Source organism: Tyto alba, unplaced genomic scaffold (assembly GCF_018691265.1).
Source record: "Tyto alba isolate M040663 unplaced genomic scaffold, T.alba_DEE_v4.0 Super-Scaffold_20000042, whole genome shotgun sequence".
NCBI classification, from domain to species: domain Eukaryota; kingdom Metazoa; phylum Chordata; class Aves; order Strigiformes; family Tytonidae; genus Tyto; species Tyto alba.
In genome coordinates, this window is record NW_024881293.1 from 3,114,052 (window position 1) to 3,383,472 (window position 269,421).

General features: G+C 40.7%; 10 protein-coding genes and 1 long non-coding RNA gene across 18 annotated transcripts; 4 read left to right on the forward strand and 7 right to left on the reverse strand.

The window, feature by feature from the left end:
- Positions 1-6,442: 6,442 nt before the first annotated feature.
- On the reverse strand, positions 6,443-117,494 carry VPS13D (vacuolar protein sorting 13 homolog D). The gene is given in 72 exon segments (XM_042794934.1): positions 6,443-7,605; positions 8,471-8,711; positions 13,331-13,462; positions 31,176-31,371; positions 34,007-34,139; positions 48,221-48,388; positions 48,690-48,824; positions 51,306-51,454; positions 53,174-53,270; positions 54,070-54,219; positions 55,165-55,314; positions 55,667-55,783; positions 56,046-56,225; positions 57,851-57,959; positions 58,314-58,474; positions 59,120-59,228; positions 59,977-60,212; positions 61,053-61,176; positions 61,304-61,479; positions 61,729-61,859; positions 62,706-62,848; positions 63,774-63,900; positions 64,503-64,694; positions 66,060-66,307; positions 67,454-67,664; positions 68,308-68,458; positions 69,199-69,246; positions 70,237-70,372; positions 70,938-71,090; positions 71,432-71,537; positions 73,900-73,974; positions 74,622-74,744; positions 75,948-76,088; positions 77,084-77,173; positions 77,657-77,863; positions 78,591-78,665; positions 79,490-79,715; positions 80,313-80,468; positions 81,419-81,552; positions 81,731-81,996; positions 84,001-84,210; positions 84,766-84,878; positions 86,213-86,384; positions 86,519-86,729; positions 87,201-87,417; positions 90,037-90,219; positions 91,233-91,413; positions 92,322-92,448; positions 92,987-93,077; positions 93,999-95,033; positions 95,824-95,975; positions 96,331-98,553; positions 100,095-100,227; positions 101,148-101,278; positions 102,828-102,992; positions 103,480-103,552; positions 104,295-104,425; positions 104,856-105,035; positions 105,618-105,828; positions 106,564-106,656; positions 107,439-107,607; positions 108,006-108,106; positions 109,077-109,247; positions 109,563-109,649; positions 109,651-109,668; positions 109,890-110,006; positions 111,328-111,408; positions 111,710-111,900; positions 112,112-112,189; positions 113,107-113,277; positions 114,101-114,192; positions 115,784-117,494. Coding segments are annotated over 70 exon segments (13,176 nt in total). The 5' UTR covers positions 113,204-113,277; positions 114,101-114,192; positions 115,784-117,494; the 3' UTR covers positions 6,443-7,473.
- Positions 13,010-16,730, forward strand: LOC116965282. The gene is made up of 2 exons (XR_004409247.2): positions 13,010-13,318; positions 14,670-16,730. It is a non-coding gene; the product is annotated as an uncharacterized LOC116965282 (long non-coding RNA).
- An 82-nt stretch (positions 117,495-117,576) lies between the features above and the next one.
- Positions 117,577-134,196, reverse strand: TNFRSF1B (TNF receptor superfamily member 1B). Its single transcript, XM_042794935.1, has 10 exons — positions 134,057-134,196; positions 126,437-126,539; positions 124,206-124,334; positions 122,910-123,059; positions 121,928-122,021; positions 121,654-121,847; positions 120,811-120,885; positions 119,800-119,837; positions 119,031-119,301; positions 117,577-118,482 (listed from the first exon to the last, which is right to left on the reverse strand). Exons 1-10 carry the CDS (start codon positions 134,108-134,110, stop codon positions 118,184-118,186), a joined length of 1,407 nt encoding a protein of 468 aa, XP_042650869.1. The 5' UTR covers positions 134,111-134,196; the 3' UTR covers positions 117,577-118,183.
- Positions 134,197-134,824: 628 nt separating this feature from the next.
- TNFRSF8 (TNF receptor superfamily member 8) lies at positions 134,825-161,222 on the reverse strand. The gene is made up of 14 exons (XM_033007823.2): positions 161,083-161,222; positions 160,562-160,710; positions 157,727-157,922; positions 157,023-157,232; positions 149,250-149,340; positions 145,545-145,670; positions 144,981-145,136; positions 144,785-144,878; positions 144,079-144,359; positions 143,754-143,864; positions 143,165-143,212; positions 141,968-141,993; positions 139,914-140,121; positions 134,825-138,419 (listed from the first exon to the last, which is right to left on the reverse strand). The coding sequence occupies exons 4-14, from the start codon at positions 157,092-157,094 to the stop codon at positions 138,175-138,177; spliced, it is 1,458 nt and encodes a 485-aa protein (XP_032863714.1). The 5' UTR covers positions 157,095-157,232; positions 157,727-157,922; positions 160,562-160,710; positions 161,083-161,222; the 3' UTR covers positions 134,825-138,174.
- A 6,361-nt stretch (positions 161,223-167,583) lies between these two features.
- On the reverse strand, positions 167,584-177,479 carry LOC104368785 (migration and invasion inhibitory protein). 6 transcript variants are annotated; one of them, XM_042795120.1, is made up of 11 exons: positions 177,370-177,479; positions 175,043-175,220; positions 174,001-174,492; positions 173,271-173,373; positions 172,700-172,811; positions 172,435-172,499; positions 171,866-171,995; positions 171,392-171,488; positions 170,489-170,596; positions 170,260-170,371; positions 167,584-167,717 (listed from the first exon to the last, which is right to left on the reverse strand). In XM_042795120.1, the coding sequence occupies exons 1-11, from the start codon at positions 177,477-177,479 to the stop codon at positions 167,674-167,676; spliced, it is 1,551 nt and encodes a 516-aa protein (XP_042651054.1). In that variant the 3' UTR covers positions 167,584-167,673. The 6 variants fall into 6 exon arrangements, with proteins under 6 accessions (XP_042651054.1, XP_042651056.1, XP_032863713.1 ...); XM_042795122.1 differs by lacking the exon at positions 167,584-167,717 and adding an exon at positions 175,321-175,465 and having other exon boundaries at positions 169,957-170,371; positions 177,370-177,478; XM_033007822.2 differs by lacking the exons at positions 167,584-167,717; positions 170,260-170,371 and adding an exon at positions 169,957-170,206.
- Positions 177,415-191,224, reverse strand: MFN2 (mitofusin 2). Of its 2 annotated transcripts, XM_042795118.1 has the most exons (19): positions 191,109-191,224; positions 190,580-190,733; positions 190,166-190,344; positions 189,326-189,461; positions 188,800-188,962; positions 188,140-188,264; positions 187,726-187,834; positions 187,525-187,632; positions 186,964-187,117; positions 186,663-186,730; positions 186,372-186,493; positions 185,911-186,037; positions 185,127-185,231; positions 183,931-184,033; positions 183,048-183,268; positions 182,749-182,898; positions 181,633-181,829; positions 181,115-181,249; positions 177,415-180,442 (listed from the first exon to the last, which is right to left on the reverse strand). In XM_042795118.1, the coding sequence occupies exons 3-19, from the start codon at positions 190,338-190,340 to the stop codon at positions 180,373-180,375; spliced, it is 2,268 nt and encodes a 755-aa protein (XP_042651052.1). In that variant the 5' UTR covers positions 190,341-190,344; positions 190,580-190,733; positions 191,109-191,224; the 3' UTR covers positions 177,415-180,372. The 2 variants fall into 2 exon arrangements, with proteins under 2 accessions (XP_042651052.1, XP_009969071.2); XM_009970769.3 differs by lacking the exons at positions 190,580-190,733; positions 191,109-191,224 and having other exon boundaries at positions 190,166-190,573.
- Positions 191,225-191,544: 320 nt separating this feature from the next.
- On the reverse strand, positions 191,545-209,914 carry PLOD1 (procollagen-lysine,2-oxoglutarate 5-dioxygenase 1). Its single transcript, XM_042795119.1, has 19 exons — positions 209,630-209,914; positions 204,990-205,081; positions 204,350-204,486; positions 202,958-203,121; positions 202,367-202,479; positions 200,590-200,653; positions 199,373-199,470; positions 198,935-199,036; positions 198,688-198,819; positions 198,288-198,409; positions 197,510-197,614; positions 196,940-197,065; positions 195,979-196,120; positions 195,328-195,441; positions 194,984-195,049; positions 194,532-194,636; positions 193,994-194,140; positions 193,555-193,680; positions 191,545-193,273 (listed from the first exon to the last, which is right to left on the reverse strand). Exons 1-19 carry the CDS (start codon positions 209,709-209,711, stop codon positions 193,118-193,120), a joined length of 2,193 nt encoding a protein of 730 aa, XP_042651053.1. The 5' UTR covers positions 209,712-209,914; the 3' UTR covers positions 191,545-193,117.
- Positions 209,915-213,222: 3,308 nt separating this feature from the next.
- Positions 213,223-218,427, forward strand: KIAA2013 (KIAA2013 ortholog). Its single transcript, XM_033007590.2, has 3 exons — positions 213,223-214,296; positions 215,057-215,910; positions 217,431-218,427. Exons 1-3 carry the CDS (start codon positions 213,321-213,323, stop codon positions 217,455-217,457), a joined length of 1,857 nt encoding a protein of 618 aa, XP_032863481.2. The 5' UTR covers positions 213,223-213,320; the 3' UTR covers positions 217,458-218,427.
- Positions 218,428-218,794: 367 nt separating this feature from the next.
- Positions 218,795-227,240, reverse strand: LOC122153675. 2 transcript variants are annotated; one of them, XR_006165524.1, is made up of 3 exons: positions 225,928-227,240; positions 220,631-220,763; positions 218,795-219,318 (listed from the first exon to the last, which is right to left on the reverse strand). XR_006165524.1 is itself a non-coding variant. In XM_042795117.1 (2 exons), exon 1 carries the CDS (start codon positions 226,865-226,867, stop codon positions 225,944-225,946), a length of 924 nt encoding a protein of 307 aa, XP_042651051.1. In that variant the 5' UTR covers positions 226,868-227,240; the 3' UTR covers positions 220,622-220,763; positions 225,928-225,943. The 2 variants fall into 2 exon arrangements, 1 of the variants encoding a protein (XP_042651051.1); XM_042795117.1 differs by lacking the exon at positions 218,795-219,318 and having other exon boundaries at positions 220,622-220,763.
- Positions 227,241-258,565: 31,325 nt separating this feature from the next.
- On the forward strand, positions 258,566-260,835 carry LOC104362852 (C-type natriuretic peptide 1). The gene is made up of 3 exons (XM_009969218.3): positions 258,566-258,769; positions 259,799-260,116; positions 260,554-260,835. The coding sequence occupies exons 1-2, from the start codon at positions 258,671-258,673 to the stop codon at positions 260,102-260,104; spliced, it is 405 nt and encodes a 134-aa protein (XP_009967520.2). The 5' UTR covers positions 258,566-258,670; the 3' UTR covers positions 260,105-260,116; positions 260,554-260,835.
- A 5,431-nt stretch (positions 260,836-266,266) lies between these two features.
- Positions 266,267-267,447, forward strand: LOC116965263 (ventricular natriuretic peptide-like). The gene is made up of 3 exons (XM_033007591.2): positions 266,267-266,371; positions 266,494-266,788; positions 267,179-267,447. The coding sequence occupies exons 1-3, from the start codon at positions 266,267-266,269 to the stop codon at positions 267,445-267,447; spliced, it is 669 nt and encodes a 222-aa protein (XP_032863482.1).
- Positions 267,448-269,421: the final 1,974 nt, after the last annotated feature.

Genomic DNA, 269,421 nt, shown 5'->3' on the forward strand with positions numbered 1-269,421 from the left:
AGCAGATTCTTGTGCTGTGGGGGGGGTTATTTCAGTTCAGACTTCCACAGGGACCCACAGCAAATAGATCTTGCAGCAGTACCATAATCCATGGGTGAGTATACAGCTAAGGCTCAGGGACCCATGCAGTGCTAACTGCCTGTCACTGGTAGTTATCATTTGAAATAGGCATGTAACCTCTGCTTTGACAATGAATGCTCATATTCTGAGTGCATCCAACACTTCTGATGCTGGGGGACTTTCTGTATATCCTGTGCTGCATGCTGGGCTCCTGGTGTGTATATACAGGTTCTTTTGCACATCAGCTTCCCTCTGGTCTGCGCTAGAAGGAGGGTGCAAAAAGGTAGCTACTGAAAAGAAAGGTGAGTGAAAGTCTAGACCACAATAAATGTGGATTTAGCATTTGAGATCAGGAAGCTCAAAGCTGGGGGGTTAACTCTTAAAGCTTTTTATAAATGTCAGCTCTTGGTGTGATCTTAGGGTGATAATGAACTTGGCAGCTGTTTATTTTTGCTCACAGTGTTTTATCAGCAGATAGTTTCTCCAAGTGGATATTGGTTTGGTTTAAAATATTTTTTTAAGGGGTAGGATCAGCTGTTGGAACTACATGTCAGTGAAGCAAACTGTACAAGTGTTAACTAGTGTGGTTACAAGACGTAAGAGTGAGCACTGTGAGTAGTAGATTTTCCTGCCACAGAAGTAACAAGGTGGTCGCATTTCAAGTTGACATACTGTTGCATGCTGAGGCTGGTACAGGTTAGAGAAGCCCTTAAGAAGAGGCAGCTATTGCAGGTAGCAAGCAAATAGCATGATTGGAGATCAACTTTATTCCTTCTGACCAAGCTCAGTATGATTTTATCCTTTTATATACAATGTTGTGTTCTTGTATTCTACATATACCTATCTGAACTCAGGGTGTAAGGGTGCTGTCTCTGCATAATCTCTGAAGGCTCATAGTGCAACTGCTGTTACGCTACAGATAAAGACATATTCTGGCACAGAAGATAGTACTAAATATAATCTTCACATTTCTGGGATGTTTACCTCAAATACTGTTCTTCTTTACTTTGAGATTAAAAGAAATCCTGAAAAATGCATTGGCACACAAAGAATTAGTCAGAGGGCCTTGAATTGCACATTCTCAGAGGGAAAGCATCGCTGGTGGTGTTCTCCCTGCTGTTTGTGTTGCTGGGTCAGAGGCTTGACCTTACCAAAATGAGGCTGGGCAGGGAGTCTGGTCCTACAAATGGTGGTTTTCTTGTCGTTTTCTTTTTGTTGCTCTTTTTTGGTGTTTTTTTTTTGTTTGTTTGGTTGGTTGTTTTTTTCCCCCCTCCCACGAAAACTATATGCAGGCACTAATTTTTCGCTACGTCATTATTTTGCTACCCCTACCCGGTGGTTTGTACTGCTGACTGTCCATTGTTTGCCAGGGGCCTTGAGGCAACTGTCATTAGGTGAGTCACCCTCCCAGGTCAAAGCAAGTGTTTGCTGTTGCTGTGTCTGGAGGGTTGAGGGATAGTTGGTATGATAGATTTCTCTTTTATTTGTTACAATTTCTCTACAGCTGCAGCATCCAGGGGACTTTTTTTGTTCGCGTTTTCACTGTGCAGAAACAATTGTTTTGTAGCTCCTGTACACAATCCTTGTCCTTTGGGTGACCCGTGCATTTATCCAATTTATAAATGCACATGAAAGCTGTTTACTTCTCTCATGGCCTTTTAGTGCTTTTGAGTCACACCAAAGTAGGCCTGAGGTGCAAGGTTATTCTTATCCACAGAGAGAAAACTCTTTGTGCTGGGCAATCCTGTGTCAGCTACAAAGAGAAAAAAACAAACAAAAACAAGAAAAAAACCCCGACCCCAAAACCAAAACCCCCTTGTGATACTGGAGTCTGACTGCATTGAGGCAACATAACTGTACAACAGACCATTAATAGAATTGATATAATGCAGTAGGCATGCATCTCTTATGTAACTGTGGTTTGCTCCAAGATTATTTTTATTTCTATACTAGAATGTGCTGTAGTTCTACTGAGGAGAATAGCACAAAAAACTTACTTTTTTTCCCCCAGTGTTTGTCAGTGGTTAATGAGTAACCTTTTTTAATCTTTTTGGCAAGCCTTCTCTCATGTGATTACAGTGCACTCTCTTACACGGGTGAGACACGTGCAGAGCCAGGCACAGTGTGAGGATCCAGCCTTATGTACACACCTGGTGCCATTTTTTCCTCTCAGTCTCCCACTTCAGAAAATCTGCTGCTATGAGAGCTATGAAGAGCATACGGTTCATCCACACTGTATGAGTGTGGTTGTGTATACATTTGGGGGGTGTGTATTAAGTATATAAGCATACACACACAGAGTGTTACTCTTTGTAAGAATTCAAGTTGCATAAGTGGATTTTGAACAACAGTTGACTTAAATGTGTTTTGATGTTTGTGGGGTGTTTTTTGTTTTTTTGTTTGTTTGGTTGGGTTTATTTGTTTTTATTTTTTTTTTTCATATCTTCGCAGCAGCCTGTAACCTACAGAGAGTATACTCATTGAAACCTGCTTTTTCAGTGCCAGGTATCAGAGATGAAATCATTGTGCTTAGCAAACAGAGGCATGTTCTAAGAAGAGAAGCAGAGCAAGCAAGGTTATTCCTAGAGGAGCCATGGTTGAGGGGTTTGTGCACTGTAGGAAATAGGTCAGTGCTGTGTTGCAGAGAAAAAAATAAGTTAGTAAAATAGATAGTTGGCCTAGGATCCTAGAAAGTAAGTACTCTATTGCTGAGAAAATAGATAAATGCTGAAAATCATCATGCAGTCTAGGAAACAGGATAGCAAATAGTCAAAAGCCTCCTTATCACAGGGAAATGTTATGATTATTTTTCCGTTTTGAGATGTGGACCATTTAGCCACTTACATTCTCTCCACAAAAATGTAAGCACTGCACTTTTTTGGTAAACAGAATTCACAACTTAAGCTGTTCAGATAGTAAGTGTCATTTAGCTGATTTATTAGAAATTAGTAAGGAACAGAAGGAAGGGAAGGATGTTGTCCACATCTTGCACACTGTTTACCTCATTTCAGGCACACCTAATTTTATATTTGCTGTTTTGCTGTCTAGACTTTATTTATAAATGGCAAAGTTTAAGTATGTAACAGAATTGCTTATGATCCAGTAATAACTATAACAAAAATTCTGTTTCAGCCTGATTGTACTGTAGTAAGATGCCTAAGTACATGTAGAACCTCACCCCTGGTTTGAGTCGAGTGTCTAAAAGTTACCAAACTTTTTTTCTAGTTTATTCTGTGACTTCAAAAAGTGATTAATTTCTCTTCTTCTGGAGGCAGCAAGTGGGCAGACACCTTATCTATGCCTCCCACCTGTACTGCGCTAGATCCTGTTACCTGCTAAGGTCTGTCTCCAGGAATTACATTTGGTTACAAAAACCTGTATTGGCGAGTGGGGTGGGGTTGGCCTCTTTAGCAGCCATATTATGCACATGTTCCCTTAGTGTTTATATATCTGCATTACCAGCCTATGTACCAGTAATGCTGTTCCCTTGGCAAAAAGGTCTCTTAGTGGCCTTGTTGCATTCTTGTTAGCTACGAGCATATCATAGAGCTTGAAACAATATGCTCCAAAAATAGTAATTCTCCATGGTTTGATTGCTTTGTCAGATACAGGGCAGCAAAACGGAAGTTTGCAGCCACAGCTGTGGATTTAGGTCAGAACAGAAAGGACTTTTGTAGTTCTGCTTGTCCAGAATTGCTTCTAGAACAAAATGACATCACCATCTGTGTTCTTCTGTGTATCTTGCACATTAAAAACCTGCTCACCTAATTCAGTCACAAGTCTGTCTCAGTATAATAGAACGCATGGGTCTGGGTAAGTGTTAGAAATAGTAGGATGCATTATTTGCACATAAAATTATATTAATACCTGAAGTGCCATTTTTTTGGAAGTGTATTGTTTGACTTAATGCTGGCATTGTCTAGCTTGGGTAGGTGACACGTACCATGAGGCGTTACTGTAGCACAAAAGTATTTATCATCAGCCCTGCTGGTCATCCAGATGCGTAAGAAAAATGTCTGGATTTTATTTTACAGGATGTGCTTTTTCTTTGAAGTTTAAGTAACTTAGCATCTAGAATCCCCACTCTTAAATGACTTTTGGAAAATGAGACCATCTCAACCACAGAGTATCCGAATGTTCAGTCAGAGAAAGGCAGTGTAAAGTCTGGGTCTGACCTACAGTGACAACCAACATTCCAGCGGTTTGTCCAGGTTTTACCTCAAGCAGCAGAATTCTGTGATGTAAGAACAGTCTCAAGGGCTGTTCTGCCACTTAGGAGGCATGTGCCTGACTTGGAGAACTATTCATCTCCTTCCTCTACAGTCATTTTCTGTTTCTGCACATAATTAATGGTTTTATAAGCAAGGGCACATGAAGAGCGTGGGTGGAATCAATTTATTGCACTTCTCCAGAATTACAGTGAAGTAACTCTTATGTCAATAATCTTTATTTTACATGTCTTCGGTAGCAACTCCAGCAAGAAAAGGTTGGTCAGGGTAGATGAAGAACAAGTTGTATAGTTCCCAGCAAAATATAGGTAAAATTAAAGCTAATGGGTTGAAACAAAGTATTTCTACCTCAGCCTATCACAGCATGGGTTATAGGGTTTTGAAATATTACCTTAGTAGTTGGTAAGTTATTTAATCTTTTTTATATTAGAGTGTGAAGGTGAACAGCTTTTCATAAAGACTTGAGCGAAGAGGCATGAAAAAGCATTATCTTCCCTGCATTGTACTGGCTGTGTGCTAAAGATGGGGCAGGGGAAGAAAGCTGTTTTACTGTCTCTCATCAGTGCGTTTTTTCCTCCTCAGCTTCTGAAATTTGAAGACTGAATCTGCTTTCATTGCTGCAGCAGTCACACCGCCTCCAATGAAACCAGGCGGAGTGGGGTAAGCATATTCTCTTCATCGGGCTCAGAATCTGAGAATGTGGTAGATGGAACTATTCTGTTGTCTTGTCTGCTTATGGCTTGAGTGCTTAATGTGAGGGAAAGCTGGAGACTCACACTTACTCTCCACATCCTCTGTGAACTATTTTTGAGTATGGCTCCTGGAATCTGAAAGTTATATTTATTCACTGAGTAATAATGTTGGTAGTGCCAATAGCAATACGAAGTCCACAGTAAGAGTTCTGAAATTATACAAAAATAGTTGGGCCACAGCAATAAATAACATCATTTGTGCTTTTAAAAAAACAAAGTTCTGATTCAGTTTGTTTTGGAATGCTAAATGAGGCAAGATGCTGCTTTCAGCTGTGCCTGTGCATCCTTCCCTGGGGCCAGCACTGTGTCTGTGCCCCCCCAAACCTGCCCTCACCCGCAGCCGAGCGAGCGGCTTCCCCACCGTGCTCGGAGGAGCCCAGCGGCAGGAACAGGAGCGCAGCACGGCCAGGTACGGTCCCGGGAACGTGCACGCACCTAGGCCAGCGGGTACACTTATCCAAGGCTTAAATGATGCTCTGTTTAATCAGTATCAGCAGTCAAAAGGACAGGTGAAGCACAGTCCAAAAGAAATACACAAATTAGATCCATTAGCTACTGTGGCTGCGTGAGCTCAGGTAACTCGGAGGGTGGGTGTACTGTCAAACTGCTTGTCAGGTGTTTGCACGTCGGCTCCTTAAATAATTGTTACAAAACTTAAGTGTTCAAGCCATTCTCCTGGAAATTCTCAACACAGCAGCGAACTACTTTATGTTCCTCCCCCAGCTCCTTGCCATCTTTAGCAGCTAGGTATTTGCTACATTAGAAAAGAATTTTACAGGGGAAAGAAGCAGGGCAGAGTCCAACAGGACCAACATGTTAAAGCACTCTTGAGCCAATACACTTGTTGAATTCTATACTTTACTTCAAAATTATACAGAGAAATACACAAGCAAGCACTGCATTAAATCAGCTTCATTTGCGTAATGGACCTTTATGGATTTTGATTTCCAGTCACAGACCATACACACATCAGCTGATACCAAGTTGTCACCTTAGACAATAATCCTCTGCTTTTCCCTTTACAGGAGTTGAGACTGTTTTAATTCTAACCTTCACTTTAAAAATCTTACTGTATGCATTTATGAAAGGATATTAAAAGGTAAACTAAGGTGAAAGTAAAGCTATAGTGGGGGTCTTTGAGTCAGAGGTTTACAAAATAAGGCTTTTAGAATGCAGGTTACTCAGCAGTTTCAGGAAAGTTGTGTATTCCCACTTAACCCTTGCACAGCTAAGTGCTGCAGTGCAAGCAGCCATCCAGCACAGCAGCTGAACTGTCTCCAGGGAACAAACCTGCAAATGAGATTTCCCAGTGTTTGTGAACAAAGGTATGTAAGCACACTCCTTCCTCAATCTTCAGCTTGGTTAAAGTTGATGAGACAGATACTGATTTGATGTACAACATTTGAAAAAGCACATTACTTTTATTATTTGAGAAATTTTAATTTTGAAGAAGTGGTCATGAAGACAACTGACACAGTGATTTTCCTCCCTTCCCAGCCCCCCGGCATTTCCAGTGGTAGCAGAATTCCACACTAACCAGCCAACAAGATACACTTAATCTGAATGAAGGAAAAAACTGAAGTTAAATATTTCAATTTCCAAGGCTGCTCACAAACTATTTTAAAAACAACTTGGAAGCAGGGGCCTTCAGAGGTGTGGACTTTGCAAGGTTTGAGTGCTGTATTCAGAACAGAATCAGCTTCTTGTTTTCTAGTATTTTGAAAATGTAATTGGAGAGTCCTCACTGCAGTATTTAACAAAATGCAATTACTCTTGTTAAAAACGAGGATGAAATTTCAGTGGAACATAAGGTATACGTGCATTTAGTTGTTCTAGTGATTTAAGAAAAAAACCCAACAAACAACCCCAAACAATGCACCCTAATCACAGCGTTAAAGCTCTAAACTACAGGATGTCTGTGCTCCAACAGCTGCAATTAACTCTTAATTTTCTTTTTTTTTTTTTTTTAAACTTTTATCTACATTTCTGCACTGTGAAAATCAGCTTTCTCAAGAAAAAAAAGAGGGAGAGAATGGCTAGTTTCAGATAGTGCAGTAAGACTCAGTATAGCTCCTTTAATTTCTTTACACAGTAAACAGACTTCTATTTATACCAACACCTGGTCTGTACTTTCTTATTTACATGAAACACTTTTACATATATACATGTGAGCAAAATACAGGGCTTTTCCCAGAAACAAATGCATTTCAGCAATATCTTTGTTATACAACTAACGCTTTAAAAAAAAAAAAAAACCAAAACCCAACAAACAAAGCAAGCCCACCTCACTTGTTTCTTATGCACAATGATTCCATTTAGCTCAATACTAAAATCGTGGTTTTTCTTTCCCATGTAGTACTTGCTCTATTTAGAGAATACCGTCGGTCCCAGACGGACACTTGCAATTCACTGTGGCAGTAAAGGAGGAGGTTTCAAGAGTCCAGCTCTAATTGTTCTTGATTTTCACTGAGTCTTAACATAAGCTGCTGTTCGTAATAAAGGCTCTTTGCATAGTTTATTTCTTGAGATAGCTTTACTGCGAGAACTTCAGATTTCACTTTTACCTGCAAAAAGAAATGTTATTTTTTTTCCTCAGTGTGGTACTGTTACTGTCTGAAGCAGAATATTTTTTTATTACTTAACTAAATCAAGGGATTAGGTTTGAAGTCTCCTGTAAGGAACAGGAATGTTTCAGTGGAGATTCCTCTCTCAGTGCTGAGGCTGAGGTAAGGAGGGAGGGAGAGAGAGGGAGAGACAGGTAAAGAGCGATAAGAATTTTAGGATGAGAGCAGAAACATCTTGCGATATTTGAAGTTACTTCCTTTGCTTCCCCTCCTACCTTTTATCTGGCTTGTCTGTTTGGAATGTAAACTGACTTGGGTCAGGGGTGAGCTTGTAACCTTTCCTGTAAAACACCCCCTGGGCAACTACTGTAACTGAGCAAAAAAACCCAGTAATGGGTTTTCGAAGTGAGAGTTCCGATTAACTTTTACATGCACGACATAAATACTCTTTCCAATCTTAGTATTTTTTTACTGCTAAGTGTTTATGTATAAGAGAAGAAGAGAAGAGAAAATAGCAAAATACTTAAGTTTCACATATGCGTTGTAAAGTTAAAAGCCTTTCTCGGGGTAAATACGCGCTTCCTCCTTTAACTTTTCTGCCTGCAGGAATAGTTTAGATTTTGCCTTCAGCTTTTCTCAGAAGTTTAGGGAGCAAGTCCTATTGCCACTTCAACCTTTTCAGCGGCAGCTATTTCACTGCTGCCACCACACCATTTTCATTGTTATGCAGCACAAGAAACCAAACAGTAATGACTACAAACACTTTCTGGCCGGTACAGGCATAAAGGGGAAAAGCAACAGCCCGCCCCCCCCCCCCCCCCCCCCCCCCCCCGCCTGAACGAGGCAGTAGGTGCTAGAGCCTTACCATGGGCTTCTGTTGTGACGGGCCTGGCATTGCTACGCCACTACTTGTATTAACAGCTTTCTTGGTCAACTGTATGTACACGTTCCCGTGGTCTTTTGAAACGAGGCAGTGGTAGAGATCATCATACTTGACTTCCAGGAAGATGGCCTCGCGGTCAGTGTAATCACCGCTCTTCAGGAAATAAACAGCTTTCGATGAAATGAGAACACAATAGCTGTCTATGTTCTCCACTGCTATGAAGCTGCAAAGAAGAAAAAAAAAAAAATTACTCACTTGAAGCTAAAAATAGTAAACTAACGAATGTTTTCACCTGTTCCGAGTGACCTTTAGAAGTCTTTCAGAAAAATTAATAGCGTAACATGTACAGTTCATCTGCGTTTAATTTAAACCACTCTAAAACCCACGCTGATGAAGTACCCTCTCACCCAGTTAAAAAAGATCATGCTGTAAATCAAGTATTAGTGCTAAAGGCCGGGCTTCTAGCTTTGGACATTAAAAGGTCACATATAAATATCCTTTAACAAAGCTTAAGAGTAATTTCCTTGCATGGGAACACTGCAAGTCCCAATACTGAGGTTGAATTGTAACTGACTTTAGCTCCACTGCTGATTGGGAAAGCTCTGCAGACGTTTATGACAAGATCATTAGCCTTCTACACACTGCAAACCTATCAGGCTTCCTTTAAAAAGAAAAAAAAAAGAAGAAGTTTAACCTGCTGCCTGGATCAGTAGCTAGAAAAGAGAAATTAGCTGTTTAACACTGGGGTGAAAGGTTAAGCAGCAAGCAGGTTTCCCCAGAGAGATTAGTCTGAGTGATGAATAGTAGAGGTAGGAACAGTGAATTAAGAATATTGAGAATTACGATGGCTGAAAAGGTTGATGTGTAAAAAAATAACAGTAAGGAATGCAAAAGAGATACTTCACATGCACAAGCTTCTCCCACAGTTCTGATTTCCTACTGAAATGAGCCTCATTAGTGTTTTTTTTTTAAATGCTGAAAAATTCAAAGTTAAATATGAAATAGTAACTAAGAAAGGGTGCTAAATAGAATAATAATGCTCTGTCAAACAACGTATCTGTAAAATTAAGATTCTCATGCTGTCAAGTAAGGTCAAAATTACTGTTTTCTGAACCATTGCTTATACAAATGTGCCTGCTGTTGTCCTCATACATTCTGCAAAATACTCGACCGTCTTTGAAATCAATGAAGACTGGTGGTACCAAGAGTTTTTGGTAGATCAGAAAAGCTTACCATCCCCAAAACTGCTGTCGGCTCTATCATTGAAATAACACTTTGCACAAATCAGTCTGAGCTGTATCCAAATAAACCCCTAGCTATAAATGGCATTTTAAGAGCCAGAAATATTTCCAGAGGTCAGCTCATGGTTACCTTTTGTGGTATAAAAGAATTATTCCAGTAATTTTCTATTAATAGTCCTCTGAAAGATTGCATTCTACACTGAACTTGTCTTTTCTCTGCCCGATGCCTCCTACTCATGTCAGCGGACAAACACTCTTGCTTCCATAAACTCAAGAAAGGCGTGCGTGCCTATTCAAATTACCAACTTCCATTTTCATTTCAGTGCTGAGGGGAACACAGCCGGTCTAATGAAAACAAGGCCTGTAATGAGCTTTGCCCAGCTCTAACCTTGGATAAAACTATGGGATGGGATAATTGAATTGTGTTCCTTTAAGTAAAACTCAACAGACAAAAATGTGTATTTCAACTTAAAAACCCCCTCCTATTTGAAATCTGAGGTTCCTATTTATGTTAACACTGTTACTGAAACTAGCACTGGCCCCTCGGTCTTCTGTCAGAGTTCAAACACTTTGGGGTAAGGTTCTGTCTTTGAAATAAGTTAAGTAGGATGGAGAGTGGTATTTTTTATGAAGGGTCATAGAAAACTTGATTTTAAAATAAAGCAGCATTACAGCCTGCAGAGTAAAAGTCTTGTTCCTTGGGACAGAGATATAAAAGCAAGTGCAGTACTTTACAGCGATCCTAGCTCTGGCTCGGGTCAGACTTCCACTAGAAGTGGAACCAGAGGAGACTTGCCGGCACATCGGCTTCCTTTGCTGCTTTTCCAGCAGGGGAGAAACATGCCAAGGTGATGATCAGAAACCCCTAATCCTGTCTCGCTGTCCTTGGCAATTGTCACAGCAAAGGTGAGAAACTTGGGAAGGTTTTGTGCACCCAGACCAGCAGAAGGGCTGTTGTCCTGATGCACAGCCGTGAGGCCTGGCCCGCTGGACGCTAGGATGCAGTTCAGTGGAAGCAGTGGGGTACCTGGGCTACAGGTTTGTGTTTCCTCCATTAGAGCAACAGATTATATAGCTGATTCTCCATACATGATTTTTACTGGTGTCACGTATGTATTTTGAGAAATGGAAACAGAGGACAGTGATTTAATGGTGAAGCAGAGAAATATTAGCTAATTTGTCGTTCAGGCTCTACGTTTTGTTCTCAGTTTGAGTCATACATCATTACCCATTTTTTCTTGCCAACTGTTACTTTCTTCGCTGTGTCTGGTTCTCAAAATGGGTATTTAACCTTTTAAGATACTACTACTTCAAGATACTACTATTTTTTTTTTAACCCATATTTTTACACTATTAAAAATATCTCAAATTAATAAAATGAAAAATTAAATGAAACATGATCCAGTAGAACAAAGTAGAAGCAAGCAGATCTCTGGAGAATTTGTGGGTTTTTTAACAACATCAGGAAGTAATTACACAATATTTTCCAGAAGTGAAACAGTGAGCCTAACTGGAAAAAAATGTGGAAACATTTAGTTAGAACAGTAGAGCAAGGTATTAAACCCCCTTTTATGGATTTAACTGTGAAGGAAAATATGCAAATAATCAGGTCTTTAAATGTGTTTCTGATTATGATACTAGGATAAAAGTCAGAGGCATAATTTTGTACTTATTTTTCATTACAAGAAACACTGTTTTCTTGTTGAATGATGTTCCTAATGGTGGAAGTCACAGTGAATGAACACTGCGACTTGATGACAAAACCCCACTGATCTGCTTATCGGGTACACTTGCAAAAAGCCGACAACTCTGGTCACAAATTGCGCTTTGTCGGTTCTCCCTGCCTAGGAGCCAGACTGCACCCGCCTAAAGACCCTTAAATGAGATTCAAACAGGACCACGAGAGTGTGAGGTCACGGGGCCGCGAGCAAGGGGCAGGTTAAACTCTTCCTCGCAGGCAGCTGCAGGTCGATTCTAGCGTGGCACAGGGCTGTCGGAGCCTGGCCGGCGGCACCGGTGAAATCAAGGCATCCTGCTGAATCGGCTCCTCCCTCTGCACGCTTCACCATCGGCCACTGAACTGCTTGGCCTGGGCAGATGCTCTGATGGACACCAGATGCAAAACACGGCATCTTACACCTCCAGTGCAAACAGCTGTTCAGGTAACTGTGGCGGAGACTGGGTTAAGTAGTAATGAATTATGCCTTAAGACCCCAATTCAACAAACTGACACCTTCTGTAGAGCCACAGAATCGTTTAGGTCGGAAGAGACCTTTAAGATCATCATGAAGTCCAACCACTAACGCAGCACTGCCGAGCCCGCCACTAAACCACGTCCCTACGCACTGTGTCTACACATCTTTCAAGCACCTCCAGGGATGGTGACTCAGCCCCTTCCCTGGGCAGCCCGTTCCAGTGCTTGACAAACCTTTTGAAGAGATTTTTCCTAATAGCCAATCTAAACCTCTCCTGACACAACCTGAGGCCGTTTCCTCTCATCCTATCGCTTGTTACTTGGGAGAAGAGACCAACTCCCACCTTGCTACAACCTCCTTTCAGGCAGTTGTAGAGAGCAGTAAGGTCTTTCCCGAGTTGTACTCCAGACCCCTCACCAGCCTCGCTGCCCTTCTCTGGACACGCTCCAGCACCTCACTCTCCTCGTAGCGAGGAGCTGAACACAGGATTAAAGGTGCAGCCTCCCCAGTGCCGAGTGCAGGGGCAGAACAGAGGTACCGGTGTCTTTCTGTGCATTCACTCCGTATGGGGGGCTTTTCCATACTCACAAACCTGACCACTAATAACATTTATACTCTGTTTTCACTTGCTTTTATGAACCCGTACCCAGGGCTTCAATGTAGATGTATTAACCATTCAAATTATCCAGCACTGGCTTTTCTAGAGAAAGAAAATAATGAATTTTGCAGGTTATTTTGGTCATTAACTGTTAACAGCTGTAGCTTAGGAATAACATGTACCACAGGCGTCCATGTTAGCTTCTCTCGCATCTAAACCGGAGCCACCTCAGAGTGCAGCCCGTGCAGGTCAGGGGTGGTTCAGGTATTGCTGTCGCAGAATCCCTGAGCTTTGGGCTGTGAGAAATCAGAGATAAGGGAGGAGACAGTGGTTGTGCCTGGATGAATGCCACAGAGGAAGAAGAGTACAGGCTTAAAACATGCACTTACCAGCCCATGTGGAGGGTTGGATGTGTATTATGCATGTTCAATGGACTAATAGTTCATAGAAGCTTAATGAGAGTTCATCTTTTGTTCTGACAGAAGGGGACCAGGAATCAGCAAACCAAGGCTCCGATTCTTCCACAGCCCATACGTGATGTGCTGTCCCCAGCACCGGGCCGGGCGTGAAGCAGGGGGGCCCTGTGGCACCCACCCGCAGGGCTGTTGGCAAACAGCCGCTGGACAGGCCCCGGGAAGGCACCAGCTGCTCACGCTGTGCGGCACCGGCACCGAGAGACACCGAACGGAACGGAGGCGCAGGGGCGTGTGCGTGTGTGAAGCAGGTTTAGTCCCTCTTCCCCAAAGACGTGAAGATGCGACGACAGCACAGAGAACGGCCTCAGGTAACTGCGCAGGTCGGTACTTACAACTCATCCTGGATGTTGTCGGTCAGTTTGAACAGCTGCTCTTGTCCCTCTGCTTGACTTTCTAAGTAGCGAGGCAGGAGCCCCTGAGGTCCTCTACAGCAGCGCGGCTTCCTCACTCTCTCTGCTTGTGTCCTACGTGCAAAATAGATACAGGAAAATGACTCAGTGCAACAGCAGCACTTCTCCTTCCACTTACACCTGTCAGCACACAAAGTTTTATTTATTTTGAAATAGCAGGTGTGACAAAGCCTTTAAAAAGACAAGGTCTTCACAAATACAGCATGTAGATTCTATAATGTAATGCGTGCAGATCTGGAAGACATGGTGTCAGTTCATATGGTTTTACACTTCTGACAAATGACTTCCAGTTTTCTTCTTCCTGTTCATCTAGCACACTGTCCCTTAATTGTAGCAGCAACCTGAACTGAGCATACTGACTGCACATTTTGGAATCTATGTATCAACAGAGTTTTACCAATTTGACTGTTTCTTCTCACTTCCCTACAGAAAATGGGAGTGCATCGACCTAGATAGAGCTCACATTGATGGACGGTGCCAGTAGTTTGAAAACTGAAGGGTTTCAGAAATAGGAACATGCAGTTAAGGCAAGACAAAAGAAAAATCCACTGTTAATCAGAGTCTCTGTGGTAGGGTTTAGCATACTTTACCTTTCTTGAGCGCCTATTAAGAAATTACAATAATAAAAAAAGGCGCATGTGTGGCCTAGCACATCAGAGGTTGATACTGGCCACAGTGCTAAAGAACTGCAGGCTAGGTTCCTCCCTTAGCAGTATTTTGTTAAAAAATAATCTTCTGAATTCCTTTAAGCTTTTGGAACGCCCTACCCCTGAAGAATTGTGTTACAGGCTGCCGAGCCCTGCTTTATTCTCTGTCCTTCCCCAGCAGCATCACTCAGGCCTGCTGCATGCTTTTTCATACCTCTTTCAGGCTACTGCTGTTACTAATTTTCCAAGCCAAATGCACCATTGTTGGTTAGTGCTCTCTATTTCCCATCTCGATTCTTTGTAAAGGTCCTGTACAATGAACTGCTTCGCTCCTTTTTGATCAAAAGACAGGAAAAAAAATCCCCTGTAACAACGCATTTTCTTTCTAAGCTGTTTGGCAATAGCACACAAGAGTACTCGCCTTCTGAGCTTTGTTTTCTGCAGATGTTTTCTCTGGAGCCTTGTTTCTTTGTTACCTTGCCCTTTCAGCAGTCCCATCCCAGACTTGAAGCCCATGCACCCTTTTAAAATTTGTTTCCCTTCGAGTCTTTGACACCCTTGCCTTTTAATGGTGACTTTTTTTTTTTTTTTTTGCCTTCCCTTCTTGGCTGCAGTAAATGTTACTGGAACAGAATCTCTTCCATGTCATTCATGCCTCAGTACCATCTTTGTGGCTCCCCCGTCGGGTAACGGGCCTCACAGCGCGCTTTGGCTGGCCTTGCTCTGTCCACTATCAACAACCTGCTTTGCAAACAAGGTATAGAAGCCAAAGATCCTGGCATTCCAGCACAGCAGAGAAAAACATCAGCCAATTTATATTTTTAATACATTATAACTATCTGGTAAATTCTGATTTTGCTAATGAGATTATTACATCCCTGACCCATGTAACAAATTCCAGTGACTCAGAAAGTGCTCATCACTGATCCTCTTTGAGAGAAACTTCAGGAGAGACAGAAAACTCTTGACTTGACTTCAGCTGAACTATGGTTATGCTAAGATGAAAAGTCAGTTTGTCAGCAGGGAGGATGAAATGAGAAGTGGAAATTCTCCAACGAGAAGAATGCGAAACAGAGCAAGGGCTTAAGAAACCGTAACAAATGTTGTCATTAAGAGCACCAGTAAAATGTTACCAGTCGAATTTTCAGTTTTACCTCTGCTGACAGATGTTCTTACTGTGTTACCTGTCCTGCTGTGCTGATTTTGCTTCTGGTTAGACGTTCATTAGTTAAATACAGTGTTATGCAGCCAAGCTAGAAAATGTCAGTAAGAAAACTGCCATTTGCAAAATGTGCAATGTCTTAAGAATTATTTCTTCCATTAGGAGCATTTCTCTGAAGCAGAATAACCTAAACACTAGGTAAACAGATGACTTCCACAACCTGTGTGTGACTTAAAATGATTCCACTGAGTAACAGCTGTACACAGTGTTAGAACTTCACTGGTAAGTACTGTGACTCTGGAGCAAGTCACCTCTCCTGCACCTTACATTTTGTAGATATAAATAGGACTCACTCTACCAGGTACAGTTACACGACAGTACTGTTACCTTTCTGAACCTACACCAGAGGTGAACAAGTGCCTGTTTTACCTATTAGATTCTTACAAAATAGTAAACAAAAGTATATGTTTGCTTTCACGAAACGCAAAATGTTGAAGCAAAGTTCCAGAGAAACTAGAGAGTTCCAACCTGTGTAATTCACATCTTGCTGCTTGGTCCTACTTCCCAACTTCCAACTTCTTACCTTCCAAAAGCAGTAAATTGGCAAAAATTCACTTATCCAAGAAGCCCCCATTGGCTGTTAAACCTCTCTACAGCACCTGTAGCATCTATTGACAAGTTTAAAGAGTGGATGTCTGGAGAGTAACAATGTAGTTTTTATGTAACTATTGGCCAATCAGTAACTCTTTACTTAGACATTTGCCTATTATGCAGTCAGGAGAGTTAGATAACCATCCATATGGGAGTGAGCAACACCACCACAGGACGCCTTTTACATTAACCATCTTTCAGATAAACGTTCAACTCTGTTCTTTTCTCCAATATTCTGTAGCACCGTGAGAAGAGGTATCTAAAGCACTGCAAGCAAAGCTACTGCAAAAATGAGGAATGACCAGGGCCTTTTAATCAGACCTGTTCCGTAGGAATCAGAACATCAGTGAACACTGGTTTCTAATGTCTGGCTTAGAAGCAGGTTGGAGAGAAAACACTGGTGCTGCAAAAGTGCTGCACACCACAAGGAATTTCTGGAAGGTTTGGAAATTTCAGAGTTGTGACTTTGGTTGTGATTTAGGTTTTGTTTTTAAATGGAAGTACCTTCAGAGTACAGTGCTTACTGTCTCCACTGCTCCTCCATGCTAAAAGGTTCATCCTGGTGCTAAAAGATAATTCTCATCTTGGTGACTAGAAGGTCATCTGCTTTTCAACCAAGTGGCACTAGTGCAAGGATAAATTGCATTGATTTAATCCATCACCTCTTGGCAAAGCGGTCTGTTTGGTCTGAACAGCTAAAAACATTCCACACGACTTCATTTTTTTAATGTAAAAATTTGTTCTACTGTCTCAAGTTACATTCTGTAAATAATAAGCAACACTGATGAAATACAAAAAGCTGAAGATTTGTAAAGCAGAATAAACGGTGGTGTGCCCACATCTGGGTTACATTAAACATGCACTCAACAGATTTGCTGATTCTTTTTTAATAAGCACACAAAGGCAATACAAGACAGAAATGCCCTCACGTCTACTAGTCACAGCAGGGAAGAGTGCTGCTGAATGAAGACACAAAGAGACTGGAAATGGTGTCAAAAGGTTGAGGCGCACACTCCAGTTCCTCACTGTTCAGGCAAAGCTGAACACTGGAGAATCTCATTTCAGATGACTGTATGCACACTAAAAACAGTTAACAGTGTTAATTGGTTGGCTCTTGCTGAACACTTCACAGAATTCTTGCGATTCAGTTGACCAGTTTTAAGCCAGAAATTTTGTAATCAAACAAATCACTCACCCATTGATGTAAGGACATTGTTCAGGTGTTATTGGTGGTAATTATTTACCACTTTAGTTTGAAAAAACCCTAGAAGAGACATCACTTGTTTAACCGAATTACTTATCCTTGTCCCTTGACTCCATGTTCACCCTTGTCAGGTTTATACTGTCAGGTATGTAGATGTGGTTCTTGCTGAGATACAGAAATATACAGGGTTTTTGAGAACTGTTACTCATCTTTGAGTGTTTTTTGTACCTAAAATATTTCCTTGAAGTGTACCTAGATTGCTTTGACAGGAACAAACAAAAAACAAACAGAAAGTATCAAACTTTGTGTATCAACAGATGACAGCCTGTGAAAACAAAACATTGCACTTCTAAAATCATATACAAATTTACATCTTTCTTTTTCTTCAGTATCACACCCAGAATAATTACTCAAAATAAAACAGCTTTAGGAAATTTAGCAAGAAGGAAGAACCCTATGACGGATGCAGTAGTCACTACAACTTTTCATTTAAAATGTGCACCTGTGGAATTTCTGATCTGTCCTCTTGGTAAGAGAGCACCACTGGCAACTACAAATCTGCTCAAAGGCCCAGCGTGAGCACGCGTGCAGATTTCGATCCCTAACTGGAAGAGTGCAAGGGCGCCCCAGATCCTGCACGAACAGCAGCTCCCTGTGCAAGGAGATGCCGTCCTGGCACCTCAATCCAGTACCTAACGGAAGAGGCTCCTCACCGAGACCTCCCCTGCTGTCCTGCCCGCCTGTCACCAAAACCCCAAGGCCCCAAACCCTGCTGTGCACGTCAGCAGCTGCCTGAAGCCCTCCAAAGAGACCTCTCGGGCCACAGGGCTCTCCCCCACGCTCTCCAGTAATCATTTTCTTCAACTTAGACCCAAGTTTCTTGCTGCCAAAACTTCCAGCAACTGTCATCAACGTGTCACATTCATCAAGGTGTTCCAGTTTAACAACCTCACCATTCCAGCCCATTTAGAGCAGTAACTTACTGGTGCTGGTGTAGCTCACATTCTGTCAGTGTTTCCATTGTAAACTTACTTTTTCAGGTTTGCATAAAATTTATTGATAAAAGCCTGCTCTGGGCTATAACTTGGCATACTGACTTTCAGCCTGGGAACAATTTTTATCCCCTTGAAATAATTATAAAACCACCTTAGTTCAAACAAAGGAAAATTGGCAGGTAATATAAGCCTATGAAACAATTCAATTGCGGCTAGTATTTTGAAGAAACAGTATCAAACCTGTTATTTACTTGGCTCTGGAAAAAGCCTGCTTCATAAATACAGGGAGTGCTTTGTCTAAGGAGGCTTTAGGGCTTTTCAGACATTAAGGATTGACTTAGTCTGATAAGTTAAAGGAGGAGTAGCCTTACCTTCACTATAATAAAACATGCAACACCTAAAATACCTGCTACACTCACTCGAGTTCAATACTGAATTGAACCTGCAGCTTTCTGTAAGTACCATCATCCCACGCACGTAATTTCCACAAAAAGCAGAATGAAGACAGTACTTGGCACATAGATGCGTAATGGGAGGACAGAGTGTAAAGCACACTCAGAAGTGCTAGAATCAATTAAATGCTAAACTATACCTTAAAAATGAACCTAGAAGTTCAGCCTTCACAGCAACAAATCCAGACGACGCAGTCATACCGCAGGATCGTAAGGAACAAAGGAAAACATGGTCTGTATTTCCTTTGCACCTTGGCAAAATACTAAAAATCCACTATTCCCACAATTCTTTCCTCAACAATGTACTGATTCTGTACTTGGTTTCAAATATTGAACCCCTGTGATAAGCAGAAATTTACTGAGCACAAGGGGACAGACAGCACGATTTTATGTGCTAGTTCTCTGTGTCCGAGAACATGAAATGACTTGGGTTTACGGCAATCCGGCTCTCACGTTGCGCAGTGAGCCCCCGGCAGATGGGAACGCTGTATTTCAGAGGGTAAGTACAGTTGCCTCCTTCCCAGGGTTGGACTTTGGGGGTGCCGTTCCCAACAGGCAGATAAGTTCTTGAAGGCCTGATGCCTGAAGCCAGAGATCTGGCAGAGCGCTGCGATGGAATTCATTCACCGGTTCAGACACAGATGCTTTTAAGGTGTGTTAAAAATGCACACGCAGTGCAGTCAGTTTGAGTGTTGGATTTGGCATCAGAATGTCTCAGTTAGATGCAAGAATGTGTAAAATCATGAGCCAGACAGCTCCCTGCTGACTGCATATCTGAGGAAGCTTATATGCACCGTTTATTCCAGCAAATGCATGGAATATATTGTGCTTGTTAAATGTGTTCCCAAAATGCTAGTTTCAGACAGAAACATGCAAATAAATGGTGCCTAGGGTTAAAACCTCCCACTTACAGTCAAATCCCTCCTCTTTTGAGGGATCTACCAGCTCAGATGCTGAAGACCTTTATGTGACCCAATATACTTTTAGGAGAACTACAGCATGCTGAAGAAGCAGCTGTTTATCATGTAGGCTGTTCCTGCCAACTTCGTGGAAATGCAGCTCTTCTCCCACCTTGCCCTTCTTTTGAATGCAAGATCAAAACAAAATTGAAAACGATTGATTTGGTTTATGATTGTGTACAGCCTCTTCAGGCTCCAAGTTCAAAGGGAAGTGAGAAGAGCTTAATTAAGACATCAAGAATCACTTCTTCAAAACAAGCAGAGCAGCAGATGCACTTGGCCAACCGGCACACTCTTACAAGGTCCGTGTCACAAATCCAGGATCTGCACGAGGTGCATGAGCCCGCATACTCGTCAGCAGCACAGCACTTACACCAGTCCCACCGTGCATCAACCAGGATTCAGCCTCTGGCACTTGCTCCAGCTCTGACTGTGGCAGCTGTGCAGCCAACAAACACTTTTTCAAGCACTTTGATATCATCAAGCTTAGGAAGTTAACAAAATGTCATGCTGCCATCCCAGTTTCCAGCTTCTCCCAGACTCTTCCTGTACTGATCGCAGAGTGATGACTGGAGTTGTCACCTTAAAGTTTCCTGTCTCACAAATGTGTTGAAAAATGCTCCCATTCACCTTCTGAATCAATGTAAAAGATACGGTTCTTAGCAGGGATTTCTTACAAACACCTACATCTGAAAGACATGAGCTGAACATGCCTTAGTGAAGATTAAAGTGCCCAGGGCCGTATCGTTGCTCTGTCTCAGGGCACAGCGCAAGGTCTTAAAACTCCAGTACAGCTGCTGACGAGCAGGGCACTGCAGTACCTGGGCCATTAGTCCTATTTCTGTGCTCATGTTTATAATGGTCCCATCAGAAATCATCCGTGGTGGCCAAGCCGTGCCCGTTTGTTGTAAGTGCAAACACGGTCACTTGGAGGGTCACGGAAATGTTTCCATATTGACTCCGACCTTCCCGGGAAAGCGAATGAACTTTGGGGAACAAAGCAACCCAGGGGCCCTGCCCAGCACCAGGACAGAACTGCTGGTGCGTGCAAAGAGCTCTGTGATACCAACCAGGACAACTGTGTGTGTTTTCTCTTCAAACCCTCCTGTACTAACTTCAGTTCCTAGGGCTGCGGCAGGCACAGCAGCCTCCTCTAGCACAAACTGCACCTAACAAAAAGCTGCTCAGAAAGTTTGATTTTTAAAGTTTGCAGTTGCAAGAACAATTCAAATCAACTGGCTGTACTTACAAAACTGATGAAGAGCGTTCCACATGTTAACAGCAACATTAGGTGAAAAAATTATCTATAAAAATACCAGCCACATGCTCAATGAGGTGACATCAAGGCAATAAATAGCTCCATCTGTATGAAAGAGTTTGTAGAACAACCCAGAAGACATCTCTGAACAAAAAAGTAACTATGGATAAAGCAGTACTGACAAAAAAAAAGTGGGTTGGAGTTTTTTTTGTTTAAGAAAAAAAAAAAAATCAGTTTTACATAGTTTTCCCCGATCACTTTATAAATCTGCTGCACATTAGAAATCAGACACACATGTATTTTTTCCAAGTAAAGAAAGTTGAAGGTTTACATTTTTAATAGCAATGTGACTATTTCTGAATGGCAGCAGTATATATTACACGCAGTGTGAGAGGGTTAAACAGGACAGCCTCAACTCTTTATAAACTTTTGCCCTCTGGATATGTACTCATTGGCTGCTGTACAAGACTCAGAGCTGTATTACACGCCTTAACGATATGGTTCAACTGTCGGTCAGGCTCGGGGCCTGGCAATAGGCCAGACCGCAATCAATGGGACACAAACCTCCCCCTTTCAGATCATCACGAAGGCTCATATTATCTCCTTTTTGTCGTGCTGGTTAAATTTATGGAGCAGAACCCCGAAGCTGCATTCCTTGGCTTGGGCCGGCCCACGCGGGCCTCCCTTTGTTTGGTACTGTAAGCGAGGCGTGCTTTGGAGGATTGCAGGGTTGTTAGTTCAGGCACTGACTGTTTGCTCATGACTGAAATGAAAAGAGTTCAGTGGAAGGGCAAAAGGACAGCACAAGTGTAAAACCCCATCCCAGCAGGCCCCGGGCTCCCATCTACAGACTCCGGACTGGGACGGACAGAAAACCTCACCGTTAATGACAAAGGAAAAAATCTGTCTAGTAACAGGTAAACAGCCTGGCCGTGCATTAGCACATACCTTGCTGCAAGGTCCCTTGCTTTCAAGTATGCCTGTAATTACTACATAAATATGAACCTCAACTAATCTGGCTTAAAATACCGCTTAGAAGTGGTGGGATTTTAAAGCAGTGCTGTATCTATTAATTTGAAAGTAAAACCTGTCAGTACAAACAGTACTACTGACCAGCTGCGTGGTTTAATATTTCTACCATTTTAAACATGTGGGGTAACCTCAGAGAACCCGATGCTGGGGTATTCATGCTTGGGAGGAAGACGTAGCAAGTAATTCTAGTAAGACACAAAGCTCCTGGAAATACAGTATGTAGAGAAGATCTTAAGTTTGTATGTAACACGCATTTGCTACATCTTTATAGTTGGTCTCAGAATGGAAAAAGGCCACCTTCGGGTATGCTCAGATAGCCTCCACTCACAGCTTGATTACTGTGGTAATTAAAGGCCACTTCTTGATAAGGTCACAAAATTAAGGATGTAAACAAACCTTTAACGTGATCTCAAGGCAAAATCATCTGGAGTGAAAGCGAATGGGAAGACAGCTGCAAGGCGGTATTCCAGATACACACAGACTACCACGAGGGCTCTTACTGTGCATGTAAATACAGGGTACCTGTGTACAGAAAATAGCTATGCTTGCCTTCCTCCCTGGTCACACTAGTAGAACTTACTCCCAGAAGGCTGCCCTGGCCCTGCTGTTCCAGACCTCCCCCTTTGGCACAACGAGCAGACGTTTCGGGATGCGACGATGCAGCCACCGCACTGGAGCAGCTCAGGCCAGTCGTGCTTCAGAAATCAGTAAATAAACAAACGCTGTATTCCTATTGCACTACACCAGCTTCATCTTTCCCACTACTTTTATGAACTGAAAATACTAGTAAGAGGGCCAAAAGATATTATAAAAACCCACAGAATGCGTATTAAATTTTTTTAAATTTTGGGGATCAAGACTGACTGGTTTAGCGCAGTCTGATGATTTGCCCTGGTACATTCCAACAGACATGTCTGTTTTGAATAAAGCTTTTGTTCATTTCTGGTGCACATACGCTTTCGACTTATCCCACCTAATTCTAAGCAAGTAGATTTGTGAATGGAAATTGTGAATACTTTATTGCCTGGTCTTTGATGACTTTTTAGTTTGTTCTCCTGATGCTAATGCATGAATATAACTTTTCTAAGTCTCTCCAATTCCATTCTAGGAGATGCCACTTCAGACTAGTTAAACCAGCAGCTCTCTGTTTCAACCCAAGACAACTCTTACATATAATACACCGCAAGAGCAGCATCGTTTAGCAGAGTGCTTTCTGAGTAAGGAAGGATCTAAAAAACACGAATGCCAGAAAATAGGAAACGCGCAACACAGTAAAAGGTGTTCCTTTCACTTTGTCTAAAAGCTTTTGCTGAAAGATAAGATAATTAGACAAAATATAAAGGCTCTAGAAATACAAGTATTTCCTAAGGAAATAAAACTTTCCTTTAAGTTAAGAGCTAAATACTGTGAAGTGGTCACACAGTATGAGAATTCCATTTTATGGAGCAAATGCAGTCCTCTTCATTGCCATTTAAAGTGTAAGTAGTGCAATAAATCTGGTGAATCCAACAAAGGATTTATCAGCTCTTTTCAGAAGGAAGTTGCTTATATTTCTGCTGGACTACACCAGGCCTACCTGGATTTAACCTAACTGGAAAGCGTCAGTTACCTCTTGCAAACACCCGCAGCTTCCCTGCGCCTTCGCAAGCGAGCAAGTGGTGCACCCACTGTGTCTCCTGTCGCACCACTGGCCTAATACAACATGATGCCTTTTCCTCACAAACTCATACCTTTTCCAAACCAGTTACTGTGCACAGTGAAATCACTCTTAATCTGCTTTCTGTTCTGACGCCAGCCATAGCAGCAGTGTGGCGTAATGCAGAAGCCATCCAAGTCTCTCTTGGTGCAGCACCCTTTAAGCAGCGATAGAAACCCTTCCCTGTAGTTGTAACTTATCAAGGCACTGGTAAATATTTTGGTTTTGTGGAGACTATCACAGTAACAACTCTATATTCATTCATCTTTTTGAAATTATTTGTTGCTAATAATGAATGGACATCTAAAGAAGAACTTAATTTCACGTTTTATGCTTGGCCAACTACTCGGCATTATTCACTTTAATGTTTGCCATTTTCACTCATCTGTCCTCCCCTCACAACATTCCCTTACAGTGCCTGTGTCCCTTAACCAACAGTCTGAATGCATCCAGGGGATTTTTCTGTCCTCAAATGTCAAGTTAAACACTAATGTTTTAGAGGAAGATCTTTCTTACAAAATCGATGCTGGTATTTAGAATGACAATTCAGTCCCAGTAAGTCTCCTTTTTAATGTCAACACACTGAACCCAGTGGCCACAGTTTTCTTAAACCAGGCTTTTGTTCAGTTTTAACACTAGGAATACACTCGGTCACAGCAAAGCAAAAAGGCTTTAAACAAAGTTACACAAGTTTTAACTAAATGTTTAGCACTCCCTATTGGAATTTAAACCATCTAAAACTTTGTTGCTAATACAAAGGGTTCATAAAACCTCAGAAGTAAAATGCAAGGGGGATCTCTAATGAACAACCTCAGCAACTTTAACCCTTGGGCTTGAAAAAGTGTCCTTTCACAAATAAGCAAGGTGTTTGTTTTCAGGTTTTCCTCTCTCAGACCCAGCTACTCAAAGTCTATCTTGTAATCAGATGTAATGTATGTAAAATCTAAGACCTGCATGATTAAACATTGCCTAATGCAAGCCAGTAATTGCTTATTTTTTTTCTAAAACCTCCTATTACTTAGAAACATTAATATACAGCAGATGTGAAACTAACCACATCTAAACAGTATTAATGAAATCCTATGCTGCTGCTGTAGGTCCAAACACTGCGGGTTTTTCTTCCACTCCTTCCAAATAGTTAAATTGAGTCAAGTTCAAAACAAGGGGACAAAGACAACCAACTGTAAAGACAACTGATTTCACAAATATTCCAAATATAAATGGTATTTGGTAATGCAGATACCTGGCGATAACCTCCTGCAAACATCAGTCAGGCAAAAAGCCAGGTATTTGCAGCAATGCATAAAAAGGCGTGAGAGCTTGGTTTTCCAGCAGGGACCAATTCGTGTCCACTGAACCCTCTAAAAGGGAGAGGGATGTTAGTGCAGAATTCGGGTTCTCCAAATCATCTGGACTTCTGCAGTGTGCTAAGCAGCCAGCAGTGCTTTCCTACAATGAACAGTGCATTGTGCTGGAAATTGCGACGTTGTTACACGTGCAGCTCTAGAACTATAGACTCTGCAATAAAATACAATTAAGCAAACGGAATGTTTTAAAGGTTCATCTTTCTTTTACTATATCCTGTGGATTAAAAAAAAAAAAAAATCATGAAAACTACATGCATCAGAGTTATTTTCTTCAGCCATGCATAGCACATTCTGCTTTAGTGTGAAGAACAGAGGCTGTGCTCCCAAGTAACTGTCCGTCAGCAATTTGTCCTTGAGGGGGAAGGCAAAGGGAAAACAAACAGTGAGATGCCCAGCCTGTCCGTCCTGGAGGAGGGTGCAGAAAACAAAAAGCACTCTTCTTCTTCCTCCCCCGTATTTCTACCTCATACACAAAGTTCTTGGGCTTAACTCTACTATCCTTCATTTCTAAAGCTAGACGACTTTGAAAATTTTATTTTTCTTTCTTGAAATAGTAAGTTTTATTAAATGAAGACTAACTTCTTTAGGATTAGTCACTGTGTGAGTATGTAGAGATGCAGAAGCGCAGTGAAATGTGGGATGTCGGTGCACTTCATCCTCAATTCTCATGAGTTTAGGCACTCCAGAAAAGTAACCACGTCTCAACTGCTTTAATTCCTTCCACAGAGCTCTAAGGGGAAGTAGACCAGTGGGGTGAATATGCAAAGCAGTCTTGACAGGATTGCACTCACAACCAAATCTAATCATTACTTGAGACTTTACTGACAAAAAGCCCTTTTAGTTTCTTGGTGTGCAGCATGGGAGACTTGCTTCTGTGTAGTCTAGGGAAGACTGCACTTCTAATCTGAGTCATTCCTTTGGAAGATAATTCTGAATAGGGGCAAGAAAAAAATAAATCACTCTTACAGAAAGCTGTAGAAAAGCAGAGGCACAACTACAAGCCAGAAGCGTCTCATGGCAGTAAGAAGCACTCTGAACAGGCGAGAGAAGAGAGAACCGTTTCCTGCTCATTCTTAAGGGTAGCTTCTTTTATTTAGAAATCACTGTAGGTCTTAGATGGTGGATTACTGTATCCTTCTAGTTAAGAAGCTAAAATAGCTGAGGTGCGTTTTCAGGAAAAAAAGTTCAAGTTTCAAGATGAAATTACCCATACTGAAGAGGACAGGGCTGCAGTTTGAAGAACTACTTCCCCCACAAGAAAATCCACATTCACTTACACAACAAGGAAGAGTAGACATCTGAAGAACAGAACAGGATCTGCAACAGAACTCCGCAAAGCTACCAGTGATAAATTAAAACCTAACAGAGGAATATTGAGCAGGTGAGACTGGTAACAGAAAATGATTAAAGAAGGAAGACGTGTCTTCTGAGGTGCTGCAAAATGTGTGGGCAAAAAAAACAGGCTTGCTTAACTTCAAGGATCTAGTAAAAGCAGCATGTAAAATTATATTTGGAGAGGACAAACTAAGAGGCGTTTAGAACTCCAGTGAGGACAGTGAAGTACTAAAGAACCTGAAGAGGTCAGAAATATGGCAGGAAATGAAATGGGATTCAACCTACAAAATTGCAACCTGGTTCATCTGGGGAAAAATAATCCAGTACACAAATATTAAATGACAAGGAGATATCTGTGAAGCAGTAGAATAAAACAAAACATAGGAAAAAAAACTCTTGGGGGGGAAAATAGCAAGCAGAAAACTGGATATCAATTTGCAATGTGATACAGCAGTAAAACCAGCCAACACAATTTTGGATACTTGCAGAGCACAGCTTGTCACAGAACAGGGACATGACGGTCCCTTTTCACACAATGCTGGTGGGAATTTACAGACTGGGGGGATTTCAAAGTAACTCAACAACAGCAGTGGGAGAATCTGGATAGACTAAGGACAGAAGGATGTAAACCCATAAAATCAAGTTGAGCAGTGACTGCAGATGGGGGTTAGGGCTAACACTGAGGAAAACCCATTGGTCTGCAGCCAGTTAACAGGGTGCCACAGGAGTAAAATGGACAAAGTTGCTCAAAAGAAAACATCACTTGAGAAAAAAGTTTGTTATAAAGACCTGTTATCCCACTGGGAAAATAGAGGATATGAAGGAAATCACACTGCCCACGTCATTTACAGATTAGACCAATACATCAGCTGAACTGTCCTGTGTGCAACATTGCCAGATTTACACAAAGCAGCAATGCATACTAGCCGATGAATGTATTTTGTCTCTGGCTTCTAGGAAAATCTTAGAAAGGGCTTACCAGGAGAATAACAACATCTCATTCACCAGAGTCATGGCCCATACATGCTTGACATTACTGTAAAGTCTCCTGAAGTCAGATCTAGACCAAATCCGAGGTCAGGACAGAATTTTGAACACATACAGAGGTGTTAAGGTTCAAGCAATATTTATCTTTAAAATCTGAGAACCTTGGAAATGTACTCTTTGCAGTGTTTTAGCTGAATTGATGTTCCATATAATTAGGTACATATTTTCTAGTACTACTTCTCAGTGTCACTGACACTCCTGCTCTCAAAGTCTAGTGCTTTTGACTTTACAACTGAAACCATACCTAGCAGAGATGAACGCAAAAAGGCAAAAAAATTTAAAAAACCCCCACCTGCTGTTGACAGTCTCAAACTTTGCAATCTCACTGCACTTTTCTGAGCGATGGCATGAAAGAGGTAAACAAAAGCACAGCTAGCACAGGCTGCTTCCTTCCATGTGAAGCATATTTGAAAGCATCCAATATTTACACAAGAATGTTCTGTGCCCATTAATGGCTTGCCAATCTCAAACCATTCTTAACTAATACAGTCTACTTCCCTGACAGAATTCATTAGAATTGGGTAGGTCATGAAGTTATCGCCTTACTTCTAAGTTTCACGTTGTGACTATCAGAAAAGAACACAAACCCTGGCAGCAACAGTTCAAGAATAATCTTAAACTTGCACTGACCTGGCAGAAGCCTGAGAGAAAGCCATAATGGCAGTTTCCTGCACTAGTTGTTAAGTTAGACACACATCTAAATATAAATGTTCTTTACTTGTGCTGCACTAGGACTTAAAACACGTTTCTAGGAGAGAGCTTTCCAAGCATATCTAGAGACATAACAGCTTTCCTGTTTTGAACTGGTCTTTAAGATTTTTGGCAGTATATGACAAATATGGAAATAATCAGAACTCTTGTATGTGACACTAGAGTACTTGGAACACATAAAACCCCTTCAAAAAAAAGGTATCAAGTCAGGCATTAACTGTTTATAAATTAGATGTATGTTGCATTGTCAACAACTATTTTATGCTCTCCTCTGCATTAAAATTTAGAAGTATTAAGGCAGCTTTATTCATAAATAACAAGCATAATAAATTATATGATTACATAATAAATTATAAGATTAGCCTTGAAAAAGTCCAGCTTAAAGTCAGATTTAAAAAATACTTTCCTGTACTTTAAACACGTCACCTTTTAAACTACCACCATAAGCTATAAAGCCATCGTCTGCACCTCAGCCGTATTAGTTTGGCTCCACGATCCAAACACATGGTTTGTGCTAGCTGCATGAGTCCCAGTATAAATCAGTGCATTTTGAGGCCAAAAGAGACTTGACATCCATGTAGCATGATCACAGTAACACAAGCTACAGAGTCTTCCTCAGTGTCCTGTTCAATTCAGTAACTTCACTGGAATTAGAATGTCCCTTTTAGAAAAACCTACAACTTCAATTACAATTCTTCACCTCACTCAAAACTGATCCAATGGTTAAAGTCAAGCAGCTTAAACTCGGGGCTTTTTAAAAATGCAACCATGTAATCAGAGAACTGCAAGAGGCCTATAATTTACAGTTACGTATCATGCCAGTTAAATGCAACTGTAATTAACTGGTTGACTCAACTTTGCACCAGTACCAGAAACTTGCACGTACACTGTCAGTCTCAAGATAAGGTCAAGATGGCTCTCACCATGTTATGAACACTCGCATTCTTCAGTCGTTCAAAACTGCACCTGAGATCAGTTATTGACATAAACTTATATTCATCAGGGTTAGCTGGTTTTGTGTACTTAGCTTGCAGGAGTCTACATGGCCCAGCATGCTTAAACAGAATATTCAACTGGAGCCAGCAACTTGGGTTTGGAACACTGTTCTACTTTGATTCCAAACCACACATATTTGAACAGTTAACAAATGCAGCAGGGGGATAGTGGTACACAGCAGCCTAAAAAATGTACAAATCCTTTGTTGGTATTTTTTTGGTGGTTGTGGTAGTTTTGGTTTTGTGTTTGTTTGTTTGTTTGTTTTTTGGTTTTTTTTGTTTGTTTGTTTTTTAATATCCCTGAAAGAACAATTTGGTTGTTTCATTATATAAGCACATTAAAAAAACCCTTACCAAACAAAACAAGAGTGCAGGGTTGCTTATAGGAGGTGGTGGTATGATTTTTGTTTGGTGGTTTGTTTTTTTTTTTCTTTTTTCCCCCCCTCCTACATTATCTACATATTTTCAAGTACATTTGTTTATCTAAAAATTTTTTTATTAGTAGACTTGAGAAATGTAGTAATTGAGAAAGGTTTTTCTTTTTGCCGTGTTTTTTTTTTTTTCTCATTGCAGAAGGTTGTTGGGTCAGAAACATTTTTTGCAGAGTGTGTGTAGACACTAAAATAATTGCACAGTGCTCATCTGTAACAATAGTATTTCAGAACCCAGTGGAAACAAAGATGTGGTTCAGTTCATCTGCCTTAACCTCATCTGTTAATTGACAGTTAACAAGTTAAAGGGAAATATGTCACACAGGCAAACACAAGCTAGAGATGAGGTCGGCTGGAGACCCTCCCTTTCCCAGTTGCTATCCAGTTTGTCAACTGCTGGTGACATCATCACTACTGTGTACAGGCTGTATCTCATAGAAGCATGTAAAACCATGAATTTTAAGTAAATGTGTACTGTGAAACAAACTATAATAAAAACACAGCTCAATTAGTAAGACAACTAACAGTATAGCCAGGTGTGTTTCTCCCCACCTCTAAGTAAATCAATCCATTTGTACAGTCACAAAATTAAGACACGTACAAGCAAAACAGCAGATGTGTTTTCCCAGGTGTGCATTTAGAATCCTCGTGTCAGTTTGTGTATGCATTTGTACTTACCAAATTGTAATCCCTTACCTCCTGGTTTTACAAATCAAGCTAAGGACCAAATAGGTAAGACATACACATGTAAACACTTAATTTTCACAACAAAGTGCACCTAGGTTCATTCTTCAAAGTTTCCTGCACCTCACTCACACTTCATCAAGCTTACTGTTCCTTACTGAAACACTGATGGTAGACACTTCAGGATTCCAAGCTGGCATAATAAAACGCAGGAAATAGAAAAGCGGAAGGGGAAGACAAAACAACCAGAAACCCCAACATTTTGCAAACATTTTTCTCTAGGCTTTCTGACAATAAAAATTTACTTAGGATTTTCTTTCACTTCATCAGCACACAGGAGCTCACGTACATACAACAGTACTTCTTGGAACAGCACTGTCACACAAAGTAAACTCTTGGCCACAAAGAGTAAAAAGAACCCTCTCTCAGAGCAGCCTTTTTAGAACTTAGACGTTTCACTCTTCCACATTCATAGTCAGTGCTAATGAACATTCATTTACTTTGAACACAATCATCTCTATTTTATGGAGACCACATTCTGCTAGTAACTGAACACAGGAAGGAAGCCAGAACATCTGTCCTGATGTGCTGACACTTAACGTCCACATATGTATGGGTAAACAGATAAGCATGTGGACATAAGGGCATATAGGCACGCTTTTTGTAAGTGAGAACTATTGGAACAAAATGAAAATTAGAAGATCATGACTCTATACTGATGCCCAAACCCTTCAAACCTTTGAAGAGCTGTTATTCTACACAGCTAAATGGAAGACGGAGCCACCGCAGGGAGATCTCTTCTGTTTCAGCTCTGTGTAAGGATTCCATGGTAGAAGTCTAATCTCATTACATATAGCTTTAAAAAAAATTTTGCTTTCATCTAATGCTGTAGATTAATAGTTCCTATTTTACATTGCAGCTTTTCTATACAAATTTCATTCTTGCTATATTATTAAGAAATGCAATCTGTTAAAGAAAAAGCAAACTGAATGAAGTGGGCTACATCACTAATAATCATAGTAAATTTGATTCAATTACTGTCTCTTTGGGTAGGGAAAGATAATCAAAGTCAGAAATCGCAGCAGGTATTAATACACATTTTTACAGTATTATTGATCAGAAATCTAAACTGCTCACTGACCTGGGGCCACTCAGAGTTGCAGTGTCCCTCACTGCCTGTGCAGTTTCCGATGCGAAATCCAGAGCTCCAGCCACAGGTTTGGTTACTGTGCCAACCAGCCCTTTCCCAAGGCCTGATATGAAACCACTGACACCTCCTTCAGTTTTCACACCTTCAACTGTTGAAGTTATTACACTTGTCAATCCTCCAATGATACCTAGCAAAGACAAGAACAGCAAAGTAGGCCACAAGTATTGCCTCTAAAAATTATAGAACCTTGTTACAGCTGATGCCGTCTGCCTAAATGATTTACTGTCAAAGCTTGACAAAAATGTACTGTGCATCTAATGTACTACAAAAACTGTTTCAATAGTGATTAATTAGCTATTAACTTTATACTTTGTGTATGCAGAATACAGACATACACACAGACAATAATATCCCACAGAAAAAAAGATTGATTATTAAATATGTATATTTTAAAATATTTCTATAATGTTTAATTTCCCAGCTGTGTTTACACAAACGGTCCTCATCCATTTCCGAGGTGAAGTGGTCACTTACAACGTGGCAAAATTCTATCACCACAAAAGCTTACACAATTTGAGACAGAAAATAGAAAAGTGCATTTCTCTGCTGGAAAAAGTCAATTATTTTAAACTGGCCTTGTGTGATTTTAACTGTGATGCTGCTGACAGACATTTCTGTGCACACTTCTGTTGCTAAGAATCTGAATGCTCTGAAGAAATCAGGAACCTTACTGAGGCTTCAAAGAACTTGGAACACTTCATTTTACCTGAGAATATGTTTTACAGATTTCACATCTCCATGATTAGCGTATCACAGTTTGTAGTGAACTGGCTTAAAGACTTATTCAGAAATGCTTAACACCACCCAGCTCTTCAGCTTTTAGCAGTCAGGTACTCTTTTAAGGTCTGTAATTGAAGTACAGGCCAGGCAGCATCTTAACTTCCAAACTCGAGAAGCACAAAGTATTTAAGTTACTTCTCTTGAGTAACTGTAATTTATGGTTAACTGCTATATTTCATAGAATCACAGACTGGTTTGGGTTGGAAGGGACCTTAAAGCCCACCCAGTCCCACCCCCCTGCCCCGGGCAGGGCCCCCTTCCCCCAGCCCAGGGGGCTCCCAGCCCCGTCCAACCTGGCCTTGAACCCTTCCAGGGAGGGGGCAGCCACAGCTGCTCTGGGCACCCTGGGCCAGCGCCTCACCCCCTGCACAGGGAAGGATTTCTGCCTTAGATCTCATCTAAATCTGCCCTCTTTCAGTTTAAACCCATCACCCCTCGTCCTACCCCCACCCCCTGATCCAGAGTCCCCCCCACCTCTCCTGCCCCCCCCTTTAAGCCCTGGGAGGCCACTCTCAGGGTCCCCCCGGAGCCTTCTCTTCTCCAGGCTGAACCCCCCCAACTCTCTCAGCCCGGCCTCCCAGGGGAGCTGCTCCAGCCCCCCCAGCATCTCCGTGGCCTCCTCTGGCCCCGCTCGAGCAGCTCCGTGTCCTTCTGCTGTTGGGGGCCCCCGAGCTGGCCCCAGCACTGCAGGGGGGTCTCCCCAGAGCGGAGCAGAGGGGGAGAATCCCCTCCCTGGCCCTGCTGCCCCCCTGCTCTGGCTGCAGCCCAGGGCACGGGGGGGTTCTGGGCTGCGAGCGCACGGGGCTGGCTCACAGGCAGTTTTCCATCCACTAATACTCCCAAGTCCTTCTCCTTGGGGCTGCTCTCCAGCCACCCCTCGCCCAGCCTGGGTTTGTGCTGGGGATTGCTCCAACCCACGTGGACGACAGATAGGATTTAACTGTTATTTTCTTTTTTGAAAAAAAAAAAAAAAAAAAAACCACAACCTGAATGGGAAGCATTTAAAAACTTCACAGAATTAAAACAGTCTCCCTAATTACCAGATAATACAACATAAATAGTGCTTTTTAAATAACTTTTCAAAGATAGGCATATTTCATATTTCCTGCATTTCTACCAATATAATACATATCAGACTTTACAGCACACTGATGTGAGAAAAACCTCTCTCCTGATCCATTTAAATACCTACAGTCTCTCTTTATGACAAAAGTCCAACGTAAAGACTTTCGCTCAGCACAGAAGAGACTGCCACTTTAGTGAAAACCAGATTATCTTTGCACAGGCTGCAACAGTTGCACTAAACGAATGACATTTAAACCAACTGAGTCAAGATGATGCAAAATGTAAATATTTGATTTAAACTTGGCTTGTACTGATTTAACTTTCTTCAACAGATAAATCATGAACTAAATTGATGTGAGATTCTGGCCAAATTAAGACTAGTTCACTGCCTTTTATACAAATTCATTTTCTCTAGTTCTTAGCAGACTTAAAAAAACCAAAACAAAACCACAAAATAGCCCAACTGGTGAAATGTTACTTTAAACTGATGTATTGATTCTGAGGAAACTCAGGCTTCTGGAACTCAAAACAAACATAAGAAAGCCACAATCCAGCCATACTCATTTTTATTTTAACGTCTGGTCCTCAGAAAGACTGTTCACACGGCTATTTTATGCCTCTACAAAGAAAATGAAGTTTTGGATGAACCTTCTTTGAAATTTCGTTTTAATTTGCAAAAAAAGCTTTTACTTACAGTTGCATGTGAAAAGACCTCCTCCTTAAATGTAGTTTCTGTCAACTTAAAAGACAAGCAATGCCCCACCCTGACATGCAAGCATTCAAATTCAAATATAAAACCTATGATAGTTCTACTTCTCTGGCTTCAAATAATCATCCAAGAGTGATACAAACTGCTCTTTTCAATCTGATCATTACTTTTAAGAGAGAAGTGAGTTAAAATCACAGCTAAGGGTTACCATGTGCAAGTCCATGGATTCCAGCTACAAGATGTTCTCCACTAGTTGCAGCATGGTATCGAATGTATTCTCGTTCGGTCTGATGTCTGTTATCCATCGTCTTTCCCAAACCATCTGACAAGGTCCCAGCAAACTGTAAAAGAGCAACCTTTTCTGTTATTACAAGAACAGAAGATGTTTTTCTTATGTAGATTTACTGAAGAAAATTCCTAGATTCTGGTTATGAAATACAGATTTATACAACTCATTCTGTTACGTGTACACAGTCACTCCAGCTTTTTTTGCCATAAGAAAGCTCTGAAGTACATTAACCTGTGCTTTCCATTGGTGCAACTTAAATCCTGACGTGATAGTCAGAATCCAAGTAGGTGCCCAACTGCAGTGGTCAAGCCAAAATAAATTAAGTCTGTGAAAGATGTACCAAAGGAAGTGCCAGTGACCCAAGTGTAACCTTTCAAAAACTCACAAGAATGTTATTTAGACCCAAAGCTTCTCTTCTGCAAAGATATGTGAAAAGCTTCAAGGCAAATATGCCTGTCATGAAACTAAAACATTTGCAGGAGATAATTAAATTCTTTTTTAGTAACACAATGTAGAAATGGCTCTATTATGAAAGGAGTTGGTGGGCAAGTCGCCCCCTGTTCGCTGCAGCACATGGGGTGACCCACTGACCAACGGGTACGTCGATGAGTGTCCGTCCACAGATACTATATGCTGTAAAACAAAAGTCTAAGGGGAACCCTGAATGTGCGTGAGGAGCATTTTTACTCCTTACATTTACCTTTAACAGTATGGGGGAAGACCCGAGACATACTTATGGATAAAAGATGACATCTAAGTCCAAACAGGATTTGTTTTGAGAACTCTGACCATCACTGAGTATGAGCCAATGAAAAAGCACCAAATAAAAATGATCTATTGTGATCTGCTGACCTTTAGTTTGATGTAATCAGATATAAAACAGAAGCTTGATGGAGGGAGGCAAGAAAAGGAGACAAAAAAGCTGAAACCTTACCTCATGTTCAGGATATTATTATAGAAAAGGACTCCTAGCAGGCATTTGCCTGGAACAACCTCCAAAAACTAGCAATTTTTTGGTTATGTGTAGTTGGTTGTCTTCTGTACCTCCCTCAATTAGCATCAGCATTCTTACAATCTTCTCCTTTCAATAACAAACTTCCTCCCTCACCAAACTAAAAATAATTTCATGCTTTGTTGTATCTTAGACTAGGGCTGGGGAATGCACCAGGAGCCACAGGGATGCCAAAGATACTCAGTGGATGTAGCAATGGTGAAATCCCTGCTGTCCTGCCTGATCACAGCTCCTGTATGACAAGTGCTTCATAGTTTAAGAACCACGTATGGACACTGTCCTTTCCATTGCTCAGCTTTGCTTTGTTGCAGGTACCATCTCCTTTGTGTCCATACTAGTTATGTTAAAAAGCCCTCTGTGATTAAGGTGTGCACCAGAAAACAACTAAAACCTGGTGTGAAATTCTGATTCTAATACACTAAAGATTAAAAAAGAAACAGACAAAAAGTTAATTTATGTGCTTGATGTAATAATGAAGTTCCCCTACTTTTTCTGTCTTTTTTTCCAAGGCTGTGTTTCTTTTTTGCTAATGACATGATGTCCTCGTTTTGGATACTTCTTTCCAGCTCAAGGACAAACTAGCCCAGTGGTTCCAATTATCTAAACAAGTACACTTTAACAACATGAAAAAAAATTAAATCCCATGACCCTTCTCGTGACTTGATCATATGGACACTAAACAGAGCATAGTGATCAGTGACTGAATTACTTCTGACCTCTTCATGAACTTAATGTAGATTTTTTTTTTTTTTTAAATTAGCCTAGAAATACAAACCAACCTGAAGCTATCTATTAACTGTGTTTAAGGTTCATTTTTTTCTGAACAAAAGCTTTGCTTTAAGAGGATTAGAGTAGTTGCTATAAAAATTAAAAGGCTCAACAGGCCTTCAAAATTCAAACCTCATTAAGGAATCTGTCAAGACTTGAAAATGATTTTTCAAGAACACATTTTGAAAGTTACATTAGTGCATGTTTGGACAACCAGCCAACAAGAATTAACCAACTTATTAATATTCATCAAAATTGGTAAGCTCTCCTTACAGCTTTGGGGTTTTTTCTTTCTTTTTCATTTTCTTTTCCCCTCTGCCAAAATTTGCCAGCTTCACTATACCAGCTTTCCCAGTAAATACAATCCAGTCTATCCTAAGATCTTCCTTCCACTGTGAAGCAGAATCTGATACCCTAACAGTCAATAACAATTCTGTTTTAGCCTATAGAAAGAATTTTAATCTAACAGTAATTATTCTCTTAGTAAGGAAAAAAACCAGAAAATAATCACATGCATGCAAGTTTAAAAGTCACAGTGTCCATTAACTGTAAAGCCAAAGTTAAATGGTGACCTTTTTGTGTTATTTAGAAAATAATACTGAATTACAGCTGTAAATAGAACAATTTAAGGATTCTAATGTATCAAATGTATCATGAAATGTTTCCATTTTTCCCTGACTCAAGTGACAAAATCTAAACTCAATACACATTAATTACAAAACATGAACTTCATGCTGAATTACTTTTTGACACGCTTCCTCCTCCCTCCTTCCTGGGTACTGTTTGTTTTCTGGCCTCATTAAACAAAGACTGAAGCCAAACTTTTGTAGCCATCTGTACCATTTGTACCTAAAACAACAGGTTATCTCAATGAACACACGGGAATAAGTCCCTTCTGAACAATTTCCAGCTGGGGACCACTGCAGCACTTTTCCTGCTCTGAGGTACAGAACATAATGGGATCAAGTTTGCCAATTAGAGGTAAAACGCCAGTGAAGATAAAACAACTGTGACATTTCACAGGCGTTAGCAAGTCATGTTAAGGTCTGCTAGGCAAGTGAGCAACTCACCCTTTTCTGCTGTGAAGTTTAGACTCTTATTTGCAATAAAGATTCGGTAGTGTCAGCATTATCCTGATTCATCAGCTGAACTAGAGCTGTGTCATCTCTCACACCACCCAATATAGGTAATACCATGTGAGTGAAGTAACTGCTGAGTATCAGAAATTTTTAACTGTCCTTTCCTGTGCACCTCAAATACTTGCCCTGAAATGGTTTCTGAAACCTATTTCAACAAACAGGATCGTATCTACCCATATAAAAAAGAAAATTAAAGATTTCTAATGTTAAACACCAACCAACCAACTGCACAACACCTTATGCCTAATCTGTGTAGATTATAATTGCTGTATTAAGAAAAAGTTACTCAGCAGTGCCAAGTCACTTCAGGATCATACACTTGAGTAAGCACTGGAAATTTAAGCAGTTTAAATACAGTTTAAACTTTGAAGGGAGATTTGAACAAGTTAAAGCACAAAAGCAGACTTGCCTTTTTCGCCCCAAATGTCTTGCTTTTAGATGCCTCCTTTGAGAAGTGCAATATTAGATATTAGGACTTGGGGAAGGGCAGTGATGGTGGCTTATTGAGCTGTTAACCCAGTCATGCAGAAAATAGTCTCCAGATAAACAAAGGTGACAACAAAAGTGAGATCCACCCTTGTCTTCCTTAGCTTTTGTTAATAAGGTGTGACCTGATAACTTCAAAGCCTACTTAAGACGATGTAAATGCCAACATAAGGAAATACAACAGTCAGTGGAACAAACATGAAACTAATCAAGGGACTTCTAAAAACCAGTCCCCCTCCTTCTCTATTCTAATTTTCATAATGAGCTCTTTATCTACTTGCTGATGAAAAAAAGAAATTAGTAACTTCGTCTTTTATCTCCACATTTTTTTCCCATTTCAGGTATCCTTTTCCTTGAAACAGGATTGCAACATGATACATCACTATCAGCTAAGATAAGTTACTTGCTTCCTAACCAAAGGGCACAGAAGTATTTCTGGATGAAGCCAGTCTACACAGTAAGTACCTGCAAGAAGGCAGGTATTTTATTTGTCAACTTGGCATCTCCAAACAAAGCTAAGCAGGGTTCTCCAGACTGCTAACTACAAGTTCTGTCATTCCAGGTACTAAAAATATTTCAATTTATCATTAATATGTAATGCTTTGCCTTATCCATTCTGCCTGGACAGAAGAAGGAGACCCTCTCCAAACAGCTCCACTCATCTGAGCATTTGTCCACCTGCTTTCACAGACAGCCTCTTTCTCCTTTGACGCTCTTTGTCCACAAACAGCTGGCGCTTCCTGCATTTCCCCTCTACAGAGGGACACTGACCTCTTCTTCCAGGTCTACATTCTAAAGACACTTGACTCCTGGTTTTCATCCCACACTGATTCATATATCATGTGAAGCTACCAACTGGTAATATACTGCAAGCAAAAAATATGACCCACTGCACTTCATTAACTTAATAACTTAACCACTTAAACTATGTGGTTTATCATAAACTGATTCTCCTGAAGAGGGTGAAATACGACAACTTTCACATTTCCCTCCAAATTTCATGACATTTTGCTACTGTGAACACTATCTTTGGAAGAACACACAAACCACTCTCAGCACTTCATGACAATTGAAAATGTTATTACACTCTCACAAGCCTGGGGCACACTGGCCTTAGCCTTCTCCTCTGCAGACTCAAGTAAACAGATGATTCATCATTTCTTGTCTTACGTTTACATGGTGTCACCAATCAACTAACTACCATGATCTGCAAAAGCATCTGAAACAGTATCTGTACAAGAAACTAACCTACTCATGTTTGGGGTTTTTTGGGGGTGAGTGTGTTTGTTTTTCTTTTTTAAAGGTCCAATAATTAAGGAAGTTTTGACACAAAAACTTGATCACTGGCTACATATCCTTTGCTGTTTCAAGCAATAGTAGAAAAACACCCATAGACAGTGTTTGTCAATCAAAGCTGATGCCAAACAATAAGACTTATGAGGCACAAGAACAATTCAAAGCAAATGAAAACTAATTCTAGTCTTTGTACTTCATGTTCCCTCTAAGCCAGAAGCATGAAGCACTCAGCATGGAAATAAGGTTTAAGTAATCTTTTAAAGTCTTTTTAAGCTCTTGGCACTGCCCGGTTCTCTAAGGACATCCCAAAAGGATAAATACACAATTATGACTTCAGTCCAAACATTCCATTGTAATTCTAGCATCAGAGAATGGTACATTTACAAATATTATTGACTGAGAATGTAGAACATTCCAAGATGGAATTTTAAGGGAGAAAGTGATGAAATAAATATAGGTCAGTTATAACTTCTGTAAGAACTCACAATGAACTGCATTTAAATTAGAAATCACAGGGTTTACTCAGTTCTCATCTTTGCTTTGCGGAACTCATTTAAAAAGTTCATTTTTGAACTCCAACTCTTGTCCCAAACCACCACATTTCAAAAAAACGTTTAACACCACACACTGATGATGTTCATACTTTTATCTCCAATAATAAAAGCTGTTTCTCAGAGACCAAAGCACAGATTTAAGTATGTTATTTCAGCAAGGTAGAAAAAGAGTATTTAAAATGTATTTAAGTTAGAAAGTTCAATGTAAACTGTGAATTACGTCATCTTCAGTTCTCACAGACACTCTTACATTTTCCAAAACACAAAAATCCCTAGTCATGATGATTAAAAGTCATTCCACAATTTTAACAGCAACTCCCCTAAATATAATTATCTGTCTGTGTGAAAGAGAAGAGCTGCTTATTGCGGGAAACAAAGGCAATATAGGTAAAGAAAGGATAGTTATTATCAGATTTCTGAATGTGATTTCTGTTAAATACAGTCTTCCTTACAGCCCTAAGCAGGAACACTGGTTTTGGAAGTTTGTTTTCCTCCCCTTTGCTACCTTGACATTTACCTTCTTTCTCACGTACTACCAACAGAAGCAACAGTCATCGCAACACAGATGGCTTTGGAAGGAACAAACATCTCAAATCAGCGCACACTGTGAACCTAACAGTAAAACCCAAATAAAAATATATACAGTAAACATTAGCTGAAAAATACTGACACCTCCCTGACCCAAAATATATACTCTTATATATTACAAAATGTTTTATACAGAACTTTAGTTTCACAAGTTTTTTAAAAAATAATGTCTTTTTACCATGAAATGATGATCTGTTTCTTTACATATGACAATACATTTAAAATGTCAACACATATTTTATATTTATTTAAAACCATTACCTTAACATAAAACATAGCTATGAATTATATAAACTCAAGTAGATTGATAGCATTAGAAACTAGAGGCTACTTCTGAGTTGCGTTTTTGTTTTGGTTTGTTTTTTTTTAAAACCACATCCACTCTCTTCCCTGCTGAACAGAAATTTTGGAAGTACTGTTCAGCCAAGGGATTAAATACAACAGACTATGTCTAAATGTTTAACACGTATCTGTAAGTTTAATACCTTGTGGTTACTTGCCTTCTAGCATGTCATTAAAAATCACCTTTATTCCCTACATCTCTCCAACCTGTTACAGGTATTTTAGAGGAAGCCAATTTTTCTGCTGAATTCTGACAGTAAAATACAACAGCTCAAAATTAAGCATTTATTTCACTATATGGAGGCAAAATTCTTCACAGTAGACATGTTATAGGTTAAGGAGGCAGATATATGTTGGTAGCACTTGTGGTTAAAAAAGTTTTAGAGCAGTTAGCCATCCTCAGATCTCGATGTTTTTCTTTTGAAAGTGTAAAAAGAAAGAAGACATGCAGTATTCTTGGATATACATAATGACTAGGTGCAGTGGGACAGAAAGCTGTCTAGTAAATTCTTCAGCCTGAGTTCCCTTGATTTTTATTGCAAGGTTGATATTTAATACAGTTCTGCAACTTAGCAGAAACGTAACTTTTTGAGCAGCTTTTATACTAAACAAAACATGCATTCACTACATACTTATTTTTACAAACTGGACATCAGTAAGCAGACAGACAAACACAGCTTCCTCCTTTCACATCACTGTGGTCAACTGTGCATTATACTGCAACTAAAAAGTGAACTGCTTCAAGTATTTGAAAAAATAGCAGGTATGTGTTTGTCAGATCTAAAAGGTCTGGCTACCTGAAGTCGTTCCACAAAATACTTTTACCATGACTTCTGTCAGTCTCTTAAGATGCTCAGATATTTAAGCAGGGAAGTTTGTGAATTCAGTTAAGACTTTTATACTTTCCTTCACACTTTAATACATACCCAGGTCAACTGTTAAATACAATCCTAAACAGAAAAGATGGCTCAGGCTGATCCCAAAATGCGTTTATAACCAAGTCAAACTGTGCAGAGAGAAACGTGTAATAATGGAACTATAAATAGAACTGACACACTCTTGATTTAGAAAGTACTCAATCAGCAAAATGCTATAATCAGCTTCTCATTTTAAGAGAGACATAAACTTTGACCCTCTCTAAATTACTGACAACCAAGAGGAGGCAACGGCTTCTCCCAGTGAACAGACATACGTTTCTTGAGATTCTGTGCAGCATTCTCCGTCCCTATTTATGTCATATAACCGAAGTAAAAGAGCTTTAATTAGCTCACATCCCATCGTTAACTAAGCTTCCTAATGCATCCTGACAACGGCATGTTGGCTGGGCAATGTGTGAAGCCCCCTGATGTGCTGCCATGCCCGATTAGCTGGGGGTCCCGGGGGAGCCCCCGCCGGTTTTATCCCCCCAGATGCCGGAGGAGCCGGGCAGCTTCCCTCAAGGACCTCCTGGGAAGCTGCACCAGCAGGTGCCCCTTGGCAATAGTTTTGTGTTACAGGGTTGAATGAGTGATCCCTGCAGGAACTGCCGGCTGTTTTCACAGACACAGAAGGCAGTCAAAAGTCCACAGCATGAACTTGGAATGACCCCAATTGCAGAGTCACTGGCGGGTTCATCTGGAGGACAACTGCGCTTTATTAAACAACTAATACTCTTAACAGATAATTCCCCTCCCCCCCATGTTAACTCTTACAAAGCTTTATGGTCTTCCTGTTTGTTTATTTTTTGGGAATGGAATTATTTGCCCTCGTCCACCCCCCTCCTTGAAAACCCCTCTACATACTGAAAATCTGAGAAAAAACCTGACCAGATCTAGGCCAGTTCCTTGAGTTAATGCCTAACAACAATGTATCCAGAAGGTGGGCAGTTTAAGTTTGCTTTTTAATATCGTCTTTATCAACTCTGTTGATTTTTATTTTCACAGGGCATTTCCTTCCAGCAATACACTCCAGCAGCCAGTCTCTTTCCAGCCAGTTTAATTTTCTGCCATGGTCACCTATGGCCATGCCTGGGATCTGAAAGAACCTCCTATTTGAAAACCCAAAGGTTTTATTAGATTTCTGAAGGAAACCTAATGCAAACATGTTAATTCGGCCTGCCATCGTGTGTGCAGTCTAAATAGTGAACAATTCTGAGGAACACCACATTCAGGCCTGTTGAACTGATGCCAATCATCTATTGTTACAGCTTTGGAAGGTACCTTGGCCATCTCCCATGCACATAAAAACGTTGTTTCCCCTCCTTGGGGATACACAGCCAAGGAATTTCAAGCTTAAATCTGTACTATTTAACATATTCTACACAACTATATAACTTTATGTATACAGTAGAGAGGTGCAGTTAGCCTTTTGTCAAGACTAAAGTAATTAATTTCAAACCCACACCCCATTTTTTCCTCCTTTAGATGCTAATGGTGATATATGTGCCTGTTTTCATGACGTGCTAACAATTCAAAACCTGTAGATTAAGATACAATTTCATTTAAACTCTATGATAAATGTTTACTTCTAATTTCACAGTTTATGATTCGGCAGTATTTTGCATAGCAAATTTTAAATTCTCCTTTTTTCACTTAATTCCCCAATGAGTCAGCAAAACAGGAACATTGTTATTTTATTTTGTATGCCCATTGCTCCACTTAAAAATACACTGTAGTCAAAGCATGTTTACAAACACTTTGTATAAGAAGCTCTGTAAAAGAAAGGCTGAATTTAACCTGAATTGTGAAGAAAACCTTCAACCAGGATGTTGACCACACACGTTTTATCCCATGGTACAAATGAAAAACAGGAAGAACAAAACAATACTTCAAACTTCTCAAAGACGATCTTTTACCCCCAAACCTCTTTCAAAGATACTGATTACAGACACCAGATGTTCTGCACACAAAAAGTGACACTTTCCATGGCTTCTGATTGTCACTAATTGGCCATAAAACTTGCTGTCTTTTAAAGCTGCCAGGGAATGGGGAAATGGCCTCAGCAGTAATGCTCCTCCCAGCACTGAAAATTTCTGCCTGGGAATTTCAAATTACTTTCCATCTCATAATCTGCACCTTTTCATACGGATTCTCACTGCTCAGCACTTGAACCTGCACATGAACTGCTAATCTTTGAGTGAAATGCAAGTTAAACTGAAGATGATCTGCAGTGCCACCTGGATGCATTACCTGAACAAGCTGCAGTAGCCCCTACACAATACTGGGGAAGACATAAGGAGAAAAAATCTTAAGATTACACTGAAGAAAACACAGGGAAAGCTACATTTGACCAGAACTGTATAAATCAATTATTGGAATACAAAAAACTATTTATGGCCATTGCTGCTAAATCCCACAACTCCAATACCTAGACTACACTTGTAAAGGATGACAGCTTTCCCGAAGTAAAACCCAAATTCAAATCGGTAAAGTTGCCCATAAAGATGACATGTATTCCAGCCTTCTTCATTTTCATCCAGTATGAGACTGCCAGTAATCATATACATTCTGATGTTAACAGTTAAACAGAAGAGTAGGGAGTCAAAAGAAAATTATGAAAATAAAGAATGGTAGGAAACTCAGAACCCAAATGCCACCATGATCTTCCACACTATCAGCTGACTATTTTGTTTAATACTCTCCTGAGGAAAACACCACCGTGTATGTCTTTCTCAGGCTTCATTTACAAAGGCTTTTGTCAGAAGTTCCCTGTCACCAAGATGGGATTTTTTTTTCAGCTACTTGAATTGTGTTTTGAGCTAATATTCCTATAACTACTGAACCACTGTGTATCCAAAGATGCAAAATTGCCAGTTGTTCTTGCTTCTGAATGGTATCAAATAAGAGTAGTTGGTTACATAAACTAAAACTTTAAACAAAAGGGAACCATCACCTTTGACCGCTTCAGAAACATTTCTGTCTGTTCCTGGGTAGAACCTGCTTAAATTGTACATACTTTCTGTGCTCTGCTATATCCACTTCTCATTTATTGCCAGTTTTGTTAGGGTTAACATTCATACAAGTCAAACACTTGTTCGTGATTTGTTTTTAAATAATCCCTTTATTACTTCCTCTTCATTTTCCATTCAGTTATCTTTATTTTTCTGCCACTGCCATCCACTTGAGATTCTGCTTTGATTTATCTTACAAGAAAGGTTAAAACTCTTATTTCTCTTCCTGTTGCTTTCATGCTCCTTTTCTACAAATGCCTTCTTGTCCAACTCTCACCTGGAGCAATATTTGTATCCTTACTAGTCTTACATTTTTTTTACCTGGTTCCAAGACTCTACCTCTTTTCCTATCTCTGTTAAGCATTTAAACACCTCTGCCAACACTCTGAACAGAAGTTCATTTGTGCCTCTTCCTTAGCTGTAAAAGAAAACAAACACCCACCATACGACTTGTTGCAACTCCTCTATACCCAAGTTTTGGCATCTCACTTGCCTGCTCCCAAGCCTGAGGAAGCCTGCCTTTCAGAACTCTGCAAGCTTCCACAAAAACCTAACAAGGAAATGCAACTGTGGCTAATGGTTTACCTTTCTTTAAGAAGACTAATTAAATTTCTCACTGGAAACTCCAAAGTTCAATATGAAAATTAAGCTCTTTCCAGAAGTTCATTAGATTAATTTTTAGGGGGAGGAAAGGAGGGACACACCAATTATTTCCATCCAATATGTATTATTACCCAGAAACTAAACCTAGCTGCAGAGTTATCAGAACTACATTACTACGTGCTCATAATTCATAACAGATAATATAATTCCTTGTAAGGGTTGAAAGAATCAGAGTATTGACAAGCTGATTAATGGTTTCTATCCTTTACTACCAGGAATTTCATTATGTCAGCACAACACCTATTTGCCAGTAATAGATACAACCACCTTAATTTTCCATTTGGAGAACACAAGCTACAGAATATTTTTGTTCAGATGCTAAATCAGTGTTCAATATTAATTTCTAATTGAAACACCTCTGAAACAGGAATAATTTAGGATTTAGTACTATCATGCCTAACGGGGGAAATAAAAAAAAAGTGTGGATGCCAAGAATGCAAGACGTTTCTACGCATATGGCAACTATAGAAGTCTCCATTCAGAGGGAATGAAATTCCCTCAGGTGTCTATATTTAGGATCAAAGAACTTTTTAAAATACAGAACTTGGAGTCTCCAAGGGATAAAAACTACAAAACTGTCTGTAGTGAACTTTATTTAACCTAAGGTTTTGTGCCAACTTAAATACACTGCAGCTCTCCATTTGAAAGAAGGCATTACCCACTGCGTGTTCTGAAATGCATGGAAAAGCCATTACACAGAACTATAAAATAGAACAGCAGTAAAATGACAAAACCAGATACAACTCAAATAGCTTACTTTTCAATTCAGTCAAGCAGTGTTACTTTTAAAGTAATGATTATACTATTAAAGTTTGTTTATCTATCTACTCACACCTTAAAAGCTAACTCATCTTAAAATCTAGGAGAGATTTTTATTCAAGACACTTCAAAAGTCAGGTACTCAAAACAAGCAAAATGCCCGTCAGTTTCTGTGCAGAACACAGGCTCACCTAGCTTTGGCTGGCATTAGCTCCCAGCTCCACAGAATATAGCTGCAAAGATGAGGACCTCTATGGCATAGCGGAATCAGGTGAAAATTTATGCAGTGAAAATATACTTTAAAATACTTTCCCCACAGAGAGCACCAATAGCAAGATGAAAATGATCTATTGTTTCAGTCATGTTTTTCTTGAATAATTGGATTTTTTTTTCTCCACTTTTTTTTTCTTTGCCAAAGCTTCACATATCCTAGACAGGATCATAAGGCATATATATGGTAGAGTAGAAAGGAGTTAAATACTAAGTTTTATGCTATACCGTGTACATAACATGTCACAAATTGTACTTGAAATGTCATTTTTTTACCATATGGACATTCCTGGCTTAGTTTTCTAGCAGATTTAGATGCCTAAAGCAGTGCAACATCTAGGGAATTCATCCTGGCTATATGAGCCTTTTTTTACTCTTATCTTCTATGTAGCAGAATTAAGATCCATCCTTTGGAAGGAGGATTAATCAAGGAGTTCCATAATGTACCATTAAGCCTTCCTAAAGGACATAATTCTCTTCTTTTTCTGAAAGGACAAATACATAGTCCATATAAAAGGTTTTTAAAAGCAAACTGCATTGCAGACCTCAGATATATCAGGGAGAAAGAAAAAATACCTGGGAAGACAGATAAATAGTGCATGGGGTGATTTTCAAAGGTATAAATGGGAAGCAGGCACTCAGCTCCTGTTGAATTTTGAAAGGAGCTCAGCATCCAACTGCCCTTCTGTCTTTGAAAATCTTCCTTCACAAAACCTTACAAATGACTCCAAAGTTCAAAGAATGACCTTGCCCTTGTGGGAAATGTAGGAAGGCTCGTGCCTTTTAAAGAAAGATTTATGAGACTGTTGCTGCAGATGTGACTGCAATGAGGAAACAACACTTTATAGAAAGGAAACTCTAAAGAAACATACTCTATTGGGTGGAGTGGATGGGTCACAAGAGACTAGAACCACAAGTACAAAGTATGGACAAAAATACTCATTTGCACAGATGGATACTGCCTTACAGAAGCTCAGTAAATCTTCTACCAGATTGGTTGGACAAGCTTGTATTTGCAGTGCTGATAATCACAGCATCACCTGGTATGGGACTAAGACAGGAATAACAACAACACAGTATTTTGTTTGAATTCCTTGAAATTGTCCAAAATGGGCTAATCCTGGCAATGAGGTAATTATGATAGAGAAGGTGTATGTCATGTCTCCTCATGGTTCAACTACCTGGGTTAGATATTCTCACAGCTATGCAACTAGTGATGGAGTGGGGATCTGTATGGCAGTTTAACTAGGTTTGATAATGTTAGTCTTGAGCTATCTGTAATTATGCAAACTCTACATTTCAACTTTCTGATCTCTTGAATTACCTTTCCCACTAATGCGGAGGAAGAAGTAGAATTCCTTGTGTACAAATAAATTCAATAGGTTGTGAAAGGATGAACCATGATAATACACATGTACAAACTTACCAGTTTGGAAAATGAAAACAATAGGAAGTAAAGAATTTTCACAAAAACAAATTTTAACAACACATCCTTATGTGAAGAAAGCATTATGCCAGTTCTACCCATGATCACAAAGCTTCTTTACAGTACATGTTGACACACCATGTATGTAACGAAAAATATTTCATGAACATGTATTTGTTCCGTATCAAGCACAGTATCAACCATGATCAAAACTACTTATTTTTGTCTGCTGACTCAGATCGTACATCTCTCAGGCACTAAAGATAGTTATTTTCATCGGGTAACACTGACATAATTGAATTCTCTCAGTCGTTATCAAGAAGGACAAAAGAACATTCACCATGCAGAGACTTTGGAATTAAACTAAAGATAAATGCCTAGCAATCTAGGAATTCCTTAGTTTGTTGCTAAGTGGCACAGAAAAAAAACCCCAAAACTCAAGTATTAGCATAATAATGGATGTTCACATCAGCTTAATCACTTTCCAAAGTTAACAACTCTTGTTATGCTAAATAACCCCTTAAATACTCCGAATTCCTATAATGCTCTCTCTATATATCTATTATATACATAATATAACTTTGGTCGTTTGCACACAGGAGATGACGCCACACTTGAGAAACATTTTAGGTCTCGATTTGGTTAACTGCTGCATTAAATCTGTAAAATATATGTGTATCAGTAATAAGGCCTTGAGTGGTTTCATTGACTCCTGCAGGGTTTCTGGTATCCTTGATTTGTATATATAAAGCTTTTTAAAAAAAACATCTACACTTCAAACAAGTTTTACAGAAGAAACAGGACTTAAAGCAATTTAAAGATGGCCAATAATTCTATTTGACTTGTTTCCTGACTATTTTTTTGCTTATTGTTTTAGCAAAATTTAACATCACAATTATTACCTTTGCAGCAGAGTTTGATACTCCATGCGTGACATTTCTAATAAGACCACCAACATTTCCGTATTTTATAAGTCCAGTAACACCTTCCGAAACATCATTCAATAGACCCATAGGGTTGCCAAGGAAATCCACCGAACCTAGAATCCTTGCTGCCTGACTAAGCAGCTCCTGTAAAATCAACAGGAAGAATGAAATATCACTTACAGATCATGTTAACACCAGCAAGGTTGATTAAAGAAAAAAAAAAAAAGTCCCACCTGCAAAGAAAGGATATACAAAACCAGATTCTTTTACTGAAGAAATTAACAGTTTTACGGAAGAAGTGAACACACAAATACCAGCAAGATCAACAAAGCAGCAATACAGGACTAACACTTAAGTGAATAGTCAAGAGTTCCCGCACCCTCCATAGAGAACTCAATCAAGAGAAGTTCAGCATTTGTCACAATGAAATCTGTACGACCCTTACCTCTTGAAAGTGTTTCAGAATGTCATTCATGATAAATTCCTGAGTTTCATATGGATGGACCCTAGTGAAAGGATCCAGGTTAATCACAGCATCTTCAAATCGGATTAGAGGAAATCCCAATGTACTTTTCAATGCCTAATTAAATAAAAGATATTGCTACTTTAATTTTTATCTCTACTTCTCATTCACAGCACCCAAATTAATTAATCTTTAAACGGGTAACAAACCAAAATTATCTGAAGCTGCTAAAGTAGTTCACCAGTGCCATGTAGACACTTTGATGCAGAGGGCAATACCTCCATAAACCTTCTATTTGTGAGCAATGATTAGGACAGCATTTCTTCAATAACTAGATAGACATTAAGCGCTCTTTGTGATGCAATCTGTTTCCTATACTTGATAGGAATATTTCAAAACAAAACGCGTTTAAGATTCCATGCTTAACAATTCACTATAGCTGCTCTGATGTTCAATCAAACCAAACCCTAAATGAATTTCCTTGATATGCAGTGAATACAAAACTGGTTATTTTCCACCCTGCTGAATTTCTGTAAATGGATTAAGTGTCAGGATGAGCTGGAATAACATACATAATTTCCTGCAAGCCAGAGGCTCATTTCTTAACATTATGTGGTGTACTGAAATTCTTTAAACCAGCTTTTCCAATTATTTTCAAGGAAGAAAACTAAGACAGTAATTAGCCCACAGGCCATCTGTAATCTGTACTATCTATACATAAAAAAACGTATTTAAGGTGGACAAGTTATACATCTATATATACGCACACATAAATAAAATCATTTTGGAAAAAATAACAAGAAAACTAATCTTTTAAGAAAGGAAGAGATCCCCTCTACTTCAGGTCTTGATAATGGCATCTGCACCGTCACCAATATCAGAAAAACTGAAGAAGGCAAGAAGCCTGATAGTTGTGTTATATCTTTCTACTTTAATCACTAAAGCATGCTTGTAGTAATATGAGTTTTTCTGCCATCTGCAGGCAATTAAGGTAAATTACAAGTCTGATTTAAGTTTGCAAGTAAGAAAGGACCTATTTATTTTTTCAGTAAATGGATGACTAACTAGAGTAGTCCTCATTATTCACTTGGGTAGGAAGTAATTTCCTGTTTAACTATCAGATATTATATAAGGCAACTTTGTTAATACTGGTACCTAATAAAAATAATCTGTCTACACCAAATTACCACACAGCAATGTTCAAGCCAGAAACATTAGAGGCAGTTAGAAAAACTTCTACAAAGGCTCTACTGTGATTATTCTCTCCCTCCTACCCTGAACTCTGCTGTACTACAAAACTGAATGGAACTCTTTCTGTGCAAGTTAATATACAGAATACAGTCAGTGACTGTTATCATTAAGGGGGGAAAAAAATGTATACACCAAGTTTTCTCTTGGGAACAATGATGGCGGCTGCCAAGACATACCCATGTGCAATCATATACCAAAGGTGACTGGAAATCCAAACAGAACAGTGGATGTTACTAGTTTCTTAAAGGCACTCCCCACTAACACTTCTATCTCTCTAAATTTGAGATAATACAATGATAAGCATTTTTGTGGTGAAGCTAAAATGCAAGCACATTCAAGAAACTGCTGATGTTGTTGAACGGTAAGGAATATTACAGCTAACTACTGAATTGTCCTCCTTTGCACAAGGATTTGGGAAAAGCAATACAACGGCAGGACTGATGATCATCTGGATCATCTTGGTAGGACTCCATGATATACATTAATTCCACCAAACTTCTTTAAAAGCTTGCACATCTTCATGTCCATAAGATCAAGGACACAAAAAAGTCTGGTCAGTGCCTCAATTTTGTTTTTTGAACACAGAAATTGAATAGGCAGCAGCTCAGTTCCTCCACAGTGGGGAGGTCTTTTTTTTGTGGTTTGGTTGGTTGGTTGGTTTTGTTTCAACACCCCTACACCTTGGAGAAAATTAGTTCTATTAGCTCAGAGGGAACTGAAATATTGCTGACTGTTACCACCTTATTATATCCAGAAGGTCCCAACACATAAATTGGGAATACTGGATGAGATTATCTTCTTGTTATAATTTCGAATCCCTGGTTCACGTGAACAACTGTGACAGAGCATTTATTACCACGTGAAAAGGACTAGATTTTCCACCTAAGCCCATACTCAATCTGAATTCACTTCAATACTGAATCAGATTGCACAGTGCTCATGCAAGCCCTCCAGTTCCAATGAGATGACTTTTTTTTTAGATGAAAACACTCAGAGTTGTCCTGTATTTCTGTTCCCTAAGTTGAGCATCTTCTTATTTTTCTTCAGCCTCACCTCAGCCCTCCCATATGATAGTCATTCCCTTTAAGTTCTTTACCACTAATGTAACTAAGATCCTTTGTAAAGTAGTGAGTTACTAGGTGAAGTTGGCTGTGCTTAACCTGAAAGTACATAAATGAAAGAGTATTACAGAAGAGACTGGAAAACATGCAAATTAAACTTCTATTATTTGTAACTTAAATAATGGAAGAGTAAATGGAAATTAATAGTAGTAAGTTAAAGCTTCTGTTCCCTCTTCCTCCTCCAACAGAATCTCTTGGAAGCATACTGGGGAATGCACTGCTGTACCTTGAGATCCAAAGGTAGCTTGTTGGAAGTGAAGACACTCAACTTTATTTGAGGCACACTAATTTTCAGATTTTCAAAGTAGTACCGCTTTTGTCCTCCACCTTGTTCAACAACCTTTTCATGGAGGTTTTCATCATACTTTTCAACCTCTGCATACAGACAAAACACAGGAATCAGAATAGATTATATAGAAATAAATATGGGGTATGAATGCATACTCTGTAAAGAGTTAATAGTTTCTCTGTACAAATAAAAAGTATGTGTGACTGCTGGTGTAGCCAGCAAAATTACTCATGCCTCGTGACATGAAGTTGACCTCTGAGGTTGAAGAACTTTTTTTTCAGATCTGCCTACATCTCTGCAACCTGAATACATTTGTAGCTAGATTAAAAAAAAAAAAAGTCAGAGTGCACAGTTTAAGTTATTTGAGCTTTTAATCTCACTTCTAATTCATCTTTGTCAATATATAGAAACAAGGAGATATAAACATAATTATGCAATGTTGGCTGCGATGTAGTCATGGTCTTACAGTATGTTTTCCTCTCTCTACTTTCTCTATACTGCCTTACACTCGTAACTATCAATAGCAAAGCAAAGCTGACAACAAACAAAGCAAGCAAAGCTGACAATTTTTCCAATTATCACTACAGAATGGGCAAAATGCTTATGTGGAAGACATTCAATAAATCCATTTACATACAGATTGACCCAAATTTGGTTGACACCTACAGGTTCAGATGTTATTTGTAAGAGCATCTTGGTGGTGTGAGAAGGCTAGGGGAAAGATGAAAGATGACAAAGTCTTATGAACTTGGGTTGAGTAATTAAACATGTGGAATGTAAATGGCAAAATCATTGTTGTCTGAATCTTGGATGACATCATCAGTATCAGTGGATAAACTACTACAAAGAGTGTACAATAAGTAAGGAAACAAAAAAACAGCAAAAGCATTGGGGTAAATCAAACCAAAGGGCAGATTAGGAAACAGCATAAGAACAAAACTCAAAATCTTTAGATTTGTAGTCATGAGGAATAAATAAAGTTTTTAAATCCTCTGTGAAACATAATACTCCTATTTTTTCAGAGACAATTCAGAAGATACTGTGGATTAGTGAGACACAGAACATTTGAGCATCATTCATAGGCTTGTCCCCAATTTGGAATCATGCCAACAGCTATTTTACTATATAACCCTACACAACCTACTGCATAATAAAAGTGACTTTTTCAATTTTCAATCCAAATCAGACATTTCAGAAAGTTTCCAAAGTACAGATAAATCCTACAACAGAAGGATAAGAACAACATCTAAGAGATTAGAAGCTTCATAAACTCTGCCTTGCCTCACTGAATGGAAGAAAATTTATATTACAGTTAAAGCCAGGGGTATGGATGTCACAACTAAAAGGTCAGACAGCCAGAATTTTCCTTCAGTTAAGTAAGAGGGACTGTCCAAGGAACAAATGAACAGAGATCCCATTTCTAGCCTTGGGTTTAAATAAACAGACATTACTAAACAAAGTGGTTTGCTAAATTAATAACACAGTTTCTTTTATCCCAATTTACATGAATCCAGATACAGGGACTTAAGATGAATACTAAACTCCTTCCCACAGAGGCTCAGCTCAGCCACCATGTACTAGACAACAGCATGTTACATGGGTCATTACCCGAATACTGCAACAAGCACAACATACATGAACAGCTCTATAGGGGCCACTGAGACATTAGCTTTCCAGTTTTCTGTTCAACAATGGAAGTTTCCAAGCAGCTAAGAGTTTGCTAGGCATTCTGAACTGATTTTATATGCAAAGATCATAATACCTCTATACACTGTAAAACTGGTCTTTGTAATTTTATACTATACCTGATTCAGACTGATCATAGCCAAAGAAACTCAATAGCTTCAGAAGTAGTTTCTCCTCAATTTGAACTGTGAACTTTCGAGCAGTGATCATCAGATGCTATGAAGATAAAAAAGTCTCAGTTTACACTATTAACACTAGAGGTATAATCCATGTAAGTCATTAAATAGGATGACGTGTTCTACTTCAGTGGAATATTTCCACTGGAATGAATTATAGTAAGAGTCCCACCTTCAAAATGTCTTTGGTAGTTTTCTTCACCTAAAGTTACCTGTAACTAGTGATGATTGTTTCAATTTTTTTGGAAGGTATTGTGCTTCATTACCTACTGCTAACACTGAAATCAGTTGTTTTTCAACAGAGCATCAAAATACGTGGGTGAAGGTTCCAAGTGAGAAAATAGGTCTTGATAACCAACTCAGTTCTGCCCTCACAATGCATACCACAGTTGGTGGATAAATTTCCAAACATTTCCAAGCAGCTGCAGTACACAGAACAGAACTTACGCTACAAGATAACGCTTATCAGAGAGAAGCAATAACCTTGTAGACAATTCATGAAAAGCATAGTATAGATATGCTGGTTCACTATGCTGCAATGGTACCTATCACTTCGGAGGGCAGAATAATTGGCTTGAGAAGGTCACAGACATGAACAAACAGGGGTCTAGCCTAATTTGACAGATTAACGTATTTATTATCCTGTTCATCACTGTACTGCAACTTCAAGCACTATGAATATGAGAAGGCAGTTATAGCATCCTTTAAGACTCAGTATTAATTCAACAAAATGTATTTCACAAATTACTTAATTCAGACTACTAGTAAAAATTAGGAACAGGAAAGGTCATTTAAACACTGTAACACCTGCATGGCACAATCAAAAGATTGTGGTTTACCTTGTATATATCAGTCAGTGCATTTTTACTGGGAAATTTCATTGCATTTACTTGCACAGCAGGACCAGTTTCCACAGGTTCATTTTCACTCATCTTAGGCGTCAGAAAGAGCATAAAAGGCTGTGTGGTGCCAATAAGCTGGTTGTCTACCTACAGAGTGGACAAGACAGACAACAAAATCTGAACAGGTGACAATAAACAGCAAAATTTGTTATCTTTAACTGAGGACTTAAAGGCTTTCAGAAACACACGGTCCCTGAGCCAGGGAGATAAAATATACTTGTTTATCAATCACCACTGAGACCATACAAAAAAAAAATCAGAAATGGCCCCCATTAAAAAAACCCAATGGTTATATCTACCAACAAACAAAACCTTTGACAAAATTGCTACATGACTTTTTTTTTTCAACAAACACAACCAAAAATATTAAAGAGCAGAGTTAAGATACTCCTGCATTGAAGTTTGACTGATCCATGTAATTATCCATTTATCTCATGTAATGTACATCAGTACCCACAATTCCTCTTCCAAAGAATTCTTACATATTGGGAACAGAATAGTAATAATTTTGAGGAGTTTTTATAGTCTTCCATTTAACATGTGAATTCTGGATTTCAAAGACTGAAGTGAAAACAGAGGTTAAGGCAAAACTCTGTGAAGTCAAAACCAAAATCCAGTTGGAAAAAAATGTAAGAGGTTTGTATTTTTCCTATTTGTCTATGATTCTATGATTTATACTGTGATACTACCAGCATTAGGACTCCTGCTTTCAAAAGCGGCTTCTTCCTTATGTAATGACAAAGAACCAACAACCAGGATGGGAGAAAAATTTCTGTCTGGCTTGTTTACAAAATAAAAAAGATTCTAACTTGCCTAATAGAAATCAAAAGCATGAAATACAATATATCATTGTCTAAACTATTACTCAATAGAGAACAATGAAAAAAGGAAACACTGATGCTAATCGAAACTTCTATGATATTTAGTCATTGAAACCTCAGTAACAACTCTAAACATTTTTCAAATCTATTATGACAACAAAACCCACAGAAGACCCATGAATAAATAAATTTGTTTTAAAATGGCAAATACCTGTACATCTTGCACACTGAGCTCTAGCATCTGACTTGTTGACAGTTGTGTGTAGTGGACATTAATTCTTGTGAGGCTTGCAAATACAAGCTCTTCAGGAACTTTGTTCACCAAAGACAATCCTATTCCGCCTTCCAGTTTCACAAGCACCTGAAAAAAGAATATTTGAAGATGGAAAAAAAACCAACCAAACAAAAAAATCCACTAACAAAAGAACTCTGAAAAAAACTTGTGATACTGAATACGTACTTCTGCAAAGAAGTTACTTTTTTTTATACTCATATCCAGAAAGGCTGAACATTGACAATTAGTCTTTGAATAAAGAGGTGTTAAGACATATAAACACAGCTTCTAAGAAAGAAGAGTTTTAGCAGGAAAAGCTGTAAGTTCATTACAAGAGGTCATCACGGGGAAAAGTTAATGACCAACGTCCCCATCCCCCATCTAAAATCTAAAAAGTAAAATGATAAATAAAAGAGAGATACTAGTTGTAATCTCTTACTTCTAATTCCTGCTCTGTATCTGGATTTTTTAACTTCCGTAGATCTTGTTCCATAACTGGAAGTTCATCTCCTTCAGTGGATAAACGATCGTTTCTACGTTGGTTAAAATCCGTTATCTGATAAACAAATAAACTATTACAATGATCACTTGTTTATAAATAAACAACAGCTATGTTGTCCTACCTTATATTTTTTTTAAAAAAAGTAACTACAATGAAAACTTTTGTTGTAATTATTTCAGTTTTATTATATTCCCCTCCCCCTTCATATCATTATGAAGGTAACTTTCTGGAAGAATTTAGAGATCCAATACAGAATGAGGTGTTTCAAGTACAAGCAAAAAATGAAACTAGATTGTCATTAATGAAGGACTTTCACCTGGAGAACTCTAGTTGGCCCATCCGGGATGACTCTAACAGCTAGTACTCCTGACCCAGGCCTCATCTTCTGGTTTATGAACTGCTGTTCAGGTGGAACTGGCCCCAAAAGTTCAAGTGAAGTATCAGGACCAAGAACAACTTCTGCTCCATCATGAAGACCTGGTACTCCTCCCTTTGCCTGCAGAAAGAAAGAAGAGTAAGGGAAAAAACAAACAAACAAACAAACAAACAAAAAACCCAAACCACAACATTAAGTGATGAGTAAAGGCTTCAGATAATTATTTACATAGATTGATTTAAAAGTGTGTTTTACTTTCCTCTCTTTACTCTTCAGAACTGAAAGAAAAGCAGTCCAGCAGCATTTTACTTGATATTACTCAAGCTTCTGATAAATCATGTTTAACCAGCTTGGCAGCTAGGAGAAACAGCCAAGATCAGTAATTCAGTATTCCCACTGCACATTCAGAAACAGAAGCTATCATATCATGATCAAACATGGGAAGTCCTTCCTGAAATCATTTTCAAGGTGATAGAAAGCTTTTCAAAAGACAAACTCTGGATCTGCAGAGGAAAATATAAAACTTTACTGAGTCAATGTCTTAAAACAGCAATGCGGGGCTTTTTTGATTGCTTCAAACTGACAAGTAGGAACCTTCTAAACTACAGTAATTCGATCACAAAATGATCAATGCAGCATCACAGGATTAAGTCAAGTATTTTTCTCTGTATCTGTTTTTTGGTACTAGAATTGAAACATAGCACCAAAGGTGGCAAAAGAACACAACACTGCTGCTGTCCTTACCGTATCTATTCTGAAGGCTGGAACCTTCCTTTAAAACTAATCAGAACAGAACTACAAGTAGGCTTAAAAGGCTATTGTGAAGCCTTAGAAGTATTTTGCATATTTTTATTCTTTGCTTACATCAGAACAAGCATCTGAAACTTCAAAATTGGTTTTGCTAGAATATTTCTGGTTTCACAGAGGACATACATACTGTCCTGCTATTACAGAGTGAGCAAAATGACTAAGATGCTGTTTTTCTGTCACTGCTGTTCTGCTTTAAAATGAAGAGATATCCAAAGCACACATTTCTGGAAACATAAAAAAAACCACAACCCAACAACAACAAAAAAAAAAAACAAAAAAAACCCCACAAACAAATAAACAAACAAAACAAAACAAAAAAACAACCAAACAAAAACACCCCACAAGAAATTACAAGGAATTTAGAAACAAGAACAGAAAGGTGAGAGGGGGAAAAAAAAAAAAAATCTCCAATAGAACATGATGATGCCCTATCTGAAGAATTTTCTAAGTGATATTATTCTGTACCTTACAGATCCATTTCAGATTGATCGTGCACATAAAAGACTCACTTTTATCACAAGGATAATATATTCCCTACGAAGAATATTTTTCCAATGAACTGAGGTTGATTTCCATTGACATAGCTAGCACAATTTTTCAAAATAAAACATTATAAATAATACCATTATTTATTACAAATGTGTGAGAATATCAAGACCCTATTTATTACTATATTGTTCATTTACAACAGTAACGTACTATTAATTTTCTAATTATTTACTTTGAAATTAATAGTCCAAGATGTTTAACTATTTGAAATTGAGAACATTCAAACATGATTTTAAAATACACAAGTTCTTTGTGCCAGTCTGCTTTCCTCTGTATTCTAAACTTTGGCCTCAAAGCTTTTAGGTCACTTCAATACTAAACCCAGATGGCTCTGTCATCTACACCAGCAATAGTCCAAACAAGTTCAACACATAATCAGTACTGGCCTGGACAACAAGTCCATGAATGCCACAAGTCAACTTTCCATCACGAAAACTCCATGTCTGGGTAGTACTGCGCCGTCGATCAGGCTTTCTCAACATGAGAGGCTCATACCTGCAATGAAAGCATGCCACCCAATACTTAGAGGATTACAACTTGTCAGTTTTACTCTTCAGATGTGTTAAAGGTGAACATTTACTCTAATTTTGTTCAAGCCTATTTTCCTAATCTCATATCTGAAGTGCTCTTTTAACAAGCTGCTGCAAATACATTAGCCATGCTTTTAAAAGTATTTCTAAGTCACAAAAAGTGATCATGAAGTCTGCTCATGAAGATAGATAAAATCTAGATCTTCCACACGCCTTCAGAATCATTTCTTTCCTTATTCAGAGAATATCGTGTTAAGTATGTTTTCAAATACATTGTTAGAACCTACATCAGTTTTCTGAGAAATTGTATTTCCAATACCTGTTATCTGTGACAGCTGCCAGGCCTGCAATATCTAAAATCATACAAGAGTCTGCAGACCGAGGAGAAGGTTTCTGGGGGTTATGAGGAACTGAAGAACCTTCATGGCAAAGCATTCCTGTGCCCATCATTCTCCAAAGCTGGGATCGTTTTCCTGGCTCCTGTTGCATAAAAACTCAGCATTTAAGTGAACACAGCAGTACAGAGCAAATATTTTTGTTCTGTTTTGTGATCAGATGCTTTGAATTATAATTCTTGGAATGACTTGTATATATGTAACTTCAGAGCCCTGAATTAGAATTAGGAACTAGCTTATATAAAAACTTCTAATTCAACTCTGCTATTCAATGAGTATGTATTAGCATTATTGTATATTAATGTATATACATTAGCACTGTTAGATGCGGAGCTGTATTTACAAGCTATTTTTAAACTCAGCAACATCTAAACACAGCTTCTATTTCTTAAGAGCTCCAAGAACAGAAGACTTAGCTTACAATGAAACCTAAAAGGAAGCATGCCCTGCCTTCTAACTTCATTAGAACATCCAACATACAATTACCACACTTGGTCTCAGAGGCATTTACAACATTCCTTACTACTTCTATTACAATTCCTTTTTCTATCAGCCTTACCCCCATAAAAGTCTTATATGGAAGCACCACCATAATTCAAGCAACCTGAATTGCAATAACGTGTCACTTTTGATGGAGTTTGTCTCCACTCTTTAAAATTTACCATGAAACCTTTTTTTTTTTTTTTTTTCTCCCAAATTTTATTTAATAAAATCAAGTGTGTCTTAGTACCTTCTTTTTCAATACAACTCGCTGAGTCTTTGGAGAAACATCCAGGACAAGCTCTGAATATGCAGCATCCTTATTCAAAGCAACTGGTCTTACACTTGGCTCCTGTAAACTAGAACACCAAGAAAACATCATCATGTTTATCCAGAGTAGATGCTGCTTCTGCAGACTGAATTATATCTATACCAAAATCCAACTGAGGAAGCTTAAGCTTCTAATACAGCCAAACTTTTTTTTTTTTCCTCCTCTTCCTATTTTTGGAATGACCAGTATAAGCTGTCAACTTAAGAACATTCTTAAAAGGGACTTTGTTTTCTCACTGCAACCAGGAACTTCACAGACAAAGCAGATGAATTCCAAAGAAAATTTTCTACCTTATATTGAGGAAAACAACAAAGCATGTATCAATCTTCTGTAGCTGTTTTCAATAGTATATAAACTCATGCAAGTTTAAAATTCACAGGTATGTCAAAAAAAGGTATGACCTGTAGTTAAGTGTTCTTTATACACCAAATCAAATTAAGTCCCCCACGTGACCCTAAACATCCCTGCTCTTCTATCATCAGACAGTGGAGTCACAGCACATGACATATGCTAAATCCTTCTCACTGTGTGCTAAAAAAAACAAAGGCAAGCTGCACCTATAAAGCTAAACTGCCATGACCAAAGGAGGCAAGATACGCAGCTTACCAACTGCCAATTCTGAATTCTGTCATTTTGTCTGGTAGCTACAAGGTTGACAAAAGTTTACCTGCACTTGTAAAACTTTCAAACAGCAACCATTTAGAGAATATTAATGTAAAGCCTAAAGACCAGCATGAACATTCAAAATATTTTCATCTAGTATATAAAAAAATTACCCTGAGAATGTATATGTAGCAGCAATATAAATGAAGTTTTCATAGTAAAGCTGCTTGCTATCTTGGAAGTCATTCATGCTACAGACGATTTCCGAGGAGCCTGCCCCTTTTACTGTCAGCATTATGAAAGGTGGTAAAATAGGTTCATCCCATGCATAATCCAGAGAGGTCATGGGCTTCACTTCAGTGTACAGTCTTGGCTCCACAACACCATGCTGATTAAAAACAACTGGGACCTGCAACAGTTATGAAAGAGGATTTGGTTTCACAAAGAAAGTGTGAATCAGATTTTTTGCTATCATTTGCCCATTTTTCAGAAGTTGATCACTGAAATATGTTCTGCTCACTTCTACCGTCCCCTCTCCCCCCAGTGGTTTCATAAACATTTTCTTCCATCCAGGTCTCAATTAAAGAGAGCCTCAAAGGGATGAGAAATGTCATCTTTGTTTCTATCTGTCATCTGCAGTTCAAAATGTCTTCAGCCCCATGGCAGCATCTCAAGCCCTCCTAGTCAAAATTAGGAGACTTGCCCAGTTTTATTTAACAGTTCAGTACCAAAATCCAGAATAAGAACTGTTAACTATTAAGAGCTCTGTCTCCTGATCTCAAGACAGTCAGCAAGTTACTGTAAAACACACAAAATAAATTCTCTGGTTTTTACAATCACTGACATGGAAGTCCAAAGACAAAGAGAAAGGAAGTAGCAGCAGTAGCCTGAATTCTTTTTACAGGTTATTCAAGTGCTGAAAATAACACAGAACAGGTTACAAACTATTACCCTAGCACAACTTTCTCACCAGTAATAATGCTCTTGCTAAGACTTCTAATGCTCTCATGAAAGCCACAATGTTATTAGCACTATTATTTGAACAAGATGAAGTAGCTGAGTGCTACCAATTTTTACTAAAACTTCATAAAATTATAATTATATACAAATACCTCTTGTAGACATACTGTCATTATATTTCATTATACAATCTAGTCAGCTCCCTCTTCTAACAAATATAAAAGAAATCCTACTTCACTTTTCCTACTAAAAAATAAAAGAAAAATAATTTGATTTTTTGCTCTTTTACCTTGGAAAAATTGTCTATGCGGAAAGGTGGCGGTAACTGATCTGTGTCACTGAATGCAATGCGGTATGTGGCTCCTTGAAGAGTAATTTCTACTCTTAAGAAGTAACATTTTCCCAGGGTGTCCCTGAATAAGAACAAACAAGTGCAACAGAGGTAGGCTTCTGATCTGTTACCTGCGGTCATATGTGTTAAACAACTGCTTCTATCACAAAATGGAAGTATGCTACAGAAGATTTATTTATAATAGCTACCTCATATTAATGTGGAACGAGTTATTCTTGTTGACCTCAAAGCCCCCAGACCAAATGCAGTTTGGCACATCCATTAGTCTCACACATAATAGCTGATCATAATCGTTACGTGGCCAGTGGAACACAACGCTGGAACCAGGAAGTGTGGAAATATAGCCATCAGGATTGGTTGTTCCCTAGTAATAGAAATTAGTAAATACATAACCTACAGGCATCAAAAAAATACAGTATTGATCTATATACCTCTCAAATACGAATACAGCAATTATTCTGTTAAGTAGATGCTGGTATTAGAATAATGAGAAAGATCCTGATAACCAGCCAGTAACACATTTAAGTATACTGTCTGTGCTCTTTTTGATTAGAAGATGCTGTGACTAACTATAGGTATTGCAATAACAATCAACAAAAAGAAAGCATCTTACCCGGCCTCTGGCAAATTCCCGCTGAACAAAGGCAAGTTTGTAGGTTGATTTATTATCCAACAGGTAACGTGGTGCAAATGTTACCATGCACGTATCAATATAACGGCCTCTGCCTTTTTTAACATCAATACCTGGTAATAAAACCAAGTTAAAAATAAAGCTGTAATTTACAAGAGAAAACAAAAGGTATCCGTCACAATGTATTTCACATAAGAACTGTTTTTCCTGGGTTCCTGAGAGGTGGTGTTTCTGCCATACCACTGCCATAGTTTGAAACATTATTTTGAACAGTAAACGCAATTTTATGCCATATGTTACCCTCTGCTTCTTAAGTACAATTTTGCGATCATAAGCACTGAAGATAAAAAAACCCAAACTATTTCAAATCACAAGTAAATCAATGCAAGTAATTATTCCACTTTCAAGTATATTAAAAATTCCTCAAAAATCACTGTGGAGTAACTTCCAAATTGTCATTTAATTAAAAACTATAAATTTCTGAGGAAATTGTAATTTAGGTACACTAGGAACACAAGAAAGACAGAAGTTGCACTCCTCTACATCAGCCTATAGAGGCACCACAAAGCAAAACCCACAGAAGTAGCACATGGCTGGACAGTCACGGTATATAGAAAATCAAAATCAGTCAATAATGTGGTGAGATTTCAAATGTACTCAGAAGTAACACAGAAGCAGAATAAAGACACAGAAATAAAAAGAATAGCTTGTTAATGCAGTTATTAACACTTGATTAAATGTAAAAATAAAAACAAATAAAACCTGATTTTTAAACTAATGAAATTCAAAATACAGATGTAAAAAGACTTTAAAAACTATTTTTTGTTTAATAATTTTCTCTGGACCCTCAAAACCCTCGAACAACGCTTCCCTACTGTAATTGTTCTGGTTTTGATGTCACTGACATCATGTCTTGTCAAGTTCTACAGTATTTTTCAGCTGTTCCTATGAGCACATACCGATGTTATAAATGAGGCCTGGCCGGTTTCCATGTTGGATCACCTTAAGGGCTCTGACACCGCTACCACCATCCAGGGAGAAGCCCTGGCACCAGCCAGGCATACCTTCAGGATGGATTCCTCTTCCAATCCGCATTGTACAACTAGGGGTAAGAAGAAAAAACAAAGATTTACTCATTTAAATGAAGGATCAAGTATCAGCGCAACACTGACGATCAGAGACATATCCAGGTACCAAAAGAACACCCGTGTTATAATATAAAAGCATTAGAAGCCACAGTCAATGTCTTCTTGAATAATTTATTCTGCATTTCTGCCATAAGGTCTTTTAAACATATTGGTCAAGATTCAGTTACCGTGTCACGTAGAAGACTTGGTAATTTTCAGACTGATTAAGCATGACAACATTTGTACGTTTTTTTCTTTGAAAAAAAAAAGAAAAAAAAATCTGGAATCAATGTTTGTGATAAGATTTAACTGTTGTTCATTTGGGAAAAAAATTCCAGAACATTTCAGGTAAGTTTATTTTCAATCATGTTCTTATTTCTTATTTTCATGGATAAAGCAAGTCCTCTCCTTGATGCCAAAGTAGCTGAAAAGTTTCTTTTCCAAAATGCTGCCGTTTCCTTTTACATCAGAATCACAACAGTTCTGCTGCATGTGGACTTCCTACTAAGTGCCTGCTCCTACTTCTCTATTAATATTCAGAGTTTAGGATTAGGGGTTAGGAGTGGGGTTTTTGAGTTTTAACAAAGTAATTTATACAACTCAGTAACTCTCTCCATAAAGGTGCTTCTTTTACTTACAGAAGAAGCACAAGTTCAAAACATGCAAAGTAAAAACAAAGCAGCCTGCAGATACAACAGAACTACCAAACCAAGGAGTTTTAAGTAGGAAATATCTAAATATGCAATATGCTTACTTCAGTATTTAGAAACTTAGTAACTTAACAGGTCTTCTTAATAGGGTAAGACTTTTCTACCTTACATATCAGCACCCAATCCTCTGCTAATTACTTTCATACTATGTAAGGTTTCTCCTGTCTGCTCTTCTTGTGGTATTACTTACAAGTTTGGCTGTTCTTTATCAGCATAACAGAATAGAAGCGGGCTGAGGCTTCTAGCAAGCTCGTGTTCTTCAAACTGACCTGCAGCATCTGTTTTTGCATTATCTTGTCTGAAGATAAGTGGTAATCCTTTAAGTAAACACAAAAAAATGGAGCGTCAAACTACACTTCTCCTTTGCACAAATTGAACTGAGGATGGTAAAAACTACTTCAAATTAAGAACAAGTTAAAGTATTTCGGTTGTAGTATTCATCATTAGTCTGCATGCATTCTCCCACTCTCATTCTCCACCTAACCTGTTCAACAGCTAGTCCTACTAACAGCTGTGAGCCATGGAGCCTGCTCCATGTGTTAAAATTCTTGCAGCACTGCAAGCGCCAATGGATGTTAATATAGATTAACTGCAATTTAGACCTGCTGCATTCTGAAGGCATATCAGTCTTTGAAAACCACAATTTTAACAGTGATCCTATCTATGTTGATTTATTTAGAGGTACGATAGCTCATGTTTGAAACTCTGCAATGTAGCAACTAAAATGTCTGTTATCTTCTGTAACATTTATCAAACAATAGCTGCAGGCACTGAAAAAAAAAAAAATTCCTGCAACTTTAACTCTGCTTAATTAGTGTTTGAAAGCTCTATTTGGCTAGAAAGAAAATCAAAAGACTGCATGAAACCCTTATTTCCCAGTTCATGATTTCAATTACGCAACAAAATACTGTAAACTTACCTGTTTTGTTGATTAACCAATATGGTGCTGAAATTAGTATTTTTAGGGAACCTTCAGCACGACACACAATCCTTATGGTCAAATTTAACAGTCGTTTGTTGACATCATATAATCGCATCCGCACCATATAGTTCTGTGTCCCAGGAGGAATCAACAGCTCTTTGCAGATTGGAAAGTTTTCCAGCAATACCCCTATGAAAACAAAAGAAAGTAAAATAAAACCAAACATCCTCCACACAGAAACATTAGTTTCTGGTAAGAATACAGGTTGGTATTTCGTATGACTTGATCTTTCCAAGTATCTATATATTTATATATTCCCTGGTGGGAAGGACTTGGGGGTGATGGTGGATGGAAAACTGCCTGTGAGCCAGCCCCGTGCGCTCGCAGCCCAGAGCCCACCCGTGCCCTGGGCTGCAGCCAGAGCAGGGGGGGCAGCAGGGCCAGGGAGGGGATTCTCCCCCTCTGCTCCGCTCTGGGGAGACCCCCCTGCAGTGCTGGGGCCAGCTCGGGGGCCCCCAACAGCAGAAGGACACGGAGCTGCTCGAGCGGGGCCAGAGGAGGCCACGAAGATGCTGGGGGGGCTGGAGCAGCTCCCCTGGGAGGCCGGGCTGAGAGAGTTGGGGGGGTTCAGCCTGGAGAAGAGAAGGCTCCGGGGAGACCTTCGAGTGGCCTCCCAGGGCTTAAAGGGGGGACAGGAAAGGTGGGGAGGGACTCTGGGTCAGGGGGTGGGGGTAGGACGAGGGGTGATGGGTTTAAACTGAAAGAGGGCAGATTTAGATGAGATCTAAGGCAGAAATCCTTCCCTGTGCAGGGGGTGAGGCGCTGGCCCAGGGTGCCCAGAGCAGCTGTGGGTGCCCCCTCCCTGGAAGGGTTCAAGGCCAGGTTGGACGGGGCTGGGAGCCCCCTGGGCTGGGGGAAGGGGGCCCTGCCCGGGGCAGGGGAGGGCTGGGTGATCTTTAAGGTTCCTTCCAACCCAATCTATTCTATGTTTCAATGATTCCATATAGCTTACCCAGATTAACTTTTAAATCTGCCCAGTGTAGTAACCTCTTATTTCATAAACAAATGCCTCTAAGTCACAAGCAGCAAAAACAGTTCTGTAAAGAATCCTGCTTAGGGCTAATTACTGCTTTAGGCATCAGAACTCCAGCCAGTGTTGAATAACTCCATACATATTCTCAACACCAACTTTTTCTGTGAAAGAAAACAGCAAAACCACCCAAAAGATTGGGAACTTATTTATTCCTTTCTTCATCACTTTTCTCTCTAGTTTCCAATGTTTCCACTCTCAGAAAAATGAGAAAGGAGCCGAATAATGAACAGACCAAGACAGCTGACAGATTTGGGAGAATGATGGCAATATTAGTATATTTTCTGGATGCATGCACTTGGTTAACAACTACAAGCAGCCCTGCAACCCAGTAAGTTACCATATAAATGTTTTCAATTTTTTAATTTTTCCATTTTTGCACTGTAGTTCCTTGTACAAGAAACAGTTATCTTGAGGTACTCCTCTAGGAGGATCACAAAGCGGTGTATGAAAAAGAAGCTTACCAAGCTCAATGTTCTGAGATGTATCAGCTGTGTGCAATGCTGCCTCTTTGCCAGGTTTTAACGTCCCACTAATTGGCATTCCTTTAACATAAAACTCGAGTTCACAAGGCAGCAAGTTACAGACTACCACCGTTGGCAAAAGATAAATAGTGTGCCCAGGCTGTCTGAAAATCTGTTTAGCACTGTCAGAAAAGATGTTGGAAGGCATGTAATCTGGGTAATTTTCTTTCTTTATAGCCACACAAAACCTGTGAAGGCAGAAATATGTGAGTAGTCGTCAATGAATTCCATGGAATAACTGAACCCTGTCTTTGTGTATTGCACTAAATCCCATAACATGCTGTAACTTCAGGACTGATAGCAAAAACAGCATTGTGAATTGCTCTCCATAGTATCACTTTACAGTTTGATTATAAGGTATTTTGTATTTATGCCTAACATTAAGACAACAGGAGTTTCCTGATTTTAATCAAATAATTAATTTAGTCACCTAAAAAACCTAGTCTGTTCAGAGACCTAACAGAAAATTGCTTTTATAGATTGCCAACTTTAAAACGAACTTCCATAAACTCACAGAAACATGTTACCAATTATTACTAAAAAGAGATTTTAACTATTAAAATAAACTATGATCATGTTCTTAAACATAAATGATGAACGTGTCCTTCTTTCTTGAATGAAAGATATATCCTTGCTTTGGCCACCTGACACTTCAGCTTTTCATTAGTTACATTAAAAAAATAGAGTAAATAAACCTTCATTTTAAGTAATTTGTTAATTTTCCTCCCTGTGATATGTTCAAAAACAGCATATTAAGAAATGAACTATGGAACTAACACACAGCGGTAACTATACAGTATGGAAAGGTCATTTCCAGAAACAACTACCATAATGTCTATCCTAGTATTTCCTAAATTGAGAGCATCCCTAAATCCATCGTATCTGATGATTACAAAATTCCATTAAGTCCTTACTATGTAGCAACATTTTTGGGCTTAGAACAGAGTACAGGACATTCAAGACAAAGAATGAGTATTTACAAACACACTATGGTAAATCACTCATTATTCTCAGTGAGTCAGACTAGATGATGTAATATAAACCCAAAATTCTATTTTCTAAGCTTTTCTTTTTTACAGTAAATATTAATACTGTGCTTACTTTGTATCCTCAGACATTTGCTACCAAGCACTCTCAAAGGGGCTTCAAGGAGCCCTGCAGAAATTCAGCAGTTATGCTTCAATGTTTTTCATTAGTCAAGAAACCAAACAAAACTTTCCACTAAACTGCAGAGGCTTTCATTTCTAAGTATTTTCTTTCCTGTTAGTTACTTTCACAGTATTTATCAGAAGGAGGTAACACAGCTTATGGAACAATAATTAGGTCATAATTACCTGAAAAATCGGCTATTTTCAGACTCCATTGAATGACACTCTCGTTTGCTGCTACATACTTCTGCTGTCTTCTGAACATTAGTCCAATGAATTGGAGCCTTACAGAAAAAGACTCCCATTCCTTTTGGCCTGGCTTGCAAACGCCAAGATGTAAGGTGTAATGGAATAGCAAAGGAATCTCCTGGCATAACTGCTGGAAGAACTACAGGTTCTGCAACCAGAGAAGAAAACACACATATCAAAACAGGCCCCTTTACTGAAAAGCGTAAGATTTTCAAATAGTATGTCTCTAACTTCTGAAGCAACACATTTCATTCTAATAAACAACACCAGCTGCCTCATGTATGTTTCAAACACCAAACCACTGTTTTAAGCCTTATTAACAATTTGGCAGCAGATGAATTTAGGTCTGTAAATCTAAAGCTGGAAACAAACTGAAAACTTGCTGGAAATTAAATTCTTTTTCCTTGGATGCTTTAGTGAAAATACTTATTTTAAAAAGACCTCGTTCACTACATTTTGCATACATTATCAGCATATCACTACATTTCTAGACTGCATCTTTGCATGCCAACACCTGAAACCTTCCACACCGCTGCTAAAAGATACAACATGCTACATACAGAAATGAGATTCAGTCTTTACAGAGTCTCAGCTTTCTCCATTTACCTGAACAGTAAGGAAAAATCTTACTAGGTTCTCTGGCTTACCTTTCTGATCACTTTCTTCTTAACATTACCCACTTCCCCTCCAGGGAGGTCTACTTTGTTGTGAACCATTAAAGACAGCAGAGTATCTTCTGGGGGAGGAAGCTAAGGACTCCCCATAGTAGGGAAGGAATACACAACACTTACTGTCAGGAGCAGAAGGACTATCTAGTCTTAGTTCCATTGGTGTTTCCAGTTTGTTCTTCACAATCAAAGCTGAACGCACTGTTATCACTTTCCGAGCACTACCTTCCATGGTAACTTCAAATACCACACGAACTGGAGGCAATGAAGAAAACTGGAAGATATTTAAAAGCATTAAAAGGCTCAGGTATTGATTACATCTAGAAGAGGGACACCTCAATTCTGAAGCAGTAACTGCTGGAGTAAAAACTTGCCAACTGAGTCCAATCACCTGCAACACCTTAGGTATATACAGTTTCATAATAACTATTTATAATCCTGTACCTCCTCTTCAAAACACAATAAAAATTAACTATGAAAAAGCAATACTTAATACTAACTCTGTTATCTTTTTCAAAACAATGCAAGTTCAAGTAAGAGCAATAGAGATCCTAAAAGGACACTTTATACACTCTGTCACTATTACATTATTTTAAAATTCATGGAGTTTGAATTCCAAGCCTCATATAATTATCAGTCACTCGCCATTCCTAGATGTCAAAACTAAAAAATTAGATGAACCTTTCTTAAAATATGTATACTTTCTTCACTCTTAGCTGTGGTATTTTATCTCCTCATTAGACAGCCATTGCCACTTTGATCCTGAAAACCGCATTTTATATGGGCTCACATGCTGGAATTCACATACTGGACTTAAGATCCATTCTTCAAACAACCATTTACGCTGGTACGGAATGGTAAGTCATGTTAAGTACTTTTTCTGATTTGATAGTTTGTTTTGTTTGTTTGACTTTCGTTTCCTTTCTACTGAAAAGGTTCTAGAAGGATAGTTCACTTGCAGAATTATGCTAGTCTTATTTCAGTAGCTCTCAAAATATGAAAATATATACTTACATAGACTTGTGGATGTATTATATTTGTTCGACTTATTGGGCTTCCAAGCTGGGAGAAAAGTAAATAAGAAAGTTAAAGTTGTTCAATTTTTAAGATATTACTCTTAGTTGTAATACAGAACATTACTACAGAAGAATAAACTAAATACTTTAATTACTTTGTGTTTCTTATCTCAATACAGTTTGGGAAACAGGTCAGAACTGTATTAGCAAAACTTGTTTGCAATACTGCTTTAAAAACAAATGAAGCTGAAGGAATAAGTTTTATTGAAAGAAGAAAAAGCTAGAGATGATGTTCCTGAACAGCAGTTCTCATTAGTTTGCATCCTCTTCCTTCAAAAATCAAGTTACAGAAAGAGATGATGCTTTTTATGCTTCAATTTGAAAACATCAGAATAAGAGACTGGCTCTTGTCAGTAGTATCATGAAATTAAATTCTAATCCTGTATTATACCAAAAAGAGCTCAACTTCCAATTTCTTCAGTGCTCAACAATTTTCAGTAGCTAGTCTCAAAACTTAACTAGTTTCAAAATCCACAAGATCATTTTTATCATTGAGCCTCAACCACCAACTGCCAGCCTGCTGATTATTACAACTGCATTTTTCCTTCATGACAAGTATATTTTGTCTAAGAAGCCACATATTTCAACAATCTCTAGACTTACAGGAAATAGCCAGTGTTGTTTAAGTAAATTAAACACATGAAAAGCATTCCTGTAACAGAAGAAATAAAAATAGCTGCTGAAACGCAGTGCTGATCTAAAGCTCAATTTCCATGAGTCCATGACACTGTCACTAATATATTAGTTCTGTCATTGGAAGCTCTGACTGTTAAGCACAGACTAACTGCTGACTATTCTGTTTTTGTTACACATAAAATTGCCAGTTAGGAACCCAGGATCTCCAAAGTCTCCCAGTCCAATCTAAGTGGAAAGAGGACAATGTTATACAACAGCTGCTTTAAGAACAAAATCTTGGAGACATCATCACTCTCAAATTACATATTCTGTTAAAACTAACACTCAAAATCAGAATTACAGTAGAAGATGATGAGTTCTTATCTGGTGCAGCATATCGGAAAAATGTTCCAACTTTGTCCACAGATACTGGACTGACTTCTTCCCAGCCATTTACTCTCACTTGCAACTGATGAATTCTTAGATCATGTGTGTGCCTGCAAGGTTAGATAAAGTTAAATTACTATTAAGTATTATTATATAGTATAAACACCAAACAGTTCAAACCAAGAACATCCTCTAAAAGCCTCAAGAGTGTTTCTATTTCACAGATAAAGACAGACCTGATTTTACATCTGCTCAATTGTTCCACCTTCCCTAATAAACATATATATGACAAGTACAACTATGTCATACAATAAAAAATAGAAGTATACTACATATTTGTTAACAAATTCTTCTAGTTCTTAACACTGATAACAGTTATGCTCAACAACCAATGCCCTCCACCCCCCCATCCTTTGAGACCCCTAAGTCTTTCTAAAAGCTTGTAACAATCCAAGTCACATTTAGGAATGGCTGCCAAGAATAGTAATACATGCTGCTTACTATATAACTGATAATTTCGCTCTATACCTGATTCTTAAACATTGAAAACCAAAACATTAACAGATTTTTAAAAATATCCACTTTTTATTTAACACCTGCTAGTTCATCACAACTACAATCCTGTATTCCATATGTGAGTGTGCCAAAACACATCTCACAGCCTAGTTGCTTCACCTGTGTCTGAGTTTCCCTCTGGCTTCAAATTCAAATGGAATCTCTTGCCCAGTGATAACTTCTTGCCATTCACTGACATTATGGGCATCATCCAGCAGCGTCCCATTCTCCTCAGGAACGACACCTGGACTCCCACTGTGAGACAGCGCGGCCCTGTAAAGAATCGCATAATTTTACAGACTGACAAAATGACGACTTCAATTAACAAGTGCTTTTTAGTCTCCCTCAGGCTATACAAGTCCTGCAGTAAACACATATACATCATGAATGTATCTGTCCAGGTTTCAAATTCTGTTTGGCCTCTTGAAAAAAATAAACTTTGTTCTTAGTAGTAAAACTATCTCACTGTCAAACAAAAAGCTCTTAACTAAGAAAGACTGGGAGTTGCCTCTGTTTCTCTGAAACAAAACAAAAGCACTGAAAACAATAGGGTTTGGCTGACACATTACAGAAACAACAACTATTGTCAAAGTGATCCCACAACAGCTTCTTACCGGGTTGGTGTTGTAGTTAGGGTGGAAAACCACAGAGTACATCCAGTATGATTTCTCAGAGCAAAAGGGACAAATGGCTGCCTACGTTTTGGAGTCTTCATTTCAGCTATAAAACAAAATAAAGATTTGTCTAAATGCTTATGAGAGAAGCCTTCATCAGATGCTAACATAGGATGAGACACAATGGCTGGAGAACCACGACCTGCACCAACTACAGAAAAACAGATCGAAGAAACGGGATAACAGATCACTAAAAACATTTTAAATTTAGTACTTATTACAGAAATAGAATAAAGCAAACAGAAAGTCTTCCCCTACATTAACCCCCCTGGAACTGAGCCTAATCTACATGTTCCTTTGTTTCTTCATATCAAGTCATAAAATACAATGCCTCTATAGTTATAACTAACATGTAGAAAACCCAACTAAAAACTCAATGATTATCAGGAACTTTTCACTTACAACCAAATGCTCATCAAGTATTAAACACATATTCACTTACAATTAAGATTTATCCTCTCTTTAATGTGATGAATACAGGATTATCTGGTACCCCCCTTTAAATGGGGCTTCTATCCTCAAAGACTGAACCAATAGAAATATTTTCCTATACAGCATAAAGCCTACTAAAACAAGGTATGAAAAATAATGTGAATGCAACCAGGTAATCTGGTTTTGTTAAAATGCTGGGACAGCAAAATGCCAGAAGAAGAAACTTCATCTACCATGTTTGACTCTTTCAAGTACGCATTACTAACAAGCACACAAGTGTTACTCTCATCTTCCATACTGCAGTACACCATATTTGTGAAAATACTTACTGTGTTTGGACAGAAAAAAAACCCTGTCAAATTCCAGTAACTTATTTAAAAAGGAAGATAAATGGCGGCTACCTAAATACATACATCTTTTTGTGTGAGAGAAGTAGAAAGGCGGCACACACAATAAATCAGCTGCTTAAAGAAAAGGTAAGATCAAAGTGAGATCTATTCCACAGAATTTAACTGCAGCCACTCCAAAAGCTGACTGATACCAAGTTCAAGTACTTTCTGTTCTGAGACTCATCCATCCCACCACAACATGTGTCTAACTGGGAATAATTTCAGCACAGGTTTACAGAGGCAAGAAGCAGTAACGAGGAATGGGTAAGTTTTTGAAGGAGTTACTGATGATCACATACAACTTTATTCCAAATCAACGACATCAAATTCCTATATATCTTACACTGTCAGTTAAATCTGAACTCTCTAAAGCTTACAAAGAAAGTTCTTTCCCATTAAATGGCAAAAAGATAAAATTCTTGAAAATGAAAACTCTGATTTTTGCCAAATGCAAATAAACAATCTTTTCAGTGTTGAGCTTGACTTTATACAATTTTTTGGCTAGCCCAGGTACTACAAAATTACATACCAGAAGCCAAATGAACTTTCACTCTGGCGTTTAATCGACTGCCAATTTATTTTCTGAGACTTTTTAAAATAATTTTTGGGACTATGGCATGACTTTTAAAAGAAAACTTAATTTAAAAGTTGCATTCAGAGTCTACTGCCTGAAAATAAAGACTACCATCACAAGGAGGTTTTTTTCCATAAATCACTTAGTAATTTAGTTGCAACACTAACTAAAAGCCAAGCAACAAATATTAAAAGATTTTGCTGTTTGATTTTTTTCACAAACATAGCTTCCTGAAAAATACCTCAGAAAAATAAAACCTTCTTACATTTTCCAGTTTTGTGGGGTTTTTTTAACACATATGAACTGTCTGCAACCACTCAAAGATGCTTCTAAGGGCCAGTCTGAACAGGCCACAGATGTAGATTTATGGAAAGATTTCTGTCCTCCCATTCAGCAACCTTTCTACATGGGCAGTGTATTTATCAAGTGTGCTGTTTTGTCTTCTATAACATCAAAAATTTAAAAATCCTACTTCAAACTGAATGGTTTTGCCCAAAGACTAGTACTGTCAAATATAAAACAAATGAACCAAGATACTAGGAATGTCTTACTTCTGAAGACTTACTGAAAACAGATTGTTCCTTCTGAAGGCATTTTAAAGTTTTAACTAGCTGGATATTTTTAGAATATAAAGTAAAATCCTGTGATTTTATTATGGTATTTTTAATCACTCTATACTATCTCTCTAGGAAAGGGACATTGAATAGTTAACAATTCATACAACCTTCCTCAAAATAACAGTTTTCCTACATAGGATTAGTTATACTTCTCCCTTCATTCCTGAGGGGCCTAGAGAGAAATCTAAGAAAAAGAGAGTATGAAATACTAAGTTAATCAGCTTAAAAGCAAAGTAGCTGTTATGTTGTTTGGTATTGGGATTTTTGGTTGGTTGTTTTTTTTTAAATCTAGAGGCCAATCTACCAGCAAGACACATATACAACATAGTATTTATTGCACAAGAGCCTTACAAAGAAGAAAAAAACCCCTTTTTGTCTCTCTCTGCTATACAGTACCTCTAGCATAGATTTGATGCTCTAGGTTAGTCAAACTGGCTGTACTCCTAGTTCTAAGGTAGACAAGAGGAAGGCCTGGCAGACAGGAAAGACAAAGTTAGCAGGTAAGAAAACCCACAGAAATACAGGTAGACTCTTCCCCAACATGCATCAGGAAAGATACAGACAGTTGACATCATGCATTTAATGTCTGAGTCCCTCTATCCATTTGCTTACACAAAGTTGGCATTTGAAATGCTAAAATTTATTCCAGAAGTAACACTGGGAAAAAAGAAGCTGAAAAGACCTGCCACATATCAAGAGCTGTTCCTTAGAGAATTGTTTCATGAATACAACACCATTTTTTCCATAATCTTGGTCATTTAGGTCTTTGGGGATACAGAAAGAAAAATATCACCTCTGATCCGCACACACTCTAAACTCAACACACTTATTTAATTTTTGACAGGACAGTCACTCATTAATTGAGAAAGTGTGACAAAAAAGGAAGCAGAACTAGCAGCGCAAAGTTCCCACTCAAAGCCAAGTAGTCAAAAAGGTTTTTGTTTTTACAGAACTGAACACAACTAAACAGAAAATAGAATTTTTCTCTTTTTTGCCAAATATCTCTAACAATTCATTGTACGCTAGGAAGACCAAATACCTGCATTTGTAATACATTACACAGATAACTCTGTATGTCAGGACTGCTTCAAATAAAGTGCAATTAATGAGTATCATACTCTGCCCAAAACACGGTGGATCCACCGAAGAACCCATCCAGTCTTCTGAACTGATTACATTCACCTCCTTGTCCTGTTTACAGTAATCTTCCATCCATGACTGCTTGGTACATGTGTATTGTTCTGGAGGAATATAAGCATAGACAGCAAATGTCTCCAAGGTGGCAGTAAACAAAATAATTGAAAAGTATGTTAAATTCAAAACACTATAGTTACTCCACATTAATGGCAAAAGCTTTACCTCACTGCTTTTTCTATGACCCACTTACTTGTTTCTTAAAGACAAACAACAGCTCATGAAAACACAACAGTGTCTTCAAAACCAAATACTTTTATATTCTCAAGGTTATTAAAAAAAAACAAAACCAAAACCAACAAACTTTCAGTATAATTCCATGTTGTTAAGATACCCCTGTGGCAGAGTTCTCCCTGAGAAGGCATGTTAGAAGCAGTTTCTAATTTTTTCTTTTTAAGAGGTACATGCACATTCCTGCATAAATATCAAGACACCAATGGAGTCCTCTGGCACTGTATTAATCATAAACTAGCCTTACTACTTGTTATCACTAGTATTAAAAAGCATCACGGGAACTCTTATGAATCATTAATTTGCTTCTTTTTCTCCCACCTTGGCTCCCTCTCTCTGCCAACCCCACAGGCATTGCAGGAGAAAGGAATAAATATTCAAGGAACAAGAAAGGTTATTCTGTTAGATTTGCAAGCTCAGCCATTTACATTTTTTTATTGTGACCACTAAATTATTCAGATTTGCATACAATATTTCTGGGAAATGTACACAATCATAGTCTCGCAACACAGAAGCTTACATGAAGTTTGAGTTAATGATGAACAAAATATTTTGGTTTGCTGAGGTGGGAATTGACAGCCTAGGTTTTCAGAGACTGCAGAACTGAAATGAGTAGCTCCCCACTACACCTGTCAATGTACTGAAAAACGACGAGCTTATCAAAATATTTTTAAGTACTGGAAAGTATGGAAAGCTTTAGATGAAAGTCTGTTTCTGATTAAAAATAAATTTCAAACAACATATGAATTTGATAGAATTCATATGACCAGAGAAAGAATTCCTACTAACCTTGAAAATATGTAGCTCACGTCTTTACACTTCCACAGTATCTGATAAAATACAGGCTGCCTAAACGCACACCTGCATACAGTATCACATCAAGTATGTGGGGACTTGTGCCAAATCTCCCTCCCTCCAACGATGGGACACCAGCAGGACTCAATTAGGAATGACTCTCATTTTCAGTACAGTGAAAATTACACTGTATAGGGACACTCTCTGGGAGTATTCTGACATACCTATGAAGACAGAGGTAATGTTCATATCCAAACGGTGTTTAGCCTTTACTTCCAGCTTCAGTCGGGAAGGGTGGAGGCGGCTCGAAGCCTGTTGTTGCCAAGAAACTGAACATGGCCATGGCTCGATAAATGGCTCCCAGCCTGAGAACAAACAGGAAGCGTCACATGTATTACACATTTGAAGGCCACACTGGAATGCTGTTTACATATCTAAGTATTTAATAATGAGATCCTTTGCTTTCAATCTGCATTCAAGATGAATTTGTAAGCCTACAGATTAAAGCAAAGCTGCTCCAGTGCCTCCATTTGAACTAGTGTATATTATGTAGGGTCTTGCAGAAATATCTGAATTCTGAGGAAAGCATTAGAAGGCAATTACAACTTCATATTGAAGTTAGGTGGAACTAAGTTCTCTGAAATAGCTTTGAAAATTATTTTCACACCATTATATATAACTTGGCCTACTATTCACTATCACAAAAGACAAAAGACTAAAAGCTATTAAAAAATCCCCACTCTATGTACTTCTAAAAACAAAAAAACCCTGTCTTAATATTGACAGATAATTCCTGAGGTGGTTGTCACCAATTTTGTAACAGAAGATTTAGTTTCTAATTCAGAGAAAACACAGAACTAGATTCTTTTGTCAGTGTCTGACCTGTATTGAGGCATAACTTGCTTTTTTGTATCTAAATTATGAATGATGATGGTAGTCTTATGTTAATCCATTGTCCTGAGACTAATCACCTACCCTCACATGTTTTTCCTTCCTGAAGTAAGTAACAAACTGAATAAATCAAAACAATTAAATACGAAAAAAGGGAAGTGAATTCAGAGACAGCTAGTTACAGAACTGTCACGTTGTTGGATAACCTTTTTATGCAATTACATCTGAAAACTTCAGTGCAACTTTCATATCACCAATCTCTCTACTTTCCACATGCTTCCATCTGATACTAAGTTAGGGTATCTTGTCTAGGATCACATGTTCTTACATACACACACATCCCATCACAAAAACCTTTCACACCCCCTTATATGCATTTCATGTTGGGTGAATTTCAGGCTACTGTAGTAGGGCAAGACTGTTTTTCTAAGCTTAAATAAAGAAAACAACAACCCCCCCACTATTTCACCTGAAAGCTCACGATTGTAGTAATCTCCAGAGAGGGTAAAATGAGCATAGCCTTCAGGGTTGGCTCTCAAATGTTGGAGAAAATTCAAACCTGAAAAAGAAAGTCAACACTATACTAACGCAGAACAACCAATTTTCCTGATTTTGTGAACTGTTAAGTAAGCTATAGAAGGTTTTGTATTGTCTTTTAAATTTAAATAGTACAAAAAGCATATCATAATACTCTTCAAAAAACATTTACAGACAGCCATGCTTTACAACATGGAGCCTCCCTAGGGTTCCACTCAGGACAGATTTCATTTGCTAGGGGTTATATAAAGGAGAAACCAGAATCTTAACCCTACAAAGACTGTAAACTTCTTAAAAACAAAACTTAAAATAAACAAGCAAAAACTAAAAAACAAATGAAAAAAAAGAACTCAAATAAAACCCCCAAAACTGCACACAGCAACCACAAACACCAAAACACTGTCACCTGAAATTTCTTAAGTCGTAAGAAACTAGAGCATGGTGCTGAACACACAGCATATGACAGTCATTTTATGCAACACACTCAGCAAAACAAGATACTCACGTGAAAAGGTCAACTCAGCAAGGGGAACGTCACAGTCCATGCAGTCATCAATAAAGCAAATGCACACACTTTCTGCTTTTATTTCCACTCCAGAGATGAACTGAAAAGGCATGATACCGTGGCTATCTCGACCAGAAGAGGTCAGGGAAACTGATTTCAAAGGTTCAGCATTCTTAAATAACCAACTCGCTGCTTTTTTCAAGTCACCTTAGATAAAACCAAATAACCAATCAATCATCATCTACTTTATAAATTAAGTGTACTTATGTAAAAAACATATGGAAGGTAACTAATTCCCTCTCTCAAGAATTACAGCAAAACACCAACAGTACCTTGAACGTGTTCTATTTAATATGGTAAGTATGAAAGAATTATAAATACATTGGTATTTTCTAAGAATAAGAAATGTGTTTTGATGTTTGCAAACATAGTGGCAACATAATATAAATCTATATGAAAACTATGAATGCCTAAAAATAAGGTGGGAAACATGACAGTGCTGAAGAAAAAGAATCACTTGTGTTAAAGTTTCATCTTCTTTTCATGTATCGCATGTAGAAAGAAGTAGGTAAAACACATGATTCAAAAAGGGAGAGATGGAAACAAGTGCTCTAAAGAGAAAGAGATAGTAGTCAATAGCAAGAAATAGGTGTACCATAAGAGAAAAAAAGACAACCCAAAACCCCATACAGAAATACACTCAAACACCCCACATATCCCAAACAGCAAGAAGAATATTTGGGTGTGGCTTCTACACAGTGGAAGAACAGAAAAATGAGAGTGCTTAAGATCGTATGCCAACACAGAGCCAAAGTAAAGAAGAGAAGGAACTACTGCCTGTGCATCAACTACTTTACAGTCTGAAAATTTTTCTTAATTGCAAGTTAGGTAATATGAACAATCTGCAAGGCCATCTAAGAATATTTGAGGTTACCTTGGCAGATGAAAAGAGCTTTACGACAATCTTCCATATTGAATCCCAACTCCTGGAGGCGAGCCAGCTGTACCTCTGTAATTGAACAGTTAACCAATCATAAGTCCTTGACAGTTATCTACTTGTTTTAATTTCTAAAATTACGATGTATCTGTAGGAAAAATAGGGTTTTGTTCAAGATTGCAACTGTAGGAAAATCATATGATTCAGCACTGCTTTTACAACAAAACCCAAAAAACAAACCCTCCAACCCATAACATTTACATTCTAGAACATACGGGCTATTTTTATACTCCTACAGCAAGCCAATGTACTCCATGAATTTCAGTTGGGATTAAAGTTTTTTTTGTAAACCAATGCTTCATTCAGAACACAACTACTTATTTACTTTGAACTCCCCACATGACTCGCAAGTGCAATAGCAGAGAACAAAGCCTTTTTCACTAGTGTGTATTTCCTCATTACTGTCAGGCAGTGGTTCTGACCACACACAATTTTTAGTTTGTACAAAAGCAATGTCACCAAAACAAAAGATGGCTAGACATGAAGAGATAACTAGCAATTATGATGATTTCCATTTCACTATCAGTTCAATGACTTTGAAGAGGTGGCCCCTCTCCCCTTTTAAAAGTTTGCTAGCTAAGGAGTACTCTATCATGATGATTTAAAATGACAAGAAATGCTAAATGAAACTTACTACAAAACAACCCGCTATCATACTACAAGCAGAAAAAAAAAATGTATCTTTTTATAGTATCATCAGATAATTCAGAACAATAAAGAGTTTTACATGATGAAGGTATCAACATCTTTTGTGTCAATCATATAGTCTAGCTTCACACTGCAGAAATCTCCTTTAGACGTAAAAAATGGCTTCAGTCCAACAGTTAAAAACATACCAAGGACAGGATCCAACACACGTTTGGACGTGAATCTGTTTTCATGTGTCAATGAGGAAGTCTCATTCACCAGTGCTAAACTGGAAGCATTAGCAGTGCTTTCAGCAATTGATACAGTTGAGTCGGGCATAGCTGCACTGGTCTGTTGAGGAACTGACTTTGCAATTGCCAAGAAGAGTTGCACATCATTGTAGGACAGTCTGATATCCAGTGCTTGCAACTGAATCTAAATGAAAAATAAAAAAATGAGATTCAGTTACCCTTTTCTACATATTTTTGTTGTATACTTTGGATAGTAAGAAAGCTTTTCCCAAAGGAAGACAAAATTTAGTAATAAAATCTGATGACCACATTGTTTCAAAGCTCCATTAATGAAATTACCAAATTAGTTATTGTTTACTAACAACCAAAAGCATTAAAAGCATACATTAGAAAAAAAAAAATGTTTTCCTTTGTTATAATGGTAAAAAAAAGTCTCTAAATAGATTTCCCCTCGAATAAACACTAACAGTGGGATAAAGAAAATAAACTATTTTCTTTCAGGTATTAGTAACCATCTAACATGTCTACATTATCAGTCCACCTTTTTTCCCCACTATTAATCTCTATAATATATCCCAGAAATCACTCCTCCATTACCACTAAGAGCATTTTCTGCATGCTTGCTTCTTTGCCTTTTCCACTTTAGGAAAATTTATCTTATTCTTTTCTTATGCATTTTAAAGTATTTCTATGGAATCTCAGGACATAAAAAAACCCCTGTGCTATATCATGATCTAGTATTCTCTACTGCATACAATTTTATTCAGGCCTGTAATGTTACCTCTAGAATGGGAGGAAAATCCTCACTGTTGAAAGCATCCAACAATCCTGAACCACTTGGGTAGGAAGCATTTCCAACAAGTTCCATTTGGATTTGTACTGGATCAATAATTGACAGTGCGGTCTCTTGCTCATTTCCTAATCGGCATGAAAAAACCTAAAAATTACAAATGGTTTTAAAACAATTAGGAATTGATAAAAGAGGCCTGGCAAGAACCTCAACATCAAAGACTGACTCACTATCACAAAACATGAACTATAGCCATGAACCAGTGTTTTCTACAGACAATCCATTTGTAAACTTTAAGACAGCAGAGATTCCAAAAATCTTTCTAGACAAATCATTCCAGTGCCTAGCTATGCTGTAAATTCAGGAAAAGAAATTCTGATATGCAACTAGATATTCCCTTTACTGCTAAGCTTAGCTCTGCTACCCCTTCAATCACAGATGTGGAAAATGCTTTGTTCTTTCATGTACAATAACCATTTCAGATTTACTACATCTCTGCACAGCATCTTCTTCTCAGCAAGTTCTTCTAAACTTCCTCAATATAGTATGTAATTCTCAATTCTGAGCGTCCTTGTTGCTCTGATCAATTGTTCAGAGTTTGTTCAGCTCTGTTTCCCCAAGACTGGTCACAGCACTCCAGTTGCGGTCCTACTCTGCTGCATAGGATGCATGGATCACTTTGCATACTCAGAATTCCTCCTCGTGAAAGATCCCTAACTTGCATATTTCAATGGCACAATACTGTTGGTTTGCCTCCAGTCACTTATAATTACAGCTTTGCTGTAATTTGCTGACTACGTCAGCTTCTGCCTACCCAGTCACTCCTCAACTTTCAATTAATTTGCCACATAATGGATGGAAGCTAATTAGTAACTAGCAATATTTTGAGATTACAGTCTAGTGTTTCAATGTCTTAAACAGAAACCACATAAAATCATTCTTAAAACTGCTGTCAAATGAGAGCATTTGATGAGGAACTAACAAACTTCAATAATCATCTGTGGACTACTCCTGTTTTATGTATATTTATAGAAAAGTATCTTCACAAGCCCCTCTAATTTTAGATGTTTTACAAAAGCAAATTTATTTCTTCTTACCTCAATGCCAAACAAACTACCAGAGAAAGGACGATCTAACAACTTGGGCTTGTAAGTGAGAACAGTAGTCCCCTTCAAAATAATTGCACTGGTATCAAAACAAGACATGTCTTCAACAACCACAAATTCAGTTCCTTAACAAAACAAAATGACAAATAATCAACATGACAACTGGAAATACCGTTAAGGTATTTTAAGCATTTGTAGCAGGTTTCTTGATTTTTCCGTCCTTTAACAGACCTGTTTTTCCACTAGCACGTGGCTTTTAATTAGAAAAGCTCCCAAAAAAGCACTAGAGAAGAATACATTTACCTGTCACATTAACCTTAACTTCCAGTTGTTTTTCTGTAGAAACATGTAGCGATGAACGTTTTGTAACTACTCCACTTTTCACTGCTTTTGGAACTACAGTTGTTTCACTGCTGTAAGTTCGCTGCCGGGAAGAAAGGTGATTTTCCCGCTTTTTTGTATCTCCAGGAGTATATAAAAAGTCATGAACAAGTAACAACCAGTCAAATATTAGAAATACACGAAGATTATTCAGAACAACTGTGAAACTGGAGGAATCCTTAGTAGACCTTTTAAGAAGAGAGAAGCATATATATGAACTTTACATCTTGCATATATTTAAAAAGATGCAGAAAACTATCAGTATCTAGCAAGTAAGAACTATATGGAACTTTATAGGGATACACCTAAGTTTACAGAGTGTCTGGACTTTAAAATACATATTTAAACAGATTAAAATTCATCAAGTCACTGTACTCACAGAAACCCAACAGATATTAACTGCATGAATTCTAAGTTGTAATGAAACAAAGATTAATTGAAAAAACTGTGTAACAAGAAATTAACTTACAAAAGCTCCTTTAATACATTTACGTTATCAATATTTGCAAAGTCTCAAATTTTAAAACTGATCTTTTTATTTTTAATTTACATCTGTTTGGTATCAAACTTAACATACTGCGTGTGAAACTTGTGAGACCTGGCTCCGTATCCCTCTAAAAGATTAGACGTACAATGTGTTTCCTCTCACACCCTGACAGCATTTTGCAGCACAGGAAGCTTCTTTGTCATTCAGAAAAAATGCTAGCCTTACTGAACTTTTACCATCACATTCTGAATATCTGGCTAGGAGGGATAAAAGCGTTTGGCTTCATGATCTGGAATACCAATTATATTTGATCATGTTAACTGGAAAACAATCTAAGTGCTTAAATATCATGAAACAATTTTATATCCAACACATTCTGAACTATAAAATCTCTAAAGAACTGTAATTCCTTTGTGAGAAGCAGCCTGCCTGCATTGCTTCCAATAGTAAAAGCCTTTAACCCTCCCTGGCTCTCCAGGATATTTCCAAAAGGCACGAGCCAGCATAACACTATCATTGAGCTCTGCAAAAGCTTACATCTAGTGCCAAGGATGCTCTCACCAGTAAAAACGTAACACATGCTTATGTGGCTAAAATTTAAAAGCACAACAGTTGGGAAGAAAATTCCTGAAACTATCTCTCATAAACCAGATTAGGCTATACTGTGTATACTAATCTCCAGTCTAAGCAGATATTGGATCAACTGTTACATGAAAACTTTTGGTTTTTTTTTTAATGGTAATTCCCATGTCATTTTAGTTTTATTAAAATAAAAATCCTGATGTTTTTCTGAACACAAGCTTATTAAGTACTTAAAGCCATCATGCATTATCCAAATCTTTACAATAAATTTCTCTCAATTGCGTAAAGTTTGGTTGGTTGGTTTTTACATACAAACATCTTCAAGATGTTCTACTGGACTAAAATAGATCACAGATTTTTTTTTTCTGTGTTACTCCTGCAACTGCTTCAGAAGGTATCATACTTAGAAAAGGGTTAGAAAGCCAAGTCTGGACAGTGAGCCTGATCAAAAGTGAAAGCGACATCTCTAGTCACCTCATTTCATCCTCTTTTTTGTTAGTTAACATCCCACAACAAAACACCATGCTGATACAGGTAAATATTGACATTATACGTTACATTCCCATTTTCACTATTCAGTTAGAATAAAATAGATATCCACTGTGATGCTTTTAAGCATTCAAAGAGATTTGGGTAAGGACAAACAAACAGGGTAGGATAAAATACAGAAGAGAATGTAGAGATTGTATTTTGAAAGAGGTGCGATTTCTGCATTTATTTTATTCTCTCAGAAAGGCAAGTGTGACACCTACTGGAAAACAACTTTTGCGCAACATATATTAAAAATTCTGATATGGCCTTATGCAAACATACAAGTTACAGGCCAGACTTATCAAGCTTTAAGCACTACTGATTTTAATAGGCCAGAACATCATCCGATTCATTACACATTCAAACCTAAATTTCATTGCAACGAGGGAAAAAAAAAAATAAAATCCAACAACCTTCAGTTAATTAGTAGCTGCAGATTTCAATCTGTCAAGTACCACTGACCACCCCAAAAATGTGTTCAGATTTAAATACAATGCCAGAAAGTTTATCTACATTAGTAACAGCTGTATTAAAAACAATACAAACTTGATTATGTCAGTATTAAAAACTAACAAATCCCAGAATTACCAACCTGAAATGCAATTCAATCTGGATTGCTCCTGGACTACTACTATTCTTTGATGACTGAAAGATGCAATTGAACACATTTGGCGTGCCTGCAGTAGACTTCTGTCCAGCATAACGTGTGTCAAATGCCATCATGGAATGAGAAACCAAATTTACAGACTTTGTTCCATTTGAAGAGCTTTCAAAAAGCAACTTGGATTTCTTAAAATCAAACCTAGTAGAATAAAACGCGAAACAATACAGTTAAGAATTATTTAGCTCATCTATTTCTAGAAGTCACTTGTTTTAAAAGTATGCATGGTATACTGCTGATGTCCTTCACTTACATATTTTCTAAAACAACTATAATCACACCTCATGTCACAAAGATAGAAAGTAGATCTATAGTGTATGTAATAATATTTTCCACTGATACAGAACTTTCTGGATTAAGAACCCCACAACATAATAACATAGCAGGAATCCATTTTTTTTAAGATCACCTCTCAACATTTTCTTAATTAGAATACCACTTGTCTTGGGCAAGTCAACTGATTACTGAACTCTGATTTCTAGGAGACTTGAAAGACACAGATGGTATCTTTTGAACAGTGTCATTCATTCCCTTTCATCTTTCAGATCAGTCAAAACTCTCAATTTGTACTCTAAGAAATTCTGTTTCATTGCATTAAACCACAACTTCGTGTATTATGTTAATTCTTGTCCTATAATAACTCAAATAATCATAGTATTTAGGATAAGGTATTCGGTAACAAAAGAAAATTCGTACCTGGCTAAAGAGCTGCATCCATCTTTTCCTTTTGGATCCATCAGTTCCAGACTCACATTAACCATGTCAATGAGGAATGACATAGAAGTATACACTTCTCCACTCAAAACTGTCTGAAAGTGAAAACCAGCAACGTTCTTTTTAAGAACATCTGCAACTTCCGTTCCTGAATTAAACTGTGTTATTTCAGACAAATGCAAACAGCTGTAGTGTCTTTCACCATCAAAGAGTTTCATTGCTGGGGAAAAATTACATTTCACAACAGTGTAGCCTTCGACTTGAAAAATGTCTATTAACCCATTTTTACACTACTGTTCTATAGCTTCTTTGTTGTTGAGCAAAATGCCACTGTTGTCATCTCCCTCAAAAAAATACACAGCCAACAATTCTTTCAAACTGCTTCAGGTACCTTCTATAATGAAATCAGATTTGTAGTTTCTGAAACCTTTTTTTTTTTTTTTTAAAGTTTTAGGTGAAAAGCATACTTGTATTAGGAGAACTTTACTCAGTCTTTCTACTCTTAGAGAGAATCCTAGATGCTTCCTAGCAACTTCTCCCCCTGCTGTGGTCACGTATTTGCTTCATAAGCAAAGATTACAGTTGTGCAACTTCAACAATACTTAGAAGTCCCATATGATCAAGAAGCAGCGTGCTGTTCAACACCTTCCCTTCCTAGTAATAAGAATAAATATTGACTATTTCCAGGTGCTGCCCACACTCTTCCTGACAGTATTTGACAACAGCCAAATAGGTGATACTTGAGAACCTGATCAAAAAAACCAAAAGGGTCAGTTCTGCTGTAAAGCTTTTATTGCTAAAATTCTTCTTTCAGATTTATAGGACAAAAAAAGGGCTTTTAACATGAAGTAATACACATTTCACAATCTCATAAGCCTTTAGGAATGTCACAGACACCATGGAAATGGAATCATCACCCTGCACGTGATTACACGATAACCTTCAAGTCCCTCCAAAAAGCTCCCTTCAAATGGAAAAACCTCAAGCTTTTTAACGTACCAATAATACACTGCAATAGCAGCTCAGCTTAAATACTTCAGGAAAAAGTGGCGTCTTCATAGATTTCTTAACTTTTTTCCCCACTGATATATTTCAGCGGACCTAAAACAAACTAACAAATACAAGCAATGATGGCTGTTTCCCACACTGTCTTTTCTAAAGATTAGAATTTTAGAAACATAAAGCAATCGTAAGAGCAAGCCACACCTGAAAGCACAGCGGTATTGCTGAGACAAAGCTGGATTCACAGGAGTATTCTACAGACAAAAAGATTCCTTCATAGCTCGTCTACCTAAGTTTTTTTTTTTTTTTTTAATAAAATCTACCAGTCCACCTGTCAAGCTACAAGAAAATAACAGATATTTAGACTAATCAGCAAAACCCACACACATTTCAAGACATAATTTCAACTGCATATAGTTCCTCTTACATGAATTCTTGGATCCTGCAAATCATAAGGCCTCATGAACTCTTCTATAGGCTCCCCAAGGTTGTTCTCCAGCAGCCCACGTATCAGTTTATACTTATTCAAATCCAGAGAGCAATGGACTGATGACAGATTGCCATGTATCGATATGTCTGCAACTGCATGACTTAGCTCTCTACAACAAAGGAAAAAACCTCAGTATTTCAAGGTGCTATAACACAGCAGGCAATACTTTAGATACAACAAAAGGCATCTATAACACTGGGTTTAGGCTGACAGCATTAAGTGATCCTGTTTAGATAAACTCACTTGTCTAAGTTTCTCTCTACTTGTAACTTCAGTCTGAAAGGTTCTGTTAATAGGCTTCCTCCTGTCTGCCTCACGAAGTAGGATGGAAAGCTCAAGTCCGCACTCGTATCTTCCACAGCCTTTGAATACTCTCTCTGATATCTTTCTGCAGCAAATATGTCCATGTCCTGCAGATCAACCACGATGCAGTCTAAGAGACAGATGTGATCCTCTGCAAATGCACAGGAGATAAAACATTAAGAAAAAAAAAAGAATCTGTACAAAGCTAATGCAACTTTAAAGAGAAATTTAGTTTCTCCTGGAAGGCATTCAGATTTTTTTACTTTGTTTTTTTTCAGTCACCCTCATCAATATCTGTAACTACCAGACACCAAGCTCATTCACAGGTAAATATAAACTCTTAATTAAGAGTCCAATTGTATTCCTTGTATGTCTGCAATATGAATCTCAAAACATGACCAAATTGCAGGATTCTTCTTTCAGAGACTGAACTACAATTCCCTAATCCTTTAAGCTGCAAAAATCAACCCTGAAACTAAAAAGTCAGTTCTTTTTAAATCTACAATCCTTAGACCCAGAGCCTTTCTTTTTCAGTGTCCTGTAAGATATAAGCAAAACTGCACTGCATTATTTTACAAGGAAAAAGAAGATATATATGGGGTTTCTACTACTTATCACATACCTGGGCTGTCAGGGTGTGGTACAACAGGCAGCTTTGATTGTTGCACTTGTTGCTTAGTCTGTGTATTCAGCACAGGGTCACTCTTCAGCCTAGAAATGTTTGTTCCTGATGATTTTTTCATGAACAATCCTTCCATCACTCCTTTTGATTCATCAACACTTGTTTTCTTCATGCTATGTTTTGGAGTTCCCAAAGGAGATGAAAATTGAACTGAATCCTGCTAATGCAAGTAATTTGGTAATTAACAATAGATTTTTAACTTAAATTCTAAGGAACCAATACATCAAGGTTCAACCTGTAATGAACACCTACCTGTGAAAAAACTACATATTTTATTTGAATGCTACTATCTTTTACTGTAGAAAGATGGCCAAACTTTATCCTATAACCTGAACAGCAGATTAGAACATTTTCTTTTAAAAAATAGTTTTTCAGCCACATTTGAAAAAAGGCTATCAAATTTTTTCAGTAAGAAATTAACCCAAAACCAGTAGTTTTTGCACAAAACAAAAAAAAAAGACCAAAACCCATGTCAGTGAAATTAATACAAAATAAAGGGATAAGACTGTCAATATATCAAGCATTTCTGTAGAATAAAGATTCCTAAATATTTAAGATGTTCTGAAAAACAGCTTTCAGATGATGAAAACAACATATGCCATTATTTCTGCAAAATGATGTCAGTAAAGTAGTATTTTACTAAAATATATGAACAAACATTTCTATATATTATTATTTTATGCCTTTCAAATGCTTCAGTCATCATACCAAAACATGTTCCAAAATTCTCCTGCAGTAGTTACGTTTAAGACAGACTAAATCCCTACCCTGATTGTTAAAATCCCCAGAGGTGAAAAAAAATGCTCATTTATATCAATATATAACATTTTACATATTTCCCCACCACCACATCTCCAGTGGAAATCTTACAAGCTTTTCTACCTTCATGATGCTGTCTAACATCAAAAACCTGCAAAGGGTATAGTTTGCTAGTAAGAGTCACATCATTAGGAATTTATTCTCCCCAAAACATGTCTGGAGAAACAGGTTTACACACTACCTTTATGCTCCAAAGCCAATTTCAGGGACCATTTACTCAGTCCTGATTTGCATTTATTAACCTCATGTTTCATTTTTAGTCAGCTTCACATGACCTAGCAGACAACAGTCATCTGTTTTCAGCGATCCACTTGCCCCTTGCTCTCAGATTGCTCACTTTACCTGTGACTGCAGGACTGTTACTAGAATTTCCCACCTTCCTTCTGTAGCCAGTTGCTGATGTCACCGTACGAGCCTTACTCATAAACATTCCTTTCCAGCTGTAATCATTAATCTTACTTGCCTTGCATATTTTTAAAATATTATTGGAAAAATTTATTGCAGCCATGATCGAGGATTTTAAGATTAAAAATTGAAAGTTGTTAACATTTAACTTTATACTGTGAAGACAAAACTGAAAAGTGCATGCAAAGAGAAGTCACCACATCATCTATAACTCTATGAATTTATGCAATAAATCAAAATTAATAGCTCCTCAGACATGCATAAAGAGCACACCACAACAAATTTAAATCCAATTCTTACAGAATTCAGCAAAGTCTTCAGAACGAAAGTATGATTTTTTACATATAAAGGAACTTTTAAAGTGCTAAATTCCACAAGAAAATTTCCTTTTTTTAAAAAAAAAAAATGAACAGGGAGCACCTGAACACTACTATAAAGATGTGAAATACCTCAAATAAAACTGGATCCTTGTATGCATTGCCTTGTAAAATCCGATCCTCAAAAATAAACACAGGACAAAGAAAAAATGAAAACAAAACAAACAAAACCCCCCCCAAACCCCACTTGATCCCATTTCAAGTCCCCAATTTCTACAGTGTAACACAGTATTTTTAAGTTCAAATGAAATTACTATGCACACATCCTTTCTTTTAACTTCTAACATTAATTTAGGAATGTCCCACTTACAAACCTTTAAATATGTCAGCACACTAGAGTACAGAAGACAACTCAATATTACAGTTTAAGATTTTCCTTACTGTGATGACACTGGTAGATATAAAGCAGATGGCAATCAGCAATTTAGTGGTCCTAATTTCTCCCCCCCCTTTAAAAGGGGATTAGGGAGTTCCCAGAACAACTACCCATTTTGTTGCATACGTTAAATATAGAAAGCCATCCAAGATGAATCTTCCTTACCCTGAATTTTGTGCCTGCATCTCTCAACAGCAACATCAACTGTTCCTGTCCTGTGCCTAGCCTTAGTATCAAGAATTCACTGGAAACCTTTGATTAGGTTTTACCTAATCAAAGCAACTACACACACTTAATTTCATTAAGAACAAGAAAAAACCCAAATAATATGAAAAAAAATTAAAAAAAAAAAACAACCAACCAAAACAAAACCCAATTTTGACATCCCAGCAAGTCTGAGCCAATCAAGATCTCTATTTTCTGCTACCTCACACTGCTGAAATTTTGTCTGGTGAAGAGCTGAAGAAGCTACTGAAGAGGGCGAGTTGAAAGCCCGTTATGCTCCCACGTTCAGGTGTGCACCCAGCTGGACCCTGCTTCCTAACAAGGCCCTTTCTAGCAAGTTCCACAGAGCTGCCTCCCCTCTGCCCTAAAGGTCATAGAAAGCATGCTCAGGTGGAGGCACAGAAGGGAGCAGCTGGGTTCAACCAGTCTGGCACGGACTGTTTCGCTACTAGTAGTACAAAGTGAGTGTATGAAGAAGTAAAATGTAAAAATCATTTACCATTTTGATATAGAAATATAATGCTCAAAAACTAGAAAAACCACAAGCTGATAAATTAACAAGTAATGTTCTTACCTTGTTCTTTAATGAAAAAGTACCCAGCATACCCGCAAACAGAAATCTGTTCTTGACTTTCAGTTTTCCAAGATTAGCTACAATAAGACTATTAGACTTTGAGCTTTCAGGTATAAGCAGAACAGGAGCACCAGCCTCAATATCAAGAAGAACTCTGGAAGCTCGCTGTGCTTTATCTCTTACCTGGGAAGAGCAAAAATTCATTAAAAAAACTAAAAAAAAAAAAAAAAAAATACAAGAAATGGGTCATTATTTCACACTGAATAATACTACATTCAGGAACACTATTTCTTGATTTAAAAAATTAAGATGCAATAAAATTTTATACCAATAAACCAAAGTAACTCAAACTCTTGTTACAGAAAGAGAATAAAGGCTACTTAAAAATGACTACGATGCAAACAGCACACACCTGTGCAGCAGGTGCAGCAATCAGGAGCGAAGCATATTGTCACCACTGAACTGAGGCATAACAGACACTACTCAGCTCACTACTTAAAAGATTACTTAAGAAAAATTCTTTACAAAAGGACAAAACCCATCATTTAGAACAGATGTTTCAAAATCAAGCTTCGTAACCAATGCTCAATGAAGCATTTTAAAATATGCAAGTATTAACTGTCTGTCTTCCAATTATGAGAAGCATCTTTCTAAACAAGAGTATTAACTGTATTAATCACTCCCGCATTTGGTTTTGCACAAAATAGGCCATGACTATCATGATTATTTATATGCTATATTGTGCACAAGTTCAGCATCTGATTTTCTCAGTCTACCAGCCATCATACTTAATCAAAGACATACATCTGAGTAGAACAGATGGACTTCTCACTTGATTCTCCTTATTCAGGTATTGTAACTGCCTGGTGAAGAGTGGAGAAAAAGGCAAGATAAAATCTTGAGCCCTTTTTGTCCAGCATCACAAAGATAGGAAAACACCTGTATCAGTGTGTACTGCAGGATCCAGGTGCCAAAGTTTTAAGTAACATGCAAATTTGGTATTTTACCTTTTCAAATAGCAGCAGGATGGTCCTAAACACAGTCTTTTAATTACAAGATGAGCAATCTCCACTAACACCAGAACTCTAAAACTCCATCATTTCAACTCACTGAGTTGATGCATTAACATCAATTTTATACTACATTTCAACTTCCAAAAGTAGGTTAGGAAAGAACAGAAAAAAAAACAGGCATACTGTTTGTCCTTCAATTGCTGCTCTTTGCCGACCCAAGACATCCTGTAGCTGAGTAAAATGTTGGATGAAAGACACCACCTCTGCCTGGAAACGCTGAGTATGCACATACTGAACAGATGCCATTCTTAGAGTGACACGAATATCACACTCCCTCTGTAGCAGTGGATCTGGCCTTCCATATCTATGATAGAAGGTTGAAAGTAAAATTTAGCTATCTTAACTACATTTTAGAAACAGTGCTATTTTTTTTTGTATTCAAAATAATAATATAGAGGATTTAAGTGATGTTCACAATATATAATTAAAACTATTTCAATTATAGATATGAAAAACTGGTTTTATATTATTTCTAAATTACGCATATTTAAGTGCTACTGAATTTTAATTAAGCAAACAGGAAGATTCTACCTCTAATGTACCTTGGAATATACCTCTAATCTCTATACCTAGATACACCTGTGATTTTATGTGTCTGACCAGCAGCTTATAAGGTGAGTACTCGACTTCATGATAATACTTAAGATTCAACTCTGAATCAGTGTGCTGTTACATTTGAAATCAATTCCATAACATTTTGTGGATAATTTCTAATCTGATTAATTCTAGTGGGTGGAGGAGGGGATGGAGAACCATGAAACATCACAGAGTAAGAACTGCTGCTTTACACAAACCAGAAGAACTTCAAGAGCACACTATGACAAAAGCAAACCCTTCATTCCAAAAGTAAGGAGCAATGGAAAATCTATTTCACCAGTTGAAATCCTCTTCCAACGTTTAAAAAACAACTACTACTTTATCTAGGAACAAACTATCACCTAAATACTTTCAAGAACAGCTTTACAGGAAAATAAAAAAAATTTTTTTCCTGGTAAGTCATGTACATTGCAGGACAAAGAGAAGTTAAAAATACTAAATTTATGACTGAAAATGTTTAGTCTCATTTAAGTCACAAGTGACCAAACCAGAATCATGCATATTTAACAGTTGTAGGTTTTGATTTTTGGGGCTGATTTGGGTTTTGGTTTGGATTTTTGGGGGGTGGGGAGTTAATAATCCTAATATCAAGTAACAAAAAGTTTAAAATCATACTTATAGACTTGGAAAATGAGTGCTTCTTCACCACTTGTAGTGAAACGTTCTCTGTAAAATTCTCCATGAGCTGTAAGATCACTTAAGGACAGACTTCCAATACTTCCTTGCAGGGCTAAATCTCCCTCTGCAAAACAAAAGACAATTGGGATCCTCAAACACAGATTAAGTTACTAAAACTCAAAAGTTTCGATTAGTGGGATAAACTCATTACAAGTAATTAAATAAATCACATCCAATTAAATATTAAACCCCATGTTCAAAGAAAATCATGTCTTTCTGCTACAAAGATTATATTAATCCAAACATAACTGCATGCTTTACGTACATAATGTGATCGCACCATTTTGTGAAAACTTAAACAGAACTCTACGTCCCCAAACCAATAATATACACTATTGTTCTGCCCTGTGAAAGTGAAGTACTAAAATCCTAGCCAATCTCAGCTAAAATGATCAAAGGTTCGATAACTGGGAAGGATGCAAGGATTTAAAATCAACCCTGAAAAAGCAGAAGCAGTGGGAAGAGAATGAGCATCTTGCCCAGGAAACACACACACAAAAAACCCAACAAGCACCAAAATAAAAGCCTTTCAAATCACAACTCCAGTGCACACCTCCTTTCATTTTAAACTGCACACACCATTAGCCCTCCAGTCTACTCACCGATCACTTCCAAGTGAGCTGCAAGTTTTGACACACTGGCTTTAGCAAGCTCACTGGTTGTCTTATTCAGTACTAAAGATAAAGAATGGACCTGCTCAAACAAAAAGGAACAGGTTGGTATTAAGCAGTGTCATTCCTAGGTGGAACACTGTTAGTTTTTTCCAAGACAATTGCACTGTAACACAGAAATGGCAAACATGATTAGGAGACAGTGGAGGAAAGCAACCTTTTTACTTCCTTGTTTGCACATTAATGTATCTCCCAAGCAACTTAAGATGATCAGGTCATCAACAAATCCTAGCACTGTTATTTTCTTCCTTTTCTCTTTCAAGACTTGTAATTTTTAAGTTAGACTGCAGGACCTCCAGGCAAAGATATATATATATATATATATATAATCTATACACACACACAGACACACAGAATTTTTTAAAAAACCCTGTATGTTTAGACATATAGGTGTATAGACACACATGTATAAATATTCATGAAAGTATATACTTTTTTTTAAAATAAACTCTATAGAACCTAGAAGAGCACAGTGCCAATTTCAGCATGTCAGGTCTTTAACATTGAAGCAACCTAATAATTTTGAAAGATCACCGACATTTAGCCTGTGCCCTGCATTATCCCGGGGAAGAAACAGTCGCTGCCCACGAGGCTTACACCACCCTTAGACTCTCAGGCCCAGAGCAGACTGGACAGGGCTGGGTGTTGGTGTCAAACTCTACCTGGGAGAGCTCCAGTGGATGAACATGGAGGACTCTACTTGCTTTGAGTGGCATACATGTGTCTAAGCAGGGTTACAGAGCAAGGCAGCCAATTCTTTTGCAAATGTTTTGCTTTTCTACAGCTTCTGCACTTTTTTAAACTACATCTATGCACTGTTTCTGAATGTATGCACATTCTCCACTAGAATAAAAAACATTTGATTTAAATGTCACCTTAAGCTTCTATAAACCAGACGTTTTATGACAGACAATCCAATTACTATTTTGCATCTCAAGTATACCTTCAGATCCAGCTTAGTGTTTACGGGCTCTTGGGCTTGAGAAGCTGACAAGGTATTTATTTCTGATTTGATTGTCTGCTGAGTATCTTCAGGTTGCACCTTCATAGCATGGTTATCAGCAGTGGATCCAATCCCAAAGAAATCCAGTATCACTACCCAAGTTTGCAAAGTTATTAAGACATCTAGACAATTAAAATCCACATCTACACTACGATTAATTTTCTTATAGTGAGAAGCAAATTCAGGATGTTTCCTATCCACTAGAAATATATTGATATGAACTAATGAATCATCAAAGTTACTTTTTCCACAGGGCAACTTGGATCTGTCTGCTGTGGGAGAAGGAGGTGGAGTCAGAGGATACTCAGAATCAGCATCTTCTTTTTGCTTCTTACGGGAGGCACAAACTGGTCTTTGGTATAGCTGAAAGACATTAGGTGCTTCTTCCATATGGGAAGGTAGGGAACGTGGCATATCTGGATATTCTACATTGGATACCGAGGGACAAGACTGTGAAAGATATTCCTTATGTGCTAAACTGGATGGCTTGGGTGCTCCACGGGACACCATGAGATTCTTATACATAGAATCTGGGTTTTTTTCCAGAAGATCTTCCATTAGCAGAGAACGCAAGGCAATCTGAATAGACAAAGTCTGAGGATGATCTTTAGCAAACTCAATGTCAAAATCCTGAAACTTAAGGCTGACGAGGCCTTGTGCACCAAGTGTAAGATCACCACTTAACTGAACCTGGAGCTCTGAGATATGAAAGTTTGCTCGAATCTGAGTAAAAGACTTTGTTTCCCTGATAGCTAATGACTTGTTTGGAACAGAATTAAAACTAGAATGGCTGAATAAGCCATCTTCCTTCCGTTCATTTGAGAATTCTGTGCCTGTACTATGAAGTGATGCTGAAGGAGAACTATGGCAAGTTGAAGATAAAGAAGTGGCTGGAAATTTGTTCAAGTCTTCACTGTAAATTAAATTATCCAGAGTCTGAAGGACTTGTTCATACACATGTTTTGCTAACACCACCTACAATGTAGAAAAAAGAAACAACCATTATGTTAGATCCCTCTATATTAATAAAATTAGTACATATGTTTTAAAACTCGCAAGTGAAAAGCCTGGAATTTCAAAACAGAGAAATTTCAAATTTGTCCACAAGTAAAACCTAATCTAGGACAACGTACAATGCAAAGCTGAAGCAAAATAATCATTCTGTATTAGCTCTGTAAGATGAAACAATCTGGAAACATACATGATACTATCCTAGAATATGATACCTTGTAGTCTAAGCAAGAAGCATCCACACAGTTATTTAAAAATAATTCACCATACAAACCATCCTTAATTTACCATGCTGAGATTATACAGTAATATATGGAAAAAACATTCTACTTAGTCATCATTGCTTGTCTCCTTAGCTTTAGAAGTTTTAGTTTCCTCTATAGAAAATCTCTGCTCCTGCAGGGATTTTTTCAAGATAACGGCAATTTAATTCTGAAGTTTTTACTAGAGCTGAAAGGAACATATCTGGACAGTGGCACTTGGGCAGTGACACATTTATTTTTCCTTCTGTGGTAGGTGTTCAGGATAAGTAAAAGTTAGACCAATTCATAAAGATGTCTAAAATGCCCCAAAACAAGATTAAAATTTGGTCATTATTAATATGACTTAAGACTGTTTCTTCTAACCTCATGTATAAGAATCTGATTTCTAAACTACCAACCTGTTAAACCTGAAGATATTTACCTGAAATATACTTATGTTCTATACAGAGCAATACTTTTATATTGATAGTGGAAATACTAGATTACTATACCTGAAGAGGGTTCACAAATTTTCCTTCAATCTTCATAATGCTCGATATTCCAAAGTCTTCATTACTCAGAGGGAAAGTTAAATCCAAATCTCTCTCTAGTGGTATCTTTTCCAATTTAAACTGGATGGTGGTGTTATTCAGAATGTGGAAAGCTGTTATGAGAAAGTGAAATTAAAACACATTATAATAAGTGAACTGATTATCCTATAACGACTGTATAGTGGTAACGTAGTAGCTATTTAACTTGCTCAGAATCTCTTAGTAGTGCTAAAATAAGTATATATGGCTATGTTTTGTTAAATTTCTGTGTGAAAGGCACTATTAAGTTTTTGCTTTGGAGACTAAAAATGGATATGAATAAAATTACTTGTCCACTTTGATTAAAATTGAGCAGTATATTTCAGGATGGGTAAGACAGAATATACAATCAGACCTGTGGTCAATACACATTTTTAGAACCATCTACTACTTATATTAAAATAATTAAGAGTCCTCTGATTAACATACCATGGCCTTTATGTAATGATTCAAAGAAGTCATGACGAGTAAAATGGGATTCTTCCTGGCTATTAATACTGGCAGGACCTGAAGAAGAATGCAGCCCAAGAGATACTTCACTTGCAGGCTCCTTCTTGCTCGTAAATTGACTGCTATTTAAAGAATACATTTTAATATCTTTGATTTCAACTTGCAGTCTATCACTTGTAGATTCATCTTCTCCTGGTACAAAATTCTGAATAGATATTTGTCCTAGATGACCTACAAGCAGTTCATAGCTACCAGGCTTTCGAGGTATTGAAACAATTGGAGATTCAATGTTTACATTTAATATAAGCTTAATAGTATCAGTTTTGAGAGGTTGTGATCCAAATGCATTGCCTTCATGATCTTCTAAGTTGGCAACATCTCTCGATCGTGGTGTTGTATCAAACAAAGAAACCATTTCACTGTATTCAGCAGTTTTAGTTGCCAAGACTGTAGTAACTTTTGAAGCTGCACTTTTCAGCATGCTGCGGAAATTCTCTTCCAATTCATCCATTGACAAAGTTAGTTCTTTCAAAAATTTAGCTGAGTGGTTGTAGTGTAAGGAGGCCATTTTAAGGTTGAGAGAACATTCCTCTTTTGACTTTTCTGTGAAAGTGAAACTTAGAGCATCTGGAAGGCTATTTCCATCATCAAGTCGAAAGAATAAAGATTCAAAATAATCTACATCACCAATGAGATTTTCATACCTTTCTGTATTCCCTATGCTGACAACATACTGGTTCTTAACACTATCATGTGTTAGGTCCATAAGGTGAAGGCATCCAAGAGAGCCATTTACATCAAATTTACTACACATGGAGACGTTGACTTTGGTGCCACCAATACTGGCTGTTCCAATTTTTCTGCCATATTTTTCTCCATTTGTCATGCCAACTGTCCTGAGGAGGAGTATATTTAACCAGTGAATATCAACTGCTACCTCTGTATTCTGTACATAAGTAGACTGGAAGGTTTCCTGTTCCCTCCAATCTCTTTCCAAGTCGGTTATTAAAGGCTGAGGACTGGAATCTTCTTTCTCCTTTGGGAAAGATTTCTGGAGAAACCCAATGAGTTCAACAATAGTCTCTGGATTAAGGATGATATCAAGGTTGTTCACCTGTACAGAGATCACCTGCAAACTGCTATCCAAATTCATTGATGGACATTCTGCACTCACAAACTGATACTCTAATCTTATCAGGGACTCTTGATCTTTAGCATTGTTACCAGATGAAGTATTTGAGGCTGTAGTGCATCTCTCTGCCAAACTAGCTACATCAATGGGACGTGCATCATATGGTCCATAAACTGGGGACTGAGCTGGGCTGTCTCGAAGACTTCCTGTTGGCACATCAAAACTCAGATTCTTATGAGACGCCATCAAAAGATCAAAATCTGTTCCATATGTTTGCATAGTGTCAACCAGTAGCAGGCCATGAACAGTCAGGGACACTTCTGCATCATATGGCCTTTTCACAAAATGGGCATTGGTTCCAAAAACCTTCAGTACAGAGATGTACCGTCCATTACTTTCAACACCCAACTGCATACAATTTACTTTGAATTCAGCCAAAAGCAACTGAGATTCAACAAGAACTTCCCTGGTATGTTGCTCTAGCATTACAACACTCTGTGTTAGATTCATTACAGAATCGTGCAAACTGCCAAACTGGTCTACCTCTGCAAAAATCTTGTCTCTCCCTAAATGTAGGGCATCAGAAGACTTCGTTTCAGATGTACTCAGCTGTGAACAACAGTTCTTCAGAGCTGATATTTTGTCTTCATTGATATGAATTTTCAGGTCTGGCAGGGTGCCAGACAAGACAGCTCCTGGATATTTTGGGTCAGACGTGTATATCAATCTGCGCTCCAACTGCAGGTGAACATTGAATTTTTCTACCACGTGAGTTGGACCCACATCACTATCCTGAACGTGTTTCCAGTTGTCTTTCACTCGGCCCACCATGATCTGAAGGTCCATAAATGAAAGCATGTATCTCTCATACATTTTTTTACTCATTAAGTGTGCTTGTAGCTGCTCTTCACTTATATCTACTCCAGTAAATTGAGATATTTTGATGTCACTATTAGTGTTAGACTCTGGTGGTGGAGTATTGGGAGGAGTTGCAAGAGGCGTTTTGTATTCCTCATCACTCAATTCATTGACATCTGAAGAAAAAGTATCTGCACTCCTTTTAGATTCTTCTGTGGATTAAAAATATAATAGTAAATGAACAAATAAACAAAAGTGTTCTCCTCCCTCCTTGGATGTTTCCCATCATTACCTGATCATCCTGTCTGAAGCTGCATTTTTTTTTAAACACAAAGCATATCCAGTACTGTCCTTGCATCCTTCCACTGTCACTTTTCTTTTTCTCTCAACAGGAAATCTACTACACTTCTTCTACATGCACGCAGATGTCAGTCATACTGTATTACAGAATCTATTAAAAGACACTATTGCCTCATTTTTTAACCCACTATTACTACAAGGTTTACTTTTAATCAAGTTGTTTAAAAAAAGAATCCATTACTCTGCCTATGCAATTCTTTCAATCCTCAAAACCAACTGAAAGGTAAGAGCTACTTAACCACAATATACTTATGATCTGAAGTTTCTGTCCAAATAACTTTATTGCCTAGTATTGTCTTTCATTTTATTACCATAAGGATTTTTTCTACTTTACAAAGCAGGAACACCCCCTCAAACTTTCCTGTACTTTTTTACTTTTTTTTTTTTAAAAAAAGCTCAAGCCACTCTAAACAGCTCAATGCCTCATTTTCACAGTGAAATACAAATTAATCTTGCATAAACAATCTGTGCTCTTTTTCTAGTTTGCCGTAAGACAGAATATACTAATAAGGAAACTACTAAAGCCTTGCAGAGACTATTTGACACTAGAAAAGACTAAATAATTCAAAGACATCCAGAGTAAAAACATTCCACTGTAGACAGTTTTGGGCTTGACAACTCAACTTTCCACTGTGCCACAAACGAACTCATCCTACAGCTGTACTATTTAAAAAAAGAAATGAATACCACCGATATCTCTTCCAATTTTTTTAACATATCCTCACACATCATACAGTTCAGCTAGATTTTAAGTAAATCTAATTTTATTTACAAGTCCCACTGTATTTTCTTTTTAATTTCCCTGCATTGTTTTCCCAGTAACACAGGAAAGAAGCAATGGTTTCCTTAAGAAGCAATGATCTTAACTTTTGATACAAACAAAGGACACCAATTTTCCTTTCACTTTTATTCAGCTAGCTATAGATACATGTGCTAACAACAGAGATCCATGTGACTCCAAAATTGGATGACTTATTCAAAGCATACTTTTCCTGGGAGCACTGTCCCAAAAAAGGATTTGACAGCTAAACCTTATACCACGCTATGCCAAAATCATATCTATGGTGAAGTGCCTAACACACTAGCTTCACACCTATTTACAGCCTTCAAGAGGTGCAAGAAATCACAGAGAAGCCTTTCATTTAAAAGTTAATCCCAAAATAACTCAAAACCCCCAACAAAACAAAAGCAAACACACCTCCCCCTCCCCTTATTTTTTAAATTGTATATGAGTTTTAACTAAAAATTTATTGATAATAGCAGAATTGTTACATGAAACTCTATGTGTATATAGTGGAAATCACCTTAAGACACCTCTACTTTCTACACAGACAAAAGAGTTTCTATGAGAAGGCGAAAATAAAAGGAGAGCTGCAATAATTCTAGATCATACCTTGAGAATTGGTAAGTAATATTCTTCCCAGATCTACAACAACTAACACTGGATCCACAAATTTGAAATCATCAGGAAAGATCACCTGAGGGGCAGAAATATCAAGGCACACGGTCCAGCTTTTGCTGTTTTCCTGGAAAGTTAAGAAAAAAATATATAACAGCCCATAAGAAATACTTTCCCCTCACATACAAAAAAAGCCATTCAAACAAATCAATCCAGTTAGCTGCTTTTCCACCTGACGAGCTGACCTTCACAGATTTCAGCCATACTAAATTTTGGTAGCTTGTTAAACCACTGTCTCTCATCATTGCCAATGAAGAGACATTTTCAGTAGGGGAAACATCCCATGCTAAGATAGACACAATGAATCCCGCTCCAGAGGAAACCCCCATCTCTAAGCTGAGGAGAGTGAACCTACCTCCATAACTATGAGAAGACATCTACCTTTTACATGATACTGGATCAGATAAATCCTTGTGAAGGCTATCCATAAATACAACATTGCACCAGACTGTTTTATCAAACATCGAAATATTACTTTTTCAGAACAAGTAGTTTTTAGTTTCACTGAAAATAATATAAAAAAATTACCTTGCTTCTATATAACTAACTTCAAAGCTAGGGAGATTAATGATACTGATATACTAATACTAATACTACTTGAAAAGTGAAGAATGAATAAAAACAAATAAAGGTGGAACAATTTTTAATTTAGAAAATAAACTTTAAATAAATAACGCATAGATTTAGTAAGTTTGATGTAACAGAGCTCCAACACACAATGGAGCCAACAAGCTGGCGTGAAGTCCTCTCAGTAATGGGGTCAAGAAGAGAAAAATATTATTCTGCCATTAATCACAACAGGTCTGCACCACAAAAAAAAAACTGTTTGACAGCAAAAGGGATACTATGATATCGCAAGTAGAACTCCCCACTTTCTTAAAAAGAACACCACACAAATGAACAACAAAAAAAATCCACTTTTTAAAGCTTCAAGTCCCAAAACATACAGCAAAAAAGCCAATAAACATTTTGAGGGCAAAAACTTACAATAAAGTCTCCTACTAGCAAACGATCAATAGTTTGCCTGATTTCAGCTTTTGTCTGCATTTTCAGCTTGTTGTACTGTCTTCTGGCAGCTTCAGCCACTCTTGCCTCTAACTCAGACTGGTAGCCAAAACCTGCACAACAGACACAAAACCAGCAAGGTATAATTTTGTTCATCTGTTATTGAATCAGGAAGAAAAAAAAAAGAAGAGAGAAAAAGGAAGAGATCTATTTTAAATTTTGGCGGTAAAATATAGGGCAATAAAACATAGCAGTTGAAAGCCACTGGTTGCACCTACACACCAGTCTGCTTCACAGAGAAAAGGAAGCATCTAAGCACAAAAAAATCCTACCAAAAAGTTACTTCCTAAACCTTTTTCTGGTCTTTATTTGACAGACCTTCACCCTGAGTTATTAAATTTGAGGGAGACAGAAAGAATGATAAGTATGGCATCAGACAAAATTCTGACTAAATAATAAGTTTGGGGAATGTGTAGGCAGTCTTTTTTGTTTTGCCTGTTTGCTCTAAACTTTAGTATCTATAGCACATTCTCATTTTGTGAGAAAAGGTATCATTCACAACTTTATGCTAGGTAACTTAAATCTTCTGGTATTTGCCAAAATCAACAGAAAAAGAATCCGTACTTCGAGAACATTTTCATTATCACCTCTCATCTCCTCAGAAACTGAACTTGAACATCTAAAACTGCAAAGGCAGTCACTTTATAATGTTACAGGCTCAGGTACTAGACTCCTTGCTGTCCTTAAAAGCTTAGGGAAGCAGTATGTTCAACATCTAAAAAACAAGGTACCTCAAGCAGCTGTAACAATGGTCAGACTTAATTTAACCAACAGAAGATACAATAGGAATTAGAACACAATTTCTCCTGTATCATTACTATAGAAAATATTCTGCTTTGAGCTGTCCTCTCAAAAAATCTGTCGTTTTCCAACAATTTCCAGAAGAGATTACAGAAACAGGCCTCCTTATTAGTGCATTTTAATTTAGGCAGCATGGAGTCTGCCCAAGTGAAATTCCAGATTCAGTTAAAAAAAAGAAACAAACAAACAAAAAATCACCCACAGAATCACAGAATACTTTGGGTTGGAAGGGACCTTTAAAAATCATCTAGTTCAACCCCCCTGAAATGAGCAGGGACATCTTTAATGTGTTGGAGCAGGTCCGGAGGAAGCCACAAAGATGCTCGAGGGGCTGGAGCAGCTCCCCTGGGAGGCCGGGCTGAGAGAGTTGGAGGGGTTCAGCCTGGAGAAGAGAAGGCTCCGGGGAGCCCTTCGAGCGGCCTCCCAGGGCTTAAAGAGGGGACAGGAAAGGTGGGGAGGGACTCTGGATCAGGGGGTGGGGGTAGGACAAAAGCTCACGGTTTTACACTAAAAGGGGGCCAATTCAGACTAAATAGAAAGAAGAGATTTTTTACAATGAGGGTGGTGAAACACTGGCACAGGTTGCCCCAAGAGGTGGTAGATGCCCCATCCCTGGAAACGAATTCAAGGTTAGGCTGGACAGGGCTCTGAGCAAGACTCAGAGTACTGCTTAATTTGATTTTAAAGTAGAGATTCTTTGATTAGTAATTTATATTTCTAAGAACAAAATTAAATAAAAATCAAAACCAAGCAAAGATATAATACCACCAAACCCACCAAAAAAATACATTAAAGCTTAACCTGAGGTATGAACCCTTCCCTTGTAGAAGAAGTCAGCTACTTTCTTAATGGCTTGTGGATTGTAAATAATATTTAGAGGTCTGGTACTGACTTCCAGGCGCCTCTCAAAATTGCTGTGGATTGGATTTCTTTCATAAAGCATCTCAAACACTGGGGCATCCGGATCTGCAATTGAATAAAAAATGAGTCACAAAAAGGAGTTGTAGAAAAAAACAAAACAAACAAATGGACAAAAGCAAAAAACAAGCCCGAAAGAATTAGTAACTAATTTTTAATTGGTACTACTGGGAAAGCAGTACCTGCCTGAAAATTCTTCAATAACAGAAAAGCAAGTATGAACCTATAAAATCAACAGAATTCAACATGTTTGTATATACAAAAACATTTTCAGAACTGGGGTCCTAATTTTGAACTCCAAACAATTTTTTTTTTTAAAACATAAAAAAGAGCAAGTGCAACTCCCACTGTCTTGAAACACATTTTTTCTTACTCACTTCTTTTAAAGTCCACTTGCACACACCCTTATGTCTGAACAAAGTTTCTATGATTTTATCTTTATTATTTGCAAAAAGCATTTGCATGAATCCAAACTTTAGTTTGCAGGAATTATCTCATAGGCTTGTTATCATCAAACATAAAATGAAAACTTTACCAGTGTTCTGATTAGTCATTTCTGAGGACAAACTTTGGAGTCCAAAGGAAGACATGCAGCCAACCTCTTTTTGCTGATAAGAATTTAAAAGAAAAAGATTGTTTAGATAAAATCAACCAAGCCACCTAATACAAGCATAAACGTCTTTTCTGTATTAATCTTATGGTCACTATATTTGTAAGTGAATTCTATGTACAGTCTGAGATTATTATACACATTTTTTTCCTTGATGTACTCAAGACAAGGAAGTATGACTAAGAAGCTAACGCTATCTACTCATGCAGCAGACAGACTGAAGTCTGAAGTGCAAATTTCAGTCACAAAGTACAAAATATATGGAAAATTCTCATGGAATTAGATTCAGATTTGTTGCTCAGAAGCAATATTAAAAATATTTTCAGAGATTCATTAAGAAGAAGAGGAAGAAAAAAAAGTTCTGTATTTCTGCTTTTAGTGTAACAGTATACAGGTGAAATAACTTGGACCAAAAAGCTTTATCAAAAAGAAAAATAACAGACTAAGTATAATGCTAGTTGTTCCAAAATCCAAATCTTATTCAACAAATTATCTTTTTCCCAACATATATAACCATAATATTAAAGTTACAAGCATACAGAGCAAACACTGAAGAGTTTTACAAAAGAACATTGGAAAGGGAAGGGGTAAGTTCAACAAGTGGAAATCTTCCTTGAAGACTATTGTGTCTCTTTTTGCGATAAGACACTAAGAAAAACACATGTTGAGTTTTGAAATATAATTATTTTCATACACACTTATGCATCCTACATAGTAACTTAAGAGTTTTTTTCACCTACAGGATTTGGGAAAACAAGAACAGGAAATATGGTCCCTTCTGTTGCCAAATCTCTCAGAAAAAGACCACCAAGCTGAACTCTGAGAAGAGAAGAATTTCTGCGAGGAAGAGATTCTGCTAAGATTTTCACACCTGGAATATAAATACATAAAACGCTTTTATTTCTTTTAGTACACAGCACAGCTTTCATTTAATTTTTACAGATGACAAATATCATCCAAGAAACAAGTCTTTTGGAAATGTTTATATGTATTTATTTCTATTAAAAAAAAATACAGAAATTGGGAACACATTACAATGATTGTGAAGTATGTATCTCTATATTTGTCTTCCTTTCACACATAACAATGTCTATAATCAGATTTCTATGTTGAAATCACTCACGCATCTGAAGAGAGAAACTTACTTTAAATTGATAAATCAATTTCCGCAAGCTGTTTTCATCTTTTCATTTTTAACTTTGCTTTGGAATATTAATTTAAAGAATTAAGAACAAAAATCACAGGAAGGTCTGAAAAGGACAAATCTCTGGTCTTTTTTCAGAAACAAACTGACTTAATACCTGAAAACTCCAGCTGCATAAAAGCAGTCTCCTCAGCATGGATCACCTTCTTCTCCTTATGCAACAGAGTGAAAGAGCCACCCTGCAACTGCAGATTTAATTTAGCAAAAACATGGTCTCTCTTTGTAAAGGTATTCATGCTAGAAGCATCTGCAGCAGGATCAAAAAATTCATCTGCACCTAATTAAAAGAAACAACAAAATAACACATTAAATAAGGCAAGTTTCTGGAAGGCTACTGAAAAACAAGTTTTTCTCTGAATCTGAAAATAAAGACTTCCCCAGATCTAGGGAAGAAAAATAGAAACAACAAAAAAAACCTGTTATACCTTCTTCTTTAACAAAACTGAATATTCAGTACAACGACTATTTCAAGTAACGTAATGTAAACCTAAATTTACAAAGACCCCAACAATCCAGTACTGTTAATGTTATATCCAGTCTCAGCACATTACATAACCCCCATCCACCTGCACAGGAAAAGTCCCAAAGCCATTTGCCATATTGCCACAAATATCTATAATACTGAGAGCAAATGTATTCCATATGTTGCTTTATAAATAAGCAGGTACACCAGGTACTGAGATTTTTTAACATGTTATTAGGCTTTAGACAGGCTCTGCTGCCTAGGTACATCAGCTGACACACATGATCTTTTAACAGTACAGAACCAAAGAGTCATTTCTCTTCACCTTTACCAGGTATCTAACTGTGCCAGTGTTAGCAGCTTCAAAAAGAAACAGAAATCCTTCTATTTCCATACCTAGTATGTCTTCTGGATTCCACTGTTCCTGTGCGTCTGGCAGCAGCCCTTCAAAAGGTTCACCTTCATATGTCTGCTGAGCATATCCATACCAACCTCCCCAACCAGGAAACCAAGACTGAAGATACTGCAGCATTCCAGTGCTACTGCTGTGTGCAGGTTCTGCTGTAGGGGAACCTCCAGGGGAGTCAGGCAATGGCTCTTTAACACTCTATGGTTCAACATTGAAGACACACACATTACTGCTGATAAGTGAAAGAATATCACAAGTGTAACAAAAACATCACAATAAAAATACAGTTCCATCTAGTATTTACTCAGCACTCTTCAGTATACCAGCAGTGATAGTTTCAATCACTACTTAGCCTATTAGGAGAGCAGCAGCACAGAAATAACAAAAATATCATCAGTTATCTGCCGCATATTCACATATGAAGCCATATGGAATTATTTAAATTTTAGTCTAGAAACATTAAACCAAGTCACTTGACACCATAAAACACAGCTCTAAATTTTAGCAACTGTATTTGAAAGAGAGATGACGTTGTACTGTTACATTTCATAAAATATGGACTAATCTCTGTGCTCAGAAAGCCATTTATATGAGGCTCATTTCTGCCATATATTTATTCTGGGAAAATACTCATTATAAGCCCCTATTTCTACTCTTACGTTTTTAAGATAAGAGTACCTGCCCTAGGAATTCTAGCAATGATACTATTGAGGAAGATCATCACAGTGGCTAGACAAAAGACTTTACTGAGCAAGTGACACAACAGTAAAAACTGCAGGAAGTGAGCACTGTTTGCCATTTTAGCATTAATGCCACACTTCTAAAGCAAAGCAAATACATGCCAACACTCTCCAGCAGAACAGAACACACAAAACCTCAGAATAATTCACCTGAAGATTTCAAGTACTACCCTGTATGCAGAATGTTCCTCACCTCAGCGAGGTCATGAAATTTATCATGAACTATCTCATATAGTATCTTCAACTCTTCGTAAGTTTGCTCATCCTCAATACGATGCATTTCTGCCTGAAAAGACAGAAAAGGTAAAGTAACTGCACTAAAATAACATAGCATCTTGTTCACAAACACGTCTACTCCTGCAGTTCATGTCTAAATAAGACCAGTAGGAATTACATACAACTTAAAGTATCAATAGCACCTGTAATTAAGACAGGTAAGGTACATGGTGCCCTGAACTGATTTAACAAAAAAATTCCAATACGCCTAAAGATAAAAAGCAGATAATTATAGTTCACAGGTTTCTTCTTTCTGAAGTAGGACACGTGTTCATTATTAGGGGCACTTTCCCTTCAAATTCTTTATCCTAAAATCAACTGTGGAAAACCACAAAGAAACAACAAAGCACCCCCAAACATACTGTAAACTAGCCATAATTTTTCACACGTTATCTACCCAACCATAGGGGTGACCTGACACATTTCTGATACTTAAATACTTCTTGAGTCTATAGAGAACACGAGTTAAGAAAGCATGTCACTGACTGACATGAGCATTCTAGGAGAGTTAATGCTATTTTTGGTGAAAACCAGTTACAGCTCAAAAAAAAGGACAGCTTTTTGCATAGCAAAACGAAACCACAAGAACCCTTCAGCACACACACCTCCCACATGCCCAGGTTTCAAGCATTAAAAACTCAGTTGTGGTCAAAAGACAGTCTGTTCAGAGAAAATGGCCTGCAGTAAAACTAAAGATGCTTCTTAACTAAAACAGATTTTACATTTAAGAAGATGAAACATATCAAATATAAGATGATTAATCAACACTGTAGAAAATCCCAATCTAAATACCTCTTCTGCAGTAGACAATAGCTCCCCCTTCAACTTGCTATAATACAGGTCAGTGTAAGATACTGCATCTTGGGCCCGATGTAGAGCGAACTCCCAGGTAGAACGTTGTCTCTGCTCCCTGATCTCCGAAAGATTAGCATTCAGAGCAAAGATCCACCATTCTCGGCAGCTGAAACATTTTTAAATTACTGTATTACCAATATTTCCAAAAACCCCAAATGCATGTCAAACTGGTTAAAGGTCCCGGAGAGGGTCAGTGAAAAAACAGAGAGCAACTGGTCAGAAAAAGCATCAGTATTAGAGACAGCATATATGGGCTAGTTCTACAAATCGTGTAGAACAGTGCTCTGCAAAGTCCCCACGTCAGTAGGTTTTAGTACAGCTGCTACACATCAGGCATAGGCAACAACCTGTTGAGTCATATTAAGTTTATATTAACATATTAATGTTTTAGTAACAGTATATGATAGTTATAATATTATCATATTGTATATGATTATTGTATTATATATTGTTAATATTTTATTATGTTAATATTAACACCACCACATACATAGATATACTTACTTCTCTGTTACCGTAACCTTTGGTCTCCACTTCCTGAATTTAAGCTGTCGTTCCTTTCTAGCCAGTTCCTTTAAAAATCCCATGATCTGCTGATACTGCATCTTTTAGTAAAACAATACACAGATCAATTAGGCAATGTTGGAGTGCTTTCCAAAGTGAAGGGGAGTTAAAAACAAAATGTACATAAAAACAACCACAGACTTAGTTTATCTGCATCAATGGTCTGCACATGGCTTCAGAATTGAGATTAATGTTAATAATAATTCTTAATTTGGTTCTCTGGTGTCATATATCTTCTCCCAGTAGCTAGTAGTTATCATGTGACATTCAATTTACAGGCTTCCTTATTTACAAACACAGTGAACAACATCTCCTATTTCAGATTATCAACCTAACATCAGGTACTATGGTATATTCTACAGACCAAAAAAACCACCCCATGTGCATCCTTCCTATTACTACAATAAACAAACAAGAATGTAATTTTTTTTGCAGTAATCAGTTGCAATAAAATAATAAAATAATTTTGAATGCTTGGTTTTAAAACAAACAACTTCTTCAGTATATCCCTTTCAGCTGCCTCCAAAACAAAATATTTAAGAAAGTATTAATTTTATGCTACAATAATTGGTATTTATGTTGTTACAAACACTACCACAGTTTTATGACCCCTACAGGTATTTCATGGCTTGAATGAGCAACTGTTTTCTTAGAGACAGATACTTCAAGATGGCATTTTACTTGCAGAATCTTCGGAAGCATTGACATACAAACAACAGTTGTAGCACGTGGGAAGGAAATAATACAGTCCATGTCAAACCACCACTTTGAATTTGTAGACATTGTGATAACCAAAGCATAAAGGAGTATCTTCTTTAATCAGTCATTTTGTTAGAAACAGACCACAAAGCAGCATGCAATCCAGTATACAGGGATCCCAGCAACCCTGAACACTAACCAGTTTGGACACCCAATGCATCCTGTCATGAACTCATGGCGGCCTCATTTACCCTGCTTCTCGCAGTCTTCGTTTAACTCTCAGTATCTGAAATGGAGATCGTTGGTATTTACCTGTGAAAGCTTCAAGGGTATAGTCTCAAGTTGAATGTCACACTCAAGCCGCGGAGTCTGGCGTGATCTTAAAGGCTCCTTAGAACAATTTCGCTTAAGAAGAGCAGAAGTGCATACAGGTTCCATGATGTAATTATGATCACGACTTTCCATACTTTTATCCATTGCTTCCTGTGGGGTATAAGCAAATTTATTCTATAAGAAATGAGTGTACAATACTTATTAGGATGCACTGACTTCATATACTAGAATACACTTTATTAGCATGCCAGTCCACTTAAAAAAAACCCTCTTTAACATGTTCTCTCCTTAGAGGTAAAACGAGGTATTTCACACCACAGCCTTTGTGGGTTGCACATGTATCCTATCATTGTAGCATTGACCCATAAACTTCTGTTGCTCTTAAAAGCACCAGATCCAATAAATTTTAAGTCAGTCAGGTCTGTAATACAGAAAGCAGACTAACATTACAAATCTCTCTTGTACCTGTAGCTGACCAGGAGGCAGGTCACCCAATAAAGTGCAGTTGGTATCCCAATAAACACTGAAATCGGCAACATCCAATTGTTTTTTTCCGCATGAGCTTCTCTACCTGAAGTAGAAAAAAATGGAATACAGTCAAGATCACACCAGATGCCACGCTGTTCTTAGTTATACAAACTCAATAAACAGTATGAAATGCCGAGAATCAATTTAGTACAATAACCAGAAAACTATTAAAATGCCACTTTTTACTAAATATTTACTAGCACCCATAAAATATAGCATCACATCTTAGCTGCCATCAGTTCTTGTACAAAAAGTTATACTTACTGGTTCAAATACTGCATTTTGCATTGATACATTTTTGATGCATATGCCAAACGCAAATGGCTGCAAAGGATTTGTCACACCATCTTCAAACCTCAGATGGACATCCTGAATTTTTAACTAGACAGAAAAAAAACCCAAACATTATTAGAGACAACTATTTACATCATTAGAATGGACAGCAGTACTATTCATTAATACTGAAGCAATTTAATATTTAATTTCTGCAACTCTCCAACAAATTTCTGGTAGTTATTTAGATCTCAAAAAAATTCTATTCTTTGCTTCTGTTTTTTTGCTCTCTGGCTCTGTCTTCTCCTCAGATACCACTAGTCCCTGCCTTTCTCCCCATATACAAGACAGTGCACTTTAGTTTGCTATCTTACTATTCTCCATTTTAAGGGCAAATGTTTGATTGCCAAAGACTCAAATTTGTCTTATGTACTAGAATCATCAGCATGGACCAGAATTACAAACTAGTAACAATACAAGGCAACCCAATCAAATTTTACATTGGTAAAACCTTTTGAGAAAACAGAGTTATTGTGGTTTCTCAGAGAATGTAGAGTCCAGAACCAAGAAAAGTATAGATACCCTCACCTTGAGCTCCTGCACCAAATACATTCTTCTCCGACATACCAGGAGAAGCATGTAGTCTGAGGTATCTTGTTTCTAAATTGCCTCTAGTGAGTTGAAATGCAATCAAATAATATAGTCAGTCTATCCACACATAAGGAAAAAGAAGGATCATCCCTTCACGGATGCAAGCACACAAACTTTAGCAAGTAATATGTAGAAAGCTTCTTGGTTCTTAATCACAAATGATTAATAATGTAAACAATGCTAAAATGTCATTAACTACATTAGGACTTCCAAAAAGAAAGAGCAACAGAGTATAACAGTCATACTTTTGAGTCATTTTGATACTTAGGAGACACATAGCAGATTTTTATTAATAGTAGAAGAAGAATAATTAAAGAACTTGAGACAACAACACACAGTCAAATAATCAAAATCACCGATTGGCAGAAACTCTGAGATTTGTTTCTTTACAAATTACCTTTTTATCAAAACAATTACACTCTTCTGCTTCACAAACAAATTCAGTACTTCAATGGATTTGTAACTAAAAAGAATTAAAATGCAAGCAAAACCCACTAGATTTCATGCAAATTCATTCTCCACCTACTGTTACAAACAAATAAAAGCTGATGTTTTCCCCTGGGTAAAAGCAAGATGGAGGGTTTTTCCTCTCCAGATGTCCATATCAGGACTAGTTTAAGACTGAAGTTATGAAGGTTCAGTCTGAAAAGGGACTCTCTTTTGCCAAACATCTACCTTTGATTTACGTACTTCTTCTCTGAGGACTACACAACGTGAAACACAGTGGGCACAGGTAATTCTTAACAAGTAGAAAAAGCTCTACAATGCAAAGGCTTACTTCAATGTTTTCTACAATTCTTGTGACTACAGATGCAGTAACTGAGTACCAGTAAGATTCCCCTTTCTGTTGACGTTCTTTCTAAAAGAGAAAACAGGGATAAGCATTAAGTACCACTGTAACAGCTGGTCAGGAAACAATATACCTTGTTATACTGACAATACTGTGAACAGGGAAAAAGAAAAAAACTCAACAATTTCACTATCTCCAACATATGTGGGACACACAACATGACGGGGTGGAGCGGGGCAGCAACTGTACATGTATGAATTGAATTCTAACTTGGTTTACTATGCATTTGTCCTCCTGCTTGTTAGGGGACTTAAAATGCAATCCACCTGCCGTAACAGTTTCTTCACCATGAAAGACAAGTGTGACTCACTTTCCATTTTTCTTCAAGTGCTAGAAGAAGGGCTTTCTTGTATTCTCTTTCTTGCAACTTCTCCCTTTCCTCATCAAAATCTTCTTTTTTTTCTGGTGCACCAATTAAGTGCAGTTTTGAGACAGATATCACCCATGGATCCACATGTGGGCGATAAAAAGGTATCTGTAGTGTTATTTTGCCAATGAAACCTAGATATACAAAACAGAGATGCTATCAGAACATACTTTATCACCCTTGGAAAACCTGAAAGAAAAAGCGGTGTAACAAACAAACAAACTAAAACAGAATTGGACAACCTCCTCTGTTCAAGCTTCTGACTCACAGGTAAAGCTTCTTCCAAAATATGCAATACTTCCTGTTTATAAATATTTGTCCTGCACACACAAGCAAAATACAAACCTGCCTTTACTTCAAATGGTAATTCCAGTTCCTTCAAGGCATCCTTCTTCAGTGGCAAGTTTTCCAATTCAACAGCACCTATACAAAGCAGAAAAAGAGACAAGTCTGTTAAATAAAATTAAAGAATGTCAACTTGAACATAATAAGCCTAAAATGACTAGCATTATATTTTAAAGAAAAAAAAAATCCAACAGGGTTTGATGAGAACAGCCAATATATCACTTCAAGTTGTGTTACAATTGCAATGGTTATTTAATATACTTACTAATTTTCTAATGCCATGTGCTCAAACTATTTGATGAGGTTGTCTCAAAGCAATCTTCTGCAAAGTTTTAGATCTGAACTTTATTGTAACCAAGGTAGAAGCTTCTACTCTGTCTTTTCATAAGAGATACTTCAAGTATTTTCTCAAAATTACAAAAAAGAACGGACAGATAAGCTTTGAAGTGTTACAAAATATTCTCTCCAAAAATAGCAAATAATAGCAGCAAAACATAAATTAGAAAGCATTGATTTGTGGACTCTCTAAAAGTAAAGACTCTCTAAAGACTCAGGAACACAACATAAACCAGAAGTCTTAATTAAAGGGGAGTAACTACTAACACCAAAATGTAAGAGGTAAGGACTACAGAATGCTTCCTGCCAGAGTCCCTCAACAGGGAAGTTACTGAAGAGTATGAAGAAAAATGACACTCAAATATTATATAAATTAAATTATATAAATTAAACCTGTTGATGAGATATGCTGAGCATACTTTTGAAAGTTTCATATAAATTGGTTTATACCGTGTTGATAAAAAGCAAGACAGGAACACAAGAGAATTTGCTATTTGTTGTAAAGTGCTAGTGCAAACCTCTGTATTAAAAGCATTTATATAAACATTTAACACAATATTAAGGGATTGTTTCTATTCCACCTCCCAGTTATTACAAAAACATAGCACCTTTTTTTTTTTAATCCCAGTATGAAAACAGAAAATACCACAAAGCCTCACCCTTTAGAAGAGCCACTGAAAGTTGGTCTGTGTTCAGGTTATTGACATATTTGCCCAAATAGGTGTTGAGGACCCAGGCTACCAATCCTTCCAACATGACTGTCCTAGATGAGGGCAACTAATGTTTTTCTGTCATTTTCTGGATTTCTGTCCCATAATTACAGTCTCACTCTGAAAGAAAAAACATTAAGAAAATGATTGTCTGAAATATACACTCTCAGCAGAGTATCTCGCAGCTGATATACCGCTATCACTATAATTCTTACTGTAATCAATCTAAAAAGCAGTAAATGCTATACCCTCAAAGTCTCAAATCAGAGTTTCATATAGAGCTTTGATGATTACAGACCACTCCCATTTGCGAATTAAGTTAATCTTTCCATCCTTTTTCTAATCAAAGCAGCACATTTCGTTGCAATAATCAAGGCAGCCAACCCACACTCCTCTTCCTGAAAAGGGAAGACTAAAATTCCATGTTGATCAGAAGCAGTTTTGCAGTGGCCTCCTCGATTTCTGCTGCTGTTATTTTCTTCAAGTTGCCAGCGTTCTGGTTTTGGAAGCCTGGTCTAAAGTAACAGCTCAGAGACTTTGACTGTATTTTTGTAGAATGCTTACGACATCTGTGAAACAACTCACCCTACCCAAACCCCTTTTTTGGGAAGACCATATGTGTGGGAAGTCATCAGATACAAGACACATAAATAGCTCATCGACAGTTACGCTAACAGGTTTTCAAAGTGGTATCATACATTACTGCATCAAGCAGAGAAAAGAAGCTACATTAGAGAAGCAACACTAGCTATATATAAATGCAAGTATTTCCCTTCATACTCTTCTCCAACCTCTTGTTTCAACTTATGTGGTAATCAGACCATTAAAACCCCTAAGTACCTGTTCAAGTTTTTAACCAATGAATTGCAAACCTACTATTAGCTTCTGCAAGGGCTGGATCAAGCATGTTATTGCAGTAAGGAAAAAAGCATGCAGGCCGTACCTTGTGGTTAGAATGCAGTAAATGTTATCAGTTCTGTGTTTAGTCTTCCAATTCCACAAACCTCCCTAAACCAGTGTACGTAAGATTGGGTTCTACAGAGCAGAAAAGCAAAATATGTCATTTATTTACATCTGACAATAGACGAAAAAATCTTCAGGAGTTAAATTTTAAACTTTATATTCAGATTCTGGGTTTTCCCATAATGAGGTTTGCCTGATTTTAGGTACCGTTTAAGCCTTTATTTCTTTAAAAAAAAAGCCAGTGAAAATATTTAAATGATACAGTTAAATAAAGAGAATTAAGCAAATAACGAATGGCTTTTTCTAAACACTGAAAAGTGAAACTATGCTGTCACACAGAATGAAACACAAACATCATAAATAATACAGAGAAATTACATTTGAATAAAGCATATCCTCACAATAAATGCATTTAACATTTTAATCTTTGTAAAATTTCTAAACATTTGTCAAAAATAGTATTATTATAGCACATAATAAAGACCAAGCATCTGTACACTTAGGGCCACCACCTTAAACTGTAGGTTTTTATTCTAATAAAATCTACATGAAAGCTGAAGTTCAAACAAAAGCAAATACAGTAACCCTTATCATGCTACCATTAAATAAATAAATAAATAAATCTACAGGTGTTAGAAGGCAAATCAGAGGAAATATCTTGAAGAAAGATTCAGAAGCACAGAACAGGTTAGCATCCCAGTGACTGAAAACCCCCAGTGCATTTAAAAATCCATGCCTGAAGCCATCGTAACTGTAAATAAAGTAAATCACCTCCTTAACCTAAACTTGCAGAACATAAATATTTAGGAATCCTTCAACTGTTTTAAGTCTTTTACATTTTAACTTTCTAGTCCACTCACTGCTGTGCCACTGAGAATCAAACCAATTACGACAGTGGGTTTATTTCCTTAACACACATAGTAAAAAAAGCAACAGCCAGCGCTTATCAGGATGAGAATCAAAGTCCAAACCAGGACCTCACTCAAAGCTGGATGACTTTTTCTGGGAAAATGATGCAGTTTTTCCAACAAGGAGGACGAGACAGGCCCTGAAGGAGCGGGGCCAGGGGCAGCCCAAAGGCTGGGCGGCAAGGAGGGAAGCACGCTGCCGCCCTGCCAGCGGAAGGCAAAAGGGGGGCATGCCGCTCAGCGCCCGGTTACACAAAAAAAAAGGGGGGGGAGAGGGGGGAAGAGGGGGGGAGGGAGGAGCCTTCAGGACACTCGCCCTTCTCTTTCTCCACGCGAGCAAACACACCGTGGGGAGGAGACAGGAGACCTGTTGGCGCGCAGCGCGCGTCGGAGGCGAAGCGAAAGGTGACCTTGCGCAGAGGCGGCCGGAGCCAGCCCTGAGGGGCATCCGGGGGCAAGCGGGGACCGCGCCCGAGGGGCTCCCGCGGGGCCCGGCCACGGCGCTGAGGCTGAGAGCCCCACGCAGAGCCCCGGCGAGGGGGGTCACGCTGCTCTCCCCGGCCACCCCTCGCCTCCCCCCACCCCCGGGGCCGGGACGGCGGGGCGGAGCCCCGTGAGGGGCGTGCGACAGGGAGGGGCCCCTCAGGGCCGGGGCCGCGCCATGCAGCCCCGGCCGAGTTGGGCGCGGAGGTTGACGCGAGGAGGAAGCAGCAGCCGGAGCTCCGCGGGGCCGCCCCCTGCCCGCCGGTACCTACCTGGGCTCCCGGTGGCGGCCGCCTCCCGGGGGGGCGGGGGGTGCGCGGGGCTGGCGGGCCGCACGCCAATCGAGGCCTGAGCCGAGCGGCGGGGTGACGCCTGGCGGGGGGAGCGCCGAGCTATCGATGGGAGCCTCGCCCGCCCCTTTGAGGCGGGGCCGGCCGGGCCTCGCGCCGCCCGCCCGCTCTGAGGGAGCCGCAGGCCGGGGCTGCCGGCCGGGCGGGAAAAGGGCGAAAAACAAGGGCTTTGGGCGCTGAAAAGCGTCAGAGGTCTGTCGGCCGGCGTGAAGGCTGTGACTTTATCCATCGAGGCGGAGGCGGAAGCGTGGTGTTTGTAGATAGAGCTGCTTTTAGCTTCGTGTATCCGTCCGCTGGTAATGAGCCGAGAGCGATAGGAAATAAAGTTACAGGGCAGTCCCTCAAACTGTGAAATTAAAGAACCCATCCTAGAAATTAGCAATTTGTTTAATGAAGAGGTCAGGAAACTTGAAGATACACGTAGTTACAAAAATGCAGGGGTTTTTTTTACTTTTTATAAGCAAATGCAAGCACATTTTTCCTACTTTAACACAAAAACTGGATTTTCCTTCTGTCACACGGCTCCATTATTTGAAAACCCAGTAAATAAACTGCCATAGCAGGATCCTCCTTTTTAACATTTTGAAGACTTCCACTGCTTCACTGGTCCCAATACCAGGAGCTGGCAAGACATGAAAACACTCAGTTCTATGCAAGAGGTTCAAAGTGCTGTATGAAATGAAGTTTTTTTATTGCCTAAATCCTTCAATTTTGTAAGTTTCAGTGTGCCCATTTTAAAAGTCTTTTCTGAAAATTATCTTCAAGATTAATATACAGCTGTAAAAGGTGTCTTCATAGTAGAATTAAAGATCTGTTGGCCAGTTCTCAGTTCCAGAAATCATATAGCTCATAGCTTTTGTGGAAGTTTTAAATTTGTATTTTTAAAATCTGTACCTCTTCTGTATCTGTAGAATAAATGCTATTCCAAAATACACTTTTTCAGTCTTAAGGCCTCAGAAATAACTACTGCATTTAGTTTCTCTTGAGGTAGAATAGAATAGAGTATTTCAGCTGGCAGGCAAATACAGTGATCATCTAGTCCAACATACTGGTTTTATGGCATAAAATAAAAAAGTTATGCCTCATGTATGACTTCACTCAAATATAATTCGGACACCGTATTGCAAATTCTGGTTGAATACAGACGCCACAATTGTCGGTTAAGTCACATACATAAAACATAATTATGGGAAATGGGATCCTTGACTTCCAAAACCAAAATACTCCCACTTGATTCAAGGAGAACCTCTACTAATTTTCTGTAAGACGTGGTTGGATCTTCAGCGTCAAGCAAGAAGTGAAGGAGAACAGGATTTTCTGGTTCTGAAGTTTGAGTCAATTCCACTTTTTACAGATTATACTATGCAATCATCAAGAGAGAGACCTTTACCTGAGGTCAACGGGCGTGAGCTATCTGGCATACATAATCACATGGATCTTTAATATTCACTGGAACATAGGGGAAAAATATTTTGGGTTTATGGTTAACCTCAAAAATGAGGTCAGAATCAATCAGGGAGCCATATTCAATCAGCCAGGACACAAATATGACAAACTTTACAGCTGTCAATAAAAGGAACTTACTTCCTACTCCAAGATAACAGCTATCAATCTAGAATTTCTTTTCTAAAATAAAATGAACTATATACAGCTAGTGAAACACTATTGTTTAGACATAATAGTTGTGATCTAGTAAAAAAAACTCCAGGAAAAGATTTCACTCCTTGATATATTTATGGTCGATTTGAGAAGTTTGGTCCAATAATGAGCAGAAGCAAACTGTAATAATACAATATCCAGGAGGATGAGGGAGAGTATATCCCTGAAGATATGGGATAGGAAATGGAATGCAATAGTTTCAAAATCAAAATAAAATGTATAATTCATTAGCACTGAATGAATGATAATTTAACTCCAGTCTCTCAGAAGTGCTGGTTAGAGCCATGTTCCTGACAGGTGACATACCTGAACTCAAATTAGCATCACAAGAAGTCTCAGCAGAAAAATCAATGGCATAAAGTTAGAAAAATGTTCCTTTCCAAATCTGGTAAAGGTCTCTCTAGGGTATCACAGAAGAGAGGGAGGTGTTGGCCATGCAGTTTAAAAGAAAAAGCATTCAAATTTTTTAAAATTGCAAAGATCATCCTTTGACTCTCAAAGCTAACAAAAGAGATTAAAAATCTCAAAAGTAGCAGTGTCTGTATTCATCTGAAATTTAAAGTCTTTTTAGGAATGCTACATTTAACATAATGTTTATTTTAGAAGATAAGGGGTTGTTTGATTAATTTTATCAGTCAATCAGTATACAATCTGCAATTTCCTTTAACTGGTTTTCATCCCGGCATCTTGAATACCCAGAGGAAATGTCTTTTCTCCTGGAAGTAAGTCTTGAAGTAAATTGTCCTCATTTTCCACTGAGATCTGAATTTCAGTTTCTTTTTTCAAGAGGCTTTCTTCTTTTGAAAGGGGAATTCCTTCCCCTGTTGGGGAATAATAGGGAGCGCTTGCATAATCCATACTAGTTGAATTAATCTGTTCTGGGAACTGGGAACTGCAGTCTGGACTACATACTTTAACAATACAAGTCACATTCACCTGCGTTCCTCCATTACCAGAATGTTCTGTCAAATAAACAGAAAACACATTAAATACGGAAGAATGAAACCCACAAGAGGACAGCTGGATTCTTTATCCAGTTCTCTGACTTAAAAGAGACACTATCTAGTTTCAACTCATTTATGCAAGCTGGTGGAGTTCATTCTGCAACATCTTAGGGTTATTCTGATACCATAAAATCCACGTCACCCCAGAAATAAAAAATTAACACAGAGCCCCGGGTCACAGCCAACTCCCTACTCATCTGTTGCTAGTTCAGATGCTTCTGACAAAGCTCTTTTCTTACTGCTCCCTTTGGCTTTCACTCCCACTCACAGATAAGTGCCCACCATCACACCAATCCCCTAGTCTGCAAAGAACTTTTTCTCCACTGAGCACACTCTTTACTGTCTCAGGCTGACAACTTAAAACAATTGCTTTTTCTTTTCAAAAGTTACTAAATACTCTCTCTGCTGAACATGAGTCTGATGTTTTATCCTGCCATTTAAACTTTTGCTGGAAAGACTCAAAATCAGATTTCAAGAGGTTCTGGATCATTCTGATACATTCTTACCTGAACTCGCAGAGTTGTGTCTGTCTCCACTGTGAAGCTTAGAGCCTTCTGCAGCTGCACCTTCCTGCTGAAATCCTTCTGTTTCTTTCTTTTCATTGTTCTTGTTACCTACTACACTGACTCTTGCAGATCCAGTTGGATTATTCACGGAGCTACTGCTGGACCCAGAAGTTTCCAAGAGATGCTGTTCTTCCTGTTCAGAACTGCTGGAGTTTTGTGATCCTGTATTTCTTACTTTTTTGTCACACTGCTTTTCTGTAGGGGAAAAAGGCTGGCACATTTGCAAAGAAATGCAAAACATTAATTAAAACAAACAAACAAACAAAAAAAAACAAACAACAAAACACACTAACAAAGAACTGGTCAGTACTTAGGCAGCTAAGGAAACCACTGATAATTTCCATTTGCATAGTGGTGACTGTAAGTAAAATTCATACCAGCTCATTAGATGTTCAACAAAATGACCCTGTCTCCTGAAGGCACCTACAGTACTTCACTGATTACCTAGGAAACAAAGGCTCTAAAATCTGGTCTTCTGAACCACACCTGTACTTTATTGCTAATACAGCCTAACATAAAGGGATGATGGTACATATGTAAGTTATATAAGGTGCATCTTACACTCTACTTTGGGGACCAAACCACCCCATTCTCACTCCAGTTACCTTTCTGCTATGCAATTTTCTTCTACTTATAATTAGATAAGATTGCATGATTTCTGTGTAACTTAAAGAAATGGAAAGGATGTAAAGGAAGGAGTGACACTCACCAAATCTGCTTCTGTAGTCGGTGGAGAGTATACAAGGGCTGCAAGTGAGGAAAGAGAGCTCATTAGCACCCAAATTTGTTTCAGTTGCAAAAGCTGCTTTCTTAACTAGTCTGAGTGATATCCTCTGCTCCTAGAATAAACTCCAAATGTACATTTATTATGCACTGTTTGAAAATGTTGAAAGCTATTAATTTTGTAAGGTGACTTAAATTTAGCCAGCAAACAAAGAGGACCCTCTGCATGAATTAATAATTTTTCTAGTATAGTGTCAGTAAGAAAAGGTATTAATGACAATAAACTATGGTCATAACTGTTTAATGATAACATTTGATAATGTCTAATATTTAAATAGTGAAGTAGAAAATATTTAACAAGCTCCAGTAGGACCACAACTGTTGGACAGTTGTCCAACTCCTCTAGGATGTTGTACATTTAGACAATTATCTGAAGTCTGAGGAACAAGAGAGGTTTGAATGGGACATGTGCCTCATTGTACCCCTGTGCTGAGATTAATTTCATCCCATGTGATTTAATAAACATACTTGTACTCTAAGTATATCTATAATTCCTGGAGTATTTTTAAATTCTATTTTTCATTAGCTGCAAAGCTTATGTGATCAAGCTGATTTGCATGAGTTTTCTCTTAGTCTCTCTTCTATTTACCTTTGAACCTTTTTGCCAATTTCTCCCCAATGTAACAGAGGAATGGTGTCAAAAACTCCTCAGGGTTTCATGAAGCTACAGCTTGCTGGCTAGTGAGGTAGAAACCTGTAAATCATCACCTTGTCCCCTTAGAAAAAAATATAAATTAACTCATACATTATTAGACACCACAGAATCTCCACGTTAGTAATACTTCAGCCATATCCAGCCACAAGAAAAGCTTCAAAGAGGACTAGCATCTTCTAAGACACTAATTTCAGTCAACCACATGGCTCAAATCAGTAGGAAATAAGGTGGTGCTATTTCTAATATTTACAGATCTGCTTGTTTTCATTCCTCAAATCTTACCTTTTTTTTTGGAGACTAAGCAATACCCCAAAATAGTGATTATCAAGACCAATATCAATGGTCCTGCTACTGATCCTGAAAATAAAAAAGATAAATTATTTAGCAGGTTGATCTAACAAAGGATCTAATTAGAAAGAGGTGGTTTTCTAGTTTCTGTCCATGGCTACAAAAGCTAAATTTAAAAGTATCAGGTGTGTCTGACATTCACATTTGATGGCTCTATTTCTAGATACCAAGGTCTCCTTTCAGTCTCCACCACTTCATAAAACTGAATTTTCCTGTCCTGAAAAGTGAGTACAGTCCTTTGGCCCCAATCACAAAAGATACATCTCTAGGCTAGCAACAGTTTGTTAAATACAAGGCCAGGCACCCAGAATGCTCCTAAACTTATATGCCTCTTGGGTGGGTTGTGAACAGGAGAGAATACATTCACACTTGTGATTGCTGGAAGAACTTCCTGTCTCGGGAAAGGCTGCCAGAAGTCTCCAAAGACACCTCACCAGGAGGTGTATGAAGTCAAATTTGCCTCAGTCCGGAATCTAAAATACGACCTTTTCTACCAGCTCCTTCATAGTAGCAAATCTCAGGAAATACCTTGTACAATCTAGTTCGAGGCTTTTCAGAAATATTTCCAGAATTGAGGACTGTAGAATGCAATGGGGTAGCACAGATGCATAGGTAAATATTATGCAACTCACGACAAGCAGTGTCATATTGAATTAATTCAGCTCTTCTGAAGTTCTGTTTGGGTAGAGGTAATTGGTCTTGTAAAGAAACTGAGAACTAAATATAAACTTGCTTCCTAGCCAGACAGAAGGGACTTTAAATTAATTAATAGCTCACCGATAATGTGAGACATGTCAGGTGCAGAGTTTAAATTGACAGGTCGAGTTATTATTTCACGTTTGTTGGAAGCGGAGCTTTGGGTCAGGAGCAGGTTCAAAATAGTGTGAGGTAGAACTGTGGCAACAGCTGTCCCTGAGTCATTGCAAACAGTGTCATTCACACTGTTTCCAGGAACAGCCACTGATTTACAACTGCAAGAAACAAAAAGAGAAGTCAGGAGAGAAAGCAACCCTGTGCACAGTTAAGGTTGCTATTAGAATCACTGGCTTACACTGTATGTGGTATACAGCTGGTATCGTATGATTCCTCATGTGAAAAAGTGCCAGGAGGACAAGGTTTACATTCTGTATCTGTGCTATCTGTTCCTTTAAACAAATAGAAAATCTCCAGTTAGTGATCTAGTGAGAAACAAGAGTGAATAATCAAGGTCTGCGGTACAGATCCTGGAAGTGATACAGAGGCAGTACACAAAATACAGTCTTTAACTGTCACAGAAGAGATTAATCTGAAAAACCCAACCTAAACACAAATCAGAAGATTAATCGGCTCTTAGTTTGGTGCCCTTGATAGCCAGTCTTTGAAAAAGACTAAAAACCCACCAAAAGGTTAAAATGTGGTACTGCAGGCAAAGTTGAGCTTTTTCACTAGTCCCTGAGACTGACAACCTACTCAATTCTGTGGGAGTTCTATATCTTTTTGAATGATTCTTCATTTCTGAAAAATGCTGTGTTCCACCTGTTCAAATATTATTTATCATCTTGAGACAACTACATTATCAGAATGGTGAATTTCATCATCTAATAAAACCAGATTAATTCTGCAGGACAGCATAGAGTCATCATTATTTACTGTAACCAAATCTAACTTGAAGCCCTGTTTCAAGGATTTAAGAAGGAATTAAGTGGTCTTGAATCTAAATCATTTTTATGGAATCACACAGTAGAGCAAAACAAAGGAAGATTAAGTTGGATTGGGAAACTTTGTGATATATGGTGGTAAGAGATTGCAACATGTCCCTTTGAGGGACAGCCCTATATGTCTCTTGAGATACTGTTGCTCTACTTACTGCCTACTTGCTAAGATAATGCTCACACTAAAAAGAATGCATAACTGTAGGGAATTAAAAGATCATACTCCTGAAATTTATTAAATTGGAAGCAGATTCAGAAATACTTATGGACTATTAATGCAAAAAATAACCCTCTTCATACAGTAGAACTATTTTGTGTGTAGAGCATTCAGAATTAAATTACCTCTTCTGGAAACTCGGTAACCTTTCCCACATTTTTTATGCACTTCACATATTTTGCAGTACTCGTCTACTTTCGAAATGCAGTACTCATTGGGTGGGCAGCTACAGATTCTGTCTTGTGACTTAGTGCATGTTTGATTCTGCACAAATCCTGGTTTTAAAACAAGAATAAAGCAAGATGTCATTAGCAACATTTAAAATCATAGCCTCCAATGTTTCCAGTGAATACAAGGTGATGGCAACGTATCACAAACTGAAGACAATTTTGCAGCTTCTGGCTAGTATACCACCGTAAAACAAATACTTTATATGCCCCAATGTCTACATTTTCAGAAGAGTTTCTTCTCTCTCTCTAGGAAATGAGGAATTTGCATCTGTAGACTGCACACTTGAAACTCTGTACCTGCCGTTGCATTAAATTACAACATAACCATAAATAAGCATATTTGTGTTACCTGTGTTCATTGCTGGAGTGTCTGGGGACCATACTAGGATTTGTAGCCTATGCAGATCAAGACACTGTATTTAAAGTAATTGGAGACCTCACTACAGACACTTTCATACTGTAATTAACCAGGTTTTTAGGATTATCTGCTTAGATGAGACCAAAGGTCTCATGAACAACTTAGACTGTATCCTTAAAACTTACTTGCCAGTGAGTCAAGTAGATAATTTTCAACACCAATTTCCATTAGAAATGATGGGCAACAGTATGACTGAATTTGTTAATGCACATGATCTATTAGACCAAAGTACAGATGTTGGTACAATGTACTACCTCGTATTTTGTTAAGCTGCTTTAACAAACTGAACCAGCATACTCTCACTGACTATGCTGCTTTGCAAAATAAATACAAATAATATAGCAATATCACAACTTGTGGTTGCTGTTGTCAGTTCAGCAAACTGAGAAATGACTGGATGCTGGAAATGTAATTATCCATTTACCCCTGTGCAAGTCAGGTCTTAACCTCCCTTGGCTGGAAACTATAAGCAGGAAGTTATTCTACTGATGACATCCAGATCTATTTTAGTGATGCAATGCCTTAGTTTCCAAGAATATAAGATTGGTGTCACATTTTTAGGACTTAGAAAGAAAGAAGGGCAGGGCCCCCTGCAAGACTTCTCTCTGATTCCTTTCCACACATCTTATGAGTACCGAAAGTACTAGCATGGGACTATACAAGTGATAGACAAAACCTCCTAGTTTTCTTAGGAAAAAAGACTAGGTTAAACCAAGCCCACCCTGAGCAGGCTGTTAAAAGTCACAAATGCCTCTTTAATAACTCAAGCCTACCTTTCCTGCAGGGTGGTGAGCAGGCAAAGCACAGAGGAGACCGATTCCAGATTGCTGTATACGTGTTAGGTCTACAGGTACTGCACTTTGTGTCCACAGTGTGACTGCAGCTCTCTGTCTTATATTGACCTATTGAGAAAAAAACACAAACCAAACGAAACAGAGAAAGCATCTAATTGGAAAAGATCACTGGGAATTGTTTCATTCTTAGCTGTAGAAACCCCCTTCCCTTCACTGCCACTATCAAATTGGTAATGTATACCAAACAAGTATTGATTTCAAGGAGGGCTGAATGTATATACAGGGAAACTCTGGCTTCTTTTTACATTACTCATGTTTGACCCCTTTTCCTACATTCAGTTCAGTGAATTCCAGCCATATTCAAAATAAGGTGGCCTCAGTGCTGAACAAAACTCCTCACCGTACACTGAAATGCAGCTACCACAGTACATAAAACAAACTTTTTACCCTCATAGAAGCTGTGTTTTGTGGTGAAACACGGGATGGTGTTTCGTGCCGAAAGTCAGGCACATGCTAGAACAGTGTGTCTGAGTGAGGCTCTTACTACCTTCAGAGGCAGCAAGTAATGAAGGCGTAGTAAAGTATTACCACAAACAGACCTGAATTAGAACTTCACCACTTGTCACTACTGAAGGGACATGAGCTCCCTGTTTTTCATCCACCTCTTCAGCCAGCCCTAACAGAGCAAAGCAGTGAGTTTCTGAAGCTACTGGCATTCCAGACAAAATCAAAATCTATCAAAGGTAGTTTCTCAAATGCTTCTCACCAACAGCAGAGTTCAGTGCAGTGGTGGGAATAAGTAAATAGGAGCTCCCAAGTATCCATTTGGGAGAATGAAAAACACCTCAGTTGCCATTTCCCCTTTGCTTAAAAGGAAGAGGAGATAAAAGTAAATGTCTCACATCCCGTACAGAAATATCCTGGAAGATATACTCAGAAAGCATGAATAACACTGGAGCTGCTTGGAGAATCTCTGTTCTCCAAAAGAAGGGGTCCTGAAGGTAAGCCATAGGAATTGCTTCCAAAGACTTTGTTTTTCCATGTACTTGCTTGAAGCTTAAAATTCTGCCTCCCACATCCTGCTGTTGATTTAGGCTTCAACTTTTGATAAATTCTAGTTTAAAAATTCAAACTCATAATAACAAAAATAAAGATTTTAGACTTCCTAGCACTTGTCCAGAGTTTGTTATTCTGAAAAATTAAAATTAAGGAGACATAGTGAACAGTACATACCACAACAGAAAAAGGTTTTACCTATGAATTACCATCTTTCACTTGTGTTTTTAACAAAGGAAGTTTAATAGATCTATCTAGACATTTTCAGTTAACTCAAGCAACTGTGGCTGCTTTAGCATATACTGATTTCCTGCTTAAACTTCCGGATCTCTTTGACAGGAACTCAGCATTTATGGAAACAAATTTTGTTTGCTCAGCATGTAATGTGAAAAAGAAGCATTTTTTTGCTGTGTCAAATGTAATAATATAATGACAACTTGTTGCAAAACCTCTATTATCAAAATATCCAAACGGCATTACTACTCTCCCCCCCCAAAACAACCCCCCCCCACCACCTTTCTGCTGTCAGCAACTTTTGCTAACAAAATATCACTAACAGTTATCCCTGGAGTGTAAGACATGACACCTCAAAGCAAACAGTTTCTGCAGTCTTGTATCCAGTCTCTTGATAGTGGTCTGCAGTGTCTGATTTACAGTAAAAGACAACAGAAGTCCCTTAACGAACAATTAGAGATTAACCTGTCTAATGGAAAGCCCCTTATATAAGTGATATTATCAAAGTACAGAAACTAAGCTCTACCTCACGCCCTGTTTTACAATATAGTTATTAGTGGGCTTCTGTGGCTGTTGCTCCCTCTCCAATGCTGACTTAAAAATACTTTAATCAAAACACCATGCAAAGCTGTGCTTATAAGACCTCAGCACAAAGCTGTGCTTGCAAGAGCTCAGCAGCCTACCTCCTAATAAGCCCCAGCCAGGTTAATCTTGCACGAGAATTCCAATTCTGATGAACAATGTGTTATCTTCTGCAGATATTTTTACCGTCACAGCATTTTATTGTCTTCCAGCTAGACTGCATTACAACAGTAAAAATCCAATGCTCTTAAGATGTATAAATAATCAAAATATACTATGCTCATCTGAAAATTGACTGAGTTTGTCTGTGTAAAGGAATAGTTTAAACTATAACCTACCTGGAGGACACTGGCTGCAACATTTATTAAGTATTTCTTCATAGAATTCAGTGCTGGGATCTTTGCATTGTGCAAACTGTGGTGTATAAGGCAATGAATATTCCTAGGAGAAATTAATGGAAAATCATGAGTCACAAGTCCATTCTGACCCTAAAGTCAAGAGAGACAAACAAAGATCAGTGCAATCATAACCACCTTCCTTTCCAAGGCACTGATGTGGGCCTGATGAAACAGCAAGTAGCAAATGCCAAAACGTTGCTGGAGAATGCACAGCTTACAAGCTACTTGTGACCATTTAGAGGTTTCCCCATTTTTCAAAGACCTGTCACAATCAAAAAAGTGATTTCTCCAGGTTTTATGTTCAAAAGAATGGAATGGAACTATGGGATAAACATCACACCTGGTCACTACTGCATCCCCTAAACCAAAGGGCTAAGTACCTATTCTCAGGTGCCATGATTCGAACGGCATTTGACAAAATGCCAGAAAAACCTGAATTCTTACTTGTGGGTTTGGAGGGAGAAGCATTTCCTGAAAAGTGGCTATGGGATGAAATTATACCTCCTTACTTAGTAGGTCTACTCCCTATACACATTTAGAGCCCTGTCTGAAAACCGTAAAACTGACTTTACTACATAGTAATTCCCTCAGGCACTCAAGCAGGTGGAAGAGGGAGCTGTGGGTCTAGCACTACTGCAATGCTTGAAGGAATCTTTCTGTTTCCATCAGTGTGTGCAAAGGACACAGGGCATTAAGTTCAATTCTCTACTGTGCTCACGTTCATTATGCCCTCACTTATACCCATGTAATATCCAGGCAAAATAATCCGTCCCTTCAGTCAAACAACCTGTACTATTAGAACTGTTTCAAAGAAAAGGAAAAAAGGCTCATCATTCCAGATACTTTGTGATTCCCTTCTAAATGAGAAAGTGTCATTGTTCGAGCCCAAACCAGGACAGAAAGGCATTGATGTTTTGAAAACAATGTCTCCAAAACCTGCACCGCTGCTTCTGAAAAAGAGCAACTAGCTACAAGACTTAAATAAAAATTAAAAACCTACCTCATATGGCAGCTCAAATGCATAAGAAACAGTCCTGAAATACAGTGTACCTAATTTTCAGCTCACACCAATCAGCACAGCTCAATGACTTCAATGAACAAGTGTCAAAATATCTGAGGACCTGCCATCTGTTTTCAAAGGGAAAAATATACTCACTTAAAAGAAAAAGGCTAATGTTAGGTAGTGCAAGCGTAGGAGTTTCCTGCTACATCAGAAAGATGCTGTTCGAAAAGTTATGTGACACTGCTCAGTTTTCTGCAGTCTGAAGAGATTGCCCCGTGTATAATCTACACCCATTTAGAGAAGTAATTTAAAAGTATTATTAAAAAGAGAAATCAAAACAGGAACAAGCTCTTTGAAGGCTGGTAATGAAAATATCCTTCCTCCTTACTGAAAAAACATGTTTATTATCTATTGTGTCTTACGACTAACACTTCCCACCCTCAACAATTGCCTAAAGGGAACCCAGCATTTTCGTATGCAGCTTGTTGAAATGTTTTACCTCTTATATAGCCGTATATCAGAAACAGGATATCAGCCATCTACTTAATGGCCATTGTCAAAAAGAACCTTTCCTGCTAACATGAAGGCAGAGAAAGGCCTTCTTGAGTTTCAGTATTCATTCCAGAAAAGAAAAAATGAAAGCAAACAATTTAAGTAGAAGTTTCACTGCTCCTATTTAAAACTATAAAAGCTAGTAACACTGACCAGACATCGGCACAATTCTGATCTCTTCTGATCAGTCAGTTGAGTTAAAGACTCAAAACCAGGGAGACTGGGGATGGGTTTCACCACTATCAGCCCCATTCTCTCATAGCAAGATCAAGAAGAAAAGTCAAGCTGCAAACTAAAGAAGAAACTTGTAAATATGTGTTAACAGGCCAGAAATGGTGACGGGGTGGGGAAAGATGACACCCCCCCCAAAAAAAATCATTCTCCTTCTTAAACACTAGAGCAGGTAAAGAAAGAAACAGCTGCTGAGCACAAGCTGCATTTTTCAAATTCTGCTCTTTCTCTTTTGATGTGAAGAAAGCCAGTTTTGCAGGACCCATGCTGCAGCCCCAAATATCTCAAAAATCTACTTTGGCCTCCATTTTTGCTTTCCATGTAGAAGGCTTATTTAAAGGGGGCTTGCACAAGGATTGAAGACTTTGAAGCAAAACCAGGAGGCTGTCTTCAACACTATCAGTTTCATCATCATTAATGTGAATAATAAGCACAATAATTTGAAAAGAAAAACAAGGCTTTTCAATACCTTCTATGTTCAGTAACAACTGTTAATGCTGGACTTGGTATTATACCCTTAAAGGATGGGCAACAATAAAGCATGCCATGTGAGCTGACACTAAAATGTGATGAAGGAGAAGGAAAGGTCTCCGCTCTCATCAAAAGTAGTTTTCATTTAAGTTACTTTCTTGTTTACTAAAAGAAGAAGGATTGAGTGTTGTCACATTTTTGTAGTCATGATGATCAACTTCATTAAAACAAACACTTGAGAGTCTTTTTGAAACATGAAACTTCACTGCAAGAGCAAACACAGGAAAAAGAAACAAAAAAAAAAAGGAAGAAATAAAATAAACTGCATCATAAATTATCCTTCTGGTGAGGCTTCCTGGCAAAAACTGTTCTTATCTCATACTCTGCATTGTCTGTTGTAAGACACAGGAAAACCTGTTGGTTGACGGGTTCACATCTACTTCTCTTGAGTTGTACTTGAAAGGATCTCTACTGTCTGATACAATCTCCCTGAAATTTTATCTGATGAGCTGTGGCTCTCAATGACACATAATTGACAATTTCTTGCCAACTGTCCTCAAAGAACATTATAGGAAACTAAAAAGGACTTGTAACTCACTTAGGTACAATGTCTATAAAACACATGACCTCAGCTGTGTTTGCACTGGAAGGATGCCATTAATTTTAGTGGTTATTTCCAATGTAAACTAGTTTAATCAAAGTTGTTAAGGCCAGCAGTCAAGTCTCCTACTCTGTCAGAGGAAGTGTAGCCCCTTACTCAGTATAAAACTCTCCTGGATTTCTTGACTACAAGACCCCACTTTTTCTAGCCATCTCACCAATTTTAAGGTCTGAGTTGGGCAGTACAACATTTGTATCTGGCACCCAGATCCATTGGCTACTTTGAGCTGACAGACTGATGAGTAGAGGCCAGATTCTATTCCACAGCCTTTGCATTTTGTTGCTATTTGCATCTCTTGTAAGTCCTTATTTTGTCTTCTGCTTTTACTGTGATTCAACATTCTGTAAGCAGGTTGTGTGAAGGAAAACTAACCTGATGCTGCATCTTTTGCATCAGAGCCTTAGAAATTCTCAGATTAGGTAGTAGTGTCTAATGGCAGCAGACTTTTAAGATATATGTACAGACAAAAAAAAGACTTTGGAGGACTTAATTTAAGTAGAAGTAAAATGCCTCATCTATCTAGCAGCAGAGGCAGAAACATTATTAATCATGAAATTTAGTCTATCTCTATGCATATCAATCAAATCAAGCAATATATTTAGCAAAGAAACAAGTAAACTATGCTTGTCTTTGACTAAACAACTCACTAGGGAGATTTTTGCAATGCCTGTGTATTAAGCAATAACTAAGAAGTTACATGCAAAAAGTAATGACTCAAGACTCTCTCTCCAGAGTCCCTGCGTTGTTTGAATCATTTTCCCATCTGCACTATAGACATCCAGCAGATACGTGATTATATTTGCCACTGGAGAGGAGTGGCTAACAGCAGTCTCCACACCAACAGAGAGGTTGGTACAGACTCTTCTATATATGTATGTACACCAACAACTGTTTCCAAGATTCTCTACATCCTACCCACTGGAAGATAAAACTAGTAGAGAACATGCCAGTAGCTCATGATTTTCAGGCCTGCAGCTGCCTCTGTGCTGCGTGGAGCAGGACGAGCGAGGGGAAGGGGCTTGCGGGCTGTCCCCTCGCCCCTAGCTGTACAGACACCAACCACAACCAAGACCCTGATGCCTGCACCAGGGCTGAGCCCTAGTCATGAGCTACAAAACAAGATTTGGATTCAGCCTTCCTCCAGATTAGAAGGGCCTGATCCAGGGCACCAACCTGGCTCTACCTATTGGCGAGGAAGTCCAGGTCTCAATTATTCATAGCACATCATAATGTAATGCATTCCCTATGTGCTGAATTTTAATTATAATGAACAGAATTTCCTTTAATTCCTGTTTTACAGCTTGTTCCTGTATTCTTGGACTTTACATGTAATTAAATTTACGTATCTTCAATAATAGAAATAAAACAAGTTAATATAATAGGTGAATATATATATTAATCCATTAATATATCATTCCTTTTCACTCAAGGAGGCCATTTAAACAAAAATATTTAAGAATATATTTTAATCCTATCTCACATGACTACATTTTTATTGGTCTCCTTTTCACACAGTTGCCTGCTTCAAACTAAAGCTGTCAAACAAAGGAGTCTGAACAGGAACTACATCTGGCATATAACGTTCTTTACGCATATGAAACCACAATGAAGTCACCGAGGAGTCTGATCTAAAAATCTGTTGCTATGGGAAGGACATGAGGTAAAGAAAGACTGTTTGCTGAGCTACCAAACCTGCTGATGACAGGAGAAAACAGAATTCTGTTTAAAATCTTTCAACTGGTCATTTACAAAAATAATTCTAGGGAAGATTAGTTATTAGATAACAGCAAGCCTCACCAAAATCAGCTGGAGTTGTATCAGGCTTTACCGACTCTACTTAAACCACAAAGCTTCTTTTAAAGCTGATTTCTGGAAAATATCTCTCTAAGATTATGGGTTCACTATGTGAATTGTTCTTTCATCCTATATTGTACTTTACTTCTGTAAAGCAAGAGTCCATGCATAGCCACAAACAGATTTACAACTCCATATTTCTCCTCTCTGAGAAAACAGTATCTTTTTGCTTACTGTTAGGGACCCTACTTCATTGCCACTCTCCACCATAATATGAAAAGTTTCCCAGAATGAGATGGCAAGAAGCTGCATAAAATACAGAAGCTATTCACAACATGCAAAAATTATAGAAACCAGTCAAAGTTTGTAGAAAGACATAGAAAACCACACATTTTCAGGAATACCAGCTCTTCTGCTTCAAAACTTCAGGTTTATGTATCCACAAGTTGGTCTGTTTTCCCAAAGGTTGCCCTAATAAAAAATATTAACCACTAAATCAAGATTTGACACTTACAGTAACAGGCACTGCCAAAGCCGATGAGCCTTAAAATCTGCAGTTTCCCTGTGGAAAGCAAAGATGCTCAGGCAAGCAAGGGGTGAAAGCAACAGGGATGACAGATGGCAAGTCTGAGAGGCAGGAAGACAGGTTGTATCCTTATCAATTGTCAGAGAAGGGCAGATGATGAGTATGTTCCCAAGAAAGGATCAGCAAGTCAGGATTGGCCACATTAGGTGCATCTTCTGGGATGTCTCCACCTAAGGTCAAACCTAAGGGAGACGGGGTGATACCTAACACTGAGAGCAGAGGAGGAAAGGAGAAGCTATGAGAGCCCTAAGTGTAAAGATGGCAGATGAAGAACCTTCCCAAGACGCTCCAGGTGTAGCAGCCGAAAACACTGCCAGAGAGGATAACAGTCCTCTACCTAGGCCAAATGCCAGAATTGGCATTTTTCTTTTTTAATAAATTATTTTCTTGGGAAGGTCCTGCTTGTATCACAGACGGCTTTTGCAATGCTCTATCAAGACCTTCAGTCATCATGAACTTTGATGCAACAACCACAAGTGTGGATATGTACAACGGCAAAGCTGCAGGTCACCCACAGCCCTCCAAGCTCTGACCATAAAAAAGCAGGGACATCTGAGAGGTCTGATCAGTTTTATTTCAGGATTTTTCAGCAAGATCTCCTTTATGCTTATCCTTTTGCAGTTCAGAATATGTGTGTGGTTATCAACACACCTTCCATGCACCAGCAGCATCCAGAGGATGACCTTTGCTACACACACCAGCAACTACACTGCGGAGCATACTGCGCTGCTTTGCAAAGGACAGGTATTTAGGCTTGAGGCTACTGAGAAAATTTCTATCAAAAATACCTGGTGACTGAGTTGTTCAAAATGGCAAAAATTATGTTCAGTTTCTGTGAGTAACACAGGGACTGAGGCTAGAAGCTGAGTCTAATATCAACTGAATGAGAACAAGAAATAGTGTCACTCAAAAACTATTGCTTTGCCAGTTTCTCTCCCTCAAAAATAAAGTTTTCTTTACCTGATCACTTTTTAAAATTGCCATAACAGGCAGACTTTTTCCACCTCTGTGGCAGATGTGGTATTTCTGACACTACTGGTTTTGTTTTTCTAATGTATATATGGATTTTTCTTTGGTTTGTCACAATACAAAAAATGATGCTGAAAGTTTCTTTCTTGATTTCTCTCATTATCTTTAGGGTGACAGGAGTGTTAATTACTTTCAAGTCAAAGCCCTTTGTTCAACAAGAAGCATGACAAAACTTTACACTTAAATTTTGGTGATAAGGTCTGCTACAATTCCGAGATTCTCCCTTCTTTATCTGCTCTACTCTATCAACTCCAAGGTGTTCAGTAAATCAGGTTCAAAATACTATCGCCTTACAAACCAGGGCTGAATTAAAAATGAGTGAGAAGCAGTTAAAATAATTAATGTATTATCAACCCACTATAGCACACAGCACTCCTTAAAAGACCGCTATTTAATTCCAGCCTCAATATGCATTCTGACATCTTCAGCTGTTTTCACTGAACCTTTGTCTTATCAAGGCTAAGTTGATATAATTAAACAAACATGTAAATAACATACACATCTCATGAAAAAGTAATGACCTGAACATCTCAGCCGCGTTTCTGCATTTATCTTCACAATCTGGGATACTTCAAAATCAGACAGAAAAATGTTATCAATATACCACTATAGCATACATACAATCAAAGTCAAATAGATCCCATCAAGCTCTTGAGTTTAAACAGTTAAAAGCATTAATTGCAAGATAGTGGTACAGCTGGATCAGAGTAGTCACAGCTGCATCACATCAGGTCTTAGATGTAAATTAAAGGGCTCCTCTGTCTAAGGACTAGTTTTAGGGATCCAACAGAGCCTAACAAGCTCTTCCTGTTTAAACAACGCTGTAAAACACATACAGATTTACTCTGCACTTGCCAGTTTTTGGCAATATTCAAGCAAGCCTGAAAAATCAACCCGTTTCCAGTGAAAAGCCAGGAAAAAAAAACAACAAAACGATTAATGATCGCTTTGGGAAGCCATGAAATAGCAACGCCACAGCCGAAGGGAGCAGGATGGGTTTTAAGGAAGTCTAGGAGCGCGACCCAAGGCTGCTGCAGAGATCCCACCGCGTTCCGCGTAGGCAGAGACGGACTGACGGCTCCGGGGACGGCGAGCGCAACGCCCCAAGCGATGCCGGCTTGCGAGGGGGCCGCGGCCGGCCCCCGCTGCCCTCCCGCCCTGCAGCCCCGGCAGCCGGGCAGGCCGCCCGATCCCGGCCCGGCCCCGCGGGGCTCCCCGCACTCCCTCACTCACCCGCCCGCCCGCGGCGTGGAGGAGCGCGGCGAGGAGCGCCCAGCGCGGCCCCATCCCGCCGCCGACTGAGGCACCGCGGGGCGGGGCTGGCCCGGCCCCAACCCCGGCCCCGGCCCCGGCCCCACCGCCCCGAGCGCGGAGCTGCAGCCCGTGTCAGCCGGAGCATCGAGTCCCCCCCTCAGCCCCCGCTGTTTCCTCCTGGCCGGACATCAAAGTTACTTCAGGGTCTCAGGAGAGACTCGGCATGCGCGAAGGGTCGCGGTAGTTCTGCGTATGCTCTGTTAGCCCGTTACCGTGCGGGGGGGTGAGGCCCAGGGTGCCCAGAGCAGCTGTGGCTGCCCCCTCCCTGGAAGGGTTCAAGGCCAGGTTGGACGGGGCTGGGAGCCCCCTGGGCTGGGGGAAGGGGGCCCTGCCCGGGGCAGAGGGGTGGGACTGGGTGATCTCGAAGGTCCCTTCCAACCCAAACCAGTCTATGACTGATGCTTGATTGAAAACATGAACTTAACCTTTTGGAGCATTCTATCGTTCATCAAAACCAACCGTATCGCTGCACCATGTTCGCTCGTGTTTCATACACACTGCCAGGATGGTATAGAAAGACCTTAATGTAAATTCAGGCCTGCTCTGCTCTTGAGAAAAAACTCCAGTTGGCTAATAGTATCATAAGTTTCAAATAGCTCTCTTGCAAAAATATTTTTTCTGCAACTGATACATGCACTTAAATTACTAACAATGAAACATTTACATATCAGACAAGAAAAGTGTGGCTAAAACTCATGCAATCTTTAATTCAAAGATTACCAGCATTAATAAACTAACCAACTATAATACATCTAGCAGGTTGCAATGCATAGGATTCATCTAGAAAGCTGTTCCAGTAAAAAAGATTAATTTATATACAGAGCTGAAATATACAATTAGCTGTCATTACAGAATATCCTTTAACAATTGCAGCCAGGTGAACGTGGTTACTCACAGTTTGTGGATACACAAATTGGTGCTCTCCAAAGTGAAGTAGAAGTTCCTGAATTTTTGTAGAATGAAGTGTATGCACTGGAAAACAATGAACTATCCTGACTGGAAGCAAGGAAAGGGTGACCAGTATGCCCTACACAGGTATTTTTCCTTCCTTGCCTTGCTGTTTTATGTCAGTACTTGGTGACTTGACCTTCTGTTGCACAACAAACACTTAAACAAACAAAAAAAAAGTTTATTCTGCTTTCTTCACCTCATGTAACTGCCACTGACACAGCAATGCTGATAGCCAAAAGAAATTTTGATCTGAGCGCTAGGAGCAGCTTATCTTCTGAATGAAACAAAACAAGTACAAACACAGAAAAACACAGAAAGGGTTCACTAATCACCTCTCTTGCAAGACTCAGTAGATGAACTAAAATATACAGTGGCAGCAGTTGTTTTTAGAAACTATTTTATGTTCTGGACTTGCAGAGAAGAGTGGAATTCAAGAAACAAATGCTGAAACTAGCAACACTTGAAATTGCAACCAGTTTTCAAATGTACTACTGGTAGATTGTCCATTGATGAAAGTCAGTGACTAGATGCCATAATGCTGAGATTCTCCCACTTCATCTCTGGGGCCATGGTTCCAGAAATGTATGAATTTCTCTGGATTTATTTCTTTAGTCACAAAATCTTGATAACATTCCTTCCCTTATATTGTGAGGCTTAATGGATAAACAAGATCCAGTGGAACTACTAAATGGAGATTTTCAGAATGTTTCCACACCAAAGGCAGTGGAAAAACAAAGTTTGAGAAAATGTCATTTTATAGATTTGCTAAAAGGTTACAGGATAGAAAAGTAATGGCTGTTTAAAATGCAGGAAGGAAAGAGCATAGTGTAATGGTAATTTTTCAGGATAGAAAACAGTTAGCAGGGAGGATTGGTGGGGCCTGTTCTATATCTTCATCAATGATCTGGAGAAAAGAGTGCCCACACAGTAAGGGCAATATTAAACTTCACCAGATAGTTACATGACATAAAGAAGGCAAATAAAGCTAGAAGGAGCTCATAAAAAGGTGGCAAATAAGCTTCGACATAGATAAACAGAAGGCAATACATTTAGGGAAAAAATAATCTGGACCAGGCATACATGGTGCTGAATTCACATCTAGCAGCTATCACCCAGAAAAGTGATCTTGGAGTCATGCCTGATGGTTCTCTGAAATCATCTGCTTAGTGTGCAGGGGCAGCCAAAAAAGCAGACTAAATGGTGGGCATCATCTAGTGAGGTATTGAGAATAAAATAGAAAACACCATTTTGTCACTACTCAAAACCTTGGCCCACCCGTCTTCTTCAGTGCAGTGCGTGGTTCTGGCCTCCAGATGTCCAGAAGAATGTAGTGAAGTTAGAAAAGATACGGAAGAAGTCACTTAAAAGGACCAAGGCAGTGGAGCATCTAACGTACATGAGAAATATAAAAAGATGGGAACGCAGCTTGGAGGCTGAGGAGGATACAGTCAAGAATCATAAAAGCAACTCAGTATTGCACTAAATTCTGTAATACAAGAACTAGTGGCACAGAAATAAGAGGTCAGTTTTAAAAGCAGTAAAAGTACTTCTTTACACTGTGAATGGTAACTATCTGTAATCTGTTGCCACAGTATTTATAGAGGCAGATTGTACCAAGAAATTCAAAAGAGAGGAGAGAATTAATGGCAATATGAATGAATGCTAAAGGCTAGGACAAACTCTTCAACATCCTTAATCCAATTATAGCTGATGCTGCAGAACTATGAGGAATGCAAACAGCAGATATTAACCAAGGTTATGTGCTCTTCCTAAGTAACATCTCTGACTGCGACTGTCAGAGATAAAATGTTGGGCTTGCACTACTAGTCTGGCCCAAGAAGGTGGTTTTTATGCCCTTATGTTCCTTTTGTGTGTGCTGAGGCAAAAGACGCTGAAGTTGCACAGCTGTTATTACAGTACTCGGTCCAGGGTAAAACTACAAAGCAAGTAATTGTTTTTGTGGTTCCTTTTTTGATTATTAAGGCACACTTTGTCATCTTGCTCATTTTCCATTGTCCTGTGCAAAATTATAGTCAGCATTATTACATTTACAGTTATCAAACAAGCAGCGTAAAAGATTGAGAAACAGTGTAACGCAAGCCGGTTGACCACAAAACAGACTTTTTTTAAAGGATATGCAAATCAGTGTCACTCTGATGATTATGAGCAATTCTAAAACAAGCAGATATTAACAGTGTTATAGGAAATAACTGATGTGCTTATTTTTTACTTCTTCATTTTTGTAGAAAACTAGTTTTTCTTCTTTTCCCCTTTTACAGACTCCATGCTGGGCTTAACCCATAGTTCATCCAATCTCCAACTGTTGAGCCAGTTTGGCTTCCATCAGAATAGGCCATTTTGTAGACTTATCGATGATTTGAAACAGTCAAAAACACATGAATCAGACTTCAAAACTTATAAAGACCTGTCTAAAGTAGAGTGGACTTCAATTAGTTTTATTTGCCTTCTGTTTTCCGAGCCTGCCTGTCATCTTTTGATTCTATTTCCTCAAGAAACACAAAGTCCACAAACTTAAGAGTTCTGTCTGTGTTAGGGAAAACTGAAATTGTCATTACTTTCAGCCAAGAGTTGAGGCCTTAAGAAAAATACCAGATGTTGCAAAATATGACAAAATTGGAAATATTGGTAATACTGGAATAGAAACGACATATGAAACATGGCTGAGTCTCAAGCTTGACTTGTAATTCTGGCCAGAATTTTCATAGCTAATAGGCAGATGTAGTTTTTAATCCATTCCTTCATGCAGAGAAAGCAAGATGTGAAATTTCAGTTGGCACCCAGACATCCTCTGAATTTTATAGCTTTGATTCAAATTTTTTCCAGCATGATACTGGAAGAGAGAGGGAAAGAGAAATATTTGACATCAGCTATGAAGGCCAACAGTTTGGATGATCCTCTCATTTGCTAGATGAAATAGGTTCTAGTACTTCTTGTTTGAATGTGTTTCAGTGTTTTACATGTGTTTTCAAATACAAGGTGTTATGTGCTTATCTCCCCTGTTATATATTCAGGCTTCATGTCACACTGGATGTTTCTGTAGCTCCACACATCTTCCCAGTGGGTTATCACTTTTCAGTGGCGGTGGTGGGGTGATGAAATTCCTTTCCCTCCTCTTCCACAGGAACCATTACATCATTCTCTGGAAAAGACTCTGTTTCCTGCTCTGGATAGTGCATTGCCAGTTCCTCTTCCATGTTTTCCTGGGCATCAACATTACTTTCACATCCTCTAGCAGCACAGTTCTTGCTGCTAGGTACTTCTGAAATGGACCCCACAATAACAGTGTCAGCTTTCATGATGTATATTTTTTCTGAGGAAGGAAAAAAATAGTCCTGAGCATAGTTAACAATCACTGCTGACCCTGGAGAGGATTCTTTTTCATGCAAAATTTGTATTTGGTATTCAGTTTTCCTTTTTTTTTTTTTTTCCCCCCCCTGTTTTTTTTTGCAATCAGAGGCCTGCAGATCAAGCCCATCACTGTGAAAACACAGAATTCACTACCCCACTAAAGCTTTTGGAATTCACACATTTTAAGTTGTCTATTTCATTGGTTATTTATACAGTGCTTTTAATTTTGAAAACAAAGCACTGAACATACCAAGTGATAAAGAAGGCCTGCACATTTTATACTATACTGTCTGGTTTTGGACTGCTGTCAGTGGGACTCTGGGCATTTTAGATCAAGTAGACCTAGCTCCCATGCGATGAAGCCACTGCACTGTAGCTAGGACTACAAGAGAAAGACAAATTAGAAAAGGCAGTAAAACATTCACAAGAGTCTGTTAGAAAAAGCAACTAATTGGAATCTAGGGAAGATAGATATGGAGAATCCAAGGTTTGGTTTATGCTCCTGCTGTTTTGAGAAGTGATAATACCTGCATTAAAAGCAGCCTTTGGGCAAGGATCAGCACTATAGAGTAATCCTGGGTCTTAGGACCAGCAAAGAGATTAGTTTCTTTCCAGCAGAGAATCAACTTCAAAATTTTCTGGGATGGACTTGAACCTTGTGTGCAACTTGTTGACCTTTACAAAAGGTAAATTAGGCCTTTACTATGGCTTGGACCACTACATTTTATTCAGAAGGATGCTGCAGATCAGACACTGTAGGCTATTGTTCACAATTGCTTGGAGGTAGTTGGGTATGGTAAGTCAAATCATCACATTCATCCCAAGTCCATCACTCACAGGAAAACCAGAAGGGCATTTAGTAAGGAAAGGTCCGCTCTAGTAATACCAAAAAACCCCCTTCAAATAACCTCAAAATTGGGTTTGGAAACATTGCCAGAATGTCTCACGCAGAATGTTTCAGGTAACAATTCTCCCCCTGTGAATAAGCTTCCTTGCCTGACTTTATCTTCTACCCTGTTCTGTGGTCAAAGACTATGGGAATATATGGGAGAAACATTTCAAGCTATTACTGTGAAACCAAGAAAAGAAAATGAGCTTCAGACATGTGAAGAACTCTCATTAAGTATTACAGCATCATTTTCCAGCTGACATATTTTGGATTTCACATTTCTTCTGCAAATTTACATCTTCTGGAATGAAAAAGAGGAAGAAGAGCATTTTTCTGTCACGTTCATAAGTGACTAAGGCAAATGTGAAAATAAGAAAGCATTATATTTCTTTGGATAGATATACCAGAATTTGTGTGTCTCAAGTTCTAGCAATTCAGCCCCAACCTTTGTTAGAAGCTTTGGACACTTTGCAGTTTACTAATAATCTTGGAATGACATTATATGCCCACAGTTGAAAAATTGAAGAGGCAAGAGGGGAAAAAAAAAAAAAATAAAGCAAGACTCACCAATTCGATTATTTGTGTGGTCTCTCACTCGAGAATCAATAGGGCAATCTGGGGCATTTCCATTGCTCTGTGTCACATCAGTCAGACTCAGATCAGGACTATATGCTTTTTCTGTACTGGAGACCAAGTTATTGTTGGTTTCCAAAGGAAGGGTTCTGTCAATTAACTCCTTCTCTTCTGGCCCACTCTCAGTACTCAGTATGATCTTCTGCCAATACAAAGAGGAAAGTAGAAGTGGGGTGAATGTAAAAACAACACTGTAAAGATTGCAATAGGTCTACAGAATCCTTCTGTGGCAGTTAGAATAATATAATGTACTTCATAGCACCCCTGTTACAGGAATTAAAAAACTCCAAAGTGCCTAATTGATACAGGAATTTAAGATTCTTTGAACTAGGTTCCTGCATCACTTAAGGCCATATTTAAAAACAGCATTTCTAAGCTAAATTCACAGATTTGTGATGACATTTGCAGGAATGTACCTCACTTCCATTGAAATCCAGTTTCCTGGACCTGCTTGGATGCTTTGGTAAATTCCACTGCCTTGTCCACAATTTAGATGCCGATGAACATCCACCTATCTGTCATTTTGACTTTTTGCCACAAGTCTTATACTGTATGCTCTGTTTCAGGGTCTGCTATCCTGTAATAGAGTAGCAGCTGCATTCTGAGGGGCTGAAGCTCAGTAGCACCGTTCAGAAAAAGGTTTAACACCAGTAAGAAAAATAGATGCTGGAGGTAAGAATATCAAGGGATTTGCTCAGAAAGAACTTTAACAAGATATTTTCCATATTTAGGTGTGAGATAAGTATCAGAGGACAAACCTGTACAGATGGGTAGTCATATAGTGAGATATTCAAACAGTCAAAACTGAAAATATACGGTTTAACTTCCTTTTAGAGTTTGCAAAGACCTACCACAGTCATATGGAAGAACAAAACAAGCCAGAGGTTGAACTGGTTGAACTTCAGAATGGAATTGCCTCATCAGAACCTCAGATAGGAGAAACAAGCTCAGACTAGGTATTATGTGAAGAATTAATTGTAAACAGTCCTTTAAAAGAGGAGCCAGAAACTGAGAGAGGCTAAAGGTCCTGCATCACAAATTTCTGATGATTCCTAGCTCTGTTTCCACATAGTTGGGAAAAAAAAAAAAAAAAAAAACAACACAGAAAGATTTTGAAATGTGGAATTTAAAACTATCACTCGTGTTTGACTCACTATGAAAGCAAGAGTGGAAGCTCCCCCCAATTCAGGAATGAGCAATGACACACTGAAATTACGATAGCTGATTGCAAGCAGATTTGTTAAAATAAGTAGTATCTTGTATGTGTGCAGATGTACAACATTTAAAAGCAAGCTGATTTAAAAAAAAAGTCTAAAGAGTGTTTTAGCGGATACTGACATCTAAAGTTAACAAGCAAACTGTGAAGACTCAGACGATGAAAGTTGCTGTAATTTCACTGAAAGTGGGGGAATAAAACAGAGCAGCTGAGAAACTGCTTTCTGTTATTACCATACTGACTGATGTTTGACTTGTTAATCTGCAAACTATACTGTTAAACCAGAAGCTTGTCTTGATGGAAAGTCTTCCAGACAAACAATACCCACTGTATACCCATATTGCAGGCATGCCAAATCCTACAAAGAGGGAAGGTGACGTGAAGGGAGATGGGTGAGTACGGTCCCACTTGTGTGAGTGGAGCAGTAAGATAAAATGGGACTGACAGACAGAGTTCTCCCAAAAGGTAGAAAAGGCATGTTCATCCTGTGGTTTTAGGTCTTGTCCCATAGAATGCAACATGAACGGCATAAGACCAAATGAAATACCCTCTTCACAAGCAAGATTGGCAGCATCACAGTATTTAACATCACATTAAACATAGCCCAAGACATGAAAGCAGCAAGTTGTAGCACATGTCATTGCTACACCTAGAGGATCACATGTTGTAGAGGCAAGCCCAAACAAAAAGACTATCATTCTTTAACAGGACATTTTAAAATACCATTATTTACATTGGAAGTGATCGGTTTTGGAATATTGTTCACACTTACTGCACATTTGTTCACTAGATCAGCACCTGCAATGGAAAGAGTAAAAATTGTCAGAAGAAAATTCATAGCAATTACAAGATTGTTAATATTTACTCTGAAAGATCACCTAGCCGTGTCCTAAACTACTCTCCTGCCCAACCCACCTTCATTATGCTTTCTTTACCACTGAGGGCACACATACATGACGTGGCTGAGGTGAATCAGCAACATGTTGCTGCCAAGACTGTGAGGTCCTGCTCTCCCCAAAGCCCTTTGTGGCCATCCTTATCATTCTCCCCACACCACAACTGATATTCATCTAATGAAATGATGAACTGATTAAACTTTCTAGATAAGCAGGAGACAAGCTTATTAAAAAAAAAATTAATAACAGTGTACTGGATTAACCGGTTGGATCAATTCATTGTGTGGTCAGATGAATATTAAGGGGATGGGATTTTATGAAAGGATGGAGGAAGGGAACACTGGGGAAAGAAGAGAGGTGAGAAGAAGGGAGTGTACAGGATCCTTCTGTAGGTACCATGAAGCTAGATGGGCTCAAGCCTGCTATTGAATTTCACCCTGACATGCAGCCACTTTTATTTTCAATGCATCAGCTCTGCAATGCTGCACAGTAACAGTTTCTATTTTGTAAGTCAAGTGAGAAAGCAAAAATTCCATTTTGAGAAAACTAAGCTGCACACAAGTGGTTATAAATTGTATTCCCAAATAAATGAGTATAAAAAGTTCCAACGTGTGGTGATTAGGAGAATCTAACACAACAGAAGAGAATAGATCAGTCAGTGGAAATAGAGGTGCTGAGAGTGGATTAGTTAATTGGGCAAAATGTGTGTACTCTAGGGGATCTGTACGGGCTGCTATGGCTAGCACCCACTTTTTTTGGAAAATGTCTCCCAAAGCTGAGTGCCCAGAAATGAATTGGGCGTTTTTCCAGCAAAGCCTCCCTGCACTGACACATCGCCCAAGCATTCAGGTGCCATGGGAAGAACATGCCATCTAGTGGCTTCACATCCAAGATGTCACCTGCCTGCACAGGACAGACAGCACTGGACTTCTGCATCTCAGCAGAGACATACATTTGCTATGAAAAAGTTCCACTTTTTAAATTAAAATTCCATAAAATAAAGTTCCATATTAAAACTATCCACTACTTCTTTAGACATGTGGATTACAATTCCTGGTACGTTAGTCACTCACCTTGAGATTTGAGCCCGGATTTGTGTGAAGTGACAGAATGCAGATGTGCTGATAAAAGAAACCATTAATTTAGCAAAAGTCATCATGGAGCATACAGGCTCTAACAGCTCTACCATGCTCAGATGTCTACAACCAACCTACAACATGCACATCCTGCTTTCTATAAAAGATGGAATGTGGTTCCACAGGTACACCTCACGTGTAACTCTAGGCAAAGCTACAGGGAGTCAGTATCAGTAAAAATCATTTTTCCTCTCATGCTCGAAGTCTGACACCATTCCCAGAACCAACAAATACAAAACACTTGAGGTGTCATTTAATAATGTCTGTGCTGAGAAAAGAAACCACTGGTTACCCTTTTCCCACCCAGTTTGTAGTATCTTCCTAAGTTCTCAGCTGCTTCAGTCTTTCATCTTCTCCAACATGCTGCATCATTATGCAGAACCCTTATCTGTTCTGCCTTCACCAGGCAGTAGTCAACATTCTCTTCCCCAACGATCTCCACAAAATTGTAGGGTATTTTTGTTCCTTGTTGGCATAGACTTGGAGAACAAACAGCATGCTATGTATTACAGTTTTAAAAACTCACGCTTTCCTTTGAGGATGAGGATCCGCTTCTTGCAAACCTTCCATTTCCAAAATAACAGCATGCCCACAAGTAGCACTATCACAGAGAGAACCACTCCCCAAAAAACTAGACCTAAAGCACAGAAACGGAAAGGGAGTACAGGAAAGGCCAAGAAAAGGCAGAGGGGGAACTATCTGTAGATCTATGTGTTTGGACATAGATCCACGGACATCATTTCACAAGTTGTAGGGGATTTTTGCAGGAAGCTCCCACATAAAAACTGCATTTACTGAAGTTATATCCAAATAAAACATTCTACACAGAGTAAATGCTTTATCTTTGTTACCTCCTGTTGTCATCTCCCCCTTGGCTGAGGTGGGAAAAGTGCCAGTCAGAGCTTTCTCCTCAGGAGTTGAACTGGGGTTTTCAGCTGTTGTGGCACTTAAAAGGATACTAGCAATGGTCACCGGGTTCTCCTGAAACCTCCTCAGGTCAGAGTTATTTGTTTCATTGCTGAATCTCATGGAAAAAGTGCTTGGGTTGAGGTAGGTGGGCAATTGGTCCAGGCAAACCTGGTCGTGTGTGGCATTTCCATCTTGCAGTGCCACTTTGTTTAACTTGGCACAGCTGGGGAACGAAAGAGAACAGCGTATCAGCGCTAGACGAAACTGCCATGGTACAAGGGAAGAGTATTTTCCATGTGACAAACATCCCTTTGATCATTTTTGTACCACCTGCTTATTGCTTTCAGTGAAAAAGTCACTAACCTTCTCACCCCTGTGGCATTATCTCTCGACCTGGATGCAAATCTGATAACTCAAACACATGTATAATTCCACTATACTTAGTAAACTAAAAATGAGGCAAAAAGGATTCCTTCATTCCTTCCTCCAGGACAGAGTTGTGCCACAGGTATAAAGAGGGGCCTTCTAAATTCTGCACATAGGTCCAAAGCTACCCTATTGCCTCTAAGATAAATTTGTATACTTTGCATCAGAAGTGACAGGTGTCCCTTTTCATCCTTTATTAACTTTAAAGAACTGTGGGCTTACTTTGTGTGGGGCTTGCAGATGTCAGTGCTGGAGGTTTGATCAGAGAAGGTTCCAGAAGGGCACTCTTCACAAATAACATCATCTGTTGAGGTGCCTGAATAAAAATAATGGCTGAGGACTGACCAACCGAAATGCATCAGGTCCAGGCCTATGGCCAAGGTCAGGAAAGGTAAGCTAGACAGGTGGGGATTCCTACCTCTGACTTTGACTCCAAAACCAGGCTTGCAAGCAGTGTGCCGCTGGCATCGCATGCAGGTGTTCACAGCAGAGGTTTGACAGAAAAGGCCTGGACGGCACTCACACACACGGCTAGAATTGAAGGAGCAGGGCTCTTTCTCCACAAGGTCAGATTCTGTGGGGAAGAAACAGATGTGGTAACAAAGGATCACCCTGCAAGGAAAACACAAAGCGGGGCCAAAGCTGAGCAACATCAGTTCAAAGGCTCGGGAAACAGAACAGGCTGCTGGAACTCTTCGCAATGTCAACTTAAGTCATGAATAATCAGAAAAGCCTGTAGACAATGGCTTGTAATACAGGATAGAAAGCAGAAATCAGACTTGGATAGCACTGGATGAGAGAACTTTATGGTAGTCCCAGGTCACACAGGAAGTGATACTGATTATGTGCAAGGTAGCATTCTGTTCTCTAAATCAGTAACCAAGGATGGATAATTTTGATGCTGGAAATTCTAAATGAATAAAATATAAATAAAGCGTAAAGAGAGAATGTAACTGAGAGGTATGCGTGAGGGAAAGCAAACCTTTTGCGCATGATACACAAGCGTCACATTGTGGCTTTTGGTGTTCTTCATTCACATATTGTTCAGGTCCACATCTCATGCAGTCTTCATCTGGGTCCCTAGGACATCTTTTCTTTTTAACATAGCCTGGAGAAACGAAAACAAAATATGCAGCATACCTGTTCAGAATCACAGGAGACAACCATCCTGAAGTGTTCTGTATGCTCATTTACCTGTTAAACACACTACCAGTCTTCTCTTTGTACCTGTCATTTGGTTTCTCTAGCACATTTTTGCCTTTCCCATTGAAGTGTGAAGGGATCACAGCTGTCCTGTCACAGTGACACCATACGTGGTATTATCACAGTCAGTATGGATTGCTGCAGAACGGGCACATAGCAAGTCATTTGCTGCCGGTTAGAAAAGACCACCAAGTCTGCAGCGAGGGCAGTATTGTCCTGCCATTACTAAGTTCCCAGGCAATTGTTTTTCATGTTTTCTTCTTGACTATAGCAACTGAGTTTTGATATTTTGCTACGTAAGGCATCACTTTTCCTTTCAAAAGCCGCCAGAATTGCCTAGGTGCACATGGATTCATGCAGGGACAACCCCATCTCCCATGTTCACAATGGGAGGTTATGAGATGGTACTCCTTGAGCTGTGCCCTACATACCCCCAGTAGGTTTGCAGTAGGTTGCTTTCTGAGCAGTCCTGCTAGATTTACAGTTGCCTTGACAGTTGTGAAATGGTTTAACTTTCCAACTGTTTTCCTTTAAACAAGTCAAATTACATCTGTATGTCTTTCTGATGCTGAACGCATATGCAAGACACTTTCTCTGCTCAGTGCTTCTAACTAATCTGGAATGCTCACAGTTTGCAAGCACAAATTGGATCTCACAGACCACATGTTTGTATGCAGCATGCATAAATTTGAGCAGCTGGCTGGCTGAATTAGACGACCTCTGGGGGTCTTTGCCAAACTTAAGCTATTTCGTGACTCTGTGTTTGTCTGATGATCATTTTCTAGTGACTACCTTTTAAAAGCATCCACCTGGCAAGCTAGGTACAATAACCAGCTAGGAGTATGGGAAAGGCTGGGACAGAAGCATCCCTAACATTTCAGGTCCTGAAGCAACAGATGAGGTATTCTACTACAGGCCATAGCACCAAAGAAATTAGAAGGCACAGTGGTCAGCTGTGACCTCATGGCCTTGCCAGGAAGTGGAAATAACTAGCAGAGGGTAAGGAACAGCGGCAGTTGCAGAAGCAAAAGAAAAAGCTAAAGCAGCAACATAAAGATAGGAAGAGCTAAATGTTTTACAGGTGGAAAACAGGAGAGAAATTAATCCCAGTTTAAGCATCCGGCCTGCATCACCCAGTCACAAAGAGTTAACCACAGGGAGGGTGAATCTGTCAGGGAAATAACTCACCTACTGTGCATTTTGGCAAGCATGATGTAGGAGTGCAGGTAAAAACAGCTGTGTTATATTTGGCCCACAAAATACCTCCAGACAAGCCTGAACCACATCACTCCCAACTTCCTCAAAACTACTCATCTGAGACTATTCTTTCACAGGTGAGGGCTGATTGCTGAATCTCAGCACTCAAGCTGCACACGTGTGTACGCACACATACATGTGTGTCATTTTCCCCTGCCTCCCACAATGACCCAAAAGCCTTAACTTCAGTTGAGATTTCCTGTATACATGCGTCCCTCTGCTGGGGGATGTGTGCCCCAGGTGCAGTAGCTTTGAAGCTTGCCTAACTCTTCTGGGACTGTTCTCCACTGATTGTGCTCATAGCTCAACAAGCAGATAAAAGCCTGAGCAGTAGGAGTACCAGCTGCAATCACCTGTACAGAAAAATGTGCTGAAAGTAAGTAGATTAAATAAGTGGTTTAAGTGTTTTTCTTTTGTGAGTATGTGCATTCATTCACTCCTGAGGATTTGCTGTTAACTGTGGGTGGGAAATTATCTTGAGCATTGACTGCAGCACTATCTTGTGGAGCTGAATATCCGATTTAGAGTCTAAACCAAACCAAAGCAACAAAAAAACACCCAAACAAAAAAGGTAAAAAACAATAAACAGAATAAACAGAAATTAAGTGGAATATGAACTTCTGCATAACATGAGCTGCTCTAGCATATACTATTATTTCCTGTGAAAGTCTCTGTTCCTCCCCTTGACAGGAGGGAAATATTTTGTTCTGTGATGACAGAAAGAAAATGTTCTTCTGGTATCCCAAGTATGAAGTCTCATTTTACTGCACAAGAACTAAGTACATGAGAAGAGATGTGGCAACTGTAGAAATTGATTAGAATGATCTTTTGCGATTTGGCTTTAAGTTTATCTTGAAATTGAACTGGAAATTAACTTCAAAAGAGAGGATGGCATGTGTGTGGGCCAGTGTGTTCAGACTGAAAGCTGTACATCTGTGGGCTATAACACTGAGGAAAATAAAGCCAGTCTGCACCAAGACTTCAAGATGCTCCACTTTGATGAAGTGGAATTTTAGAAAAGCTTCTCTTTCTTTGCAGTGAGCAGTTGAGTTAGCAGATATGAAGAGGTTATTTATTGCTTGAAGGAGTAGCAGAAGATTAAAATGAAAAAGGATTCTTATAAGTTTCTGTTGTGAAGGAGGCCCTGGAAGACGTGAAGAGATGTCCAAGACTAACATGAGGATGTGGCAACAAAATGAGTTTCAGGAATAAGCAGAGGTGAAATGACTGAGACTTGTGGCTCATTACAGCCAAATGTAAATCAGATCTCTGCTTTTTACCAGACCTCACTATGACATCTGTCATTATGGGAGCTTTTGCAAAGTATGGTTTTGAAGGAGAAAAGAGCTTTTCTTGGGACTGGCTCAGAGTCAGATCCCTGCCCCTTTTCTTCTTTTATGGGATCAGTTTCTCCATCCCTTGGTCTTGTTTACTTATGCAACTTCTGAATGATTCTAGTGGTATGACCAGCAGTACAAGATGTCCCAGCAGGTACCCCAATTTAACTGCATGCAAATGCTAGCAAGCAAGCACTAAACCCCTTTTTATTAATAGAGCATAAATAAATGTCAAAAATTTCCTTTCAACGAAAAAAAAAGAAAAACATTTCTATAAGAAGAGATCAATGCTGGTGAAGTACCATAAAATGCCCCACCCACCAAGGGGTTTTTTGGCCAACAGGGAGAGTTTCAGACATTTCCAGAAGTCTTGTCTCACCAAGGTGTTTCCTGCTTCTGACCTCATGTGCCTCTGAGTCACAACTAACTTTGTGCAAAGCTCACTGTGTCCCCTGACAAGAGGCTGTTCCCTTTCTCATGTGAGACTCTTTCTGGACTGTTTCAACTATGAGGATAATGACAGAATTTCCACACCTTCATTTTATAATTTTTGTCTCTGATTAGAAACTTATTTAGCCTAATTTCACTGCACTATTTCACACCCTGAGGCAAGTTGAAATGAATTGTTAGACCTGTCTACTTCTAGTTACTTCAAAGGGTCAAGTCAATCGTTAAAAAACACATAAAAAATTCTATCAAGTTATCTTGTTTCCATTCAGACTGAACAGAGGCAGGTCAGTGGAGAACAAGTGCACATCTGGATTCACACTACATAGTGAGTCATGAAATTGCACTTGTCTTCAACACAGCTCTGCAGGTATACATGGTTCCTATGATCTCTATGAGAAAGGCTCCATGTTAATTTGACTGAATTATATAAAAAAACTGACCTGAGGGACACTGGTAACAGCAGCTTCGTGAAGTTTCATCATAAAACCAATTCTCAAGTGTATCACAGGAATGAGATGTGGTTAATGATGTCTAGAAATTGAAACAGACAAAAGACACAATTAGAAAACAATTAGTTCTCTATTAGAGGGGATCCTGGTATCTGTCTCAAGTGATGGTGGTTGCATATGGTAAGGAAAAGTCTACAGCTTTCTGAAAGTTCAAGTGTCCCCAAAGCAACTAAATTACTGTTGCCCATATGCTTAGGCAAAGATTGCAATATTCAGTGTATTTAGCAATAATTCCATATGCATCTTCACTCAGCAGGCTCTTTTATCTGGAAGTCATTTAAACAGAGGAATGGAAGGCTGTACCCAACCTGTGTATCAAGCATTTCAGCACTCGGAAACTAACCCCTTGTTTCATACAATAAAAAGGGTAGTGGCATTGCCCTACAAAAATGTTTTTCAGCCAATGCTCCAAACACCTCTGAAACCTAGCTGCAGGATCACTAAGAAAAGCTTATCTATTAGTCTGCATATCCTTTAGAAATCTTGTAGCAGTTAGCAAGTAAAAAAAAAAAAAGGCTAAAAATCACTGTCCTGAAATGATCCCATGTTAATTTGAGATAAGGATATTTTAGAAAGTAAAAAACTAATAAAAATCCTTAACATTTGTAATGGATTTCCAGCTCTGTGTGCACTGGAACAAGAGGGGGTGTCATAGTGTGCATCCTCTAAATCTAGCTAGATCAGCTGTAAGCCACAAAGATAATTCTTGTTTGCAGCAAACAAGTCCTTCTCTTCAGTTATTTATGCAGTCATAATGCTTGAATTTAGTAACCTAAAGATGTGTTTATTATAAACCAATAAATTGTTTTACTTATCATTTAGGGACAAATCCTACACTGAGAACAACAGGTTTTTTCCTTGAAAAGAATACTGCAAATATTCATACAATGAAGCCTTTATCCAAATAATTAATCCCACTTCTACTGTGAGTGAAGGTTTTCAGGAGCAACCTTTGGTTTGACTACATAACCGATACTTACTTAGTTAAAAAAACCTGCACACAATAGTTCTAATATTAGCTTAGAAAATGAGACTCAGCTATGAATTGTATCAAGAAGCATATAAGATGACTTCATTTTTATATGGCAGAGCCACTACATGCTCTGGGAAATTACATTGCTACAAGTTCTCTGATGAAAAAATATGATTTTTTTAATTTGGCATCTCCCTTAATAATCCCCTAAAAATGTTATCTGAATTTCATTTTCAGAATTTGCTAGAAGGTATAAATGGCAATTTTTTGTAAAGACTCAACCAGCAGATTCCCCAGAGGTTTTCCCACATGATACTGATAGAGCAGTTAAACATTTCAAAAAGCCTACATCTAATTTTCTGCAGACAAATTTCCCATTGGCCTCTGAAATAATACCTACTGTCTCCTACTGCCTCTGTACGCAGTGCAGAATCTTACTACCTAACTAATTTCACGGCTGTGTTCTCCTGTTTAATACACTGTTCTTTTCATGGCAGGACCATAAAACACAGAAGTTATTTTACTCGCCCCAGGTTACATCAGAAAACAGGAACTTTCAGTCAAGGAGGAAATTAACAAAAGGACAAGAAATAGAAACACACTGAAACCATCAAATTTCATCGACCTTCAGTAATAGAACTGAGAAATCCTGCCTGACACATTTCTGCATTAACCACCGGGCCACACAGCCTCCCTACAAAGCATTTTTTCTAGCTTACTGTATAGACGAAATAGCAGATGTCTGCTTGCTCAGCCTGACTCAAATCAAGTTTACAAATGTGCAACCTGTATTTTTCTTTTCTGAAGAGGAAGCCCTAGACTGTAGGAAAAGGAAGTGGAATCTCTTTGCATCTGTGTGGAGAAGCACCTTGGTTAGCCAGGCACTTTGAGACTAAATTGAATAACAGGAAATGACACGAGACCAGTCACTAGACAAAGGGTCATTCAGGAGTCACTTCAATGATATGAAGTGAATTAACTAGTTTTATAAAGAAAATGTAAGAAACAGCAGCCTGGCTGTAGCTAAATCACCCTGGATTAGTTTCTCTGTAAGACCTATGGGAAGTCACCACAAAAACCTGACCTTCTCCTCCTGGTGCTCCTGGGCAAGCAACTCTGGCTGCAAATGACGTTGAATTTTAGATCGGGGTGGGAACAAAATTCATGAATGATTTATGCAGCACATAAATTTACAGCTTAATAAAGTGTCTCTTTCGGGATTTAAATAAAGGAATAGTGTCTGTGTAAAAGTTTGAGGGAAGGGCTGCTTTTTAAAAAGTTGCCTTGTATAGAATATTGAAATCAGGAGTTTAGGATTAGCTTCTGCTCTTAGTTACAGCAATGAAGATTCTGATTATGAATTTGCCCTGATACTAGTACTGTGATAAATTAGTGCATGAACTATGCACACATACTACACAAATTATGAAAATATATGTACAAGAGTACTCAGCCTTTTTTTTTTCCTTTCCACAAGAGGGCAGCTATATACTACAGCCAGCTACATAACACGACACCAACAGCTTCACAACAAATGCTGCTTTCAAGAACCCAGTTATGAGCACAGTTTTGTAGCCACCTTTACTCTTTCCTGAACCAAGCTCAAGCTGCTCTGCTATAAAAAGAAATCATTTTAATGAATCATGATACTATTTGTATGGCTGAGAAACCACCTTCTGAAGACCCCACCAATTCTAACCTGTACGTACCTGCACATCTTGAAGAGTTGCCATCTCTTTGGTAGAGGTGTTTCATGAGTTTAAAACTTACTGTAGATCCTTTCAGTGATAAATAATGTACACATCAATGCTCAGCATCAGTTACCAACTCCCCGTTCTTGTAATTTTTTCCCTCTAAATCCTAAAGCTGTTTGATTCTTAATGTGACCCGTAACAGCAATGCAACGACGCGAAGTTCTGCTCTGAAACTAAGCAGAAAGGTCGGCCCTTTGTAGACAGCATACTCTAAGGTAAGGACCTGAGTATAAACCAAGCCCACATACCTCTAGCACCTCAGGCTTAAAAGCTCAAAATAAATTACATAAGCAAAACTGGCAGCGTGGAGAGAACCCAACAGAAGGTCTCAAAATGTTTTAAGTCTTCCATAAAATGATGGTGTCAACTAATTTTCTGCAGAGGTTTGATTAGGCTACTTTTGTGAAAAGGGTGAAGTCAGTCATACAAGGATAATGTAATTTTCATTTTTCTGTCTACGCGTAATGAATAATGAACAAGTTAACTAAAAGAAAAGATAACCAGCCAAAGACATGAAGTGAAAAGGGAACAAAAATGTGCATTATTAGTGGGTAGCAATAGGCCTGAATTGAGGTAATTTACCTACTCAATGACTGAACATTTGAATTACTTCAGTTTCGCCACCTGCAACTACTCTTCCCACATGTAAAGTACCACCTCTGGTCTGACATCTCATCTACAATTACAGAAATCAGCATGCAAGTCTGAAGTAAAATAATGGCTTATTTGATCTTTCATTTTGATGAGCTCAGTATTTCTAATTAGGAAGAGATTGCTAGAAACAATTCACTAAGAAACACAGGGAATTCTAGATTTCGTATTTTCCAGTCCCACTCCCTTCACAATCCAGTGCTTCTGGAAAGATACCTTATGCATTTTCTTGATTTGACCATCATCTTAAATCTCTGTGTGCAAGAAGACTCCAAGTGATGTGATTGATGTGTTTGGGTTTTTTTATTTCCTCAGCTGTTGGCTACTCTTTTTTAACAGCAGAAATCTAGACATCAGCCATCAAATCCATCCAAATTTGGTGGTAGCACCAGAGAACCCCAAATAGGTTCTGTAAGGACATACAGGACATACTGTCCCTCCAGTTCCACTGGGTCCTCAACTTTAGATTTGCTTGCTTTTACCAAATCTCATCCAAACTGTTGCCAATGGTGCTATAAACACTTCTTATTCTGCCAACATTAGCAGTTCAATTGCTAAGGGGAGGACAATTGCTACCAGGATAAGCCAGTCTGCTACAGCAGAATTTACAGTTTATGTTTTCTCTAGCTTTTCCAGTGAAACATAAAAGCATCTTTCCACTCAAAAACTTGGGTAAGCAGTTTGCTCAGGAGGACATCACATGCTGTTTGTAATCAAAACAGGCAGGGGAAAAGATAGTTGTCTTCTAACACTGTAGCTACAAAGGAATCTGGTGACAGCACAGAATGATCCTATTTAGATGAGGGAAATTCTGAGAAAAATTCCCACCGACAGTAGCAGCATTGATCTCCCCAGCAGAGAAGCATACTGTTTTGAGCTGCGTTGCCAACGGCTGCAACTGTGGGAGCCTGCTATGTACTGGGTTTCCAGTACTGTGACTGATATGATGGTAGCCAGCAGTGGAAGCTTTTAAAGAAAATGTCCCTCTTGTCAAGCCTTAATCAGAACAGGGGTCACCTATAAGAAGGGAGGAAATCACAAGGGCAGTATGCTTACAGAAATTGTCAATTAGCAAGAGAAGATTCACTTATTAATTTTTGCCCCTTACTACTTATTTAGTACAGAAAAATTTGTGTGTAAGAACTTCAATGTCTGCCCCATTCCCTTCTCTTCTTCCTGGAACGCCTAGAAACACTGAAGACTTCTAATCCATACTCAGCAGCGACTAGCACGTGGCTTTGCTTCATCAAGGAAATTGCTAATAAGTTTTACAGAACAAACTCTCCTCATCCCTGCAAGGAGCAGAATGAAATGCAGTAACCTCAAAATCGTGTTTAATTAACATTCAAAGGTTTTTTTCTCTTTCATCTTTTGACAGTTCCTCCTCCTTATCCAGTCTTGTCTGAATCTCAAGACAGAGACAGAACTCAGGTTCTGCCAGGGAAATTAAAAATTCTAGCAGAATTTCACTTTTTAAGGCATCATTTCTTAGTGTTTCCTGAAGAAACAAGATGTCATACATTTCCCTGTCCCCTCTCCAAAAGATAATCCAGTCTCAATGAAGAAATACCAATTTTATCCCAATGACATATAGTATTGTTCATTAGTACTCAGAGTTCTGTTCATTATTGTGTGTTATTAAAAAATCCTTTAAAATTCAAGGAAGATCACAGAAGTACTGGTGGCTAGGGGTGAGGAATCCAGAAACTCTGAATGGAAGGGGCTGTACTAAGAATAGATTAGCAAAGTGGGAATATGTGTCTATGTGTCTATGACATTTTCCTTCCTAAATCCTTGATTGTTTAAGACAGAGCAACTGTATTTCTAGAGGATGAATTGGATCTAGGAGCTTATTTGACCGAAAACCCTGTTTTCTGAATTTGTGAAGATGTTTTTCAGGGGGTTACTGCACTGACAACTCCCCCTGTGTGTGCACAGTCACTTGCACTAAATTCAGTGCATGAAAGTCGGTGGCACTGTGTAGCCAGGAGCAGGGCCTTCCCTTTGCATGACAGGTCTCTGTTGATGGGCACAGCTGTAACAGGAAAACTCACAGACATTATTTCTGCATCTGTATACTATATCAGAATTGATCTGATCTGGACTGGACATGAGGACACGATACAGAGTTAATGCTGCTTTATGCCAGCTGTAGAGGAACAGATAAATATTTAAACTATTTATTATTCCAGAGTGTTGCAGATCAAGGCCCAATTAAATAAAGCAAACATATTTGATACAAAGCATTTGGGTTTTTCAGTGCTTGCTTTTGAGAATTTGTTTTAGAAAATAGGCTTTTTGTAGCTCTTCTCACTTTCTTTGTATCTACAAACAGGTTTGATATTCCAATTTAAATTAAGGCAATTGTGAAGATGATGCTGAATTCAATAGGCTACTCTGTAATTCAGTCAGGACGAGGTTTGACTCATTTAATTATGGTCTTTTGTGCTCATAGAGAAAAAGTGATGGTGAGGCAGAGTAAGAAATCAGCTTGCTACAAATGAGTTGTAAGTCAGGAAGAAAGCATATTACGGTAAAAAAAAAAAAAAAGTCTTCTACCAGCATTGGCTATTCTAGAACTGACTAATACTGTAGCAAAACAGTTGACTCCCTTTCAAGCTTCTATCCAAATTCTGAGAGTACAAAAGTTGATGCTCTAACACTTCAAATAGTCAAGCTTCATCCGCTTGATAGTAAAGACATTATTAACAAGTGAGTTAACTGAATAGTAAAACAAACAAAACCCAAACTGTGAACTGAAGAGAGGTGGAATATGGTTTAAAATATAACCAATAAGGTCACATTCAACAGTATTACTTGTACTCCAGTAGCAGTAAAAAGCAAAGGTTGCTGTGATAGAGGCGATACAGAAAGAGAGTGAAAAGCCAGTTGCTTATCCCAGCAAGATCTACATATTTATTCCAGGTAACCAATAATTTGTCAACATTTGGACTCACTGAAAAAGAGTATCAGAAAACCAAATTTTCTCTCTGCCCCTTTCGTTCTGTGAAAAAAATACTAAAAGCGATGTCAAATAGCAAAAATACCATCTTCTTTCTATTGCCTTTCTCCTAAGGCACTTTGCATTCAGCAGACTGGGCAAGCTTATCTGAATGTCCTCCTAAGTATTCATGAGGTAAGGACTACAGAGTACAATCCTATAGAAGAACAGTGATCATTCTATATATCAGGAAGGAGGCAGTAGCAGGACAGATAACCAGGACAAAACAGAGCAAACTTGCAATGTGGGAGGGGAATTTACAGCTAAAGACACAAGGGCAAACTCCCACTCTTACCAAAAGAGCCGGGAGGATCTTTTTCAAATGTCTATGAAAAGAATGCAGAACCTGGTTATTTTCAAAGATCTAATTGGAGTCAGTTTCTTGTAAAATATTTCCTGACAGCCCAAGTGATGTGCTATATCATTCAGTTACAATGTACAGACAGGTGTCTTCAGTTAATATATGCTCATATTTCCACTGCAAGGGAAAACGGCCAATTTCAGGATCCAACACAGTGTGCAATTACTCACCTACTTGACGTTACCTATGCAAAGAGCCTTTGCGAGTGACCTTTTTTTTTTAATGTGTGTGCATAAGTGTCAGCCAGGGAAATTACCTGGATTTATGCCAGCTGCTGAGGGCTCATTGCCACGTGATCCACTGCGGGAGGGGGCGGGAAGCAAACCCACAAGAGGTGATACAATCTGAGCTGGGAGCTAGCTTGCATCTACTGCATCAGCTGGTGCGACTAGTGGGCTATGTCTATTTTAAGGCAATTTAATGCAGAAATAATAGCCCATTCATGAGGAAGTTGGTATCAGAGGGGTGGGTGGTTGTAAAAGGAAAGTATTTTGTTTTGTTTGCCTTTACACCTTTCAATTTACTAGCCCTGACTCACATGAGCAGAGTGAGCAAAAGCCCTCTGAACCAAGCTCTGTAAGGAATGTGCCTGTCACGGAGCACCTGGCCATCCATGCAAAAATAAAAGCCACTCACCCAAACAAATGAGAACACTCTCCCACCCCTATTAAATCTTTCCTCATTCCCTAGCTGTGATGTGCCTGGAGGTACAGTAACACTAGCAATGCCAACAAAAAGATGCAGATCATAGCTCGTATCCCCTGCCTGTGAAGTTCCCAGAGAAGGCAAACTCTCATGGCTGCTCTGCTTTACACCTTTATCTCCTGAGAGCTCTGCTTTATACGTTTATCACACTGTGTTGCACAAAGCCTGTTTCTGTGAATGCCCACTACCCAGCACCCACTGCTATGGGCAGGATAGCCCTGCAGCCCAGGGTGCCCCCAGACCTCTCCAGGCTCCTTACCTGCGGGGCTGTCTGGATATCCTGGAGAAGCAGCAGGAGCCACAGTCCTAGTGCCAGGCTGCAGGCAGCCATCTGCAGCAGTGTTAAATCTCCCTAGCTCCCAACATCGCAGGTTACACAGCCAGGTTGCTTCTCCCGAAGGCTGAGATTCTCTCAGGGTCCAGCTCAGTCTTGCTCCATGTCTGTTCATTCAGTCCAGAGCCACTCAAGCTGTTCAGGATAAACAGGAGATAGGCTTTGAGAGACTCAAGCAAGCTGAGAAAACAATTTAGAAGGAAGGGGGGGGGGGGGGGGGGGGGTGCTGCCCAAGAAAAGTAAAAAAAAAGAACAAAACAAAACCACGTCAATCACTAGTCTCAGAGCTGTCGGGTTTCTGTGAGTCAGTTGCAAGCATCAAGGTTGTCACCCGAGGTACACGGCTAGCTGTGCAGAAACACAGGCTCCTGAGTCATCTAGGCTGCCCTCAGAGAGCACTTCACCACCCCAAAGCCTCAGCCAGGCATGAGTCCAAGCCCTGCCCCGTCCATCCACCACGCTCTCAAGAGCTGTAACCAAGACTCAAGAGAGTTCCCAGTAAGAAACACTCATTTTCTCACTACAGTCATTTTACTCCTGTTTGAATGAGTGTGTGAAAACTCAAAACCAAGCAGGGTGAATTCAGAAAGGTTTAGGCTTTACACATTGCCATTTAAACACCAACATACCATAGATCATGCTCATGAGAATCCTTCTCTTTCCTCCAATCCCACTTGAAATCAATTCCTGTTGCTGACAATCAATCTTTGGTCTGCTATTCATCATTTCACTCCCTTTCATTTGTTACTCTGGATAACGTTTTTTGGCTCTGGTGCCTGGAAAGGATTCAGTTGGTTTAAGGTGATGTGAAGCTTTCTTATCTGCCTTAAAAGTTTTGTCAGAAGTAAAAGTTAGCCACTTCAAAAAAGGGCAGACTGCCTTGAAAACCTCTCTGAGGTGCTCAGGAAGATAATGAGAAATTGAATTCTCACACCCTTGGTTTTTTGCTTCTCATCCTTATCAGCAAAAAAAGAAAAACAAAAGAAATGAGAAAAGATTGAAAGGCAGATAATTGATTATTTTATTAAAAACCCACAGCTACATCATTGCCATCACAATAGAGTACCAAAGATGAGAACATTCCACAGGGACCCTGGGATGATGTAAATATCTTAACTCACAACTGTAACTCTTTTCTTCCTAGCTAACTGCCTCTATTTCTTTCTCCAGAATACCACCTTATAAAAACCAGACATTTTCAGAACATTGCATACTGTGTATTTGATACATAAATCTAACCTCCTTTCTTCACTTTGTCGGGTTACTTCTCAGTTCCTAAGCTCTCTTAGCTATGAAAAAGCTGCCTCTGGTAAGTATGCCTTTAAGGCCTAGAGACAACTAAGTATTTGAATACCCAAATATTACATTCTTGGTTTTCCTAATTAAGTAATGGGCTAGAAAACATCTTAATCTTGTATAATAATATGTAATTAGGCAATTCTCCCAATTTATGAGTGGCACTTTCAAATGACGTAGTAGTCAAGGCAACTGGTGAGCTCTTTGATTTTTTTGTTTTTGATCAGCTCCTATCTAAGCTTTTCTAGCAAAAGGACAGGAACCGACATAAGTCACAGACTGGCAAGTTTTAGCCTCTATAAGTTATACTGCTGAAGTCAACATATCCCATACAAAAACTAAGTAACTGAGTACAAAAAATCATGTGTGAAAGATGCTCCCAGGACTGGCAACAGGGAGGTTTTTCTGACCTCATTTTCCAGAAAAAGACTAAAATGAGCATACTGAGTATTTTGCATATATATACATATGTCAGCTCCTTTTTAATCAATGATGTCAGTATTTTTTTAGCCCATTGGATAACTTCACTCAAGGATGCAATACTGTCAAGTTTTACAAAGTTTCATGGAAGGAGATGTCTTGGATAAAGAGGAAAGATTCTAGTAATACTCTCACTGAGGGAAAGGCTGTGGTAGAAAACCAATGTTCCTCAGAAGAAAGAATCCATCTCACACGTCCAAAGTGAAACCAAGCTTCCCAGCTGCCACCCTTCTTAGAACTTCTTATTCTTAAATTTATTCTTTATTGAGCTAGATATTTAAAAAGATGGGAAGTAGGAAGTGCTTACTGTTGCTCCAGGCTTTTTGGAAGGTCTATTACATCACACAGTGCTGCTACAAGTCTGTAATAAAAGCAACAGCAATGAAAAGGGTGAAGAGGTTGGATTTAATAGGAATGTTCCACCCTGCATGCACTTTTAACTGAATGCATTAATTTCAGACTTTGTGTGTTTTGTTTTCAAATACAATGAAAGGGGCTTTCCAAAATAAGCCCTATCAGTGACTGGAAGAAACACCTCCGTTTTATAACAAACTCACACTACAGTTCTCTAAATGTTGCCTATATTTCCTAGAAAATAATCCTCTATATTAATATATGAAAAAAAAAAAAAAAACAAAAAAAAAAACCAAACCAGAACAAATAGAAGCAAACAAACAACCCCTATTTCTCTGTTCTTCCATCAGAGGACAATGTCTACCAGAAAAAAAGAGGAAAGCCCCTATGAGCATGCTATTATTATTTATAATGTTTATTTGATTACATCTGTCTCTAACATCTGAATCTTCTTTTGGTTTAGGTGTTAAAGGTAGCAATGCCCAAAGACAAAGTTGCTTGGCATTTTCTATTTTAACTAATTTAGTTAATGCTGAGCTTAGGCTATGCTTAGGTAATTTTTACACTGGCTATCTGATCTGTGCTGATCATCTGTGTGTGTTGATCGAGTTGAGGTGGAGAGCATCAGAGAGGGACCTGTAAGTCAGCAGTTATTCAAATGTCACTTGATACCTGGAGCAAAAGAATGCAGAGACCCAGCTAAGTCATGAGGGAAGGTCTCTTTAACACATGCCCAAGACATTCCTTTAGCACCATCTATTCATTGTGCTGCTAACAGTGACGGCCTAGGAAAGAAAGTAGTAATAGAATTTTCTAATTCTGAAGTGGCCTATTTTAATCTCATTTTGTACTTTTAGCACGGTTCCTTATGTTGTTAACTATGTATGTTTCGTTAATATGTATCAGTGAAAAAAACCATTGAGAGAACTGTCATCTCTAAACATCTGTCAAACAGATAAAGGAGATACATTTTAAAATAACCTTGTCTAAAATCTGTATCTCAGTGTCTGTCAGCGTGGCTATTTAAAGCATTGCAGTATGCTGCTGAAAAAAATCACTAAACTCTTGCTACTTGGCTAGAAGAAACACCAGACCCTTTACTAGGGCCTCAGTAAAGTAAACTTCACTAGGAGTCTCAGTAGTACCAAAGGCAGTGCTCCTTGGGATACATGCTACATACTATTGGTGGTACAAATAAAAGGGGGAATTCTTAACAAATTAGAAAAGAAAAATGAAAGCATTTACTGTAATAAAAACTGAAGAATCTCATGGTTAAAGGAAGGAAAGCAAGTAGTCACCAAGAATTACTTTCTTGACACCTCTCTTGCACTTACGCATTTTAGCCATTGGAGAGCTCTCTTCCTGGGGATCTTAGGAAGTGACACTGCTAATGACACACAGGGACAGCATTCAGGAAAACAATGATTTTAGGCTTTGTAAGTGAAGCCAGCACACTGAACTTCTCTGGAAATCTTTCAGTAACCTGAAGAGGACAGACAGGAGGGAGGGCAACACTGCTGCAATGTGATCTCATTGAGAAACATCACTTAGTGAGCAAGCAATCTGAGTTTGAACTAGCTGTAGCTGACAAAGAATTTGAACTTGTCTGAACATGGAAAAAAGAATACAATCTCATTCATGCCAAGTATGCCAAAGATGAGCAAAATTCTGTCCCTCTGTGCCACTCTGGTACTGATTATTTTCTGGCACATACACTTCTCTTACTTTTAGTATTAAATATTTGTCAATCCATTTAATTATGCCCCATCAATCAAACCACTCTGAAATATGTTAAATACATTGCAGGTGCTCTTGATAACATGATCAGCAGATCTATATTGATTTAGCAATTTACCTTGGTACATTTGTCCACTGTGATCAACAAGGAAGATGGTACAAAGCTCTTATTGCATCCTTGTTGAATCATATCAATGGCTTAAAACAGGAGTTCCCAGCAGGAAAAAACCTGCTTATAATGAGCTGGGGTCATAATAAATTCCCAATACATAGGGGAAATTCCAGTCATTTCAGTAACTGCAGTTTCAGTAGATGGACATTCTCACAGGGTGTTTCTGTTCTCTAGCAAAAATAATAGAAAAAGAAATCAGCTTCCTTGCTTTATGTAGTTTCATACTTCCGCAAGGCAGCAATCTAAAACAAAAGAACAGCCTAATTCTTGTTTGCAACTCAGGGCCTTTGTCTCAATCAGCTGTGCTCTTGCTGAGCACAGAAAATTTCTTGGCAATTAAAGAACAACCAAAGGAAGCAGACGCATCCTGCTCTGTTGCCAAGCAATTATAAGGTTACTTTTTTTTTTTTTTTTTTTTAAATTATAGAATATAATGTCAGAAACTAATTATGCAAAACAGCCAATTCCTGACTGCGGGAAGCTCAGAAACGCTGTCCACAGTAGTTGTTCTTGCTGACTCTGAGCCACAACACAGCTGTTGCAAGAGTTCTCCAGACAGCAGAGAACTTGGATGTACTGAGAAAAAAAGAATCTTCTCAGCTGATGTTAAGCCTTGCTTCAGCTGAGATCTATAAATCCCCCCACAAAGCCCACTGACTCCATTCGTGTTCCCTAGCTTTCATTCCAATTACTTCCACATGAACACATCCTCACTTTCAATAGTACAATATATGACAGTGCTACACTATGGCCTTCGAGAAGCAAAGTCATTCTTAGTATTGTTACGTTTAAACAGTCAAATTTTCTGGAAGTGTAACTGTGCATTTCAGAGATTTGGATCCAGTGTTTATATGCAAAACAAGGTATGATGATATGTCTGTCATTTTATTCTCTTCTTGATTGGGTTAAGTCATGCAGAACTTTGAAACAAGAATTTAAGCGGCTAAAAAAAAAAAGTGTCAAACTCATCATGTTAATAATGATGATAACATGATTTAATTTTCAGTTAGATTTCTTTTACAGATGTCATTTATATAAAGCTGATGTGGATAACATAATCTTGTAACTCTTTGTTATCTCAACTAATGCTACTATTTTATATAGTGATAAAATAACTAATGTAACAAAAAAAGTAACTGTGTAAAATGTCTTTTTCTGGTGCATAGTAACCTCAAAACCAAAGTGCATTTTGAGTCAGACTGAAAAATGAGAAGAGCTGACAAGAGAACTCCGTGCTCTCAGGAAAGTCTTGGCTTCCATGAAAGAAACCAAAACCATATCACAGAATTACTATGCCCACACTCTGGCTGAGAGAGAGAGAGGACCTTAGAAGAAAGATCCCATCATGTCTGTACTTTCAGTAATTCTGACTACAGCTTCTGGAAGAGTGGTAGATTTACACGTCGTCATTCTCCATAGAAAAGGGTTTTGACAGAGGTGTTACTATTTGGATGTCATTTGTATTATGCCTTTCCTCCCATACCTTGCTAGAAATGGAGAGGCCCAAAGGTGAATCTTCCATGATCCAGACAGGATAGCTACTTGATCATTACAGCTTTTAAGAAAGCAGTGGGCAAGAAAGCTTGAAGAGGTAATATCATGTGAAGGCTGAGGCATTTTAAAGATCCTTCATGACCTTTCTTCATATCTCCCTCTAGCACTGGTTTAATTTAAAGCAAAAGCCTTCCCTCCTGCTCACTTGCTGGAGTAATACTGTAAATCTAAATGACCCACAACAGCATTATTTTTTGGGGCCCCTCTCCCCACCTTTTAACTCTTACAAATTAATCAATGAGCACCAGCTCTGATTTTAGCTCATTCTTACCTCATGTCAAAGTGTTTGTCTGGAGTTCCATAAAGCTCATGGTTTCTCCTACCTAATCAGAAAGTGCAGGCAGGCTTCTATAAAGCCATCAGGTAGATGAAAGGACTGGTAAAAGGCAAGAAGCTAAGTACATACTTGCATTTAGCTAGCAAGTTTCTAAACATACAGTATGTCCACGCAGAGAGCTAATAAGCAGCAGGTGCAGTAAATAAACTATTTCATAGTAATTCCTCCCATTTAGAAAATCTACTTGAAATAGTTAAGTCATAGTCAAAACAGAATGTTGAAGGTTTACATTATTTGATTTTGACTGCATAGTTATTCTTCATGAGTCTGATGTTGAGCTTTATCTGGCACTTTATGATCTTATTCTTCAGCTCCTCACAAGCCAGTCAAACTCTCAAGTATTAGAGCAGAATGTTGTCAGGGCAGACATTTGCCTCAGTCTGAATTCCTGAATTCCCCTACTACAAGGTAACTCTTGTATCAGGAACGTGCCTTTTGAGAAGCCATGAAAGTCTACCAAAAACTGACCAACCTAATGCCTCATAAAAATCCAAACCTTGCACAAACTGGATGGTGAATGTATTTGATTTTCAGTGGGGAGATCTCTAAGCATTCTTGAGCTTGCAGCTCCCAAAGTTGCCTGTTGTGCAATATCTTCACATTGCTGAATTCCCACATGGAGTTTCAGAAGCAAAACCAGACTTTCTATATAGCAATTTCTCCTCATCAGCATATGACCAGGATCTGGCATTGAGAAGAGGAAGACTACCTCCTTTGCTTTCAAGGAGACCTTCAAACCGAAGTTTTGGAAAGAAAGTGCCATATAATTCATATAGAGGACAAAGACAAAATCAGGGATCAAAAAGCTTAGACTAGAAGAAACTCAGGACCAGGACTGGAGAGGAAGGAGACCAGCTCACTAGGGAGGTAGACAACTGATGAAGGCAGCTTGGACTGATTTGATACTGTAAAGAAAAAACATGTTAGAGGAAGTGGGCATGTGCAAAGAAATTTTAACGCTAGCATTTCTTAACTTTTGAGTATCAGACTGAGCATTTTTAATGCTGCTCTTGTACTCCAGTCTAGGTGTTAATTATTTAAGTTTCATGAAAACTAAAATCTAACCCATCAGATCCAGTTTTCACCTACAGTTTTTGGAAGATGTTATTCAACTGTGAATGGAATCAAACCAGAAGGTATACTCAGGCTCTCAAGAATTTCCGTCTGTAAACTCTTGCAGAAGACGCTAAAGAAAACTTCAGTGAAAGGTACTATGAAGTGAGAGATTCAAGCATAGGACAGAACCAAAGTGAGAGGTAAAAGAAGCTTTTGCAGAGCTTTTGTCATTTCACAAAAGATCTGCTTTCAGATTTTTTGTATGTATGAACTGACAGACAGGTTTTTTGTAGCCAGGTTCAGTTATTTCAAAACATTTAACCTGTGAAGTTCATTTGTAAGTCAATAAACAGTTCCCAAATAAACCAGCTGTTTCAGGATGAAACACTACTGTATCATTTACTGGAAATTACTTATGATCTTGATGCACTCTGTATATTTACTTTTTTTTTTTTTTTTTTTTTTTTTTTACACTTTGGGAATAAATACACGCTATCAGAAGATTACTGAAATTATGAGCATTTCACTTCCTTCTAATAACAAGAAATTCTGCTCGCATTTACACAAATATAAAACCAAACTCCAGTGAATTCAACATAGTAATTCTAGATCTCTATTACTGGAATAGCAAAAAATCTTACCAAGTTCAAATAATAAGGAGATATGCCTGAGTTTTCCTTGTTAACTACCTTTTATGCAAATATTTTACATTTGTTCACTCATACACAACTGTTAATGCTATTGTTGCAATTGAAATATGCTCTCTGTATATGCCTGGGAAGTAAAACAAGGAAATTTAAAAAGCACCAAGAGTTCCAATTCTATACATTTTAATCCAAAATCAAAAATAAAAATATTTGGGGAAGACTGGCCATGAAGTTAAAACACAGGAGTGGGAGTCATAAGTTCCCAGTACCATCACAGACTTTTTGGGTAACTCATATCCTTTCTTTGTACTGTGGTTCTCCTCATGTAAAAGCTGTGAGTTATAAAGCTTATCTATTAAGAGAAGTAAGATGAGCTTTGCTTTGCTGACAGAAGCAAAACAAAGTTGGGAAATATTAACTAACTTTTGTGAAAGAAACAAATTGGAAGATTTCCAGGACACAGCTTTTTCAAAGACTGTAAAACTTTTTTCTATGACTGTAGCTGAGGACCTCAACTCTGACAACTCAGGGTCTTTATTTTCCTCTTCCTAGCAGCATCGCTTTGCTCTGCAGAAACCAATGGAATACACCAGCTGAAACAGAAAACCAAGTCCTTACATTTGATCTGCCATTACCCAGGAAACCGGTGAAATTGAGGTTTTTAACTCTGAAGAGATGGGGCAGATGTTCTTTTGTGTTTTCAGATTTGGCACATTCTGAAAACAAATTCTTCTGAGCTTTGAAAGCACAAGTTCCAAAGAGATGAAAGCCCCAAAAATCAAAGTTCACAAATTATTCAAAAAGCAAGATCATGCCACATGCAGATGTTTCACCTGAGAGTTCTGAAGACAGTCATTCCTTGACACGATAACTAAACAGAATTAATAAATCAGCACTACATTCATTCAATACTCTTGATATTAATTCTTACAGTGTACTGACAGCAAGAAACACCTGATCCTGAGACATCACCAAAACTATCTTACAATAATCCTAGAGGAAGCAAACAGACAAAACACTAATGGCAGTCTAACACTGTTACTGAGAAGCAGACGGACCTACATTTTAAAGACTGAACTTCACTTCTCTGTTAAAACCAATTACAAATGCATTATTTACTGTGTCTAATTTGTTTAATTAAGCAAAAATGGATTTCCCAGCTTATGAATCATGCAACACAATCAGAAAGGGGAACTAAACCACCAGCTTTACCATCAAAGCATCAGGCAGTCATCACTCATGCCAAGAGAGACCACAAATGGGCACGCACACTAGAGCCAGCCATTAACAGGAGACACAACTGCACAGACTAAGCCAGCATGTTCCCAGGTGCTATGAACAGAAAAAAAAAAAAAAAATCAAATCCAGGTCAAGTCAAGAATGCTGGGCTTCACTTGGCTATTCCAACTTTTAGTGGCAGTGAACTGTGAGCAACATAGTAGCTTCCAATTTTGGCAAATACATACATTACTCTCCCAGTAAAGTCTTCCACTGTAATCACACACATCAGTCACCCATCAGAGTGGAAGATCACTGCCTTCTCCCCAACAGATTTTATGCCCCATTGCAGAAGACAGTAACACCCCTCTATGAGCTCATTTGAGTTCTCTCTTCCCACTCCTAGCTGATCAAGATTAAAAAATTTCATCTTAAAACCATTACAAGAAACATCTTGTCTCTCATGTAATGGCAACACAAACGAAGCCAGGTTTAAGCAGATCCTTCCTCACCAACTGTTGTAGAGAATTCTTTCTCCTTGGGGTTTACTGTGCATCGTGGGCATTAGGGGGACATACCTCCCTAAATCTTGGCCACAGGCCATGCAGCAGCATTACTACCTCCAGGAACAGGAGACAAGCTATCCCAGAACCCTGTGCCCACACAACAGGGTTCAGTATTTGTATTATTTTGTGGCTAAGGGCATAGCCCTGGAGATACTGGTACTTTTGGGAACCCCTCCTTACCACACCATTCTGAACCCCAAATCAGCAAAGGTCTCCCCCAACCACACATCTTACATTCCTGCTTTCCCAGTCCAGCCCTCCTCTCTACTGTCCTAGTACTTCACACCCTCTTCCTCCTCCCAACACACCTCTCACCCCTCTGTCTTCCTACTACTATATAATCCCACAATCTCACCTCGGCTTAGCCTCCTCTCTAGCAAATGTTCCTGTTTTCCTACCCACAATCCTGACATCCCACTGATGCTACATCCACCCTTTGTTCTCACCTGGAAGTGCAGATTCCAGCACTGGCTCCACCAGGTTGCTGCAGAATCCACAGTCCAAGTGCAAAAGCTGGTTTAACGCTGGATGAAATGCAATTTTTCGATCAGCAAATAGATGCAATTCCTTTACAATGTACCCCCAGGTGACATCTGAGCCACCCTCCTACATGAAAGGGTCTGTTATCTTGGACTATGCAACACTTACTGCAGGACAAAGCCACCGTGCAAAAGTTTGTTATTACACTGTAACTCATTCATGTATCCACACCCAACCTACTCCTCAAAGCACATCATTGGAAGGCATCTGGTGCAGGCCTGTCACCCAGCATTACTCTAGGCTGCATAAAGCTTCCTCTGCCCATCTCTTGCATTGAGATTTTGCCTCATATTCAGTACCAAAAATTAAAAAATCTGGTTCTCATAAAGCATGACCTCACTTTCTAGAAATGACTTTTGTGTTACTATTCCTTGCATTATTGCTGTTCAAATTAAACTAACCAGGATTTGTACTTTTGCCATCTTGAATACAATCAGCAGCTACACTGCTTGGCACATAGCCTTACAGACCTCAGCTGAGTGATGGTGAGAAAACAAATGCAAGGAGTACATATTTACCTCAGCTGCAGGTCATATGAAATTAGAGCAAGCATCTTTTTGGTAACTCTACCTTGAAGTGAAATTATGATCAGAAGCTTGATGATACATGAATCACCTTCTTAGTAGAAGATTAGGCCTCCATGCACATCCGTGGCCAGGTGTCCTAATTAAAAAAATATGGGTTTACTCAGTTTTAGACCTCCTGTTTCCCTTCCAGAGAGACAAAGAGTTCTAGATCAAATTCTGGATCATGTACCAACAATATTAACCAGGCTCCAATTGCAATATCTTTGAACATTTCAATTATGAATGGAAACAGAAGACCAAGTTGGCCCAGCAGACAAATCTGTTTCTGTACATTGTCAGCTACAAACACACCTGGGCACTACTCAGAGTAGAAATTTCAAAACATACAGTCTGCTTAAGTGCTGCTGGAAGACCAGAGTACACTAGTTAGATTCCCTATGCAAAAAGGGTCATGATATAAGATTATTCTGCACTGATATGGAGACATCACTATAAAAACAACATAGAACCATCAGGTCATTCTCTTAAGTTAATAGGCAAATTAGATATTCCACTCTGAAAGAGTAATAAACAAAGAGCAAAGGAAACAATTCCCTACACCAGTTCAGACAAGTGAACTAAGGTGCCAATATTTTAACATGGAAATTGAGATCACTTCTTCTAATGTGAGATTTTTCTTTTTTAATTAGCAAAAAGGGCACATGGAATGGCTCAGATAATTAAAAAAAAATATTTTGAGACTGAGCATTTTGAGAAGTTCCACCGAAAGGGAATGTGAGAACACAAGAGAAGGGTACAGAGGCAGTTAAAGCTAGCCTGGAGTGCACACATGGGGAAAAGAACGTTTTCTGAAGGTTTGCTACTCTGGACAAGGTCTGGCGTTGTAAAGCTTAGCCTTGAAATTGAGAGATATAAAGGGAGATGAATTAGAAAAAAAAAAAAGAAGTTCCATAGACAGGTAATATTTTCAGTCTGTTTCAGCTTGCAAATGAGGGCAGCATAAAACAGGCCAGAACCAACATACAGAGACAAATTGAGGTTAACTTGGGTAAGCAGGTGCGGTGTCACTGACTTCTTTCACCTGTTTCTGGCAGAGGAAGAGAGTCATAATCACACTTTCAGTACTTTCACAAGTGTAAAAGATTTAATGTATTCTTAGCTATCAAGAGATATTTTGAGTTCAATATTGGTTATGTCCTGCATTCACTTCATTTTCTCTTTTCAAAGTGGAGCAGGCTTGCTGCAATTAATTTCAGGATAAATTCAGAATCGGTTTATGACTTCTAATTTTTGGGGTTTGAAGACAAGGTAGTAAAAATCTTTAGTTTACCCCATTTCGTATAACATTTGGCAGCTAGTATTTTATACTCACTGGATTATTTTAAAATGAGTATTTTCAATAATGGAAATAATGTGATGAATTCCATTCACTTTACCCTACATATGCACAACCCAAAGTTAAACTGATCAGTCATAATTTTCACTTTCCATTTTAAGTCTTATATTAAGATTTCATAAACTTGCACTATTCCTTTCCTTGTTTAAAAAAATAGTATATTAATACATTTTATTAATAAATAACAGTGAATGCCAAGAAGATGAAAATATCCTTGGTGTGAACCCAATTCCTTCTGTCAAGAAATAAATTTGAGGCAGGAATTCCTGTTTCAGACATATTCAAGGCAAAATAAAACATAATTTTAATCAATTTTAGACAAGGAAAGTAAGATCAGTCTATAAACTTCAAACAAATCAAACTATAGAATATATTTTGCTTCGGCACATTTTAAAAACTCCAAAATGTTTTTGGTTTATCTTCAAAAAACTTGGAAAAGCACAGGCATGCATAATTTGCAAACATTTTAAGGCATTATCAAGGCTTCTGATGATTAAAACCTCATTTTACTTTAACATGCTTTTTCACATTCATAATTGCACCCTGTAGCTACAGACATTGCACTGAAACGAAACTGGATTTGTTTTAACTAAATTATTGAGTAACTCAAGTTTAAGGCAGTAGCAAATTATGTGTCACGTTTCAAGCATTTGGAAATTAACCTATCTGTATGCACTCCACTAAACCAGGCCATTCACAGGCCCATTCCTCACCCTGGCATTCAGAGTTAACACTGCACTTCTGGTTTATTTAGTTGAGGTGGCAGATGAACTCTGTTGCTACAGCTGTCCTAGTGGTAACAGTACTAGTTAGTCATCCTGCACACATCACTTTAGCCCTAGGCGGGAAAGCTCATGCATCTGCTTAGAAGTACCTACCAAAGGAAAAAAGAAAAGTGAAAAAACATAGTTGAATGTACAAACTCTCACACGTGTATTGGTTGCTCATGTATGTGCATAACTATGAAAACTAGGAAAAATCTGTTCCAAGATTTATTTTTATCCAAATAGAGTTGTTTCCACACCCTGTACCCATCCCTTCCCCAGGGCACTCAAGTCGGTGGTTCACAGAATTGAGGCACTCAGATTTAAACTTGGAGCGGCTCTGTAGCATCCAGGTTTGTTTTGCTCCCTCTGCTGAGAAGCACTGCTAAATCAGAAGTGTGTCGTGTGGGTCAGCTTCAGAAGCTGGTCAGTTCTGGTCCCTCCTGACACTCTGGACACCGAGTTCTGGAATCCAAAAGAAGAGGATATTAAACAAAGAATGCCAAAGTGACTTTTACCATTTTGATGAAGACTGGTGAGCTGAACAGGCTTTTGCCTGTTATCCACCTCCGTTTTCTTTTTTGTGTTTGAGCACACTAGTTTACACAGCAGCAGAAGGAAAATGGTTTCCTGTGGAGATAAGGAGATAACCGTCAATGGTTCTCATATGCTCTAGACAGACAGGATGGCAGTTCCCATCTGTGCAATTCACAGCATCCCCAGGGACTCTCAACAGGCTATTCTTACCAGGCAAGGATGCTGAGAAGGCTTCTTTTCCAGTGAAGCTTGCAGATCCAAACTGCTGAGCCTGGGGTTGCTGGAAGGGATGATATTTTCCCAGCCAGCTAGGCAATGCTGTGAAAAAGAGATGGGCTTGTTAGTTATAAATAGCAACTTCTGCACAGGGAGGTTTTCTGAAGAGTTTTATACGACTAACAGGAAAGAGAAGAAATCCCGAATGAAGCAAAACTGCACAGCTGTTCCCTCTTCCACCTTTCACTAATTATTTCTATACAAATCTGCTTTGTGAACTTAAGCACCCGAACTCTCTAAACCCGCCTTGACTGACTCATCCAGCTCCCTACACCGCAAACCCAGATTTCTTCCCACCTCTTCCCTAGAAATCTACGCCAGGGCTAGGTCTGATGAGTAATAATGCCTGCAGCATTGCCTAGTGGCTGGAACACAGGACCAACTGTACAAAAGTAGTTTTAAATTACCCTTGCCACTGTTGATTTTGCCTGGCCCCTATACACTGTGAATACTTCACAGAAGCTTGTGTTTTAGACTCCCTAAGATCTGTAGAAAGACACACAGGCACTCTTAGGTATGGTTCATCATGTTGAAAGGTCAATGCCTGAAATAAGTGAGCTGAATCATGCCCCAGAAGTATACAGCTCCATATGGCACTTTCTTTTTCTCAGTGTAAAGCATGTGGAGATATGTCATATACTTCATGCCAGTTACACAAAGGTATGAACTCAGAAGCACAACCAATGTTTTTTCTTGTTATCTCAGTGACACAGATCAGAAATTTTAGTGGAAACCCTGCCAGGGGGATGAGTCCCAGATTCTCTTTCCTTCTTGTGCTGTAAAACAATGCCCAGCCTGGGCTGTGCATTCAGTATCAGCAAGAACACAGCAACTTACCGAAGGTAAGGCTAGATTGTCTGCTGGCTCAAAGCTCTTCCTGCGATGGGCTTTGTATTTGTAGGCAGGCATAAGGGTAGACCTGGGAATGCTGACCCTGCAACCACACAAGGGAAGTAATTGCCTACACCTTTGACAAGGCAGTGGAAATTTGCATGCCTTCCCCACTCAGAATCCAAGAGCCTAAATCCCAAAGTGAACCAAGCAAAACAGTTTTGGATTAGGGCATTAGACACTCAACATGTACATTCAGACTCTGGACCAATTTCAGATAAAACATGCATCTCACTGACTTAAAAACTGTTTCTGCTTATGGAAAAGATCAGTAGGGAGGTTTTAAGCAAGACAGATCTCTGCCTTGAGAACAGCAACCTTCTACAGACCTATTTTGATGCCATTTTCTCCCTCATATTGTCAAATTTTTCTTCCCTATTCTTGAGTTCTACATATTACAAAGCAATAATTCTTATCTACCTCACATAGGCTGGCTCTTCCAGTATCTCTGGGGGCTGGTGAGTACGTGGGATGTTACACACAGAGCAGGAAGATTCTGAATCCACAGGGACAGTGAAGAGGCGCTGGTTTAATCGGTAGCAGTAAACACCTGCCACAGAGCAATGAACCATCATGGTATTTCTAGTTTGTCAGAAGGTTCCTCAATCAGTCAACAAAGCTGTGTTCTACCGCAGTGCCACACACACATTCTATAGAAAGAGCTGCTTTTCCTGAAGTACTTTTTACGTTTGTTTCCTGTCCCCAAATAAGTTCCTAAAAAGCAAAACCAAAACTTCAACCTCCTCAACTTAAAAAGAGAACATGAGCCAATTACAAGAAACCCTGACAAAATAAGATGACACTGATTGAGAGAGGATCCCCAGAAGACTCAAGTGTCTTTGGAGTAGGAAATTGAATCTGGTTTAGAAGCTGCAGCTAATAACAACACATCCTTGTCTTGCATGATGTGGAGTGCTCTCAGAATGACAGGCAAAGACTGCTCAGTAGCTTGTTCACAGAAATTGGATTAGGAAGAAATCTGATCTTACACTTATGGGAACTGGTTATCAAATCTGGTTCTTGTTCAGGAACTATGTAATCCAGAGCCTTGGGCCTAAACAAACACACAAAGAAATTAGTCAGTGACAGGTGCTCAGGCCCTCTGGACAGCTTTTCCAAGCATACTTTTCTGATTGGGAGATACATAAAGGCATACAAAGACACTCTTACAATTTCCCACTCCAATCAAACTATACTTCTCATTACTCTAAAAGTATACATTGCTGCTTCAGTCCTTTCCCCATACCCACTTACTCCAGGTGTTGCTCATGAATACAAGCTTCTTTGTTGGCCTGTCGGAACTCGTGCAGCTCAGCAAAGTATTCGTCAGATTTTTCTGCTACTGAAGAGTTTGTATCTAGGAGCCCTGAGAACACCAAGGAAAGGGAAAAGGTCAAGGATTTACGAAATCTGGGAAAGCATCAAAGCAAGCCTCATGAAAAAGAGTCAGAACAGCCAAAGGTCTGAAGCACCAAAATGGATGAGAAGAACATGCCATCAGGTCAAGCCAGAGATTTACCTCGTGGTATGGCTCCCTTACTGCATTCATTCATTTTGGTTACTTGGTATCCCTTCTGACCCCACTCAGCTTTGCCATTTGCTGCTCGGATTCCCACACCACTGCCACTTCACCATTCCAGGGAAGCAGAGTGGCCTGGAGAGGGAACAGCTTCAAAAAAAACTGCAGCTCCTCTGCTGAGGCCTGCTACACAGGCTCTAGGTCTGAAGTTCTGTCACACCTCAACTTAAAGGGGTCGTAAACTGTATTTTAACTCTTCGTATTACCATGTCATGCTGAGAGCTTTGCTTCAGGTTTAGGATTCACCTGCAATCCAGTCATAGCCCAGGAAAGGATGCACAGACCAGATGCTCTCAGGTATGGTATATTCTTCAGGGTCAGAGTGAAAAGCCACATGACCAGCTTCCTTCTGGAAAGAAAACAATTCAAAAAGACTTCCTATACATCCAGCAGGACATTCAAAGGTACAGCTTGGGAGACAACTGGCAGCTGTTCAAAGGGAACAGCTGTGGCTCCGTTTGAGGCTGGACTGTATCTGTGGCTACCAGTAATTTTTTCACAAGCCCTTTGTCTTCTCAGTTCATAAAATGAGGAGGCAGGGGACTTACTCAGGCTAAGGCTGTATTTTTCAGGGCTTTAGACAAAATGCTGACTTCTCTACATCACGCATCCCCAAACATCAGGCCACCCACACTGCCTTGCAGGATGATCACAGCAATAGCCTGCCCTTCACGCTTAAGGAACCAAGCTATGTAGCAGCAGCACTGCACCAGGCTGTTCTCCCTGAGCATGAGTCACATAGGCAAATGACGAATTTTACAGTGAAGTGCTACAGTTTTCTGGTCTTCAGTTCAAAGGCTGAGGGAAGTAGAGCCTGAACAAACTTCCAACAGCCCCTGGCTGCTAAGGCTGGGAGCAGTTCTGACCCCAACTTCCAATTTACAGTGGGAACAGAGCAAGTAACATTCTCCCGACCTTTTCTCCCCACCCTTCTATGACTTATGAAAATAAACAAAGCATTGATTTCACCGGTTACCTTCAACTCTTTGGACTGAGATGCCTGCAAGACTGATTTATGGACTCTGGGCTCTCTAATGACTCCATGCAGCTTGCTGGTCTGGTCACTTTTTATTCTGCTTAGTGATGGCTCCAGATGACCCCTAATCTGTTTTTTCTCATGGAAACCATGTAGCAGAGGAGACTGTTTTCTGTTCTCTCCATGTCCCAGAAGGAAGGATTCGTTCTCTGGACTTCCTTGAGCACAGCCATCCCTATCCACTCTGGAAGGTTCTCTGCCACATGTAATGTCTGCAGACACTGGCGTAACATTCTTCTCTTTCCCAGGAAAGCTGGAATCCAAACCTACTGCTTCCTGCATCTTCGCCTGTTGTTGCTGTACCCCTCTGTCATTGCTGCTGTGTTTAAGAGATGAACAGAGGGCTGCTCTGGCTCTGTAAACTCCAGGTTCCACAGACACCAACATTGCAGGGTCAGCTGTAGACTTCACAGCATCAACCTGATTTTCCTTCTGTAAGTACAGAGACTCTCATAAGCACGTGGTAGCAGTACTCAGATTAAAAATACCTTTCATTAGGACATTTCACTCAGTGAGAGAAAATCAACCTCTCATTCTAGTCTGCTCACCTCTTTAAATTCCTGTGGGGAAAATATCATTCATGAGACATTATTAAGTGTTGGGAGAAGTTAAGAAAGGGATCCACCTCCAGCTAAATTCAGCTTTTCCCAATTTGAGGAACTGCTAAACTTTCAGCCTTTGTGCTTAGAAGAAATAGAAGGATTATGTCTCCCACAATGTTCATTCCTATCTTAGATTAAGAAACCTACATTTCTTAGGCAGGAACTGATATCTGAACCTTTTGCAAGGAGAACACACTGGAGACCACAGGATAAACAATAAACAAAGTCTAGCTACCTTTCTAAGAGATTTCACATCCCACTTTATACCAGCTCCTGCATCTCCATGTCTCCTTTACCACACCACTCCATAGACAGAGACACTGCCAATCTGACAGTGACCATTTGCTTCCCAGCACTTCTAGCACAGACACAGCACATACCCCTCTCTTGGGCAAGGGGACGGATCTTTCAGTAGCTGCTCTATTATGAAGAGATGCTGGAAAGAGCGACTTGCTGGGAACTCTTTTCCTGATCTCTTCCTGCTTGATTCTGAGCCTTTGTAGAAGGTTCTGGTTCACCTGACGCAGACTCTTCAGGTGCTCTAACTCCATCCTTTTCCTGTAAAGCAGGTGGAAGGGTGAACTACATAAATGGAAGCATTAAGCAAAGAAGCAGACTCAGGAGAAAGCACTTGCAGGGGACTTTTCATAAAGATCACCTATAGCTGTTGGAACGTTGGGGAGTGTTGATCCTGAGAAATCAGCCAGTCTCAAAACTCTTTATGCTAAGAACTAGCACCACTGCAGACTTCCCTCCTCTCAGATGTACTGTCAAATATTTTGCACCCAGAAACTGGCAGATGACTGAACAGAGACAAGAGACTCTCACAAAGGAAACAGTAAACATGAAAAAAGTCACATCAAAAAGCCAAATAAGAGACATTTGATTCAGAGGCTGATATTAGGACAACCTTACGCAACTCTGCTTTAATGTTCTTTTTGAGCACTAAAATTTGTACTGTGATAATAGCAGGATGCTCGTAAGTTCAAAGTATGAACAATGAATACAAATGTATTTCCTACATCCAAAAGAAATATTAAGTGAAAACTGTCCTCCACATTTCCTATCCAGGAAGACTCCAAAAGGCTCAGTTACAACTCAGGACTAGGGCTCATACAATTCCAATCACTAAGGGTTACTGCCTTTTTAAGACAGAGGGAAAAGTTTTCAATAAATAAACAAACAAACAAATAAATAAATAAAGCTTAGTTTGACTGCAAGGCTGTCACAGTGCTCAACATGTTTATAACACCACAAGCTCCTCTAAATTTGCAAGAAGTGTTTTTTTAAATACTATAAAAACATAAAAAAACCCTCACATTGCTTTTGGCTAGAGTAATCAACTGTGTTCTCAAGAAAACTACGTGCTTTGCTAGGACCTTTTGCTTTGAAGGATCTCTAAAGCCTTCTCCAAAGTTCATCTGATTTGGTTTTGTGTCTGCTACCCTGGCAACTGGACAGGAGGAATCAACTGTATATGCTGTACAACAGCGCTGGGAGGAACCAAGAGCAGTGCTAACAATCTAAAAACTACAACTATCTTTTCGTTACAAGAAGTAAGTGAGAGGCGTGCTACTGGACATAAAATAGAAATGTCAGTCTGGAGGCACTAAATTGTGATCATGTGAACAAAATAAAAGCTCTCACAGTATTCACAGGGCTAAGCTAACAACATCATTGCTCATCAGAAAGCAAATACTCCGAAAATAACATCACTCAAGGGGCTTTCTGGAAGGGTTTTACCAGATGAGGTCCACTCTTGGCATAATCTACAAGAAGCCGTTAGTCCTTCGTGTTCAACCCCAGCGGCTCAAGCTTATGAAACTGTTTGAGTCCCGATCCTTTGCAAAAAGGAGCTTTGCTTCTAGCCGTTAAAAATAAATAATGGCTGTGTTGGGAGAGAACAACTCTCACGCCTGCAACGGAAGTTGCCTTACAACTCCGCAGAGCCTCCCAGAGCCGTTTCCGCGCAGACGCGCCGGTTCGGCTCTCCCACGCCCCTCAGGGAGGGGAGGCGGCCCCGAGCACTGTGAAATTCCCCTTCCCTCTTCCCGACCCCCGGCTGCGCCCTCCCTCCAGAGCACGGCGCGGGGAGCTGCGAGCCTCGCCAGGACGTTCAAACCCCCCACGCTCTCTCCGCGGCTCCAGGCCCACCTGCGCCGCCGCCCGCGCTCCAGCCGCCGCCGGGCCTCGCCACGGCCGGGCCCGCCCCGCGTGGGCGCGGCTCCCGGGGCACCGCCCGGCGGCGGGAGGAGCCGGGGCAGCCCCGCGGGGAGCCGCTGTCCGCAGCCCCGTGCTGGGGCAGGGCAGGAGGCGGCCCCGAAGCTGCTCCTTTCAGGCTCCCGGGCTGCGCGGACCGCGTACCCCCGGCGCCTCGCCAGGCGAAGAGGGAGCGCTCGGGAAGTTTATCACTGGCAATCTGCCTCCTCCAGCACGGGGCCTGTCATCTATCAACTGAGAACACTGAATCACCCCCCTCCCAGCCTATTAACGCAGTTTTTGCTGACCATTCCCTCTGACAATATTCTCAAGAAATCACATTTTTAGTGTAATTTTCAACTTTCTATTAAACTTTCTATCAGATAATACAGTAGCATTGGCCTCCTTGTTAATTTTCACAGAAAGAACACAGATAAAAGGTCACTATCATCAAACATGTCATTTACTACAACATGGTAGCATAATCATCTGAGTATATTATACTTACACTTGAAGACTTTGTATCACGACATGCAGAACACAGCAGGAGAAATATTTTTCCAATTCATTTTTATTTTGGTTTCCATTGTTTACAGCATTGATACAGGAATAATTCATGCAAATTTATCACCTTAAATACAGCAGAGAGAAAACTCACTGGTAAGAGTATTTTGAAGAGCTCCATCAACATTAACACAATGAGAAAAATAAGTAGCAGCAATAAGATAAAGTGCATTTAGCTGACCTTCTTTAATAAGAGTTTGGGGAAGACTGTTTTTGGAATTACCTGTTCTAAGGATTAGTTTATCATTCCTTAGGAAAATCAGAAGAGAAGAGCCTCCTTGATGATAGCATTCATTCCTCCTCACTCTGAATTAAAGAAGTACAGCTGTACTTTGTTTAAGAGGAATCCAGCTTACAGGCCTTTCTGTTAAAAGTCTGATTCTTGATCATTCAGGCTTCTAGGGTCAAGGGTTACGCACATACTTAAATTCTTCCCTCCCATGTTAGCAGTTTTGCTTCTTAAAAAACTCAAGTGGTTCTTTCCCCCGTTCTATAGGTTAGGTTTCAACACTAGTGAGAATGCCTACATCACCAAAATCTGAACAGTGTCACAAACACACACATTGGCAAGACACCAGATTCTAAGAACAGATCAATCTCTTCTTCCCTTTACAGATGAGACATTGGCTTAAAAATCAGCTCATTTATCAGATTTCCCCTAAGGGCCTGCTGAGGAGATGCTAACACCACACGTCTTCAAAAGCAAGGGTAGTATTTCAGCTAGCCTAGAGCTGCTGCACAGTGGTACTTCATCATCTCCCCCTACCAGGAATTGGCAATTTCCCAGGGTACTAGGGATGTGCTTTATGGTTTAACTCAAAAGCACAGTACACTGCCTATTACAAACATGTATGTGACAGCTTGAGAGACTAGAGATGTGAATTTATTCACATAATACTTGCAGCAGAATAACAGTAGATGGTTCTGCTTACCACAAGCCTAGAGAACACATTTCCAGAGGCAAGGACTCAAATTTCTTCCTTACTCATTCTCAGATCCAATCCAAGCTGTATTTATGGCCTGGTGGTTGCATGAGGAAACTGACCAAGGCCACTGAAGCCCTCTGATGAAAACAGCTTTTCAGTCTGGGTTGGATTCAAACCTGTCTACTGGAAGTGAAAGGTTTACTCTTCCTGCGTTCCAGGAACATAACAAGAGTCTTACCGCCAGCTCCTATGATCAAGATACTTCAAGTCTTACTACTGATCCTAGAAAGCCTAAAGTACTTACTGACTTTTCATTATTTTTACTCCCTCAGGTATCAGGCAGCTGCTTCATTCTGGAACTTCCATGACACACAAAACAGGGGACTTATCACAGGCACATAGATTCACACCTGCACACGAACAAGAAATCCTAAAGCCAGCTGATACCATCTTCAAGTGAAAAGTATCATTGTCAATAAGGAAAAAAAAAAAAATCCACTGCTTAGTGTTCTGAACTCAGTTGTGATCTGTTCAAAGATAGTCCATATTCTGTGGAGTTTGATGCTGAACAGATTTAGGTTGTCACTAACCCCAAAATTATGGGATCTGATTCTGGATTCCTCAGACTTTTTGTGAGGAACAGAAAGGTTATACCCAACACATGGCAAAATACTGATCCACTAAGTGGAAAACAAACTTTGAAACATAGGAAACTAATCCTGGTACTACTGAAATCAGTGGGAATTTCTCCTCTGACAATCCCAACAGGAAGAGACTCAAAGTCCTTACAATTCCCAAATCTCATACTCCAAATTCAAAATTGCTTCAGGGCAAAACTCAAAAATTCATTTCATCTATTTGCAAATAAAAAATGCTTTTAAAAAAAGTAAGTTGCTTTAATCCATTCTTGCTTTGGCATGAAATACAATGGACACATCTGCCTGCCCCAGAGGAGCTGCACTTGCTAGTTCATTCTCGTACTTTTAACAGAAGAGAAACAACATCAAATCATATTACTGCACAGACCGTAACATCCTATGGAACTCTGCATGAAGCAAAATCTCTTACAGTCATAATCCACATGCTGTTCTTGTGGCCAAATTGTGGTAATGGAATTCCAAAGGCCTGCTTACAGAAACACAGCTGTGCATTTCCAAAAAAACCCCACATTCAACTTATCTCATAAGGCAGCTCATTACATTATGTCAACGGGCTTTTTTCTTCCTCAGCAAGCTGCCAAACTATCAGCACTACCTCCTTCGCAGGAGCTAGTTATGTCTTTGCAAACTATTTGTCTATGACTTGAAATGGGACAGATTGCACTATTAAAGAGCTCTCAAGAGGAAGAAACTAACTCCAAAGACAATAAGCTTACCAAAGCAAAATCTTAGTCCCTCTTGCTCTGGAAGAGAACTGGGTTTTGTTCATATGTTTAAACGTCCTGACAGTAATAAAACTTTTCTATGAAGGGATACGGTGATTCTCTGTGATGTTCTATAATGGAATATTAATCTAGGACATATGCCTGCATGGGCTATAACTGCCCTGTAAAAACATCATTACAGCTGTGTGCATGAGATCTGTGTTTAGACAAACAGCTGCTTGTCACACATACACAAACTTGGGGCTTGGAAGTCAAAAGTTCTTTCTTCGTGTAGTAAAATGAATGACTCCATAAAGACATGTCAGATTAATTTTTAACCTGATAAACATTTGTTTGTTTTAAATTTGTTACTGTACTTGATTTTGCTTTAGAAAGACCCCTGTAAATCTATGAAGCACACATTCCTTCTGACGTAGCCTGGTCTTACCAGAAGGAAAAAGAAGAGTTATAAACAGCTAGTGTTTAGAGGTGGGACACAAAACAGGGAAGCAGAACCCTATTGTTCAACATAGCAACTAGAAACGTAGCAATAGGCTTTTGCTCATTCCCTTTAGGGAATTCCATCACCCACCACATTCTCTGCAGTAATTAAGAGAGCACTGAAAGGAAACAGTGTTGTTTTTCTCTTCTTCCCGCATTATCTGCTTTGCTGCAGGTACTGATGTGTGAACATGTTGAGTTCACTGTCAAGCCAACCCGCTTTATTCCTGCAAGGACAGAAAATCTTCATTAGGCAAGTAACAGAGCTCTTCTCAAGCCAGTCTGAAAGAAGCATGACTAAAACGAGTAAACAGCATGACACAGAGAGGAGTGCCAGAGGTCCATTCCTAAATGCTACCATTCCTTGCCCTTCCTCAGGTCAGGAACACTTGCCTGCTAACAGTCCCTAGGCTTTGAGGTTCAGACTGAGATCTTGGTCACAACTTCACATTGATCTTACTGTGGAGATAAGGAATGTTTGAAAAATTCTTCCCGACAGCCTTTGCAGGGTGAAAAAAAGGTGAAGAAAAACATCAGACAACTGTGTACAAAGGCGAGGGTGAGACTTTGCATAATTTTACAATAGCCTGAAGGAGTAGAGTAGGGGACTGTGTGTTTTGATAAATGTAAAGGAACTGTAATTCCAAACAAACCAAACACAAGAGGGAAAAGATGTTTTGTGCAACAGAAAATTTAAATGACTGACAGCAGTATATGGGAAAGTACTCAGTGAAAAGGAACACAAATTGGTATGGAAAGATGCTGATGTCTGCACAGCAAAAGCTATAACAGAAGAGGGGCTGCACTCAAAGATACATCATAATCTGAACATCCTGGGGCAATCACATGAAAAACAATTGTATGCAAAGGTCTGTGTATTTGGGATAATAAAATCTCACCTGAGCAGTTTTGCTTTGCTCTGCAGTGAATCCAGAATTTCTATTTTTTTATTCATGGCAGAAATTTCCTGCTCAAGATTCTCCCGTGTGACATCCACTTGCTGACACAAATGAGCAAATGTCCCAGCAAGCTCTCTATGAAACAAGGAGAATAGTTGGATACAATGACAAGTAAGATCAAGCAGCAAATTCAAGGAATAAATTCTTTTGATGTATAGTGATGGTGATACTGACTCAGACGTTCATCTCTCCACTTCTGCATAAGAATATGTTAGAGCAGAGCAACTTGATTTGAGAGATGTAAGTACATCAAGAATAATGCTTAACAGCACTCAAATACTATATCGGTGATTCAAAAAAAAATGTAATATTCTTTTAAAACACATTTTTAAATTTACACATTTTTAAATCTGGAATTCAAATTCAATACGGAGACTTATCTTGTTTTAACAAAAAATACAATTTAACCCCAAACAACAGAATTTAGATAAAGTTTTAGCTGAATATAGGCAACTCACTGTTGGACTTGGTGACTGCAATTAGAACCTGTGTAACTGACGATGAGCTGCAATTTCTCACCAGCATACTCTACAAATTGCCGTTTGAAAGCTCTCTCTTTTGCTTTTGTGGTCCAGGTGAGGCGCTCATATACATAAAGGAGCCCATAAAGGCCAAAAGAGAGAGCAATCAGTCTCCAACCCACAGCCTTCCAGACCTAAAAAAAGCACAAGGAAAAACAAATGACAGTCATCATCTAGGAGACGCTAACTCCAAACAACAGTGCAGACAGAACTGCACTTATATCCTAGGCTCATGAAAATAATCCAGATAGATAACCCTGACGTCAGACATCTTACTACTGATGCCCAGTCGACAAAATAAAAATACCTAGCCTAAACTATTGGGCTTCTGTACGGATTAAGCTTTCCAGCACATTTAAGTTACACCTGCAAGTGCAAATTAAGTTTGATTCACAGAATCCCTGTTTCTGAAGTAAAAGATGTTTTTAAGAAACCATCTCCCCTTTCAGAAATCATCCACGGCTAGACACTGTGACACCTGAATAGCTTGTAGGTATGGAACTGGCACTGCAGAAACTCAGATTATTCCTGTGACAGGAACTAGAGTTACCATGCAATTTGAGTTAGATCTTTTACGCCTCTGCAGTTTGGGGAGATTTGAGATTCAAAACATTCATTATTTTCAAAAGACAGAAAAGCAGGAAGTGCTGATTTTCACTGAAATAAATTAGGCATAGTATCTAAAATTAAGTGCTTTCCTCCCCTTCCAGGAAGGAAGATACACAGGATCAGAGGCTCTTGGTAGTTATATCTGTCCTGATTTCTCTGTAAATGGGAAAACAAAAATACAGAATTTTCTTTTATTCTCGCAAAAGAATCAGAGACTATTTAATGCTTTTGTAACATATTTCAAAGGGTTATCTTCACAAAAAACCTGGCTCCAAGCCTAAGTATTATGCAAAATAAGATTAATATTTATACTCAAATGGAAGACCAAAGGAGAAAGTATTTCACTATCTGTGAACAGCAAATATCTGCAGGACTCAGCAGTGCAAGCACTTTTCAGGTCAGTGCTTCAACTTTATACAGACACCGCTCAGATTGCCAACGCACCACACCACCAACCACGATGATTCCCATGGAAGTTCGGGAAGTTAATGAGGCCAGTCCAGTCACCATTGACACCATGAGCTCTTCCTGGGTCATAGAGCCCTGAGGCAAAGGAGGCAGACTGGGATTTGCTGGTGTTAAAGGGCGTTGAACCTAATTAGAAAAACAGTGACAAAACAAAACAAGAACAAAAGTACAGAGTAAGAGAAGGCAAGCCACTGCCCTACCCACCAAAAAGTCTTCAGCAGCCACTGAAGTGATGAGTATCACATCTACCCTGACCGCTCAACAAGGTATCTTACCTGGTCATTATAGCCCATCAAGGCCCGACGACCATTCTTTGGTCCTAAAAACCTGTTCACCAGCATCGTCCATCCAAGAGAGAAATGGAATTCTATGTCCTCTTGGAAGTCGGCACAAAGCTTGTCACAGTTCAGATCATAGCTGAGCATGAAGCATTGTCGAGGAATCAACACGTCTATCTGGCCCCGCAAAGAGACTGGGAGAAGGGGTTTTAAACCATCTACACAGACAGAAAATAGAAGCATTCCAAAAAAGTCTATTGAGTTCACAAGAATTAACTGGACTTGTGTTCTATAATCAGGGCTGTTATGTGTTGCTCCATCCTCCACAGTTATTTTTCCTTATACCAAGCATGTTGCAAAGCAAGAGATACACCACGAATTACTATTCAATTCTTAGTTCTTCAGATCACTTCAAAAGAAAATCTTTCCATGGACCCTACCAAATCCTTACAGGTAGCTGGTGAAGTTTACAGTTCAGCAATAGCTTGGAAAACAGACTCTGAAAGCCAGTTCTAAAACTGTTTAGGCACCACACTCCTATTAAAGTTTATATTCAGACAGGCACCTAGTTGCAAGTCATTCAAATTTCATCAGGATCTTGGTATGGGAATCTCTCAAGTTTCCAAAGTCACAGTTCCTCTCTGTCCTGTCCTAAGGATTAAGCTGGTTGTATATATTCATTAGCAAATCACTGCACAAGTTCACAGAGAGTGGAAAAAGCAGGAGCCCTCTACAGAAACAGCATTACTAATCGAGATGGAAACTAGGATGATGCCAGCTGCACATCAGCCATCAGATTAAAGACAAACCCAGAACATCTATCTAGTTATTTTGCATTACAGTTAAAGGAAAGAGGAGAAATATTGCCTGCTGAACTGACCTATCATTTCTTGCTGCATTGTCTGCAGGGAAGCTGTGATTGCGTTGGAGCAACGATCTGACATGTTACGGCCCAGGCCTTCCTCAATGTGTTTATGCAGCTCCTGACAATGAAAGAAAGGGTTATTAAGCTTAAAATAAACATAGGTAAGATGCAGGCTGCAGGTGCTAGAGCTTGTACATTAAAAAAAACCCTCCCAGAAGAGGCATGCATTCTGTTTGCCCACTGTGCTAACATTAATTTAGCTTCCCCCCCCCATTCTTCAGTGAAGGAGAGGAAAAAACAAAAAAATCTTGCATGTATTCTGTAGTTTAGGAAAAGTTCTGTTTGATCTATACAATGTGATATATCATATGTGTATCAATTTATCACTGAGATTCTAAAAAAAAAAAAAAAAAAGAATTCTACAGAAGCTATCTGTCTTAGTTTGGGCTGAAACAGAGTTAATATTCCTTTTCAGGGACTAGATGAGTGCTGTGTTCTGGATTTAGCTTTGGGTTTGGTATGGGAAAAATGCTGATAGCACACTGATGTTTTCAGCTGCTGCTGAGACTTCAAGGACTCTCCGACTCTCCATGTCCTGCCCGTGCGCAAGGGCACAGGGAGCAGGGAGGGAGCACGGCCAGAGCACCTGACCCTAACTGGCCAGTGAAATATTCCATATCATGGAACGTCATGCTCACTATATAAAGAAGGGGTGATTGGGAAGGAGCTCTCTCACTTCCGGGATTGCAACTGTGGGATCTTGGTATCTCGGGGTTGCTGGCCAGGAACGGGCTGGATATTGGTCAGCGGGTGGTGAGCAATTACGCTGTACATTGCCTGTTTATATATTTCTTTTTGTTTCCCCCCCATCATCGTTATTGTTTTCATTTTATTGCCATTATTAAACTGTTCTTATCTCAGCCTGCCAGTCTCCCTTCACCCCTCTAATCCCCTCCCCCATTCCCAGGTGGGGAGGGGGAAGGGAGGGTGATTAACTGCAGTGCTTGGTTGCCGATCAGGCCCAAACCACAACACTATCTAAACACAAGAGACATTCTCACAAAAGATTTTTCACAATATGAAAAGCTTAGCTCATATCCTAGATGGAAGAATGTTAAGCATCTCAAATTGCTGGCACAATTACTGACTCAGAGCAAAAAAAGGCCCCTTTAAATTGCGTAAGCAACCTGTAAGAAGCAAACATCACTTACACTCTTGTAAACTTTAAGAACTACTTGAGATGGATGGAAGTCTGCTTGATATTCATCTACCAACACTGAAAGCCGTCTGATTTCTTCTGCCATTGCATTTGACACCTAGAGAAACAGCACAGGACAGAGTCTGTACCTATTCTGTCCTAGAGAGAGACAGAAAACCACCACTGAAGACATGCATTTCTTAGTAGCACTACTGAACACTAGGCACTATGTGCAGCGCCATGCAGCCATTGCGTGACAACTGCAAAATGCAATCCTGGTGACTTGCAAACAAAGAAGATGGCTGAGAAGTATGTAGATCTAGGCTCTGTACAACAACACAGACAGAAGACGACTGACACAATATAAGACTTGTGAAAAATGAAGAGACCTTTTCTGTATATTCATACTAGTAAAAATGACATGTTATTATTGATAGTAAGATAACTGACATTATTCTAGATTGAAATAATAAGAAAAGTTATCTAAAACATTTTAGTATTTTAGGAAGCATTTAAGACTGAAATACAGTAGCAGTAACAACTGAAACATTAATCAAAGTCTCGCTGTTTATTTAAAGCACCTTATATGAGTCTCTCTGAAAGGTGCCCTCAAGTATTCTACTTTTAATTTTATTACCTCAAGAAAAAAAAAAAAAATTATGAAAACGTTTCTTCTCTACTCATCTGTAACTCCCACATTTCTAGTACTTCAAACCTTCGTCAGCACTTTGCATTTTTTCCCACCATGCTGGTAGCAGTTCCAGACAATCTGTTTTTCTGCAGCCACTCCTCCTTACCTGCCTCTCCACTTCTTCTGTGATTTGTTTTATTTTCCGCTTGTAGTCTTGAGTAAGGAGCTCCAGCTGCTTGTCAATAAAACCTAAACGTTCCTGCCGTTCCTCTCGCATTTCCAGACAGTAAACTCTGGTGGAAAAAAAACAGGGTCCATCAAAAAGCAAGATAAAAGCATTTTTGATCTACAAATATAATTTGAAATCCATAAACAAGACAGATTCTCCTATCCAAGAACAAAACGTGCCATTATCTACAACACAATACATACACGTGGCACAGGACAAAGAATAGGTTCTTTTCCCGATCCTCTTACAATTCACTAGAAGTAAGACTACTGGTATGTGTCTCTACCACTCCCAAACATACTGTGTTCTGCTTTACATTTTAAATGCTCATATTCCCTTAAATTTCTTCCAGAATACAAGCTTCAGTTATGCAAGCACCAATCACCAGCTCTCCTCACCGCTGTTCCTGGGCAGCGATATGCACAGAATCCATGATGAGACGAACATCTTCCGCAATCTGCTTTGCTCTCACCGTATGCTGCTCAAATTTTGTTTTTACTGCTGACTGTGAGATACATTCCTGTATACAAAAGGCAGCCCAAGATCAGCAGCAGGCAGAAGCACACTAACACAACTTCTCCTTCCCATATAATCTATTTCCAACACATGGTCCCACTCCATGTTTATAAACTCTAATCCCCAGCCTTTCAAAGGTAAAACCTAAACAGGTTAGTACACATAATGCTCACCTCAAATCTTCTCTCAAAGTTCTGGAACTCGAACATTCTTACTTGAAATCCATCTGCCAATGCTCCACCTGAGTGAAAAAGTACCAAACCACCACTTAAGTTTTGAGAAAACAATCCGTTGTTGAACATCAGAAAATGCTCCTGCTTTACTTTGAAGCCAATGCATAAGTGCTAAGTCACCTCTTTGCTTGACTCATCCATTAATATCTGACCCACCCCAATTTTATCCATTTTTTGTAACAAGATATTATTTATTTTCTTCCCTATAAGAAAACGTAAAGTTTCTGTTCGCTTTCCTCACCTCCTTCTGGCATCCCTTGAGCCCTCTGAATCCTGGCATTCAGCACTTCTTTTGCTGACACAAAGAAAATTCGATCCCCTGCCTGGGCTCGATCCACCACACCCAGCTCATCTACCAGGAAACTGGTACACCGCTCCATGTGCTGTCGACGCACCTAAGGGCCAAACAGGATAAACCCCACATGCAGTTAAACACACTTTACACTCCCACCTCTTAAAGGTTAGACCAGGCACCCAGAGGCCCTCTGCTGGTGTAAGATACTGATATAAAAGAATAAACAAAACAGTTTTGCTGTTCTAAGGAATTTTCCAGAGGTTGTCTAAGTGATTGAACTTCAAAAGGCCCCTGTGAAACTCTTGATTTCCAGCTCAGAAATTCCAAATCACGTCCTGATCAGTAGGCTATACTCGCTCTAGTCTCCACACTGTGCTAATAAAATCCCAAACTGTAAAACAATCACATACAACACTTTACACTTTATGATTCAACCCACAAGGGCCAAAGTCAAAATGGACTCCCTAATATCCATGCAAAGAGAAGGAATTTAAACACATCACAAACCTCTTCCATGTATTCTGGTTCAGAGGCAGATGCATCCCAGCGGTTATTTAAAATAAATATATTGGGTCGAGACAGACGTTCATTCACCTTGTGGAAGAACTGTTTCTCCTATGCAAAACAGAACATGACCTCTTAAGATTATTATGTCATTTTTTTAAAAATTTTCAGCCAAATTCACTGAACAAATGGACTTGAACATACAGTTTGCATCAGTGTTGATTCCGAATTTGCCACCAGGACAAATACGTCAGCATCTAGACAGAATTTGTCAATCCAACTGTCCAGCTCTGTGGTTACATCAATGCCAGGGCTAGCAATAAAAAGAGAAGAGACATTACAATGATGTGGAAACAGCAAAAATAGAATTAAGAAAGTTAATAAGAAATGTGTTTCAGTTTTTCAGGGCATTAATTTCCCATGTCTGAGCTACACTGTCCTGAGCTGACATAGAGTACCGACTAAAAAGAAGCACCAATCAACAGAAACTCTGACTGCTAATCACAGCAAAGGACTTTAGTCACTGTCAGACTAGAACAGGGTGAATCTCCTTGATGTTCATTAAATTTCTGTAATTAATCTGTGATAAGCAGGAAAGGAAAGAAAGATATTTCTCACCTGTCCATCAGCACCAGGTCATCCTTTAAGAGAGGACATTTGGAATTGGGCCACATTACGCTGACTAGGCTGCCAGCATTCAGAAGTTCATCTTGATGAAGGGCATGAGCCAGTTGGTTCACTGTCTATTAAAAAGATATATAATTTGTAATATTTTCTGTATGCTCACACCCATTAACACAATTATCTCCCCCTTCAGGGCTGTTCACAATTTAAGATAAAATTCAACTCCAAATCACTTTCTCCCTGGGAGGTTTTCCACATAAAACTTGCTTGAGTCTCCTAGTCGAAACACAACTGCCTCCTGAGAGTTTATGATTTTCCTGTCAAGAAAGGCTAGTGAGGAATTATCAGGAAGTCTGTGCCTTCCATCAGTCATACAGAGCTCAGAATTTTCTGAGGCATCATTTTGGTTCCTTGCTATCACTAATAAATACAATATACCATCTTTTTCATAAAATTAGTAAGTTCCATCCTGTAACTTGCTCCATTCCTCCCTTCCTACATCTAACAAAAATCCGGTCTTCATCTCTACTCCTTTAATGGTTAAAATCCTTAACTGCAAAATTTATTCACAGTGCTTTAATTTTCTCGTTCCTTCCCTTTTCTGGCACTTCTGAAGAGCTCTTCTCCTTTATCTTATGCTTAAGGAAACTGTACCTTAACATTCTTCTTTTCCTCTGAGCCTTCAGTAAGCAGGAAAGCTTCATGTCCATCCGTCCCTTCTACACGCAGGAAACAATTAGTGGTGTGTCCAATTCCTGAAGGAAGGACTTTGTCCCATAGCATGGCATTGATCACAGTGCTTTTCCCATTGCTTGTCCTGAAGGCAGATTAAAGAATGGTACAGTTAAGTTTATGAGGTTCAGGTATACTCATTTTGATATTACAGAAAGCAAGTTCTCTAAACCCAAGCAGTACCAGAAGCATTAACAATATAAGTGCCACAGACAACTTACAAGAAGACTTTTCTATTTTCTTCTTTCAAGAATTCTTCCAAACTGAAGAATTATGTGCTACAATACTTGTTTCCAATTTACAAGAGGACTAGTAGCAGGGACATGCACACTACAAGCAAAAGCTGGAGCACTAGTGCTTCTATAAATACTTTTTATTGGCTACAATCCCAAAGACGCCAGTTGCTTTACTAAGTGGGGAGCACAGGCAACATAAGCACGTGACTCACCTTCCAAAAAAAGCAACTTTCATGTGTCGTCTTGCCAACACTTCACTAATGCCACTGACTTTTGACAGGTAGCCTTTGACTTCCAGGACCTGCTCTTCCGTGGTGACAGGATCAAGCTCTATATTCCTGTGTGTTTCTAAAATCAAAATACATGTCTCAATTCCAGAAGTCATGTATCTCAGTAGTGGGTGAAACACCTCCTTCATGATGCAACACACATAACTAAATGTTTATCCACACAGTCTCTGGGACACAGATAATCTTGACACATGCAATTACACCCTGAGGTAATTTTGCATCAGCATTTATCAGCTGGTCTCTTTTGTGTATCTAATAGTCATTCTCACCCTTAGGACTGCCTTAAACAGAACACAGCCAACACTTCAAACACTCCAACATCCTTAAAAAAATTAATCAATCTTCTGTCTGTGTTTTAAGCTGTTAATGCTGGTTATTGGCATATGCTACATGCCACTGGCAATGACATGTCTAGGCAAGAATATTGAAAAAATTATAGGCAAAAAACCTAAAGCATCTTGTATAATTTAATAAAAAAACTCCCAAACAACATAAAGACCAAGCATAGCTCACTAACTAGATCATTTTTCTAACATGTGTGAACTTGTCAGCCTTAAATTATGAACCCTGAGCCCCATCCAAATCCAATAAAGTAATTTTACATTCCTATAAATATTGGTATCTGTACAGACATGCATGTATAAAATAAGCACAGGTTTATCAGTGCCATTGAACTGAGTGAGGCATTTTTGGTGTGTGTTTGGGGCAACTGTATGTAGGTGAAGCACTATTACACACTTGCAGTTCAAGAATTCAGCTTACCTTCCAGGAACGAGGAGCTCTCATCGATGTATGCAGCCAACTGTTCAAAGATACCATTGATTTTCTTCTTTGCAGTGACAAAATGTTTAAGTGGAGAAGCATTTACCTCAGCCATGTGTCTTTTATCCTTCTTCACTGCAACTATCGACTTGGAGCGAGTAAACAACAGGGACATTGCGCTACAGGGAAAAATCCAGTAAGGGTGGCTCACCAAGGGCCAACAGCTATCCAACTAAGCATCCTACAAGAACTAGATAAGTACACGTTTTAAAAACAACCTTCTTTCACAAAAAAAATGCTCCATTTTATAAAATTGGAAATTACTCATATATCAGAAATCAAGAAAATTCCTCTTTCCTTCTCCCTTCCAATAAACAGGCTCCCAGAGATCACTTCTCCCCTTCCTCTGCTTACTTTCAGGATGAGTTACGTTTTCACAAGTCAGGCATAGTCAGCTCGAGTCCCTCTTGAACATGAACGACTGCAGATTTCCTGCCTTCTCCTTCACTCAGGCCAGGCTCCGTCCCGCAGCTCTCTCAGCGACGCCGCCTCCAGCCTGTCCCCGTCTCTGCGGCAGAGGGACCAGGGGATGAAGAACGCAGGCTGCTGAGCTCCTTGCTGGGCCAGGCTCTGCTCCCCCGCCATCCCAGCGCCCGGGGAGGGGGGATGCACTGGGCAGATGCTGCGGACGGCCGCCGTCTCCTCAGAGCTCAGGGAGCAAGGCCGGCGCGCGCGCGGCGAAGGGCGGGAAGCGCCCCGCTCCCTCAGCTCGGCGCACCCCGCCGAGGGGCTGGCAGGACCCTCACCGGGCAGGTCCGGCCCCTCCCCGTCCCTGCCGCCCAGGAGGCAACATCCACCCCACCCTTCCCTTCCCCTCGGGAGAGCGGCCCGGCCTCGAACGGCTCCCAGTTCCCCGCTGGCCCGGCACCGCCCCACCGCTCACCTTCACCACCGCTCCCCTGAGGCCGCCATGTTACTGCCGCCCAGGAGGCGCGCGGCGCCGCGCGTCATCGCCCCGCGCGGGGCGGACCCCCCCTTTCCCCTCCTCCTCCCGGTGCACCATGGGAGCTGTAGTCTGAGGGAATGAAACCAGCGCGTGCCGCCCGCGAGGGTAAAGGTTTAATGCGAGTTCCCCTGGCTGAAACCGTACAGCTCATGGGACACACTCCTAATTAATTCCAGTCACCATACTGGGCAGAGGAAAAGACACAACAAAATAAGTGAAAAACAAACAAACAAACAAAAAAAAAAAAAGACAAAACAACAAAAAAAATCAACAACAACAAAAAACCCCTGCTGAATAAATACATATACCCTTTCGACATCTTCCCAATGATTGGCCTATCATGTCCCTCCATTTGGTAACAGATAGATCAGGATTTCACACGTAACAGTATTTATTATTGTTTTACTTTTCAAACCGATTGTCCCTGCCTGGATTCTTCTCCCTTGGGCTTGTATGACTGTGTAGCCTTGAAACAGACCTAAAAAGTGCATGGAAAGCAGTGGAAAAAGGTCTATGTTCCCTTCCTCAGGTCCATTCAAATGGTATAAAGTTCCCTGCCAGAATTTACATGCCTAAAGCTATTCTGCCTGCATTAATGCAACCGTCTTAGATGAAGGGGCTCTACACCTGACAATTAGTAGAAGGAGACACAGAGAATTAAGAGGAAGATTTTTTTCCCTAAGAACAATCACAATGTGAATTTACTGCTTGTGAAACATGCTAGTCTGGCAGACCCAGAGCATAATGGGTGTCTGATAAACAGAGCAGGTATTTCACAGGCAACATCAGAAAAGGTTTCTCCCCTCTTCTCTCTAACCATGGGTCTAGTCTAAACAGATTTTCATACCTACCAGCTCACCACAATCAGCACTTTCCAATCACTCATTTCTATCAGCCTCAACCCCACTGGAAAATTGTCTGCAGTGGAGTGTTTTGGTTTGGAATTTCAAATAATAGAAACAATGACTAATGATTTTCTCTAAGTACCAGAGAACAGCTCTTTGATGGCCCATTCAAATTTGATGCGAAGAAAATAATCAAAACAATCTCTGAGAACAGGAATAAGGCCAACAAAGACCACTGAGGCCTCTGGGTTGTTATCCAGAGATTGATTAAAGCTTTTGACAGTCTTAACATAGGATATAACTGGGACAATTCAGCAGTGGAGCCCTCCTGACTTAGTTGTTCTCAGACTTCCCATTCTTCAATTTTATCTATGCATACCAACATGGTCTGAATTTGTCTGGGTGCTCCTTTTAGCTGCAGTAATAGAAGATAGGGAGACTATCTTTTATCTCTTCAGTCTAATTCCAGAGGTAAAGTATCACTAGTGGACCTTCCTTTAGCTAACTGGAAGCACCTATATTGTCACTGCTGCTGCTTTGAACTTCGTGATATGCTTCCAAGGACTGCAAAGAGGTAAGGAATCAGATGATCTTCAGAGTTTCATCTGGTATGACATTTAACTGTTATGACTTGTGGAGTCAGCTCCCTGACTGGTTTATATTTTGAATAGTATCCAGGAATTATTGTCTAAAGTCCAGTCCCGTATATGCTGTGAATGAAAATGGGCTTCCAGCTACCTGGAGAGATCTTGTGCCTTGCCTCCAAAAAGCTGGATTTCCAGTCCAAGAAAGCATTTTTTGTAAAGCCAACCAACCAGTGAAGGTTCAAGTAAATCGCATTTCCAAGAAACAGTGGATGAGGAGCAGAATCAAAAATGAAGGCACAAAATCTCCTTCCAAATTCTACAGCAATATTCCTAGATATTACCTGCAGTATCAGAGAGGGAGATCTTCCAGTAGTGGAGTCTTAAAATATTGTTAAAAACCAATATCCAAATAGCTTTGATCAATGCCTTAGAAACTCTCAGCAGCATTCCCTGTTTCCACTCAAAGTCAGCAGTGAGCAGGGCCAGGGAAAGGTCCTTCCTGTGAAGAATGGCTCTAGGGGTCAAGAAAGGACACTGCGATATAACGGGTTCCTTTGGTGGTCGGAAGACCTTCATGATAGTGGGTCAGGCGTCCTGGATGCATCAGGGTCCACCCTTTCCGTGGAGCTCGAATGGAGCAATTGTAGCGCAGGAACCGGCAGCCCCCTCCCTGATGGAAACAAAACAGAGAGACACATCAGCTTGGTAAAAGCACCTCTAGGGGAAGGGTTTCTGCCTTTTCCCGGCAGCCTTTCTGAAAGTGTGAGAAGGTGTTTGGGGGGGGTTCTCCTGTGTTCTGATGCATTTAAAAATCTTCTTTTTACCCTAGCCCAGTCCTGAGTTGCAATCCTTAGTGTGAAGAAGCCAGATATGGATAAGGAAAGGGTTTTCAGCTGCCTGGACTTCTCCAAAGGCTGTTACTGCATTCTTGACACACTGGCAAAAACTTACCTCATAGTCTATTCCAACTCGGTTCAAAGCAATGTTAATGGTAAAGGTGGAAGCATCATGATGGGGCATTAAAGAGGGCTGCTCATCAGGTTTGTAGCGAACCACAAAGGCTAGCTCAAACTGAGTCTGCAGGAGAGAAGAACAAAGTGCACATCTGTTACAGGGCTATAGTAGTTACTGGCTACTGAGCTGCAGAGCAGGGTGTAATATTTAAATTGCATCCCACTGCTAAGAGAGAAAGGCAGCAATAAGACAGGAGAATGTCACTGGGAAACTGCATATTTCCTGATGCATATACTTATGTCATACTCCAGGGTCAGTTCCTCCACACTAGGAAATAGTATGCATGTTGCTAAAGGATTCTAGCAGGCTTTTCATAAAGTTGCAACGGGAGGAGATGCTCAGCTGACCATGAGTTTTGATGCTAAGGTATACATACCTTGGTATAGTATCCTGGGTACAGTTTCTCTGTGATGGGTGCAATATAGTCCAGAAGAAACTTATACCATTCTCTTTCAAAGCCAATTTGGTTCATGTGTATGTCAATAGTTGGGACGTTCTCATATCCTCCTTGTATTCTGCTGTCCTGAAATAGAATCATGAAAATACGCATAAGGATGGGAACCTTGGACTTGTTGCTCCTGGTAATTACAAATAGATATGACGTTTATTTATCAGAATTTCCAGGATGGAAAACTCATTTCAAACAATAATTAAAATCTAAGGTAAGCAATATTACCATCAGAAGGGCTGAACACTGTAGCTTCAGAGAACACTAATGTGGGCTCAGAAAAACTAATTCACATTCAAGAACCAGTGCAAAATCAGAGTTGATCATGAGCAAAATTAGAGTATTGTCTCCAGTTTCCTGCTTTAACTGTGGGATCTAATGCCTTCCTACAGGAGGCACTGCTGTCACCGAATATGCATGGGTAATGGTGTGACACAGAAAGCAAAAAGCTCCTGTTTTTTCTTACCGTGTTGTCACCTGTAGACCACTGGCCATAATGTTCCATTTCTTCCACCAGCTCATCACAGGCAGTGTCAGTGAATATGGGGAACCAGTACACATCTGGGCAGGGCTGCAGGAAGTGGATAGGTGAGAACAGCAGAAACAAGGACAGGTGCTTGAGGCAAAAGGAGTAAGACTAAACTGAGGGTAGATTGAATTAGTTTAAGTAGAAAGTAACTAAAATATTGAGGACAGAAATTTGTCTTCTGATTTATGTGCCCCACTTAAGAGAGCTGGAGATGTACTTCTAGAATGATTTGGCTCTAAAAAATACTTTCAAGGTCATGTTTCCTCTGGATTTGAAAGACTATGAGGTAATGCTTAACTGCATATTCCTGAGAATGACCATAATGATGAAACAAGCATTGTCCTGATGCTAATCTCCCATTCTGATGGATAAGAGCGATGTTTTCTTACCATTTCTACCAATTTTCCTTTCAGAGCTGCTGTGTAGTTTTCATGGATGTACTTTTCTCTCCAGTCCTGCAGTAAAAGATAAGGAAAGCAGTCACTTCTGTAGGGGCTGGTTAAAGAGGCAATGAAAGGCCAGCCACTCGTGCAGCAGTATTTCACAGGCTTTGAAGGTCCAGATGTTATGAATCACAGAAATACCCTCTCTTTAAATTCTGTGACTATGCTTTTCATTCCACCTGAGAGACATTACTATTACAAAGCCCCTGGACCTTCCTTACTGGTGAAGCTAGTCATGAAATCTTCACATGCTACACTGCTAAGCCTGCTGAGCATGAAGGTTATCTTACCTCGGGATTGCTGAATATTTGCCAGAGGTCATTGTGGAGGTGAGTTGTCTGATAATTCTCCAGTGACAGTATGTGTCCAAACTGATGTCGATTTGTCAGGTACATAAAGACTCCCTGCAGGACAGAGGGAAACAGTCAAGCTTTGTTCCCAGGCCTCACATTTCTGTGAGCCACTACGAAATATAAGCACTGGACAGATCCCCAGTGATGACAGCTCTGACCACGTTGTTCATTTACTCATTCTTTCTCCTGTGGGCCTTCAGTTTAATTTCCACCCTGGACATGAGGAACTGTGAAAGGTCATAGGCAAACCCAGTAATTCCATGCCTCTTGTCAGCCAGTGTTGGGAGCAGAGCAGAGCAGCTGCTGTGAGATTCGGTTCTTCCTTCTTACCCCATCAACCCCATTTAGAACACCCCTGAATATGCCCAAGAACAAAAATCTTATCCACATTTAGTGGTCCCCCCTGGCACTGTGGTTTCACAGCAAGACAGAAATCTCACACTGTTCCAAGTCTGCACAGTACTGAATAATGCCAGTTCATTCTGTCCCATGCCCCGGCAAAGCTGAATGCCTTGAAACTACTTAATCTTGTCACCTCGACCCTGGCATGCAGTTCTCCCCCTGCCAGCTTCTCTCTCCTTGACTGACCTGATTTCGAACATTGTGGCAGAAAGCCATGTCAGCATCCAGCTTGCCACTGTGGAAGAGATCTCCCTGGACAAACTCTGACCGCAGAGCCTTGGCTTTAACCATGTAAACGCTGCTGATGTAGGGCACGTTCCAAAGCCCGCTGAAACACAGGGGTAGGAGAGTAACACTTGAAATACCACTAAGACAGAAACTGCTGGACTTGACGGGATGGCAGGCAGCACTGCAGTATCAGCCAGGCTTGCCTAAATGAGCCAGCTCAGAACAGTAGGGAGAAACCATGCCAATAGGGATTGTCATTCCAGGAAAAATCACTTATATTGCCTGGAGCTTTTAAGCTGCGCAAATGCTAGTCCACTGTGAAAGCAATTAATTGCTACTGTGTGTTTTTGCTAGGGACATAATGGTTTGAATCTCTTCCCAGAGAGACCAACATTTTTTTTTTCAGTGATTTAAAAAAACTGAACCAGCCAAAACTGCATAAGCTGATTTCCAGAATTTATTGCACATATAATGGCCTAAAAAAATGAGGGCCCCTCAAGAATATGAATAAACCAACAACTATATTTTGTGAGTCTTTCATTCAAGGGTCACCTGGTATTTTATGAAGACTATCTGATAAATATTAAACAGCACTTTACAAAATTTTAAGGATCACACTAACTATAATCCACAGCTGGGAAAGCACTACATGAGTAAGATGAAGTGATTTCAGCAGAGTCAGGACTCTGAAACCCTTACTCTGGTCATAAGAAAATCTGCCCAAAGTATGTATCGTCTCTGCTCAGGGAAGGACACAGAGCAGCTTCCAAATGGGAGTAGGGATTTCTTTTCCTTTTCTATACACAGAGACAGTTGTCCTCTCCTGTTCTCTGACATTAGATAGTTTGATGATAATGTGCTGCAGCAAGCTTTACATTTGAGGGATTATATCAATAAGAAGCTCTCTTTGCATACTCACACCCTCCGCCTTTGAACAATATCCACATAATCTTCTGAGCGGGCATAGTATCCATCAGGGCTCAGCGCTCCCCAGAAATTTGACCACAACTTCTCATGACGGCTTACCAGCGGGGCAATCACCAGCCTGTGAGCACAGAAGAAAAAAGGATTTGCAGGACAGGATGTTACCACAGGAAAAAAAAAAAAAGAAAATATTTATAAACCACAGGACCATAAGAGTTCTCCCTCACTTACAGAATTGCTGCTTCTGTTAACTCTGCTGGAATAAAATTCCGCATAAGGGCAAATATGGTCACAATCTCCTCTCTAACTGCACCCTACAGCAGGTCTCTTAGAATCCAATTTGTTCTAGCAACTATAAAGACAAAACTAGGGGTGATTTACACCCACTGCCTAAAATCCAGGAATTACTATTACAGTAAAAAAAGACCAAATAGGAGGTGTTTGTCTAACATTCCACCTCTGACGCAGTTCTCCTAGAGCCTTACACATCTCAGTGATAAAAGAGCTCACTCTATTCTTCTTGTGAAAGATTATCACTAAGGATAGCTCAAACCAAAGAACTCACTTGTTCTGTTCGATCAGGATCCTTAGAGTCTCTGTGTTCTTCAGAACTATCTCAGCATCCAGGCTAAAGTAATAGTCACAGTCAGGATCCTTTCTGCACAAATCCCTATAGCCAAAGAACAAGAAAAGTCACACTAAAATCCTCCTAAAACACAGAAAGACAAGGGACAGAACACCAGGAATTCCTTCACCTTGTAGTCTAAAGGTTTTCTTCTGTGTGCTCAGAAAAGTTCAGTTTAATGTAACAACTCAGAGAGCTAGCATAGTACAAGCACATCAGATTCAGTATCCAATAGCAGACACTGAGCCACAGCCAAAATCACATTTAACAAACTGTTTTCTCAGCTCAAAATGAAGAGGTTCCCATTTATCCAGACCTGAGCTCAAACTCACACCTCCTGATCACAGTCAGGAAGATAGCCTGCCACTAGCTCTTGGGTTTACTACTACACACCTCTTTAAAGGTGCATATTCTTTGTGATCTGTGACTGGGCATACAGACTGCTTGATGAGGGTGGGAGGTACAGGGCTATCCTTCCAACAGAGCAAAGGACCAGTGAGAACTTTGTTTCTGAAATTGGAGAAAGGGGGCTGGTATCAAAGTCAATTTTTTTTCCAATATAAAATGAGCATGGGGAGTTAATGCTAGGTAAATTGAAAGAAAAGGGTGACTGAAAGAAGTGAAGCATCCACTCGACAGTGATGATCCTCAGAAAAAACAGACTGCCTTAGGAGACAGGCTGATTCTGCTAGCCATCATGTATGGCCTCTTCACTTACATGCCCAAGTTACGTGCCTCAGCATTCTCCACCTCATCATCTGGTCCAATCACTTTGATAGCAAGATATTCTTTGCCGTGCTCTTTAACAAAAGAGTCCACCTGCATCGAGTGATGTTGCTCCTATGCCAAAGGAAAAATAAGGAAAACCAGATAAGATGGGCTCATCCCAGGCTGCTCAGCTTCCTGTTCTTGAAAATGCCAAGCCAGATGAGCAACAGCTCTTCCTACTTCCACATCTGTACAGCTGGACAGAGCTATCGTATAGGTGACATTACAGATAAGCACTGGGATTACGGAGCCTGAAGTCTAGTCAAAGGTTGCCAAGGTGCCTAGAGTACAGGAGGAGGTATACATTTTCCCCACATTTGCTAAGACCATCAGAGGCCAACTTTACTTACATGGTTGTGAATGAAGAGCTGAATTCGTTGCTTTGGGTAATGAAGGTTACGAAGTCGCAAGAAAAACTGGGAGAGGAATGGGGTGGGCTGCTCGATGAAAATGCCAACCAGAATCATTGGCAATGCCTCATCCTACATTCAGTGAGAAGAGGAGATAAGTGGTGGCTCATGTACCACATCAGACACATAAGATCCCATTGTAATTGTAAGACTTGTCTCGAGAGCTTTGAATAAACATCAGCCTTACCTTAAACCCTGTGAGGCTTCGCAGACCTTCATCACACACAGTGCAGCCAGTCTCAAATGTCCATATTTGAGGAATGTAGTTTCCTAGGTAGTTCAGCTGCAGCTGCAAAAGGCAATTTTCCATGTTATTGCACTGCAGGGCAGAGGAGTTTCTTTGCATCCACTCCCAGTATAGGATCACATTTCATCAGAACTTCATTTACCTTCTTCTTGGACTAAAGAATCTGAAAAGCATGACAGCCTGAGGGTCAAATTACACACTGATCTTTGAACCAGACCCATCTTGCTGCTATGGGCCTGGATTACTTATAGTTTCTCAAATACAAATGCAAAAAGGGAATGTCAATATATGGGAAGATGGTAACATGATACACTTGAGCCCAAAGGGTTACTTTGCAACAAATACATACCAAACCTTTCTCTCAGGATGCTCACTTACCTTGGTGGGTCCATTTCCATGAATCACCACAGGCAGAGTGTCATATAACAAGTTTCTTGCTCTCACTCGTGAGTTTTCAAACTTCAGAACTACCTCATCTGGAAATTACATTGCCATCATGTTACCAGAGGAAGGCTTTTATTGATAATTAGCAGCACAATCCCTCATTTCTATTTAACAACTGCTGAAAGGTGAAAGCATGGAAGTAGATAACCACGCACAAGTAGTTTAAGGGTGACAGACCATACCCAAAAAGGAGAAAAAAATGTTCAAAATGATCCTATAAGGTAACAGGAGGATGGATGAGAAGTTGGACAAAGAATGGAGCTTTCTGGGATGACAAATACACCTTCTACTGGGAACTGGAAGAAGCCACACTGAAACAGGCTTTCAAAACTGGCATTGACAAATTGTGCAGCAAGGAACAGTTATTAACGGCCAGGGAGGACTCAGGTTAGCACCTAAGCATTCTAGGCACCTGCTGTCTCTCTTTTTCACCCCTGACAAAAGTCCACTCTCCCAGCACAGATCATCTCATCAAGATGTCTCCTCAACACAACCACACAAAATCCTTTGGAAAACACTAGTACAGACCCAGGCTCCAGCCTATCATTGTTATAGTGAGCACAGGAGCCAAAAACTTGACTGTCGTTATCATTCTTTACCTGACTGGAATAAAGATGGAATGGTGCAAGACTATAAACTGAAAACAGTCGTGTCAGGTGAGTCAGTGAATCACTTTTGCCAGGACTAGCAAAATCAATCAATCAGCAGGTCAGGTCAGAAGCCTGGCATGGTCAGTGAGTGCTCACAGGCAGTATCTGGCTGCATCTCACCTTCTGTGGCATTCCAGACACAGTTCTGAAGCAGAAAGACAGGCAAGCCCTAGGCAGGGTTATGTGTTGTTACTTGCACTGAAAGTCCCTCCCTGTTTCAATCCCCAAGGCCAATGCATTCTGACATGCTTGGAGATCAAAGTGGCAATGAGGTGTAAAACCTGACCTGCATTCCCCCAGGTGAAGAGGGAATTGCAAGAACCTAGTTGGTCAAAGTGGAACTTCAAATAAATCCCAGAACTCTGTCAGAAGCTTTTTACTGAAGCTTATTCTGCAGGGACAGGAATTTCTGAAATTTAATCCCTTCAGCCACAACTTTATTTCTGGTGTCAACATGCAGTTGCATTCCAAGGAGAAATGAGCTTCATTCTTCCACCTTACCTAAGGCTCCATTTAGGTTTTGGAAGATCCGGCTTCTTTGGTCTAGACTGATATTGATACTTTCCTTTAAAAGAATGAGATAAATAACCTTAATTAGAACACAAGTGGGCATCCATTCTTCACACATGAAAGACCGTATGCTGAGTGAAGATATATCACATTCCTATAATCATTTCCATACTCTCCAGGCTCTGAAGCTTAAAACAATCCCAGATAATCCTCAATTTAATTTGAATCTAGGACAATTAGATATATTCTAAGACAATTTAAACATATAGTATTAGGCAAAACCATGCAAATAAACATTTTAAAGCTGCTGTGGGTATGCCAATAATAAAGCGCAGCATATTAATAAAGCACACTTGCAGCACAGTCATATAAAACCCACGTATAATATGCAGGAATGCCAAGATAGCAAAAACATCTGCTGTGAAGACAGTTTCTTGCCATCTATCCACAGGGCAAGCGTTACCCCAAGTGCTGCCCCAAGTACTGGTGTCAAACCGAAACACAGTAAGGGTGCACAGCCAGCTTGTGCAATCTTTGTTTTTATCCCCTGCTGCAAGTCACACTCTGACTGGATTTTTGTCAAGACTAAAATACAGCTCTGACTTAACAGAGTTCAGCATCCCTCCAGGCATCCGTTAAGGTTGATTACTGGAAAGGACAGCAGGGTGCTAACATCCGCTGTCTAAATGCCAAGTCAGTGGAATTACTCAGACTTTGTGTGGCACAGGGCCAGAACTGCAGATGAGAATATTAAAGGAACTGTTCATGCTAAAATATCATGGGCCACATTCAGATTTGGGGAAGTAAAAAAGTGCAGCTGTTCTGAATTTTTTAACAGCCTTGCTGGTGAAAAAGTGCAACCCCTTCTCTAATCAGTCTGAAAGCAGTTTCCTATTTCTAATGTTTGTGCTTGACTTTACTGTTACAATTTGACTTCTTAGTTCTCATGCATTTGTGGTGTCCCTCGGGGACAGACTGCACTGCATAATGCAGAACTGGGCAGGGACAGCAGAAGCAGAATCATCCTATGGGGTGAATGATTTGGCCAGTGCACCACATGGTGCTGGAATGGCAATGATGCTTCCAGGGTCCACTCCAGGCTTCTGTATGATGTTATGTGGCACACTACATTGGCTGACACAGATTTTGTTGGCCAGGACCTGGAGGTGTTTGCTGAAGGCAGTGGCAGCCTCCTTGTTCCTGCAGGGCTACCCATTGTGATGCCTGCGGTCCCTGTCCTGTGGCACAACAGTGGTTAAAAGGCTATGACCCTTAGTCCCTTTCATCACCTCGAATCTGCTCAGGCCTCATCTGCCCCCTTACCTAAAAAGTACTTTAGTGGTCTGTTGGATACCTCTAAGTCATCACAGCACTCTGCAGGGAAGATACAGACTTAAAGTCTGGGTTTCACATCCCTTGGGAGGGGGCAGGTTAGTTCGGCCACACTCAATAGCTTTAAACATCAGCACATACAGATACTGGTATGAGTTTCCAGAAAGACTTTTTTTTAAGACATCTATCTTCCCAGTCACATTTTAAGCTTAAAGATAAAAACTTCTAATAACAGAACAAAGGAGTAGTGGCTAGAATGCAAATTTTCAGAAGGGAAAAGGGTAATTAGACCTGGCCTTTTCCATGTAAGGATGCCAGAACAGTAACTAAGATATCTGATCAACTTATTTTACTGTCAACAGGGATACTGCACAGAGGATTAACAGCAATGCTTCTCAGATAACTCCTCCTAATCAAAGAATCTAGCTACACCTACTCTTTTTTCTGGATCCAAGAAGACATTCGTATAGAAGAGCTGGTCACTGTCATCATCCTGTCCTTTCCACTCCTCCACAAGCTTCTTCAGATTTGGAGCATAACCTATGAAGCCTGTGGGAATAAGTATGAAAAGGTGTTTCAACCCAGACAAACAAAAAAAAAAAAAGAGAAGTACTCCTGTATACACATACTCTCACTTCTTTTACACAAAGTCTCACTCTACCCTGTGTTGCTGCAGAGGTACACCAGCTTTCAGCAAAGGCATGTATAGACTGAACTTCCCAACACGGAATGACAGCAGGATCAAACCTGTAATCTTCAGCATCAGAAAAGCCCAGATACCCACACCCTGAATGACAAGTCTCACTGAAAAAGGAGAAGGAACAGGGAGCAGGTTCCTATCCTCTACAAGCAATCCATAGCTATGTTCCCTCCTGCAGGTAAAGGACAGGAGCGCTGTTAGTCTTTCCATTATGGCCAGTTATGTACAGGGCTTCAGTTTGCACCATCTTCTATAAAGATGCTTTCCACACCCAGTCCTTTGCTCCTTCTGAGAGATTCTCGGCTAAAAGAAGATTCTGCATCTTACCTCCAGAACCCAGGAAGCGCTTTCCATCTCGCACCTGGGGGTACTTGGCTTCCAATTTTCTGTCAGGATAGATGTAGTTCTCTGCTGAGAAGACCACCTTGCTCTTGGCCTGTTTGAACTTCCTCAGCAGTTCTGCGGGACCCGACGCAAAGAGTACATCATAACTAGAGTAAGAGACACACAAGAAAGGGACAGAAAGGAATGGAGTCAGAAAGACATGTCAGTGTAAAATGTTTCTAGAAACAGATAATTATTTAGGAATCCCTTTCTTTTAGTTCTGCTTCATAGTATTACATTTTTGGTCATAATTATAGCTAATTAAAATGCAATCTTATTCATTGAGTAGAAGGTGTTACTTTCCACTGCAGAAGATTTCACACTAGCTTGGGGCAACTTATTGTTACAAAGTTTTCACTGATGATAAAAACAAATCTTCCAAGCCGTAAAACACACTGATCGCTTCTTGCTTTTCCCCCGTTGGAACTGTGAAGCCCTGGTGTCCTCACTGTAATAACTTCATACTTCTTGGAGGAAGCATTACTCTGACATTCATTTCTAGATTAAACAAGCCCACAGGTCATGCTTTTCAAATCTTTTGGCATCCTGCTACTCTCCATTGAGCTGTCTGCAAATCTTCAGGAGGAACCTATACCGGACACTAGTCACCGGAAGCTGCACTCCAGCCGCTCTCTCTTCAGTACTTGGTAGAACTGACTAATTCTCAGGTGACACTCCCAGAATGAGACTTGCATTTTCTGCAAGAGAACCTGAAGACTTCAGACTCATTCTGGTGAGTGAAAAAGTTGCTAGTTCCAGAGATTAATCATTCACAACTTCTCTAAATACATGTAGACACTCAGAGCTGCAAAAGACGATCTCCCTGCCACGGGAGCTAGAGGCAGATACAGGGATCCCAGCCCAACTGCTGCTGGGCATAGGAAAAGACATTGAGTCTCTAAACTGTCCTTTTCCCTCTTCACATTTCGCTGGCAGACTAATTCTTGGCTCTCAGGATTGTATTGCAGCCTGTCTCACCTTATAAAACAAATAATTCTGGTAAGAAAGGCCTGCCTAGATCCAGACAAATTGTCTGCTCATTCTCTGCAGAGGCAGCCAAATTCCACCCTGGCAGAAACAGGTATAATGCTATCAACTTTATGCAAGAGTTGGAATCAGCCTCTTCTGATCAGACCTTCCCAACTGCCACGGATGCAGCTCTGAGCAACTCTCAAGCAACTGCAGAGAATTCAGGGGGGGGAAAAAAAGGAGGAGGTCTGGACACAGGACACACCTTCCAAAAGCAATCTGCTTCACAGTTAATTTCTTCTCAGTAAGAACCTGTCCAAACAGCCTTATGATTCAGTTCATGGCAAATACTTTCCAACCCATTACCTTTCTACAAAAAGGATGATCAAGTCTTCCTTATCCGCATACTGCTTCAAAGCTGATTTCAAGAGACGGACCTTCTGCCCACCTCCTGCTGGCTTCTCGTCATCTCCACCCTGCCATTCCTCATCCAGCCCCAGCACCTAAAGAACAACAGGCACAGGGTCTACTGAACATGACACTTTCCCAGCAAGACTCACAGGAAAGGACCAGATCCCACAACCTTACTAGTCCTGGTAATTCCCAGTGCAAATCACAACAGAAGAACCAGCATCAGGACAGACGGACTAGGTATACGTGCCAGCCTTTGCAGCATTCTCTGGGACGGACAGAGTAACATGTAGCACAGTAACAAAGGGCTGTCAGCAACAGGGACAGGAGCACGCTCTGTACTGTGTGTTTTGGCATTGCAATGGAAAAGTGCCATGGGGCCCCCTGAGCAGGAGTTATGATTTTCGTCTCAAGCCAACACTCAGGAGGGAATAACAGACTGCTGCAGAAATGCCCCAGTCACAGTATTTTTCAGCCAGCTGAGTAGGTGTGTCCTCTCTTGAACTTTTATTTAATCACTTTGTGGACAAGTCACATCCCTTCCACAGTTCAAAATTCCCTTTGACCAACCACGACTGAGGCTGCTAGCCATCACCTGGACTTTGTAGTTGAAGAAGCGGGCTGATCTTCTAAAGCGCTGGAATCCCTCAGTCTGCTTGGTGGCAACAGTAAGGACCAGCAGGTTTTCTGCATACAGGAGAAAGCATGAGAGACACAGTCAACTTGCGTTGTTTTCACAACCTGCTGTTCCAAACATAACAAAGAGGCTTTACTATCAGATACTGAGCCAAAGCAGGGATCAATAGACTTAAAGGTACTTGACAGATTTGACAAAGGGAAGTCACTTCCCCAGTACTTTCCCCAGTACATTAAATTGATCATGAATCCAGCAATAGAATCCAGGAGTCCCAACTTTTGCACAAATAGTCACTGCTGTTCATGGACACGGGTTACATCTGCTCTATATGACATTGCCAGATATCCAGGTTCATTTTAAATCAGGCAAGGGAGGTGGTCTAGCTGTGGAGCTACCATGTCCTACTGAGAAAAAAACAGCTTGCTTACACCTCACCCAATTATCTTGACTCTCCACGATGTTAAGCACTATAGGTGTTCTCACTGCCCACAAAGCTTCAACCTCAAGAAGAAAACCAGCTTCAAATGCTACTTGTTTGCTGCCTGGATTTTCTTGGCACCAACTCATCAAAGATTCGTAGAGGGTAGAAAAAAGAAAGCATGGATGCAGCCAATGTTTTACTGGAGAAACTACCACAGGAACAGAACATGGCAAAGGTGCCCTCAAATTTCAGTGTTTGAAGAATCCGAAACTAATTGCAGCACAAGCAAGACTGTTCCTTCACAGATTAGAACTTGGTCCTGGGTATAAAATCAGAGATTATGTAAAGATACAATTTCATTACCTGAATTATGAGCTAGAAAAAGAAAATATAATGTATTAAGTGTTTTTTTGCTCTGCTATTGAAAGCTACAATTCTCTTCTCTCACATACGAGTATGAAGGAAATTAAACTTGAAGATAAAAAATGGAACTACTGCAAAATGCCCATTTGGAAGTCATCCATTTAGTGTAATTAGCTTCTTCTTCCCCACAGAGTTCCTTTTTTGTCACTCAGCATTGCCTGTGTATAGGGAAGACCAAAATTAGGCTGAATGTTATTATTCCCTCTCCATGGCTGCTCCAATTTTCTACTGCATTCCTGAGGTGTTTTCCAGATTTTTTTCATACGTACACAATGTGAATTAAACTCTGACATAACTTTGTTTACATTCTCCTCCCAAACTTCCTTTTCATATCCAGTCCCTTAAAAATGACAAAGCTAAATCCTGAAGTTCTCTTTCAGAAGTTTCTCTGCAGTACCACCTGAATAGGATTTTTATGTGGAAGCTCTGGTTTCCTCATTGTAATGATTAAATGCTATACTTCATCTTAACACTTTTGCTTAAGAAGGAATTTGTATAGGCTCTGGCAACAGTGCTTAAATATGAATCCCAGCCATCTAATTTTAACATCAGAAAATACCAGGAAAAACTGAAAGCACATTTTCTTGGCTTGAGTAGGCTTCTTTTGGAACAATATTTTTTTCAATGGACGTACCAGATGCATCTTCTTAGTGTACCCAAACTGATATTCTGTCTGATCTTAGGAAGGATCTAGGAGCTGGAGTCCTAGATAGACCTAACAAAGGCAGCAAAAGTGAAAAATAAACATAAGACTCCAAGATAGGAAGAAAGAGGATGTTCCCAAGGTAATTCCTAAAATCCATTACCTGCATCAGAATAAAGAGAGGAGAGACTGAGAATAGTCAATAGATGGTCAGCTCTAATTGTATTTTGTTAGATGATCTAACAGACAGACAAAAGGAATGACAAATAAAAGAACACGAATGCTGCATTTGTGCAGTTTTTAAAGGCAGATTTTTAGATGTATGAAGTACATTCCTAATCCAGCTCCTCCAGCACACTCCAGCTCCTTGTCTCCTGTCCAGTCAGAGGGTGCAAGCAAATGAGTAAAATATGTATCTCCTCAGGGAGTATGTTAAAGCTGTACATTAAAGTTTCTAGCCACACGATGGCATGCAGAAAACCATAGCGGCTTTATTAGATAGCTCTGAGCTCATGGTTTCTGAGAAGGTGAAGATCATACTGCCGATGAAAGGGGGCAAATGTGAGCTTGCCAGAGAGGAATGTAAAGACAAACATCAAATTCTTGTACTTAAAAGACAGAAGAAAGTGTATGATAATGATAAGAGAGAAATGAGCCTGACTGATACTCAATTATTTCAGCCTGAATTCTCAGGCATCTCACATTAAATAGATCACCAATTCATTTTCATGCCACCACCCCAAGAAAGCAACAAACAGTTTATGATATGTCTGCCAGAAGTTTGCTGGACAAGATCCGAGAGCTGAAGCTTCACAGGGAAGAACAGGAAGCAGTGTCCTATTTCCAAGACAGAAAAGGTTTCACCGTGCACTGTGTGACCTCATCAGAGCACGGAAAAGCCAGCACAGAGACAATTAACCTCCCCACCAGAACTCCAAGTTAGAGAATCCCTTCTCATTACTGGTCTGCAGGGTTAGGACGCCATGAGACATTAAGCTCCGTTTCTGCTCTGAGAAATATCTGCAGCAGCGAGAGTTTTCCATCCCATGAGACATTCCTTCAGTCCAGTACTAGAAGCTTGTGCTGAGCTATGCTGCGCCCCCCCCCCCCCCCCCCCCCCCCCCCCCCCCGCTCAGTCTCCTTTAACCCTTTTTTCTCTTTCCTGAAGATTTTGCTGAACACTGGTGCAGCTGATGATAGGTATTTCCAGAAACAGAACAGTAAACCCTTTTAATTTCAGTATGACGTTCAGGCATTTTAAAACCTCCAAAAGCAGATTTATGCTTCCCTATTTTCCATGTCACAGTTACTTTTCATATGTAGAAATGATAGCCTGTTCTGCTAAGATGGGTCTCCTGGGCTCAGAGACTCCTTGGGCCATGCTGACAATTAGAAATCGTATAAATATATTTAATAACGGTATGGCTGCTTACGGTACGTGGTTAACGAAGCAAACTCTGGACTAGGAACGAGGGGAGCTGGGCCATACTGCTAGCTCTGCTATGCAACAGGGAGCCAATCTTGCTAGTCCTCTGTTTTTCCATCTGTAGAATAATAGAGGACATTCACCACTTTTTTGAGGGTTTTGCAGCACTATAGGTGAAAAGGATCCTGTAGGGACAAAGCACTGCAACAGGGACTCTGATACAAACATCCCAGTGAAATGACTGGGTAGACTTCTGAGTTTTTACAAGGAGTAAAAATCAGTGACAAGATGAGTTCAGTAACAAAAAATTTCAGAGTTATTTACTTCTGCCCTGACTCTAGAGTGAAAGCACAGCTGCAGCTGCATTTTAGGACAAGGAATTAATTTATCCCAAGGCTGTGCTTTGGGAAATCTTACTGTGTCACTTCCTGTTAAGATAGCGTCCAAGAGAATACCATTAATACAGGGATCAAACAGAAAAAATCACTGCACTATTTAATAGTGGGTAATATAAGCTCTGTATTAAATTTACGTTTATGAAAGTTTTCTTTTAAAGATTCCATTAGCTACAAATAACTGTGCTTAGAGCTTTTGCAGAGATCTAAAAGAACATACGAGAGAGAAGACAGGTATCGTTATTCTCATATTACTCTGGGGTAGCTGAGGCACAGAAAAGGTAAGGCATTTTTCTGTTTGAGCCATCCCAGAAGTGATAGCTTCAGAAAGCAGTTAATTCCAAATCCCTCTTCCTAACCAACATACCTCATTCTCTTTTCCTAGCACTCGATTTTGTACCTATAGTGTGCTCTAAAACCTTACTAAAAACATGGAAGACTGGAGGGGTGTAAGGAAGACAGGATAGCACACAGAGATTATTTTCTTACTTGTATTTGTCCGTTATCCTAAATGCTGAAATTATTTTGTGTTAGTTACACCACTGTATAGTTCTATAGCTAAAGAACTCCCCTTCCAACAATCCCATGGATACAAATCAACTATAATAAGTACTACATATAGTAAAGGTAATTATACCAGCGTCACATATTGTGATGGGAAATATTCTAGGTGACAAGATGAATTCTCCTCCTAATTGCCACTTCTCTAATGAAGACAGAGATAATTATCCAAACTTCGTGGCAGATCAACAGTGTGTGATAATTATCCAAACTTCTTGGCAGATCGACAGTGTGTGAACCTTTTTGCCAGCCTGGCTGACATTCCGTAGTGGCCCTAATCCTCTACCGCTCTACCAACCACTCCTCAGAGCACCTACCAACTGTTGATGTGGGGACAGTGATGTTATTTTAGGAGCATCCTGAATCTCTGGTCACAGCCTGGCCCGGCTGGGATCAAATGCCGCTACCTAAATCTTGAGCTGTGTAACTTCAGAAGCAGGAAGGGCTGACCCAGGTGGGGACGCAACCCAAGGGACTGCAAGTACTCTCCTGGGATGAAATGATGTCCAAGGCTCGTCTCGCACGACTCGGAGCGCCGGGGTGGTAACATGCCCAAGAAGCATGTGCGGAGGGCACCCGCGCCAGCCCGTGCAGCGCGTCCCGACCCGGCGGCCGGCTCCAGCGGCAGCCCCTGCCGTGGGCGCTGAGGGCAGCGGCGGCACCCAGAGCCGATGTGCCCGTCCCTCCGTCCCCCCCCCCGCGCCCGGCGACCCCCCACCTCCCCCTTACCTTCCTGCGGGGAGGCGCGGCCGCCCCCCGCCCCGAGCAGCGCCAGCACCGCCCAGGGCAGCAGCACCGCCGGAGCCACCATGGAGGCGACTTCCCCGGCTGGATCCCGGCCCGGCAGCCGCTCCGCGGGGGGGAACCCGCCGCCTCTCGAAAGCTCCGGAGCTACCGGAGCTTGTGCCACGCACCAGACCCGCCCGGCGGGGACGGGCGGAGGAAGCGGGGAGGCGGCGGCTCCTCCTCCCGAGCTGCCTCCGCAAGAGGCGGGGAGGCAGCCGGGGCCGGGCCAGGAAGCCGTGGGGCCGCGCTCGGAGCCAAGCGGAGCAACATCTGCCCCTCGCTGGGATGCAGAGCTGGGGCCGGGGGGGGGGTGATCCCGGGGTGCGGGGTTACGGCCGAGGGATCTGCAGGGAGAAAAGCCGGCACTGAGCGAACGGGAGGCGGGGGAGCAGGAGCGGGCTGGCGTGCCGGGCTGCACATGGTGGTCACAGCCGTCGGGTCTGAAAAAGGCAAAGCGAGGGTGTGCACAGCTCTGGAAACGGGGAGCCCTTATCAAATACCTTCTTCCCACCTGTCCTCTCACTGCACATGCTTCCCCGGGGAACACAAAATTTGTTGTGGTCTTGTTTGCGATAGAAACTGCTTTTCTCTGGCCACACGTACGTTCTGAAGTCTCGTATTTATCCCTTTGTCCTTGTGCTGGGATTGCTTGCTCTAGCCCCGATGACTTATCCATGCATCTTTTTTTAGTTTATTCTGCCTGACTTTGAGAAGAGGGAAAATAAACGTGTCTTATAAAATTACACCCTTTAAAAAAAAGATGGGTTTAGGGTCATTTTTATATTGCAGTGAATGTAAGACTCAGGTGCAGGGAAACCCTTTCAGGCCTGCCAGACACCAGATGAGGAGCTGCCACCAACACACAACCCTACGTGAGGCCTTGAGCAACACGTTATTTCTACTGAAGCAAATACCTAGAAGCAACAGTGCCATTTTCTTAAGCACTGTGTATAATTAAACCCAACTTTGCTTCCATTGCTGAAAGGAACATGAAGAGATTACTTATTTTCTCGCTCCTAAGGTGCGAACAATAATATTTACTTGTCTGCAAAGAACTCAGAGAACGACAGAGACTGCATAAATGTTATGTACTGTTCTGTAAGAAGTGAAGTAGATGGCAAGCAATGCTGCAGTAAACTACTGAAGCCATCACCGAAAGAGGCACCAAGTCCTGAGTCCCACCTGAGCTCGGCCACGGAGCATGTGTTCCAGCAGGCAGGGAAGGTATCAGGGAGAAAGGAGCAGTACTGGGTAGTTTAGCAGAGGTATAAAAACCGAAGAATGCATGCAGAGCGATGGTGCGACACGTGCATTGAGATAACACAATGCCTCAAAGCAGTACCTATCACTTAGCAGGGCTGGGGTTCTGGAGTACACACAGAGTGTCATAAGAGCATTGGGGTGATACAGAAGCCTCCCTCATTGCAGAGTTCAGCTTTAATTAAAAAATTGTCTGTGTAAAATTCTGAGGCCCAAGTCTGCTGCTTGCTGTCAGTAAACCACCTCCTTAAACTAACAGAAATCACAGATACTGTAGGATTTGGGTTCTCAAAATAAAACCAAGGAGGTGTGATCTTAGAGGAAAAAAAAATAGCCATGTTAGAAGGGCTACATTGTAGCTAACTAATACTTTCCATGCTTCATAATAGCATCCTCTCAAAGAACTACTATTACTATTTGTCTGTTCACTGAGAATATTCTTGAGTGTGTTCAAAGCACTTTTGTTTCCATTCCCTCTCCCCAAAGTAGGAATTCCCTCATAATTACCAGGCAAACAGAATAGTTTTCATGCTCAAACTATGTACTACAGGCAACAATCCAAGGAAATACTAGTTCTCCCTAAAATGGTGATTTCAGGAAACTTCCTTTTGCAAAGCTGACAGTTTCACTAAATAAAAAAAGGAAAACAGACTTTCACTTTAGATTTTTTTCAGCACTTTGCAGGCCTGGACAAAGCCTCTAATAAAGCTTTAGCAGCCTCAACACATTAAGCCAGGAGCCATAGCGAAGGTGTTCAGCACCTCACCTTCAAACCTCAGACTGACACCTATGACTCAATCTAGAATTTTAAAAATTGCAAATTTTTCATTTTAATGACATTAAATCTCTTCATTCTAAAATGAAAAGGGAGTTGCACACTAGAAACCATGAATGCATCATTGTTTATACTGCTGTACTCCGACTGTCCCTATTTGACAGCTCTGTTTGCATTCTGAAGCTGTGCCAACCCAGCAAGCATATTTTTTTTTTTCCTGTTTCTATGTTTGTACTGCTTTGTGCGCCCTGGCTGGAGCTGGCTGCCTGTCTTTTTAAACAGAGGCAGCTGCCAATGCAGATGTTCCAAGGAGTACGTGCAACACGTGCTCCAAGCGAAGCAGCAACTTCCTAAAAACTGCAAGGATCAGAGCTGTGCTTTTAAAGCAGCCTCAAAACACACCAGACATTCTGAGACAGCACCAGGCCCACTGAAACGTGCAAGGGACAGGGGCTCACCCACTGTTTTTAGATTCCAGTGCAATCTCCCCCCCCCCCCTCAATCAAACTGCTCATTTGCAGGAAGAAGTTAAAGGGTTTTGCCTCTCCCCTTCACTAAGCTGGTTCACAGGCTCTATCTGCTCAGGAATTTCATACTGAATTTTAACTCAGTGTTTCTATACGGCTTGCTACCATCTTTTGAGAGCTGCACTGGAGTACCAAGCTTTCCGTGGCTTGATGTGCACATCATAAAGTCTGTCCCTCTATTTCCTACACAGTGGGATGAAGTTTAATAGACTGTAACGCGCTTTCTCACACCAGGCTCTGCTGCCGTAACAGGAGTAAAACTGCCACTGGAATTATGGAAAATTCTTCCCGGCCCGCTCTGCATTTTTTCCATCGGTGCAGTCACCCGAGCAGGAGAGACAAAACCCCAGCCCTGTGCTGGAATAAGGCTGGAGCTGCGTCCCGGCCCTCCCGCTGCCAGAGCCGGGGGCGTGGGGGGCGCCCGGAGAAGTTGGGGGTCCCGGAGCCAGGGCGGGGCCTGAAGCCAGGGAGGGTCCCGGAGCCGGGGGGGGGGGGGTCCCGGAGCCAAGGCGGGGCACGGAGTCAGGGGGGTGGGTGAGGTGTCCTGGAGCCAGGGGGGGTCCCGGAGCCGGGGGGGTGGGTGTCCCGGAAAAGTTGGGGGTCTCGGATCAAAGGCGGGGCCCGGAGCCGGCGGGGAGTCCCGGAGAAGTGGGGGGGTCCCAGAGCCAGGGTGGGGCCTGAAGCCGAGGGGCGGTGTCCTGGAGCCGGGGGTGTCCCGGAGCCGGGGGGGGGGGTCCTGGTGCCAGGACGGGCCTGAAGCCGGGGGGGGGGTGGGGGGGGGGCTCCCGGTGCCAGGGCGGGGCCTGAAGCCGGGGAGGGGGCGTCCCGGAGCTGGGGGGGGTGGATCCCGGGGCGGGCCCGGTGCTCCCCCGCCAATCTCCTCCTCACGGGGCGGTACGACTGAGCTGTCGCAAAGCGCCGCCTCAACGCGCGACAGGAGCTGCCGCACGGCGCGGCCGCCTTCCGGGCCCGGGCGATGGCGGCGTGAGGCCGGGCCGCGCCGCGGCGGGGGTCGGGGCCGGGGAGCGGCCGCGGGGACGCGCCGGGGCCGGGGCCTCCCGCTCGTCGCCCCATGTGGCTGCAGCAGCGGCTGAAGGGGCTGCCGGGGCTGCTGTCCAGCAGCTGGGCGCGGCGGCTGCTGCTGCTGCTGGCGCTGCTGCTGGTCGCTTACTGGTACCTGGGGGCGGCGCGGGCGCGGCGGGGAGCGGGGCGGGGGGCCGAGCCCCGCGGGGCCGCCGCCCTTTGCCTTCAGGCGGTCACGGCGGGCTGGCGGGCGCAGACCGAGCGCGGCGATGCGCTGCCGGTGCCGGAGGAGGAGGAGGCGGGGGGCGGCGGGGGGCGGCTGGCGCTGGCGGGTAACGGCTTCCTGCTGCTGGACGTGGCCGCCGGCCGCCTCTGGGTATCGGCGGCGGGAGGCGGCGGGGGACCGGCGCTGCCCACCGAGTACCCGGCGCTGGTGCGGCTGAGGGCGCTGGGAGGGCGCGGAGAGGCGCGGGCGGTGCTGGCGGCGTTGCGGGACGGGGCCGTGCGGCGAGTGCGGTGCGTTCAAACCGGAGCCGGGGCGGGCGCCGGGGATTGCGTGACGGTGCGGGAGGAGGTGGTGGCCCACCGGAGCCGGCCGCATCTCTACCTGCAGCGCATCCGCGTTGCCAACCCCACCGAGCGGGTGGCCGCCTTCGAGGCCTCGGCCCCGTCTTCCGCGCCCTCGCTGGGCGGCCGCTTCGCCACCAGCCTGGAGAAGGTGGAGGAGCGGCAGTTCCTGCTCTCCTCCGGTCGCCTGCTGCTGGCCGGCAGCTCCAAGGTGGTGCTTATGGTGGTGGCTGCCAAGAAGCTCGTCAGCCGGGTGCAGGTGGCACCCAAATCCCACTTCGACGAAACCATACTCTCTGTGGTGTACACCTCGGAGCCCATCGAGGTCTCCAGGCTGGAGGAGACCTTCAGCAAGCTGAGGGAGTCGGCCAAGAAAGAGATGCTGGAGGTGATGCAGATGGGGGTGGAAGATCTTCTCCAAGAGCACCAGCAGACCTGGTCTGACCTGTTCATTTCAGGTAAGGAAGGCGATGCTCAGCTTCCAAAGGGCTGCTTTAGGGTGCAGCTGAGAGCTCAGTGACCTGGTTGTTGCAAGGTCTCCAGAGGCTCTGCTCATCCTGACGGCTTTCTCCTGGGGGCCAGAAGGCATGCTGTGGGGTCATACAACAGCGTTCCTGGTTTGGAACCCAGCGTACTTTAAAAAAGGGGAGTATTCTTTACTGCATAAAGGAAACAATAGAAGAACATTTGTAAGCATAACTCTGGATGAGCTGGCTTTCACATCTCCAGGGACTTTACTGATTTGTCCAGCATGTCAGCTCTTAAGTTGGAAATAGAGTTGACCTCTAGTGACAGTATAAAGGGCAGATTTCTTCATGGAAGTTAAGGACTGTCCTAAAAAACCATAAGATTTTAATGGTCTTGCATCAAAGAGTAGCTGCCCAAATAATGTAGAACTTGCTATTTTATAGCCAGTAAAAAGATAGATGTTTCTTTGGCAGGTCATTCTTGCGGAGTCATGGTGACAGCTCCATAAGGCATCTGTATGTCAAACTAGCTTTGGCTTTAGTGGGAGGTTGACTTTCAGACTCCAAGTAGCAGAGACGGTGTCAAAGAAAATACAAGGAAACTTTTCACTTCAATGTTTCATAGACAAAGGTTTCTTACATGTTATAAAGAATGCCTGTGTGTTCAACAACAATGTGCACATTTGATCTCCTAGTGAATGTCATACTCACGTGTGATCCTCTGACTTTCGGTTGTTTTCTTTTATTACAGGGGTTGAAATGAGAAAGATCACAGATTTACATACACCATCCAGTGAGACTGTTAACATGACCCTCTACTATGTGCTGTCGAGCATGCCAGCTCCTCTGCTAGATCCGCTCATTAGTGGTGAGGACAGAGAAAAAATGGAAGCCAGCTTGAACTATGCTGACCACTGCTTCAGTGGCCATGCAACCATGCATGCAGAGAACCTGTGGCCAGCAAAGCTGACCAGCGTCACCCAGATCTTGCAACTCTCAGACCTGTGGAAACTAACTCTCCAGAAACGGGGATGCAAGGGTCTTGTGGCAGCTGGAGTCCATGGACTTATGCAGGGAATGGTGCTTAGTTTTGGGGGTCTGCAGTTCACAGAAAATCATCTTCAGTTTCAGGCTGACCCTGATGTACTTCATAACAGCTATTCCTTACGTGGGATCCATTACAATAAGGACTTGATTAACCTAGCTGTTCTGCTGGATGCTGAAGGAAAGCCATTCTTGCATGTGTCTGTGAAGTTCCAAGACAAGCCAGTTAGACTATATGCGTGTGAGGCAGGCTGTATGAATGAGCCTGTGGAGCTGACCTCAGAGGCACGAGGTCATACGTTCCCTGTCATGGTGACTCAACCCATCACGCCCCTGCTTTATATATCGACAGATTTGATCCACTTGCAGGACTTGAGACACACACTCCATCTAAAAGCTATTCTGGCTCACGAGGAACACATGGCCAAGCAATATCCAGGCTTACCCTTCCTGTTCTGGTTCAGCGTGGCCTCGTTAATCACATTGTTTCACTTGTTTCTGTTCAAACTCATCTACAACGAGTATTGCGGGCCAGGAGCCAAGCCGCTCTTCAGGAGTAAGGTATAAGGCTGCTGCTTTTGGCTGCTGTCCACTGAGTGTTGTCAACCTGATTTTCTGTCAGCTGTGCCTAGGGAGGTTCTGTTTTGGACTGTGAGGATTTTCAATCTCTTGCAACAAGTGATCTGTGACCTCTTACTGCAAGAAGTAGGATTAGGCAGGGATTGGAGTGGGAGGGCTCACAAACATTAGAAAAGATAAATTCACTGCCTGTCCTTAAACATTTGTAAGACTGCAGATCAAGGCAGATGCAGCTCTTCTGTCCTTTTTCCACACATTGGTGTAGGACATTGCTTGTTTTTAAACCAGCAGTTGCAGCTGTGTCACGAGATGATGTTTCTTGTTATGCAGTACTGGAATGCTTGTGAGAGAGCTGCTATCTTTGTCTTTACTGCTGTGTGGGAGATGTGCACACTTGTCTGCCTCGTTTGAACGTGTGATGTGTCATACAAGAACACATAAATGCAAGTGAGTGTTCTTAGGTGAACGTGCTGACTTGTTGGTACTACTGGTAAATGCTCATAGAGTTATAGACACTGTGCAGTTCTCCGTCAAACCACATTTACCACCATCATCTTGGGAAGATGCTGAGTTAGTGTTTCTCCCATCTGGACAAAATACGTAGCTGTGTTAGGAAAAGTACTGAGTGCTTTTTACTGTGAGTTGGAGGTTCTGACTTCAAGCTCTACTGCATCTCACTCTGGTGTAAAGAATTTTAAATTCTTGTTTTGAGTTGCCTTAGAAAACTTAGTTGCTTGTAAAAACTTAGCACAGAATAGACCATAGATGGTGATTTCTGCTCTTAGTACTGGTACTTTCTGGTTGTGTGGTGATATGGAGTGGAAATGAAAGACAAGACTGGATTTGCTGTGTGAGCTAGCCATATTGTTCAGAGGCATCCCTCCTTAGGGTTGAATGGAGTTAAATGTAGCTTGCATTAAAAAAAAAAAAAAAAAAAAAAAGACAGAGTTAAATAGATCTGGCAGAGGAAAAAGTTCTAGCTTTAGATTGCTCTGTTTTTCCAAACTATAAAAGCAAATTCCATTTTGGATAACTAAGGCTGGACAAAAGGTATTGGACTAAGCTTGACAGTCAGTACATAAGGGGTGTTTAAAGCGAGTTGGCAATTTTCCTCTTGGCTCACCGACTTTGTAATGTTGAGCACTGGAGATCAGGCCTGATCCCAAGCAGGCCTGAATACCTGCCATCCATTGAATGAGAGCGGAAGGTGCATGTGGCTAGACAAACTAACTTAGGAAGACGTAGGTTAGATACTTCTATCAGAGACAACTGCAGTTATAAGCTTATGATCATGATCAAAACGGTAGTGCAAAAGGAGGAAGCGGTCAGGAAGTAATTTCAATTATTGTGTATACAGCTGAGCCCTGACATGCATCCTGAAATGTGTCCTTGAAATTATAAAATCATGTCCTTTTTTCCACTGCTGTCTATCTGGTTGCCTTTGTGATCTACAAGACTTGCCTTCTGCCTTTTACAAAATGACTTGTTAACCATTACTACAGGTAACTGTCCCTGACACTATTCTCTGAAATGCCGAGAAGCTTCACAGCTACACACCAGGGCTGATGTAACACCTCTTCCTTCTTGGCACTGCAAAAAGCCTTGCAGTGTACAGCAAACAAGTCTGTTGCCTCTTATTAATTGGATCTACTTAAAATGAAGATGATGCAGAACTTGATTCCAGAAACAGGGATGAAGTGGAAGCCAGCTGAAGCTCAACATCTCTGTAGCAGTAAGCAACATCAATGGTCTTGAAATAACACTCTGTTTCATTAACTGAATGGGAACATCCCAGTGTCCAAGTGAACTTAGTCCTGCTTTCAGCCTCCATTTGCACAAGACATCTGACAATTTTGCAGCTGAGAACAAGGACCTTTTGAAAGCAACAATCCTTTTGTGCCTTGTTAAGAGAGGAATCTGAGATTTGAAAGGTGTGGTTATTCAAAAGTTTATCCCAGAAGCTTGTGTAACAGATGTTTCTTTTTCCTTGTAAGCTGTTCAGTTCCCTAAGAGTAATCCGTTTGGTGAAAATACTTGAAGATATACTAAGCCCTTTGATATTTTGATTTGTTTTTTGATTTTGCAGGAAAATAAAGAATGATGATTCCCTTCAGAGAGTTAACTTAACTAGAAAACTTTAGTGTAACTTCCTTTCTGGTATACGTTTTTTAATTTATTGCTTGGGGGGAGGATGTTAATAATTTTGCCTCCACTTCAGTAACAAGTCAGTCAATTGAACTGTAGATATCTAAGTGCTGGTAACAGGTTTTTCAGCCTTTATGATTGTAGAGTGCAAAACCATTTTAATTAAATTGTTTTCTGGATTTACACTTGGAAATGCTGATCTGCAGAATTTCTATTCTAAGCATATTGAGACTTTGTGCATTGATTTGTTTTGGCTATGGGGGAGACATCCCACTTTCTAGTGACTTAAAGGTCGTTTGGTTTTAAAATACCAAAGCTGTTGTTTCTAAATAAATATCTTTCAGTCTAATCTGATCACTAAAGCGTGGTTGTTTTTTTTTTTAATTTTGTTTGGCTTTTTTAGTCTCTCTTCTCTCCTCCCCTTGCTCCCCACCCAGTTAAAACAAGCAGAGCCTTATGTTACATCTGTGGCCAGTATTGACTACAAAACTGCTTGGATTAAAAGGAAAGAGAGTGTGGAAAATAATACATAAATGGATCTAGGCTGGGAACAGACAATTTGGAAGGCACAATAAGAGACAGAAACACACAGGGTAGTGCTAATCTCCACTTCCCTGGCTCTGCATAACCTTGTTCTATCTCGAGGCATGCAAGCCAAGCTTTAGTTTTAAGAACACAGAAACAAACTCAGGGAACAATCAAGTAGCAGATTTAATAGCCATTCAGCAAGTAATGAATTTGGCACATTTGGTGCTCCCAATATAAAGCTAAGGCAGAATTTAACTTAGAATTTTTAAATGGGTTACTGTCTAGTTTCAGATGGAAAACCTCCCTCAGAAAAGTAGATTTCAGTGTCTGTTACTTATCTGCTGACTATACTACTAGTATCATTTACTAATTGGTCTAGCATAGTTACTACCCTACAAGGGAACAGACTAAAGAGAGGGAGGCAAGGGAGTACATTTTAAATGGTACACTAAGTACATTGTGTATCGAAAGAGATACTAGCTATTATGCCTTAACAGAACATACCAGAAGTTCCTGCTCTTTCTCACTGAAGTTCCATGGGCTGCTTAGTTTCTGTGAAACATCTGGCACAAAGATGATAAGAGGTTTCAGGGTGCTGTTGCCAAGCCACCATGGTGTCAGCTGGAGGCTGAGTCTTTTGATGTTCTCTTGCAGAACTGCCAACAGTATGATGCCCAGTGAGTCCAAGAAGGATACTTCAGCCTATTTAGACTAGACCTGGAAGAGATGGATAAGCAATTGTTATATAAAGCAGGAGTGGAACAAAAAAAAAAAAAAAAACCAAACAAAAAAAAGCTTTGAGTGTTTTACATTAAAAATATGATTCTTATGAGCATTCCCCCCCCCCCCCCATGGGAGAAATAACTGTTTCAGAATTCCTTTACAAAGAAGAAAGGGAAAAAGAGAATAGGGTTTCTCTGTTCGCAGTGTGCAAGACAGCAGAAGGTCATCTTTGTGAAATTGCATAAATGCTTAAAAAACCTAAACATAATTCCAAGTTAACAAGGAGGCCCATTAAACAGGAAAGTTGAAATAGTAACTGAATATCCAAAAATTACTCTTAATTTTTAGTTGGTATTCAATGAAAATGATAGTGTCATGGAAGTTAAACTGAAAAGCATAGTGTGTTGTTTAGCTTGTAAATTCAGACATTGAGTGCCAACTAATTTATGAAAAAAATTTTTAGAATCAGTTCTGCACTCAGTTAATCCTGATTTATGCTTTTGTCAGATAATAAATACAAGATGCCAGAACAGAGTTTGGTTGATTCCATTTGAAATTCAGAATGCAGCTTTCTCAAGTGCTATTGTTTGGGTAGGATAATACATTCTTGAGAAGCAGACAAAACAGCAAAACATTATATATTTCTGCCTTCCACATGTGTGCTCCAGGCGTCTTTCATCCAAATCAGTACCTGCTGCTGAAGGGAAGCTATGAAAATCAGGGATTTTGCTGTTTGTTAATACTGACATTAAACAACAGATTTATTTCAGCTTTTTTGAAACCTCTAGTTTGGTCTGTATGTACAATGCAACTCTGGTTACAAAACTGGCATTATGATATTTGTTTCCATTCTAATAAGTTTGCTCTCTATGTGTGACCTGGCTTATGGGATAGAGATGTTTGTTCTTTAAATAACCAATAACAGTTTTTCAGGTGAAGGGTAGTGGATGGAAACATGACAGAGGATGTAAAATTCTCATAAGTAGAAGAAAAAAAAGGAAGAAAGACACAAGGGTAAGTGTTGTTATCAAGTCATTGATCTCAAATGTCCATTAACAAGTTAGGACAGTGTCTTTTGTGGCAGCAGCTTGGTAGTGGTCTAAATGCCTGCTCTTGCCTGGTTTGTCCTATCAGTGTAAATGGTTTACCCTTTTTCATTAACAAGCTCACACTGCATTATATGACAGGTCAGCATGCTGATTTGGGGTGTAAAAAATGCTCATTTGCAATGTTACAGGAACCCTATTCTCTTCCAGGGATGTGCTATTGACCTAATATTAAATGAAAGATATGGAGTCTGGCTCACCACACTACACCAGTGTTCCTCCATCATCATGGACAGCTGCTTCTTCATATTTCTTGAAACATCTTCCACTTCAAAGTGATTACAGTTTGTTTTATTAAAGAAGTCTGGTGTGCTAAAATACATGCAGCTTGATCTACAAAAGAAGATACAGGTTTTCAGTCAGTACAAAGTGGTAGTTGCCATTCAGGCAAAAAACAAATCAGAACAAAATGAAATTTCAAGCACTCATAGAATCATACAATAATTCAAGTTGGAAGGGGACCTCCAGAGATTGTCTAAGCCAACTGACATGACTGAATCTATCACTGAATATATCAGACTCTTACTGCTGACATACCACCAAGTGTTACAATAATTGATTTAACATTTTCCTTCTGAAAACACCTTTGTGATGAACTTTCAAGGCAATAGGAAAGCAAACAGCTGCTACAGATAATATGCAACTTGGAAATTTTTTAACCATGTTGTTTATATAGCCTGGATCCAAGGTCCTTCTAAACCAGCTTTTTTTAGGCACTTGTGCATATAAAAAGTTATCCCACAATTATATGAGTTTTCTATTGGTATCAGAATAGCACTACATTTTAAGCTGTGTGTCCCAGAGATAAATGATAACACATAAAATAGTCTGCAGAGCAGAGCCAGCAGTGCACAGCTATAACCAGCAGCATGCTTGGAGTCCTCTTTGTTGTGTTGACTCTTGCAGCTGCAGGTACATGTGCAATTTCAGCATTAGTTTTAAAGGAAAAATGGATTAAAATCTAACAGCAACTTTTCCTTTTTTAGGGAAATTAAACATTCTGCAACAAAGCAGAAAGAGATACAGCATAGGTAGTTAACTAAAAAGTGCTCTCAGGTAACAAGGTGCTGTACTATTCTGTTCTTATTATAGGGTCTTGATCATCACTGCTCAGCCTTTAGCAAATTCAAAGTTATTTTACTTAGCTTGAATACATTGAAATACAGTTAATCCACATCGAACTGTTGCGTTGGCCAAGAGCTGCGTCCCAGCTGACACATGGAAATTTGGTTAAGCCAACTTGATTTGATTGTCAGAAAAACTAAACCATTCAAACAGGCTCTATATAACATTGGTCAGTTTTGATGGCTGTATCTTGTATCACATTAAATCACAGCCTATATTTGTAGCTTGCAATGTTCTGTATAAACCATCTATATGTAAAAAAAAAACCCTCTCAACATTTTTTTTAAACCTCCTCTTTTAAAACACACATCCTATTTTATATGTCTTCTAGCCTTTGGCTGCGGGGTTCCTGCCTACCCACCCACCGTGTCTAGAGCTGCTGGAGGGGAAGACGCAAGACGGTACAGTTGGCCCTGGCAGGTCAGTCATTTAGCGCTTTCTCTGGAACAGTTAGGATTGCGCCACCCTCACACAACACGGCTGAACAAAACCAGGTCTTATATTTCATTTGATGCATCTTGCCTGTCACATCTTAGGTTTTGAATATTACATTCCGATCAATCCCAAAGTTTCTACTCTTTTTAAGAAAGCTCTGAATGTGCCACCTCTTGCTGGCTGTGCAGGCTTCCATGTTCTTTCAGTAGTCTTGGGCACCATCCCATATTTAAGCAAGAGAAGTGTGAAACTCAGTGGAGCATACAATGTCTACTGGAGCATAGTTATACATGGAGTTAAACAATACATTTCTGAAGCAAATTAAACACTCTATTTGGTCCAGGCTCAGCGAGAGCTTTGGACGAAACAACATCAAAAAATCAAGCTTTTGGATGATAGTGAAGGAGGGAAAACTGTTTTGTGGCCACAGGTTGGACATTTGTTGCTTAAAAGCCTCCCACCATCTTCCAGCAGGAAGTTGTGTTCTGCGTGCAGGAAGAAAGTCCAGCAATGAAAAATCAGTAAGCAAAAATCCAAGCCTTACTCGATACACTGATCCTAGGCCTCCCTTCCATACAGTTCAAATGGCAAATGGCATCACCCCTGCAGAGGAGCCCTCATCGCACCAGCTGGGTGACGACAGCTGCACGCTGCATCAGGTAAATAATGGAGCTCAAGCCTGTACCCAGGAGCAGTGCATGACCAGAGATAGATGAAGCAAAACCGTATATACCAGTTCTCCTTTTTCCCATTAAGAGCTCCGAGTTTCACGTCATATCTTTTGATTATAACTAATAGGCCAAAAGAAGAATGACGTCTTTTCATTTTCTTAAAATAAAAGTAGATGAGAAAAAAAAAACCCCTCATACCTGAATCGTATACTCTTTGTGTTCTGTAAATAACTACAAACATCATTATGTTTTTAAGTTGCTATTAAAATTCAGCTGTGTTGCCTGTCTCTATAATTTATGTGGCAGTGAGACCCACAGATTAATCAATCCACTCCCTGAAGAAATAATGACAAATGTTTTGAATATACCAGTCATTTTCAGTAAGCTCTTTATAATATGGGGCAGTATAACAAAGAAATTATCAGGTATATCTATGTCCTTTCATCATCAAAACTGCTTCCACAAAGACAACCCCATTTTGGTTTGGTAGCATATGTCATTGAATATGTACATACAGTTCTTGGTTATTGTAACACGATGTTGTAGAAAATATAATATGAAATAAGAAAGACTGGCTGCATGTTATTATTATAAATCCTACATATAATATCCATCACATAGTTGTTTATCAGTGAAGCTGCTATTGCTGTTAAAAAAGCAGTCCGAATTGTTTGCTTCATTGAAGAATACGAGGTGAATCCTGCAGAGATCGGAGGCATCTTGAGTTTGTTGATGAAGCCTTAAGCAGGAGTTAGTGGAAGAAGGATCAACCACACCTCCTCCAGAAAAAATCATTGTCAGTCGGAACTGGGATCCATAGAATATTGCAAATGGGTAAGTTGGTAGCAAGTATTTTTTCAGGTATTAGATGCAGGGCAAAAATCAAACTGCTGGAATCCCACCCACCCTGAGTTGTGGCAGCTAAATGCCTAAATGTTTAAAGCCTCCTGTTACAGCTTACAGTGGTACTCATATGCTTACAGTGTTTGCTCATAAATGAGAGTTGAGGCTCCAGTTGGTACCTTTTCCCCTCAAAACAAGATAAAGAACTTTCAATATTAATTGCTTATTGATTAATTGTGTTTTCAGATGCCATTTTGTATGTTCATGCTTGGGTGGGAAGCTGTTCTATGCAATGATTTCTTTCATACAGTGAAAGGAAATGAATTAATTTATACAAGACTCTTTGAAGCCCGCCTATGAACAGCATAAACACAAAGCATTATTGATCAATGGTATTAATATCTTTGTTGCTGTAGGACTCCTATGTCCTGCTGCAGGCTACGGGCTTTAGCAAAGAAATCCCCTCAGTTTCAAGGTCCTTAAAGTTAATCTTAACGTGTGCTTGGTTTTGGTGAAAATAACCTATAAAAGGCAATATAAAAAGCTGCTAGCAGGAAAGTGGGCAGTTCTGAAGGGAATAGTCTTAAAGTCCATGGATTTCCTCATTGTTTTGGGGGTGGAAGAATCTTTCCTGCTTACGTACTGGCCTCCTTGCCCCCTTGCATCTCTTTTGACTAGGCTAAGTGCTGTATAACTGCTAAATATTCATGCCTTAACCTATTTGTAAACCTCTTCACCCCTTCTCTTTCTCTTCCTCACTCTTGAATGTGTGTGCATGACCATAGGTACAACATTGCTTTGATCAAACTCACTGAACAGGTCACCTTAAGTGACCACATGAAGCTGGCCTGCCTCCCCCCTGCACAAAGCATCCTGTCATCTACCAAATGCCACGATGTGGCAGGATGGGGAAGACTTCAGAGTAAGTAGTTGGGCATTTGCAAACTTGTGGAAAAAAAAACCCAACAACCTTTCAGTACTGCCTTCTCCTTTGAGATTGGTTGGGAAAAGGCTGTTGATGGTGCTCAAGATCCCCTCAACCTCAGTGAAGTAGTTTACCAGGCCCCACTTCACTACGATTTTTCCCTGCCTTTCATTCATTTTGCTTGTAATGGGGCTAGTAATGCACTAGAGGGCCCTGCACTAAGCTTTAGAAGCTGTTGTAACACGGATGTTGATAGTGTGCAGACTGGTGAATTTACTAAACCTAACATACTCCGCTGAATAGAAGACACATAAGGAGGTATGTGTAAAGTGAAGCCTCCACGGGCTGCAGGCAGATATCTGCTCCACCAGGGACCTCCGTGGGTGGTGGGGGAGATGTGGCCCTGCCATCTCACCACAGGCTGCAGGGGAGTCTCTGCTCTGGTGCACCTCCCTTTTCCTTTCTTCTACTGACCTTGGTGTTTGAAGAGGTGTCCTCCTCACAGCTCCTCCTCACAACTCCAATTGCTCCTCCCAGGTTCCCCTTCTTAAATCTGTTACCGCAGAGCCACCATCACTAATTGGCTCAGCCCTGGCCAGAGCTGGGTCTGACTTGGAGCTGGGGGAGCTTTGAGAAGCTTCTCACAGGGGGTCACCGCTGTAGCCCCCTTCCCTACTACCAAAAACCCCACCACACAAACCCAGAACAACCAAACAGAGGGGGAGCTGCTGATCTGCTGATGGGTGCAGTGTTGTGGGTGCACCAGAAAAAACACTGAGTGGTTTGGGCTGTCCCAAACAGCACATCATGGTGACCAGGATGCCCCTAAAGGTACACAGAGGAGTCCAGGGCACCCTGAAAGACACATGGAACACTCCATGAAACCTTTAGGAAGCACACCAAGGGGTTCAGGATGCCCCGAAAAGAAGACACCCGGGCATCCAGGGTGCACTGACAGGCACATTCAGGGGGACCAGGCACACCAGAAAGCAAACCAAGGCATAGGGGCATCTGAAAATGGGCACTGTAAGCTTGGGGAGCCCTCAAAGCAACACCCAGGGCTGCAGAGAAGGGCACTGCCAGGGGTCCAAGGTACCCCAAAAGTCACACCAAGAGCCCAGGAAGCACAAAGAGGGACATGGGGGGGTCCAGCCACCACCCTTTGTGCTTCCAGGGAGCCTTGCTGGCAAGAACCCGCTCTGCCCAGCCTGTCTGTCTCCCCTGCGGGTGAGCGCTGAGGAGGTGCTGGGAGATGGGAGGAGGCCAGGGGGTCCGCAGAGCGTGCAGGGAGGTGGGAGCCTCGGAGAGGTGGCATTGGGCAACCCTGTGTCCCCAGACACAGTGTGCCAGGGGCTGTTTCCCTTGGCCACGAGGCCTGTGTGTATGCAGAGAGGTTCTGAGCACACAGGCCCCTCTGCCCCCGGCCCTGCCCTGTCCCCAGCAATTTGTGATGTCAGCACACTCTGGGGTGGTGGCACAGGCCCTGCACACACAGTACCTGGTTGGTGGTGCTGTCAGCAGAGCTGGTGACTCCGGGGGTGCCGGTGCTGCCAGTGGAGCTGGTGCTGGTAGAGCTGCTGCCTATAGTGGTGGTGCTGCCGGTAGAGCTGCTGGTGGTGGCTCAGCCCGTAGGCAGCTGCCCGTGCCCTGCTGCTCTTCTGTTCGCAGTGCCAGCGCCCGCCAAGTCCTGCCTGGCACCGCTCCCCGGGGAGAGGCGAGGAGAGGCAGTGCAGTGCCCATTCCCACTGGGCCATGAAGAGGATCTGGCGGTTCCTGCAGAGCAGGAGGGCACGGAAGGGTCCCGTGTCCTCCAGGAGCAGCGGTGGCCATGAGCTCCAGCTGGAGGGCTGGGAAAAGCTGCACTGTGTAGCTGCCACCCGTGACTTGGCCCCAGTGCAGCCACTGGTGAAGGAATGTGACACCGACTGCTGGGACAGGTAACGGGGTGCAGGCAGGCGGGTGCTGGCGGGCAAACTGCGGGGCTGTTTTCCTGCGCTCGGGCTCAGCTTTGTGCCTGGGGCTCTTCGTTCCCAAGGGGGGGTCACTCTGGGAAGCGCGGACAAGCCCCGGCCGTTGGTGTTGCGCTGAGCAGTGCCTACAACTGGCTGCGCTCTTTGTCTTTCCAGGCGCAGTCCCCGTGCACGGCCTGCGCAGCCCAGGGAGCAGGAGGAGAAGGGAGAAGCTGCCGTGGGCCGTGCAAAGGGGGTGTCAGCGCCCAGCGCTCCCCACGGGGCCCAAGCTGCTGCGCTGAGGCGGCGCGCACCCGCTCTGCGGAGAGCAGGTAGGACTCTCGGGGGTGGAGGAGGCGATGGGGAAAAGGCCTGTCGCCCACCCTTTTGTGACAGGCTTGCCGTGGGGACGGGCTGTGTGGACCCCAGGAGGGGCTTGTGGCTTATGAGCCAGCGAAAAAAACGCACGGCCAGGCAACGGCCCTGCATAGAAGAGTTCTCAAGACGCTGATTCCTTCTGGGGTCGTTTCTGATCACTTGGAGTGATCTCCCTGGCACACAGAAAAGGCGTGTGTGCTAGAGGAAAATAATTCCCCAGCAGCAAGAGAGATGTGGTTTGAATCTGCAATTTGACAGGTCACTCACTGGGATCTCATGGGTTTGGGGTGTGTGTTTGTGCTAAGATTGTCTCTGGAAGCGTGATGATTTGGAAAGCACTCTAGGCATCAAGGAGTTGAATTAGCTCACTTCGGTTCCAAAAATATGTGGTTTTAATGTAGATGAGCCTGCCATATACTCAGAGTCTGCTGTCCGTAAGTCACCAAAAGATGAAGAAGCCATCAAGGAGAGCAAAAGCTTTGGGCGGGAGGTATGTAAACCCACAGATTTTAAATTAGAGTCCTCCTTTTAGGAGTATCTTACACGCTAATGAAAAATAAGACTTTTCCACAAATAATGTCTAACGTGGAGTGATTGAAAACTCTTTGCTAATCTGACGTCAAGTTGGTGACAAGTCCTCTTCTTGTTGTATGCAATGCTGCCACCATCTCCTGGTTTGAACTAATTTCCTAAGGACTATCAATTTGTGTTCTTTTACTTTGAACAGACAGAAGATATCAGAGCCCGAATACTGACGGCGGGGTTAGATTCATCCTCTTCCCACCTGAGCTCTGGAAGTCATCGGATATCAGGAAGTGTCGATGCGCAAGTGTTTCTGAGAGAATGTGAGCGATGGCATAGTGTGCATGAGCACACGCCTCAGGTGCTGAAAACCAATGAGAGTGAAGCTGAAAGAAAAGCTAGTAGGCTGGAAAAGGAAGTGGACCAACTGAAAAAAGCCGTCTGGGAAAAGTCATTGGCTTTAGACATGACAAAAAGAGAGTTCCATCAGGCCCAGAGGCAGGCAGAGGAGTGGCATGCTCTATACCTTAAGAAAGAGCAAGAGAGGGAGTATGCCATCAAAAAGGCAGAGGGGCTGCAGCAACAACTGGCCCAGCTCGAACGTGAAAACCTTTTACTTCGTCAGCAGCGGGGAGACGTGCAGGATGAGACCACCCATGAACAAATGGTGAGTGGTGCCTTTCCATGCGAGGCCAACAAAGTAAAAAAAGAGGTGAGGTGAGCACTGACCAAGAATGACTTAAAGGAGAACAGTTCCAAAGGCTATCTGGTGCTTCTAAAAGTCAGCGGGTATAAGGTAGGTGCAAGGGAGCCCAGCACTTGGGTTGGTTCTGGTTTGCACTGGTTTTACTGGAATTGTGGAAGGTTCTGGCAAGCCTTGAGATGTGCTTATAGACATATATGTATATAGAAATGCTTAGGCTCACATTGGTTTTTGTTTGTGTAGCAGAAGAATGGCATAAAGGATGATACACAGAATTGGCTATAGGAAGCCTTGCCTCTGATCACTGGAGAAGGGGCTGCAGTCCAACGGCGGCTCTTGCATTGGCACCTGGTTAAATTTTAGCATTACCTTAAGAAACATGCAAAACCCCACAAAGACACAGTCTCAGCATCTTTTGAGAAGAATGTGCTGGGAAACAGAAATCTTCATCAAGAGATGACAGTTCTTTAGTTGTCTTCACTCGCCAAGGATGGCTAGAGACCTTCAGCCATGCAGATGCCCTCTTCTTCCAGTGGATGAGATTCCTTTGCTTTGTGATACACGTTGAAAACTGATCTCGATATATGAACTAGTGACTGAAAGTAAAAATACAGATTTCGGCTTCTAACCTTTTTCTTTGTACTCCTGTGACATTCTTTACCTAGAGTTCAGTGAGGGAGCTGCAAGGAGAGCTTGCTGATGCTTTCAGAAAGCAGCGGATAGCAGAAACTTCACTGAAAGCTTCAACACACCAATGCTATTACCTGAAGCAAGAAAACTCCCGCTTGCAAAAGGACTTGGACAAGGCTAAGGTCAAGGTATACAAAGCCTGTAAATATGTTAATGTATTTGAAGCTGTTCTTTTCCTTCAGTGACCAGAAGAGAAGACAATATTCTAAGGACAAATACAGGAGAGATTTGTCTGAGGACATTATGAGCTTCAACATCACTAACAATTGTTTTCCAGACTAGACAGTGCTCTTAGCTCCTTTCTCCTCCCTGCCTCCTCCCCTCTCACCTTGAAAAACTCAGCCAGATCTTCAGGGAGCTCGTTTCGAGGCTGAGGGGCAAAGCAGTGGCTTGGGCGCAGCATCTGCGCGGGGAAGAACGAAGCAGCTGTGCTCTTTCAAGACTCACTTCTGTTCTGACACCATCCAGAAGCTGTGGCTGTGAGGTGATATCGCAAGCCACGCGCTCCCAAATGTCCCTGGGCTTGGTTGCTTTCTCTGCAAGGTTTTTCTTCTGTCGGTCTCTGCACAAAGGTGGTGTCTAGTTCCCTGGTAGTGGTGTTTTGGGGGAAGGAAAGTGACCTTCCTGTTTGCCTTTGCCTCGTAAGCCAGGCTTCACCCTCCCGCTACGTAAGGCCTTGGAGCTCTTGTCTCTTCCCCCGGCACTGCCCGCCCCAGGCCTTAGCACAGGGGGGTGTGTAGGAGAAGGAACGGGGTGGAACAGGAGTGCCATGGAAGCAAAATGAAAGGCTGTGACTGCGAGGAAATGCCAAAGAGCATCTCCGGAGGCACGGCCATGCTGTGGTGCTGTAGGAGGAGTGGAGTGCCTTTGCCATGGTGCCCTTTTGGAAAGGAGGGGCGGATGGAAGCTAGAGCAGTCTTGTCAGCAAGGTCTTGAAAGATGTACTTACTTTCAGAAAGCCAAGTGCCTTTTCCCTGGGTTGAAATACAAACTGGATGGATTACAGCTATGATCTCGATCCATACATTTGATTGGGTTTTACAGAGATTTTTAGACCCCTCTGCTTAAGGCAGATTGTTTTTTCCCTGCATACAGGTGTGCGAACTCTCCGTGCAGCTGGAGCTGGCGTCTCAAAAGTCTCTGCAGCTTGAAGCTACAAATCAGGAGCTGCAAGGGCTGGTGGCTCTTCTGTCAGATGGCTTGGTGGCTCCTGGGGTGGGTCGTACCACAACAGCACTTTCTGGAAAACAGTGTGAGCAGCGAGCACAAGAAGAAAAGAGAGAGAAGCAACATCCCAGACCAGTTTTCCAGGTCAGTTTAGGTATCGTTTGTATCTGTACTCAGTGTTGCATTCATTTGTGGTTGTGGTCATGGCTTTTAGTTGTTTTGTCTTGGGCATCTGGCTCCCTTTGTTAGTGCTGTGGGTTTGGCATTCGTGTAGAGAAGCCAGGGAGCTGCAAAACGCTGTGTCAAAGTCTGCGTGTCATGGGACCTGTGTGCATGAAAAACATGCAGCCTTTTCCTCATCCGCATCTGTACGGCGCTGTAGGCTGTTTAATACTAGCTTTCGTAGAAAAATGGCAGCAAGAACAGGTTTGTTGAGAGGGGTGGGCATCATCTTTTTCTTCCTGTTTCTTGAAGTTGCATCTCCTGCTTTAGACACAGGCAGCTGCTCAAGCCAGAACAGAAGAGATCAACACCACTGATGCTTCTTGGAGAAAAGAGCTGGAGCAGATAATTAGGGCTCTGGAATCTGACCTGAAGAGAGCACAGAACATGCAGAAGAGGAGTGCACTGCGACTGGCACATGCACAGGAAGAAGTAAAAAGCTCCGAAAACGATTATATGGTGGACCGGGGAATTACAAGATTCCTCACAAATAACTTAAAAATGTAAGTCCAAACATTTTCTTTTTTTCCCCATATAGTGCAGTATGACCCTTTCATCACAGCTTTTTCATCCCACATCCCTTTCTTGGATCTGGTCAGCATGATGTGTGCACCTTCAAGACAGTGTGCTTCTCAAAAGAGTACACCTTGGGCTCTCCCATTGCAGAGGCCTGTTTTCATTTCTCTCTGCTGACCCTGAAGTAAGTACACCAAGCGGACTTGTCTGGAGGATGTTTTAGTTAGTTTTCTTTTAACAGTTTTCTGTAGCCATCTCCTCTTCCTGCATGTATGGTGGAAAAGAAGGCTTCATTTCACTTCTGCTGTTATCCTCCAACTCAGGATTGACACACTTGAAAAGGCAGAGGGGACAGAACAGGAGCCTGTAAGGCAAAAATAATCTATTCAGCATCCATTATGAGGGTGCATCTTCACTTTGAGTTCACTCTGGGAGGAGGGAAAGAGCCCAGAGTCATTATTACCTTCTAGAAAAGGTCCTCCAAAGACATAACACAAATTGCTTGGAAGCCTGAGAAGCAGGACATTTGGATGGCTCGGAAGTCTATGCTCCTAAGTCCAGCAGTGTACTGTCACACCTGGGGAACCCCTTTGTGCCAATATGAGCAACAGTCATTCTTGCATGCTCCTGCCTTTTTCACAGGGCTAATGAGATGCTAGTAGAAGCCATCAGGAGCAGCAGTACAGACTTCAGTCGCTAGGCAGAGTCAGAGCCAAAGCAGGGGACAGAGCAGAAACCCATCAGGCTCAGGTGAGCAGCTCCAGTTGTGATTCTTCAGTGATCAGGTGCGCTAGGGATTATAGTTGTCCATTGACTTCCTGGGCTAGATGTGCTGTAGAACTAACATTGGATCTTGCTTTTTCTCTCCCAGTCACTGGTGAATGTGAAACTGGATCTGCTGGGGCTTCTCCCTGAACACCTCCTGCTCTACTGCCAAATGCAAATGAAGTCTGGGAGATCCCCTTCTAGGGCAACACAGGACAGTTATTAAACTGGTAGAAAACACTCAGGAAAGTTTGTGAAAATTCTTTGTCTACCCTGATCTGGAGAGAGAAAGCAGCTGTGGGAGCCTGTAGAAAAAAGGGTTCTGCCACAGCTGGAGGGAAGAACAGCCACGTCTCCAGGAATGGCTTTGGCATCTCAGCCACCCGTGGGCCCCTTGGTGGGTGAGCGGTCAGAGGAACCCTGGAGTGCAGCTCTGTTGACCCTGCTCCCACCTCTGGTCAGTGGGCTTGTCCGCAGCACTGCACCCTTGGGTGCGCCCGGCTGCCGCTGCCAGGGCTGCCCTGCCTGGGCCCTGGGGCTGGGCCCTGGGGGCTGGGGCCGCTGGCTCTGCTGGCCGTGTTACCACGCTCATCTCCCCATCCCAGAGGGAGCAGCCATTCCTCCCTGCCCCCTGACACTGGGTTGGTATTATGCTATGCTTGTTTTTAAATATTGCTTTGTATGTTAGAGTTTGGAGAATGGCTAAACAGATTACACAAACACAAGAATTCCTCCACATATATATACCTTTGCATGCATAATATCACTTTAAAATTATATTTAATGAAACTCTGGTTAATTAATAGAGACTAACCAAACACAAAATTTCCCTCAAATTGTAATTGAATTATGGTATTATCTGTTTACAGGCACAGAAGGAAGAGGCAACCACACTGCCACTCTATGGATGAGATAAATTGACTTTAGTCATGGGGTAGAGACAGTGGTGGTGCAACCCCCTGCCCTTCTCTTGGGCCACTCAGTGCTTAGTGCAATTTTCCCCCCTTGGGTCAGATGCCAACCCAAGATGAATAGGGAAAAGTAGGGAACCAGAGCATAAAGGCACTCCTTTACCCTCCTGACTCCCACCTCCCCTATTCCCTGGGAACAGACCACATACCAACTCAAACGGCTTGGGAAAGGTGCTAGCTCAGAGCGTTAAGGTGCCCCCTTGGCCCACCCGGTTTCTATCCCCTCCTACCATTTGAGAGCAATGACAAAGGCAGAAGACCAGAGCATTAAGGCACTCCCTTAGCTTACTTAGTTTCTGCCCCGCTCTCTTACTGCTTAAAGAACAATAGGAACAATCAATACCTCCTGCCAGCCTAGTACATCTGTACTTGGTTTGTCGCCCAAAGGGGGATGATACCAGAACTCCAAGATCTAGCAAGCTCTGGGTTTGTGCAACTGGTACAAAGTACCAGAGTATTCCATAATCTGAGTTGGGCTGAAATGGAAAAGTACCTGAAGAAAGTCAATTATCTCAGACCCTATAAATAGCGATTCTAAATGAGACCCTCTGAGCTCCTCTGGATCACAGTGAGCTGTGATCAACATGTCCCCTGAGCGGGGACACCTCTCAGGCTCAGACTTCTCCAAGTTTGAAGACCACCTGCCCACAAAGCCGACAGAAGGCTAGGGTGAAGACAGACTTCTCAACTCTCAACTATTGTCCCTTGGAGAAATACCAATGCATTGTAAGTACTTGCTCCAAACTCAAGAAGAGGGAAATTTTAACTATAGGCTAGCCTCTTCCATCCACCTCCATCTATATGTTTAACTACACACATTCGCTGTCACAAGTCTGGATGTCTATATATTTCACTGGATATCCAAATATTTCTGTGTTATATGTGTGTGTATGTTTTGTGTGTTTATACATATTTTTTTTTTTTTTATTTTAGAATACCTTGTAGGAAGTTAATGGGAATCTTGTCATTCTCAAAGCTACAATCAAGTCACTGTTTTAATCATAATGTATTTTACTAAATCACTTTGTTAATCTTTAAATCGATCAACCATTGAGTGCTGCTAAAATGTAACCTTTGATCTACCTCACAACGCAGATAAATCTTAAATTGCTATTAATTTATAACTGTGTGAGCTACTTTCATCCGCAACACCCCCTTCCTCCCAGGGGGGCTCTGGTGGCCCACTGAACTGCCAGGGTGCTGATGGCAGGTGGGAAATGCACGCTATCGTCAGCTTTGGCTCTACTCTTGGCTGCAACCATGATCACAGGCCTTCTGTCTTCACCCACGTCTCTGCTCACAATAGCTCAGCCCAGCGGGTGAGGTTCTGGGTATTGCTGCCAGAGAACACAGACACTTCGCTATTTCTGAGCTTCTCTCTGATTGAGATTTCTGTTACCTGCTCAGGGGGCTGTGTCACTTCTGATTCAAATGCTACTTTATATACAAGCAACCTCTGCAGACAAGCCCCTTACCCAGTGTAAAAGCAGTCTCTGCAGCAAAAGTAAAGTATCCTCCTCTTAAACAGTTACCCAAATTATTTTCACTTGTAAATAAGTCTCAGTGTTTAGGACTGCATTCCTCCTTTACACTACAGCTATATTTATAGTCATAAAGATTTTACTGATACAACTTCAGAAGTGATTACTCAAATTTGTATTCATCAATAACACTGTTGCAATTGCATCCTAGAAGGCAGCACATGCTGCTCAAATCTGGAATATAAATTATTTTTTAACTTAATATAAACTTCAATCTAAAAAGTGATTGAAATGCAAAAATCTTATTTCAGTTATTTAAATCCTGCATCTTGGATGCAAGATATACTAGTCACATATTCCCAGGTCTCACGATCTGATTTTTTACTTGTTTTAGATGTTTGTAAATTATGGCTAATCCAAAGAGAACTCATTGATAGATGCCAAGAAGGAAAACAGTTTGAATAAAGTCATAATCACGACACCTTTGATGACAAAGAACTGGGAAATTATGTTTTTAACAACATATGTATTATACCTAACCAAACCGTAAAAACCACTTTTTTTTGCAAGATGAAGAACGCGTGTCCCTGTCACTTCTTCCTGTGTATTGTCCAGACCGGAGTCTGTATTTAATGATAATGCTGGAGACCTTTCACAGCCTTTCGCCTGCCTTAGGCTGGAGCTCGCTACCCTCACCTGGGGGAAGAGGTGAGGCTGCTGTGAGGAGGCTGGGCAGGAGGAAGAATTAGAGCCACGGGAACAACTCGGGAGGGCAGGGGCGGAGAAGCAGGGCTGAAGGGAGCAGGCAGGCAGCTGTCGGGACCCCCAAGCTGCGAGCGGGACTCACCAGAGCAGGCAGTGGCAATGCCCAGCGGGAAGACAGCCCGGGTGCAAGCAGGTCCATGCAGGTGAGTGCAGGAGCGCCGCAAGATGCTTTTACAGAGAGGTTTTAAACACCCTGTCATCTTGGGACCTAGCAAAGGGAAGGGAAAAATCCAGCAGTGAGCGCCGGCAGCATCTCTGCAGACCTAACATCCCCGTTGCTCATTTTTAAGCCATTCACATGCCAGGTGAAGACCTCTGAACTGCCACTGTCGGCTGACACGCAGACACAAATGGGGATTTTTTTGCAAAGCACGAGCAGAATCACCACCTTTTAGCCTGGTACTAAATTAAAGCCCCTATTTATATTTCTTTCATTGTAATAAAAGGTAGACAGTATAAAATCAAGGCAGATTTCTGTTGTGTTTTTATTCTCCCTCCTGGCACATATTTAGGTAGATTCAAGAATAGAACGATTGATTAAAAATGGAGGACAAGTGACATAAAGGTAAGGAGTAGATAGAGTAAGGAAAAGATTAAAAGTTTGTCTTAAGAACAGAAATGCATCTGGGTTCAGAGACAAATTTTGCCAGGCTTGTGGTTCCTTTCAGTCAGACATTTTGCAGTTGTTACCTTGGGACTGAAAATAAATATATATATAGAGAGAGAGAATTAAACATAAAATGTATTCAATAAGAGAAAACATGGCTGTTTCTCATCTTTGGGGACTGTACTTTTATTACTTTTCTTCTACTTTACAACCATTGACCACCATTCTGCTGTGAAGAGCTCAGCAGGAACTTGTTTTGCCCAATGTCAGCCTCTGCTGAGAAATATTAGGCTTTATTGGGTTTTTATTATTTTTCTTATTAAAAATATAATTTCACCTATCTGAAAGAGCAGAGGATCTGAGGAGAGCTTTTTTCAATCACATCTACTATGCAGAGGAAAAGGAAAAAAAAAAAGGATTGAGCTGAATGGAATGATGATCAGCCCAGTCCCCTGGTTTGTTCTTTATCAGTGGAAATAAGGGTTGCCCAGTTATTCAGGAGTCGCCAGCTTCAGAATAACATCATGAGTTGTTTTCATGAGTATCATTAACGTAAGACTGTAAATGATTAATAGCTCTCAAAATTGTTGAAGGTTGTTTTGCTGTATGGAGCATGGATGTCAATTATGTGCAGCATGAAAGAGAAGGACAGAAATGGTAATCATGAAGCTCAAACACTAAAAATTGGATATGCATATGCTTTTGTAAAAACTGCAACAAAACTGAAATTTGATCCATTTTCCTTTTGAAATATATAGACCATATTGTGGAAACATCTGAGCTCACTTGAACATATCAACATAAATTATTCATCATCTGCAAATTCCTATTAAAAACAAATTTGAAAAGTTTGATTAAAAAATTCAACAGTTCCAGCTTGTGATCACTGGAATAAGCAACCCGTCTTTTCATGGGCTTCAAGATTTGGATAGAAGTACCACAGAGAATAAAACCTACAGCAAATTATTTTATCCATCTTAATACTCACAGAAAAACTGTATGATTTCATTCATCTGTTTTTGCAGCCGAGTGCCATGGAAACAGTCTCTTTACTACAACTTTTCTTTTAAAATAAAATGTCAGGTGGAACAAAATATAATAAAATATGCCTTTCAATAACGTTCAGCTAATGCATGCTCTCTGTACTTTGTTTTAGAATGCATATGAATTGTTAAATACCACTACTATCTAGAGTTATGTTTTCAGGAGCTGCAAGAAACGGGGGATCAGACATCCCCACTCTTTTTTTATTTATTTTTTTTTTAGATGTTCTCCCTCCTCCAATGCTGGTGGTAGAAAAACAGTTCAAAGGATTTTGACAGCATGCATAGTCTCCTTCTGCAGCCTCCTTGGAGCCATTTCTTTTGATTTGAACAACAGCTTGGAAATATGGAGAAATACAGGGAAAGCCCTTCAGGAGCTTGCCTCCTGTGAAAACCTTTGGGCTGTTCGCCTCATCTATCTCCTGCAGGAAGAAAGGCACAGCTGGCTATTCCCAGCAGCAGACGAGAGGAATAGATCGTTTCATGCTCAGCTATTGGGGAATTTAAACTCCCTCTGTAAGGCAAGTGAAGCAGAACTGTATTGTGAGAATTGCCAATGCAAGAAGGAGAAAATCTCCTTTTGTAGATTTTACATCACTGATGTGAAACAAAAATTAAATAGCACAGGGGATACTGAAGCCAGGCAGGTGCTATCCAGAGTGATCTCTGAACTGCTGGAGCATTTTAGGAGTCCCCATGAAGACCTCAAAGCTATGAGATACAATCCTGACTGGGCAGATATAGTAGCTTTTAAACTCACCCTTCAAATAAGAGAAGCCATGCTTAAAGCTCATTTAATGCCAGCATCTACAAACTTTCAAACACTATTGCATCCGTTTTTTGCCAGTCTGAACTATGCTATCTTCTCATCAGAGAGTGTACATAAGTGCTGGATGGATAATGTCAATCTATCACTTCATTTCACCCACTATGAAGGAATCTCTTTTTTCATCCCGTTCGCAGGCTCAGAGGAATTAGTGTCCATTGAAGACTTGGTAAATGGACTGCATTATGCACAGAGCTGCCTCCTGCAGAAGGGACAGGAAAAGCTCATCAAGAAATCTAAAGAAATCCTGTTCACAATGAGCCTTAAGATCAGTCTGTTAGTGATAGCCTGCCTCATTTACCCCATAATCCTGATGTCCTTCAAGCAAATGACAGACTGGATACACAGTTATGCCAAGAACCTCAAGATAAAGACAGAAGACTTGAAAAGGGAGAGGCAGCTAGCTGAGGATCTCTTACACCAGATGTTGCCAAAATCTGTGGCCAAGCAGCTAAGGAAATGCCAGAAAGTTGAGGCAGAAAACTATGATCAGGTTAGCAAATGGAAAGGATGCTGTCACCAAGGATACAAAAGTATTCACCTAAAAAAGCACCTACCTTGCCACCATTTTGAGGAATCTGGTTTTGCAACCATAGTTGAATGTGGATGGAAATCCAAATATTCATGGTGGGTTTTGGAAAGAGCTGTGCAATGTGCCATGAAGCTCTTAGGCTGATGGGGAAGGAAGAAGAGCTGAGATTTCCAGAAGCGTAGATTTAGATGTCAGAGATCCTATATTGACAAGTTGTCTTCTTTAGGTTTAAAAGCCTATGCATGAGAGCCAGTCAGCATCATTAGATCACAAGTACACAAGAGCAAGAAATGAGTTTCCTCCTTGTAAAATGGGAAGAATCCCAAAAAAACAACATAGAACAAACCCTGTCTGTACTTGTCAGTATGATTCCATAAACATAGCTGAAAGGAGAACATGGGACTTAGAGGAGGACAAGAGGGTCGGATGATCTCGTAGCCTCAAGTGTATAACTGTAACAAAGCCTGTCGACAGAAAAGCAAGGGCAGAGTTTAGCCAGACACCCATTTATTTGCAGCCCTGCCTCACAGCATGCATGCTGCTGTCAATGTTGAATTTAGCAGCTGTGCTGCATAGCCCACAGCCCAAATCCTCATGCCACAGTAATTGCAATTCTATTCACTCTTTTTCCCCAGGACGCTCCGTTACTTTCAGCTGTGAAACACAATAATAAATGTTTGCATTTAATTTGTAGGTGTCATTATCAAAACAGCAACCTGTAATTGCACAATTAATTATAATTCACAATAGTCATAACATCAAAAGTAGCTGGAACCAAAGCAGGGAGTGAAAAGGTGGCTCCTCTGGATTAATTGGTATTACCAAGGACAAATAGAAGAACAATTTCAGTTTAAACACTGACACAGTTCATCAGGCAGCACAAAGATGAAACACTTAATTATTTGCCAGCAGCTATAAGACACATTTCCTTTCCTCAGTTCAGTTATTATTTCTGTTCTTTCTTTTATAAGTTTGATTTTTTTTTAAAAAAAGTTAATTTCTCTGTAATTTACTTGACAATAAAAGATAGACATAAATTAAAGAGAAACAAAATCCAGTTAATATTTGCTAATTCAACAAGAGCAGATACTGCAGTTGAGTTTTGATTTCACAGTTTGTTTAGATACCTAGTTTTGATCTCTACCACAGTTCAAATCACTCTAAAAGAAAAATCAGGCCCTGCTTCTCTAAGAAGTCTGTTGATCACTGATCACAAAATTCAAAGCATTTGACTTTCAGTGTCCCACCTAGCATAAGGTATTCAGAAGAGTGTAGATGATAAACTTTAGAGATAAGCATAATTTTATCTGTCAAATTAATAGAGAACAATTCAGAGCCAGAGCCTGTTAATTGAGGATTGTATCTATTCAGTTCTGCAACACCGGTTCTACATCTTAGGCCGTTCTGCTCAGAATTTCACAAATCCCCAAACTCTTCAAAGGCTCCACCACTGTTGGCCTGGAGACCTTAGCTTCATGCTTTCCTTCTCCCTATAACAGGTGACTATCTTTTTCTCGGACATCGTGGAGTTCACAAGCATTGCTGCCTCCTGTACTCCCTTGCAAGTTGTTGAGATGCTCAACAATCTGTACGTCTGCTTTGACAGCAGGATTGAGTCTTATGATGTTTACAAGGTGAGTACAAACCTGCAGGCAAGTAATCTGGAGATTGCAGAAATCTTTCTTACTTTGTTCTGTAGTGAATATCAAATACACCAGGCCAGCTGGCCAAAAGCCATGAAATCCAAGACCCACCATTGCACAGGGACTATACCTCAGCTTGGCAAGTGGTGGACAGCTGAGATATATTTTATTCTGATCTCCTTTTGAAAGAAAAGCTTGGTGCCTTGCCACTTAGTGACATGTGCCCCTTCCCATCAGGTGGAAACCATTGGTGATGCCTACATGGTAGTGAGTGGCCTGCCAGAGAGGAATGGCACCAAACATGCTGATGAGATTGCCAAAATGTCTCTGGATCTGGTGGCAGCAGTTCGTCAGGTTGTGATCCCTCATATGCCAACGGACAGACTGCAGCTGCGGGCTGGGATACACACGGGTAGGTGGGCTGAGGTGCAGACATGAGAAAAATATAATAGGACACAGTCTCACTGTGTGAGGAGAAAATAATTCTGCATTTGTGTAAGAGCCCTTGACTCTCTGCAGGACCTTGGGAGAAGTATTTCTCCTGGTTCCAGCAGCAACAGTGGGGGGAAACGACTTCTGCTTGCATCAGTGTGGAAAGGGCTGCGAAACAACTTAGTACTGGCAAAGTACATCTTCCCCTGATACCAGCACCGATTAACCACAGCTAATCAAACTGTGATTTCTCACTTTAAGTAAATGCTGTGCAGCCAGGCCCTAGATGTACTGAGTATTCACAATTCTCATTGCTCTCTGAGGATCCAGAGTGACTAGCAAAGGTGTCTGCATTTGGCATCTCCCTCCACTTTTTCCACTTGTTTCTTATTGGGGGTCTCTCTGCCTTGTATTTTCTCAGGACCCTGTGTAGCTGGAGTTGTGGGGTACAAAATGCCTCGCTATTGCCTTTTTGGGGACACTGTAAACACAGCCTCCCGCATGGAGTCCACCAGCTTGCGTAAGTGACTTGGGCACAATCTCTGTGTTCCCTACATGCGTCAGGCTCACACCTGCACTCTGTCTCTTAAGTACTTCAGTGAAGGGAAAACCCCCACAACCCTTCATGCTGGGCATGGCCAAATGTGAAATAAGCTTCGTACAGGAGGAGGAGCATTCTCTGGGGCATATCCCAAGCTAGAGAACTAATTACCATAGATCCAAAGAACAAGCACGTGCATGACCTGCAGTCCCCACTACCCCTGTACATACACTAGTTATCAAATGAGCAAGAGAAACTTGTGTATTCCCGTGGGCAAGTCACATCCCTTATGTCATTTCTGGAAAACGACTGAAAGTAAGAACGGAAAGAGGATGACAAAAGCCAAATAGAATAAGGTAAGCTGAGTTTGATTTTAAGCACTTCAAGGCATTAGGTAGAAATACCATGGCTACATAGAAGAGGGCAGTGCATGCTTTCCTGGTCCAGCCTTTGCCATCAATACCACCTATTTTTCCTGCTGTGCAATGCTGTTGTGCAGACATCCAGTGCTGCGCCGCACAGTCACGCTAGTGGCTCAGATAACCTGCTGAACTGCTGCTACATTTTAGCTGACATCTGTGTACAGTGTCACTGAGTCCTTAACCAATGTTTAAGGCATCTTCCCCTTGGTGCTTTTTCCTCAACCTGACATTTTCCAAAGAGGAGGTAGAAACACCAGGCTGGTAAATGCAGCAGTGTATGGTATATGGTCTCTGGGAAGAGGGCAATCATTCATTTCTAATGCTCTGTTCTGAATCCTAGCACAGAAGATCCATATCAGTTCTGCTACATATGATGCCCTTCTCACAGATGATGCATATGAAATTGAACCGAGAGGAGAAATTGAAGTCAAGGTAACAGCTTTTCTGTAACTTTGCAACAGTAAAGGCATTTAATGAGATAGAAAGAAGATATGATAGCTTTGGCCATTATTATTCTATGAACTGCAAGTCACCATGGCCCAAAGGTTCTTTTGCTAATTCAGTTGGAAGTGGCCATACATTACTCCTAATCAATGAAAAAGTGTTACTGTGTGCTTTGAAATACAGCTGCTACGTCTGTGCCTGCATGGAACCACATGAATATGGGTGAATGTCTTAGGATTCAGTTACAAAGATACATGGGTGTAAGGGTGATTTTAAATCCTTAGCAACACTGCCAGTGACCAGCAAGGCCCTTCTCTGAACTGGAAGAAATATTAGTACCCAAACTGCATATAAATTACAATTCTTTCCCCAGACAGCAGCCACTTATGAGAGGAGGAGAGAGAACAAACGCAGTACAGGTAGTAGCCCTGGCCATAGTGATTCTCTGCTCTGCTTCATATCCCTTGAAAATAGCTGTCGTCTTCTCTCTCCTTTTCTTGTCCCAGGGCAAAGGGAAAATGAAAACCTACTGGCTTCTTGGTAACAAGAACTACAGTGTTCAAAATGACAGCCTGGTGTGTCACTGGAATCCAGAAATCTCCAAGAAAAAGAAGATGGAAAGTAGCCAGGGATCTGTCCAACAAGTAAGGGGGTTAATGTTTAGCAGGGTGAGACTTTCTAGATAATGAGCCATTCACTAAGGGCTAAGACACGTAGAACTTGTATCTGTCCTGTGTACAAATACAAGCTCTAACGCGTGTTCCTCTGTCAACAGCGCAGTGCAGGCGCTGCGGGAGCAGCACGGGCCGAGCAGAGCCCTGCAACGCCCTGGGAGGAGCTGAGCCCTGACCCACACGCTCAAGGGAGTTCCAGACCAGCCTGGACCCCCGCGAGTGCAACCCATGGCACGAGCCAGAAGCAGAGGAATGGCTTTCCTCAAAGCTCCCACCAGAGCCTCCAGGAGAACCTCGCTTCATGGGGCTCACCTGCTTTGGGGGAAGGTGCCAAAGGTGCCAGTTTAGAACACAGGACACAGCTTGGAGACCATGGTATTAAAGCAACGCAGAAAAATGAGTTTCTCCCAGGTTTTGTAGATGAGGTGTGACAGGATAAGAAATGACTGGACTGCCCCAGGCACACACATATCTTTTAAATAACATTCGCTTTCTGTTCTTACCTGTAATTCACATTTTTAACTAGTAAGTTTACTTGGGAACCTAAACCACCAGCAGACATTTAGAAAGGTGTCCCTGAACAAGGAGCAGCTACGAAAACACAGGTAGAGTTCCACCAGGAGCAAGAAAGGTAGATAAAAGATGTACAGCAGAGTGACTCCTTTCACTCCAGTAAAGCTATTCTAGAGTTATATTTGCAGGTGACACAGAATTAACCATCGAAGTCCAGACACAGTGAGGACGCTTTCAGAACCTGAGCCAGATTATTTCAAGCTAGCCTGTACATCTCTCCAGTAGACTATTGCTTGCAAGGCATGTATAATTGTAGATAGTAGGAGAGGGAATAGTGAGACTGATGGAGAAGAGGACAGGTAAATAACTCTTTTTGATCAGTGTTTCAGAGGTACAAAGGAAGTGGGAACAATATTAAATTACTGCTATTTAGTGTCTGCAGCACTTTGTCTTTCCAGCTCTTCTCCACTACAGATGAATCTCCTCTCCAAACACGTATTTTTTCCTCTTTCCAATCACTACGGGGCTTGATGGTGGGACAAAGATGCAGCCTAGCCATACAGAAGACATTAGAAGGACAAGTTATTTCTCCCATCAAATTGTAATTTGCTTTTCTTTCCTTGTTGGGGGAAAAGACATCTCTGTAGTGATGAGCAGAACATAGCAAATTCCTCTTCTATGTATGACTCAGAGAAATCAAAGCAAACTTAATTACTTCCTGACATTGACAATTAGTAACCTTACATTGAGTTCAATTAATTTGTAAGTGGGATGCACGCACTTGTCATTAACCCTATCCTGCTAGCTGCCTTCTTTGAGCAATTCCTGAGTGACGGAACCATTCTGATGGGAACAGAAGCACAACTGCGGGGGAGAGGGTTTGGCCTGTCTCCTCTCCCAATTGACAGGTTCATGTGGAGCATTACTAGTGCATAAGAGAAAGATCTTAGCAGATTAAAGTTTTTTTTAAGAAAAGCAAGGCAGTGCTTAATGTTTGCAAAAGGCAACAAAAATAAAGGTATGTATTTAAGAGAAAGTCAAGCTTGGAAAGCTGCAATTGGTCTTTGGTTTTAATTTTTTTTTTTTTTCTCAAATAAAAGTAGCTTTATGAGCTTCAAAGGAAGCTAGTTGGGGTATCTCTGTCACTCACCTGGTTAATAAGAACAACTGAAAAACCTTATGTAAGTTGTCTCCTTACAGAATAAAAGCCTAGAGTTCCTCCTTTCAGTCAGCTCAGAGAAAGTCACTGTAGGAGTGTCTGCGTGGCTCTATGTAAAGCAAGCTTACCCTGAGGTGATGAGGTTAACTTGCTGTCAAGGCCTGGGGATCTCTGAAGGACAGCTAAAGAACTATTTGGTCTTGCAGATAAGTAAGCCAAAATTGGAGGCCAAAATATTCACGATAAATGTAATATGCATGTTTCTACATGAAAAAGAATGAACTACTGAACTAACTCTATCACTAGTGTCTTATGAATCAAGATCAGGTGTTGTTCTAAAAATATATTCACCAGTTCAAGCAAGAATTATTTCAAGCACATTGAGTGGTTCAACTCATGCAGGATTTTGCATTAGTCATCATAATGGTCACTCCAGTCTCATAGTTTATAAAAAGCCCAAAAAGATATTTTGCCCATCTTAAGCACCTCTTCCCACTTCCTCAGATCTCAGAACTTGTATATGCAGAATATTTACATGGTTGCAAATACAATTTAATTTCTGTTGAAAGATATCTGCAAGCACGTGGCTAAGATTTTCTCATTAAGGTAGCTGGTAAGCTGCTCAAATACTTTCACATCAAAGAAAACAAATGTAAATTGTATTACAGCAAGCTGCATCACAGAAATCCATGAGGAAGTCAAAGCAAACACTTCAAAAAAAACCCCAAAACCAAAACCCATCTGTTTTTAAAGTCAGCCTCTTGAATCCAAAGGGAAGGAGGAGGTGTGTTGTTTTTTTTTAAAATGCTTGATGATATTACTGGAGATGTATGGAAGTTGCAGAGGCATGTTTGCACAGCATTAAACAAACACAAAATCACATGTACTCAAAGCCACACATATGTAAGTCTAGGTCGATGCCCAGCATGGATACTGAAAGGCTGGAATCCTTTCATTTGGTTCTCATCAGCACACAGCAAGTGGGATCAAATGCGGGGAAAAAACACAGGGAAGGGAAGACAGACATAGATGTTGCTGCAGAGCCGTGATTTTCAAGTCAGTGAAGGAAAATGCCTCAGGTGCACATATCCCCTCACAAGCGGGCATGAAAGGAACAGCACTGGGGAGAGGGAGAGGGACAGCTGGGTACCGCAGGGCAGCTCAGAGCCACCCGAGCCCCACGCTGCCTCCAATTGTTATGAAAATCGTGGGTCAAGATCAGAGGCAAATTATTTGCATGGAAAATTGCGCCTGTTCTGATCTTCATCTCTTCAGAGGCTTCAGTGTGGATTTTTAATTTAGAAAATAGTAGAAAGTGGCCCTGTGTACTTGATGATAGACAGCAATTAGTGTTTATTAATGAAACATGCTTTGGTTCAACTCTGAACAATCCCTCTCCAGAGAGGAAAGAGGAAGCGATGAGCTGTTTTCTATGCATATGGCTGATGCTTTGATACGGTGGCTTGGTTTCCAAAGATTTTTGGGTTGTTTATGCCTAACATACAACAAGGCTTGAAGTGGATGAAAGCTGAGGCTGTACCAGGTTGGCTGGCCTAACTCTGAGACTGCCTTTTGGTAAGATGAAACATTTTCTGGACTGAAAACCTGGGTCTGGATCAAACTAACACAAAGCCTCAAGTTTCCTCTCTGGTGGCATAGTAGAATTTAAGCTAGTCAAAGGCACAGAGATATACCTTCAACTAGACAAAACTTGTAGGGTTAAAAACAGTTTACATTTTTGAGTTTAACATACAGTCAGTTTCTCCATAGCCTTCCCTGAGTATCACTCAAAGGTTACACATCATTTCCATAAAGATCACACAGATTATTTTAGTTATTCTGCACCACTTATACTGCTGAGTTACATGGGATCCAGAGTCTGGATAATAAGCTGTCCTGGTCCTCTCAGCAGACCTAGAAACAAGAATCTCTGCTTCCTTCCCCCTTCAGCCAGCCCATTCACATCTGAATTCTCACAAGTCCAGAGCAAGGCAGTACAATAATCAGCATTTTCGTAGACTGAACGCCAGGTGTCATTACAGGCCTTCCTAATAAATGGTGCATTCGCAGTCCTATAAACATCCTTTTGGGCTGCCAAGAGAAGACTGGACTCCAGCCCCACACCCTTTGTCACAAGATGTGAAAGGAGAAGGGAACGTCATTGAGTTGCCACAGTGTTTTCCTCTTGAGATGGAGAAGGACAGATAAGCTAGAAGGGCAAAACAAGTCTTTTAAGACAAGGCATTAAGTGGGAACATGACCTTGAAAGCAGAGAACAGGTTAGAAGAGAGGCAGATTAGTAAAATGAAATAGAAAAAAGTACATATCCTGGATACATATTTGTATCCAAGTACATATTTGGCAGCTTCTAGCTAGTCCTGATTCCCAAACCCACTCTGGCAGTGCCTGTTCCCTACTTTCACATATTCCAGGACAGCTGGAATGATCCCTATGGCCTAGATGCAGAAATAGAAGCCAAAAAAAAAAAAAAAAAAAAAACCAAACCAAAAATCAAGGCTGAGCACTTAACTCTGCTAACATAACAACTTGTTCAATAAATTACCTAACCTGTGGGCTCTGCACTGCTTTTCAGGATGTTAAGAAGTTTTTTATTAAAGATAAGTGTCAAAATGAGAAGGGGGTGGGAAGCTGGAAATAAAACCAGTTTATTGAAATTAATCAGTTTGACAAAGTTCTTGCCAGGGACATTTCAAAGATCCTGGATGATACTGCTAAAGAAAGAGAGCAAAAGCTACCCCAGACTGTGCAGTAGTTGGGGTAATTCAGGTGCTCACCCAAAATGGAGAAGTCCTGTCCCCCAAGTCCCTTCTGTCCCTCCACTAATGCGCTGGTGTACTCCCAGCTCCTGCTGGGATGCTCAGCATGTGAAGCCCTACTGCCACTTTTATTCTCATCTGTTAAAGCTCAGCTGGAGCCAGGTGTTTGGCCTTTGGAGTATTCAGTAACACCAGCCACTTTGCACTCATCTTATGTGAGCCAACAGTACTTTTTGTCTTCAGCTGAATGATGGCAGGCTGGGAAGCTCCCCTGGGTAACAGTCTCACACCCTGCAGAGTTTAGACCATATACCAAATGACCCTGGCAAGCCCAAGGGTAACAACCTTTGGGGCTATTGTATCTCATCTTGTATCTCATGTGCCTGCCTTCAGTACTGCTCAGAAAAGGCCCCATGGACAAGTCAGCCCAGGATCCAGTTGGATACCCAAGGGCTTTTTGCCTTTTCCTATATATCCTCCAGGACACGGTGCATTGGAGACTTCGGGGAGTCCATTAGCTGATCAACTGACCAGCAAATGCAAGGAACTGCCTAATTAGCATGTCTGAAGGAACATAAGGGAGGTGTCACTCCCAAGAGAGCAACATAAAGACAACAGCTGCCTGAAAACATTTTTTTCTTTCCTATTTAGAGAGTTCTTTAAAGATGTAGCTTTTTAGTCTCCCTAATTAAAAACAGCAGTTCGGGCTTGCATTGATTCTTCAGTACCAGAGCTCATATATTCAGGTTCACGGACACAGCAAAAGGCAGGAGCATAAAAAGACCAGTGAATTTGCGGAGTTTGTGCTCCTTGTCCTCATCTCACAGTAATGCCTAATTCTTGTGTGTTTGTGCTCAAAGCAGGTCACGTCTGTGCATGGCCTTCACAGGCAGCACAGGCAGATATAAACTGACTTCGCTACGGGATCAGAACCCCAGTTTATTGACTCCTAGGCCAGTGCTTATCTAGTTAGTCCCCCAAAAGAAAGAATGGTGATTAGAGCCATTGTCCTAGGCAAACCCCAGAGGACACTGAGTAAGTCCATTCACTATACTTCTAAATGCGTATCTGGCTGCAGCCAGTACAGAAGACAAGTAGTTCTTTCTATTGCAAAGTCCTTGAAAAATAGAATAACTCATCCAGATTGGACCAGACCTATACAACTTTGTGATGCGCAATCACGTCAGTTTCTGCCCCTCTGGAACATTCCTGTCCTCACTCAGCTCAGTATGGATCTAACAGTGACATCAGTTTCCCCACTGCACTGCTCAGTATTTCTTACTGCCCAAATTTAGGCTGTCAGAGTCCTTAGCCATGGACCCCAAGGACTAGTGATTTTTGTTTTTAAACTCCTAAGAGCATGCACAAGGCAGGGGAGAGTCAGAGTCTATTTCAGGAAGGTGTTCGTGGCAGTCAGGCTAAAATTAGACCATTTGTTCCTAAAAAGACCGTGTAGAACGACAAGGATTTGGCAAGAGGCTCTTCAGTTGGGAATGTGACACAGGAAGCGCCTACAGGGCTGTTGGCAGTGATGTCACCTGGCTGCCCAAGGGTGCCGGGCTGCGGGGTCCTGGGAAGCTCCGAGAGCCAGCACTGGAACTTGTTCAAGCCACTCTGTATCTGCAGGCGGCTGAGTGCAGAGCAGGGCGCGAGGCAGAAGTGTCGACAGGCTCCACCGCTTAATGCTCCCAGATTAGGGAATCTGTAGCCGTGACAGAGAACTGTTATTCTTGCACTATTTGTGATGGGCTCTTCAGAGAAATATCAGTCTCCTCTTCCTGTCATGCCCCTCTCCTTGCTGCTCCACACATTCCTGCCTTTCTGAACTTTCTGCCTTCCACACATGGCTCACCAATGCTTGTACTTAGCAGCCTCAAGCTGGCAGGATCATTAGGGAACAAATCGGTGGGCACTGGGCCTACAAGCTCAGCCTGGAGGGACGGGACATTTTGTTGTCTCAATGAAGGTACTTGCTTTGAAGCTAAGTTAAGGGGTACCAAATCAAGCTCTCAGACCTGTACAAGTAGGGATCTGTTCTGAGGTTTAAAGTACAGTAGTATAACGATTAGGGACGTGCAAAAAATAGCGCTGGAAAGCCACACAGTGTTACAGTTAGGAGGTATAGTTGTTTTAAATGCAGCCTCTCTCCTCCAGTAGAAGCCTTCTGGTCTATCAGGCAATTACTAAGTATCTTCAAAAGTTCTTATTCATTTTTGCCTCTATGATTGCAAAGCTGCACAGACAACAACCTAGTTTCGTAACACACATGTGAGACAGGGGAGCATCATACACCCTTCGTGCAGGGGGGAAATACAGAGACAAACAGTTGCTTAGACTGCAGTCAAGATCACAGATGTGATCTACATTTCCACTTCTCAAAGCAATACTTTAATCACTGTCCAATCCTGTCCCCCATACAATTACAGAATAAAAGACCCAAAAGCAGCTAAGTGTTAGTTTAAATCATCCTGCCCTTAATGCTTGACACAAGGAAACGAGAGAGAGCTACAGAAAGAAAAATGTGCTCTAGCAACTTAGAGAGCAGAGTGATTACAGAAACAGCAGCAAGACAGCATGAGATCTGTCTGCAAGTCAGGTCTGTGTGGACTTTAATGAAGGCTGCCCGTGCTGTGGGCAAAACGAGACTGACATGACCCAGCCCAAAGGTTTGTCTTGGCTCTGACTTCAGTGATAAGCCTCACAGCTATGGGAAACTTGGACCATAACAAGCCCTCAGCTTTGTAACCCACTGAGTAAGACCTCAGAGCTAATTTACATTACAAACATCCCCCATCCTTTTTTTTTTTTTTCAAAAAAAAAAAACCCTGACTAATCCCCTTCTGGTTTACATCAGTTCAAAAATATTTGAAACTATTCAGTTTATGAACCAATACTTACAGTGATTTATTTTTTACAAAAACCATTAAATTTTCTAGAAAATGTAGTTTGATGGTTTGCTCCTATTACCATCCCCCTTCCCTTCCACCCCCCCAAAACAGCCATAGCCTTTAATATATACATGTGTCTTTCCTCACTTATAGTTTTGATGTATCTGGAGGGAATTATTGTTCTAGCTGTGTTTAGAGACTGGGACCCAGAACTCATTTTAAGCCTCCTAAAGTTAAACAAAGGTCAGATTCAGAGCAGTCTAGCTGTTCAGGCCCTTTTCCTACTTAATTGTCCAAGGGCAGCTCTGATTTATTAGCATGTCATCTAGTGGATTTGCACCCTAGTTCACCTCTACCTCTCACAAGCCATCTCTCTGCACTAAAATATCATCATGTGCTAAAGTGTGAAAGATCTCCTGGTCCTATTACACTTGTCAGGTACATCTGACCTATCTGGACTAAAGAATGTTGCTGTATCATATCCCTTCTCTCCTCCATTCATTCTTCCCGTGGCCAATATTTTAGGCTGCCTTGGTCATTTCCTGATCTCCTCTGGCCTGAGATATGATGTCATGGCTCACAATGGTCTTCACACTTCAACACTAGGCAAAATATGTGCTGTTATCCTCAGGGAGGTGACATGGTAAAACAAATCCTCTTGGTCAAACAATGTAGAAGTTATGTGAAGAATCTCCAGTGGGCAAGGGGCTCTCAAAGCATTCTCTGCCTCTGAAGTTTTGTGGCATCTATCAGCTGTGCAAAGAGGAGCCATACTAGTGTGTTTGTTTTAACTGAACAGTTCAGGGTTTACAGCATAGACATCTGTTCACTAGATGGGTTTTCTTCAAAGATGGGTTTTGAGTGCTCAAATGAAGACCCTTTGGAGGGTTCTCCCACATTTCAGAAAGCACTGAAGTACTATTTCCTGTAAAAAGGACTAGTAATGTGTCCAGCTCAGATCACGTGGCTGTATTCTTAACCTCCCCGTCCATTACTGCTCACTATTCTCCCATCCAGCTTTCAAAGCAGAGCAGAGACTAGTCTTGGGGGAGCAAGTGAGCGGATACACAGAAGAAATTGCTCCCAGATCAGCAAGTACAGACAGATATGGATAAAACTTACTCTTGGACTTCCTGTTCACTGCAGTGGGGCACAAAAATGTAACCAGGGTGTTAAAGTTCAGGCTTAAAGGTGACATCTAGAACCCCCTTTTAACAGGCCACAGAGCTAAACCACGGACAGAAAAGTGAATCCAACATTTCCTATAGCCTACCAGGCATGCACAGATGTGCTGCACAACCCCTCCACGTGCAGCTGCTACTCAAGCCTGACTGCTCTACTGAGCGTAAGTAAATTGTCTGTAAAAATGCTACTTGCTGACTTGCACACACAAAGCTGTCTGTGCACACATGGAGTAGTAACCCTTTTTTATTTATTTGTGCAATTAGCCAAAACCTTCCCTACGTCAGTAGAGATGTAACATTTATGAGAGTAAAGAATTTAGCCCCATATAGGTTGAAAATCCTTCAAGGTCCGGACTGAAACACCAAGAGGGAGAGAGAACTGAAGCTGTACCCATCCAGCTGTTCAGCAGTGACAAGTCTCATGGATTCTCAGTCTGGTTGACAATTATATTAAATGAAGTAGTAACCTTAACTCTCCAATCAGTGAACAGAGGATCTCTCCAGCTTGCTGAAAAATCCCATTCATTTCCCCATCCATATAAGCTCATTGGAAGTGTGGGTATGATCAACTTGCCTTTACAAGAAGTTGACACATTACATATAGGAGGAAACATCTGAACTTCATATTGTCCTCATCCTGAGGTTAGGTTTAAACTCTGGTTTTGCAGTGATTAAACTATTTTGGTTAGAGGGATGATTCTTTTGCCCATTGGTACAGCTCCAAGGGTTTTTGCTTTCTAGCAGCTTTCAGTTGCTTAACACAACTGTCTTTCATCCCTGTAAATTAATTAAATGAAATCCTGTAATTCCAGAATACCTCTGTCCAGCCCATAGCCACTAAACATTTCACTCAAAATTAACTTTTACAGACAGAGGGACTGTAAGTAACTTGGAGTTAAATCATTGGTTTCCTCAGCATCTATAGGCACGTTTAACTGTCATTCCCCAATCTCTGCCATTTCAGACAGCACATCTGGTGTTTGCATTCACATGAGGAAGCAGCCCTGCTACTGTACATCCCCTAACTCACACCATGAGCCCTGACATATAGCTAGCGCACCCATTTCTCTTGTCCAGACTGCAATGGCTAGACAGTGCATCCCAAGGGGAAGTGGCCGAGTCCAAAGTTCAGGGTGACAAACCTTGGTGACAAACCTATCCCAACCCACAGGACTTCCTCTAGCCACCTCAATGTCACCACAAGGGCACATGGAGCAATGCAGCCCCTAGGGACTCTGTAGACGAAAGCACAGGGCCTGATACCCATGTGCTGAGGCTTTGTAGCAAGTGACTAGTGGGAAAGGCAGGACCACGGGTGCCTAATGTGACAGGGGAGGTGCGAATGTGGCACTGACAGTGGAGTTTATCTCAAGCATGAACACAGGCTCCAGTGCTGTAGCCTGAGCACCTTATCATAGCTTTAGAAGTGTTAGTTTTTGAAACGCTACTCGCCCATCTCGCTGTGCTGATAAGCAACAGCTAAAATATCCTGCCTCTCTGGCCCCATCATCCACCACAAAAGGATGTAGCTATTTCCAGAAGCTTGGCAAACACAGTGAGTATTTTCTGGGAAAACAAAGAAGGGTTGACAAATCAAGAACAGTGGGTGATAAGAGTCACCATAGCTACACTGAGTTACTAAGAAAAAGCAGCTTAGCTAAACTCTGGATGAGGCACATTCTTCACGCTGCAGCTCACCCACCCAAAGCAGGAAGGAGCTCTTTTTCTGTTCACACATAGCCTAATGTGCATCCACTGCAGAATTCCAGGATGATCTCTCTGGCACAACAAAGTGCTTGCAATGCTGTGACATGAAGGATTTGCCTTCTAATCCTAGTGCGCAAATGTGGGCACATACAAGTATCCAGTTGTGCCCGAACTGATGAGCAGCATTGATGAAGAGGACTGTAAATGTTAGCAGAAGGAAGAATAACACACATGTGAATTCTCTGACAAGCAAAAAGTGGGATAGTTTACCTCCCTGTTCCCAAAAAGCAGGGATGTACTGACATAACTCTCCGGTCAAGGAAAGTCCACGGGTCTGAGATGTGTCAAAACTAATAGACAATTGAGATCCTGCTCTGGGAATACAAAATTAAGGTTATACACAGCGCCACTCTCACAGGCTGAAGAAAACCTACAGAGGAGGTTTAGTGGAGGAGAGGCTTTATGTAATGGCTACATTTTTAGTTAGTCAAGTTATTCTTAGGTTCATCACCCCTCCATTAGGGGAGAGAGAGGGGAAGTAAACAACCACAGCAACTTCTAGGACAGATGCCATTTCATTCCTGTAGCTGTTTAGCCATTTCTAGAAATGGCCTCTCCTTCTGCATGCTCTATACTGACAAATGGCATGCAGCAATAAATAGCACAATGGGAGAGCGTGACCCCTTGCCCCTTTATTTGGTTTCTTGGCTAGCAAACCTTCTAGATCAATGGGCACTGTTGACACTGCTCTGAGCTGTTCCAGCATGCACTAGGTTGCAAAGAAAAACCTAGACAAAATGCTTAAGATATGTCCTCCCCACTCTGATCTCTTCTTACAGAAACTTACATCCTGCAAAATCCAATATAGGAGTCCAGATCAACACATCTAGTACCCACCAGAACACCTGAGACTCTGCTGTACACACAAATGTTCAAATATCATGCACATGCATCCATGTATCACACACATACCATGTGCCTTCCCAAGACATAACGCCTCACACATACATGGCTACTAGAGTCTAAAGCCTGCAAAAGAGCCACTCAGCCCCTTCTCATACTGTACATACCATATTCTTGAATAAGAGACTGAAGTGGTCCATTTTATCAAAACCTCTCAGTGTTTGACTTGTTTTCTGGTTTTGTTTGTTTATTTTTTTTTGTTGTTGTTTGTTTGTTTGTTTTTTTAACCAGAACTTGGTCTAACGCAACTTGGAGGCATATTCTCTATTCACCAGAAGAGGTCACCACACACCTCATTAAAGAGAAAGGCAGCCAACCCAAAGTAAAGAGGCTAGGTAGGATCTCACAGGAATGACCTTGTTTTGCTGGGGAAATCTCTCTCAGCTCAAAAAGACTGGGCATATGTGATCTCCATGCTGCTCAGGAATGGTTCTCTTTCTTCCTCCTGTCAGAGATTATGAGCTGCAGAGGTTATGTAGCAGCCTTTCTGCTTTCAGCTGCTGATCAGCTGTATGCTTTGCTATACAAACAATTTTATGAACTGATGCCTGACCCAGCTCCCAATGAAAGTCCAGTCTTTCTATAGCAAGGCAATAATATGTAGAACAATTAGACTTAAGTTCAAATACCAAATGTATCTAACAGAACACAGAGAATGAAAGACTTGGATTCTGAACAGCTTCGTGCAAGATCAGCCTAAGAATTTCTGAGGACCAACTTAAAGATCAGGGGGAAGCAAGACTAGCTGCCACAGGACTAAAAAGACCTAAGTGGTTTAAAACCATGCACATCTAATCCATGTTTTTGGTTGCAGTATGAATACCTACAATTTGCCTGTGTAGGCATTCCCACCTTTCCAAAACAACTGGACAGCAAGATGCTGTTCATCTTGCTAGAGATGAAGCTTAGCCAAAAATATAGTTTCAGGTGAGGATTTATGGAACAGAGTATTTCTTTAGGCCTCTGCCTCTGACCAGGCACTGACTGGAAGTCTTGTGCCATTGCTCTGAACGCCTCTGCTTGTCTCCTATTTGTTTCAGGATCCATTTTACTAGGGTCTCCAAAAATCATCAATGTTGTTTCAGCTGATCCTACAACATTTGCCTAGCATCCCCTGCTTGTTTCTCACACTTGTCTATAATACAAACCCCTTATTTTCTTCCCACCATCCTGCCATGATTAATCTGAGAATCTTCTCCAGTACTACAGCCTGTAAAAGGCATCTGTGTTTTTCATACCAGCTCTCCAGCAGTTTTCATATTTCATCTGCTTTACACTGCTCTATGACTATTATTTACATATATAACTTGATCCAATCCCTCTCTACATTTTCCTTTGAGAGCTGAAGATATCATTTGCTGAAGAGTGCTGAACCATAGGCAGCGGGACTCTGTGTGCTTAAAGTACCTTGGGAAAAGCAGCTTGCCTCTAAACATCAAAAAAATTTACAGCAAAATTGTTACAAACACCAGCAAGACTAGCACAGAGCAAAGTCAGGGATCTTTAGCATCAAACCACACAGCACTAACCTAAAAATGCCCTCACACACAAAAAAAGAGCTCCCCTGGGAGATGAATCATTGAAAGGAGGCCAGGAACACCCACCAATGAATCAGTGGATGTTGTACCTCTCTCCTGATGCCATCCAAGTGCCAGCACTGGGGAATAATGAGAGAAGTCAGACTAATCATGGCTGCTACAAGCCAGATACAGAAGTCCCATGTGGCTTCTTTGTTTCCACCCCTGCTGCAGCAGAGATCAGAATTGGGCCCAACCCCTCTCCCAGCAAGGAGCAGTGAGCCACGAAGCATACCAAGACAGCCATTTGACTAGCACTGAGCACGATCTCCAGCTCTTTCATCCCCTCCCTTACTGCTGCTTCCCTGCTGGGCTGCATTAGCGTCAGCAGAATGTGATAAATGTGCCTGACAAACCTAATATTAAAATTTTGCCATCAAAACCCAATGCTCCAGAACCACCTACAACCTGCTACGAAATGCCAGCCTGCTGCCCTCCTTGTCCTCAGGTGGCCTACGCCCCCTTCTTGTCCCAAAGGGCTACAGAGGAAAATATCGCCTCTTCACCCCTACCACAGAGATCAGTGAGCATTAGTGAGAGCAGAACAGATGAGGCAAAGGCAAAATGCATTCTTGGGACCCCAGAGAAGAGCAGTGACAGCACTGAATCTATCCTCTTACTGGCCTTTACAGCCCCACGGAAGGTGGTCTTGGACAGGAAGAGGATGCCAGAGTGGGATGACCAGCCCTCAAGTAAAGCTCCTTTTGAGTCACCCGGTAGCAAGGGTTTGGTTTATTCCCCAAGATGGGCTATCACAGACACCAGGAGATCAGAGATCCTCCCAGTACACAGTCCCAGCCATCCCTGAGGCAGGGACCAAATTCTCCTCTGGACTGTGCTCGTGCAGATCCAGTGGATGCATAACAGCTTTACACAGGTAAGTGAGCTCAACAGTCTCTGCGCCAAGTCCCTCTTCTGCAGTGAGAGCTGCTCCTGCAGATCCCCCTGCACCCCCGTCTGCAACAGGGCCTTGCTGTCAGCACGTAACCTATGGTGAAGGAAATAAAGTGCCAGAAGAGCAAGCAGAGCACCTGCAGCTGGGTAATTATCAGCCAAGCCTGGGCTCACGATGATGCTGTGCACTGAACCCTCCTTCAGCTCAGCCACTAGACCACTCCGGAGAGGGCAAGGGAGGGGGACAACCAGGCAAATGTTTGGATACCACTGCTAAATGTTAATGTCTCATAATGATGGGCCTCTGGTGCCAGCTTCCATCAAGGACTTGGTGATCTCACTTTGACAATAGCGTCACTGCCCTTTCAGCCAGCTGCACCGAGCCAGGAAATGCTGGCCTGAGCAATTGGGAAGGAGAGGGAGGCTGAAAGGGGTCACTGAGCTAGGAAGGAGGAGGATAATGAGTTACCACGGCAGCGCTCTAATGGTACCCAACTAAGCATGCCACATGCTATCAACTTCAGAGCTTGGCTTCCTCACAGCAGCCTGTAGAGATCAGGCAGATATATCCCAGAGAAATAACATGCACTAACCCTACTCTTTTAATAAGAAGTAAGATCTCTGCTGGTACAGGAGAAATCTCTCAGTATGTTAGGAAACAATTTACTGTTGGAGATGAGCAACACATGCCAACCTGCTGCCTTCTTGATACTTCCTTCCACCCTATATGGAGGATTTGCCATACAAAGGAACACTCAAATCACTTCAGTAATGGGTACAAAGCCATTTCTTGTCTCCCAGATATTTCCTACTGTCCTCAGGTGTTACTTCTTTCTTACAGACTGAAGTTTGCTGTTGAAGTCTGTCTTAACCACACCACCCCAACGGCAATTTCTGAAATTGCTGTGAATGTTCAGACACTGAGTTGCAATGCTCCTCTGAGCCCTGAGAAGATCCAGAACATAATGCAGAGACTTTTGCTGGATGGCCTTCTGTTTGACTACTTCTTTTTACTGCACTAAACCAAATTTGCATCCAGCTGTTCACTAGATGGACTGAAGCTGTCCTCACTGTCTAGGATATACAGCACTCAAACACACTCTCATTGAGTGTCATTGTTTTGGGAGATGGCACATCCTTTTGTTCTGCTTATGAACAGCATCCAGCTGCAATCCTAGTTGCAACAAGATATTAGGAAATCATTGTCAAAGATTTTCAGAACTCAACTTGACGAGGCACTGAGCAATTTGATCTAAGTTGGCTCTGCTTTTACCATGAGATTGTATCACAGACATTCAGAAGTCCTTCCTGACCTCAATTATTTTGATTTTACTAATATAGTTATAGATAAGGACTGTGCTAGTGAATATATTTCCAACAGTTACCAGAAAGACAATTCAGCAGTCCCCCAAAACAAGTTCAGAGATCTTGAGGCCAAGAAGATTTATTATCCACGTGTATGCAGACTTGTGACAAGCCAATCAAACCAACAAAACAACCCTAGACTTTTTCAGAGAAAAGATGAGCCCTGGCCTTATCTTACTGTCTTGTTACACTGCAAAGTACACACCTTAAGCCTCTGAAATGATGATTTAATTTTCTAATAAGACTCAGATCAAATGTGGTTTTAATCAACATCAACAACAAAAAAAATCCCAACAATGTAATAATATCAGACCTCCCTTTCTGTCATAAAGGGATGTTTATAAGCAATCTCCATAGAATACTAATTTCTAGAAACACATAACAATTATGTCTTAAACTGATATGCATGTTAAAAAAGACACTGAAAACAAACCCACTGGAACATCACAGAATTATTTCTTCCAAGCTTTCAGCATTAACAAGACCTCAAAGACCAGATGAAAGGTGTCAGATGGTCCTTCAGTTCCATTTCCTCCATACAGATCCAGCTTAATGGCCTTTAACTTTCTGCATCACATGTGTGCAGAAATGCAGTGAGAGATCAAGATGTATTACTGCATACTCATGAACATTTCAATTATTCAGTGGGGCCAAATTTCAAGCCCCTACAAAACACACAACTGATTTTATTGCTGCTTTTCCCCGCTGTCCCCAAAACAGAAAAAGGGTCATTTCTTGGTATGGAACCTAGTAAAAAAAGGGTTAGAATAAATGGGGGGTTTGGAGAACCCGTTATCTATATACATCTTCATCAGGGCAACCACACACCTCCCAAGTGCTTTTACAGTAGAGGGAGGTCTGGCCAACAGCTGTGATTTGAATACCCTCAAGATCCTTGCTAAGAACTGATACAGTTTCTTCTGCTCCCTCTAACATTTCACTGAATTATTTTTGTTTGAAGCTGGTGCTTCAACTCATTAAAAAGAAACAAATAAACAAACAAAAAAGCAACAAACCACAAAAAAACCTCACAGCCAAAAACCCCACCAACACACATTCTGATCCTGCAGCTTTTTAATGTCCGTGTAACTGTACATGTGGTAAAATGTTGGAGCTGCTTTTCATTTCAGACTAATTTCAGTTTTAATACAAATTGTGTATGATAAGCTGAGAAAGAACACATAGAGGAAGTGTTTTAAGCTGGATCCAAGGAAAAAGTGGAATTTCTTCCTCAACTTAAGCTATATAGAAGCTTTCTGTGCGTGTCAGCCTGGTTTCAGCCACACTCCCGGTCACTCGGGCCAGTAATTAACGCAACTTACTTGTCAGATTTTTAGGACTTAGATTTCCCTTCTTCTCCGAATCACACTCTTTCATCTCATAAGTTACTAATGCCACATTATTGTGTTATGCAATAACACTTAGTACTTAGCGTGTTTTATGAGACCCCTGATCCTCTGATTTGGTACTTCATGGTGACAAAAGAACCAGATGAATCTGTAGTAGATACAATTTGCTTCCTGTCTCACTTTATACTTCTCCCACAAATGTTTTTCTCTGGATGGAAAGGAAAGGTTGAGCAGACAACCCAAGAAGCACTGAGCTAAGCAAACTGACATACGTAAGTGGCACCAAGACAGCAGGCTGCAGAGACCTTCAGATTCACAGCAACAGAATGATGCTGCATTGCCTACATGTAAAATGCTCCTTTTATTCGCCATCAGAAAAGAGAAATATTTCCTCCCTCCTCCTCCTGAAAGAATGAAAACAGATCAGAACCTCAAAACAATCCTTGCACTGGCAGGAACTCAAAAGGTAGACTTGGGAGGGGTTGGAGGAAGATATAAAGGCTGGTAGCTGGAGACACAGAGCAACACTGAACTGGAGAGACTCAAGGGGAGGAGGAATCAAACAACAAAACATGAAGATGAACCTGAAACTTCTTTTTTGCCCTGGATTCCTTCTGCTGCTTATTGTCAGTCAAAATCAGGCAAGGGACAGGCCCATTTCCAGCTTACAGGTAAGTGACTGGCTGCTCAACAGAACTGAAAGAAGCTGTTGCTTCTTTGGGACTTAGACACTTCAGATTAGCTCCATTTATTCCAACCCCTGCTAAAGCAATATGAGACACTTAAACAGATCATGAAAACAGGAACCCTGAGATAGGCAGACAGAGAGTTATTAAATGGAGGGAAACTAAAGTAATCAATTGCCGCATTTATTTCTGATCACATGAGGCATTGAGAGGAAAATGTTTTTTCCTGTAGCGACAATTTGGGGATTGCAGATTTAGGGTCATCCTGTGACTGAGTGAAGCAATAAAGTTTTGGAGTAAAGGGAATTTTTCTGGAAGGACTCTGATCTAGAGCCCTATGGTCACTTGCATGCTCCTCCCTGAAGCCCCTGGTTTAAACCTGCATGATCTCCTCCTTAGCTCAGTAGTGCAGTAATGCAGTCCTGTGTGTGTGTGCGTGTGTGTGTGTGTGTGTGTAGGAATTCCAAGTCACTAGGAAAACATATTTCAGCTACCTGACTAGGGATCTGGTATTCCCAACTATGAAATAACCTCCTCCCAGTCTGTAAAGAAATATATAATCCTTCGAGCACCAATTTTTGCATATCTCCTGTCATTGCATTGTTTTTCTTATTATTCCAAGGTATCAATCATTTTTTCTTATTCACTCTTGACATAGTCTTTCACAATTTATCTCATACCCTAGATTCTCAGCTCCAGAAAAGACTTAACTAGCAATTTGTCAGCTCAGAACTATAGAATACAGTAATAACATAAAGCCTTAGAACATTTTGAGAGAGCATTTTGAGAGTCTTAGCTCAGAGCAGCTTGGTGAGCCAGAAGAAACTAAAGATAACCACCATTAGCTTCAGAAACCAGTTCAGTACTTTTACCTTTTGATAAATGTTCAAAATAAGTTTCTCCAAACTTGACATTGAGCACAACTTATACAGAAATGATGACAGAGTTCCCAGAACCCCTCCTTTTTTCTCCTCTCCTCCCTCTCTACCACCTACCTTTCCTTTTTTTTTCCAGAGTCTGTCTAAACTGTTAGATGGGGACCTGGAGCATCCCCTGGTCTCAGAAGAGAGGGACCATGAGCAAGACAACATGATCCCAACAGGTGCCTTTGATCAGCAAGGCACTGAATTCCAGTGGACTGGAAACACCAGGGACCAGCCTGAGAGCATGTCCATGGATGACAGCGCTGTCCAGAGGTTCTTCAATGACCTTCTAAGTTTACCCCGTAGATACCAAGGCAGAAGCAAAAAGGGCCTCTCCAGGGGCTGTTTTGGTGTCAAGCTGGACAGAATTGGCTCACTGAGTGGACTGGGATGCTAACTGCTTACTATGGTAAGAAAAAGCCAGGGGAAGGTGATCCATGTGTTTGTGTATAACTTGCATATATATATGCAGAAGATTAGATTTAATTCAGCTTTAGGGAAATGGTGCCTTAAAGTAACTTTTACGCTCCTATCGCAAACACAGTTTACTAATTTTACCCTCCTCAGAATTCACTGTCCTCAGATACCTAATTAAAACCTCTGAATGCTGTATCTCTGCTTTACCTGCTTTCAATCCTTTCTTCAAGTCAGCTGTATGCATTTCATCATGTCAGGGAAGCCAGGTCAGGGCAGTTTTCACCAGTTCCCCGGGGATGCTTGTGACGATCCAAAGAAACTCTGAGCAGAACAGTGGAGCTGAACCTGGACCTAGAACAGTAAGAAATCAGTTAATTTCCATGCATGAAATCCTGCCCACTTTTACTTATTCCTCTGCTTTCTTGACAGGACTGACTTTGAGGTTTCAAAGGACCTGTTGCCTTTCAGTAAGATATTGAGCCCTTATTCATATTGGCTCCACCAATCCATCTACTACATCATGTACTGGGCAAATTGCACCCCACCTCTCCCCTGAATTACTTGGCAAATAGAACACACCACTGCTGTACTGTCTATTTGTATCAGAGTAATAGTTTGTGAACATCTGAAATTTAATTACAAAAAAAATTGTACTGTTTGTGAACTAAATGTATAAATAAATAAGTCTAATTTCTCATTATGTCACTGATAATAAATCCTTTTCCATAATTTGGTGAATTTGCTTCAAGCCTTTGTTGTGATTTTTTCATGTATCATTCCTAAAACTAAAACAGTGCCCCAGTTTGCAATTAGACACAATCCACTAGAATTCAGAAGCATTTCAGACTGCTGCTAACTAATAGAAAGGATGTTTTAGCTGCTCTTAAAAAGGAAAAAAACCCAAACAAATGAAGAATGAGCACACAATCAAACAAGCCTTTATTTTATCAAAATAACATAAATATAACAGGAATAAGACTGACACAGCCATCTTTATAGAAGAGTCCTCAGAAACCAGGGCACAAAGCCCCAAGCCTTTGATCATCACAATTTGAACTAAAAGGGTAGCTGTCTTAGCTGACATCAGCAGAAAGCTGTTACTTTGCATTTGGATCTGCCACTGACAGAGGAAAACGATTGTTTCTTACTAGTAAATATAATCTTGTCCAAAAGAGTAGCATTTTTTTTCTGTGAAGAAAGTTCAAGGGCACCCAACTCTTCTATAGGCAGATCCAGATACTGAAAATAATTTTTCCAACAACAAAAGTCAAGATTATACAAAAAATGTATCTGATACCATTCTATTTTTTAAGCAAACCAATTATTCACTGAATCTAACTATGAACAAATCAGAGAACAGCTACTTGGCAAACACTCTGAGCCAAAGGAATTCTGCATGAAGGCTGGTTTGCCAAGATCATGACTGTGCTATCCTGATGTCGATGAGAGCTGAACTCTGCAAGCAGCTACATGGATATCAGTAAGGCTGCTCACACAAACATCTACACTGACAGTCACAAATGAGGGCACAGCTGTTCACTTCCAGCCTTTTGCTTGGAGTGAACAGATGGACTACACAGTTGTACTCTCATTTTCTTGCCCACAAGAGATGCTCCTGGAAGAAAATATTCTGGTAATAAGGCTACTCCTAACAGGACCTGTGGACATAAACTCCAACATGGAGCACAACCATCTACGCAGAGCAAGTTCATCAAAAACCCTCTGGCTTCACATGCTCTGAATCTCTGGCAGTTCAGCTCTGACTAAGAAAGCCTGTTTGCACAGAGCAGCTAGAGGTCCAGTTTCTGGACCTGCCTCAATCACTTAAACACTATGCCTTGGTTCTGCTCCTTCTAACCACAATTCCCATAGAATGAAGGTGATCCAGGACCCACCGGAGAGCTATTCAGAGCCAAAGTAGAGAAAGCTTTGTGTTTCTCTCATGCTATTTTCAATATATAGCTTCCACCCTGATGCCACAGACTTGCTCTAGGAAGGACATCAGTACAACAAGCTCATAAACTTATGTTTCAACATTTAAGAGCTGACTATCAGCGACCGGAAAGCACAGAATGATTTGTTAATGAAGACAGTCTCTCCCTGCACAAGTTAGCAACAGCTTCTCTATTTTCTTGCAATCTTTTGCCCTTTTAATATCTCTTGCAAATTTAGAAATTACCATTAATTCTACCTGTCTATGGCTATTCCATCCTCCAGAATCTTTCTCTCCACAAACCAGTAGTTACGAGGCTATCAACACAAATCCCGAGCAGAAACAGCATATTCAACAACATATATATCATATCATAGAACAGTTTGGGTTGGGAGGGACCTTAAAGATCACCTAGTTCCAACCACCCTGCCCCAGGCAGGGCCCCCTTCCCCCAGCCCAGGGTGCTCCCAGCCCCATCCAACCTGGCCTTGAACCCTTCCAGGGAGGGGGCAGCCACAGCTGCTCTGGGCACCCTGGGCCGGCGCCTCGCCACACTCACAGTAAGGAATTTCTTCCTTAGATCTCATCTAAATCTCCTGTCAGTTTAAAACCATTACACCTTGTCCTATCCCTACATTCCCTGATGAAGAGTCCCCCCAAATATTTCCTGAACGGCCCCTTTAAGTGATCCTGAAGGTTTCTCTAGTTAACAGTTTTTGTTAGGTCTTATGTTATTTGATACTTACTCTAAGTTAGCTTTTTAGCAACAATGAAAATGCCATAAATAGACATGCTGACAAGGAATAGTCTCATCACTTACCCAGGCACCCCTGAGTACAAGCTCTCAAACAATGGAATAGTCCATATAATTAATTTATTATACTTTGTGATGCCATTTCTAATCAAAACAGCAAGAAAAAGAAGCAAGTCACCAGCCAGGTGAAGAATTAAAGTGGGGAATGGGGGATTAAAGAATAAATCAGCTTTCAGTGTAATTTATGTATCAATAGACAGGCTATGCATTTCTTAAAACTAATGCTTTGCTCTGATCAGCATGAACAGATTTTCTAGACAGAACACCATAGACTGCACAGTAATTCATGGGCAAATTCTCATGGAGATCTGGAATCTTGTTGAACCATACAAACAATGCTCTGCCTTGCTGTAGCTTCCATCATACAAAGACCTCTGCCTTATACAAACACGAGCAAAGAGATTTCTGATTCAGAATTCTAACCTAACACACCTTCATACAGTCAGAAGATTTCCACTTCTTTTCCCCCAGTACACAACAACTTACACTAAGAAGAAGCAGGCATGCTTACTTATGGGAACTTAATAGGAAGTATCCAGCTTTCTTAAATAGAGTCCCTCCAGGTCTGCTAGCCTCAGGGCTGGTCCAGGTGCAATCTATATGGTGGAAAGGTTAATCCACACAGCCCATGCACATTATGATATCAAACAATGAAGAGCCAGTATTTTGTGACAGTTGGTGCTAATGGGAAGGTTATAGCCTCCTCCTAGTAATCCTGAGTCTGATAGCCTGCTCCCAGCTCTCAGTAACCTGAGGAGCACACACATTCTCCTAAGTGTAAAAACTTCCTGATGCTGAAATTTCACTGAAAATCCAATGAAGATTAAGTGCTAACTGGAGTTTGTTTCCTGAACATCCTAGCCTGTTTCCAAACTCAGCTACACTAACATTGAAATTATTTCCAGATAAAATAACAGACTTCAGAGGGGGTTGAAGACTGGGCTGTGAGCACTTATGAACAGAATCCTACAAAAGATGAATAAGAAACAGATAAGACCTCCAATTCCACTGAGGCTGGGCTGGTGAGGTGCTATCCCATCACCTGGCATTTTGTGTGAACATTTTAAAAAACACTCTTCAGAAAGGAAGAAAAATTTATTTCACTTAAAAGGCTCCATAATTAGATCCTGAGGACGGAAGCCAGGTGTGCTTGCACTTTAGGTAATTTGCTGAGTTCTATTAGCATTTAAATAATCAAAGCTAACCTTTGAAGTTAGCATGCCAGTCAGATGGGAGAGGCTCATCTCTGGCTGTGTCATTTCCATCTGTGCTAAGCAGCAGTGCATGAATTTATAGACTAGGATTACAGAAGTTGCTGAGAAGAAAAGTCTGCAATAAAACTACTTCTACAGAGAAATAAACATACAGATCTCTTTGTCAAATGTGTCTGCTTTTGGGGTACCTGTTTATAAGTGATGTTAGGCAGCAATTTAGATTTGGTCTCATCCAAGACTCAAGTCTTCCTAGTTTATTGCCAGAGGGCCAAATTGTATTTATTTCCCTTGGTCATCACACAGATCCTATACACTCTCACTGCTTTATCCCTTTCCACTCCTGTCTCTCTTTACTACACACAAATCGAGGAAGATGCACATTCTCACCTTAGCTATCTCTTCTTATTCTGAATCAACATTACATTCCCACCTGATGTGAGCTTCCTTCATTCATGTACCATACTTTCAAAACCCACACCTCATTTTTCTGTCAGATTCTTTGCTCTGATGCTTTAAACAAAACCACTTGTCAACTGTTAAGACTGCTGGATGCAGAGATCATTGTCCCACACCAGCTGATATTGCTAGTTTGCTTCCAATCTAAGATAAATTATGTCAGCTGTAGGTAGATTTGTGAAATAGAAGGACAAGAAAATGGGGGAAGAAGATTTAAAAACATAATGTATGTTGTCGCTTGTTCATGCAACACCTAGCAGTAGTAAGTCCACAACAGCTTGGTTCAAACCCCTCTGAGCCCAGAGGAAAGGCTTTCTTTGGCGTTGCTGAGCTTTGGGACAATCTCTGAAATAAGGGCCCAAGCAGAAATCACTGCATATCGAGTGAAATCACAGAGATTTATGAGTGTACTGGCTAAGCAAATGAGGAGGGCAGAAGCTGAAGACTTACTGTAATTGCTTTAATATTACCCGGCAGTGATTGAAAGGACCCTGTCTGCTGCTCTACCCACTGGATAACATGGGTTCTGGTTTTCATTCTGTAAGGATCTAACAGGGTCATCTTGATTTGCATCCTGGGATCAGCAGAAGTTGTACTCATTTGTAGTTGAAATTTGCCACCCGCACAGGAGAGACACTGACAATTTTACTGAAAGTTAATAGGAAACTGCTGTAAAGCTCTGAGGCAAAATAAGAGAAAGTTTCACACAGACTGGCTGTTACAGTTGCCAATTTGGTAATTCAGAGACTTTTATCTGGGGAGCATAAATCCAAAGATCTACAAAATCTGTTTTTTGGGGCAAGGTCCCTGGGCTTTCTGCAAAGAACATCTCTGCCGTAGGAATTTCTCATTCCAACCCAAGCTGTGGGGACAGAGCACACCATCATTTATGGGAAAGATGGTGGGGTATGAGGAGAGGGTGGTGGCTGATTCCCTGCTGTAGCCAAGGCATGGCTGAAGAGCAAGTAATGTTTATAGTAAAGTGGTCAGCTATACCATTGCTCAAGGCAGACTTAGGCTGCTACATGGTTAGTGCCTCTTACCTATAGACGGAAGGATTTGCAGACAACACTAGTGAAAGTCAAGAATTGGCATTGCATGAACTTGCAAGGAGGGTAAAGCTCTTAAACCCAAGCCTCGGGACATGATCTATTCACATAGCACAAAAATATGTATACAGAGAAGAAAAAGCTGTTGGGAGCTGCTTCAGACAAGAGGAAGACTTCCAATTCCCTCCACTTATCTCCCCCATGGAGGAGAAATGATCCATCCCTCAGTCCCTCGGAGAGCAAATCAACCCCCTGCTTGGGCCCACTCACAGCTCCTGCATGTCTGCAGATGTGAGGCAGAGCAAACAGGCAGAAAGTGCAAGATCCTTTCACTGCATCAACTCCTACCTAACAGTGATGGAGAGTGGAGGGGGAGGAAATCACCAGGAAAAAGAGTGCTGCTAGGAGGGGAGGAGATGACTCAGGGCAGTTCACTCCCTCTGGAGGAGTTGCTGCACTCGGGGGACCCCCCTCTCCTGGAGGGTCACTTTTGGGGCCAGTTATAACCAGTTCCCTTATCAAAGCCGGGGGGTAGAGTGCAGCACTCCGGCTCCTGTGGGGATCTGGCAGGAGGCAGCTGAGCTCCCTCTGGGCAGTGAGTGGGGATATAAGGAGAGGTATCCATGGGCAAAGCAGTGACACTGTGCCCAACTGAGCTGGGTTGGGTTGGGATAGGATGCAGCTCCTGTCTCTCTGCTGTGGGGCCTCACTGCTGCTGCTCGTCCTGCCATGGGCAGGAGTGGCCGGTGCCCAGCACAGTGCGGAGCTGCGGTCCCTGCAGGTACCAGGGTGGGCCAGGGCTGCTGGGGCGGCCACCTGCACCCATCCTGCCGGGGAAAAGCGGGCAGGAGCGGGGCTCCCTCTCCCCCCGCTGCGGCTCCTCCCTTCTCCTTCCCTTTCCAGGACCTCCTGGAGGCGCTGGGACAGCTCCGGGAGGAGGAAGGGGAACCAGGCCTGGAAGACGAGCCGGCGGCCGGGGCTGAGGATGGCGGCTCCGAATGGGACCTCCCGGGGGTGGAGAGCAGCCTGCCAGGCACCCCTCTCCCTGCACCCAGCCCTCCCCAGCTGGCGGAGGAGCAGAGCCAGTGGAGGAGCCTCCTTTCCTCCTACAGACGGAGGCACTTCTCTGGCTGCTTTGGGATGAGGATGGAGCGGATCGGTGCGCAGACGGGGCTGGGATGCAACCAGTACAAAATCCGTAGGTCCTGGGTCAGAGCCCGTGGTTCCCCGTGGCGCAGGAAAGCGGGGGAGGCCAGGGCTGCCGCTGAGAGCAGCTGCTGTTCCCAGCTGAAAGCCTCCGAGCGGCTCCCCCAGCAGCTCTCTGCCCTTCTCTCCCAGGTTTCTGGAGGAGAGGGAGAAGCTGAAGCCAGGACCAGCTCCCAGAGCGCTTCCTGAGCCTCCGTGCTGGTGTCCAGCAGCCAGCCAGCCAGGCTCCCCCCCGGAGCCTCCATGGGGGTGGGGTACAGAAAAATAAACTTTTGTAGAAAGCCTGCATTGCCTTCTGTGAGTGTTTTTTCGGTCACTGTGTAGCACACAGTCAGAAGGTACAGAAATCCCCTGCGGAGCGCTCCTCTCTCTCTGCCTTAAGGGCTCAGTATCGACCCTGGCCAGGGCATCCCACCCAGGCTGGACAAGCCTTTGCTGGAGGGTGGCAGCAGCAGGAAGGTGATTGCATCCTTCCAGGACAGTGATCAGTGCAGTGACCCTCCACACTACAATGAAGAGGCTCTGTCTGGCACCGACACCAGCCCTGGGGCCGTGGCGGCGAGCCGGGATGCCTTTCCCAACAGCTTCACCGCTGCTAGCTGTGAATCCTCCCAGGAGGCGGGCGCTGGGCTTGGGGTTAATTCCAGGTAGTGTCCTACGGGCTAAGCCGCTGGTATCAGTGCCAGGCTTGGCACGGCGGGCCGGCATGGGGTGCCACCAAGGACAGAGGGGCTACATCGCTTTAAAAATTCCCTCGGCAGCGGCTGCTGAACGCTGCCGGGGCGGGCGAAGGGCCGCGAAGGCTTCAGGACCCGGGACAGACGCCAGTCGCCCAGCGCCGGCCCCGCCGGGCTCCCCCCGGGCTCCCCCCGCCAGCCCGGGGCTCGGCATCCCCCTCCCCGGGCCCGGAGCGCAGCCAAGCCCAGCTCGCAGGACTGCTTTTTCCCGAGTTCATGTCACTCGGTTTCAGCAAAACCCTCTCGTTCTTCCACCCGGGTTTTGTGCAAAGCCCTCTCCGGCCTCTCAAGACAAGGCTGTGAAGCACAGGCAGCCCTAAACAGACAGAAAGGCTCAAGGCATTGCCAAACACCCTGCTCCAAAGGAACTGAGAAAGGCAGGGCCCGTGCTGCCTGCACTGAGCCTGGAGAGTCCAGCACAGGAAGGGGCAGCCACATCACAGAGATAATATACCCCCAGCAGCAGCCGAAACAACCCATGTTTGGGATGAAAGTAAGTAAGTTTCCTCCCCCATGGAAAAAGTGAGGCACCACTTAACTATCTGAATTGCAGTATGGCCTGTCCTGTGATCTTGGTGCTGCGTGCCCTGCACTAGACGTGATTACATTTCCCTTTTGTTTCCTGCACCTTGTCTCTTCATTTCCTTGATAATCCTTGGATTTGGTAATCTAACCAAATCGCAAGGCAAGGAAAGGGAGCTCACATGGGGTATGGGCTAGTCTTGTTGAAGGCTTTAGTCACTGGGAGGTGAAAGGAATCCAAATCCAGCCTCTTCCTCAGAACAGGACTACAAAGGCTCTTTACAGTCAGCTCACACTCTAGCATTCTTCAGCTGCAAAACAGCAATAGGAGAACAGACATCACTGGAAGGATGTGCAGCAGGTAGGGGCATCAGTTAGGGCAGCTCTATCAGCTGGGGCCTCCCCATGACACCAGTCCCTAGGCTTACAGTCCTTAGCCTTACAGGGCTGAAAGACAAGGACATCTCATTATCCTGCCAGGGAAAGGGCAGCGTCACCCTCAGCTGAGCTCTGTCCATGTACCGTTCTCCTCCTCACAAGGATCCACACACAGGGGTGCCAGCAGCACCCTTGGTGCTCTCCCCCTCTGCTCTGAGCAACCAGGGCTGCTTTCTAATGGAGCCTCATGTTCCCACACCTCCTATCCCCTACCCTGGGGTGCTGGGGGAATGTGCCAGCTTCCCAACTCTAAAACTGGTCACAGTATGCTTTTTGTAAAAACCTTCTGCCCTGGTAAGACTCCCAATAGGGGTTTTACTAGGCAAGTGGCCAGCTGAGCATGGGCAATGCCTGGACTTTGACTACCCAGTGCTGGGATATAAATCCTAAAGTTCATATTAATCTTGCCAGGGTGATGATACTGAGATACCACAAGCAACCAACCAAGTGAGCCTTATAGCTTCAACAACAATGAGATGAGTTCTGACATTTTACACTCCATTTGCTTTGGCAGGACAGCAAGGTGGATAATAGAGAGCAGAATTTGGCTTTGAAAACACAACAGCTACTGTGACAGTCAGCCTTTTTATCCTATCTACATACATGAAATAGTACACAGAAATCTCTCTGTCTTAGAAAGTGTTGTCAAGGCTGAAGTCAGGCCCCCACATCTCATTTATCTGCTGTGGAATACAGAAGATGGAAATAGAACAAACCAGTAAAAGAGAGGAGTATCTCTGGGTCCAGGTTATTGAATACAATCCTGGAACATTAGATTGTTTCGCAGGGACAGGCCACTCAAAGCTAAACATTTCACAGCTGTGACTGATACTGTGTTCCTTGGTTTCTTGCTGCTGGGTTTGTGTGCCAAGGGTTGCTTTACAGATGTGCTGAGCTCTCAGGCAAAACTCAGATCAAGCAACAGAAG

What these genes read in the sequence shown, in the direction of transcription:
- TNFRSF1B (XM_042794935.1), bottom strand. Translation starts at nt 134,110, where the DNA reads ATGGGGCCGCGCTGGGCGCTCCTCGCCGCGCTCCTCCACGCCGCGGGC. An exon ending in CTCACCACCCTGCAGGAAAG is followed by an intron (nt 123,060 to 124,205) that starts GTAGGCTTGAGT and finishes TTTTAAAACCAG; the next exon opens with GATTTGTGCAGAATCAAACA. An exon ending in CGACTACAGAAGCAGATTTG is followed by an intron (nt 119,302 to 119,799) that starts GTGAGTGTCACT and finishes CAAATGTGCCAG; the next exon opens with CCTTTTTCCCCTACAGAAAA.
- TNFRSF8 (XM_033007823.2), bottom strand. Translation starts at nt 157,094, where the DNA reads ATGGCTGCCTGCAGCCTGGCACTAGGACTGTGGCTCCTGCTGCTTCTC. An exon ending in TTGTGTATCATGCGCAAAAG is followed by an intron (nt 145,137 to 145,544) that starts GTTTGCTTTCCC and finishes TCTTCCCCACAG; the next exon opens with AATCTGACCTTGTGGAGAAA. An exon ending in ATCTGCAAGCCCCACACAAA is followed by an intron (nt 144,360 to 144,784) that starts GTAAGCCCACAG and finishes TTCGTTCCCCAG; the next exon opens with CTGTGCCAAGTTAAACAAAG.
- LOC104368785 (XM_033007819.2), bottom strand. Translation starts at nt 177,479, where the DNA reads ATGAATTATTCCTGTATCAATGCTGTAAACAATGGAAACCAAAATAAA. An exon ending in TCCCCTTGCCCAAGAGAGGG is followed by an intron (nt 174,493 to 175,042) that starts GTATGTGCTGTG and finishes CTGTACTTACAG; the next exon opens with AAGGAAAATCAGGTTGATGC. An exon ending in ACAATCTAGCCTTACCTTCG is followed by an intron (nt 170,597 to 171,391) that starts GTAAGTTGCTGT and finishes TCTTTTTCACAG; the next exon opens with CATTGCCTAGCTGGCTGGGA.
- MFN2 (XM_042795118.1), bottom strand. Translation starts at nt 190,340, where the DNA reads ATGTCCCTGTTGTTTACTCGCTCCAAGTCGATAGTTGCAGTGAAGAAG. An exon ending in GAGCTCCTCGTTCCTGGAAG is followed by an intron (nt 189,462 to 190,165) that starts GTAAGCTGAATT and finishes TTTTGATTTTAG; the next exon opens with AAACACACAGGAATATAGAG. An exon ending in AAAGTTGCTTTTTTTGGAAG is followed by an intron (nt 188,963 to 189,325) that starts GTGAGTCACGTG and finishes ATCTGCCTTCAG; the next exon opens with GACAAGCAATGGGAAAAGCA.
- PLOD1 (XM_042795119.1), bottom strand. Translation starts at nt 209,711, where the DNA reads ATGGTGGCTCCGGCGGTGCTGCTGCCCTGGGCGGTGCTGGCGCTGCTC. An exon ending in GCGCTTCCTGGGTTCTGGAG is followed by an intron (nt 202,480 to 202,957) that starts GTAAGATGCAGA and finishes TTATTCCCACAG; the next exon opens with GCTTCATAGGTTATGCTCCA. An exon ending in AAGGAAAATTGGTAGAAATG is followed by an intron (nt 194,637 to 194,983) that starts GTAAGAAAACAT and finishes CACTTCCTGCAG; the next exon opens with CCCTGCCCAGATGTGTACTG.
- KIAA2013 (XM_033007590.2), top strand. Translation starts at nt 213,321, where the DNA reads ATGTGGCTGCAGCAGCGGCTGAAGGGGCTGCCGGGGCTGCTGTCCAGC. An exon ending in GTCTGACCTGTTCATTTCAG is followed by an intron (nt 214,297 to 215,056) that starts GTAAGGAAGGCG and finishes CTTTTATTACAG; the next exon opens with GGGTTGAAATGAGAAAGATC. An exon ending in AGCCGCTCTTCAGGAGTAAG is followed by an intron (nt 215,911 to 217,430) that starts GTATAAGGCTGC and finishes CCATTACTACAG; the next exon opens with GTAACTGTCCCTGACACTAT.
- LOC122153675 (XM_042795117.1), bottom strand. Translation starts at nt 226,867, where the DNA reads ATGCAGGGCCGTTGCCTGGCCGTGCGTTTTTTTCGCTGGCTCATAAGC.
- LOC104362852 (XM_009969218.3), top strand. Translation starts at nt 258,671, where the DNA reads ATGAAGATGAACCTGAAACTTCTTTTTTGCCCTGGATTCCTTCTGCTG. An exon ending in GGCCCATTTCCAGCTTACAG is followed by an intron (nt 258,770 to 259,798) that starts GTAAGTGACTGG and finishes TTTTTTTTCCAG; the next exon opens with AGTCTGTCTAAACTGTTAGA.
- LOC116965263 (XM_033007591.2), top strand. Translation starts at nt 266,267, where the DNA reads ATGCAGCTCCTGTCTCTCTGCTGTGGGGCCTCACTGCTGCTGCTCGTC. An exon ending in CGGAGCTGCGGTCCCTGCAG is followed by an intron (nt 266,372 to 266,493) that starts GTACCAGGGTGG and finishes TTCCCTTTCCAG; the next exon opens with GACCTCCTGGAGGCGCTGGG. An exon ending in ATGCAACCAGTACAAAATCC is followed by an intron (nt 266,789 to 267,178) that starts GTAGGTCCTGGG and finishes CTCTGCCTTAAG; the next exon opens with GGCTCAGTATCGACCCTGGC.